Below are 232,147 nucleotides of genomic sequence, written 5' to 3'. Positions count from 1 at the left end.
GAAAATAACCAAGAAAATTCTATGCTTGAATACTGAAAGTTCTGGAAGTGTGTTGGTTTATTATGTGGTTTTTAAAGTTGCTTAATACTCTTCTCCCAATTATACTTTACACATGCAGTTGCTATTCCCCTGTTTCCTTGAACTATGCGAAGCAGAGGGTTATATTTCGTTGAAGTTGGAAGACAGTCGTGCGTGACGAACGATAAATTTGTCATCTGTTTAGCTCGGTTGCAGCTTTTGTTGAACGCTGCTACTTCAAGCGTTCCGGTGTCGTATATCCTTTATTCGCTAGATTTGCCTAATTCCTAAGAGTGCACAAGATACAAACTTCGAAGTTCGGCGAAAATAGCTGAAATGTTTCACTTAATGTGTGGCGAAACTTGCACGTTCTTGGCATAAAAATCAGCTTTGAAAATAATTACTGAACCCTTGTTTTTGTTTTCCTGTCTGCATGCGTCGTAAAGGGTTTCTGGTTGGCTTCCTCGAGGTCCTCGGTGAACAAAACAAGGTGCCTTGTTTATATTTGGCGAGATTAGGGGAAATGTTACGACTTAAGCGTAGGCAGAGTTCGAAACGTGTGTTAATGGCCGCTTCTGCAATAAATTGCGCATGCAAGTGCTCCCGAACCTTGAGTATCTTGCAAGTGGCGCAAAATTTAGCCCGCATCGTTGGTGTAACTACATGCGACCGAGATCACATTTAGCGATCACGAAATGAATGATAGGGTGAACTTGTGGGCAAAATTTAACGCACGTGTAAAAAATATTGCCGTTGTAAAGCATTCCTTGAAAAACTGCTCGAAAGCGTTATAATGCCATTGTACACTGTTTCTGTGTTACGGAGGAACTATGCGTTACACAAGGTTTCTATTTCGCAAGAATAAGTGCAATGTTGAGTTTTGGGCAGGCGGAATCAAAAGTAATTGGTGTAATAATGACCTGTGAGATAGATTACGTATTTGGGCTTTCCTATAGGCGTATATGATTGAGCTTTATGAACGGTGCAAAATGTATACCATGCAGCATTGAAATAACAATTGTATTTAATAGGAAACTGAGGGACGTTTATGGCTAATTTATTTACAAATTTATATGCGAGTGGATCAAATAGCCTCCGCAAAGGAAAAAAAAATCTTCAGTGTGTGAAACTGTCATACTGCCGTTATCCGCAACATTTTCCACAATCCCAAAGCAGCTGTACATGCAAGACACAAATTTCAAATTGAGTATTAGTAAGAGGCAGTATAAGCTTAATTTCATCTTACTTTATTGGCGTTTAAGTTTAACCTCTGGCAAAATTTTCACGTTCCTGACGTAATTAGAATTTAAAATAAATCCTGAACCCTCGTTTCTCCTATTTTCACGCGTCATATGACGTTCGCAGTTGGTTTCTCTGGTGTCCTCGGTGAACTAAACAAGGCGCCTTGTTTATGTTCAGGTATACGTTTCCCAATGTGGCCGAGAGAACTCAGCGCTACACAACCTTTACACGCAGTAGAAATAGGGGGAACCTTAAATGAAATGTGTAGCGAAAGTTTAACCTTTCTGACTTAATTAGGAGCGTTAAAAATAGTTACTTAGCCCTCGTTATTTCGGTTTCTGTCACGCTTTGCACGGGGTGATCATTTTAAGATTTCCCGAATTTTTTAAAAGCCAACTGTAGCAGATAGCATAATTCGCTTGAGCTGGATTATTCGAAAAGGCGGTCATATTACTAGCACGAGAAATCGAAACGCATTGAACTAATTAAATGTCACTACGTAACTCCTTCATTACTTAACGGTACATATTGAAATTTACGTATTGCAACCAGTGAGCTTGCAAGATGTATCCACTTGGAATGAATTTCCAGGATAACACCAGTTTCGAGATATTTTCTAAATTGTTAGAATAAATATATGGGAGTTCCAGTTTCCAGCATTAAGTTAAAGAAGTGAAGCAACGGTGCATTTTTGCGTCGAGTTTGATGGCACGCATATCTCCGAATTGGCGTAATTCTGGAAGTTCACTCCGAGAGGATACGCCTTGCAAATTCACCGGCTACAATTCTTAAACTTCAATATGTGCTGTAAAGTAATTCAGCAGTTTATTTGCTAATTCTTAATTAGTTGATTGTTTTGATTTCTCGTGCAGATGTCTGCCTCACTGAATAATCTAACTCGAGGAGTAAAATTATGTTATCGGCAACAGACAATTTTTACAAATTCCGGAAAAAATAAAAATCACCCCGTATGACCTGCCGGCATCTTCGGTAAACTAAACGAGATATATTGTCTATTATGTAAAAGTAAGGAGCAGGTAATGGGTGATGTGTAAGCAAAGCTTTATTTATGTGGGTTAATTGTGCCCTTTGCAATAAGTTACGTATGCAAACGCTCCGGAGAGTTATCAGTGTGTCTCATACGAGCGGCGCAGAATACCCCGCTTCCATGGCAATACTACTATTGCCACCGAGATCAAGCTTATAGCGAAAATTCAGGGAGCGCTACGGCAAACCTCTGTATACTAAATGCGCGTGTATCATCTACAGCGTTTAACACGATTCCTAACCAAGTGTTCCAGAAGTGTCGCACAGTAATTTTCAGCTATATTTGCCAAGGTCCCACGATAACTTAAACCAGGTCTTTATCTTGTGGAAATGGGCCACGACAAGTGCTTTGTGTGGCGAAACTTTTGCGCTACTGGCCTGGTTAGAAGTGTTGCAAATAATTGCAACCCCGTCTTTCCTTTTTTTATGCGTTATACGAGGCTGGCAGTACGTTTCTCCAGTGTCCTCGATGAAGTAAGCAATGTGCCTTGTTTATAAGTGTTAAAATTGAGAACAGGTTGTAGGGTATATATAGGTGACGTTCAAAGTGTGTGGACTAGTACGGCCCTCGTCGTAAATTACATGTGTAAGCGTTCAGGAGCGTTGTGCGTGCACCTCGCAAATAAAGCAAAATATATCCCGTTGCCCTACGAGAACTGTGAATGTAACCGAGATAAAATGTTTCGAAAATAAGGGAGGTTTAACCCTACCTTGGGAAGCTAGCTTAGCAGGACTCTCTGAGGAACTATCAGGCATAGTTTGGGTTATCATTGGCCTTAAGGAGGTTAGAAGAACTGGTGAGGCTTATACAGTGCTGACTAACGGCAGCGTCCTCTGCTATAGAGGACTCCAAGATAAGAAGAAATACGGGGTAGGATTCCTAATCCACAATGACATAGCGGGCAACATTGACGAACTCTACAGCATTCTCTAAATTATCTCATTAGTGCTGTAGAATTCGAGGTATAGAATAAAAATAGTACAAGCCTATGCTCCAACCTCCAGTCATGGTGATGATAAAATAGATCAGTTTTATGGAGATGTTGAATTAGCGATGAGAAAAGTGCAAACTCTGCATACTGTAGTAATGGTGGCTTCAATGCAAAAGTGGCAAGAAAGCAGGCTGGTGAACAAGCAATTGGCAACTACGGCGTCGATTCCAGGAACGCGGAGGAGAGATGCTGGCAAAATTCGCGGAAGCAACAGCAACAGAAGCAACAGCAACAACAGAAGCAACAGCGTACCAACAGAAAGCGAACCTGGAAAAGGCCTAATGGCGAAACAAATGAAATAATTTCATACTTTCTGCCGATCCCAGCATAGTGCAGGATGTTGAAGTGTTAGGTAGGGTAACGTGCAGTGATTATAGGTTAGTGAGGTCTAGGATTCATTTCAATTTGAAGAGAGAAAGAGCAAAATTAGTCGGGAAGAAACTGGCCAACCTAGACGCAGTAAGGGTAAAAGCAGACTAATTCAGGCTGCTACTTGCAAACAAATAGGCAGCCTTAGAACAGAGAGATGAAGATGACATAGAGTGGGAGGGGGTAATGAATGAAACCGTAACTAGGCTGGCTTCAGCAGCAGCAATTGAAATGGGAGGTAAGGCACCAAGGCAACCAGTAGGTAAGCTCTCCCAAGTAACAAAGGACCTAATAAAGAAGCGGCAAAGAATGAAAATGTCAAACTCAAGAGATCAGATAGAATCCGTGGAACTCGCAAAACTAATCAACAGGGAGGAAATAAGGGATATTCGAAATTGTAACGTGAGAAAGACAGACGAAGCAGTAAAGAATGGTCGCAGCATGAAATCAGTGAGAAGGAAACTTGGCATCGATAAAGATAAGCAGGGTAAGGTCATCAGCAATCGCGAAGATATAGTAAAAGAAGCGGAAGAATTCTATACTGACCTGTACAATACCCACAGGAGCCAGGATACCTCCATTAGAAACTGTAATGAACAGGATACAGAAACTCCTCCTATAACTATCGATGAGGTCAGAAGGGCCTTGCAAGACATGAAATGAGGAAGAGCGGCAGGAGAAGATGGAATGACAGTCGATTTAATCAAAGATGGAGGAGACATAATGCTAGGAAAACTGACGGCTCTTTATACGGAGTGTCTATCGACTGCAAGGGTCCCAGAAAACTGGAAGAACGCAAACATTATGCTAATCCACAAAAAGGGAGACGTTAAAGAATTGAAAAATTATAGGCCTATTAGCTTACTTCCACGATTATATAAAGTATTCACCAAGATAACTCCCAATACAATAAGGGCAACACTGGACTTCAGTCCACCAAGGGAACAGGCTGCCTTCAGGAACGTATATTCTACAATGGATCACATCTATTCTATAATGGATCACATCTATCTATCTAGAGCCTGTGAAGGACTACGTTTACCTAGGTCAATTACTCACAGGGGACCCTGATTATGACAAGGAAATTTACAGAATAATAAAGATGGATTGGAGCGCATACGCCAGACATTTTCAGATCCTGACTGGAAGCTTACCATTATCATCGAAAGGTGTACAATAAGTGCATTTTACAGGTGCTAACATAAGGGCAGAAACTTGGAGACTGACAAAGAAGCTTGAGAACAAGTTAAGGACCGCGCAAAGAGCTATGGAACGAAGAATGTTAGGCGTAACGTTAAAAGACAGAAAGACTGACAAAGAAACTTGAAAACAAGTTAAGGACCGCGCAAAGAGCTATAGAACGAAGAATGTTAGGCGTAACGTTAAGAGACAGAAAGAGCGTTGTGTGGATCAGACAGCAAACGGAGATAGCCGATATTTTAACTGACATTAAGAGAAAAAAAATGGAGCTGGGCAGGTCATGTAATGTGTAGGTTAGATAACCGGCGGACCATTAGGGTTGCAGAATGAGTGCCAAGAGAAGGGAAGCGCAGTGGAGGACGGCAGAAGACTAGGTGGGGCGATGAAATCAGAATATTCGCAGGCGCTAGCCGGTGTCTCACATTGATTGACATGAATGTTGTGAAATGTTGCAACACACGCCAGCGAAAGCATACTGGAAGAAAGCCACAGTAGTCGCTGAGTTGCTGGAAAACTTCTACCCTTCTGCAACGCGCTTTCTTTTATGCGTACGCTTTATAAAAGACGAGTAGTGCCGTCGTCGCGCAGCCACGTTACCCGTAGATGATTGGCTCAGTAATATTGACCTCAACGGTGCTCAAATGAGAACATTATGAGAACAGAGAGAGAGATAAGTCATAAGGGAAAGGCAGAGAGGTTAACCAGGCTGAGTCCTGTAGGCTCCTTTCCCTTTCCCCTTGCCCTTCACAGGGGAAGAAGAAAGGGGATTGAAAGAGAAGGGCGAGAGAAGCTTTCACTTTTCATTGTTACACACTCAAAAGCATTCATCACTGAGTCACTGAGTTTGAGACGCTTGTCATAGCGCAGTAAATAGTCTACCTTCCGCGGTCGTCTAGTGGCTATGGCGTTGCGCTGCTGAGCTCGAGTTCGCGGGTGCGATCCCGGTAGCGGCGGCCGCATTTCGATGGGGACTAAAGGGAACGAACACTCGCGTACCTAAATTTACCTGCACGTTAAATAAACCCAACTAGTCAAAATTAATCCGGAGTTCCCGACTACGGCTTGCATCATAATCAGATCGTGGTTTTGGCACGTGACAACCCAGAATTTAGGCATATGGCCTCAGCTGCCGATGCGTCACTAAGGGAACACGCACACGCGCGTAAGATGGAACAGGTTGGTCCGGAGCAGCGCATCAGAAGAGATGTGAACGGAGCTAAAAATAGAACATGGCGGAGACGGTAAGGTTACTGTCTCCTCATGTGCCCCCTTCCGTCTCACCGCGATTTGACTAAAAACAGTAAATACACGCGTAAGGCTGTGTACATTATGACAGCAAACGGTTCGATACGGTTGAATGAGAGCATACTGAATGAGGGCCTTCACCACCAAGAACATAACGTCACGTCAAAACGCAAGGTGTAAAAATGCAAGCGCGACATGTGCACACTATAGCTGACATTTCATTTGTTAATGACACAGTGCTTTTTTGTTTCTGCATATGCACGATTGTGCAACACCAGAAAATATTTATCAATCCGCGCTTACGCTCAAGGATGAAACGGGAAAGAGTACAGAAATTGAAGCGATCGTACGGGAAACAATGCCATATACCGCTAAAAATAGCCGCAAAGCTTCAATTCTGACTTGCAACGCAGTACCCTGGTAAAAATGGGCGACTTCATCACCGCTCGGTTGCAGGTCGGCGAGAATCGACCCTTTCCTTCTGCCCGGCACGCACCGTAGCACAGAGTCATGAAAAATATGTGATCCGTATCCAGAGTTTCCGCTCCAGGCAGGCGGTTATAATCGTCGTCCCGCTGTAGAGCAGCGTGAGCTACTTCCATCGCGGCCATGTCGAAAAACTCGTCTCTGTAGAAAAAGCCGTCAGAACATCGTTTCAAAAGGCCTTTGGCCTTGTAAACGGGCGGTGGTTGTACGGCCGTATTTTCGTCTTCTGGAGTGAAGAGGCCTTCGTATTCATAGTCCAGTGCTTGTACAAGAGTCTTCGCGTACCAGAAGCCGATGCCCCCATAAAACATCGCCTTTGATCCCTCCGGATAGTAGTACGGAGGGGTCAACGCCGCGTGGTTTAAGATGACAGTCTTCGAGAAGGGCTCGTAGTGAACCAAAGTGCTAGGTGTTGTCCTCCGCTGTACATACGAAAGCCGGTATCTTTGCGCACTTTTCAGAGAGAGCGCATACTCGCGTATAGCCAGCCAGTACTTCAAGAATGGTCCATCAGCGACAGGAAAGTCGGCGAACACAGGAAGCGACTCGTTCCCTTCTTTTAAGTTGTCAACATCACTCCAGAGTTCTGTCTTCAAGCTCTTAAGATGCACTGTGATGTTTTCCTTGGCACTGTCTTCGAGGTAGACAAGGCGGCTAATCCCTTGTACAAGAGTATTCCTGATGTTTTCCAGCGCCTTCCGTATGCTGTCGAGCTCCTCTTCTTCGAAGTTCTCTTTGTCAGCCCTGTTGAGTGCGAGGCCGTATGTGGCTTCCACTTCAGTCGTGCACACGAGGGTTATTATCTCGTTGATGTCTCTGTCGCTGGCATGCTGTCTTGTGGAATTGGAGTCTGCAAGAAATCCTACGATGACCAACACCCACCAGCGCACGAATGCGATCAGGGCGTCGGCACCGTGCGAGTCCACAAGGGCTGTGAGAGTAACCAGGAGCCTACGGTGTGACACGAAAACCACGTCGTTCTCATCTATCTCGGGGCTAACCACGAAGGTTTGACGGAATGCCTGCACTAAGTTCTTTCCTGGTGGAAGGCCGAGGATCTTGCCTAGCTTGCCGATGGTAACGACCGCGGAAGCTTCAGGTTCAAATTCAGTGACTTTGTGCAAGGAGGATAACACGTCCTCCGCTATGTCCGCGCCGTTGTCTAAGTCGAAGTGCGTGGTCCGTCCTATGGTGGCACGGGATATGTACTTCCACGTGGAGTCGTACGTGCCGCGTTGGCGCTGCTCGGTGACGACCTTCAACCATACTGGGACCAGTTCGGAGGGAAACAGGACGATGATCCTTCCGGTTGGCGGGCCGTGGATAGCCAACAGGGCCACGTTGAAAAGCAGCGGTAGCATCCAGTTGACGGCGTAGTCAACGACTTCCGCCATCAGACTAGCCACAGCAGGGTAGGGCTGGTCGCTACCGGTGCGGCGATCGGACATCGCCCTTGTCTCCCGAGTGCGTCTGTCGAGGAAATCCAGCATTACCTGTGTGCTTTCGGTGGCGTTCTCTAGGGACCTGTCCAGGCAGGAGACGATGGCGTGCACGGCTTTCCTGGCTTCCGGTGGGTAATATACCTGCGAAATGGTGGTGGCAAAAACGACGATAGCGTGCGTAATCTATAATAATAATTATAAAATAAAGAAGAGAGCACAAAGAAAGCATAGGTTCTCAGCGCTAGCGTTCTGCAAGCTTCGTAGCCGGAGTTCAATACTTGAATATCTCACCAAGGACAGTGTTTAAGAATAAATCTAGATTGTTCGTTTAGAAGAAAAAAGGTGTCTGGGAAAAAACTAAAGCCGTTTGCGGCGGAGGATGGGCACAACGTTCAACACGCTCACGTTCCGCGTATTGCAACTTCCCTATCGGATGTATGCACGGAGCTACATTCTTGGCATGAACGCCCTTTGGTATCCAGAAACACTTATCTACGTTCGCGTGATATGAAAATAGCGCGTTGAATCTGGTAGGTTACCCTAATGTAGGGCGCTGTGCTTCTTCTATGTTTAGCCACTATTCTAATGTAATTTTAGCTATGGAAATGGGCATTACCGGATTCCAGTGCTTGGTGCTTGCCCGTAGGTGGTAGCGAACGTATGCTGACCTTCCCACAGTTACATGTGTTTTCATCAATGCGACGTGCGAGCCATTCAAAGCGATTGGTTGAAGGCGAGTTCTGCATTTCTGACTACGCCGTGCTCTGTGAGTTATGATGCTTCTATATACAGTTTACATGAATTCGATTAGATTGGAAGATGACCACTTAATATATTGTGGGAATAAGAAATTATTGCAGTCGTGTAACGCCTTCTTTGCAGTTAGCTTTCAACCATCGTAGTCAGCCAGCTGACGCCGTTCTCAGCCGACAGAAGATACTAGCTTTTGCAGAACCTTAAGCAACGCAGGTTTGCCGAGTACTGCGAAACATAAGACTCGGATGTCGTGACAGAACCAGTTTATCTGCACACACACACACAAATACACTCACGCACACACGCACACACTATATATATATATATATATATATATGTATATATAACGCAACCAGCTGGCCTTAAGCAAGCACATCTCTGTTAAGCATAACGTATTATTACACTGACACACGCAGGACCTTTCTTATAAGCTATACCTCTATGACCCTTCCGTTACCTTATATTCCTCAGAGGTGCACTTGCTTGAGGACAACTTGTAGCATTATAAGCTAGTATAGTAATAATATGTACGTCATGTGTTGAGGGCGCATAAATTGTGTCCTACAATCAGTCCTTCGATTAAGGCATTAAACCGGTTAGCAGTTGGTGTTCTTTTTGTGTGCGTGTGTCCTTTCACGTCTCTTCTTGTACCTAAAGTGAGACGATGGAATTCAATCCAAGCCATTTAAGCGGAGCTTGCGTTTTACGCGCGGCCACTTACCTGCTCGGGCATCAGGCTTGCCATGCGGCTCGACCAGTGCATGGCGGCGTCATCCAGCGCACTGTCGGCACCCGGGTGCTCGTTCTCCCACGCCGAGCACACGAAGCGCGACCAGTCGTCGCAAGGACTGGCGGCGCCCACCAGGCGACGGGTCAGTTCGGTCGCGTGCCGTTGGCAATCGGTCGTGCGGCAAACGTGCACACGACTGGCCGACCAGTGGCCGGTCACCAGGGCCGCGGTCACGACCAACGCGGAGAAGAGCAGAACGACCACAGTACACGTGAACAGCTGCTGCTCCCTGCTCGCCGTTGACACTTTTTTCGGCCGGCGGCCGTCATCGACAGACTCGGGCTCCGGCTTGGCGAGAAAGGGAAACAATCGAGGAGGGAGTTCAGAGATATCCCGTCAAAATCAGGTCGGCAGAGTCAGCCTGTCGCGTGCACGGAAACGCTAGGTGGTCGGGACGAGCAAGTTATCATGTTCATCTTGTAATGCGCTCAGCACGACTGAGTGAAACTGCAATCACCGCGATAGGACTAGGACACACCAAACAAAGGCGACAGGACGCTCTATCATCCTTACCTGGTGTGCCCTATTGCGGTTATTAGTTTTCCTCAGCTGCACTCAGCACAATGCGAGATGAACGAAAACGAAATTGCCCAGTGTCCCGATTTATAAATTCAATTATCATTTGCACGGGGCTGCGGGAACACGTCTGCACGGCGCAAGTTGGCCCGCGGTGTCGGTCCACTCGGAAGAGTACATTTACAGCTTAGATGTAATCCTAGCGATGAAGGAACGTATATTGTGGCCTAACTTGAACAAACGCGGCCTTTGAAGATAAGAAAATTCACCGACGATTACGATACTCCCTAACGCGAAATTTGAACGCAGCTCTATACGTGTTTCATTTCGCAATATATTGAAGCCGAGAAATTTAAAGGGACATGTAGCAGAGTCGGCAATCGTAGAAAATCTGATTTACGGGTAAAGCGCGTAGGCTTTTATACACGATTCGCCGAAGGTTCCAGTGTAATTGCTGGTGCCGTGATTCGCAAATCGTAAACAATCTTAAACCATGACAGTCGAAACAAGCGCGAACGAGACCAAACCAAGCAAACCAAACAAATGCGAGCGAGAGCTGACGCGAGCAGCCGCTCAGTCGAAACGAGCGGTCCTGCTGAGACCAGATACGAGTAGGCATGAGTGGTCGGACGGGTTCGCATGAAACGAGTTTCCCGTGCGCACGTCACTGAAGGGGCCGTTCTCATTGGTCTCCGCCGTTCTCGCGGCTCGCGCCTTTCATCTGCCGCTCCGCGTTCGCTCTTTCATCTTTCCCTGTGGTGCTCGTTCGCTCGGTTACGCTGCTGCCGCCGCCGCCACTCGCCGCTGGCACGGACCATTAAGAGCTGCGCTCTAAATATGACAGCAAACTTGTGCGACCTTGCAGAATCACAACCCAATTTCGAGCAAGGCAGTTTCTTTGGAGCAGTTGCTGTAATAATTTCGGTTGCCTGCATTTAAATTGCATTACATTAAAGCGCTGCCCGCATATGACCAGCTAGTTTGAAACCTTGCCAGCGTATAACGCTTTCGAGCGCTTTAAATGCATTTTTACAAAGGCAGTGATTCATACAGACACTTATTTCGTCAGAACATTGGCCATAATGTTCCCCGCGGCCCGTTTTCGCTAAGTGTGATCTCGGTTGCACTCATACTTCTCCCAGGGCAGCGGGATAAATTCTGCGTTGTTGTTAAAACGCTCCTGATCGCTTGCGTACGTAATTTAGTCCCGAGTCCGTAGTTATTCCACAGACTTTGAGGTCGCCATACATATTACCCATAACCTGCGCTTCATCTTTTACCGAGTGGACCGGGGAAACCCACTGCGAACCTCGTATAACGTACAACGAAGGAGAAAAACAAAACGAGGGTTCATTAATTCTCTTGCAACACTTCTAATTAGGCAACGAACGCTAAAGTTTCGTCACGCATTGCAGTTAACGAGACCACCATTTCCGCCAAATATCAAGTGATGTAATGGGGAGTTATCTCGGGACATTGGCAAGCAAAGCTGATAATGGTGGTATGACACTTGCGAATACTTGTCTGAGATTTTTTTTCTTTTCGAAGGCTCTTGGCTTGTCTACACGCATTTAACGTCCCACGCGGAATAGCCATAGCGTTCCCCACATTTTTTCTATATATAACCTTGGTGGTATTCGTAATTACGCCTGGGCAACGGGCGAAATTCTGCGCCACTCTTAAAACACACTCATGCACTCCGGTGCATTTGTACACATAATTTATTGCCGAGACTGCAATTAATCCACCTACTTTGGCGACACATTGCCTATTACCTGACCCTTTCACCAAAAATAAACAAAGCGCCTAGTTCAGTCCATCGAAGACACTGATGGCCACCTCGTATGACGCATAATAGTACCAAAAAACCGAGGGTTCAATAATTATTTGTGATGCTTCTAGTTATAAGCCAAAAACAATAAAGTGTTGCGACACTTTGCACTTACAATGCCTGAAATTTTTATTAATTTTAAGCTTTCTGCCGCCTAGAGTTTCCTCGTGACACCGGGCACATAGAGTAAAATGGCCATATAACGTTTTTGAGCGCATACTAAAGGAAGTTCTCACAAAGACTGTGTATTTGATCCACATGCATTTAATTTCGCACACAAATTTTACATAGCGTTGCTCTCATGCTCACTAAACTCGATATCGGTGGCATTTGCAGTTCTGCGAGTGCCGCGGCCTAAATATTGCGCCGCTTGTAAAACGCAGTCATAATGCCCAGGAGCACTTACACACGCAATTTATTGCAGAAGCCACAATCAGTCCACATGAGTTGAACTTTGCCTACACATTACCCACCCATAGCGTGCCTCTTAATTTCGATCGATATAAACAAAGTGCCTTGTTTATATTGATTTAATTGACCAAGTGCACCGGTGAAAGCAATTACGAAACTCGTACGGCTCACGGAAATATGTGGAAAACGAAGGTTCAGTAATAATTTCCGATGCTCTTCAATAAGCCAGCAGTGTGAAAGTTTCGCCGCACATTACAATTATTATTGCCCCTACTTTCGCCGAATTGGAACTTTGTGTCTTGTACAGTTGTTTTCAGGACCCTTGGAAACATTACGGATAACGGCAGTATGACACTCTGGAACGCTTATATCAGCAACTTTCTACAAAGGCTGTAATTAACCTACACGTATTAAACATGGTTCGTCAATCACAACATGCTGCTTACTCAACGATCGTATAGCACATAAAAATGGGGGGAAGACGAATCTTTAGTAAATATTTTCAAACGACCTAATTAACCTACACACTTCATACTTTATGTACAAGTCACGCATAGAGTGGCCTCCATTTCGTTTAAAATAAAATCTCCCCTTTTTTGTTCGTTCCAAAGAAGCGGGGAACTTTGTAAGCAATTCATATAACGCCTCTAAATGGGGCCGTAAGCGAGATTTTAGCAATTTTTATTTTACTCCTAATTGACGCACATACTCCAAAACTTGCCAGCATATATTCCCCCATATTTCCTCAAAACTAAACTTCAAGAATTATCCATATTTAAAAAAAAAAAAAATAAAACCTGAAAACTCGTATATGACGTTTGTGAGCTTTTCTTGTCGCATTAACAGCTTCGCTGTAGAATCGAATGGTTTGGGTGGAAAACGCGTTAAAAGTTAGCACATTCAAGACACCTCAAGCAGAAATATCCAGTACCCTGCGCCGGAGAAGCATAAAAGCGCTGAAGGCATGTCGGGTTAAGTATGACGGTGACTGGATACAGTCTGATAGGGCGGGCGGTTAGCGGACGGCAGCGAAACGCGGGCCGCTACGTTATTTTTAACTGCTCGAAAAGCAGACATCACACAGAGAACACGACACACGAAGCCGCTATCAATTTCTGGCGTTAGAAATTAGTTCGCATAAATTCTTGCGGGTTGAACCGCCCCATGCGAGTGTCACATGGGTATTTTCAGTCGGTATCTACTTTCTGTGCAAGAAGCTGTGGAAGAAAGGCAACCACAACCGAGAAATTAAATCCCGACCGGGCTCGATCGTGATCGGAAGACCCTGCCCCGTGTGACTGGGGTGTCAGACTGCCTTCCGATTCAACATAACCGGCTAGTGCTTATGAAAACGAACCAATTGACGTGAGTATAACATCGCTTTGCGAGGCATTCATTCTCAGTAGTTTAGTTTCGGTGATAATAACTTTCGCGAGATTTCGCGGGACTAGCACCGGGCACGCCGGCGGCTACCAGCGGCAGTATTCCTGACACAGCTACTCGCGTGAAATCTCGCGAAAGTAACTGCATTCCCGAGAGCGGGGGACCAAGAACATCGCCATTTGTCGTGGTTGGTTCCAATTACGGTACAGGGTCGTTTATTTGGCTTGTTTCATTTGTTCTTGATGTTGTTGTTGTATTTTCATTAAGTTGGCACGGGCCATCAGCATAAATTGAAACGCGGAAAGCAATGTCTGACTGGAACAGCTGTTCGGCGTAATTGCACCGGAGTGCAACGCGCAAGTACTGTGGCGCCGGTTTCTAAGTATACACTCTACGATTGTGGATACGCGTAGTGTGCATCCATGTTATTTCCACCTACTTGGCCTTCGATAAGATCGATACACATATCTGCAAAGAAATGCAAGTGCTGGAATGGCAGACGACAGTAACGCTTGCTCTTTTATACATAGGATTGAGGACAGCTAAGTGGGTTAGCCTGGCGAAATGATGGAACAGCGCCTAAAACGAACGCAAAGGGAAGAAATGACAGGATGGATCGACTGAGTTCTGCACTGTGGTCTATATGAAGGTCGTTGTAGCAGAGGGTTTCGAGTAATTGTGCTTAATAGAGTTACAACCGTGATGTAGCAGAAATGAGTAATTCTGAATGTTTTGCATGTCCAGTTTGTGCGTAGTGTTTAAAGCGATTGCTTCAATCGGAGCAAAATATGTTAAGAATTAATACTCACACTCGCTTTTATTGAAATGCTTAAGCCCAGCTGTGCCCAACGGCTGCCGTATACCCTGCTAAGCAAGCCATTTAAGCGGGCGAGAAATGACGAAGGCATATTACTTACAGTTTGTTCAACGTTGACGCTGACCTGCAGGTCCATGACGGCATCCCTTACTTGCTTGCTTGTTCCTTCACCTGTGGCGCTTACCCACTACGGGGGAATTGGCCAAGAAGCCGGCGGTTAATGGATAAAGGGAAGAAGGAGAGAGAAAAACTTGAACGAAAAATTATGTGAACGTATGGTGGAACTTTTATAATAACTTCGAAATACATTTGCGTGGCAGATACAGAAATAAAGATCCCTGTAATATTATATAAGCAGCAAATTTTGTTGTATTTTTGTTTGCTTGCTGCTTTAAAAAAAATGGCGCTTACCGACTGCGGGGAATTGACCCAGTAGCCGGAGGTAGACGCGTAGGGGCGGGGGGAGTACGGAGGCTTCAAAACGGCTTAATATTGAAGGTAAGAGGGGGAAATGGCAAACATTTTGTTGTTATTATTGTTGCCTATCGAACATGTAGCTCCAGCCCACTATAGGGAAGTGGCCAAGAAATGGGTGGATTATTCCAAGATCTACTGAAAAATAAAATCTCAGAATTTCTGTCAACTAAGTGCTGTAAAAGGTGTTATAATGAAAGGAATAATAGTAGCAGGAATCAATAGTAAATAATTAATATTCACGCAAAGAAAAAGAAAGGAAAAGAAAAAGTACAACTTTAATAGGGCATTTGGTTGGATACAATAAGAAATTTCCGGACAGCGGAAAATGATATAAGAAATTTCCTTTTTTTTTTTGCTGGTGCTCAATGAGGCGCTTACCATTCCATGCATATTGGCAGGAATGTGGACAGATATTGAAATGTTCTTGCATGGGGAAGTTTTTAGCGTCAAGAAAACTGCACCTGAGAGATTCGAAAGAAAAAATGACCAGCTGATTAGAATGAAACATGCCTTATAGATTAAGCTATGGCTCATAACGATGCTCCTTGCTTTGTAGCTGGCGGGTACACCCGTCGTTACGCCACAGCAGGGAAGTAAAGGCAGTGGTAACTAAGATAGAGTCACTTGTGCTCTGAACACACACACCAAGCTAACTTTCCACCAAATGTCGCCCGCTGATAAGGCCAAGAAAGTTGGTAATCGTGTTCGGAAATAGCACCATCTGGGCCAAAGCACAGGCTATTACACCCTGGTATTTCATGGCTTCTCCAGCTCTTGGGTGTTTTGAAGACATGGCGAAGCGTCGGGCCAATTTTAAGTAAGCTGGACGGGATTCACGAGGTCTTGGTTCACGCAGCCGTCATTTTCCTGCCACTGTCACCGTCGCGGCACTGGGGTATACTATGAACACTGTCAAATTCTACCATATTGCCGGATTCTGTAATGGCGGCATTTCGAACCAATCAGAGAGGCCGCAGCCTCCGGCCCTGCAGGCCAATTGGAGCTGATTAGATGGCGAATTCGACATTATGGCGGAAGTTGACAGTGTGCAGAGTATGTAGCAGCCCTGGCCTCTATCAGAAGGAAGCTTTTCCTCGCCCGTGTCTACTGAAAGACGGAGCATCGGCAACGTTAAAGAGCATCGGCCGAGTTGTTGGTGTCCAGGCTTATAGCGATAAATTGCAGAAATGCTCGAAACGCAAGCTGCCGTCGTGGCAGCTTGCGATAATAATAATCACAGTCGTTATCTTCTTATTCCTCCCAGCGGCCCCAGTGGCACTCATATTTAGACTGCGCTATATTCGTTAGAATATAGAAAGAGGTTAGAAAAAGATCTACTTCATACGGAAAAGTGGGAGTTAATCATCAAGGAAGACGTTGTCTTAAAACGGCCGCAAGATTTTTGTCAATTGGGTCTCTTCGTAGCCGACTTCAAAAGGAGAGCCCGTTGAGCACGAAGACAAACAAAATTGCAAATTACTGTTTAAGAGAAGTTGTGGATTAGAGCGAGGTATACGAAAGGCAACTGTACAACTCTTTTTAAAATTACGTTTCCAAGCAAATCGGGGGCTCCGATGCAGGCTGCGCTGCTGGCTCATTGATTGGCATTCGATGCCGAGCACGCCGCCAGCCTTCACTATCGCCGCCAGCAACAGTCTTGCAAGTTCACTGAAGAGTTTTGTTGTAAAATAAGTACAGCATGCGCCCATCATGTGCCGCTAATCCACCAGTAAGGATTGCGATCAGAAGCTCCTGCGCAGGAGAGGCAGGCAAGAAAGTTAAAGCGAGTATTTAACTGCCTACCTCGCCGGTTTCGTGATAGCTGCAGCGTGTTGCTTAATCTGTCGGTATACATCTGGTCTGCCAGTAGCTTACTGAACCCTCCTCCTCTCCCACTTCCTCTCGCGCTATTGCCGCTGTGGGAAAGGAAGAAGGCATCCGCAACTCACACCGCTGTATGTGGCCACCGGCCTACAGATGTGCGGGTAGCAGGCTTCGCGGAATTGCGTGGTCAAATAACAAAGAATACCTAAATATTCTCCCTGCAACAAGCATCATAGTCTTGGAAGAGCGAATAAAGGCGCCGTGCCGAGCAAAAAATGCCTCCGGGTATTCTGCGAAAGGTGCCCCGAACGTGAACGTCCACGTTCGGCTACACCTTTACTTACAGCAACCATATGTGATTATCCGTGCGCAAGTTTGGTTTACAAATGCTGTTACTTTGTAGCTAGTAATTTATTTCAACGATGTGTGGCCAATCGGGCCCTGTTTGAATGAAAAGCATTATAAAAAAAAATTTCCGCTCCTCCTAACGCTGCATGTTCCGCAACTTTTGTGAACGATTCTTCGCCACGCTCTCGCGTAACGATAACACTATGAACATTGCCTTGGTCGCCCAATCCAGGCAATGAAGGCAACACCTGTGTTCTAACTTAGGAGTGGAGAACAACGGAAACAGTGATGACCGCTCGCAGATGCAAGAGCAGCGATTTTAATTCAGCGATTCCTTAGAATGTGTACTGCGCGCTATGCAAACTAAAGAAAGAAAAAGAAAAAAAGAAACGATCATGCAGCCTGGTTGCAATTATAAAAAGTTTTCGTTGCAATGAAATATGTACATTACGTCCTATCTTGCAAAATAGCAACCGCGTATTGTGTAGCAGACTTTAAAAAAAAAAAAACAGCCTTCAATGTCACTTGTCCTCGCAGGAATCGGTAAGCGGCGATCGTTGGAAGTCGATAGTCATGAAAAAAGGAAAGCGAAGAATCACAGAGCAAATGGCACGGGATAAACATGCTCGAGTGCCCCGAGCATCGCAGCCGTCAACAGGAGGTCTGATTCGAGTGCCAGGCCCGGGCACTGGCGGCCAGAGGCATTCGTGCACTGAGAGGGCATGGTGTCACAGTGGGGGGAGAGTGGAGAGAGGCGTAGAGACGTTGCGCACTTCTGGGCGCTCGACTCGAGTCCACAGGTAGCAGGGCTTTGTGCCTGTGCAGGAACGCGTGCCGGCCGTGCGCAGCAGGTAGTCGACGAGGAGAAGCAGCGAGCCCGCGATGGACGCCACCACCACTCCCATGACTGCGGCGGCAGCACCAACCGGGAATGGAAAAAAAAGAGAGCAGACAGACCGGTAAGCTGTTACCCAGTCCCACCTTTCGGGTCTAACGACAGTAAACGGAATGTTATGATGGAACGCATGTAAAAGAATAAATTACAATTCTGGGGTTCTTACGTGCCAAAACCACGATCTGATTATGAGGCACGCCGTAGTGGGGGACTCCGGATTTAATGTTGATTGCCTGAAGTTCTTTAACGTGCCCCTACTGCACGGGACACGGGCGTGTTTGTGTAAGGCGAGTTATTGCCCGACTCGATGTTGTGTATGACGACAGCAGCAAAGCGACAAGAGGCACGCTGACTCATATTGCACTCTGCCAAAGAAATGTAAAGATGCAACAACAACAATTTCGTTACGCCTTGGGGCGACACCGAAGGAGGTATAGTACGAAGAAAATTGGCACGATTTCGTTTTAATATAGGCAACTTATTGCATTGCGGCGCGACGCACGCCAAGGTCACTCGTGCAGGGTTGAAGATTATTTGCACGATCCATTCCTGCGTCCTAGACGCGCATGTCCGCGCGTACCATCGCTTTTATTGAGGTAAATCGCTGCTATTCGGCGCGGAGTACGCTCCGATCGTCCGAAAGCGCTAGTTAGCGTTCCAAATTTTCCAGCTCCCGTGGATGGCTGGCAGCCTATGCAGAAACGAAGCTACGAGGGAAACACCTTGAGCTACCTGAGTCAAGCGCGGAGCAGCTCGAGCAGTTGTACCATACCACACTACACATGTGTGTGCATGTTGGAAGAACAAAGAATTAACCAGGAAACGAAAGCGCGTAAAACGTCGGGTTTGTGCCGAAGAACCCTGGTTCGATCCCGCCATTGGACACTTATATATATAACTATATTTTTTGAAGACAGGAGCGTATACCTATAAGCGACCTATCGAGAAGTGCCTGGTGTGAAGCAAAGAATGCTTCGCGCCATTTCTTTTAGTCGGCAAATAATTTGGCTCACGAGAGGCTAGTAAAGAGCACGCTTTTTGCACTCACAAGCATGCAGACCAGATGTGGTAGATTTCGTACGTACAGGCTATTTGCGACGCTGTGAGGTTCTGATCGTCGCCGGCTTCAGGATGCATCATCTCCTTCCTGGTTTTCTTCTTCCTCTTTGATACCTGCGGGGCGCACAAGCACGAACCCGCGCGGCGTGCTTGAACGAAGTGAAAAAAAAAAAAAAAACGCGTGCTGGCGCAACGCCGTTCACTGTGGCAGGCACGTGCGGTCACTCTTTCCCTTTTCTATAAAGTGTTCCTGTTGGATTAGTAGATACTGTGGGCACTAATGTTATGCGTTGCTGCAGATTCAACGCTATAGGGATAGAGGGAGGCCGTGGACGCCACCATGATTTCCAAGACGACGCTGACTTAATTGTCACGCTTTTAGTCTTGCCTTAGATGGCTGGTGGCTTCTGGATCGTCGTGACGTGGCCCACTGCGCTATACTTTCCTTAGCCGATCATGAGCTGTAATTTACACTTTCTTCCACGACCCCTCTGACAAAGCCGCAGCCGAGACATTAGGGTGTAAGAGATCACTAGTAATTGTGCTGATCGTGATCAATAATGCGTGATCGAAATAATTGGCTCGCACATCTGTAAAACAAAGGAAAGATGAATGACCAAAGGATAGGGCTAACACGACTGATCAAGTGTCTTTGCACACTTGCACGCCTAGCACGCTCGACCAAGTGTGCGATCCATAAGTCGTGTACAAAGCACGTTCGCCTATAATGCGGGCACGACGTACAGGTATAGCGGATTCCATCCAAGGCGTATTTCGACACACTGCGGAGCTAAATCCTGCATTATTGATTCGGTTACTTTTGCTGCGCAGAAGATGGCGGATTGTCACCGGGTTGTCGCCTTGCTTGATTGATGAACCCATCGTAGGACGCAATTGGTGAGAGAGCCGTCGAACAGGTGGAACATCGGGATGGCGCACGGCCCGCGTGCAATGGCTGCAACGGCTACAAGAGAATCGCGTAGCTGGCGGGAGGTTTGATCACGTCGCACTACGCGGGGGGTGGGGAGGGGTTGGGGGTGATATAAGGGCTGCGCTCGTAGTTGATGACGAGTAGATAGCCTCTCATGAATAAGCGGTACAGCGCGACGACAAGTCGTTTGATGTCGACTTGCCGTTGCAGACAGAAAGCGCCCCGTTTGAACACAATAAGCGCAGATGTGCCGTCGCGACCGCGAGAAGGGGTGGTGCCCAAGAATGCTATACACACCAACGTAGAACCAGCTGGAGAAAATGGAATGGTAGTGAGGCAGGTGGATGCGCAGGTGGGCAATTTAAGAAAAAAATGCGATACCGAGGCATGCTGTTAATTAATTTACTCTTGGCGGTGGCTTAGCGGCTATGGCGTGGCGCTGCTAAGCACAAGGTCGCGGGATCAAATCCCGGCCGCGGCGGCCGCATTTCGATGGGGGTGAAATGCGAACACGCCCGTGTTCCGTGCACTGGGGGCACGTTAAAGATCCGCTGGTGGTCAAAATCAATCCGGAGTCCTCAGCTACGGCGTGCCTCATAATCAAATCGTGGTTTTGGCATGACGCCAGAATTCAATTCAGGCTGTTAATTAAAACACAAAAAACTGCTGCGCGCAGTTGGTGCTATTCGCGGTGGAAGCGAGTCAGAAAAGTGTGGATTCCCTTTTTTCAACGAAACCTCAACTCGACTCAAAGCTAAGCCAATTCATCGTGTTTTTACATTCAAGTGGGCCGAACCTAATAGCGACAGTTCCTTTAATTCATGCCGGTTATACCGAAAAACCATACTTGCGGCAGATGATCCTATGGAGGTGCTCTGTTACTTGCGGCTGCGTAGTTGTGTTTATGAGAACTGATGTAGGGCAAGGCGTAACCAGTAAGTACCAAGCTGAAGGGAACAAACGAACGTGGTTCAGTATTTCCCTTGTCAGTCACTATAGCTTCTCTTGACTGTAAGGCAGTTAACTGATTTCAGTTGGTTTGGTCGTTTGAAAGCGCCGAATGGGCCCCTTACTTTCACTTCCCTCTCCACATTTCATGTTTTCCCCGCAGAATACAAGAAAAAAAAAGGCTGTTATTCAATATTCTGGTACAGTTTTGAAAGGAGCGTAGCCGTACGAGAAAAGAAGAAAGACGACATCGGTAACCACGCAGTTCCGCGCTTCGCATTCGAGCAGCTGTATTACGACGTCTGTTTCGGCATGTGATCGCGTTTATTATTCGCAAAATCTCGGTAACGGTAAGAAGCCATCGCTTCCTCTATCGTCTTATCCGTCGATGCTTGTGCATTGCGGCCTCTTCTGTGTGTCTGTAAAGTATCATTTTTATTCGTTTTATCAGCCCATGCAATTCAATGCATTCATCTCGCCTTGCCTCTGCACGCACGAGGCCATTTTAATCATGTTGACGATAAAGGTGAGGACTACGGCGCGAGTTCTGCGGCACGTGTTCTTCATGTGCTAAGAAGACGCAGAAGAAGAAAATGTACGAGGGGACGAGAAGCGCGTACGACAGTCCGTTGACTATTCGGGAGCGAATTTGTAAGTACAGCTCTTTTGTGTCACGCTCGCCACTCGCGTAGAAAGGCGAAGAGATACCCTTCGTTTTCTTGTACATTTGGGTCACTAAATTTTTACTTATCCGCATGCTGTTCTAGAGCCCTCCAGACTATGCTCGATTTTGCAGTGAAAACGATACCGTGCATCAACTTTTCTTTCCCGTTTCCTCTCGAAGGATGATCTCCGCTTTAAGCAAAGTGACATTGGAAACGCCGTTTCGGTGATTTGCCCATCATTTAAAAAGGTGAATAAATAAAATTTGGGGTTTTACCAGCCAGAACCACAGTCTGATTATAAGGCACGCCGGACTAAGGGGCTCTTGATTAATTTTGACCACTTTGAGTCCTTGAACGTCCGCCCAATGTACGGCACACGGGCGTTTTCGCCTTCTGTCCCCGTCGTAATGCGGCCGCCGCGGTGGGGACCGAACCCGCTACCTGCGACCTTCATTTAACTATTTCTGTACTCAGCGGTCGCATGTAACTCTCAGTGGGTGTCTGCATGCTATAAGACGCGAAAACGGGCAGATTCGCTCAGCTGTTTAGAATTTGGCTTCTACTTCCAGTCGATCAAGTGCCTAAATTCGCCATTTGTTCTAATTTTAAATTTTACTCGATCAATCCACATTAAGTTTTTTCATTTTTTAATACCACCCAGGAAATGCTGAAACTGTCGTGGTATTTTTTTTAACGTTCGTTTTGCTTTCTACCCTCGACGCACTCGTCTCGTAGCACTTCATCTGCGTCACAGGTATCGGCGTCACACTGACGGCCATCTTGGGCACGCTGCTACTGCTCATCGACTACCTGGTGCGCACCGGCGCCGTGCGAGCCCGAGGCGGCCAGCAGGCTATGCACGACTGGGGCAGCCACGCGATGGGCTCGCTCGCGAACGCCACTCCAACTGCTCTGTGACAACTCGACCGCGCCGCGAGTCGACCCCGGTGCAGTGCGTGGAACGACGCATTTCATCGACGTGATGGAACAGGCTCGGCTTCGCCAACCAAATAATAACGCACGTCTTATTTCCCGATGGACTTCCTAGTGGTCTCACTCTTTTGGGTATATGCGCAATGAATGAAACGTTCGAGAGATTACCCGGAAAACGTAGCGAATCGTGTGTTCATCTCGAAGGTACACCCGCGTGTAAAAGTAAAATACTAAACTCGCTGTTTTTTTAACTTAAGGTTTGGAGTGACTGGCCATTACTCCAATATTACTCTCTTTGTACGTACCGACGGTTAGTTGTGGACTCATTTTTCATTTATGCATCGTATGCCATCTGTCAAGAATTCTCTTTTATTCACTTGTTGAAGGAGAACTTTATGAAAAGTAGCCTTCTGTATTGTTTCTAGACAATCGGTGATAACATCTAGGAAATTTTGAATCTGCGTACGCGCACCTTTGTGTCGAGCGATAACTTTGCAACAGCGGTTAGCCGGTGGAAAACGGCCACCGGGGAGAGCTAGGCCAGTGTAATTAGGTGATTCCTTCCACTCAGTTCAATGCCACTTATCACCCGCGATTCACGGCCGGCTGATCGCATTGATAACGCTGGCGGAGCTCCGCTCTGCCCACTAAGTACAAGAAATGGCATTGAAATAGAAGCGAAGTAGAATTGAATTCGGATTAACGTAGAATCGGCCATGAATAATGTATACGCGTGTCAATATGTCTGCATCTAAAGCTAATGCAAATATTTTTTTCCTTAGTTCGGAACGGTGCCGCGGCGGGTGTTGCTACGTTGGCCTTAGCCTGGTACAGGGTTAGCAGATCACTTTACGAGCAGAGAGGGTGCAAATACCTTGAAAGCTCATGGTTATATTGCGCTCTGTTTTACAACCACGATATTAAGGAAGGACAGGACGTGGACGGACACGAAATCGCGCTGCGTCCGTCCACGTCCTGTCCTTCCTTAATATCGTGTTTGTAAAACTGAGCGCAATATAATCATGAACGTTCACCAACTAGCCTAGCCCCCTTCATTGCTTTACCTTGAAAGCACCGTGCCACTGCTGTTAGCTTTGCAGATTCCCTCTCAGTGAGTTGAATTGGTGTCGTCGTCGTCGTCGTCATCGTCACCATCATCATCATCATCATCATCATCATCATCATCATCATTACTGCAGGACGAAGGCCTGTCACCGGGTCACTATGTGAAAAAGAAGAACGATTACAAGCAGCTGGCTGTGAAATCGAGACATACGTGCGAGCCAGAGGGCTGCACGGCGCGTCAGAGAAATCGGAGATTATATGAGTCTGGAGAGGCAAAGGGAATCGTAACGTCCTGACGGACCCTGCCCTTAAACTGGAAATCAGACTTGCAAATGATGCAATACCTGAGAAGGCCACAATCCGGGTACTAGGCATGTGGCTACAACCAAATCAACACTGCCAATATGGGCTTAACCTCATCAAGACGGCAACACAACCAGTCGCAAGAATGATAAAGCGGATAGCCACGAAAAGGACGGGGATGATGGAATCAGACACTCTTCGCCTAATCGGAAGTCTGGTGGTTGGCCGCTTCATTTACAGCTTGCCGTATTACCAGCTAACGAAAACAGAGAGGGATGCGATCAATTCGTGCTTAAGGAAAGCATACAAGATCGCCCTACAAATGCCACAATGCGCCTCAACCGAAAAACTCATGTCTCTCGGGATTCATAATACGTTCGAGGAACTGGCAGAAGCTCAACTGATAACTCAAAGAAACAGACTCGCACAAACGACTACAGGTAGGAAACTCCTTGGCAGACTCGGGTATTACGAGCTCCTAGAAAAACACAACCAAGCTAAACCCATCCCCACAAGAATGAGAAACAGCATCAAAGTGGCGCCCATACCTAGAAATATTCACCCAACTCTACATGCAGGCAGAAGAGAAGCCAGAGCTCCATACATTGAGGAAACGCACGGAGACAAACCAAACTCCCTCTTCGTGCACGCGGCAAGATACCCAGGCAGGCGGAAAAGAACGGTACCGTTCTCAAGTGGCATGCAGAAGCTACCTCAGGGGACGAGTATGCACCGCAGCTTATAGGATTATACGAGATATAAAACCCCGAGCAAGATTTCACCATTTATGGTTACCCAGTCGTGAGGGAATCAGGGGAAACGAAGAGGCTGACAGAGTAGCTGGTGCGCATGCTACACACAACGGGTGCTCACAGGACGCCTCTGACGCCTTGATCCCGATTGACCAGAACTACTCTGCAATTTTAAACTATCACAGAGGAAATAGAATGAAACTACCACCCCCAGATAAGAATCGCAGTAAGGAAGAACAGGTTATATGGAGAAAGCTGCGACCCTATACGCATAACAGCCTGCACATTCTCCATAAAATTCATCCCGAAAGATATACGGACACATGTCCATGGTGCGGGGCCACGCCAACCTTAGACCACATCACAATGGCATGCACGACATATACACAAAAGACAAACATAGAAATTACGGAGCATACACAATGGGAGGGGGCGTTGCCCAGTTCACAAGAAGGTGCCTAAAGGGCCACCAACCGACAGGCAAGACGGCGCGCAGAAGCCAGTTGTTGTTCTTCCCGTGATCGGCAACTTCCTCTGTCTTGTGCCAACTGCCCAACCTTAGGCATGCAGTTTTCCTAACTGCACCCCACCACCTAGTTCACTATCGTCTTCGACGTCACCTCATTCTTTAACTCAAATAGACCACAGGATTTCCTTACTATGCATAACATGGCCTGCCTATCTCCATTTTGTCCTCTTAATGTGAAGAATATCTTAACATGGAATAAATCTTAAGTAACACAGCACCAAGAGAGACACGAACTGGAATGAAAGAAGCAACGGGGCAGACGTTGGACTCTCGACTCGGATGTTTTTAGAAGCAAAACAACTTTTATATACACAGTGAAGTCACATGAGCACTGGGAATACGGATTCCCCCAAAAGAAGAAACAGAAAACGAGAAAGTTGTACTGCACGCACGCGCACGCACGCATGCACGTACGCATAGTTTTCGCTTTATGCATGTAGATATCGATAATTGCAGCAAACCAGCTTATTTTGCATCGATACGCGTGTCTGAAGCTCGATGTCACGTCGGACGCGATCTCGCACATACTAAATTCCGTGTGCCTTACTCTGCATTATGGCATAGCGGGTCAGCGGTTGCATACACGCCGGTTAAAAATCTGTTTTCTAATAAATAGCGTTTTTTCTCTCTCGGCACTATGATAAAGTGAGGAACAAGAAGACAGCAAAAGAGGGTATCAACACTTTGACGCCGAAATTTCTTTCATTCTGAAAAAAAAAATCATCAGGTAGTTTTTGTCGATTACACACGTTGTCGAATACCTTCCTTAAACTCTTATAAACACAGAGCTGGTCTGGCTCCTCACTGTGCCCATTCTAGGGAAACGAGGGGATATAAATTTATTTCTTACTCTATCACCGTTTCGATATGAAGAAAGAACATTTTAGAAATAGCATTTAGACAAATTGTGGCGAATTTTTGAATGCCAGAGATTCTTTCTCTGAGCGCCTCCTCCCTTGAACACAACCACTTAGCGACGGTTGCTCAGCCTTCGAAGAACTTCCGGTTGATTCAAAGCAATTTTTCTTGCAACATTTCTAGTACGGTATGCTATCTTTAATTGTTTGGAATTCTCTGCGCGTATCTCAGTTGTTTTCCAGCTAATAACAAGCGCTTTCCTATAATTCCAGCCGCATCTCGGCCAGTCCGCCATAGTGGGTATGATTCATCAGCAAAGGGAAAACAAAACAAAATGCGTCGCCGGGGCAAAGTACCGAGAGGCGGTCCCTTCACGCTCCTGCAGAAGGCATGTACGTAATTGCATCCTAGAATCACTGAAGGTCGAGCAAGTTGGTCGGTGTTCATTGTGCGCAAAGGCAGGCGTGCAAACACGGACACAAGGAACGAAAAGGACAATGGAAATGGCCAGCGTTGGTGTTGACCTTTTCTTCCGGCCTGTGTTCGGTTTTACAGACCTGCGCTTCCGCACCATAAATCATAGTTTTTTTTTTAAATTACGCGCCAACCATTGTGTTCATTTCGGTAAAGCACTGTCATCCAGCAGCACAAGTTGACAGAAATGTACGCGCACGAGCAATAGTTTGAGACCGCGCCTCCAACGAAAAAATTATTTCTTTAAGCACAGCCACGCAACGGGGAATTGCCTCAATGCAGCACATTGGTTGAAAAGGTGCACGTGGGCTGCAACACTTGATTTCAACCAGCGTCGGTAGGCTGCAACAAAAAACAAAGAAAAACAATATGCGGCATATTTGGTAACCAAACTTTTGCTCTCGAGTGTGCACTCTTCGTCACAAGGTAGACGGGCCACGTTGCCTGCTACCGCTATGCTGTGTTCAGGCTGAAAGCGGGAAAGCGGGAAAGCGGGAAAGCGGGTGACTTTCCCTTCCTGAAAGCGGGAAAGTCACCAGATACTCCCAGCAGCTATAGACCTATAGCACTAACAAGTTGCCTGGCAAAATCATATGAAAGCATAATAAATATAAGATTAATATGCGTTTTCGAAACAGATAACTTACTAAATACTCACCAGTGCGGTTAAAAGAAAGGCTACTCAACAATGGACCATCTTGTTCGTCTTGAACATGCCATACGTGAGACATTCCTTTACAAACTTGGAGAAAGCATGCGACACCACATGGAAGTATGGTATTTTACGAGATTTAGCAACACTAGAAATACGTGGCAGAATACTCAACTACATGGATGGTTTTCTATCAAACCGGACATTTCAAGTTCCTCTGGGTTCAACTTTGTCCCGAGTTTTTGTCCAAGAAAGTGGCATACCACAGGGTTGCGTATTAAGCTTAACGCTGTTCGTGGTGAAGATGAACTGCATAAATTCAGTTATACTGTACAACATTATGCACTCTTTATACGTCGATGACCTTGAAATTGCATGCCGCGCCTCGAGTAGGTCTACATGCGAAAAGTAAATCCAGATAACAATAAACAAGTTGACACAATGGCCGATAAAAATGGATACCTTTTTCTACACAAAAAAATGGAGGCAGTCGTGTTTTCATAAAAAAGGGGGTTAGCTCAGGCCTCGGAATCCAGACATGGGCAGTCCAGCAAGCCCGTGAGGCGGCGTTGAGGCAGGGCCTTGACGTTCCCCCGTGGGAGACCTGAGCCCAGGTCGCGTTAAACCTTGCCGGACGTACAATAAAGTTCTATCCATCCATCCATACACCTGGACCCAGCTCTCAATCAAAATCAGAGTTCACTACCAGTTAAGCGCGAACAAAAGTTTTTATGAGTAATTTTTTATTATAAACTAAATTTCATCGCCCACATTAACAGCGTAAAAACTAAGGCAAACAAAACACTTAACATCCTGAAGGTCCTATCACGTAAGCATTGGGGTGCCGACCAAACATGACTGTTGCGTATTTACTGCTTTGTCATGCGCAGCATTCTTGGCTACTACTGCATAGTTTACAGGTCAGCTAGCCGGTCGTGCATCAAACGTCTTGATCCCACACACAATCACGGTCTACGCTTAGCAACTGGCGCGTACCGGACCTCACCAGCAGAAAGCCTATATGGCGGCAGTAACGAACCCTGTTTTGAGCACCGAAGAGCCTTGCTCACAATTTCATACGTACTCAGAATCACTGCTGTACCTAATCACGTATACCACACTCTTGTCGCTTGCACTACGAACAGAATAGACTATATCAACAAGTCACATAGCGTGAAACCACTTATCCTTCGTTTCGAAGGAATGTGCCGAAACTACAATGTTCCGAGCGAGGCTCTCAGGGTCGCCGAAAAACCGAACAGACTGCCCCCGTAGTATGATATTGCACATTCTTGTGATTTCGCTCTTACGTTTCATGGACGTTATCCTATGTTGCGTTCGTATTGGACACATACATCTCACATATACGTTTTTATTGAAAAATGAAGAACAAGTGGTTTGTAATAAATGCCAACAATCTCTAACTATGAATCCCTTTTTATTAACATGTCCGGTGTTGGAGGAAGAAAGACAAATATTTTATTAACTTTACAAAACACTTACACCACTTCCTCCCTCCCTGATACTATCTGAAAGCGCACTTGTATCTCTAGACAATATTTTTGAGTTTCTAGATGCAACAGGTTTCTTAAACAAAACTCTAAAGTAATCATTTTTGTTGCTTGAAGCACTTTCATCAAATTATATATTTTCATTTTTTGCATGGCGCATCATAGCCGCAGTTGCTTCTTCGCCATAAAACACTACATAACTAAATAGCCCTACGAAATGGTTTCCGACAGTCGAATTGGGTCTATGTGCTGCAAGTAGCCAATTCGCATCTCTATGAGGGTTACACTTCGAGAACAGTTGACGAAGTTTTATTGCACAAGTATGGCGAATCGGGCAAGTTGGCACTTATCCACAGTAGCAGCGCAAGGAAAAATGAAGACAACGAAAGAAACCGATGGGACAAGCGCTCTCTTGTCTGTTTATTTCCATGACTTCGTTTACCGTGCACAGCTATCATGGAATTTTTATGACTTCTTGTGAAAACATTAAAGAACAATACAAGAAGGCGAAAAAAAGAATAAGTAAACAACCCCCGAAATCAGTTCCTTGTTGCAAACACCTCCTAAAGTTACTAGTTAAGTCTTGTACCTATATTATGACAAGGAGAGAAACGGAGTGCCTCTGTGTTATTAGATCATGCTAAGGTACATTGGTGTACGACAAGGATCATTTGTGTATTTCAACCAAGTGTATATAACAACGCGCAGCGTCTTCACTGCGAGTTGACGTTACGGTTGCCGGTCATTGCTTCGGACTGAGGACTCTCAGCGTACTTTGTTTTTCGTTCGTATAACGTTGTGTTCTCGCGTTATCCGCGTCGTTCATAACGGCTTTGTTTCTCTTGCCAGGCATCATGGTCACCGTGGCGATAATTGTGGTGTCCCTGGTACTTGTGTTTGGTCTGCTTTTGCGCACGGGCATGGTTTCCAAGCTCAGTGGCGCGCAGGCGCTGCGAGCTACCCCGCTCTCTGGACGTCCGCCGAACAACGACACGTTTGCCATGAACTGCACTCATGACTGCGTTCCATAGATGCCAAAAAAAAAAAAAAAAAAAAGGGAACCCGTTACTAGAAGCACACGGATGCGGGAAAATCTTCCTGGTGCGACCGTATTTTGCCTTGCTATAATAAAGTGCAGAAAGAGCATGGACTGCGTGACGAGTTGCATGCAGTGGATATGGTAGCGGGAGGCCATCAGGTAAACTAGTGTCTGTATTCTATAACAAGTGAGGGCCTTCTGTCCACAAGCCTACTAAGCCTTGTAATTACGTTTGCTTTTTGTTAATTTTTTTCAACAGCCGAAGTGATGATCGGCGATCTGCTTATGAACAAAACTACATTACGTTAGAAGAACGCATCAGAGCAAGTGTTGGAAGTTGTACAGCTGGAAAAACACAGCGGAGTGTACGGTGGTAGAGTGTAATTGCGTACATGGTTAATTCAAAGTGGTTCTATCGTGCTGCTTTTTCTTTTCGTCTGCTGCATGCTCATTGCGGCTTAGCTTCGAAGACACACCATGCTGAAGGTGTCACTGTACCTGCGACAGAATTTTTTTTTATTTCAGTAAGCTCACGCGTGCCTTGCACAAGTGATCGAAAGGCCGCCGCGGCTGCTTCGAAGTTCGATTCACATTGGCATTATAACTTTCCTAAGCAAAATTGAACGTGAAGGCGTAGACACTGTGCTCTCTGTTAGAACGCACTGAAATCGTGGTCACATCGAACTGCCTTGCTTCAAACAGAGCTTATCTACGAGTTTCGTCCTGCCACTTCCCTGTTCATTGCTATTCGTCATAATGAAATAAGGCTAACCTGTATCAACTTTCTCGTTCGGATATGTCGGAACTAGTGAACGAAGCCTCTCCACTTTGTGTAAAATGCCAATAATCATGGGCTGCTCATTGTATGTATGTATGTGTGATCGCGTACTACTCCGCCACAGCCTCTCAGTGCACACTTCATGACCTTCTCCGCTTTCTTTATTAGACCTGATGCACTCACTACAACGCCGAATTGCGCTTTATAACGCGTGCAAATCTGCGTGTTTTTCTTTTAATTATGAAAAACTCCTGGGCTGCACGAAAAAATGAAAAAGAAGGAAAACGAGAAAAGCACTGCTTGTACGTTTAAATAAATACTTCGTCATTTCTTACGTTAAAAATGTCAAGTTGTCCATGAGCCTTACGACCACTCGTGTTGGTGCTTCAGCTTGTGAGGAGCTGTGGGCAAGAAATCACATGAAATACCCGAACATGCAATTCACGTGCACTCTAGTAACATTATTACACTTTGACAACAAAACTATACACGCTCGGTGTGCGACGCGCTTTGCACAGGTCATTTGGGAAATCTGTGAGATTTTAAGCCGCAGCTTCCAAACTGTTGACGCATCACTGTTCTCGCTTCCCGAGAATCCACTGAACGAGCTCACGCCTGACAAGTTTTCCGAGATTGTTGCGTGGAATCTTGTCGACAAATGTGACACCGCCTTCCAAGTGGCAACCCTTCGGTGCATTGGCTGGAAGCAGAGAAGAAAAATACAAAATAAAGGAGAGAAAGAGCATTCACGTTGTCTAAGATAATCCTAGGAATCTCTCAGTAACATGCTGTTTGCTGCTATAATTTCAACGCCAGTTTTAGTCGAAGGAAATAAGTCTGCACAGCGTGGGATTTGCTGCTTTCCAGCAAATATCGATGTGCTAGAAATAGATGTGCACTATACTTACAACTGAACGTAAAGTGTGCGCCCGCCAGTATTAAAAAAAAAGGCAGTCTTGCCCGAAGACGAAACATTGAAAGCATGTGTTTGGTGCTCCCCTGAAGATGACTCGGAAAGCTTGCTTGATGGAGAACGCCGCCAGCGGCGTTGAGGGTCTGATACATCGACGGCCCACGAGATAAGACCAAACGATAACCATCGGTGTTTGCCAGCCCTCGAAGGTCGGATGAGATAGATGTAATTAGCTTGACATTTCACTGTCCGTTCTGCTCGGATCAATGTGTGCACCATGTTGTTATATACACAGACTGCTGTTCAGAAGAGACGCTATAGTGTGAGTGCATAATGCTTGTGTCAGCAAGACAGCCGGAACGCTGACCTTTCTCCAGAAGAGCCGATTGAGTGGACCTTGCTAACTTGCTATGGGAAGCTATGTGGTTCTAAGGAGTTTACAGAGTTTACCACAGAGTTTACAGGCACAGAGTTCACCAGCTGCCGAAAAAGATTGGGCAATGAGCTGGCGTTCAGGTGGTGTTTTGTGCCCATTTCCAGTTAGTTAGCATTGCAAAGCTAACCAGGACCCTAAACAAACACTCTGACATTGGCAATGGTAAGCACAGGAACAGCTTTATGGAGTGGGCGCGTGGGGTGGTTTGTTAAGTACCTCTGTCATCTGGTGCATTTCACGTGGGTCAGAGCGAAAGACGCCTGAACGCCCGCCAACGAGAACACGTGAACAATTTCCTCAATGACAAAAATGGCTTTCTTGCACAACACTGCAGTTTCTGAAGACGCGTGATTATTGCATAAACACTGGGGCGACCGCGCTCGCATCATCGTGAAAGCTGCTCAGATGACACGCGAGCACAGCTTATCTGTGAACAAGCCGTCTCCTTTTTCTGGCAATGCAATAAGCTGTCTGGGAGGTGCCCACGTGCGCACCTCGGGATAGTACGGCTTTTGCTGTGTTTTTTTTTTGGCTTCATCCCTTGTTGATCACCTCTTTTTAGTTCGTCTACTTACTTTCGTGCTTTGGCACAATAAATCTCAGTTGGAAGTTATCGCTTGTTGTCGTCTGCCGCATTGTGTACTCGTCCTTTGCTTAGGGCTATAGTGCTCGCTAATTATGACATACCAAGTAGCCCAGACTGCTACCCTTTTAAGCTGATTAAGCAGTTGGGTTGGTGCGTGAAGTTAAGCTGACGCTGCCAAAAAACACACAGAGAACTTTCTATATGATGAGGAGGTCGCACGTAGTAAACTTAAAAGAGGAACAAGAAAAAAGAAATGTTATGAGCCATTTCACTCTGTTAAGCTGGATGAGCAGCGAAGCTGTTTAGCACACGACACAGAGGTGTCACAGAATTCTGAACAGAGGTACGAGCACATTAATTATCCTGATCGGTGGTCATCGTGGTGATAGATACTGTCGAGTGCAGAAGCTTAGAGACCACGACCTATGCAGAAAAAAAGCAATTTCTTCCAGCGTAGCTGTGCAACGCGAAATTGTACGAAGGCATGGCGCTGGTCAAGCAGGCGCCCGTGGACAGTATACTTGATTTCAGCCTTTGCACCTAGGCTGAGAATAAAAAAGGAATTTAGAGGCAACTCTGATCTATAAGCTTTTGCACTCGACTGCATATGCACACATTCTCGTACCAGCTCTCTTATTGAATGCATAAGCTATTCTGTCAGTTTATAAATGAGCCGCAAGTGAGAATTCTTATTAAAAGTCTTCGCGAAGTCTACAAATATTGCATCAATCTGATGCAAACAATGAATGGCGTGATGCAAGTCATTAATCCAAGCAGTTTCGTTTCGCAACCTCGATCATGGAAAAATCCGTGCTGATTGATGGATCGGCCCGGCGTTGCGCTATCTTCGAGATTTTTTTCTACATGCGGACACAATAGTGGGGCAAGTAGCCCTTGACAACTTCGCTGTAAAAAGAAATGCTGACCTTCCACAAATTGTTTGACGTGATCGGCGCTCAGTGTTCTTGCTTCCGGCTCGGGCACAATCAGAGCGTGCGCCACTTCTCCAGCTTCGGGATGTGGTATTCCTACGACGGCGCAGTCATGAACCCCTGGACATTTGAACAGCACGGCCTCTACTTCGGCCGGCCAATACTTGCTCCCACGGCAGCAGTAGTAGTCGCTCAGCCGCGCAACTAGGTACAGCCAGCCGTCATTGTCGTAGTAGCAATGGTCACCTGCGTGCCCGCCGAAATAAAGCGCGTTAACTGACTGCTCTCTAGCTTGGTGCTGTTGTGCAATCGGAAGCCTTCCGAAGTTGCTATCCTGTAGGTTTGTCATGGATTAGGCCATTTGGCAATTTTACGTGCTACTAAGGTTACAGCGTGAAAGCAAATCACAGGACAAGGTTGGAACCGGCGAGGACAGCGATGCCTTTAATTTTATACTGTGTGCCATAAAAAGTTGCCGTAAAAAAGTTGTCCGGGTCTCGTGGCCGGGACAACCATCTGCTCGCTAAGAGATTAGCCACTACGTCGAGTATTTCATGAATTGTGGTTCACATGAACGACTGTAATCAAAGCTAGCCTTGATCATCTGCTCGAACGCATCTACTATCACGGTCATCATGGAATTTCTCTTTCCTGCCCCTTTATTCCTCTTCTCTAAGGCTGCACAGCACGACATCTTTCAGGCAACCTCACAGGTCTTCCCTCATGACAATCCTTTATTTTATCGCTTTAAACGCAGAAACGTGATCGTCCACGCCTAGTTATTTGCTCTACCAGCTTAATTTGGTAAGCCTAAACACAGGCGCCTTGCACGGGCATGGACTAGTACAGATGCTGCATGACAAGAGCGAAGGTTGTGCAAAATGTGATCACGCTATAACACAAAAAGAGTGCTAGTGAAGGCATTCAGTGTGTTTATTCGCACTAAATGTATTGCGGAAAAAAAGGTTTAGAAAAAATTTCGAGATGCTTGCATCGTTTTGTGGGAAGTCTCACATTGTTCCTGAACAAGGTTGCCAACTATAAATTGAAAATAAATAAAGAAACGCTGAGATAACGATACAATGGTCCATCCTGTTTTACGTGTGAAGAAGTACCATTTAATTCGTAAGCGTAACTGCTTGTTTAACTGGGCGTGCATCTGGAAATTGCTATTCTATAATCGGTTTATGAAAGCACGTTGTATATACGTGCACGTTCCACGTACACTCCTACCTGTGCTGTACCAGCCTTCTTCATCGGTGATGGGCTCGTGCAGTCTCCCCCAGTACCCACGCATCAGGCTTGGACTTCGCAACACGAGCTCTCCGCGTTGCCATGGTCCCAGAGGCTTTTTCGTTTTTGTGTCTCTCACCTGTGTGAAAGCCACAACGGATAATTAGGAGCTGTAAAACAGCGCTAACCAACAGGACGAGGAGAGGGACACAGACACCAGCGCCGACTAACAACCACGTGGATTGGTTGTTAGTCAGCGCTGGTGCATCCTGTTGTTTAGCGCTGTTTTACTGCTCGTACTCATGAACCAACCAGCCCAAATGCGTAGTCTTCTGCAGGATATATTAGTTTTTTTTTCTACCAAGCTGTAATATATCTCAACGTAGGTAATCAAGAAAACATTTTATTCCTTAGACAAGTGGAAGGGTGGGACGGACGAGCGTGTTTCTGGCTCTCTGCCACATGCTAGAGAAACACAAGAGGAGGCAGCAAAAACAAAAGAGGAAGGGTGGGATGGACGAGCGTGTTTCTGGCTCTCTGCCACACGCTAGAAAACGTAGATAAGAGGAGGCAGCAAAAAGAAAAGGAGATAAGAGGTGGTAACGAGATGCTACTATGAGCGTCGGCATTTAGACCAGCATGCTATATAATATGCATAGATTTTATTTCTCTTCAGAAGATCTGGACATAACTAGAAGCATGTGGCGAATAGAAATGTTACACTGAAAGGTTGTTCCGCCTACACTTAGGAAGGATTTTCACTGCGATAGGAGAGAGGCACGTGGGCCTTCCCACTGTATAGCTGAGCCCAATCTCAACGTAAATGAACAAACTCAAAAACAAAACGGAGGACGTTCTTTAGCCAGGCAAAACAAACCGCCCGCTATAATAAACTTCGCAAATCCTTACTTCTTTGAAGGAACAAACACTAATTATTTTCACTTCGTCTCGTGACTTAGTCAGCAACAATAAGAAACCATCACTTTGAGCAAAAACAAAAGTGGATTTGGTTAAAACAGTGATTGAGTATAGTCTTGTTAAGTCCTACTCGACATCTTCATATTGAGTGCCCATGTATCAGTCGTGATGTGACTGTTACGCAAAGCTTTTGCACGCCACTGTATACGCAAAATTTTTTAAATATGCGGTTTATTGTATGGTGAGAGAACGAAACTATACAGACGGCATGAATTAGGCACCTCCTGTTCCTGCTGGATGAATCAGTCACGTGCAGCTTGTGTTGCTTTGAGCAGACAGAAATAATGGCATTCTTACCATTGCTTCGACGTGAACTGCCAAACAACCGATAGACTTGTATTTGCTTGGTCCGTTGTAAAGACCCGCTGAGATGAAAGGTATCTCCGACTGACCGTACACTGCCCAAATAAAAAAGCAAGAGCGGAAACAAAGTGAGCTGTCAACCATCAGGAAAATCGGCACTTTCTCGAATCCCTCGTAACACCAGTCTACTACGTTCGTGTAAGCAACAGTGACAATTAGTGAACTAAGGTGCAGGAGATAATCTGTCATAGAAAGCGACAACGTAGACAAGGATTTAGATTAAGCAATTTCTTGTGGATACACCCGTTAATCTAACGTGGTAACAAATGCTTTACAGTTACTGGCTTTAAGAAGAAAAGAATTGAGCCTTGACTTTCTTCGGCATTTATTAGTAATAAATGAATTAGAGAGCCGTCAATTTATAACAAACCATTAACAACTAGACACCATAGGAACTACCAACGCATCTAACCCCATAGTTCTCACGTGCTGAAGTGTTCAAGTATTCGCTTTTCCCATGAACTATATATGACTGGAACTCGGTGCCATCCCCAATTGTACCTACTACTGCATGCCATGTGCTACTTTTTTCTTGCGTCTATTCAAATGTTTTTGTACACATACCGCTTGGACCTGCACAAGTTCCGCAGTATTGTAGAAATAACTATAAAAATAATAACTGATTACAAAAGGAAAATGAAAGCTTTTTTTGAACTTGATGTCAGCTAAATAAATAAACGTGATCATAATTGCAACACAAAACACTTACACTGTATAAAAGATTTGAGATTAAATTCTTTGACCAGTGTCTTCACAACGTCTTCTCGAATGCTCGTGGTCGCTGTTGTGACGTATTGGAGGCTATGAAGGTCATAACCGTTGCGCCGGTCGTTGTCCAACAGGCACCTCACAGTGTAAGGCGTTGTACTTATGGCTGTGACCTGTTGCGAACATAAAGATTAAGCCTGCAGCCATCGCCAACGTACCAAAAACAGCACTGCAGAAGATGTCACATAATGGCAACGGGCACGTCTCAGAAATTGAGAGCATTGGTAATTTCATTAGCTTTTGAAACTTTGTTTACCCACTCTCCTGGTACCTGTTATCTCGCGCCTCGTGGTATGACCCCACTTGTCATTTGCCGAGCGACACCACCCGACGCAGTGGCAATGGGAAGGAAAAATCTATAACTCTACATTAAAAAAGTTACTGCTCGCTTTCGTATAGAGCACCCTTGTGGGATGAATGTGGCATACTATCGCGATAGCGTTAAGGGTCCTGTAGCGCGGAAAAACCGGCGTTGCCATCCCGCATCCAGCGTCGAGCGTCGTTTCCGCAAAAATCATTCCAAACAACGCATGCGCAACCACGCAGGCCCTCCGTGTAGCGCAAAGAAGGTACTGAACTAATTTAATTTCTCAAACTAAAATACGTCAGAAAAATCGTAAAGTACGACTTACACACAACCCACAAACATGAGAGCTTCGGATTGTAATCTGAATATACGAGAAAACATGATTCCGTTACGCGGAAACTCGAGCCCAAAGCCCCATTCCAGCGTTTCTACCATGCATAGACCGGCCACGCAGTCCGAGAAATGGGCGCACGAAAACCTCGGAGGCCACGGAGTGGCGTGCCCAGTTCATTGGAACACCTCCAGATGACGCTCGCCTCCGCCTCATCGCGGCCCACACAAGAAGCCGCATTTCTACAACAAAGCTCGCCTTAGTGCATAGCGTTCGCCGCCAGTGTTTCCCGGTAAACATTGCGGTCACATAAGCTGCAGTTGCCGGAAAGCGTGAGAAGCGCTCAGAGATTTGAGTAGCAACGAATAAAGAGTGGAGAACAAGACAGTAAATGCCAGACACACACGAACAGTACAAGCGCTAACTTCTAACAAATTTTATTTTTCATATACATCTTATGCGACAAAAGTACGTATCAGTTAGACAACCGGTATCAGCGTCTCAGAAACGCTAGTTCTTTATCGCAGAGGAAAGTAGAAGTAGAAAGTAGAAGGAAGCAAAGGAAAGTAGAAGGTGCGCTCACACGTGTGCGTCCTGATCTGCTTTTCTCTTTAGCTTCAATGATCTCTCGAGTTACCCTGTCTTTGTTCTTCCTACGACAACAAATCTATCAAGGAACGGCTTGCACGTTCTTGACTCCCAGGAAAGGATGGGATCAGCAAATGTTCCCCTCTCCCATATGTGATATCGCGAGCATGTTTTATAAGGCGCTCGATTAAGCATCTGCCGGTCAGTCTGGTTTCCACGTGACAAGGGAATCTCGTACACAACACCTTCATCGTAAGTGACGTATAGATTCTATTGTCTGACCATGTTAACGCTTGTACTGTTCGTGCGTGCCTGGTTTTTACTATCTCGTCCTATGCGTACTACTGGTTGCTATTCATATCATGCACCAACAAGCCCAAAAAGCTATGCTACTCAGGGAGCTTTGAATGCTATCGCGTTCAACTCTTAAAACTGAAGCTTAAGATTCCTCCGAATTTTTTTTCAACTTTTCCGATTAGGTACGGCGACTTCCAGTGCCATAAAAATGCAGCGACCCACCGCTGTTGCTCAGTGGCTATAGCGTTGCGCTGTTGAGCTTGAGGGGGTGGGTGTAATCCCAGCTAGAGAGGCCGCATTCATATGGGGGTGGAATGCAAAACCGGTCATGTATCGCGCATTTGGTACACGTTAAAGAACCCAGCTGGTCAAAATTAATGCGGCATCTTCCACGACTGCGTTCCTCACAATCAGGTCGTGGTCGACGTCGTCGTCGTCGTCGTAATCATCATCATCATCATCACGATCATCATCCTGTCTACGCGCAGTGCAGGGCAAAGGCCTCTCCCATACTTGTCCAACTACCCCGGTTATGTGCTAATTGTGGCCATGTTGTCCCTGCAAACTTCTTAATCTCATCCGCCCACCTAACTTTCTGCCACCTCCTGCTGCGCTTCCCTTCTCTTGGAATCCAGTCCGTAACCCTTAATAACCATCGGTTATCTTCCCTCCTCATTACATGTCCTGCCCATGCCCATTTCTTTTTCTTGATTTCAACTAAGATGTCATTAACTCGTGTTTGTTCCCTCACCCAATCTGCTCTTTTCTTATCCCTTAACGTTACACCTATCATTCTTCTTTCCATAGCTCGTTGCGTCGTCCTCAATTTCAGCAGAACCCTTTTCGTAAGCCTCCAGGTTCCTGCCCCGTAGGTGAGTACTGGTAAGACACAGCTGTTATACACTTTCCTCTTGAGGGATAGTGGCAACCTGCTGTTCATGATTTGAGAATGCCTGCCAAACGCACCCCAGCCCATTCTTATTCTTCTGGATATTTCAGTCTCATGATCCGGATCCGTGGTCACTACCTGCCCTAAGTAGATGTATTCCCTTACCACTTCCAGTGCCTCGCTACCTATCGTAAACTGCTGTTCTCTTCCGAGACTGTCAAACATTACTTTAGTTTTCTGCAGATTAATTTTTAGATCCACCCTTCTGCTTTGCCTCTCCAGGTCAGTGAACATACATTGCAGTTGGTCCCCTGAGTTACTAAGCAAGGCAATATAATCAGCGAATCACAAGTTACTAAGGTATTCTTCATTAACTCTTATCCCCAATTCTTCCCAATACAGGTCTCTGAATACCTCCTGTAATCACGCTGTGAATAGCATTGGAGGTATCGTATCTCCCTGCCTGACGCCCTTCTTTATTGAGATTTTGTTTCTTTTTTTATGGAGGACTACGGTGGCTGTGGAGCCGCTATCGATATATTTCAGTATTTTTACATTCGGCTCGTCTACACCCTGATTCTGTAATGCCTCCATGACTGCTAAGGTTTTGACTGAATCAAACGCTTTCTCGTAATTAATGAAAGCTACATACGAATACGAGTTGGTTATACTCCATACTGCTGCCAAAATGCAGCAGTGTAGCATTGCAAGTGAAGCATGCCACAAATATCGGATGAAGTATAAACAACCTTAAGGTGCCAGTAAAGTAACGTAGCTACAAAAATAACGCCAATTTCTTGATGTGATATCAGTATGAGATGAAAAGCGTTCTTGAAAGTTGTTCTTTCGCACGATGAACATATATTATGTGCTTCAGACGCACCTGGGCACCTGTATTTCCTAAGGCAAGAGACAACTGCTTTCCTAAAATCCAAATAATGTAATGTCTAAGCCGACTATAAGAGATACATTAATTATTCCCAATTGCCCTTTGTTGAGAAAGTAATTATACTTAGATTTTACCCATTAGCTTCAATGGTGGGGGAAATGTCTTCAGCCCAACTTACAGCAAGTAATGTACTAGGGTTGCTATGAGGGCATTGGCATGACTAACCTGGTCTCAGGATTGACGAGACGAGAACGCTGAACGCGACCTCTTCCGCAATCTATCCATCGTGCGCAGAACCTCTTCGTAGAGAAGCATTTGTAGCTATGCCATCAATGTGTAAAGTGTGCTACTCAATGAGACATTACAGCTCTGCCAATATGGCTAAGGTTAGAACAAGCAACGTGTCAATCGAAAAAGCCTGGTATTGGATTCAATGGTCTCTCAAGGATCGGTTATAGTTTTGCGTGACTGATCTATTGAGCTCATTTCATTCATTGGGGGTATATTGATAACCACTGATAACACGTGAAACATTGGATGTAGAAGGTGGCATAGTATTTCCTCATACGGATGCTGGTAATTCTTTAAATCTACGAGAATATACTTGGGGACAGCGCGGAATGAGGGGCAAGGTCAGACAACTCGAATGCAGTCCCGTATCGCTCTTGCACTAAAGTGATTTATCAACACTCTAAACTGCGGAAAAACCTGAAATGATGGACTTCTGTTGGTGCTTTTGAGCGTCGACACAAGTCACTGTACCTGTTGTCGGACATTCAGGTTGAGCAGCATGGCCTGTGGCGGAATAGTCTTTCCGGTTATTTGGTGGTGGTGTGTTGTCTCAGTTTTCTTTATTATTCTTTTTATGACTTCCCTATATTTCTCTCTCACTAAAATAGCAAACCGACTATCTTTTCCATTCGCGTTGTCATCCTTGCCGTCATCGTTTTATTTCGTGCCTGTCCTTCTCTCTCAGCGTTTTCACCTAATTATCACGCTTACCCTGTGCTTGTGGATCGCCTCAAGTATAGCGCTGTCATCGGCGGTCTCCATGAAGGCGGCCGACGCTCCCTGGGCGATAGCCTTGCAGACCCCGTCGAAAAGCGCGTACACGTGGCCTAATGACGTTGTGGAGAGGGACACGTCTTCTGGACCTAGACCCATGTGTCCAGGGTGGCTGGAAATCGGCAAAGATTAAGAGAAAATATGCGGTTTTTTTTTCGGTTCGGTGGGAATATCTCCGCTGCACAGCAAAGGGTTTGGCTATGGTCAAGTAACGAGAACCATTTAGAAGCGTTTGGGTGTGAGCTAGTTGGTACCGGTCATACATTTTAAACAGCGGCAAAAAACATACAGACAAGGAAGAGCACAGGACCAGCGCTGACTGCCTGAATACTACTGACGGAATAGTACTGCGCGGGATTTAATGAAAATGTGGCTGGCAGTCAGCGCTGGTCCTGAAATGAAGAAAAATCTAACCTATTAGATTGGACGATGGACAGGAGGGAGTCGTGACAATGCACAACCAGCTTCGGTTTCCCAGTCGTGCCGCTTGTAGATGTCATGTAACAGATCTGGTTTTCTCGATACTCGGGAGGTGGTGGCAATGGGCCTCCTTCTTCGCGGCCCTTCTTCAGCAGCTCGTTCCATGTGATTACGCTGTTCGTTGCGCCGTTCGTTTTATGCACCGGTTCGTCCAGTGCTATGATGTGCTGCAATTCAATCAACAGACGGATGTTGGGAATGTGTGTCACAAAATATGGGTGGAAGGATTTTTTGCTCCGTGTAATGCAAGAAATTTGTCAAAACTTACGGGGATTACCTTTCAGTTAAGAAAACGGAAGGGGGTACGTAGGCAAAAGAAACTTGGAAAGGTCTGAGATTACAACTTCGTAACCACGCATTGAAACAGCTTGATTATGCCATTCTGCATACTTCATTTATTAGATACTTTAAACGTCCATTTTTAATATGCTGGTTTATACAAGTAACAATTAAGTAGCACTACAGTTTTTACGCGTTTACAAAAATAATTCTGACGCTTAAAAATTTTATAACGAATAAGCTGGCTGTAAAGTATTGATGTATTTTAATACCATCTATGATATTTATTTTGACTACTTAATTTGTTCATTGATTCATGGGGCTTAACGTTCCAAAGTGGCATAAATTCTACCCGCTTTAGATGACCTAAAGGGCTGACCCACTTCTGTGGCCTCTCACGACGACATTGTATACGTTTGCTCAAAGTTTCATTAGAAATCTAGTGAAAATTCGCAGTTTGTTACATCCGGATGAAACTTTGTATACACGTCCTTGGTGGTCCGGCCATAAAAAAAAAGAAAAGAAAGAAGGCTTCCATTAGGTGAAGATAGAATACCAGTGAAGCTGTACTGCTAAATAGCTTTGTTAAGTTCTATATGGTGGTTATCGTATATTGGTTGAATGAAGGCACAAACACGTAACTTCGTTCTTTGTTTCGTCATTTTTTATTCTTTATGCTTATTTTTACATTTTAAGAATTTTTATTTGCTTTTATTTTTTCGTTTCCTTATTTTTATGTTTTTATTTTCTGACTTCCTAATATTCTTTGTTTACTTTACACATATACACTGACGTTTCGGCACGCATCGTCATAGATCAGCGAGGCCACACGGGTATGTGCCGTTAACCTTGGACCCTATGTTCACTATTACCAGGATCGGCGCACATGACGATTTGTTTTAGCCAACATTTCTTGGGGGGGGGGGGGCACACATATTTTTCTCCAGATCTTAGTCATAGACAGCTTCACTGTAAAACTTTACTAACGTTATCTTTAGCGCCAATACTACCTTTCGCGCTATAGGGAGCCAACGCTGGCCAGGAGGCGCTGCGGTAGTTTGAGTGCTCTAGTAAAATACACTGACGCCGTCCGATAAGGACACCACGAAAACGGTACGTTAACGCGAGCTCTTTACAAACATAGGCTCTGGACGACTTCCGGTTTTGCTCACCGACGTAGGCCGCTAAATCTAGCGTGCAAGGAAAGCATTCGCCTCTATATCGAGTAGGAGCAGTGCGTTAAAATCTAAACCCGCAGATTTTCAACACTTTTCCTCTGTACATAACGACAATTTTTCAAGTCAACATTATCGCAAGTCATCCGAGAAAATTTATGCATTAAAATTAAGGCGTAATGCGCACTTCTTTTCATCTCTAAACTTAAAAATCGACTTTCCGCAAAGTGGAAGAACTTAAAACCACGCTTTCTGTTCCGGCGCAGCAGACTGATGAGGCCCGTGACCGGAAGTTCCTTGGGGCCGCTCTCTCGCTGCCGTTATCGCGCGAGTGAAACCGTCTGTAGCGCCGGGCGCGTCCGGTCATGATCTTTCTGTGGCAATATGCGCATTCCGAGCAGTGCATGAGCTCCTGCGTTCAAGCACGCCGACGCCCAGACAGGTTAGACGCTGGACACGTGTGCCTCAAGGTGAGCGGCGAACTTGCGTACGCGAAATCGAAACGTGTCCCACTAAAAACACTTTTCTCAGCCAGCTATAGGCTATGCGCTGCTGCGGTTGGCGCGCGAAGTTTCAGCGTTGCTTGCCTGTGGACGCAGTGCTAGACGCTCTGCCGTGCGAACCAAAGAAGCAGATTTTATCGTGGAAGCATGCCGCACATCGTATGAGGCGAGCCAGAGAGTTTCTTAGGTAGGCTATGCTCGCAAACAAAAAAAAGCATAACTAAAAAAATCTTGAGGCAAGATGCAGCGAAAGCAACAGGAAGTGTGCTGGAAGAAGTAGGGCTTGCAACACGCCTCGACGTAAGGCGTTAAGGTCCCGTAACCGTTGCCTCTTACGAGTCGTCTAACTTGCAGAACATGTCAACTGGCTGCTCCTCGCATGAAGAAGTGTAAACAGGTGAAACCGATTTGTCTTGCGCTGGTAGCAGCTTCGTTCCAGTACTAACGCTATCTTTGTGAGTTACAAAGTGTTGCATATCGAAGTCGTGAGATTGTTTTATATTTACGATCGTTTACACCCTTTACATTTTTGCTTAGTCTTGGAACTTCTAAGGAACTCACCAGAACTATGGTTTGTCGCATGCTGGGCAAGCGCATCTTGGAAAAGGGGAGAGGTCGGCGAAGGCCGAATATTGGTACCACTGCGTTATCGGGCTTCGCTTATCGAAGTGATTAAGCAACCATATTACGATGGCGAAATGAAATAAAAATTAAAACACTGTTGACGTCTTTTTCACAGGAGTTGGCCATAACACCATTGTGCAACGTCTATTCAGTGGCAGTTTTGTCGCACATTCGCTAATACAAGTCCATAAATGTGCACTGTCTGTTATTAATTACAGTAACGCTCGAAGGCCGAACCAATGACAGCGATAGCTACCACGCGAGGCCTGTGCTGCTACACAGCGTAAGCGGCACCCATGGAAGCCACCAGGCGTCATTGGCATATTGGACGCGACGGTGAGCGCTGGTGCGGCGAAACTGCGTCTCTAGAGTTCTGGAGGCATCGCGTGCGCGCGCCCATGCACTTCTTCAAAGGTGAGCAGACACGCATTCGGTGGGCCCGATTATCGAGTGATGTCTCTGGCTGAAGGCGAGCATGCGGTGAAAGCCGAGCGACCTTGGCGGGGCGAGCTGGCCGTTTCCCTCGGCCGGCCACTTGCCAAGAAGCGCCCCTCCCGACCTTTTGCGAGTGGCCCGTGCCTCCCCGCTCCATGTATTCCTACTAACAGTTACTGCATAGGCTCCTTTTAGTGAGCCCTTGAGATTCTACCACGTAACACAACTTCAAAGTAGCATCGTATCTTTCCGATGCCAGAAAACTTGCGTAATGCTTGAGTGACGCACGTACTTGGCACACATTTTCGCTGGAGATCGGCAAAGAGCTGGTAGCGCAGTAGTACATGCGTTGCTGGGTCATTCGGTTCTGCTTTATGTGGCCATAGGTATTATGGCCTGAAATTGTACTGCAAGAACCCTTTCGTGTTAAATAAGGTCAGCAAAAATTTCGTTATATTTGTGAAAATACGGTGCGTAATATTGAATGCGCAAGCAAGTTGTTAGTACAATGGATAATATGTCAGAGGTAATTTACATGACCAGTCGTGTTCGATTGTGTGTTTCTACAACTCTGGCACTGCGGTTGGACCCTATCTTACATTAATTTTAATGTATGACTAGTTCGTTTTGAACAGTAGCAATAGCACGAGGGTCCTTTAGTAGTTTTTTTCTAAGCTAACCGTATTCTACAAGTACATCTCTAAATTTAGGAACCATAAGAGAAAATTTGTAAAACACAAGAACTGCTCTGAACCATATTTTGAAGAATTGAAAACGGATTAGCAGTCTTGTTGACGGCTATTCTTACCCCGATATACATAGGCTTTTTTCTAATGCCAGGAAATTAGCGTGATGATGATAGCGTGATGTAGGCACATGGGCCAGATCTTCGCTGAAGCTCGACAGAGCAAAGTTTCATGTTAAGAGATTCGTGTCAGTTCAAAGCTCTAAGCACACACGATAACGATAATACCCTGTTAAATTGAACAAATAACATACGAATAATAATTTGTTACAGATTTCTTGTTAAATTGGCTCTGAGCATTTCAAAAATGTAATTTGCATTCATTTTGCGTACGACACGATTTTATGTTTATTGAAAAGGATACGTACAAAAGCAGAAAGAAGACTGATTGTCAAAAGTCGTAGCGCCATAGTTGACAGAATGACTGTTTAGAATTCGATCTCTTCGGAAATAATTGAAGTTCTTTTTTGTTTGCCGAGGGAATGCAAATAGGGTTTATAAATAACAATTAATAAGTTTCAACTGACTTCGCGTTTCCCTTTATCGTCTCTTTAATAAATTTTGACGTTGCTTCCAAAGGTGCGTACCCCCTCCCACTTTTTGCCCTTCATTTTATTTCTTATTGTGGTAATGACACTAATGAATTTACATCTGTACTCCTATCTGGAGCTTTACCTTCTGCCCAAAAATTGTTTGATTTAAGATCGAAGCAGGAATTAAAAACAGAGGTGGAAAATATAGTTAAACGTGACCAGTGCTTTCGGCGCGTACCTTTATAGAAACCAGTCTTCGCTGCAGTTCGAGGGCATCTTGGACACGGTCTGGCTCACAGCAGACGGAGGCCAGGGACAGGGTTTGCATTGCATCAGCCAGGACATCTGCATTGGCGCATAATTCGCTGTCGATGAGCAGATTAGTTTTCGGCGTAGGCTGTTGGCGAACACCAGAAAACCGGCACAATATGCGAATGCATTTAGGATCTTTAGAAAAGAAAAAAACCCACTGGAAACAATATGTTGTTCGGAAATAAATCTTATCTGTCGTGGCAAGAACACCATTCTTTTGAGCGATGATTCATATGTGTTCAAGTGCGATCTGCCAGGCAAGATATTTCTGCAGAAAGGTTGTGCATTGGCTTTGCCAGAGTTAATCCTTGCCCGCAGTTTTTCAAGCGAAAAGCTTTTCAACAGGCAAAAGCAGTGCTGTGCTAACGTCATTGAGGCTGATAAAACTTTGGAGGGCAAAAGAACGTATGAGCGAATAATTTCGTCCTTAGTTTCCTTTCACTTGTACTGTTTGAAACACCAGACCAATTTTGAAAACATTTGAAAGAATAAAAAGAACATGCAGGACGACAACAATTTAAATACCCTTGCAGTTAAAGGAGAATAAGGTTGGAGAATGAGATGCTCAGTACTTTCGGTAATCAGTGCAGACATATGGAGAATTCACATGTTAATGTCTACATTGACGAGCTTTGCGTTAGCACAGAGGCGATACTACACGCCTTGGGCAACACTGCTTGCTGTGGCGAGCCACTGTGGATATATCTTGGATGCCTTCTGTGATGGCGGCTACCTCCGACATTTCGGCGTACACCTTTGCGCCCTTTAGCGCTGTTTCCTTTTTATTGCGATAGAAATTGTGCGGACATTGAAGGGCCATTTTTTGCCATCGTCGTCGTCCCAGTGATGTTCCTCATAAAGTGCAAGGGTGGTAACACCGTCACCGCGCGCCATATGCTGTATGTGCAAGTGAAAGCGTGCGAAGGTGAGCCGATGATCGCAACTCAATCTCGCGCGCTCAAGAAAGGAGCGTAGGTTTGGGCATGTTGGTATTCCATAACTTTTAGGCTTTTGGCGCACAAAAAGGGATGAGAGACAGAGGTACGACGCGGACACAGCGCTAACTTCCAACAATTGTTTTATTCTACGAAGCGGTACACATATACATAGGTAACAGATAATAGCGTACGCATGCGCATATGTGCTGGTTTCTAATCAAATGAGACAGCAACGAGACATGTGTAATGGAAAGTTAAGATGATATCGAAGATGAAAAAGCGATCATGAATAGGCAAAACATTTTTCTTTTGTAATTGCAAGATTAAATGCCATCTCCTTCAAGCCACCCTCTGTGACACGTTAAAAAATCGAATTCTTTTTTTGAAAGATCGATTGAAGGCGCGTTAACACAAGCGTTCCCCAAACTAGCGGTCTTCGCCGCTTCAATAATCTCACGTGTTGTTTGCGTTGGACTTCTTCCTATCACAGTGCACTGATTATAAATGGGACTGCACCCATGCTTTCTGCAGTGAAAAGCCAGGTGCCCCACTCCTCCAGTTCGCACATTATTTGCGTGTTCACGCAACCTATCATTTACGCACCTTCCCGTTTGGCCGACGTATCTTTTGCCGCACGACAGGGGCAGTTCATACACGATATTGTTCTTGCAATGAAAATAGCCTTCCTTGTGATTTTTCCGGCAACTGGGCTTCTCAAAACCACAGTAGCTGGCCTTGCACAAGTTGGACAGCTTGATTGGCGCTGAAAAGATGACGCTTACGTTTGCGCTATTGCCAACCTTCTTCAGTCTGTGCGAGATGTCGTGGATGTACGGCATTATTGCGCGTTTCTGCTTCACTCACGCAGTTTCCGGTGAAGTGAACTGCTCATCCTGTCGCCCGCGCTTTGCGGTGGGAAGGAAACCTTCGGCAGCACCACTAGAGCAATCAAGCACGCCTGGAAAGAACAACTAACGCAGAATTTCCTGAACGATACCGTTTCATTCCACTACGATGTCTCTCAGAGCTGATAATTAGCTTTGGGATCGTAAACTCAAAAAATTTTCAGCCCACTAACTGCAGTGCATCTTCAGTAAATCTAGCTTGCTGAATTGACTTACTGTGGGAAGCAACGCGGTTACACTGGTTGGACGCACGGACCACATTATCGATCCCTCTTGGACTTCATTAGATCTGCAAATCTTTTTTCATTAATTTAATCAGCCTTATTCGCGCGCATCCCATGCCCCTGCAGGCCCTGAGGCATGTACCCTCGCATTAAAAGAAGAGAATAGATGTCAAGGAATGTCAGGTACTAACAACGGTTAATGACGATTTCTCAAGCCAAGAAAGGTTCCAAGTCATAGATTGCAATTTAACAGCCTTTTTGAAAAGCAAACGAACGAAATGTTTTTTTATTTTTGTTAATAATCTGTGCGAATAATTCAGCGGCTGCGTCAGTAGAATAATAATTCGAAATGACAATCCAAATGGCATTAGAACGTTTTGGTAGGACGCTAATAGCAGCAGATGGGCATCAATATACACGTAACAGGGCTAACACACCCTAAAAAAATTAAAAAGGAAAACCAACGAACTCACAAGGAATGCTCACTGTGAGGCCAAATTTCTTACATGCTGTTTGGCATACTGCCCGCAGCTTGCCTTTAAGGTTATCTTTCGTCGTTGTTAGAAATGACACGGTCGTAAGCTACTAGCGTAACATAAAAAAAAAGGGGGCCAGAGAAAGAGGACACAAGATAGATAACAATGCACGAGTCGACAATTTACAATCACCTTGTATCCTCCATGTTAGTTTATTGTTTTATTGCGTTGTAAACATGTGACTGAATACAACCGCACTTTCGTCGTTCTGTCATGGCGGCAAATAATTAAACATGCCATTTTCTGACAAACGTTGGTACGGCTGACGATCATGGTGTCCCTTCAACCCCGCGTGTAAATTATTGCACCTTAGCATCCCTTTCCTGGTAACAAAGGTGTGTGATCACTTCTCCATCGATTCAGTGTCTTGCAGAAAAAGAAAGTAATTAGCAGAGTGCGCTAATCCTGTTTCAACACTTCAGATGTTTAGTTGTAGGGTGCAGAGTTATACCAGTTTATGCAAAGTGTGCTTTTTGCATCCATGTGTAACCGTCGGTGGAGGCCAAGAGGACGGCTGTCTAATCTATCGAAGGCCAACATAAGGGCCTATTTCTCTTCAGTCCTTGATAAGCTGAACAATTTAGCTTAGCTGGATAAAGTGCATTGCTTTAACGCGACAGCGTTGAGGGTCCCGTGTCGGCGAAAGTCCGGCGTCAGCGTCGGCGTCCAGCGTCGGACGTCGCTTTCGCGAAAAATTTTCGAGCCACCCATACTCAGACCCTCCATGTGACTCAAGGAAGTTACTGAACTAATTGAATTTCCCAAGCTAAAAGACATAGTAAGATCGTAAAGTACAACTTATACACAACCTACAGACAAAATAGCGTCGGATTGTAATTTGAATATACGAGAAAGCATAATTCTGTTACGCGAGAACTCAAATAAACCCCTTTTACAACTTTTCTCCCATACATAGACGGCGCGCAAATATCTTGGAAACCACAGAGTGGCACGTCCGCTGCCTTGCGACGCCTCCAGATGGCGCTCGCCTCCACCGCATCGCGGCCCACGCAAGAGGCCGCGTTTCTGCCAGAAAGCCCGCCTCCGTGAATAGCGTTCGCCGCCAGTGTTTCCCGTTAAACATTACGGTTACATACGCAGCACTTGCCGGGACGCGTGAAAAGCAGTCAGGGATCTTTGAATGCTATCGCGTTGCAAACTTGGACGCGAAGTTTAGGCATCCTCCATTTTTTTTTTAAAAGCTATATAGCTGCAGCAAAGCTGGCCCGCTATCTGAATAGAATTCTGGGAGGTTCGCTTTGGCGAATGCTTGTACATCAGCCTTTTAGAAGCCCTGCTCCGATGTTTTGTGAAAAACGATCTATGAGACCGACTCTGACCGCGTGCAGCTGTGACCCCCGAACAAGTCACTAGAGCAAGAGCGATTTCTCCGACCTCTACAAGTCAACACATTACCCCACTCAACCAGAAATCGCCTCGTAGCCCATACACAATTCTCTCCGCAATGCTGCTTCTGCGCAGAACCCGGGTCCCTTAGGCACATTGTACGAGGTTGCGGACAGGCACCGTTAGATCCTCCGAACCTTTCAAACCAACGAGCTATGTGAGAGAGCCTTGGCCAGCTCTGACCTCGAGGATCAGCAACGGCTGATTGCGAGGGCCCAGGATGTGGCCCGAGCTCAAGGCATTCTGGAATGAGGACGCCTCTGCAAAGCTTCTTTTATGCAATAAACATTTTTATTATCTATCTCCCTTCTTCTCTGACCCTTTCATTATCATAACCAGTTTTCTACGCGTGTAGGGTGAAGCAAATGAGATTAGTTACCTTTTACCCTCTTTATCTTTCATTTCGCTTTCATCGGTCAATTTCCCTGCCATTCCTTCTCTTTTCCTTTCTCTCGACGTTCTGCATTTATTCATTGCATGACAGAATCAGGCTACTAGGTTTCTATTTCATTGCTTTCGCTAACTTGTTGTTTCACTAATTGGCCATGCTTTGTTGTGGTGTTGGATTTTCCATCACTCTTCGGCCGTCAATACTCGGATGGTGAAGAGTGTGCTCCGCATACGCACCGACACTGAAGCCCGGGCTTTCACTGATGGACGCCACGTTGGCGGACGCTGCACCCAGAAACATCGGCAGCAATTGCGTCCGGTTTGAGCTGAGGAGCAGGATCTTGTCTCCCGCTTCATGGCCCAGTCGCCAGAGCGCAGTCCGCACGGCATCCACCTGCTCTGCTACTTCGCCATAGGTGAATGCTTCGTGGCTTGTACCGTCGATCTGATTAGCGAAGAATATGAGCAGACAGAAAACTCATTCAGACATTGGCGAGTGACGGAACTTGTTTTGTTCTTAAAAACAGAGTGTTTGGTAAAGTAATGTTTCCTGAAAAGGCTTTTCAGGGGAAATAGAGCTAGGTTATATTGAATGAAAGGGCACTATGCCTTTTCTCTGGTCAAATTTCCTGCCATTCCTTCTCTCTTTCTTTCTCTCAACGTTTTGTATTTATTCATTGCACGACACAATAAGGCAACTAGGTTGCTTTTTCATTGCTTTCGCTTGAGTCGTTGTTTCGCTAATTGGTCATGCTTTGTTGTGGTGTTCGATCTTCTGTTGCTATTCTACCGTCAACGCTCGGATGGTGACGGAATGTGATGATTCGAGTGCGTTAACTTCAGTGGATTTATCACTGGATGGTGACGCGGAGCTAAGCTTGAATGAACTACAGCTTAAAGTGATAAGGTCTGAATGCACTCCCCTTATTCTTTTGTTATTTTAATTTGGCGGACTTACTGCGTCATACGCAGTAAAAACTAAAGGGTACTAAGATATTTTCCTCTGATGACTTTTCTGCGTCTACTTTGGAAAAGCGAAGTTAATTATGGGAAAGTTCAAAACAGGAAAAAGATAGGGGATCACAGATTCAGCTAGTACACAATAACATTGTCATTGACAAAGAAACAAATGTCTGGGTTGACGTCGGAGCATGGAGGTCAAAACTAGAAAGGAAGGAAGCAAGTGACCAGCGTTCTGTATGACAATGCACGGATGATGCTCGAGAATTTAGCGTGGTAAATATTAACGTACACAGCCTAGTGAATAAGGCACTTGAAGTTGAACATCCTTGCGATTTCAATCCACACATTGTGATAGTAACGGAAACATGGTTACATCCGGAGATCATGGATGGCGAGGTAATACCCCCTAGATACAAGATCATTCGCAAAGATCGAAGCGCACTAGGCGGTGGCGTCGCCATCATTTGTAAGGAAGACATCGAACTGGTGTTTTTAGAGGGCAGCCCCGATAACGAGAGTATATGGTGCAAAACTACGTTGTGTAGTGCACCCTGCACAACCGGAGCAGTTTACAGACCACCAAACTCACCCATAGAGTTCCTACAATCTATCCAAGATTTTCGTTGCAATAAATAATGTCCCTGTTGAGACGCGCCTGATCATAGCGGGTGATTTTGACCTACTGGGTATACTATGAAACAAACTTGATATAATCAGCGTGTTAAACAAACATTGGGAAGTTTTAATGGATACTGCGTTTAGTAACAATCTTATCCAAATAGTAAGTGAAACAACAAGAATTGGAACATCCTCAACATGTTTGTTGAACCTGGTTTTCATTAATAAGTTCACTGATTACAACATTTCCGTTCACGATGGGCTGAGTGACCACAAAGTCATTTTGCTAAGTGTGAAGGAGGCACTGCTTCCGAAGAACATGGAGAGACACTCTCCTTATAAATGACTTCTCTAGAGCTGACGATGGGAGAATTTTAGATTATTTAGAAATGTTGTACAGTTCTTATGGGGCAACTGACGTAAACACGCTGTGGAACCAGTTTAAAACTATTGTACACTACTGTGTGAAACATATTGTTCCCAAACGATTGTCCCTTGACAAATGGATGAATTATTCAGTTAAAGCGACAACTAAAACTCAAGAGAAGGAAAAATAAAGGAAACCAAGTAGAAATCTCCCATTTTTCACAGATGTTGAGGGAGAAAATCGAGGTCGCAATAGAAAAGTATCCTTCACAGACACTTCCTGGGTTCACGAAAGACTCCCCGCAGCGATTTTGGCATCATCTTGCTCCATCAAACGAATACACCAACTACGTTGTTGACTCTGGAAGTGTTATTATAAAACCTTTAGAGGCTGCCGATAAGTACAACTGCTTTTTTCACTCTGTGTTTGCTCCACCAGAGCTAATGGCTGAAGAATTGAGCACGCCAGACGATTGTGCACTTTCTGCCATGAGAGATATTTGTTTTTCAGAGGAAAGAATCTTTTCTTTACTGCTATACATAAATCCGATAAAATCAGTTGGCCCAGATGGCATCCCTAATGAACTTTTAAGACGCTTATAGATAAGGTCTCATAATAGCTCCTAATTCTATTTCAAGCATCTCTGGATGAGCATAGTCTGCCGTTTGATTGGTTGAATGAAAGAGTTGGGTCAATTCATAAATCCGATGACAAACATCATGTTCAAAACTATAGACCAATATTGATCACCTGCACATGTAAAATTTTGGAACACATTTCATCTAAAAGCTTGTTCGGCCATTATGAAAGCTCTAGTATCTTGAACCCGAATCAGCATGGTTTTAGAAGGCGTTTATCTACTGTTACACAGCTATACGCTGGCCATCTGCTTCCTCACCAGTTTTGAGCTAGCGTGGCGCCTGAGATGTTGAACCATGTACTCCCCAAAGTTCCTGCGGGTGTCGAACGGGTGTTCAGTCGGATTGACGCAGCTCTTGAGTGGGGAGGCCATCTTTGGAAGTATGTTGAGCTTAGAATGCGCTGTGACCAGCAGTTGACAAGAGCACGAGCGGAACGCATCTGCGCGTTTGCGTCGATGGACAAGAAAACAAACCATACCCCACTTATCTCTGTCGTATGATAAGAGATGCAACGCTGGGATTAGTGTCCTGGACTTTGCTACGCAGTTCTTGCACTCCTTGGAGTTTTTTTCTTTTTGTCAGTGTCAAGACAGATTGTGGCTCGTAAACACGCGCGCACGCGCGCACGCACACACACACGCACGCACGCACGCACGCACGCGCACGCACGCACACGCACGCACACGCACGCACGCACACGCACGCACGCACACGCACGCACGCACGCGCACGCACGCGCACGCACGCACGCACGCACGCGCACGCACGCGCACGCACGCGCACGCACGCGCACGCACGCACGCGCACGCACGCGCACGCACGCACGCACGCGCACGCACGCGCACGCACGCGCACGCACGCGCACGCACGCACACGCACACGCGCGCACACGCGCGCACACGCGCGCACACGCGCGCACACGCACACACGCGCGCACACGCACACACGCGCGCACACGCACACACACACGCACACACACACGCGCACACGCACACACACGCGCACACACACGCGCACAAACACGCGCACACACACACACACACACGCGCGCACACGCGCACACACACGCGCGCACACGCGCACAAACACGCGCACACACACACACACACACACGCGCGCACACGCACACACACGCGCACACGCGCACGCACGCACACGCACACGCACGCACACGCACACACGCGCACGCACGTGCACACATACAGGCACACGTTGTCGAATATTTTCCTCAATTTATTGTAAGCACAGATCTAGTCTGGTTCTCCACTGTGTCCATTATGTAGAAGTGATGAGGCGATTGATATTTCTTCTTTATTCTCTCACCGTTTCGCTATGAAGGACAAGTATTTTATAAATAACATTTCGACAAATTGTAGTGCATTCTTCAATTTCGGAAATTCTTTCTCTGAAAGCCTCCTTCCTTGGACACTGTCACGCAGGGATAGTTGCTCAGCCCTTGAAGAACTTCTAACTGCTTCAAGGCGATTTTCTTGATACATTTTAGTACTTCATGTTATTTTTCATTCTTTGGAATCTTCCCGGAATATTTTAGTTGTTTTCCAGCCACTAATAAGCGCTATCCTGAATCTCGGCCAATCCGCCATAATGAGTATGAGCCAACAGCAGTGGCAAAACAAAACAAAACAATGCGTCGTCCATGCGAACGCACGCACGTAATTGCAGCCTAGAATGACTGAAGTTTGAGCAAGTTGGTTGGTGTTCATGGTACGAAAAAGACAGGCGTGCAAACTCGGACACAAGAATAACTCAGACGCCGGCGTTATTGTCGTCCTAGCTTCCGACCTGCGCCCGGTTTTACAGGCTTGAGTTTTTTTTTTCAGAGTTGCTCACCAGGCAGTGTTTTTCTATGTAATAAGGAAATCGGGCCGGGAACGCATAAGGCTATGCATAGGGCCGGCAACGAGCTCGTCTACACCGTGTGCTGCAGCCCGGGCACAATAACAGGCTCCTGCAGCCGAGCGCAAGCCGCAACTGCGTACCGAGGATCCGGCAGCCTGCCAAGCCGTCGTGTAATGAACCGTCGGGATTAACCCGGTGACAAAAACTGGGGCCGCACGTTTCAGCTTCGCTGGGTAACCATCTGTACGCAGTGCTTGGGTGGTGATTTCTGACTAAGTGTGCGCGCAATGCTTGTAGATATACCTATATGGACTGTGGAATGGTACGCGTATGCCGAACGCGTTCAAGAGCAAGAGCCTCTGTTAGGCCACATGGCCTTTAGCATTTGCTTCTCCGTCTTGTATAAGAAAGAAATGAACTGAATTGAACTGGATTACATTTTTAAATTCATTTAGCAACACCGTGCAACGTGAAAATGTCTCAATGCATCACATTGGTTGAAGGAAAGATGCGTGCAGGCTGCAACAGTTGATTTTAGCCAGCGTGTCTAGGCTGAAGAGAAAAAAAAAATATATCGTGGTATGTGGCGTAACCAAACTTTTGCACGTGAGTGTGCACGCTTTGTCATAAGGTAAACAATCTAAATTGTCTGCGATCGCCATGGTGACCTCAGGCTTGTTAAATGCGTTCATGTGGTCTGGGAAGTGAAGAAAACTCTCGTACTTGCAATCCAGAGGTCTGGAATGTTGGAGCGCTACAGGAATCGGGCCTCACAGCCGAACAACATATCTGGTGAATGCGTGCAATAGCATGTATTCTTTTTTTTTCGACAAGGGTTGTAGACGCTCTGCGGAATAATTCCTGGCCGTCGAGGTGTTTCTACGTGCTTTAAGCAGCCAATGTGCTTGCTCGTCAATGAGGGGCGCATTACGAGAACAGTTCAGAAAGTTTTATTGCACAAGGATAGTGAATCGAGCGAGTTGGAGCTTATGAGGTCACGATAAAATGAAGACACCGAAAGAGATGGAAGGCTTCGTCCTTTCCTTTTTTATAGCGATGCTGTTGATGCGGACCCTGTGCCGACAACGTCTGCACAGGAACGTGAAGGATCAGAGGCTATGCTATTTGTTGTAACGCATTAAAATCCTGATTATATCGCACTGCCTTGCTTCAAACAGCGCTTATCTCCCGGTTCTTCGTTATGCCGCCTCTCTCTCCATTGACTGTGCACTGTTCGTAATAACGAAATAAAGCTCGTCTGTTTCAACCTCCTTGTGCTAATATGCAGAACGATTCGTGGAACGAGACTCTCGGCAGTTATATGTAAAGGCCAGTATTCATGGGCTGCTCATTGTATATTCAGCAAAAATTCTAAACTGCGCGAAGAAGACAAGACGTGAACGTAAACGCAGACGCGCACACAAAGCGCATACTTCCAACTGGCTTTATTTCGTGAAGGCAGGGAATTTATAAGGTTCTCCAAAATACAAAAACAAGGAACAATCTCAAAGAAATTGTGCGCTCGTTTGTTTTGTTTTGCTATTTTCAAGAACCTTATAATTTCTCTGCCTTCACGAAATAAGGCCAGTTGGGAGTATGCACTTTGCCTGCGCGTCTGTGTTTATGTTCCCGTCTTGTCTTCTTCGCGCGATTAAAAAAAATCCTGAATCTATGAACGGACTAGCCCAACAACATGCCTTATGGCTCATTGTGTGCATGTGCGTGTGCATGTGTGAAAACACGCATTAAAACACCACATTCAGCTTTATTTTGCGTGAAATTGTGCACGTATAGTTCTAATAATTATGAAAACCTCCTGAGCTACATGACCACAGGGAAAAGTAGAACTTAGGTAAAAAAAAAGAACAGTACTCGTTCTTTCACAATATACAGGGTATTTAAGCGAACACTTTCAAAGTTTTTTAGAGGTTGCCTGTGGCAAACAGCAGAATTCTAGTTGATGATTGTTGCGGCGCTAGATTATGTCTTGAACCCGGCTCTATACAGTAGCGTGGCGGATGCTTTGGGTTGAAGAAAGCAGAAACAGGAAGTTGGAAAAACGAAAACCAACAGGTTTACCGGCACTTGAACAAAACTTATTTTATCATCATTATCATCAGCCTGTTTTATGTCCCCTGCAGGACGAAGGTCTCACCCTGCGATCTCTAATTACCTCTGTCCTGCGCCAACTGATTCGAACTTGTGCCTGCGATTTTCTTCATTTCATCACCCCACCTGGTCTTCTGTCATTCTCGTCTGCGCTTCCCTCCTTTTGGCACCCATTCTGTAAACCTAATGGTCCACAGGTCATCTAACTTTCGCATTACATGGCCTGCCCAGCTCCATTTTTTTCTGTTAATGTCAACTAGAATGTCGGCTATCCCCGTTTGATCTCTGATGCAAACCGCTCTCTTTCTGTTCTCTTAACTTGTTATCTTAACTATTTCTCAGGTTTCTTTGCCACTCTCCATGTTTCTGCACTTATGTTAGCACCGGTGAAATGCACTGATTGCACACCTTTCAATGATAATGGTAAGCTTCCAGCCAGGATCTGACAATATGTGCCGTTTGCGCTCCAAACCATCTTTATTCTTCTGTAAATTTCCTTCTCATGATCAGGGTCCCCTGTGAGTAATTGACCTAGGTAACGTTACTCCTTCACAGGCTCTAGAGTCTGACTGGTGATCTTGGACTCTTGTTCCCTTGCCAGGGTTTTGATCATTGATCTTCTGAATATTAATCAACCCCACTTTTACACTCTCTTTGTTAAGGTCCTCAATCATTTGTTGTAACTCCTCTGCATTGTTGCTGAATAGAACAATGTCATCGGCAAACCGAAGGTTGCTGAGATATTCGCCGTTGATCCCCATTCCTAAGCCTTCCCAGTTTAATAGCTGGAATACTTCTTACAAACACGCAGTGAGTAGCACTAGAGAGATTGTGTCTCCTTGCCTGACCCCTTCCTTTATAGGTATATTCTTACTTTTCTTGTTAAGAAGTAATGTAGCTGTGGAATGTCTGTAGAAAATTTCCAAGATATTTACATAAGCGTCCTGTATTCCTTGATTGCGTAATGCCTCTACGACTGCTGGTATCTCTACTGAATCAAATGCTTTTCGTAAACTATGAAAGCCATATAGAGAGGCTACTTGTTCTCGGCGGATTTCTAGATTGACTGATTGATGACAAGGATGTGATTCATTGTAAAGTATCCCTTCCTGAAACCAGCCTGTTCTCTTGATTGTCTAAAGTCCAGGATTGCCTTTATTCTACTGGAAGTTATCTTGATGAATATCTTATACAATACTGGAAATAAGCTAATGGGCCTATAATTTTTCAATTCTTTAACATCTCTTTTTTTTGTGGATTAGTATAATGTTGGCATTCTTCCCAGTTTTCCGGCACGCTTGAAGTCGTGATACATATCGTATCAAGAGTCGCAAGCTTTTCAAGCATGATGTCTCCTTCAACTTTGATTAAATCCGCTATATTTACGAAAGCAAATATAATACCCGCGTTTAACCTTTATAATTACAAGTTAAGTCAAGCTTTCAAACGGGAGGTAAACGAGAATTTAAAGTTTCTTCATGAGTTATCTAATCTCATCAGGAACACACATTCTTACATGAAAAGGTGTACGGAACAGTCGATGGTGGTCATTCCGCGAGCCAAGTATTCTACACAAAAGATATCATACACGCTACCAACACTTTTAAAGTTGTTTCTTAAATCAAGTCTTGATATTTATATAACTGATGTACGAGCTTTACGTCAACGTTTTGTCACTCATTCTTTCTTAAATAATTGAGGAGCGTCTTTCAGGAAATCTGTGTTTTTGCGTGTATTTTTTATACATATGTCACATGTAGTCAATTGCTATGTATATATATCTCCTTTTCAATCGCTGTTTGCCTTGTAAAGGAGGCTGCCGGCTCTAGTGAAGTCGCTAGTCTCTTAAGCCACTTTTATCCGCAGTCTCCTCCATCACTGTTGGAAATAAAGAAGTAATTATTATTATTATTATTATTATTATTATTATTATTTGATCTTCTCCTGTCATTTCTCCCCGTTTCATGTATTGCAAGGCTCTTCTAACTTCAACGCTAGTTATAGAAGGAGCCTCTGTAACCTGTTTTTTACTACTACGAATGGAGGTATCGTGGTTGCTCTGGGTAATCTACAGGTCAGTATAGAATTCTTCCACTGCTTTTACTATATCTTCGAAATTGCTGATGATGTCACCCTGCTTAACTTTCAGTGCATACATCTTGGCTTGTCCTATGCCAAGTTTTTTTTTTCTCACTGATTTCATGCTGCGTCCATTTTTGACTGCTTCTTCAGACTTTCTTACGTTGCAATTAGGAATTTCCCTCACTTTTTCCTTGTGGATCCATTTTGAGAGTTCTGCGAATTCTATTTGATCTCTTACGTTAGAGACTTCCAATATTTGTCATTTTTTACTAGGTTTTTTGTTACTTGGGAGAGCTTACCTAGAGGTTGCCCTTGGTGCCTTACCCCCTACTTGAGCCGCTGCTTCGGAAGGCACTCTTATTGCGGTTTCGTTTATTACCTCTATGCCATCTTCATCCTTCTGTTCTAAGGCTGAATATTTGTTTGCAAGGACCCGCTTAAATTATTCTGCTTTTACTCTTACAGCGACTAGGTTGGCCTGTTTCTTCTTGACCAATTTTACTGTTTCTCTCTTCATATACAGGTTGATCCTAGACCTCACTAACGTATGATCCCTGTTCTTTGCCCTACTTTCTTCTACATCCTGGACTATGCTGGGATCGGCAGAAAGCATGAAATCTATTACATATCTTGTTTCCCCATAAGGGCTTTTACAGGTCCACTTTTTGTTGCTACGCTTCCTAAAGGAGGTGTTCATCATTCTCAGCTTATTCCTTTCCGTGAATTCTACCAACATCTCTCCTCTAGTGTTCCTAGAATCGATGCCGTAGTTACCAATCACTGCTTCATCAGCCTGCTTTCACGAAAGCTTATTGAGCACTAATTGGAATGGCTGATGGTCCTGCATGTGATGTTCGCGGATGCGAGGCGAACATTGGCCACTTATTGTGCCACTGTCCTCAATTTCGAGCACAAAAACATTCTTTGTGCAAGTAATTGAGGGAGCTGGATGATCGTCTTTTGAGTGAAAGACAGTAGTAGAGCGCCGTCCCCGCCGATCATCGGCTCAGAAGGCAGTGAAGGCACTTTTGTGCTTTCTGAAAGCGTCTGGTTTGTACGAGTGGCTTTGATTCAAGTACTGTCCGTGTAGGTCTCTACACCCTCTCTCTCTCTCCCTTCTGTTTTCCCCTTCTTCCTTCCCCTAGCGTACTGTAGCCAACCAGACTCTTGGCTGGTTAACATCCCTGCCTTCGTTATATCCCTCTCTCTTTCTATCTTGCATTGAAGTCGCCCATGACTACAGTATGTTGAGTTTGCACTTTTGTCATAGCTTATTCAACATTTTCATAAAACTGTTTTATTTCACCATCATCATGACTGGAGGTTGGAGCGTAGGCTTCTACTACTTTTACTCCAAATCGCATTTAGTTTTATTACGACCACTTCTACCCTCTCATTATTGCAGTAGAATTCGTCAATGCTGCCGGCTATGTCCTTATCGATTAGGAATCCTACCCCGTATTGTTTCTTATTTGAGAGTCCTCTATAGTAGAGGACGTGGCCATTAGTCAGCACTGTATAACCCTCAGCAGTTATTCTAACCTCACTAAGGCCAATGGTATCCCAATCAATGCCTCATATTTCCTGAAAGAGTCCTGCTAAGCTAGATTCACTCGACAACGTTTGTGCATTGTAAGTTGTTAGGATCAGTTCCCAGTGATGGCCTTTCCGGGTCCAAAGATGCTTAGCACCCTCTGCTACGTTACAGGCCCGACCGCCGCCTTGGCCAGCTGCGCCGCAGATGCTGGGGACTGAGGGCCATTGGTTGATTGAAGCAGTCATAAGGGATGTAGTGGCCGCATACTGCACCAGGGAGGCCAGTTCCTGTCCTGGTAAGGGAGTGTCTTTTGGTGAAGCTTAGTGGGCCTTATTAATTTGGTTGGTCCTGGGTTAGTATAGTCCCACTGACTCTCGGCATGTTGTGACGCTGTCAGGCGCCCTTACATCGTTGAATAGAAAAACAGAAAAAGATCAAGTGTTTAACAACGATCGTCTGGATGAGCTTCGTTTCTATGGCCCAGAGCACCGTGTTTTTTCTCCGCACCGTCATTATAACACCTCTATTCCAAGCCTCCCTCTTGGCGATAGCCAGTTACAACCCACCAGGACGACAGCCAGTCAAGAAGCACAAGCAACACTGTCGCAAACGGAATATCGGACATGCAGCCCCACCCAGTTTTAGTGGGCGCAAAGGTGGAGAGGCCGTGGGAATGGCAGAGGAGATCTCTTACTCCCAACTGATCTTCTCCGCTACTTCTCGGCATAGGGCAGGCACCAGTTCGGGGCGCCTTCTTCCGGGAAATGTCCATGAGCCCTTCGGGTCGTCTCGGCCTCCCCCGGAGTGGCAACTTTTTGTTCCCTTTGTGGCCTTCTTCTCTGACGAGGGGAGCTCGTTACGTGAAAATTAGTAGCGGCCAGCATCGCCTGGGGACTGTCCTCCGACTATATTCCCAGCGTGGCTCTCGGATGCTTCTCTTGCGCATGACAAACAGCATGTTATCTACTCCAGCCATAACATGGTCTACTCGAAGATGTGGACATTACTTGCAGAAGGAATTGAATTGCGTATTCGACTAATTAGCCAAAATCCACGAATTAACTTGAACTAATTATAGCGAATACTGCAATTGAGCAATTCTAGCCGGGGAGTTCGCAAGGCGTATCCACGGCTAGTTCCTTAACAAAACGCCGTTTTATGCATTGAAGCACCAAGGTAAGTGGAACGCCGATGTCTTTCTCCGTAAAGTTAGGGAATGCTTACCTGAAAACTGGTGTCATCCTGAGAAATTGTTCCAAGTGGATCAACCTTGTTAACACTACGGCTAGAATGTTTAACTTGCAATGTGGGCCATCAGGTATTTCGTTAAAAACGTAATTTGTGAATTTTTATTAATTAGTTGATTATGCACTTTGATATTTTGTGCAAGTAATGTCCGCATCTTCTAGTAGACCAACTCATGAACTGGAATTGTGCCTTCTGTCACAGGCAACCTTTAAAAATTTTTGAAGTTGTTCGCTGAAACACCCGGTACAGAACAGAGTGCCTCCTACATCGAAATGTTTGCAAGGGGAACGTGCCTTGCATAATGAACACAAAAGGCAAAACACCATTTCTCAGGCTTATGTTTCGACAGTGTCCACGAGCCTTGTGACCATTCGTGTTAAGCTTCAGCTCGTTAGGAGCCATGACACAGCAATTACATGGAATACCTGAGCGTGCTATTCAGCGTGCACTTTATTAATAAGTGACAGTGGCTTATGTATCCTTGCGTGATTTGAATGCGAAAGCATGACGAGTTGTCGAAGTGATCACCTTAAATAAAAGCGTCACATTCATGCACATTGTCTTTATTCTACCTTAATTCACTTTAATGCACCTTAATCAAATTTTAATAAGGGTCGAGGCCCGACGCCGTAGCTGTTCGCCGTGGAATTTTTCAGTCCGAGCCGCAGCAGGTCCAGAGTCGAGAACGTTACGTCATCACTTGGTCACATGGGTTTTGGTACCATCGGAAGATAAAACTGACGCCGTATTTTCCATTTCATGGGGCATATAATGCTTTCGCATTGATAATATTGCAATTTTACTATACGAATGCACACCCACGGTGCGCGCTGTGCTTTATACCGTGCAGGATAGCGTGGCCCGGGAAATCTGTTAGACATTACGCCTCAGCTTCCCGACTGTTGATGCCTCCCTGTTCTCGCTTCCCGAGAATCCACTGGACGAGCTGACGCCTGACAAGCTTTCCTCTATTGCTGCGTGGAATCTCGTCGACAAATGTGACGCCGCCTTCCAACTGGCAACCCTTCGGTGCGTTAACTGGACAGGAAAAAAAAAATAATGAAATGATAAATCAGAGGAAAAACATTCACGTTGCCTAAGGTAATGCTAGGAGTCTCGTGGTTAAACGCTGTCTACTGGAATACCTTTAACACCGGTTTTAGTCGAACGAAATAAGTGTACAGCACAATTTGCTGCTTTCCAGCAAACAATAACGCACTAAATATATCTATACATTATAGTTACGATAGAACATAAAGTACGAGCATGCCAGCAATAAAAATAAAATGGCAGTCTTGCCCGAAGGCGAAGCATTGAAAGCTATAGCAAGGTTTAGTGCTCCACTGAAGATATCTCGGAAACCTTGCTTGATGGGGAATGCCGTCGGCGGTGTTGCGGGTGTCATACATCGACGGTCCACGAGTTGAGACTGAAGGAAAACCATCGGCGTTTCTCTGCCCTCGGATGCCGGATGAGGTAGATGGAATCAGCTCGATCTTTGCCGTCCGTTCTGCTCAGATCAGTGCGTACACTATGTTGTGATATAGACACACTGCTGTTGAGAAGGGACGCTAACCTGTGAGCGCATAATGCTTGTGTCAGCAAGACAGCCGGAACGCTGACCTTGTCCCAGCAGAGCCGAATAAGTGGACCTTGCTGACTTGGTGTGGGAAACTATGTGCTTCTAAGGAATGACGGCAGAGAGTTTACAAGCACAGAGTTCACCACCTGCTGAAAACGATTGGGCAATGAGTTGACGTTCGCGTGGCGTTTTCTGCCCCTTTCAAGTTAGCTAGCATTGCAAAGCTAACCAGGACTCTAAACAAACAGTCTGACATTTGCAATGTTAAGCGCAGGAACAGCGTTGTGGAGTGTGCGCGGGGGGTGGTTTGTTAAACACCTGTGTCGTGCGGTGCATTTCACGTGGGTCAGAGCGGAAGACGTCTGAACGCCCGCCAACGAGAACACGCGAATAATTTCCGCAATGGCAAAGATGACTTTGTTGCACAACATTGCATTTTCAAATACACGCAAAGTTTGTATAAACACTGGGATGACCGTGCACTCGCATCATCGTGGAAGCTGATCAGATGACAAGCGATCACGGCATATCTGTGAGCAAGCCATCCGTGTCTCTTTTTTGGCGAAAAAATAAGTTTGTGGGAGGTGGCGATGGTATGGCTTCTGCTGTTTCTGTTCTTAGCTTCATCCCTTGTTGGTCACCTGTTTTTCATTCGTCTACTTACTTTCGCGCTCTGGCCAAACTAATCTCAGTTGGAAGATAGCGCCTGTCGTCGTCTGCAACGTTGTGTACTCGTCATTTGCCTAGCATAACTCTCGCTAATTATGACATACCAACAAGCTCCAACCGCTAACGTTTAAAGCTGCTGAAGCAGTTAGGTGGGTGTGTGAAGTTGAGCTAATGCTGCCGAAAACCAACCAGAAAACTTTCTATATGGTGAGGACGTCGCGCGCAGTGAACTTAGATAAGAACGAAAAAAAGAAAGAAAAGAGATGCTAACCTTCCACGAATTGCGTGACGTGATAGGCGCTCAGTGTTCTTGCTTCTGGTTCGGGCACAATCAGAGCGTGCGCCACTTCTCCGGCTTCGGGATGTGGTATTCCTACGACGGCGCAGTCATGAACCCCTGGACACTTGAGCAGCACGGCCTCGACTTGGACCGGCCAATACTTGCTCCCACGGACGCAGAAGTAATCGCTCTGTCGCGCAACTAGGTACAGCCAGCCGTCTTTGTCGTAGTAGCACAGGTCGCCTGCGTGCCCCCCGAATTAAAGCGCGTTAACCGGTTGCTCTCAAGGTTGCTGCAATTGTGCAGTCAGAAGCGTTCAGAAGTAGCACTCATAGGTTTGTCGACAATTTTCGGTCCTGCTCAGGTTACAGCGCGAAAGCAGAACACGCGGAAATATTGGAACCGGAGATGAAAATGCTTGTCCTCGAGCCTTCAATTACGTCCTGTATCCTAATTTGCACTGTGAGTCTCTTGCCATAAAAAGTTACCCGGGACTCGTGGCCGGGAGAACCATTTGCTCGCTAAGAAATTAGCCGCTATGTGGACCTCGCCATGACTTGTGGTTTATATGAACTGCTGTAATGAAAGCTTGGATTGACCTTAATATCATTGCCCTCATCATTGAATTCCTGAATCCTGTCCCTTTATTCCTCTTCTCCAAGGCCAATGGCGGCACAGCGCTGGATGTGTCGCGACCTCACAGGTATTCGCTCTTGACAATACTTCATCCTATCGCTTTAAGCTCACAGTCGTGATCATTTACACCTTGTTGTGTGTTCTACCAGCTAAATTTGGTAAGCCTAAGAAAAAGCAGGCATGGACAGGCATGGACTAGCATACAGACGCTGCATCACCTCAGCGAAGGCTGTGCAAAAGCTGTCCACGGTAACACAAAAGGAGTTCTTGTGAATGCATTCAGTGGATTCATTCGCACCAAATGTATTTCGGAAAATAAACGTTTACAAAATATTTCGAGATGCGGGCGTTGTTTTGCGGGAAGGCTCGTATTGTGCCTCAACAAAGTGGTTAAATATATGTTGGTGAATAAAGAAACGTAGAGATAACGATACATTTGTCTTCCACGTTGTATACGTGTGAAGAAGTACTATTTAATTCGTATGTATAACTACTTGTTTCACTGTGCGCGCATCTGAGAAGTGCTATTCGCTCTACGGTTTATCAAAGCACGTTGTACGTGCACGTTTCTCATACACTCCTACCTGTGCTGTACCAGCCTTCTTCGTCGGTGATGGACTCGTGCAGTCTCCCCCAGTATCCACGCATCAGGTTTGGACTTCGAACCACGAGCTCTCCACGTTGCCATGGTCCCAGAGGCTTTTTCGTTTCTGTGTCCCTGACCTGTGTGAAAGCCACGACGGAAGCTATGCAAAACGCAACGTAGGGAGTCAAGAATATAATTTATTCGTAAGGCGGGTGGAAGGGTTGGACGGACGAGCGGGTTTCTGGTTCTCTACGAGGCGCTAGAAAAGGTCGACAAGAAGAGGCAGCAAAAACAAAAGAAGATTAGAGGTGGTAATGCGATACTACTGTGAGCGTCGGCATTTCAAGCAGTATCCTATATAATATACATAGATTTCGTGTACCTTCAGAAAACCTGGACACATGCAGAAGCACGTGGCGGACAGAAACGTTACACTGGAAAGTTTGTAGCCTACACATTGGAGCGTTTTTCACTGCGATGGGTGTATCGCACGTGGGCCTTCCCACTATATAGCTGAGCCCAATCTCAACGTAAATAAGTAAAGAAAAGAAAAAAACAAAAACAAAATGGAGAACGTTGTTTAGCCAGGCCAGACAAAGCGCCTAATATAATAAACTTCGCATTTGTTTACTTTTTTTTAACTATAATTATTACAGCGAAGCTGTTAGCCTCTAGTTGGTTGGGATTTCTCGTGCTCTACTCAGTAAAAAAAAGCAGCTGGAAAAGGGGTTTGTGTTTGATTTTCCGCGTAGCAGAATTGTGTTTTCTTGTATATTCAGATTACGATTTCATGCTATCATGTCTGCAGCTTGCGTGTAAGTCGTACTTTACAAATTTTCTCACCATATTTACTTTTAAACATTAGTTTAGTTTTATAAGGCACTTTCACTTCGCGTGGGGCTAGAAAAATGAGCATGTATGGTGCACTTGAGCATACATGCGTTCGCGCTTGACGCATGCCACTTGTGGTGGTAATGCTTGTGTAACGCCGTGTAACGTCCGCACCATCTTCGCTGTACATCCACTTTCACAGGGTGGAATGGAGGCGATTTTTTTTCACACGATCTCATTATTTAGTAAACAACAACCGCAACAAACCCTCAATTTGAGCAAGGGCAAATATGGTCTTGGTTATGACACTGATTGAATATAGTGCTAGCTGGTAAGTCCTACTCAATAACTTAATATCGGGTGTCCTCGTAGTAGTCCCGATGTGACTTTTGCGCAATGCATTAGTACGCCGCTGTACACGCATAATTTTAAAGTGTAGTTTGTTGTGGCGTGAGAGAACCAAACATATACACACGGCACGAATGAGGCACCGACTATTCCTGCTGGATGACTCTGTCACGTGCGACTTCCGTTGTTTTAAGCAAACAGGAAAATTGCGATTCTTACCAGTGCCTCTACGCCAACTGCCAAACAACCGATGGACTTGTAATTGGTGGGCGCGTTGTAGAGGCCCACTGAGATGAAAGGGATCTCCGTCTGACCGTACTCTGCTCAAACAAAAATACAAGAGCCAAAAGAAAGTTTTGTTGCCTTCCCACTGTCAACCTTCAGAAAAAGTCGGTACTTTCGCGAATCACTTGTAATGCCAGTCTATTACGCCCGTGTAAACCGCGGTGACGATTAGGGAACTCAGTGCTGGAGATAATCCGTATCATAGACATCGAAAACGCAGAGGCCGTTTTAGATCAGGTTAAGCACTCTCTTGGTAACGTGGCCGTCAATATAACGTTAACTGTTTACGAAAGGAAAATGAATGCTCTTTCTTCTTCAACGAGAGGTAGGTTAAATGTGTTCAGAATTTGAACACTTGACACTTACTCTGTGTAAAAGACTTGAGATTAAATTCTTTGACCAGCGTTTTCGCAACGTCTTCTCCAATGTTCGTGGTCGACGTAGTGACGTATTGGAGGCTATGGAGGTCATAACCATTGCGCCGTTTGTTGTCCAACAGGCACGTCACAGTGTAAGGCGTTGTGCTTAAGTATGTAACCTGTTGAGAACACAAACATTGAGCCTGCAGTCGTCGCTAACGGACCAAGAATAGCACAGCAGAATATATCATATGCAGGGTGTCCAAACTGTGATACACCAAGATAAGAAAAAAAAAGAGCAACTGCGTTACTTGAAAGAAACCTAGTGAATATTTTCTCCAATACAGTGGAGCAGCAGCCGGTAAATTTTCTGTTACTGAGATTTAATTAAGTAATTGTAATTAGTTACCTAACTCGGTAAGTACTGTCCTACTTATTGAAGTGTCAGTTCGGTATTTCTAGCCACAGCCAAGGGATATCAAACTGTAGTATTTTCAGTAGCGTACTTATTGCGTACTAATTTTTTTCGACTGATGATTAGTAAAATGAAATATGTAATATGAAAAATACCACGTGACAGCGCTCCCACCCGCATCATAATGTAGCAGCTTCAAATAAACGATTGAAAGCGACCGCTTTGCCTGTCGAAAAGCCGAAGAGACAGCGCATAACCTTGATATAATGGTATGGAAGGAGCACCAATAGGAGGTTTTGCCGCGTCGCAGCGATTCCTTCTCATTTCTACGTGACACCTGTTATCCGTCTCTCAAGGCCGACAAATCACATTTATGAGAAAAGCACCTTGATAACGCGGCCGAAGCGCCGCTCTTACCTCGGACGAAACGCGATAAGCAATGGAAAAGACATGGATGGATGGATGGAATAACTTTAATGAAAGGTCCTGCGAGCTACGGGGCGCAAGGTTCCATAGAGCGGGCTACTCCCACGTTAGGACAGGGAGCTGTAACTCCCTGGCCGCATCGTGGGCTCGCTGGACGGCCCAGAGCTGCTCCGCCAGGTTCGTGCTGCGTAATGCTTCTTGTAGCCTGGCGGAGTCTTGATCCTTGTTTGCGTGGGTCCGACCACACGGCCAGAGCAAGTGATGTACGTCTAGTGTGCTATGGCAATTTTCGCAATATGATGTTTTGTATAGGTCAGGCATGTAGTGATGTAGTCTGTTCTGCGTGGGATGCGTGTTTGTTTGGAGCATTCTGAACGTGAGGGCTTGAGGCCTGGTGAGCTTATTGTGAGGTGTGTTGTATATTCTGCGGTCTAGATAAAAATGCTTTATGATCTCGTTATATGTGGACGGAGGGTCCCGATTCTCGCTGGGATGGTCACGACCAGGATAGGTGGCGTCGCGGAGGGTTAGGTCTCGCGCGCTCCTGTGAGCCATCTCATTGAGATTGCGAGGGGCGTCCTCGATCTCTCCGAGGTGTGCCGGGAACCAGCAGATGGTGTGATGCTGCAGCGGTGCGGATCTATTGATTATTTGTAGTGCTTGGCTTGCAACTGCTCCTTTCTGAAAGGCTTTGACAGGCGAGCGTGAATCGCTGTAGACGTGGGTGGTGGTCGGGTCTGCGAGCGCGAGTGCGATGGCGACCCGTTCTGTTATCTCGGACTTGTGGGTCTTGAATGTGAGAGCGTTTGTGGCTTGACCTTGCTTATTGATCGTGGTGGCAACGAAGGTCTTCCTGGTCGGCTACTGTGCCACATCTACGAAACAGGCTAGGATCTTATCACGTATTTCTCGCAGGATGAACGATCCGCGTGCCAGCCTTCTGGGTTGATGGTGCGCGGGGTTCATGTTCAGCGGCAGCGGGCGAACCGTGTAGGAGTTGCGTGTGTCCGTCGGAACGCTTTGATATAGATTCTCCATTACTGTGGTGGCATGACCTAGTTTGGCTAGGATTTCTCTACCCGGTCTGGTTCCAGAGAGTCTTGTCCATTGAGCCCGTTCTTGAGCTTCGGCGATTTCTTCAAGTGTGTTGTGTACCCCCAGTTGCAGCAGGAGCTCTGTCTCGGTGTTCTTGGGGATTCCCAGTGCTAGTTTGACTAGCTTCCTCAGTTGTACATTGAGTTTGTCCTTCTCCGCTACCTTCCATCTGTGCATGGCCGCCTCGTAGGTGAAGTGGCATACCGCAAAGGCGTGTGTTAGCTTGGGGAGATTTTCTTCCTTAAGGCCGTGTTGTCTGTTTGCTACGCATCGTATGAGATTCAAGGCATTATTCGACTTTGTCACGATCTTCTTCACTGTCGCGGCGTTAGAGCCGTTGCTCTCAATGAGCATCCCAAGGACTCTGATTTTGCTGACGTGTGGAGTGGTTCCTCCATCTTTTGTTCTGAGAGTAATGGCGTGTGTGTCTCTGATTTCGTTCATTGGTTTGGGACCACTCCTCGATGGTTTGTAGACGAGGAGCTCCGACTTCGCAGGCGAACTTCGCAGGCCGGTGGGAGCGAGGTATTCCTCGATCGCGTCGATCGCTTGCTGCAGAGCGCTTTCAATTGATCCCAGGCTACCTCCGGGGACCCAAAGCGTTACGTCATCTGTGTATATCGTGTATTTTACGTTCTCGATTTGATCCAGTTTCGTGCCTAGGCCGGCTAACGCAAGGTTAAAAAGCGTCGGAGAGATGACAGAACCTTGTGGGGTGCCCCTGCCTCCGAGTTTGTATTTCTGGGACTTGATTTCCCCTAGACTGAGGGTGGCCGTTCTGTCGCTCAGGAACAATTTTGTATAAGTGTAGAGTCTCATGCCGAGGTAGAGGTTGGAGATCGTGTCGAGTATGTAGTCATGTGATAAATTATCGAATGCTTTTTCGAGGTCTAGCCCTAGGATCACTCTCGTGTCTCGTGTCTGCGTGAATGATCTCATGCTTGAGGAGCTTCATGGCGTCTTGGGTGGATAGCCCGGGTCTAAAGCCGATCATTGCTGTGGGGTAGATATCTTTATCTTCGAGATGTTTCGAGAGCCTGTTTAGGACCGCGTGCTCGGCTACCTTGCTGACGCAAGACGTCAGCGAGATAGGTCTCAGGTTATTGATGTTGGGCGCCTTGCCAGGCTTTGGGATGAGCACGATGAGGGCCGTTTTCCAGTCTTCGGGTAGTGCTCCATTCCTCCAGATTTTGTTGATTTTCTCTGTGAGGGTTTCGATTGAGGTTTCGTCGAGGTTTCTAAGTACCTTGTTAGTTACGCCGTCCGGTCCCGGCGCTGACTTGCTGTTTAGGTTCTGAAGCGCCGTGCGTATCCCTTCGGTTGAGAAGTCCCGATCTAGCTCTGGGTTGGCTTTGACGCGACATGCTTCGGCGGTCGTGCCTCTAGCATTTTTGGCCAGCGGGGGGTACTTGTCGGTGAGACGGTCAATGAGCTCATTTCCGTGGTAATTGAGTTCCTCGTGCATGATCCTGTTCAGCGTACGACCCTGGTCCGCTTTGGTTCTGGTTCTGTTTAAAGTTGTTTGAGGAGGTGCTACGTCGTCCCGCTGTTGATGCTTTAGACAGTAATTGTGGTTTGATGACGGTGATTCTTTTTTTGGTACTGGAATTATCTTACCTATTTTCCAGTCTTGCGGCACCACTCCAGATGATAATGATTGCTGAAATATATGGCAAAAAAAAAAATACACTAGAGATGTGCGCAGTGTGCTTAAGCATTTTGGTATGGATTCTCTCGATGCCGGCAGAGGATGGAAATTTGAGGGACTATATTAGTTTGGTGATAACGTATGCCTTAAGAGTTCAGTCTGGCATGGTTGGGTGGTTGAGGTAAGGACAGTCCAGGAGGTCAGTGTTAAGTTCAGAAGTGAACACGGAAGAGTTTAGTGCTTCAGGTGCGCTATGGTCAGGAACACGTGTTATTGTCGCCATCATATAATAACAATGGTTTATCGTTATTTGGGTTAATGCATTTCCAGGATTGTTTGCGATTGTTTTGCATCATGCTAGGGAATGTTGTTGACTAAAAGGTTCGTATATCTGTTGCGGCCAAAGAATCAAACGCCTTTTCTCTGGCGTGGTATTTTTCCCAGGCAGGAGTGGTATTGGAATGTTTGGCTTTGCGAAATAATATTTTCTTTTTATTGTTTAGTCGTTTTAGTGACTTGTTGAACCATAAAAAGGAAGGTCGCGTGGTTAAGGTGATAGTTGGTATGCAAGTCTCAGCGAGTTCAATCATTTTATTTTTAAAAAGCGTCCATTTGGTGTCTCTTGTGCGTTTCGGGATATCTCTGATGTGTACCACTTGTAAAACGCGGTTAGTGCATTGTTAATACTGAAGTAATCACCTTTATTGCAAAGTGTTATTTTCTTTTTTTTTGTTTTTTCCCCTCCTAGTTTGTTGCCAGGATAATTCTGCATGTAGTACTGAGTGGTCACTTATTTCTGGTAGATGTGTTACAGAAGAAACTATGTCGGGAAGGGATATTAAGATAAGGTAGACTGTGTTAGAGCACTGTTCGTTTTTTTTGCGTTGGGGTAGATACTAGCTGCGTCAAACCAAAGGTGAGGCATGTGTTAAGAAAATAACTTTCGATGTTATTGTTTGGCAGCATTAAGGCTAGTTCGGGCCATGTTATACCAGGAAGTTTAGTCACCGAAGGGGAGTAGTTTCGCATGACTGAATGATGTCGTAACAGATTGCAGTGCCTCGAGAAAGTGAGTAGTAAAGGAAACATGTGCGTCGGGAGGTCGATAGTATATAACGATAATTGGTAGGTATGAAGAACTGTACAAAAACGAATAAACTTTCTAGAGGCGAAGTGATATCGACAATAGGGCAACAAAGTCTGCGATGGGCAGCTATCAGAACACCTCCTCCGCATTTGCCTGCACAATCCAGCCTAAAGGTGTCAAAATCAGGGAGGAATGAATTAAGCTGTGTTAGCAACGGTTGAATTCAGCCACGTTTCTCTTAGTACGAGAAGCTTACAATATGGAGAATTATTGAGGCTACAGAGTGCTTCGTGTTTGGGCAGCAAGCTTCTTATGTTAGTATAAACAAATGATACAGGGATGCTATGTGGTTTTGTGGTAGTGTGTGATGGTAGCTATGAAGATAATATAAGTTTCTTGTGGCGTTGTCATACTTAAGTTCTGTTTTCTGTGATTAGTTTATCGTACCCAAGTTTAAAAGGTTTCTGTTGGAACTTGCCGAACTCGATTAGTTGGTTAGATGAGTAGTCTTCTGACATGATGTGGTTGGCCCTCCTTAGTTGATCAGCATTTGAAAGAATACGTTGTTTTACTTTGAAATGTGCTAATTTGACAATTATAGGTCTGGTTTTATTAATGCTGTATTTGCCAATTCAATGAGCGCGCTCGATACCTAAAAGGTCTAACTTAATGTTAAGCTTACAAGTGCAAAGTTCCGCAATCTTGTTCTACGATTCTTGTCGCGTTTCCCGCTCAATGTCAGCTACGCCAAAAAAAAAAAAAAAAACAGCAGGAGTTGAGGATGACGAGCCCTATCTTCCGAATAATTTAGTCGTGATGATGTGTGGGAAATGGCTTTTGTGTTTTTATCGACAACTGCCCTGATGCAACTAGTTTCGGTCTTCAGTGCAGTTATGGAGGAAACATTGTCTTCAATTTTTGTCAATAGCCTCTTACTGTCGTCACAAATTTTATCGTTCTGCGATAGTTTGGTTCCAATTGATTCCATTTCGCTTAGAAGAGACGCCTGACCTGAGCTAGCTCATTTCTTGCAATGGTGCAATTATGTCACAGGATGTCTGCGTAGAACTGGAATGAGTGTTGGGGCCGGGATTTGATTCCACGTCTCAGAGAGTGCGAGAAGTTGTAGGATGACAGACGTGCATCCACCACGACAAACGCGGTGGATTTCCGCTCAAGGGTGGTGCGGCGCAGTAGTCAACGGCACTTGTTTCGATTTCGAGGCATTGGAGGGTAGATGAGGTTGGCCCGTCCGTAGTACTAGGCGCGTTGAGGGTAAGACGAGCCGGTATAGACGAGCCGGTATCGAGGGACGGTATACAGCAGGCTGCAGACGTGAGGCTGTACTTAGCGTTGGCCAGGATTGGTATTTCCTGGCACGCGATTGAGGAGGCTCCGCCAGGCAGGTGCATCACGCAAGGCAACACACCGTAAGCCGGGCGAGCCCGCAGATTTTGTGATACAGACTCCAAGAGAACAGCAGGTGCCAACGGGAAAGCAGAAAACTGTGAGCACCTTTAAGGCCGAAAGGCATCGACGTCGGTGAACCAAATTGTCGGAGTGCTGCCAAGCCCACTGATAACAGCGAGGGGGTGACGTGTTTTATGCGTGAAGGTTGATATCTGTGCCGATGCGTCGGCTGGGCCAGGGTAGCATGGAAACGATAAATTAGTGCTTCAGTGAAAATACCGCAGTTAGATGTCCTTTGGCGGCGCCTACAAATGTTTCACTGACACCTTGATATTTAGGGGGCGGTACTCCTCGAGTTAGATAATTAATTACAATTACCTAATTAGATATCCGTAGCGAGAAATTTAATGGCGACTACTCCACTGCGCTGGAAACAATGTGCACTAGGTTTTCTTCAAGTAACTCAATTGCTCTTCTTTTTAAAAAAGAGCAATTGAGTGTGTTGGTTGGAGAAAGTTGGTTGTTCCAGCTCTTGCATGACAGTTGGGGCAACCTGTATAATGGCAACGGGCACGTCTCAGAAATTGGTAGTGTTCGTAATTTGATTGGCTTCTGAAACTCAATCTTTTCAATCTCCTGGTACCAGTTAAATGGCTCCTCGTGGCATAATTCCACGGTCGTTTGCCAAGCGACACCACGTAAATCAGTGGCAATGGGAACCATAAATGAATATCTGCGCAGCAATTACAACAATTCAGTCACTGTCTCGCTTTCGTGTTGCGCAGCCTTATCCGACGATTGTGGCGTATTTTTGCAGATTTTCAGATTAGGTTGCCATTGTTAGGTTGCCAGTGCCATTCTAGTGTGGAGACCCGCCGCGGTAGCTCAGTGGCTATGACGTTGCGCTGTTGAGCGTCGTGAGGCGGTGGGTTCGACACTGGTTGCAGCGACCGCATTCCAATGGGGGTGGAATGCAAGAACGCTCATGCACCGTGCATAAGGTGCACGTTAAACAACCCAGGGGGTCAAAATTAACCCGGAATTCTCTGGTACAGCGTGTCTCATAAAGAGATCGTGGTTCTGACACATGCAAGCCCAGTATTTAATCACAATGTCGCTCAATGGCGCCGATGAGCGGCCACTCAAATGCACCCTATGTCGTGTTCAATTAACCTTTGGCGGTTCTCTGGTGCTGCTATAAGATAACGCTTCAGGTGTAAGATCACTGAAGGTCATGTCTTGAAGGCTTCGCATAGTTTTTGTTCACCTTTCTGGCAAAGAAGTGCTTAAGTCTTTTCAACAGTTGTTTTTGGGGGCCTCTGAATCTGCGTAAGCAAGTAAGGGCCACCACCAAAGTCTTCTTGTCTGCACAAATCAGGAACAGAAAGGAATAAGTGGGAAATAACATGGAGATTAATGTGGCATGTGGTGGCTTTTACGCTAATTAGAGCGACAACTAATTTCCTAGATAAGGCATCCCGTGTGTGATCCAAGAGGCCGTATTATGATCCGAAATTGAAGCCTCGATTGGCTTGAAGCTTTTGTGCTTTTCCGAGAGTTACTGCGTCAGTTTGTCTTTGAATTATATTTGCTTCCTCAATTATTTGTATATTGGCCACAAGCGCATAGAGAACGCAACTGAATTCAAATTTCATGTTACTTAAACAACGATAACTTCTTGAGTATCTCTGCACCAGAAATACGTTCCGAGCATGAGATGTGCGTGATGCAAAACGCAGCAGTGAAAGGGCAACATTGTCATCCACCCGTCGGTGTAGCACAAAGTTATGAAGGCACCCCATACAAGTTTCACTAAAAGAAAGAAAGAAAATATTCATAGGTTTACACTGTGACTTCGTGCTACTGTTGAGTAGACGTCAATATTTTCATTTCGGGAAACTTCCTCCACCTTTCGGATTTCCGCAGTACAGATTTGCCGAAATGCGGCATTGCAGCTATTCAGGGGAAGCATGCCAAACTAAACTATTGGATAACGTATAAACAGCATGAAAGTGGCACTAAAATAACATAGCTACAAAAATAACGCAAATCTTCTTGATTTGATTTCAGTAAGTGACATAAAAAGCGTTCTTGAAAGTTGTTCTTTCACACAATGAACATATTTCAGGTGCTTGGGAAGCACCTGAGCACCTGTAATCGAGGGCAAGAGACAACTGGCTTCCTACCATCCAAATAATAAAATATCGAAGCCGACTATCAGAAATATATTAATTATTTGCCTCGCCCTTTGTTCAACACGTAATTATACTTAGATTCTGACTAATAGGTTCAATGACTGGGGAAAGATCTTCAGCCCAACATACAGCCAGCAATGTACTAAGGTTGCTTTGAAGGTGTTGGCATGACTAGCCTGATTTCAGGATTTACGAGACGAGAGCGATGAATGCCACCTCTTGCATAGTCTATACGTGTACAGAGTTGATTCTTAGGGAAGCATTAGGAACTCTGCCAAAAATTAGCAACATGTGCTACACTATGAGACATTACATCTCTGCCAACATGACGAAGGTTAGAACAAGCTTTTTGTCAGTGAAAAAGCATGGGATTGTATTCAATTCTATCTGAAGAATGGATTATTTCTTTATGTGACTGATCTATCGGACTCATGTCATTCATTGGGATACATTGATAACCAGTGATAACACGTGAAAACATTAATGTAGATGTTGGCGTAGGAGTTATTCATGCGGAAGTTCATAATTTTTTAAATCTACGAGAATATCTTTGGTGAGAGCGAGGCACGACAGGGCAAGGTTAGATAACGTGGAGTCCCGTATAGCCCTATCACTAAAATTATTCATCAACGCTCTAAACTGTGAAAAAAAAAGAACTGAAATGACTGACTTGTGTTGGCTCTTTTTGAGCATCGATACAAGCAAATTTACCTGTTGGTATAAATTCAGGTTGGGGGGTATGGCCTGTGGGGAATACTCTTTCCTGTTATATTGATACTGATGTGTTATCTCTTTTCTCTATTTGTATTATTCTGTCTTCCCTGCATTTCTCTCTTACAAAAGTAGCAAACCGAAGATTTTTCAATTCAAGTTGCCCGCCTTGCCTTTATGCTTTTATTTCTTGCCTGTCCTCCTCTCCCAGGGTTTTGACCTAATTATTGACGCTTACCCTGTGCTTGTGTATTGCCTCGAGTATAGCACTGTCATCGGCGGTCTCCATAAAGGCGGTCGACGCTCCCTGGGCGATAGCCTTGCAGACACCCCAAAGAAGTGCGTACGTGTGGACCAACGACGATGTGGAGAGGGACAAGTCTTCTGGACCTAGACGCATGTGCCCAGGGTGGCTGTAAAACGGCAAAAACGAAAAGAAAAGATTAATTTTTTTTTTGGTTCGGTGTACAGAACTTCACGACGCAACGAAAGCTATATGGCTAGTGTCAAGTAAGGAGAACGAGCTACGGGTTTCAAAGATGAGTGAACGGTTCGCCCATTGTGTGCCACTGATCCGTGCATGACGCTTACACTCAGTCGGTATCACAAAGGGGGCGGTCAGCGGCGGACAATAGAGGAGCCCTTGCTCTGGTTCTCCGTACGGACCGTTTAGTTTGGTCGAAGCGACTACGTGACTCATGGCTTTCATTGCAGTGCATAGATTTGGTTGAAATAGAGAGTAGGGACGGATACTGCTTGTTTTTTAAATAAAAGCACGTGGTGGCCTTTATTATAAGGTTTGTGTTCATATAATGGGCATATAATGTATACTCGTATTGTTAATACATTGTCTGTATGATGTTGGGGCCTTTAAGTGGTACCGGATGCTTATTTTCACATAGGAATACATTCAATGGACTGCCATACTTGCGGACAAGGCGGTACTTCCAGCTAAATGTTTTTTTTTTTGAAGAGACAGGCCTTTATATAGCCACAACCTAGAATAGCACTACCGTGAGAACACGACCTCTTTATCTCATTAGAAAAGCTATCTTTTTTTCGGTAAGCGTCACTGACGGGCAGCTAATGCACGTACCCTCGGCGTTTGCAATGTAGAATGCTTCTAATGTCTCCCGTTCTAGTCCATCTCTAGAACGTGCCAGAAACCTGGTGTCATGAAGATACGGACGGCAATTGTGATGTTTAGAGTGTTCAGCCAGATGGCCCCCCTTATTGTCATTTACGGCTCAATTGTGTTCACGCGCCCTTTAATTGAAACACCGTCCGGTTTGACCGATATCAACCTGTTGGAAACTTAGGGGTATCGCATACACGACATTACTTTTGCAAGCCGTGTACTGCGCTGCATGTGTCTTAGAGCATGGTTCGGGTTTTTCCTTTCTCAGCATAGGGCATATCTTGGTCAACTTACACGGTGCACTGAAGAGAAGATTACCACTGTGCCTTTGCGCAACCTTCTTGAGGTTGTGGGACACCCTATGCCAATAAGGAATCACATGTAATCTCTTCCTATCAACTGGCTTTTCTGTGTTATTGCCCTCTCTTGCCTGTTTGATCTTTTGAAGAAGCTTATCGCTGACGCTAGGAACCAAATGTGAAGGAAAACCAGCTAGGCGTAGCCTTGAAACCTGGTTATTAAAGCTGCTTTCTACTTTGTGGATGCAAGATTTATTTAGAGCTTCCTTTAGACAAGTCATTGCTACTCCTCTTTTTACTAGCTTGGAGTGGACACTGTCGTATGAAATTAGTTACTTGTTCAACCTCGGCTGGTATTCGAAACAGACATGCGTGTTCATTAGAGTGAGACTGAAGTCCAGAAAACGAATTTTGTTATCACAAGGCCTTTCGTATGTGAAGAATGAAATTCCAATTGAAAAGAAAAATACGTACCTTCTATAAATAATGGAACAAACTCAAGCTTAAAGTTCAGTCACATAGTTACCATGTGGGCCGCTCGAAAGAGGTTTAACATAAAAAAGAAACAGTAAAACCTAAGGTCGGGTCTCATAAATGCGATAAATACAGGGCATATGGCTAAATATTGGGTAAGAAAACGGAAAGGCTTATGAAGTCAGGCAGAGGATTCAACAAAGGTAAAGGTTTCTATTAGTCAACTTGTTCTTTCTTATATGAATTTAACAAGGTGAGCACGGCCTAATTAGGAATAAACAAAACAAAAAGAGATGGTAGAGAATGAGAAACACAACGTCTGTTTGAAAAGCAACGTTGAGAGCTAAATATAATCCAACTTTGCACTGTCGTGCAGTAGTGTGTGTTCCCGGGTTCAAAGCACATGGCGAGTTGTCGCAGCCAAATACACCATTTAGCTTATTTTTCAGTGATTTGTTTTGCGAACAAAGCTTCAGCAGGCCTGAGCGCATCTTTACAGGAAGATTTCTCAACGCTCGTCCTTGAAAGCAGCCTCGAGAGCATTACCTTGTAGGAGGAAAATATGTAAGCGCAAATTAAAAGACAGGGTCAAAGGCAGGAGCGGGTAAATCAAGGAACGCTCGCTCCAAAATGGTTTGTTTTGAAGCCTTGGTGTTTTCTTCCCCATATCCGTCGACCGTGAACAAAACAGCAACGTTTTGATGAGGTAATTCACACCTACTAAATCTATGTCGGACCAATCAGCCCTAGGAAATGAGCTTCATCAACAACCAAATACAGTAACTGTGTGAACGAACGAGTAACATTGTCTCGTAGTGGCGCATTTTTCTATTCGGACGTCGTGTCCCGTTTTCTTTAACCTCAACCTATTTCACTATCTTTTCCTTTCGCGTCTTGCTTTAAAACATTAAAATACAGTTTTTATAAGCCACTGCGCACATCTACCGTAGGTTTTCGGTATTATTGCAAACAAGTCATGTTGCAAGCGCTATGGCCGAGGTTGGATTCTTACCGCCATTAAACCACGCCGACAATGGAATGGAGGTCCGTGGGCTGTTTGCTTTTCTGCAGGAAGCCGACCTTTTTCTTAGGAGTCGGTGCTCCTTTTACCCCTCCCACAGAAACACTATTTTTTGGGTATACTTGTATATATACTATAATAGGCCCGAGATTGTTAGCCAGTGCCCGTAATGGTCTTAGGAGACATGCACGTGCTTCAAGGTATTCAAGTTCAACCAACAAAGAGAGAGAGAGAGAATAACTTTACTGATAATCCAGGATGGTGTCAGGGGAGGGGAAGGTTGGGGAGTCCCTTCTTGGTTGGAATGTTGGGAATGATTGTCGAGCGTGCTGGTGCCTAGTTACCCAAAGGCATGTAAGGGCATTTGCTTTATTCGTGTCAAATAGGGTTCTAGTCGTCGGATGGAATTTGAGCGCCCTTTCGTGTGGTACACCTGAGAGCCATATACGTAACAGTTGGAAGGTAAAAGAAAGATAAGCTGCATACAGATAAGCAACTTGCTCTCTTAGCAGGTTTCGCAAAAGTGGACAGTTGTTACCCTTTTGAAAAAACGAATACGGAAGAGCCCATCTCGCGATGACTGGCATGAGTAATGTGCTTAGCATTGAATCAGTATAGTGAGACAACGTATTGCTACCGTCGAAACGAGTTATGTATGAAGCGTGTACTGCAGTGGGACTCCTTTTTCGTGCTTCCCTAAGAACACTCGGCGCCATCTAGCGTCGCCGCCGCGAAGTCTGCGCGTGGCCTCCAAAATGCATGGCGCGCCCGTGTGCGTGAATGCTGAGAAACGCGTCTTGCGGCAACCGAGATCCTTTGTCACGCTTTATTCGGAACACCCTGCGCCATGTTGCCTCTTACTCTGCACAATCACTCTCTCTTTCTCCCTGCGCCGTATAGCGGCGCACCCAAAAGTCCGCGCATGGTCACCGAGACAAGAATTGTGGGGCGCCGGTGCCTGCGAGCGCTGAAAATCGTTACCTCACTTGCACATCCAGTGATACCTACTCAATGACCCAAGTTGGCGAGAGTTTCATTGAACAGCGGCACGTACCCAGTGCATTCATGGCGCCGTTCGCCAAAGCGTTGGCGTGAAAGACGTTCTTGAAAAGCGGCATATCAGTGCATTTGTGGCGCAGCCTACTAAAGCGTCGGGTTACTGTCTCTGAGGAACATTTGTGACTGGGACGTTTGTTCTATTCCACTCAGCATCAAAGAAATTTAATTAGTCGCTGGCGCCTTCCCTCTGGCACACACCCAGTTACCCAAGTTTTTGTCAAAGATGTTCACTGAAGAGCGGCACGCGCCTACTGGCTGGCACCTGCTCAGTGACTCATGCCGGCATCAAAGAGGTTCACTGAAGACCAGCACAGACCGAATGGCACATGCCTAGTGCTGCACGTCGGCGTTAAAGTGTTTCTTCGAAAAGCGGTACATACGCAGTCCCGCATCTACAGTGACCAGTGTTAGTTGAAGAGTGACAGATATGTGCATAATGCCACAAACTCAGTGACCCAAGGTGGCCAGATGGTTGGTTTCGAACTCTGTTCCCTCAGTACAGCAGCGTGACGCGTATACCCATTCGACCATGTACTACCCAGTGGCTCAGGTAGGTGTGAAAACGGTTACATACATACATACATACATACATACATACATACATACATACATACATACATGCACACATACATACATGCATACATGCATACATACATACATACACACATACACACATACATACATACATACATACATGCATACGTACATGCATACGTGCATACGTGCATACGTACATGCATACGTGCATACGTACATGCATACGTACATGCATACGTGCATATGTGCATACATAGCCCGAGGAAAGTGCGAGGAGTGCCGTATAGAGTACAAACGCATTAAAAAATTCTAACCTGCTTGACTGAACGATAGCCAGGAGGGACTCGTGACAATGCACAACCAGTTTCGGTTTGCCAGTCGTGCCGCTTGTAGATGTGATGTAAGAGATCTGGTTTTCTTGATACTCGGGAGGCGGTGGCATTGGGCCTCCTTCTTCGCGCCCTTTCTTCAGCAGCTCATTCCATGTGATTACGCTGTTCGTTGCGCCGTTCGTTTTATGCACCGGTTCGTGCAGTGCTATAATGTGCTGCAATGCAATCAACAGATGGATTTTCAGAATGCGCTGGTCAGGAAGCTGGGGGAAGATAGATTTATGCGTCATGTAGCGCAAGAATCGTACTGAAAATTACAAGCATGTACCTTTCAGCTATAAGGTGGGAAGAAGGGGGGAGGCAAAGAAAGCTTAGCAAGGTCTGAGATTAAAACTTCGTAACCACGCATTAAAGCAGCTTGATACCGCAATTTTGTAACCGGACCTACTAAAGCCTTTAAACGTCCACTTTTAATACACTGGCTCACAAGCAATGTAAGTTAATACAATTTTGTTTGAGCGTTTTCAAAGACTTTGCTTAAATCGGAGAGTTGTATAATAAACAGGTTGGCTGCAAAAAATTTACATCCTCGTACTTCAAAAATATGTGTAACATCTATTTTGATTGATTGATTGATTGATTGATTGATTGATTGATGAGGCTTAATGTTCAACAGCAGCATCAATTTTGTCCGCTCGCTCTAGGCACCCTAAAGTGCTGACTCCGATAATACACTGGCCCTGTGGCCTCTGACGACGAAATGGTACGTTTGCTCAGAGCCTCGCTGGAAACCCTTGAAGACTTGGTTTAGTACACCTGGATGGAACTGAATATATACATGCTTGGCAGTCTGGCTGTAAAAAAACTGTACTTACGCTAGCATTAGCGTCAGTATTATCTTTTAACGTAGAGGGAACCCACGCTGGCCAGGAGGCACTGCGGTATTTTTTTTTTATTGATTTATATATACTGCCATCTCGTACCAGATCAAAGCAGGGTGGATATACATAAGTATACATACAAGCATGTAAACACATACAAGTTCATAAGTGGTTTTGGCACGTAAAACCCCATAATTAAAATTATTATTATTAAGTTCATAAGTGCTTTACTCAAATATGCTGACCCCATTCAATGAAGACGCGACGAAAATGGCACGATGTCGTCAACTCTGAAAGAGGAGCGCTTATATCTATGCTTGATAGCGCCCGGCGCCAAAGGTCAAGCTCTTTCAGTGGCAACACGCGTTTCGAGTAACGCATGATCTCCTGCGTTCAAGCACGCCGGCGCTTGAACCCTGTAAAATTACAGATCTTTACTTATGGATAAGCTGCCGCTGCTGCTTCCCGGCAACTGCAGCTTATACAACCGTGATCGTTACTGGGAAACGCTTGCGGGTGCGGATGCGTGGAGGCGAGCGCCATCTGATAGTGCTGCAAGGAACCCAGCGGCGCACGGGGCGTGTGCGTTCCGCTGTGATTGGTTGAGTTTCCGGTCGACGGAGTCGAAGAAATCCCGGGAACCTAGTCATATACAGTTTGGCTGTGAAAATCGTAAGGCAAGACACAGATAAACGAATAGGAAGGGTGCCGGTTGAAACAGGGCTTGGAACCCGCCTCGGTGTAATACGTGAAGTTCCTGCAACCATTGCCTTTTACGAGCCGTCTAATCTGAAGGATGTGCCAACTGCGGCTCCTTGCGCAAAAGGTGTAAACAGCGGCGGCAAAAGCAACTTGTTTTGCGGTTGCAGCAACTTCATTCCAACACTAACACTATATTCGCGAGCTACAGAGTGGTTAATGTCGTAGTCACAAGATTGTTTTACACTTAAGACGGTTTACACCCTTTGACCTATTGCATAAACTAGCAACTTTTAAGGATCTCACCAGAGACTACGGTTTGTTGCATGCTGGGCAAGCGCTTCTAGGCGAAGCGGAGAAGGCAGCCGAGGACTGCGCAACACTGCGTATTGGACGTCCCTCATCGAAGTACTTAAACAGCGATACTACGCCGTTGAAATGAACTAGAAATCGGAGAAAAAATACTGGTCTCTTTCACAAGCATTGTTCATAACACGAAGCTGAAACGTGTATTCTAAGAAGCACGTTCACAGATGCAAGTCCCTAAATGTGCACTGTCTTTTATTACTGCGCGGAAGCCTTAGACGGCTCGTGGGTCGAAAAATCCGACGACCGTCCGGTGTTATGGCACCAGAATTCAAGCGACCAGTGAGTATGCACAAAACATTTCGGCACCATTGTCAGACTGCACTGAGATATAGTGCCGAATGACACGGGCTCCTGTGTTTACGCTCAAGACCAAGATAGTACAAACTATCCGCTCAATTAAAAAAAAAAATGGAAGTGACGCCTTAAACACATTAAATGGCATGATAAATGATTAGAGGTGATACTCTTAAATGTGAATTAAGTTTTGTAAGTGTTAACTGTGAATCTGAGGTAAATTACGGGAATTATTAGGTGATTTAAGTGAAGTAATGCAGTTAATGACATTATTAGTGATTGGAGGTGATACGTTTAAATGTGTATTAAGGGGTGTTAAATGTGAATATAAGGTAAATTATCTGAATCAAATGGTGAATTAAGTGAAGTAAAGGGAATTAAGGTGAAGCAAATGTAAGTTTATGCGAATCTAAGGCGAAAAAAGGGAATAAAATGTCAATTCTGTGTCTACCATGTCTACCGCGAGCTGTCGTATGGTCTCTACGTGTACATTCGGTTAGGCGCGTCATGAAATAACTTCAGAGCCATTCCACTGCGTGAAGGAGGATGACCAGCGGAGCTGTATATATATATATATATAATGTTGATAATAAATATGTTGCTTGAAAATAAAAACACGTAGCACAATGACTTCCGTTTTCTCACGTTTCTTCTGTTTCATTAGATTGCAAACTCAATGCTGTTCTTTATTTTTAACCTTCTTTTGTTTGCTTTCTTGGAATTATTATTTGGCCACCAAGGTAAGCATCGCTTTATGATCGCTATGATATGCGGCCAGTGACTCTGTGGCGACACTGGAAAGGTTCTAGGCCAATGTGAGGTCTATACAGGAAAGATCACACATCGTGGGCACACCGATGTTTATGTAACATTGAATGCCGAACTTTTCCAAGAGAAACGTCATGAACTGCCACTATCCGTCTGGCCGAGACTCGACTGTGCTGAAATCACCTACAATTACGAGGGGTGTGGAGTCGGTAGGGGTTATCCAACCAAAGGTTCATCCGCTTGCCGTTTGCGGCACGGTCTTCGTCCGTATTACGTGCCACCCGCCGTCGCCGCGCACATTCCCGCTTCTGTTCAGGACAGTGTTCTTCGTAGGCGCACTGTTCTTCCACAGCCCTCACCGCACGCGGCCTATAGGCCGCGTGCGGTGAAGAATTTCCATCCACCCATTGCACGGGTGGAAGGGAATCGGGTGAGAAAAGATTACGTGGTTTGTCTAGAGAGCCCGTGATGTCAAACCACAATCTATACTAAACAGTGTCTACTCCGGTTTTACTTTTCTTATTACGATATTTTTTTTTCATTACAACATGTTTTGATGCTTCTAGCGATTAGACGCAGCTGGGACATACCGAGGTTTACGCTTTTGCTTTATGCTTTAGCTCCTTAAGCTCTGGGGTGGCCGCCATCTTTTTTGCCTACGCACAAAAAACCCGCACAATGACATGGCGCCTCGTATGAAACGCGGCACGGCAGACGTGGTCCAGTCTGTCTCGTCCTACTGAACGCGCTGTGTCGCGTGATGGAAAGCACGTTCTCGTAGGACCAACTACTTAAACCTACCGCGAAAAAAAAAGACAATGGGAAAACAAGTAATAGGAAGTAACATCGCAACCGAATGAGGATGTCAAAGTAACGTAATGAATGTCTCGTGAGCGCGCAGGCTTTCACCTTTATGCTCGATCTTTAGCCTGTGCTAAAACGTCAGTTAACTTTTAATTACAGTTTCAAGCAATGGCCGCGATAGTAAGCGCGCGAGGCGTGTGCTGCTGCGCCGCGTAAACAACACCCTGGAGGCTACCAGGCGTTTTAGGTATATCCGACGCGACGGTAAGTGCCTATGCGGCGAAACTGTGTCTTTAGAGCTCTGGCGGCATCGCGCACGCGTGCGCCAATACGCATCTTCAAAAAATAAGAATACACGCATTCGGCGAGTTCGATTATCGAGTAGCATCTCTGGGCTAAGTTCGAGCGCGTAAATAAATATAAATAAATGCGCTGAAAAGGAAGCGTCCTTGGCGTAAAGGGCCCCCTCCGCCCTGCCCTATACCAACCACTCCTCCTCATCCTTCCGCGAGCAGTCCCTCCCTCCACTGTTCATGTCATCCTACCGTTCTTTGACCATACCCGCTTTCAGCTCCCACCACCTCACAAAGTTGCGCCATGTCTCGGCAATGCCAGGAAAGTGGCGTGATGATGATTCCGCGACGTAATTATAGAGACGGATTGTAACTGTAGATGTGAATCGGTAGTGCATGTTGCTGGGCCAATTGGCTCTAGTGAACGATTTCAGGCCATGAATCCTATGGCAACTAAGCTTTTACGTGGCCACATACGTGGCTATATGTTTTATGGTCGACCCGCCGCGGTGGCTTAGCGGCTATACAGTTGCGCTGGTAAGCACGAGGTCGTGGGATCAAATCAGGCCCCGGTGGCCGCATTTCGTTAGGGGCGAAATGCAAAAGCGACCGTTTCCCGTGCAGTGGGGGCACGATAATGTTTAACTGGGGGTCAGAACCAAGCCGCAGTCCTTCACTATAGCGTGCCGAATTATCAAATCGCGGTTTTCGATTGTAAAACCTCAGAATCAGTTTTACGGTTTTACAATATACTGTGGGTCACGCTTCTTGCAAATATTTGCCTGTGGCATATGTTAGGATATCATTGTTCTTTCAAAATGTACATTTCGGGTTTACAGTGCACCTCATTAGCCATTTTCATAATTTTATTACAGACTGGTTTCACTGTTTCTTTAGGCCCCTTTACAGCCAAGTCACACCTAGCTCTCGTAATTCATCGCCCCACTGCAAACTGATAATCACTGGCCTTGTGCTCTTCGGCTGTATTTAGCTCTTGTGTTACAAATCACCACATTCATCATCATCGTTACAGAATACTGCAATTAGAGGCTATGTTACATGTATTTCATTGTACGACTCGTTTGTTTTGAGCAACAATAGCACGAGGTTCCCTCATAATTGTTTTAAAGCCAAGTATCTTATCTGCAAATCCACCTCAAATCTTGAAAGCTTTAAGAGAACATTTGTAAAAGAAAGCACTGAACTATATTTCAAAGAAATGAAAACGGATTAGCAGAGTCTTGTCGACGCCTAATTATCACCCCGATAAACATACGCTTTATTTTTCGAACGCAAGGAAATGAGGGTAATTATGATTGCGTGGCGTAGGTACATGGGACAGATTTTTCGCTAGAGCTCGACACAGCACACTTTCAGACTATAAGATTCCTTTCAGTTCCAAGCTCCTGGCGCTCCTAGTGACAATACACTATTAAATTAACTTGAACAAATAACATACGAATAACACTTCAATAGGCATTCCTGGTTAGCATCTGGGAGATGTAATTTACCTTTCTTGCCATTTAGCGACATCTACAGGCTCTGAAATAGCCGCTCTTCGCGCTGCTGTCGAATACATTGAAAAAGAACCGCCCAACAAATGAGCAATGTTTTGTGACTCGAAAGCAGCCCTCCAGAGCTTGCGAAGCTTACGACGTGGCAATTATGAACAGCTGGTGTCACAAATCAACGAAACCTGCCATTGCGCTTCTGAAAGAGGACATGATATCATATTTCAGTGGCTGCCGGGACATTGTGGCATCGTTGGTAATCACCTCGCCGATGACGCTGCCCGACGCGCCCAGGCTGGCTCACCGACACTCCTTATACCTTTATCCAGAGTCGATGCTGCAAGAGAGCTTCGCAATCTCGCTCGCACAATCACGTTAGGTTGCTGGCATACACCACAGAACTCTAAGTGTCGTTTACACAGCCTCGACCCATCACTGAAACTTACATTACCAGCGAACCTTCCACGACGTGACGCAACACTGCTGTGTCGGCTGTGGGTAGGAGTAGCATTCACCAACTCCTACAGCTATCGTATTGGAATGGCGGATTCACCAATGTGCGCTAAGTGCAAGTGTGAAGAGACCATCAGTCACCTTCTGTGCCACTGTTCTCGCTTCGATAATCAACGCGAGACTCTCCAGTGTGCCTTAAATAGACTGGATGACAGGCCATTTACGGAAGCGAAGATCTTGGGAGCCTGGCCTCACAGTTTATTGGCCCAGAAAGCAGTTCGAGCGCTTTTTCGCTACCTGAGGGCAACAGACTTGAGTGCCCGACTATAGACATCCTACACCTAAGTTCTCTCTCTCCCTCTTTCACTCCCCATTCCCCTCCCCACGTGTAGGGTAGCAAACTGGATTCAGTCTGGTTAACCTCCCTGCCTTTCCGTCTTCCCTTCTCTCTCTCTCTCTTGCCATTTAGCACGATTTTGCTTACAACATGGATTTGCGTTGCTTAGAAAAAGGTACGTTCTAAAGCAAAAAAATTTATGGTCGAAGGTCGTAACGCCATATTTGTTCCTATGACTGTTAAGAAATCGTGCTCTACGCAAAATAAATCTTTTTTGTTCGCTGAGGAAATGCACACAGACTTTCTAAATAATAATCAATCAGTCGAAACGGACTTTGTGTTTCCCTTAGCGCCTCTTTCTTAAATTTTGACGTTGTTTTAAAAGTGCGACCAACCCCCACCCCCACCCCTCGTCCTTAATGTTCTTTGTTGTTGTGGTGATGACACGAGTTTACCTGTGCACTTTGATATGGAGCTTTACCTTCTGTACAAAAATTGTTTGATGGAAGATCCAAGCAACAATTCAAAGTAGGTGTGGAATATATAGTTCAACGTGACCAGTATTTTCGGCGCGTACCTTTATAGAAACCAGTCTTCGCTGCAGTTCGAGGGCCTCTTGGACCCGGTCTGGCTCACAGCAGACGGAGGCCAGGGACAGGGTTTGCATTGCGTCAGCCAGGACATCTGCATCGGCGCATAATTCGCTGTTGATGAGCACATTCGTTGTGGGCGCAGGTTGTTGACGAACACAAGAATACCGGCATAATATGCGCATGCGTTTAGAATTTTTAGAAAAGAAATACCCACTGGAAACAATCTGTTGTTCATCAATAAATCTTATCAGTCGTGGCTGGAAATCACTCTGCTGAGCGATGATTCATACCTGTTCAAGCGGGATATGCCCTGCAAGAAATTTAAGCAGAAACGTTGTTCAGTGGCTTTACAGAGTTAAGCCTTGCCTCCTGTTTTTTTAAGTGAAAGCATTGCAACAGGCAAGATTAGGGCTGTACTAACGCTACTGAAGCTGATAAAACCTCGGACGGCAAGCGGAGAGCACACGAGCGAATAATTTCGCCGTTAGTTTCCTTTCCCTTGTGCTGTTTGAAACACCAAACCAATTTCTAAATCCTTTGCAAGAAAAACGAAGAATATGCCGGAAGACAGCAAGTTTATTAACTACCCAGGTGAAGGAGAATAAGGCTGGAGAATAACGTGCTGAGTACTTTCGGTAATGAGTGCAGATATATGAAAAAGAATTCGTATGTTAAGGTCTACGTTGACGAGCGTTGCGCTAGCATAGCGCCGATACTACACGCCTCGGAGAACACTGCTGCGGCGAGCCACTGTGGAGCCATCTTGGATTCACTCGGTGACGGCAGCAACCTGTGACATCTCGGTGTACATCTATGCGTCCTTTTTCACATTTTGTTTTTAATCCTCTTCTTTTTATTCTTATGCGAATAAAACGCAATGTATGACTCAGACAATGTGACACGATAAACTGTAAGCAACAAGTATAACTTGTTATCGCTAATAAAATTATGGGCGTTTACACTTTTTTGGGCACATATGATGAACAAGAGGCTTTAGACGATAGGCTTCACGAACTAGTGCAAAACCTTGGGCAGTGGTTTCAACGAGAAACCAAGTGCAGTGGAAGGCACAGAGAGTTACACAAGAGCTTCGGGGAGGAACGTCGGCGCAGGTGAGGTGTCATCGCGAACACTCTTCTGGCGCTCTCGATCATTTGAAGTAAAGGCCCGCGCGAGCTCGCGACGCTCTTAAGCATGTGTGGCTGTGACAGAAATAGGCGCACACTCAAATGTATCGGGCTTCTACGGAAGGATTGTGTCTATTGTGTGCGACGAGTGCTGGTTGTACAGTAAGAAAAAGGGTGAACAGCCAGTGATGCTCCGAGTAGCGGTATTGTAGGCGTAGGTTGCGAAGGGTAGAATGGCATCCCGAATTTGTGTGGTCCTAGGCTACGTATATTGCAAGCATGTCGCGAGCGTACGGTTAAAGCGTTCTGTAAGGCCATTGGTCTTCGGGTGGTAAGCATTATTTGTGCGGTGCGCAACGTGGCACTCCTTGAAGATGGCTTCGACGGCTTCTGACAAGATGAGACGTCCGCGATTGCTGAGCAACTCCTGTGGGCGACCATGACGCAGTATGAATCGGCGAAGCAGGAAGGAGGCAACATCGTGCGCTGCCGCTGGCAGGGTGGCACTTTCGGCGTATCGCGTGAGGTGGTGAACAGACACGATGACCTAGCGGGTACCAGCATATGTCAAGTGAAGTAGCCCGTACAAATCGATGCCGACATGCCCGAGTGACCGGGTAGGGCAAGGTAAACGTTGCAGACCGGCTGGCGAGAGGCGCGGCGAAGATTTCCGGCGCCGACAATCGGGGCACGAGCGAACGAACTTCCGAACGTAGCTGTACATCCCGCGCCAATAGTAGCACTGTCGAAAGCGCTGGTGAGTTTTGAATACTCCCTAGTGTGCACTCTGTGGTTCAGAGTGGAAAGACGCGCATATTTCAGAACACAGACGGCGGGGTACTACCAGCAACCACTGGCGGCCATCGGCAGTGTAATTGTGTCGGTGGAGTAGGTCGTCGCGAATGGCGAAATGGTGAGCTTGACGGCGTAACGCGCGACTGGATGGGTGTTCCGATGGATAAGGGCACATTCACACCGGCGACTTGAGGAGGTCGCGTGACCATTTGCGACTCGCAATCAAAAAGCGACCGAAGGCGACTGATGCTCACACCGGCAAGCCCGGCTGAGCGCGACCCGCAAGTCGCAATCCCGGAGATTATCGTTCTCAGCGAGAACTCTCGGATCTACGCGGAATTTGAACGCGACGCCGGAGGAGGCCGGATGTAGACACACGAAAGATCACTTCCGGTGCGCCGCTGATTGGTTTATCAGTTTTGCGACCACGGTCGCGCGACTGAAAAATCGCGCAGAGAGCGACTGGCCCAAAATGGTCGCTTTTCAAGAAAGGCGACCGTTTGCGACTATTTGCGACTGGTCGCTTTGCGACCAACTTGGTCGCGCGACCACTGTCAGTCGCCGGTGTGAATCAGCCCTAAGCGAACAAGTCTCAGCGAGGCGATCCACTGGTCCTTGCGCTATTCGGAAGCGATTGTGCGAAGGTCCACGGAAGAAACGGCAAGCTGGGACCCGGAGCAGCGAGCATTGTCGTTGGGCAAGGGAGAGCGCGAGACGGCGTCGGCGTGAGAGTGCTGGGGACCGCTACGGTATAGAACACGCGAATATCGCAGTCCTGCCAGCGAAGTGCCCAACGGGCAAGGCGGCCTGCGGGGTCCTTCAGTGACGACAACCAGCAAAGTGCGTGGTGGTCAGCGACGACGTCAAATGGGCGGCCATGCAAATATGCCCGGAACTTAGTAAGGGCCAAGATGATTACCAAACATCCTTTTTCCGTCACGGTGCAGTTACCCTCAGTTTTCATCAGTGTGTGACTTGCATAAGCCGCAACGCATTCGGAAAACCCGTGTTTGCGCTGCGCAAGGACTGGCGGGGGCCAACAGTACTGGCATCAGTGTGCAGCTCTGTAGGTGCCGTTGGATCGTATAGCGACGCCAAAATGCAGGTGACGTCAGCAAACGGCGCATGATTGCGAACTCCTCGTTGCACTCTGATGACGGCGAAGTGAGGGGCCCACTGCTTCCAAGGACCAGCTTATGGGGCTTGAGCCCCCCCCCCCCCTTAAAGAGAGAGAGAAAGAAGGGAAGAAGGAAAGGCAGGGAGATTAACCAGACTGAGTCCAGTTTGCTACCCTACACGTGGGGAGGGGAATGAAAGAGAGAGAGAGAAAAGTTAGGTCTAGGATGTCTATAGTCGGGCATTCAAGTCTGTTGCCTTCAGATAGTGAAAAAGCGCTTGAATTGCTTTCTGGGCTAATGAGCTGTGAGGCCAGGCTCCCAAGAACTTCGTTTCCTTAAATGGCCTGTTATCCAGTCTATTCAAGGCACACTGGAGATTCTGACATTGATTATCGAAGCGAGAACAGTGGCACAGAAAATGACTGATGGTTTCTTCATACTTGCACTTAGCGCACATTGATGAATCCACCATTCTAATACGATAGCTTTAGGAGTTGGTGAATGCTACACCTACCCACAGCCGACACAGCAGTGTTTCGTCACGTCGTGAAAGGTTCGCTGGTAATTTAAGTTTCAGTGACGGGTCGAGGCTGTATAAACTACACTAAGAATTCTGTGGTGTATGCCAGTAACTTAACGTGATGGTTCGAGCGAGACTGCGAAGCTCTCTTGCAGCGTCTACTCTCGATAAAGGTATAATGAGTATCGGTGCGCCAGCCTGGGCACGTCGGGCAGCTGCCGGGACATTGTGGCGTCGTCTCTACCCGCGGGCAGACAGGAACCAACCAGAGCGCATGCGTTTTTCTCGTGTTGCCCCGACCACCACGCGGTGCACTTCCGTGCGCGTTCGGTTTTCTCTGGGCGAGTGAATTTTCGCCTGGCAGAGTTTTGCACGCTTTCTGGCTAGCAGACGAGAAAAAGAAACAATGGTCGCTCGCTGCCATCACAGTGGGGACTCGACAGATCGGAACGCGTTCGCTTGAGCGCAACTTCACCGGAAAGTCTTGTCTCGCCGGTGTGGGATACTTAGCAGTATGCGTTCGGTTCCCTGTGGACCAAGCGTCTCACGTTTTTTTTTCGATATTCCTTAAGTAGCCACATTAGGTTCCCAAAGTAGGCATTCGATTGTGGCCAACATGCTTTCCTTTGCGTCTTTTTTCCATTTCAGTGCCCCGTCCCCACAAAAGAAAAAAAAAAGACGTTGTGGCGGTGTAACGAATTGTCGCATGGTTAAAGTTCGATTTTGTTACTTTCGCAGAAAGTAATGGGCCGAGGGGCGCTACAGTTGCCGGATATTCTTATTATATTATTTCAGTAGCAATTGTACGGACACTCCAGGCACATTCCTGCCGTCGCCGTCTCCCTCATGTTCCGTATAAATACCAAGAGCGGTAACATCGTGGCCGCGCGCAGCATGCTGTATGTGCGAGTGAAAGTGTAGAGGGGGGGACATGGGTGAGCCATCGATGGTGGCTCAGTCTTGTGTTCGGAAGGGAGAAAAACGGGGAGGAAGTGCGCCGCCTTCCGTCGAACGTGCACATTGGGGAGAAGTGGAGGGAGCGGCGGCGGGCATTAAGATTCTGTGATCTGTGAATCTGTGTTTGCGCAACAAGTTTATTTGCCTTGTTTGCCGCATTATATATACTGTCTTTGTCTTAGATATGTAGATTCATTGGAGGCATACGTGTATTTAAATATATTGCTGCGAGGTTCTGTGTGTACATGCAGTCAACTTTGTCTCCAGTGGCACTTTCTTGCGCTTTATAAAGGTGTACCTTCGCATTTGTATTTTCGTATCTTCGCATTTCTGATGTACGAGGGCGAGTCAAATGAAAGTGAGCCAACCCACCCCGCGCAATAACGGTTCGGTTCATTATCTGTGAGACATGCGCGTGGCACACAGACATCTCTCATTTACAAAAGTGACACGCGGGTTTGAGGATAAATGTTGTTTAATGCTCTCACACACTGGGTTGAACATGGCTGCGTGACATAATGGAGGCTCCAAAAGTTGAACAGCGTGTTATCGTGAGGTTTTCGACAGCTGAAGGTGTTTCCCAAAAAGAAGTTAGACGCCGTGTGGCTGCCGCGTAAGTTGAATATTGCATTTCATTGGCCACTGTGAAGCGTTGGAGCAAACGGTTCAAAGAAGGGCGTGAAAGTTGCAAAGACGATTCAAGATAAGGCCAAAGCCACCGTGTAATCACCACCAACGCAATTGCATAGGTTGATGAACTGATTACACAAGAACGGTTGATAAGCATCGATTAATTGGCAGACCGTGTGAACATCAGTCACGGTTCGGTTCACACCATGATTCGTGGACATATCGATTCGGTTCTTGTGTTCGCAATGGATGCCAAAGGTGTTGAACCAAGGCCAGAAGACGGTGAGGTTTGGCGCTGCCTTGACTTATCTGATAGGGTATCACAATGAGGGTGACGACTTCTTGTCTGAAACTGTGACCGAGGACTAATCACGGCGCCACCACTACGAGCCTGAAACACGACGGCAAAGCTTACTGTGTGAACATTCGAATTCACCACCCCCAAAGAAAGTAAAGCCCGTCATTACCGCCGGAAAGGTGTTGACTTTTTTTGATCGTCAGTTGCCAGTACTGATCGAATTTGCCGAACCTGGAGAGTCTATCAACCGTTTGCGATATTGTGAAACGTCGGATCGGCTGTGCGTCGCAATCAAGAACAAACGACGTCGAAAATTGACGGACGGGGTTACCTTGCTCCACAACAATGCCCGTCCCCACGTCGTTGATATGGTTAACGAAAAAGCGGCAAAGTTCAAGTGGGAAACGCTCCAACGTCCACCGTACACCCTAGACCTGTCGCCTTGCGACTTCCACATTTTGGGGCGTTTGAAAAACTAGTTCAAGGGAACCAGATTAGTAGGGGACGATGACGTGAAATACTTAGTTCCAGACTTTTTGAAGCAGCAACCCAAGGAGCTTTATGAGACAGGAATCACGGGATTCGTTATTCAGTGACACAAATGTCTAAATGCGCATGGAGAGTACTTTGCATAAAGTGCCCCGTTTGTCATATATTTGCATTGGCTCACTTTCATTTGACTCGCCCTCGTATATTTTGCAGAGCTCCTGCTTTTTATATGTGCTCTCTCTTGCGACTATAATTTCGGTGCAATTACTCACAATACACGACCGGGGAAAGCTGCTCCTGCGCTATACGTTGGAAGAAAGGACAGCGTCATTGAGATATTTCCTTGGCCGTTGGATATGTACAAAAATGTAAACAAGGTTCTTGAATGACAGTTTCATTTAAACATTTGTCCTCAACTTGTTCATTTCGTGACCTTTCCATTTATCATGTAATCGGCATGCACTGATTTGCTAGTTTCGAAGTGATGGAGTTCTAAAGTTTGCGTGATAGTTACTTTTCTTATTAAATCGACAAAAAACATGGAAGCATTGATACCAGCTATTTCGGGCACAATTTTTCGGACATGCGAGTATATTCTTGTATGATAAAATACATATTTTCCTTGTCTTGACAGTGCGCAGCGTTCAAGAATTCGCTTGCAGAATCTGTGGCAATGGCAATGCAGTTATTATTCGTGTATTTGATCTTTCGACAAATTCCATAAAGAGGACGCCGAGCTGCAACATGAGCTCCCCCCCCCTCGAACAAGATTTCTGACTACGCCACTGCCTTTCATATGCGTGTAAGGCATAAATCATATTAGATTAGCTCCCTTATTGTCTTCTGTATCTTTCATTCGGCTCTTCTCTGGTCAACCTCCCTGCCATTCCCTCTCTCGTTCTATCTCTCTAAGGTCCGTATGTACTTCTTGCGCGACACAATTACACAACTTGGCTTCTATTACTTTGCCTTCGTTGAAACGTTTTTGCGTCCATTGGCCGCGCTTTTTTGTAATGTTGGATCTTGCGACCGTCTATGCTCGGATGGTGAATAATGTTGTTTGCATACTCACCGACGCTGAAGCCCGGGCTTTCACAGACGGACGCCACGTTAGCGCACGCTGCACCCAGAAACATCGGCAGCAGTTGCGTCCGATTTGCGCTGAGGAGCAGGATCTTGTCTCCAGCTTCATGGCCCAGTCGCCACAGCGCTGTCCGCACGGCATCCACCTGCTCCGCTACTTCAGCATAGGTGTAGGCTTCGTCGGTTGTACCGTTGATCTGTTTAGCGAAGAATATGAGGGGGCAGAAAAAATATTCAGACATTGGCGAATGATGCTTTGTTTTCTTCTAAAGACCGAAGTTTTTGATAAAGAAATCCTTCCTGAAAAGGCATTTCAAGGGAACCAGCGCTAGGTTGCATTGAATAAAAATTCACTAAGTGTAAACAAGGAAATGGGATGATTCGAGTGCGTTAAATTCAGCGGATTCAGCACTGCGTGATGACTGCATAGCGGAGCTAAGCTTGAATGACTCGCAGCGTAAAGTGTTAAGGCGTGACGATGCATTCCCCTTAATCCATTGATATCTTTATTTGGTGGACTTACCGCATCATATGCAGTAAAGAAACAAACAACGAACTTCAAATAAGAGCGTTTGATGCTGCGTTGTACAGGTGCTGGAACAACCACATTGCGAATTAGTTGTTCATGAACCAACCAGCGTGCATGTTCTCTGAAACAAGGTGCACTCCTAGAATTATTATTATTATTATTATTATTATTATTATTATTATTATTATTATTTCAATTTCTCACTGGCTCACTGGCTACGGTTTTGTGCTCCATTCTCGCGCGATCGTTGCATCATATCTAAGATAACTTTTCAGTGTAGCTGACTGGTTGGAACAATCCAGCCCGAGGTCGGTAGTGATAACTAGGCTCCAAATGGAGAAGTCGGAAGCAGCACGCTTCTGGCTACGCCATGTAACGTTTCGAGAAAATATGAATTTGCTTGACTAAGAAATGACCAACATATATCTGCTGAGTGGATCTTAGCGCTTATAGCTATTTTGATACAGTGCACAGTTCTTACCCCAGTCGTGGATAGCTAAGTAAACCAGTTACGTGCAATCACTTACGGTACAACTAATTATGTTATAACTAAAATAACTTTTAATCATTTTTTTACCAACGCTCCCGCGACGTCTGATATAATAGTGACCAAATTATATGTTCTTTTTAATGTGGAACTGGTGTTTGAGCATTACAGGTTTAAAGATCCTGCTCAGCGACAGTGGTTTCGCCAGCTTTAGCGTCAATGGATTTATGTTTTTCATTGACCCGAATAAGCGCGTATATACGTGGAACGAATTTCCTTCAAATGGCTGGAACATTTCCGTAATGAGAGCAATGTGTTTCGTGCATTTGTATTTGACTAGTTGAAACGCAGTTGGTTCCGAGCTCATGCTACCTTTTAAGCGAAGTTACTCTTTGGCGAAAGCAAACACAAGCGCGTTGAAATAACGTATCAAAGTCATACAGACGTACAATTTATTCTTCGCATTGGTTGTCACTGGACATAAAACGCGATTCAATTTTTTTTACAATATCATCGAGAGGCCTCTTTTCCGCAGTTACTGCAAGAGCGACTGATGAAGAGTTCCATTAGGCATGACTAATAGTGTTCAGGTTGGCCTGTAAGTAACGTAATAGTAGCTGTGTATTTCTTGAGGGACAGTGCATGTGGCACGGATTGTTCAATAGGCTCTTGATAGCAAGTTATAGGCGGTAGTAACGCTTGCATACGCATGTGTGAACTAATCTGGAGAATTGAAACGCGAACCCAATGATAAAAAGTATAGACCACCTCTGACAATATAAAGCACGAGAGAATGACTTCGCACGACTACTTGTCCAGAAGAGACAGATGATGCAAGATATACACTAAGCCTATACGACAATATCGTGCCGGAAAGGCCCGAACTGGCGATAGTTGAGACAAAATGGCGCGTTCTAGTTAGATCTAACTTCTTAGAATTTCATTAGCTTACAAAAGTACAATTACGTATGTCAATTTGGGAGCGTTCTGAACTGTTCTAAGGAATTTGTCTTCTAGGTGAATATTGTAGTAACGAGGTAAAATCGGCAAAGGGCTTTTACACATGTAAACGTTGACCATTTGTTTTCTCACCAGTTTTGAGCCTGCGTGGCGCCTGAGATGCTGAACCATGTACTCGCCGAAGTTCCTTCGGGTGTCGAGTGGGTGTTCGGCCGGATCGATGCAGCTCTTGAGTGGGGAGGCCATCTTTGCAAGTATGTCGAGTTTAGCATGCGCTGGTGACCAGTAGTTGACAAGTGTACGTGCGCAACGCATCTGCGCGTTTGCGTCGATTGACAAGATACACACACAGACAAACACCTCCCTTACTGTCACTTCCCTGCGTTTTGATCTCGAGGACGGTGCATGTACAAAACGAATCTTACCTTAGTTGCCATTCAGCACAACAAGGACAACAGCTGTTGGCATGGTTGGCGGCAGTAGTGGCGTAGTGAAACTCGTCGTGAAATTGGTTTATGGAAGTTCAATAGGAGCGAATTTTCAGGGGTTCATGTTATACTGGGTAGTTTACGTAACTGAAACAATCTTTGAAGAATACGCACTCGATAGATGTGGCCGAGGGTATATTATTTGCAATAGTTCTCTGCAATTCAATGTATATTTCCAGTGCCAATATTTATCTAATTATTGGTTAGTTTTATTGCGCGGATACGTAGGTGCTTGTTTTAAGGCATAAACGGTTTTATTTTCCAACTGTTTATTGATCAACCGCGGTGGATTAGCGGCTCTAGTGTTGCGCTGCTTAAGCACTAGGTCGCCGTATCTAATCCCGGCCGCGGCAGCCGTATTTTGGTGGGGGTCGAAATGCAAAAACACCCGTGTCCCTTGCTTTGGAGGCACGTTAAACGTACGCTGGTGGTCAAAATTACACTGGAGTCTCCCACTACGGCGCACCTCATCATCAAATCGCCATTTCAAATCATCATCATCATCAAATCGCCAGAATTCAAAATGGCAGTTGAAAAGTTGCGGGCGTGTACCCGAACACCTAACGAACTTGTTTTATTTTTTTGCACTTTCAATGAAATTGCTTCCGTGTTAACATTTATGCTGCGCTTACTTCTATAGGCTCCGAAGAACATGAGCCAGATATGAAAAGAGTGACACTACGGCGCGGTGGCGCACCTTGATTGCACCGCTTTCAATTTCAAGACTGAGATGGGCTGGGGTGCGTTTGGCAGGCATTCTCAGGTCATGAACAGCAGGTTGCCATTATCCCTCACGAGAAAATTGTATAACAGCTGTGTCTTACTAGTACTCACGTACGGGGCAGAAACCTGGAGCCTCACGAAAAGGGTTCTACTTAAATTGAGGACGACGCAACGAGCTATGGAAAGAATGATGGGTGTAACATTAAGGGATAAGAGAAGAGCAGATTGGGTTAGGGAACAGACACGAGTTAATGACATCTTAGTTGAAATCAAGAAAAAGAAATGGGCATGGGCAGGACATGTAATGAGGAGGGAAGATAATCCATGGTCATTAAGGGTTACGGACGGGCTTTCAAGGGAAGGGAAGCGTAGCAGGGGGCGGCAGAAAGTTAGGTGGGCGGATGAGATTAAGAAGTTTGCAGGGACGACATGGCCACAATTAGTACATCACCGGGGTAGTTGGAGAAGTATGGGAGAGGCCTTTGCCCTGCAGTGGGCGTAACCAGATGGATGATGAAGAAGAAGAAGAAGAAGAAGAAGATCGATTCTTCTTTATTCAGTGTCCGGTGGGGTGGGGAATAGGTTCGCTTAAGTCCTCTATAGTGGTTTAAAATGGCCGAGTAGTCGCACGCGACGGGAACGGGCTACTCTGGGGCAGAGTTGGAGGGTTCTCGGCTCGTATACCCTCGAGCTACCCTATACGCTGCCAGGTTTCCCTCCTGCGCCATGTGTCCCGGGGTCCATATGATCCGATGCTGAATTTAATCAGGGGTGTGTGTGTATTAGGACGCTCGCCAGTATCTGTAGCGCTCAGGATGATACTGTGGGCAGGTTGGCTGATGGGCCCTTGAAAGTAGTTGCGGCAAGCCGCCTGGAAGTACGTCAGAACTGTGAGCGATCGTCTATGCCTGTAGCCTTGGGCAAGAGCAAGCGCAATGGCTGTTTCTTCGACCCCAGTAATGTTGTGGTAGCGTATGGAGGCGCTCTTAAGTTCTTGGAGTGTGTTGTCCAGAATTGTGGTTACTGCCTTGGAATTCCTGAGGTCGTAGTTGGCGGCGTCAACATGATATGCGGTGTCCTTCTGCCCGTACTTTCGTTCGAGGGCTTCCACTCTGGCTTCTCGCCGGCCATTATGTAGTCGAGGGTCCATAATGCGGGTATGGGGGTGACCTTATAGGTGGCGCGACGGAGGTCTGGAATCGTCTCGCGGCGAGCTGCTTCATGGAGCTCACCGGTATAGCCAAGGTGTCGAAGCAGGGCGCGGCCCGTTGGTGTTTGCGCAAGTCGCTGAAGTTGCGTGGCGAGTTGCAGCTTCGCAAAGTTCTGCATAGGTGTTGTGCAGACCCGATGCGAGAAGCTTGCTCGTATGGGTGCCGGGGCCAGCTTGAGTGCCGCCTTATAGGCCTTCCGGAGCATGGCATCTGCTTGGTCCTGTTCACCTTTGGTAAGTCGTTGATAGGGCAAAGTGTACGTCACCCTACTAACCACGAGGCTGGGTATAAGTTTCAGGCTGTCCTCCTCGCGCATACCGTGGCGACGCGTGGCGACGCGTGACGACCCTGGATATCATTCGGGCCACCTGCAGCGTGGTAGCGCGGAGGAGGGTAAGGGTGTGGTTTACACGCCGATTTGACTGGATCCACATTACCAATATACGGTTGATGGTTTTCTCGGTGATTTGTTGGCCGGCGATAACGGCACCGAGGTGGTAGCCTGGGTCCTTCTGCACCGATCGGGGGGGGGGGGGGGGAGGGGGGAGCTTGTGTTGCCAGATTCGTAGGAGCTCAGACTTCTCGGTTGTGCAGGCGAGGCACGTGCCTGTACATATTGTTCGACGCAGGTGGCTGCTTGCTGCAGATTACGTTCTTTTTCTCCCAAGGGGCCCTCCGGTGGCCCAGATGGTGATATCATCCGCGTACATTGCTTGAAGGATGCCATCGGTGCGCTGGAGTTCATTCCCAAGCTCAGCCATGGCTACGTTGAACAGTAGCGGGGAGATCACGGAGTCCTGTGGGGAGCCCTTGTTTGGAACCTTGATGTTGTGTGATCAGAATGGGCCGAGAGAGATTGTGGCGGTGCTATCCGACAGGAATGCTTGAACATGACCGTAGGTGCATTGTCCGCAGTGAAGGGCAGCGAGGCCCTCGAGCATGCCCTGATGGCCCACATTGTCAAAGGTGGCCTTGATGTCCAACGCCAGAATTATGTTTTCTCCTTGATTTGGGGCAGTGTCAACGACTTCTTCTTTTAGCTGAAGCAGCACATCCTGGGTTGAAAGATGTGTCCGGAATCCGTACATAGAATGCGGGAGAAGGTCATTGTCCTCGAGATAGTTTTGCAGGCGGTTAGTGATAATACGTTCGGAGAGTTTACCGAGGCAGGGAGTAAGTGATATCGGTCGGAGGTTCTCGATTTGGAGTTTCTTGCCCGGCTTTGGTATCATCTTCACCTCTGCGTGCTACCACTCTCTCAGCTCCTCCTTCTCTTCGTCGCGTGGTTGTACGGCTCTCAGCCGTCTCTCTCGCTTCCCCGTTAGCGAGGCGCGTTGTCTCAGAGGGATTTGTCGCCTCTGGCAGTGCTTGCGCCTGGCTGCCCTTCTCCCGTCTCGACTCTTGCCCTATGCCTACCCTTACCTTGCGCAGTGGTGCCATTGCGGTGACTCGAAAAACAGTTATACCGTTTCGTCCCCTTACTTCTACTTCCCACTCCAACCTTGTGCGGCCACATTGATGCCTGTCTGGGAGTGAATGAGTGTGTGACCTCTACTCAATACCCCTGTTCTCCACCCATTTCCTCATCCCACCTCAGAAGAAACATTAAACAATAATTGCTAAGTATTCTCCCCCCCACCCCCTCTCCGTGGGGGTGACCCACTATAATATGGCTCGATGGCGCTTCGCCGGAGCGCTGGCTCGATAACGGCGGACCGCGGTGCGTGCTGCCCAATCCGAAACGGAGAACCGCCTCCGTTCGGCACTGCGTGTTCTGTATGTCGCTGCCTGTTCTTGAAATAAGGCAGCAGCTGGGCTCAAAAATCGCATCACCAAGAAGCGTAATCGTCGGCCAATATTTTTTCTTGTGAATATTGCTAGTAATATATGTTGATTGTACGTCGTTGCGTATAATTTCGACAATGCTATCACGTGAGCTAGCGGTACATTTGCGATAGAGACTTAAACATCCCTACAATTCCTTGCTTAATTATTAAAATTGTTTGTAGCAAATGCGCATTTCTTATGTGCACTGTACTGCTGCTACTTGGCGGGATCACAACCTCTGTGAGGCACTCATTGCCTTTTGTCCATGTATCATCTTGAGATTTTACATAGTTTCAAGAAATAGATGCAAATTCAAATAATTTTTTGGGCCCCCATGGTTCACCACGTGTGGTTGATAAATCGGTGTACGTTCATTAAAAATACATATAACTGACCGATGCATTTTCAGTTCCAGGCTCTTTCACTTATAGTAATAGTAATTCGCAATATATATATATGGAGAGAGAGAGAGAGGTGGGGGAGGGAGGGGAGGGAAGGAGAGAGGGGCCAGATCATTTGCGGTTTGCCCCCACCCCCCATTCGAGAAATAGTTGGTTCGTCAGTGCTTAGCGGCCAATTTCGGTATGATTTTTGCCAAAATACTTACACTGGATTGAGAGCTACAGAGCATTCGTAAGAAACCGGACACGAAAACGCACACGGCTTCTTTCGCGGACGCTGAAGGGGACAGCCTGACTGACTGACAAACCTTATTGGTCGAAGTATTTACTGGGAGCGCGTGGATCAGTCCGTAAGGTGCCGTTTCCTATGAAAACTAGGTGGGCTCCTCATCACAGGAGCCCATTGGCTGTAGCCGTGGCTCGGGCACGGCCGACCAGGGTCTTCTGGCTCGCCAGGTCGGAGCAGCCGAGCAGGGCCGCCTCCTTGTGCACCCGGGTAGGGTTGAGCATAAGGGGAAGGTGCGGGGTTGATTTACATGGCCACACCATGTGGAAAATGTCCGAAGGTTTTCCCTCACAGTGCGGGCACTTCCCTGTGCACGTAGGGCCGAAATGTTTTAAGACTGCCGGGCACAACAGTGCTTTAGTATAGAGGCAAAGGAGTAAACTCTCCTCCGCCTTCGTGAGGCCCTTCCAGGGCTTAGGAAAGATTGCATTTCCGTATTGGTAATGTTGAGTGATTTCCTTAAAACTAAATGCCGGATTGGGGTCGGAGTCCGCAGCGAGGGGAGGCGAGGGCGATGCCTGGAAAGTGAGCGCGCGGGCAGCGGCGTCGGCTGCTTCGTTGCCCTCGAGACCTTCGTGCGCGGGAGTCCATACTATCGTGCGGGACATAGGGGACCCCGAGATAATTGCTGCCTTGAAGTAAGCGGTACGCAAAATAGGGAATGAGCCGAAGGTGAAGTGTTGATTTTTGTGTCGACACACGGACACCTGGGGAAGTAGCCATTAACAGCTTCGCTGTAAAAATACTTGGAGTTGCCCGAAAGTGAACAATACTTAGTTGGTTGCCTTCCCGTGGTGCACACCTGATTAATTTAGTTATTCCAACCTAGTTAGCCAATACACCCGGCGTTCGAACTTATATGAGCTGTGTATATAAATTATGAACTTCTTGCGATATACCTTATGTACACATACGCTTTCTCAGTTATTCCTTCCTCGGATTTCACTAGAGTGAAACCAGCTTCCCGAGAAAATTATTTCTGCAAGTAACTGCTGCTTCTGTGACGTCTTAGCCAACGATCCCTAGAAGAGGGTAATTTTATTTACTGATACATCACATAGTGTTCTGTCTAATAGTTATTCTTGAGGTACTCTATGAGAGAAGGAAAGAAAGAAAGACAAACAGGGAGGCTTCGTAGAAGTCGTACAACTTGCTACTCTACAAGTGCAGAGGGTTAGTGAAATGAACAAAGAAGACGGGAGTTCAGGCCAATCACGTACACACAATTGGTACCTAAGTACCCAGTATATATATCAGCTTTTATTCCTGATTAGTTTGTTGCTTTTCTACTTGTAAAACTTGCTCTCTATCTCTAGCACCTTGAAAAATGCCAAGAATAAATAAATAAATAAATAAATAAATAAACATTTCAATCAATTATTTAGGCTTATGTTGCACTGTAGACCGGACGAACAGGCATTTTCCGTGCAGTGCAGCGGCGAACGCCACCATGATGGTTAAATGCATTCGCGAAATATACTCCTTTGCTAGACCAGGTCGTCGAATTTGCAGATTGCATTGCTTCGTAAATTTTTACGGCATCACTAATTTGCAAAGAGAAATGTAATAATAGACGGAAGACCTGATTATGAGATTTGGAAACATCAAATAAAAACAAAGAGGCGAATACAGCAGTGAATATCAACGACGAGGCACAAAATGATAGTTAACGTTTTAATATATGTACCGCTGCATTACTCTCATGTAATAGGGGAGTGGGGGTAAGTATGTTGCGTCGGTCCTTACTGTTACAGTTAGGTCGACAGGAATAAAATAATTTCAGATTTACTTCACGTAATTTGCAGCCCCACGAACGCGATCATGATGCAGCGATGGGTACAGTTGCTGAAAATTGTTGACAATGGCTTCTATAATAATAATAAAAAAGAGGGCAAAATGAAGGTGAGCGTTACCTCCGAGCCTCCCCCCTCCCAAAGTATAAATAAATAAATAAATAAATAAATAAATAAATAAATAAATAAAAGTTAGACTCACACTTAGGCCTATCAATAAAACAGTAAAAAAAGGAGAGAAACAATGCTAACAGGGCACTCGGTGTTATTACGTCCAAAGCTTTTGTTTTTCCAATCACCTTTGAGAAGGCTGAAGAATACTCACGAGGGCAAGTTCTTTTTCTACGCTTGTGGAACAATATTCGCACAGCAGTAGAAACTGCAACTGGCACAGAGCAAATGATGCAGGGCTCGTCATGCAGCAACTGCTATATAGCTCAGCACGCCGTCGTGCTTCGTACAGATCGCACCTGTGCTCGTAAAAACAACTTTCCGACAAGCGATGCACATAGATATAACAGCTGGTTTCTGACTGAAATTCGGAAAGAGGAAGAGCGCGGTATCCCCATCATAAGCTTGCGATCCTGCTCAGATCAGCGCTGACCCAAAGATGAGGCTGTCTGACTATAGTTCGCAGAATCGCGATATCATGTGTGAAAGCGGAGCGGGGTCCCTTCCGTCGGTCGCCTTGCAGGTGGTGCAGAGCGTGGTATGTAGCAACTGCCATGTAGCTCGGCGCGCCGTTATGCCCTATAGAGAGCACACCTGTGTTCATAGGAAATTCTTGCGACAAACGATGCATCTAGATGTAAAAGCTGCTTTCTGAGTCTATTTCACAACGAATCCATTTCACAATTTCTGAATCCATAAGCACTAAGAAATAAAAAAAAGATGGTCCGCATTATCGCCAATATTCCGTACTTCGCTTCTAAGCAAGATGCTTTAAAAATAATCAAAGTGAAGCGCTTGTACAGGTTTCTAGTTTTAAGTTGATTCGTTTCTGCATCAAATTCACTGAAAAACATTTTGATATCTCTCTCATCTCTAACACCTAAGGATGCTGATACGCGCACACGCAGCAGAGAACAATGGTTGGTGCCGCGATTCCAAACTAACTATAAATTTCAAGCTGTACACTTTAATATTCGGGCCATTCTAAATGAAGATACACACACACACGTGTATTTTCACGAACACAGTTGCGGCAATACATTGTGAACCTGTAATTTGCTACATATTCATTTTTAGGTGCTGGTATTTGAATTTATTTTGGTGTTGCCTTTGTCTCATGTCTGCTTTCGTCTTTATCATGGTTTATTGTTATGCGTATACGTACAAATTGTTAATTTTTGCATCTATAGTCCTTGTATAACGTTCTGAATTCTGCTTATCTTTTTTATAAGTTACGTTGCAACGGCTCTTCCTTGTTATTTTATAAGAGTGATGTAATTATTATATTCTTGAACTCTGCCACGTGAAGGTTTCCGGGCCCATGTCAAGCTGCCTAGAGCAGCTTTTAGCCTGGAAGACCTTCCAGTTTATCTGGAGAAAATAAACATTATTATTTTTATTAAAAAAAAATTAAGCTCCAATCCACGCTGCGAAGGTGGTTGGCAAGCGAAGCTGCGGCATCACTTGATCCGACAGACCAACATGACGTTGCTTGGTACAATTGAGCAATGCACTGCATAAAATGATTAACAGCACGACTATTGAATGCACTGTACCTAACTAAAAGGTACTGTGTAAAAGGCGTAGTAACCGTACGTGGCTTGCTTTGGGCAGGAACCACTGCGTTCCGCTTAGCCTGAGTACGATTCCGTTGTACATATTGACGTTGCTGTTCCCTTCGCCGTTCATCATGTTCACGCTGCTCTTCGGGAGTCCTACTATGCGTGGTCTTCCCATAGCGTTGTCACAACACAAACGAAATCATTTGCTAGGCGGGTTCTTCTTTTCCATATGGATGTGTAGTGACGCCGCTCCCTGCTTCGTATGCCACAGTTACCGCTTCCCGGCAACTGCAGCTTATGCAAGCGTAATATTCACCGGGAAAGGCATGTGGCAAGCGCTACGTGCTTGGCATTGTTCGAACGCGCCTTATCTTATATTATGTGGTATTGACACCTGTTTTGTGCTTTTCTTTATTGAAACGAATACTGGGGTCTGTCTTGCATACGTAATTCCAATGGAGATAGGAACTGTTCGCTTCAATTTCTGGAATGGGTTTCTGTCGACTGTTCTGTCGACGGAGACGAAGAAATCCCGGGATCCGAGCCGTGTGCAGCCTCCCTGTAAAAAAGCACGGCATCCACATCAAGTATAGAGCTATAGGGATCCTACCCAGATCAGCGCTGGCGAGAAGGAAAATTCGTTTCACTACAGTTCGCAGAATCGCGATATTGCGCCTGCAAGCGTTGCGACGTAATTTCCTGCATGCTCCTTGCAAACGCTTCAGAAGGCTGTCAAAAAGTAGCTTTTGATACCATGCCTTAAATTATTTTATATTTGCGGCACATCAACCCCCGACGTTCGGAAGCACCCTCTGATGGCAGGGATGTCTGAAATGTTATGCGCTCTATTGCAGAAGACTATGCCGAAACCAAGGCAGCTGTTCTCGCTAACCTAAAATGCCCGCTAATACTGACCACGGCGGTGTATAGCTTTAGCAATGAGATTGTGTTAAAGCAATATCATGCGAGATTCCCGAAATAAGTGTCATTTTGAGTTACCTGTAGTATGAGCGCCCGCAATCGATAAAAACTTTACGCGAAATCGCATCGCTGTGCCTCCGTGAAATGAGTGTTTATAGAATTGTTAAAAATTAGTTTATTATAAAGTAGCACCAAGCGCTGATATAATGGTTCAACATTATTGGCTCAGCTCAAGCAAAGCACGGAAACGGGTACCTTATTTATCGAATATAATTTAGGAGCGAGACAAAAGTGATCGACTACACGCGCCGATTTTAGATCAATGTTATTGTACACAATGTTGTTGGACTCTCGCATATTACTTTATTAAATTATTATTGGACCTTAATGCCTGTTGATTTCTTCTGTCGGTAAACTTTTTCCGAATCTCATTGCAGACAGTTGCGGTAGAGATTTTGGAATGAGCGTTCTCTGCCGCATGCAGTCGCGGACATAGCTTCGCTGTAAAAAATACTTGTCTTCCGTCTCTTCCAGTGGCACAATTTCTGATGCAGTGTGCAACAAGCCTATATACATAAAAAAGACACGATATCCAAAAAGTCGGCGCATTGTGTCGTTTTTCTATGTTAATCAGTATTTGTTTAGTACAGTTTTCATGGTTCATAGCGCCTTAGCTTCTATAGCTTAAGTGAAAAAACAGACGCACAAGGCGCGTTCTTCCAACCTCTCCCAACTGATCGCTCAGCTAAATCTACCCCGTGTTATGATTTCGGTACGTAGCTAGCCTGAGAGAGCGATTTTTCGTGCGTGCCCTTAATCTACAGCTAATCTAGAGGACCAAGGTGACTGGCTCGTCCAGTGGTGTGTCACGTGTCTTCCTTATCTTGCGCTCATGTCTGTGGTTCTCAACGAAAGTTATTTTTGCACTTTGCATCGGCCTTAATGGCTACAGTTCGGAAGTTGAAAGTTGGAACGAGGCTGCTAAATGTTTCACTCAGTGCTTCAAGTCTGACATCGATAGCTTGTGCAAATCAGGAGACTGGCGCTGTTAATCTTCCTCTTTGTTTTAACTTCTTTACATTCTGTTGTTCAGCAATGTTTATTATAGCGGTTACACCAGTAGACTACAGCTGTGCTTCAATACTCGCCGGAGATAGCTAACAGACTGCTAAGCGGGCAGCGGTCACGTTAAGTCTCGTTCAAGTTCTGACAAAGTGGCATACTGAAGACACAGCTTCGCGAAGCGAGTATGTGAGCTAAAAAGCCATGCAGGCTACTTTGCTGTTCGGACAAGATGGCACCAGGGCAGGACGCTTGAAAACTCGACGTGAAGGTCGTCTGCTCAAAGGAAAATGTAGCCACGCTTCCCTGCGAGCTTAATGTAAGCTACGTTGTGCCCATCTTAAGTTCGCCTACGGAAAGCGGTAATGCACAGTGATATTATAAGCTCTTCGCATTTTGTTGTCATCGCGAGCTGGCGTCATGTCGCGGAGACGTCCTCAGATTGTTCCAGATGCGTTACGTTATTTGTGCTCAAAACTGTCCTCTTGGCTGTTAACGTAGGATGGCTAGAACTGGAACACAGCCTATATATTGTGCAGCGTATAACGTTATAAAGATACAACCCACTGACTTGCAGTGAATACATGTTGTACGACGTGGACTGTTAACACTGGCGCTCTTTTTCTCTTTTTCTTTATTTTACTCGTTTATAGTCTTTTACTCTCTTTGCTCTTTTTTCTACCATTATGTAAGAAGTTTATCTTTCTTTCACAAATACCTCTTTGTATCCGAACCCGTATCGACATGACGTTTAACTATGCGTCAACATGCAGGCTTCGTGAGAAAGTTAGGCAGATTTTCATTAGCGTGAACTTTAAACTTCATTCGCGTCAACTATCACTTTACTAAATGCGGGAGGACCAGTAAAAAGAGCCGCCCCGAATGAGAGCGTCACGAAGCCGCGGGCCCCGATGTACTGGCAGAGAAGTTGAGGGCAAAGAAAGGAAGAAAAAAGAAACAGAGGAAGTCAGGATACAAGTTGGTCATTCTACATGGTGTCATTGTACATTATCTCAGGATGAATACCGTAAAGAACGAGTCGCGAAACGAAATTGGGCTCACGCCAAAAACGGATAGCATGAATTAACGTAGAAATGTAGGTAACACAAATCAATACCACACACCAAAGAGCATATAAATGTAATGTAGGAATGTGATATACGAAAGGTAAGAAATATAACGAGGGGCCCAAGTAATACAAATAACCATCACACAGAAAATGGTATACGATGGGAAAAGAAGCTGTACAAACAACACAAACATAAGAAAACGAAAAAAGGAATACCACAATATTTATCGATGGTACCGATGGCAGACCATTCATGGTAATTGACAATATGTTACGCAGTTCTTGAAAAATCAGCGTCAGTGTATATTTATATATATGAACGCGGTTTAACTCATCGATCAGGGACCTCAAGGAGGTGAGACGTAATGCTAAAGCACTTCTCTCGCATTGACCGCAATATAGCCACTGAGCTTTTTAATGGGATAAGGTATTATGCAAATGTGTCGATTTAAAAACTAAAACACGCAGTTGCTCATATTAAGATGAAAGCTGTATTGGAGCGGTAAACAGGACACTTAAATCACCTAATTGTGTTTCTTTATATCCTTCATGCCCACACATTTTTAAATCTTCTCATTAATTCAAGAATTTTTAACTCAGTTTTTACGTCAAGCACCTGCCAGTGACAGGCGAAGCGCCGATAAGCTAAACGAAAAACTCTCTCGGCCGTTTGTTTGTGAACCGGATCCACCACGAATGAAGCTCATCGGAAGCGAGCAGCGGCAAACGTATATTCCTTTCTCTGTAGAATTTAGCCCGCCTCTAAGTCAACCAGTAACGACAGTTCGCACCTCTGAGTGGGGCTCCACGCCGTCTAACTGACTCTTGCTATACCCAGAAAAACAAACTAACCCACCTAACCCACCAACCTAACCCACCCGACAATTACCGACGCTGCACTCGCTGGGCTTCATTTCGGACCTGGCGTGTCGGTTACTCCATTCATCGCAGATAATTTTAACCTCGAACTGGCGCACTCTATGTGGAGATAATTTCCCCACCATGACGCATAGATGACGCCTGCGAACGCAGAGTTTTCATAATTCTCGCGAGCAGAAATCAGAGGACTGGCCTGGATCCAGCTACCACGAACGTAGGTCGCATAAACAAGGTAACGATAACAACGAAAGAGATGGCCGGTGCATATACATAAAAAAGCCTGTCGAGATACACAAAAGTACAAAATACATGCATAAAAGCGTTTGTCGAGAGAAAACAAGCATTCCTGGGACTTCCTGCCACCTGCTTTGTAGCGTTCTGTAATTGAGACTCTATGCAGCATGCTGCAGCGTATGGTTCAGAGCATATGGTTACGATTTCCGCTCGCGAGTCCAACAAGACGAGAGCGCAGCAGTAGATCACCATTTTTACGCTGTAAAATAAGTGACAGGTGTAGGCTGTATTTGCGGTCACCTTTCCATTATTACAACAGACAGTTGAAGCGAAAGTGACAAAAAAATGTAAATAACTCACTGCCGGTGCAAGCCCAGCCTACAACCTGCGCAAACGCATGTGTTGCTCTACTAGTTAAGCTAAAGCAGTGACGGTCCTTCCGTCCCCTATCTAGGGTATTTAGATATAAGTACTTCTTCGGTAACGTAGCCTTGGATGTGTTAGCCAGCGCCACTCTCGACCGTGGTGGAGGATATGGAAGATCCGTTAAACCGCATGCATCATTTAGTACATTAAATTATAGGAACAGCAAACTTGCCAATGAAGACTCGTATGATACCTCAAAGAGCAAGGCTTCCAGAGTCGATACACTCGCTGTAGGATGAACCAGACCAATTCGGTGAACAGTGAACCTCAACTTTCAGTAGCAACCATGTAAGACCAACGTACGACGGGTAGTATAGTTTATTCGCTGTTTTGTTTGCTTGGCGTCACGGTCTGCTGGCTTGATGTGATTGTTACATGGCGAAAAAACGAGCACTGTCGGTTTTATTTCATTGCTCCTAATACCCGTTGCTCTGTATAGGTCTACGAGCAGGCCACCCTTTCTTCTAATAGAAGCTCTCTGTTCATATTTAAATTATATTAACATTCAATGAAGTGGCCAATATTGCATTATTAGGAGACAGAATTGACCACCGTATCATATCGCGACTTCAGAGTAGGGGAAATTTTTTGTCTAAAGCAGAGTTCTTGGGCTTTTTCCAGCATGGGCATTCTTCCAGTGCGTAATGGGAAACTGCTTTTTCCAACAGCGGTTGTAAATCTCCTTCGATAAGCGCTTCGAGCAAACACCACTCGGGTCCAGCCTATTCAAGGACTCATGAAATACGCTTTACTCAGCCAGGAAGGTCGCAATATCGAGTTCAGCGAAAGTTGTGTAGATGGAAGAAAAAAAAACATTCAGTTCCCTGTTGTGCGTAGAAGATAAAGTTATTATTCATAAGGACTAGTTATTATTCATAGTCAATAACTATGTCATTATTTTGATTAATAAACACACCAGTAACTTGAATATCGCAGCAGACAAGTGGCCAGTAAATCCCTTTGCATTCGAGGCATCAAACTTCCCAGGTCAAGACCTCCTAAAGAAAACTTCTTTTCAGAACTTGTCCATATAAAAAGACCCCAGGTTTATCTTGTTCTCGGGCATTGCATAACAATGGTCTAGGCTATGTCATCATCGATACCTCGAGGTTAGCACACGCGAGTTTATTGGCCAGTTTCCTGATTCTAAGATAAAGTACTACGTGATGCCTATGGCTTAATGGATGTCCCTAAATGTCTCTGTTTTGTACCCGCGTTTCGGTACTACTTTGAAGAGACGAACGCATTCGGTGGTTAAATTAATAAGTTTGTTGCGGAAAAGAAATCATGCTCATCTGCAGTTATATGTCAAGCTGATTGTGGGATCGCCCACGTCGTCGTCATCGTCGTCATCGTCGTCGTTGTTGTTGTTCTTGTTTTTCTTGTTGTTGCTGTTGTTGTCGTCTGTTGTCGCCTGTTGTTGTGACGAGGAGGGAGTGACCAAGGCTCGCAACTTCGAGCGCCAGCTAGCGCCAGCTAGCGACTGCTTCTTCTTCGTTGGAAATTGCAACATGTTCCACATTCGGCTCCATGGCTGTGAGGGGCACTGTCGAACACTCCCAGGCAGGGAGCCCACATGTGCTTGCACGTAGGCTCCTTGCTACCAGGCTACGCTGTGTTTACGTGGATGTAAATGACACGGAAAGTGTACGCAGGGGCAGCTGCAATTTTAGCTGATTTGGGAAGGCAGTGATCTAAGCGTCAGGAGGACGTTGTGGGTTCGGTAACCACCGGCAGTAGGAGTCATTTCTTTCGCTTCAATTCATATTTTCATATTCATATTAGCAATATGTTGTGTACCGCGAATTTATATCCGTATATGTTATATATCCGTAATTTATATCCGTAATGATAAGCTCAATAACAACAGCAACAACCACAACAAGAACTAATATATTTTTGTTTCCTTGACTTCACTATCGGCTCCTTTCCCATGGTTGTCACTAGAGGTCGAGTCGATTGGTTTCCTTTCTTCTTCTCACTAAACTTTATTTAGTTGCTCTATGCGTTTGCGCATTTTAGTAGCTTGTTGTAGTTCCCGATTTCTGCTTTTTACTAATTTGGCAATTCTACACCATTTAGTTTTACACAAATTTTTTACATGCTGTTTCACATACTGCCGGCAACTTGACTATAGGGTTACCTATCGTGGTTGTTAGCTATGACATGGTCATAAGCTCCTAACGCAATAAAAAGGTGTACAGAGAAAGAGCACACAATATAGATAACAATGCACGAGTCGACAATTCAGCCTCACCATGTGTCTTCCAGGTTATTTCATTAATTTATTGCGTTGTAAATATATATTTGCATTCAACCGAACTTTCCTCGTTCTCTGTCGGGGCGGCAAATACTTCAGCACGCCATTTTCTGACAAACGTTGGTGGGGCTGATGTTCATGGTGTCCCTTCAAGACCTTGCGTGTTAATTATTGCATCTTAGCACGCCTTTCCTGGTTACAAAGGTGTGTGATAACTTCGTCGATTTTGTGTCTCGCAGAAGAACGGACAGCTAGCCGAGTGCGCTAAGCCTATTTCGACACTTGTCCTCATATGTTTAGTTGTATTAGGGTGCATAGTTGTACCAGTTTATGCAAAGCGGGTTTTTTGCACCAACGTATATGCGTCCGTGGAGGTCAAGAAGCGGACGGTTGTCTAATCTATCGAAGGCCAAAATCAGTGCCTATTTCTCTTCAGTCCTCGATAAGCTGAGTAATTCTGCTTAGCTCGTTGAAGGAGATTGCTTTTTGGATAGCTAAATGGCTGCGGAAAGCTGGTCCGCTTTCTGAACAGAAATCTTGGAGGGTGGCTTTGGCGAATACTTGTACATCAGACTTTTAAAGGCCGTGCTCCGACATTTAGTGAAGAACGGCGTATGTGACCGATTCTGACCGCGTGCAGCTGTAACCCCCCACACAAGTCACTACTTCGAGAGCAGCAGCGATGTCTCCGACATCTACAAATCAATACATTCTCCCACTCAACAAGAAATCGCCTCGTAGCCCCTACACAATTCTCTCGGCAATGCCGCTTGCGCGCAGAACCCGGGTCCCTCAGGCACATAGCAGCGAGTTTCAAACAGGCACCAATAAGTCCTCCGAACCTTTATCAAATCAACGAGATTTGTGAGATGGCCTCGGCCAGCTTCCACCTCGAGGATCAACGATGGCTGATTGCGAGGTCCCAGAACGTGACCCGAGCTCTAGTCATTCTGGAATGAGGACGTCTTTCCAAAGCTTACTTTGTGTAATAAACGTATTTATTCTCTATCTTCCTTTTTCTCTGACCCTTTTATTCTCATAACCAGTTTCCTGTGCGTTTACAGCAAAGCAAATGAGCTTAGCTCCCTTTTACTCTCTATATCTTTCATTTTGATCTTCTCTGGTCAATTTCCCTGCCATTACTTCTCCCTTTCGTTCTCTCTACGTTGTGCATTTACGCAGTGCGTGACATAATAAGGCAACTAGTTTAGTATTTCGTTGCTTTCATTAAGCCGTTTTTTCGCTGATTGGCCATGGTTTGTTGTGATGTTCGAGCTTCTGTCGCTCTTCGAATGTGAACTCTCGGATTGTTAAGATTGTCGTTCGCATGCGCACCGACACTGAAGCCCGGGCTTTCACTGACGGACGCCGCCGTTGGCAGCTGCTGCACCCAGAAACATCGGCAGCAATTGCGTCTAATTAGCGCTGAGGAGCAGGATCCTGTCTCCCGCTTCATGACTCAGTCGTCAGAGCGCTGTCCGCATGGCAATCACCTGCTCTGCTACTTCATCATAGGTGAAGGCTTTGTCACTTGTGCTGTTGACCTGATTAGGGGCGAACATGAGCTGAGAGAAAACTTATTCAGACATTGGGGAATGATGCAACCTGTTTTGTTCTAAAAACTGTAATGCTTCCTGAAGAGATTTTTCAGAGGAACTAGCGCTAGTTTGCATTGAGTGAAAAGGCACTATGTGTAAGCAACGGAAGATTGCGATGATTCGGGTGCATTACCTTCAGGGAATTTATCAATGCATGGTAACTCGGAGCTAAGCTCGAATAAATTGCAGCTTAACGTGATAAGGTCTGAGGACGCACTCCCCTTACTCCTTTGTCATTTTAATTTGGCAGATTTACCGAGTCGCGCGCAGTAAAACAACAAACAACGAACTTCAAAAAAAACAAAAAAAAACAGTAGAACGCGTAAAGTCCTGCGTTGTACAGGTGCTGCAGCAATCACATCGCGAATTTGTTTTCCATGAACCAACCGTCGCGTATGTTCCCATCAAGAAGGTGTAGTCCTAGAAGTATCAGGTGTATTGAGATGATTTGATTTCTTTGAAAGGCAGCTAATTTCAAATTTCACCCATCGTGGCAGCTTTCTTTTATTGAAATGAAAATAAAAGAAAGAGACGTAGTCACCTTATAATGGTGACGGCTGCTCCTTTTCTCATAGCGGAAACAACAATATAAATATATGTAGGAAAATGAAAAGAAATCACTTCATACGGTCAGAAATCCACAGCACAGTCCTAGACGCCCATGAACATAAAAGTATAAAAGTCAAATGCAAGTTGCACCACAATGAGTTCGTAAACAAGGTCACAAGCAAACACAAACAGCCGTGATGTAGACTTCGATGAGCTTATAAACAGATGAAGAATTACACAGTGTTAAAATATTTCTCGGAAAAAAAGATGTATGACACGTAATATACAGGCACTAATAATTACAAATAATAGAAGAACGTTATAGTAAAATCGTGTGATTATTCAGTGCAACACCTAGTATTTGTTAAGGATGCCTGTTTCTTCATAAACATGTTCAAGTGCGTTCAGTGCTTTTCGCTGTGCTATTTTCGATGGCCATGGGCCCAGCAATTTTGTGAGTGAGAAATGCCGGTGAGGATCCACGGACTGTACCTCCTGTTCTAGCTGCCGTCTTGGCATCTCGTATATGGGGCATTCTAGGTGTAGATGGCGAACATCCTCGTCGTCGTGGCCACAGGGGCAAGCCGGGGAAGGAGCTCGTTTGATGCGATAAAGGAAATGTTTGGTGTATGCTGTCCCAAGGCGCAGTCGATGAATTAGTGTGTCGGTACTTTTAGAAAGTTATAGATCCAGCTGGTACTTGAGTTGAGGGTCCACTTCGTAAAGGATTATATCCTTGGTGTTTTCATTAAACCATGTTTCTTTAGTACTTTCAATATCCGCTTTGTGTCCATTGGTGATAAAGGGATGAGTTGAATTTCTGCATCTTTATGGGCCGATTTCGCCATTGATCGCGCTAGTTCGTTGCCTGCTATACTAGCATAGCCAGAGACCCACTGTAATATCACTTCATGTTTCCTTTCATTAGCCTGAGTTAAACTGTTCAGTACTGCGTATGTTATTCGTGTGTGTGGTTGGCTGTCATCAATACTTTCAAGACAAGCTAAAGCCGATAAGAAGTCCGTGCAAATTACCCACTTTGTTGGTGTCTCATATTTTTTGTGAAAATGAGTGGCTTGGAGAATTGCCACTAATTCCGCTATTGTTGGTGACGACGTGTGTCCTAGTCGACAAGCGTATACTCTACCTCTAAGGATGGTATAACATAAGCTGCAGTCACACTTTCTTTGATTACAGAACCGTCCGCGTAGAGGTGAATAGATTCCTGGTGCTTGTCAAGTAGCTGATGTAACGCTAATTGTTTTGCTGCTAATGTGGAAACGTCGCTTTTATTTTTAAGCCCTTCGATTGACGTTTCTATTTTTCGGCGCTTGCAGAAGCCATGGTGGGTAGCAGAGGTCTGAGTGCCAGAAAAGTAATCGTAGGAGTCGTGATTTATGCTCTCGAAACAAGGCGTGTATCTGTGCACCCGGACGGTTATCTATCAGAGAGAGAAGAGGGTGGGCAGAATTCTGAGTAAAAATTCTGAATAGATGTCGGCATGTTTCCAAGCTGCGAATCACCGTGAAATGCGGTTCCCACGCTTCTGCAATAGCGAGGTGACTGGACGTAGCTTGCGGGACTCCTAGGCGCACTCGTAAACTCTGAGCCTGCAATAGTTGTGGCCAATGGAGGGACGTCGCAGATAATTTGTGCAATATAGGGGCGGAGTAAGCGATTCCCTGACGCACTATTGCTGAGTGGACGTGAAGCAGGGATGCAGTTGTTCCGCCCCACTTCGTGCCTGCGATTCTGCGGAGAACATTTATAACAAAACTAATTTGGTCCTCCAGGGTGGTCAAATGATGAATCCATCGAAGCTGGTGGCCTAAAATCACGCCGAGAAAACGATGTTTCCGAACCAGCTCCATCTCATGGCCGTCTGTTGAAAGACCAAAATTTCTAACCTTTTTTTCTTGTGAAAGGCAGAACCGCTGATTTGGCATAAAATATATTCATGCCCCGTTCTCCTAGATAATCACCTATTGCGTTCAAAGGTTCCTGCAGCCAATGCTTGACAACTTCTAGAGACTTTTTCGATGTCCATATGCTAACGTCATCAGCATACATAGATATGTTTATGTCTGCTGGAAGTACTGCTGGTAAACTGAAAAGATTTTGCGCCAAAAAACAACACACACAAGAACGACGACGACACCACGGGCGCTTCTTCGTCTTCGTCGTCACCTTTCTTGTGTGTGTTGTTTTTGGCGCAAAATCTTTTCAGTATGAAAGATCACGAACTAGCCCAGCAGTTAACTCTTCTACTGCCGGTAAACCTGCTATTGCTGCATTGAACAGAAATGGACTTAATACACTTCCTTGTGGAACTCCTTTGTTTATGATGTATACGTCGCTTTGTCCGCCATTTGTATTTATATATACCTTTCTGTCTTTCAAGAAGTCAGCGATCCATTTGAGAACCCGGCCGGGCACTCCGAAACTTGAGAGTCCAAGTAGAACGGCAAGGTGACCGACCGAGTCAAAGGCCTTCTTAATATCAATAAACACAGTAACAGCAATGTTCCCACCGCTAATCTCGGGGTCATCAAACGTTACCAAGTCAAAGATGCAGTCCATTGCACATCTACGTTTTCTCATGCCAGCCAATTGATCTTGTAGACAACTGCTGGATTCTATGCACTGTTGCAGCCTAACATTGATCATCTTAGCTCAGTGGCAGCGGTGTTGTGCGGCTAAGCACGCACTCACGTGGTGGATGCATGCCGACGGGGCGGAATACGAAGACGCCTGCGTACTGCCCATTGATGACTGAGCACTTGGAGCCACACCTCTTAAGCGTTACGGTGTGCCCGTTTAAGCGTCAACTCTCAAGTGGCAAGTGTGAAAAAATAAACAGATAGTGAAGTATACGACCCTACAATGTCCCCGTCGTGAGCAGTTATCAGGTTTACACTTCCGGACAAGGTTTCGGAAAGGGAGCAGTCAGCATGACTGCGAATCTCTTATCCGGTGAAGTAGAGCGCACAATAAAATCAGCCTTAAAAGTACTTCCACGAGGTCTTTCACTGACGCAAATTGTTTCCTCGCCTTTATTTTAGTCATATAGAGCATGTGTTAGGATACGGTGTCGCAGTGTCTACCTTACCACTAATACGCGATTCATTGAAGCCTTCTTCACAGTCTTTCTAACCCAGAATATCTTTTTTTCACGCGTTCCTAAGTGCAGCGAACACCATGCACGGCTAAGTATGCTCATCTAGCTAGCTCTCAAGGATGCCGCCTGTTAGAGCGTGTACTTGGAGACTCTTCGAACACCATGGTGTAATCGAATACCGTGATATCGACACAATGAATGTTTACCGTTTTGTGCTTTCGTCTGTGCAATTCGAGATCGTATTAAGAAACCAGCTAGCGCAGTTTTATACTATTGATCTATCATGTGCTGTGATCTCTAATTTTCAATAAAATGTTTACTTTCGTTATTTTTTCGCGAGTTTACCTCAGTTTCCTGAATAACGCTGTAACCGCATAACATGTTCGCGCAAACTTTACTGATCCCGTTAGTTTTGATTTCTAAAGTGTCCGCAAATTGTTCAAGCCCACAGATCAGATGTTCATGCGCCCTCAATACGACTTTCAATAATTTAGCGTATTGTTTTTTTTTTTACTACGGACTCCATGAGTGTACGCTACCATTAAACTTTAAAATATATTCCAACTTCAGCTTTCTATGTTTAGGGACATAGTTATGTGCTAGAGTGAGGGAAAACAAGGCAGAGCATTTGGATAGTCCATATTTCGCTCCTTCTTGCTTATAGTCGGAGCATCGCGTGCATAGCATCTCTTCTCGACAGCTAGGAGGCACCGGTGAAAATCGACAGGAACGATTGGCGATTGGGGCTTCAGGTGCAACTGAACACGCGTCATCATTTGCGAGAAGAAGGTGTCCATATAATTGCGAAATTGTTGCCGAAGTGTTAGAAGATTGCATGATATCCTTATGCTGGGATTAAGGTTTTCGCATGAGTTGCATTATCGCGCCTGCATTACGCCATATCTTAGACAACTTCTCAGTGTACCTGGCTGGTTGTAACAATGCAGTCAGGGGTGGCTAGTCTTAACAAAGCTCCAACTGAAGAAGTTGGAAGCAGCATGCTCACGGCTACGCCATTTAGCTTTTAGAGGAAATATGAATTTGCGTGAGACTAAACAAATGGAGCAGCGTAGAATATCTGCTAAGCTGCTTTGATACATCAAAATTCTGATTTAGGCACGGGGAATTTAACGCATATCGTATAGCTTTTTAATACGGCACACAGAGTTCTCGCTACAGTTGTGGGTAGGTAAGCAAACCAATTACATATGATTAATCCCTGTGCTAATTATTAGGTTATAATTAAAATAACCTTTAATTGTTTTGTACCAACGGTCTCTCCACCGCTGATATATTAGCGCACAAATTCTCTTTTGTTTTTCACGTGGAACAGGTGTTAGAGCCTTACAGGGTTAAAGAACATGTTCGACAACAGTGATTTAGTTAGCTGGAGTATCAACGAATTAATGCTTTTCATGTACCTGGATAAACGTGTATATACGTGGAATGAATTCCGTTAAAATCACTGAAACATTTGCCTTATGAGAATGCTGTGTTTTGTGCTTTTGTATTTGACTAGATGAAACATAGCTGTTTCCGAGCTAATGCTTTCTTTTAAGTGAAGTTACTCTTTAGTGCGAGCAAACAGAGGCGCTTTGAAGCAACGCATCAAATTCATAGACACGTGCAATTTATTCATCGCATGGGCTGAGACGCAGCATAAAATGCGATTGAAATTTTTTTACAAAAGCATGGATGACCCTTTTCCGACCCTTTTCCGCTCAAATTTTGCATTTGAGTGTGCACTCTTTGTCGTAAGATAAACGGCCTAAGTTACCTTTGACCGCCATGCTGACTTCAGGCTGTTTAAAGGATTGCATGTGATTTTTGAGAACTTCCAACAACCAGGGAACTGAAAGAACTCTCGTACATGCAATCCAGTGGTCTGGAGTGTCCGAGCGCCACGGGAACCGAGCCTCACAGCCGGACAACTTATTTGGTGAAGGCGTGAAATAATTCGCTTTATTTTTTGTTGGAAAAGGCTGCACATGCCCTGCGAAATAATTCCTGGCCGTCCAATTGGTTCTACGTGCTTGAAGCAACCAATGTGCGCGTCCATGAGGGGCTCATTAGGAGAACAGTTCAGAAAGTTTTGTTTCACAAGGATGGTGAATCGGATGAGTTGGATCTTATCAGCGCATGGGAAAATGAAAGCACAGAAAGAGATAGACGGTGTCGTTTTCTTGTTTTTATGACTTCGTTTACCATACTCTTCCATGATTGAAGGGGCTAATTGATTCTTGTGAGAACATTAGGTAACAATATGAGAAGGCAAAAAAAAAGCCTCTGAAGTTATTACCGGTAATAAAAACAACTCTTAAAATTACTCTTGCTGTAGGGAGAGAAAGTGAGTACTTCTATGGTGTTGGACCCCGGAAAGTTGTATTTCTGCGCGAAAATGATAATTTATGTGTTCCATCCAAATGCATATAATAATGTTCAATATCTTCATTGCGAGTTGACATGACGGTTAGAGGTCAGGGCAGATGTTTGTCATTTCTTCATATTATGGCCCTAAGAGAACTGAATTTTTCGTTCTGTGAGTGCGCTGTTCTTGCGGTACCCATGTCATCTATATGGGGACTTTGTTTCTCTTGTCAGACATCACGATCACCGTATCTGACCGTTGTGTTCGGTGGGCTTTTGCGCGCGGGCACAGTTTACAAACAGGGTAGTCGGCAGGCACTGCAAACTACCTCATTCTCCGGACATCCGCCGAGCAACAACACATCCACGCTAAATTGTACTGACTGCCATCCAAAGACACAAAAAAAGAGGAGGAGTTGCTACCAGACCCACAGGAATGTTAGAGGATACTCAGGGTGCGACCATCTGTTACATTGCTATAATAGAGTGCAGAAAGAACACGGATTGCATAACGAGTTGCACGCAGTGGATATATATGGTAGCGGGAGGCCAGCGGGTAACATGGTAGGTGTGCTGTATTACAAGCGAGTGCCTTCTGCCTCCAAGATCAGTGTGCCTTATAATGGCTCTCTTGCTTCTTCGTACTTTCTTCTCAAAAACGGAATTACCAACGAGCCCTCCTAACTAAGGAACAAAGCCACGTTGTGGCTGAAGACGTTGCAGCCACTTTGACTAGCTTTAAGACAGTGCATAATCGGTAGCATCTGTAAGTGTCCATCTCAAATACACCTGCGTACGTGCGCGTACTGGAGTTTTATGTTCTTGGTGTTCATGTTTCTTGGTTGCGCTTCATGTTATTCGCGTTTCATGTTCGCGCTACGCACAGCCACGGCCGATGGATAGTGGCACAGCTGTCGATCCATCGCAACCCTCCCGTTCGAAATTTGAACTTTGTGACACTCTACCTTTCTTTTCTGGCATGAATGACTTCTCGCTGCCGGACTACTCGAGAACAGGTGTTTGATGGAACGCGTACATTATTTTATTATGTTGCTGTGTTAGTTTGTTAATATATGCGAATAATATTAAACGCCAAAGCGCCTGTGCCTTGTCCGTCTCCATGTCCTGTCTAAAGTTTGCGCTTGTTATTGCACGCAGGAATGCATACAGCAGGATTTATCACCACGTGTATTTCCTCTCTACTTTTGCCATTATTAAACTAAAGACGGCGCCTCACCAGCGTACTTCGAGGGCGAGTGAGCGGCAACGCAAACTCGGGACGCATCGCGCGCGCAGGGAGTTATAGGATCGAGAAATACGAGATGAATTGAAGCTTCAAGCTATACGTTAGAATACAGCTGCAGAGCAAGTGTTGGAAGATGTACGTGGTGGATCGTATGATGGAAGGGCATAACTACGTGCGTGGTTAATTCAGAATTCTTTTATCTTGCTGCTTTTTTTTCTTTTGTCTGTTGTATGCTCATTGTGGGTGAGCTTAGAAGGTATGTCCTGCTGAAGGTGTAACTTTCATTCCACCAGCCCCTGGATTATTTTATTTCAAAGTACCCACGCGTGCAGAGCTCCCTTGCACAAATCATTGAAACACCACCTTTAGTACTTCGAGCTTTGAGCCACATAGCTATTTTATATTTCCAAAAGCAAACTTGAACACCAAGGTCCAGACGCTGTGCTCTTTGTTAGAACGCGCTATATCTTGGTTACATCGCGCTGTCTTGCTCCAAACTGCGCTTGTGTCCGGGTTCTTTGTTATGCCTCATCTGTGTTCAGTGACTACTGCTCACAGTAATGAAAGAAAGCTCGTCTATTAGAACTTTATGTTCGGAGATGTGGAACGACTCGCGAAACAAGACTCTCTCTAGTTATATGCAAAATGCCAGTATTCACAGGCTGCTCATTGTATTCAGCGAAAATTTTAAACTTCGTGAAGGCAGGAAATTTATAAGGTTCTTTGAATTAGCGAAACAAAGCAAACGCACGATTTCTTTGGGATTGTTCCTTGTTTTGCTATTTTGGAGACCTTTATAGATTCCATGCCTTCACGCAATATAGCCATTTGGAAGTATGCGCTTTGTGTGTGCGTCTATGTTTGTGTTCACGTCTTGCATTCGCGCAGTTTAAAATTTTTGTACTGCTCATTGTGTGTGCGTGTGTGCGTGTGTAAAACACACATTAAAACGCCACATTCACATTTATTTTGGGAGGAATTGTGTACATGGTTCTAATAATTAAGAAAAACTCCCGAGCTGCACAACCAAATGGAAAAGTAGAACTTAGGTAAAAATGCAGTACACTTACGTTTCCAATATACAGCACAGAACGCCTGCTACATCGAAAGTTTTTCAAGGTGAACGTGCCTTGCATAATGAACCCGAAAAGCAAAACCTCCTTTCTCAGGTTTACGTTGTCACGGTGTCCACGAGCCTTATGAGCATTTGTATTCGGCTTCAGCTCGTTAGGAGCTGTGACCAATGAATGACATGAAATACCGGAACATGCCGTTCAACGTACACTTTATTAAGAAGTGACACTCACTTAAGTTTCTTTAGGTGATTTGAATGCGAAAGCATGATGACTTGTCTAAGTTATCACCTTAAATTATAGCTCCACATTCATCCAGCCTAATCCACCTTGCTGTAATTTGTACCAATTTTAATATTCTTTCACCCACTTTAATCGACTTTAATCCATCTTAATCCAATTTTGGAAGGGGTCCAGGTTCGACGCCATGACTGTTCACCGTAGAATTTTGCAGTGCGAGCCGCAACAGTCCCAGCGCTAGGAACGTTACGTCGTCACTTGGTCACGTGGGTTTTGGTACCATCGGAAGATAAAACGGACGCCGGATTTTCCACTTCATGGGGCATATAATGCTTTCGAATTAATAATACTACAAATTTGCACCATGAATGCGCACCCCTAGTGCGAGATGTGCTTTGCGCAGTTCGGGGAAGCGTCGTTTGGGCAATCTGTTAGATCTTACGCCTCATCTTGCCGACTGTTGATGCCTCCCTGTTCTCGCTTCCCGATAATCCACTGGACGAGCTGACGCCTGACGAACTTTCCTCTATTGCTGCGTGGAATCATGTCGACAAATGTGACGCCTCCTTCCAACCGGCATCCCTTCGATGCGTTAGCTGGACACAGAGGAAAAGAAATGATGAAATAAATGAGGGGAAAACATGCACGTTGCTTAAGATAATGCTAGGAATCTCTGGGTAAACACTGTCTGCTGGCATACATTTAACACTGGTTTTAGTCGAACGAAATAAGTGTAGAGCACAATTTACTGAGTGTCCTCCATCGCCGTCTCTTTCACTTCGCAGTCGAATCTCGCCACGACCGCCGCCGCCGCCGCTTCATGACGTCAGCGACGAAACACCTGTATTTCTCTCTGCGCGCGTCGCACGTTGCATCTCCACACGCCGCTCGCTAGGAGGAGGTCACGTGGGTTTGTGCACCATCTTTTTTTGGTCCTGCCGTGTTTCGCTCAAGGTCACCGCGGAACGAGTCACTCACTGCTTTCTTATTTAACAGGGATAGGCGGGCTAGTTGGTGGTCGATATTGGAATGCATCATATAACCGCGCAAACAACAAAGGACAAAGAAGGAAACACACAGAACAGGCGCGGATCACTGCTTTCGCCTTAAAATACTTGTGTCATGCAGAGCATTTTACGCGGGTCAGACCGGCAGATGTCGCAAAGCCCGCCTACGAGAATACGTGAATAATTTCCGCAATGGAAAATATTACTTTCTTGCAAAACGCTGCAGTTTTCGAAAAAACGCAAATATTGTATCAACACTGGTACGACCGTGCAATCGCATTATTGTTGAAGCTGCTCAGATGACACGCCAGCGCGACTTATCTGCGAGCTAGCAGTTTGTGTCTCTTTGTGGCAAAGAAATCAGCTTTCTGGGCGATGCTGACGCATGCACCTTGCGATAGTACGGCGACTGCTGCTTCTTATTAGCGTCATTCCTTGTTCATACCGTGTTTTTCGCTCGTCTTCTACTTATTTCCGTGCTCTGGCACCATGCATCCCAGTTGGAAGTTACGGCTTGTCGTCGTCTGCCACGTTGTGTACTCGTCATTTGCTGTATTTCCTCTCTACTCTCACCAATTATACATACCAACAAGCTCAAACCGCTAACGTTCAAAGCTGATGAGGCAGTTACGCTGGCCTGTGAAGTTAAGGTAAGGCTGCCAGAAACCAACCAGAGAACTTTCTATATAATGAGGACGTCGCACGCAGTAAGCTTAAAAGAAGAACAAGAAGCAAAATAGGAAATGCTAACCTTCCACAAATTGCGTGACGTGTTCTGCGCTCAGTGTTCTTGCTTGTGGCGCGGGCACAACTATAGCGTGCGCCACTTCTCCAGCTTCAGGATGGGGTATTCCAACGACGGCGCAGTCATGAACCCCTGGACACTTGAGCAGCATAGCCTCGACTTCGGCTGGCCAATACTTGCACCCACGGACGCAGAAGTAGTCGCTCAGCCGCGCAACTAGGTACAGACAGCCATCTTTGTCGTAGTAGCACAGGTCGCCTGCGTACCCCCCGAAGTAAACCACATTATAACCGGCTGCTCCGAAGCTTGGTGCGGTTGTGCAGTCGGAAGCTTTCCGCAGTCGCAATCGCAGGCTTGTGATGGGTTAGGCTAGTTGGCAATTTGCTGTGCTGCTAAGGTTACAGCGCGAATGCAGAACACAGGGCAATCATGTTGTTGTTGTGAACTAGCCGGGTGCGCGACGACTTCGCGTCCTCGCCAGACCTGCAATAAAGTTTCTTCACTCACTCACTCACTCACTCACTCACTCACTCACTCACTCACTCACTCACTCACTCACTCACTCACTCACTCACTCACTCACTCACTCACTCACTCACTCACTCACTCACTCACTCACTCACTCACTCACTCACTCACGCACAGATCACTCACTCACTCACTCACTCACTCACGCACAGATCACTCACTCACTCACTCACTCACTCACGCACAGATCACTCAGTGATCTGTGCTAAAAATAAAAAGAACAGGGCGGGATAGTGATGCATTTGCCAGTTAATCGGCAGTTTCATTAAAAAACAAACCTTTATGACCAGGCACTTAAATCGAATGAATGCATTGCACATGGGCAGGAACTAGTAAGTGGAAGAGTTTTCGGATGGGTGACCCATTAGTAGCGGTAAGGCAAGAGCATACAGAAAGGGAGTCAGTAAGAATAGCAGCCGTTGCAATCATTTGGTCTAATTTACGTAAAGCTAGGATTACTGCTTAGAACTCGGCCAGAAAAATAGGCACAAAATCAGGTAATCTTAAAGAAAAAGACCAGTTGAGTGCAGGACAAAACATTCCAATGCCAGCTTTTCCCTCGCACTGTGAGGCATCTGTTGCAATGATAATGTTTGTTTCTAGGGTGCTTGGGTGGCCTTGCAACATGGCGTTTAAGATGCCGTAAGGGAGTAGTTTCGCGTGGTTTGGGAAAATGCCATCGAACCTGATCGCTGGGCAATTTGAATGCGTATTATTAGGAAGCACATCGCAAATTTGCACATTTAGTGGTTCAAGTAATGTTTGCACAAATATAATTTGTGGTCCATGAAACCTGGGCCAATTAACAGGAAGAAATGAACCGATGAGGACAACGCTCTTCTTCTACGTCTTTAATTACGTACCGTATCCTAATTTGCGCTGTGACTCTAGTGCCATAAATATTTATTCGGGGCTCGTGGCCGGGACAACCATGTGCTCGCGACGAAATCAGCCGCTATGTGGAGATTTCCATGAATTGTGGTTTAGATGAACAACTTTAATGAAACCTTGCATTGACCACATGCTCGAGCGCGTCTACTATCACGGTCATCATGAAATTTCTCCTTGCTTTCCCTTTATTCCTCTTCTCGAAGGCCATACAGCACGCGTTGTTTCAAACAGCCTCACAAGTCCTCCGTCATGACAATCCTTTATCTTATCACTTCAAACGCGCAGACGTGATTTTCCGCACCTGGTTGGGTGCTCAACCAGCTTAATTTGGTAAGCCTAAACACAGGCGCCTCGCACGGGCATGAACTAGTACAGGCGTTGCATGACCAGAGAGAAGGCTATACAGAAGCTGTTCATGCTAATACAAGAGCAATACTAGTGAAGGCATTCAGTGTGCTCATTCACACTAATTGTATTTCGGAAAAAAAAAATGTTTACAAAAAATTTGCAGACACTCGCGTTGTTTTGTACGAAGTCTTAGATTGTTCCCGAACGAACTGGCTAAATATATGTTGATGAATGAATGAAGAAACGTACAGATAATGATACATTTGTCTTCCGTGTTTTACGTGTGAAGAAGTACCACTTAATTCGTAAGCATTACTGCTTATTTCACTGGGCATACATCTGGCAAGTGCTATCGCTCAACTGTTTCTCAAAACACGTGGTACGTGCACATTCCACATGCACTCCTACCTGTGCTGTACCAGCCTTCTTCGTCGGTGATGGGCTCGTGCAGTCTGCCCCAGTATCCACGCATCAGGCTTGGACTTCGCACCACGAGGTCTCCACGTTGCCTTGGTCCCAGAGGCTTTTTCGTTTCTGTGTCCCTCACCTGTGTGAAAGCCATGACGGAAGCTATGCTAAAGCTTAACGTAAAGAGCCAAGAAGGGATTTCATTCGTAAGACTAATGCAAGGGTTACATGGAGGATCGTGTTTCCGGTTATCTACCACACGCTACAAAAGGTGGACAAGCAGACGCAAGAAAAACAAAAGATTAGAGGTGGTGACGAAATACAACTATGAGTGTGGTCATTTGGACAAGTATACTATATAATATACATAGATTTGATGTACCTTGAGAACACCTGGACACATGCAGAAGCACGTGGCGAACAGAAACGTTACACTGAAAAGTTGGGCAAGCTACCCATTGGACGGCTTTCCACTGCAAAGGGAGAGGCGCATGTGGCCCTTTCCACTACAGCTGAGCCACGCTTCAATGTAAATAAAACAAAAGACAAAACTGAGGACTTTCTTTACGCAGGAAAAACAAACCATCTACTATACTAAACTTCGCATATCCTTGCTTTGAACAAATAAACAATCATGATTACAGCGAAGCTGTCTCCCTCTAGTTGGTCGGGATTTCTTGTGGCGTGCTCACCGAAAAAACGGCAACTGGAAAAAGGGTTTGTGTTTCAGTTTCCACGTAACAGAAATATGTTCTCTTCTATAGTCGAATTACAATTCTATGTTATCATGTCTGCAGGCTGTGTGTAAGTCGTACTTTACGAATTTCCTGACGCATTTTACTTTGAGAAATTCCATTACCGTATAATGCTTTTGTGCTAGGCCTCCAAGAATGAGTATGTATGCTGTGCTGACGGTACCACCACCTAGAGGCCGAGGGCACTCAGACAGACCTTAAACAGAGCTGGAAAAGGGCTTTGCCTAGCAGGTTTATGTTTTCCCGTATATTTGAATAAAAATCCGAAGCGATCATGTTTGCAGCTAGTGTGTAAGTCGTACTTTACGTATTTTATGACACAATTTGCTTTTAAACAGTAACTTAGTTCCATAAGGCACTGGCGCATGGCGGAAGCGCGCAAGCACCTGCACGCATGTGCTTGCGCGCTTGACGTACGTCACTTGTGGTGGTTGTGTGACGTGCACACCAGCTCCGCTGGACATCAACTTTGGCGGGGTGTAATGAGGCGGATTGTTTATTTTCACATGGTCTCATTATTTAGTAAACAACTACAACAAACCATCAATTTGAGCAAGGGCAAGAACGGACTTGGTTACGACACTGATTGAATATACTCTCGTTAAGTGCAGCTCAATAGCTTCATAATGGGCGTCTTCGCAGTAGTCCCGACGTCACTGTTGCGCAATGATTTTGCCCGCCGCTCGGCACACATAATGTTAATGTTTGTTGTGGCGCGAGAGCGCCGAACATATACAGACGGCCCCAATTCAGCCCCGACTATTCCTGCTGGATGACTCTGACACGTGTAATTTGCGTTGTTGAAAGCAGACAAAAATATTGGTGTTCTTACCAGTGCTTCTACGCCAACTGCCAAACATCCGATAGACTTGTAATTGGGGGGCGCGTTGTTGAGACCCACTGAGATGAAAAGTGTCTCCGTCTGACCATACGCTGCTCAAATGAAAATACAAGAGCCGAAACAAAGTTTTGTTATCTTGCCACTGTCAACCTCCAGAAAAAGTCGGTACTTTCGCGAATCACTCGTAACACCAGTCTATTACGCCCGTGTACACCACGGTGACGATTAGGGTACTAAGGTGCTGGAGATAATCCGTATCATAGACAGCAAAACCGCAGGGGCGGATTTATATTAGTTTAAGCAATCTCTTAGTAACGTTCCCGTAAATCTAACGTTAACTGATTACCAAAGGAAGATTAAGGCTTCTTTTTAACGAGATGTCGGCTAATTCAGAATCTCGACCCATGACACTTACTCTGTGCAAAAAATTTGAGGTTAAATTCTTTGACGAGTGCCTTCGCAACGTCTTCCCCAATGGGCGTGCTCGCCGTAGTGACGTATTGGAGGCTATGGAGGTCATAACCGTTGCGCAGTTCGTTGTCCAACAGGCACCTCACAGTGTAAGGCGTTGTGATTAGCGCTGTGACCTGTTGAGAACACAAAACATTAAGCCATCGGTCTTTGCTAACGCACCAAGAATAGCACAGCAGAAGATATTATATACAGGGTGACCGATCTATCATGCACCAAGATGAGAAAAAATGAGCATTTGCGTTACTCGAAGAAAACTTAGTGCATATCGTTTACAGTACAGTGGAAACCTTTGTTACTGAGATTTAATGAGCTAATTAGTTAATGAGGTAAAGTCTCAACTTAGTAATTAGGTAAAGTGTCAATTAGACATACGTAGGAACAGCCAAGGGACGTTTGTCTGCGGTATTTTTAGCGACATACTAATTGCGCGCTTATTTTTTCCGACTGATAAGTAAACCCCGCGAAATATGAGGAACACCACGTGACTGCGCTCCCACCCGCATCATAAAGCAGCGCCCTCAAATAAGCTGATTGAAAGCAACTGCTTTGCCTCTCACAAAGTCGAAGAGACAGCGCATCACCTTGATGTAATGGTACGGAAAGAACACCAAGAGCAGGTTTCGCGTCTTGACAGTCATTCCTTCCTCTCATTTCCCCGTCAAACTTAAGATAGTTCTAGCTCAGATGGCGCAGCGGGCCAACGTAGACGCCCTTGCGCATGTGCGCTAATGCTGGGTCGGCCAGCACTTTTACTACTTTTACGGAGCGCGTCGCGCGCTCGCTGATTTCCTCACTTCAGCGGAGGGCGCGCAGCGGACCACCATTTCTGCAACGCGAATGGCGACCATGAGCACGAACAGCAGCGGCATCTTGTTGGCGTCGTCTTGAAACGCTGTGCTGGGTCGCCAGCAGGCGAAAAAGCCTCGGAGGGTCGGCACGAGAACACTGAATGCGAGCTCTTGCATAACCTTTACGACGTGCACAGAGTCTGTTCTTAGAGAAGCATTTGGAGCTTTGCCAAAAAATTTGCGACATTTTCTACGCCATGAAACTTTGAGCACCATTGCTGGATGAAAAAGAAGGTGCGGCGTGCTGCGGGCCGCGCTGCGCGTTCTTCTGCTTTGGGGCCTTAGGTCGAGTATTGGGTGGTATTTTCTTTCTTCTGCTTGTTATTTTACGTTACTCATTTTTTTCTTTTTATTTTCTTATGTGTTTTTGTGTTAGCCGTACTTGATGTCGGTATCATCAACTGGCTACGGGGCTGCCCCGTGGCCAGCCTCGGTAGCTCCTCAGGAGCTGCCGCTGGAGTTCTTTCTTCGCATTGGAGCCGGCAATGTTCCTGTGGCCATGGTGCCTATCGACGGTGGTATGATCAATATGAAAAACCGAAAGGCGATTCAGGTAGAATTGCAGAATGCTTCAGCTCACTTCCGGCTGATCACGGAGGTCCGCCAGTTTGGCAGAGGGGGTACACTATGCTGCTCGCCAGAACAGACCTGTGTCTAGGAACGGCTAAATTGTTCCACATTCGCTTCCCATCCGGTGAGCTTTTTCGTATCGCCACATATCGCATGCTCCAGAGGCATTGTACGAGGGGTGGACGTCACTTTAACCCCTGAAGAGATTTTAGACATGTTCTCGGTAGCTGGAGTCATCTCCGTTTACCGGTGCAGTGGAGTGATTGACAATAAGAAGATCTCAACAGAGTCAGGCAAATGTTACACGTGCTGGGACGATGCGGCCAACAGAAATTAAGGTATTGCTCCTAATTAACAAGGTAGAAGTTCTGGCTCCACGCATTCTACAATGTAACAAATGTCGGCGATTTGGTCACAGCGTCAGCGGCTACAGATTTGCGCCCCGCTGCCGTGCTTGCGGAGACAGCCACAATTTTAGGGACTGTTCTTCCAAAGAAGAGAAATGTTGTCTCTGTAGTGTTGGTCACCCCGCCAAATACTCGAATTGTCCTGAAAGATCACAGGAAATTCAAATTATAGATGTAGTTGAAAGGAGACGTTGCTCACGCCGTGATGCTGTTGTTGAGGGCCAGGGGAGATCTAAGGGATATGCCGGAATGAGAGCCCGTCAGCAAATGGTTGCAGATTCAGCCCTTTCCGATTCTGTTCCGACAGCGGTCGGAAAGGGGTTGTCAAAATCTATGGAACGACTAACATCAAGCCTGTCAGAGGCTCTAACTCAAGTGCTGACATCACAAATGATTTAGCTGTTCAGTCTTTTAGCGAGTTCTAATGCTAGCTCGCAGATTCTTATTCATACTCTAACATCGGATGCTGAACAGCTAATGGATCCTTTATCAGTCATTGTAGAAGACGCAGAAAATGCGAGGCCATCAACTTCAACTCAGCAGACCGACAACGGATGCTTCTCTGGATCAGTGTCGGAAAACAACCAGGATATAAAAATGGACCTCCGGACGCTAAAACGCACAAGATCACCTAGCGATAATTCTTCGATCTCTCTCACGCACTCAAAAACCAAAAAGTTTGTGAAAGATAGTTTTTCCAAGTCAGATTCTAATCCTAATCCTTCCAGCTCTGTTCCTCAATCAAAACTCACAAAGTACGGTACAGACAGTCTTTCGAAGAAATATTTTTTAAACGGCAGTATTTTAGAGCAAATGGTTTCGAAAGTAGGCATTAATTCATCATAAGTTATTTAAAGGTATTACAGCTGGTGGAACTTCCGTTCCATTGTTTCTGCAGCTACCGATTTAATATATTCTTGTTCACAACTTTCTCCCGACATTATTATTTTGCAGAAGACTTGGCTCTCCAATGGCTAAGATTTTCACATAAGAAGTTATCGCTTATTTCGATTGGACCGTCCATCGAGGGGCGGAGGACTTGCTTTCTTGATAACTAAAATATGCCACAAAGTAAAAATTTCTTAGCAGTATATGTCTATGGAGTGTGAGATACTAGCAATAGATGTAACTATTCCTGGTTGTTCCCCATTTTCATTAGTTAATATATATTTTCCCACAGGTGCTCATGATATTTGTTTCCTTGATATCGTTGTCAAATCTTGTAGAAAAAAAATTGTGATAGCCGCAGACTTTAATTCGCATCAGAGGCAGGCGCCTAGCCCGGGCCACCACTTTCCTCAAACGAATAAACAAGAAAGCGGACGACGTCGCTTTCCTGGTCGCCGCCGCCTACCAATGCAACCGAGCTTTCGCCGCGGTAGCGGTCTCGTCCTCGCAACGGACTTTAAATGCCGCCACGATGCGCACACGTGTCTCCTAGGTGTCTAAGCAAGCGGCCATAGCCTTGGCAATGCTCGACAATATGCGAACGACAATATTCAGCGACTCGAGACCGGCCATCAAAGCGTTCGAGAGAGGAGTCGTCTCCGACCAGGCGTTACGCGTCCTCCGTGGCGCTGATCCGAGCACCCTCAAACACCACACCATCATCTGGTACCCCGCCCACTTGGGTCGGATCCCGGGAGCCCCGCCCAACCTCAACGAGACAGCCCACGACGCTGCGCGCGCGCTTACCGACCACGCCGTCACCCCCGGGCAACCACGTCTCGATGGGTTGGAGGCGAACAGGGACGCTGCAGTAACCTACAATGAAATCACAAAACTTTTACTTGGGACGACGTCTCTTTCCGCCGCCACGCCCCAAACTAAACAAGCCGCAGGCGCTAACGCTACGCTTATTACAGACAGATGCCTATCGAAACCCCGCCACCTTACACATCATCTACCCGGACGTCTACCCAGACAATGCGTGCCCCTCGTGCGGGGTCACGGCGACACTCGCACATGTTCTCTGGGAGTGCAGAAACGCTCCGCCCGATTCTACCTCCGACAAGTGGGAGAAGACGATACGAAGCCCGCTCCTACAAGACCAGCAGTGGGCCGTCCAGCAAGCTCGCGCAGCGGCCGCCAGGTACTCCGTGTCGGTCCCTGCGTGGCAGACGCCCACTGCGCGCTGACGTGCGTCCTGCAGGAGTTTTATTCAAATTTTTCCAATCCAATCCAACTTTGTAAAGAATGCAAGAGAAGGTATACATCACGTGGAGGGCCTGCGCGGTTGTGGTTGAGAATGATCATTCGCCAAGCGACGCCCGCGGCAACCTACACCGGATTTTCTGCGAAACGGGACCCTTAACGCTATCACGTTAGTACATGACAGGAGATTGTGGCACACAGGAAAAACTACCTGAGAAGCTCCTGTCAACATCTACGCCGCGTCGCATGTGTACAATGCCCACTGGATGCCGTAACTAGGCGTGACCCTCCACAAATACAGTGAAGGAGCTGCCGCGCTTGTCTCCGTGTTCACCCGCAACAGCAACGACAGCAGAGGGAGGGGAAGGGACGAATGTTCGGAGGGAATAGAGAGCGAGCGAGAGAGAGAGAGAGAGAGAGTTTTGTGAGCTACAACGCTACAACCCAGCCTGGAGCCGAAGCGTGCACTCAGTGCCGAGGAGACGAAAGCTCGCATGAAGCGTCGAGCGGAGCAACGACAACAAACACAAACGGAACAGGCAAGGTAACATTTCATATCACGTCACAACTTCAATTTTTCGGCCTTACCTGCATTTCCCTCTTTCAAAAGTAGCAAACCGAATATTTTTTTGCATTAACATTGTCCGCCTTGCCTTCATTCATTTATTTCGTGCCTGTCCTCCTCTCTCAGAGTTTTGACCTATTTACGCTTACCCTGTGTTTGTGAATTGCTTCGAGTATAGCATTGTCATCGGCAGTCTCCGTAAAGGCGGTCGACGCTCCCTGGGCGATAGCCTTGCAGACACCCCAAGAAAGCGCGTACGGGTAGACCAACAACGATGTGGAGAGAGACAAGTCTTCAGGACCTAGACGCATGTGCCCAGGGTGGCTGGAAAACGGCAAGGACGAAGAGAAAAAAAAATCTTTTTTTTTGGTTCGGTGGGCATTTCTTCGCAGCGCAGCAAAGGCTACTGCTAGTGTTAATGACGAGAGCGAGATAGGGGTTTCAACTAAGAGCGAACGGCTCGCCCATTGTGTGGCACTGATCCGTTCATGAAGCTTCCACTCAGTCGGCATCGCGAAGAGGGGGGCCAGCGGCGGAAAATAGAGGAGCCCTTGCTCTGGTTCTCCGTTCGGACCGTTTTGTTTGGCTAAAGTGACTACGTTACTCATACCTTTCATTGCGCCGCATTGAATTGGTTGAGATAGTCAGTAGGGGCGCACACGGTTTGTCTTTTGAATGAGGGCACGTGGGTGCCTCCATTATACGATTTATGTTCACATTATATGCATAGAATGTATAATCTTATTGTTAATATATTGTGTGTGATGTTAGCGCCTTCAAGTAGTACCGGATGCTCAGTTTCACATGAAAGTTCATTCAATGAAAGGCCAGTTGAATGGAAGAGGCATACAGTCAATTCATATAAATAAAATAAAACACACCCAATCTTAAAGTTGAGTCTCATAAATGCACCGTAGACAGCTCGAAAGAGGTGTAACGTTAAAAATATAAACACAAATGCCTAAGGTCGTCTCATAAATGCGCTGAATACAGGACACAGGGCTAAATAAGCCTGATGCGCTACCCATTTCACCAGACTGCACAGCGACCCAGGTAGGCGGGAAAACGATTACATACATACATACAAAAATACATGCATACATACATACATACGTACATACGTACATAATTACATACATGCATACATGCATACATCCGTACGTACATACATACATACATACATACATACATACATACATGCATGCATGCATACATGCATGCATGCATACATGCATACATGCATGCATACATGCATGCATACATGCATGCATTCATACATGCATACATACATGCATACATGCATACATGCATACATACGTATGTACGTACGTACGTACATACATACATATATACAAAGCCCCGAAAAATGCGTGGAGTACCTTACAGAATGCTAACGCATCATAAAAAAAATCTAACCTGCTTGACTGAACGGCAGCCAGGAGGGACTCGTGACAATGCACAACCAGTTTCGGTTTGCCAGTCGTGCCACTTGTAGATGTCATGTAACAGATCTGATTTTCTCGATACTCGGGAGGCGGTGGCATTGGGCCTCCTTCTTCACGGCCCTTCTTCAGCAGCTCACTCCATGTGATTACGGTGTTCGTTGCTCCAACCATATTATGCGCGGTTTCGTCCAGAGCTATGATGTACTGCAATTCAGTGAACAGATGGATGTTCAGCATGCGCTTGTCAGGAAACGTGGCTGAATGAATTTATGCGTCTTGTAGTGCAGCACACTTGTCGAAAAATACGGGGATGCCCCTTTCAGCTATAGGAGGTGGGTAAAAAAAACTTAGCAAGGTTTGCGATTACAACTTCGTAACCACGCATTTAAACAGCTCGATAGCGCACTTTTTTTGTAAACGGCATCTCTTAAAACGTCCACATTTAATATACTGGCTTACAAGTAACTTGAGTTACTATATTGGTTGAGAGTTTACAAAGACTTTGCTGAAATTTCAGACTTATATAACAAACAGGCTAGCTTGAAATTATTGATGTGCGAGGGCAAATCAGAAAGTATTTGCCCCTATTTGCTATTAGCCACAATAGGGTACATATAGGTAATTACAAATGTACATACTATTTATTCCACGTACATTACATTATTTTTTCTACTTAGTCCCCACACCGGTTCAGACATTTGTCTCATCGCAGCACTAAATTTGAGATTCACCTGTGGTAGAACTCGTTCGGCTGACTGTGGAACGACGCTCATTGTCATGCAAGGCCTCACGGCCTTCTGCGAACTCACAACAGCACCACCTCACACTTTTCAAAGCGAGACACCTTTCCCCATACGTGGGCTGCATTTCCCTGTGAATTTCGATTGGCGTCCCTTGCTCCATAAAATACGAATCACACTTCGTTTCTCGTCGTGCGCCGTGGACGTGTGAAGGATAACCGCCATCTTCAACAACGGACAGCAGCGCCGTGTCATGCTGCTACCGGCAGATAATGCCGGACCGGTCCAAAAAAGGCCCACCACTGGGAATGGATATGTTGACTTCGCATTCACAGCCTTGATTTGGCTAAACAAAAGAAAGGGGGTGGGTCGAAGACTTTCTGATTCGTTCTCGTACTTCAAAACTATGTGTGACATCTCTTTGATTTATTTATTGATTGATTCATGGGGCTTAATGTTCTAAAGCGGCATAAATTATTGCTTTAGGCGGCCTAAAGAGCTGACTCTGGCAACTATACTGGCTCTGTGGCCTCTCATGACGAAGTGGTACGTTTGCTCAGAGCCTCGTAGGAAATCTATGTGAAGAGTTACAGTTTAGTGCATCTGGATGGAAATGAATATATGCGCGCTTGGAGGCCCGACTGTAAAAATACTGTACTTGTACTACCTTTAGCGTCAACAATATCTTTTAACGTAGATAGATCCAACGCTGGCGAGGAGGCACTGTGGTAGTTCTAGTGCTTTACTAAGATATGCTCACGGCATTCAATGAAGACGCGACGAAAATGGTGCGATGTCTTCAATGTTGAAAGACGCGCGCTTGTATCTATCCTTGATAGCGCCCAGCGCCCCAGCTCAAGCATTTCTGTGGCAAAGCGCGTTCTGATGAGTGCTCGAGTTCCTGCGTTCAAGCAAGCCGGCGCTTGAACCTTGTAAAATTACAGTTCGTTTACATATAGATATGCTGCAGCTGCTGCTTCCCAGCAACTGCAGCTTATACAGCCGTGATCGCTACCAAAAAACGCTTGAGGATGCGGATGCATTGAGGCGAGTGCCATCTGATGGTGCGGCAAAGAACCCAGTGGCGCACGCGGCGTGTGCCTTCCGCTATGATTGGTTGAGTTTCCGGTCGACGGAGACGAAGAAATCCCGGGATCCTAGTCATATACAGTTTGGCTGTGAAAAATAATAAGGCAAGACACAGATAAAAGAACAGGAAGGGTGTTGGGAGAATCAGGGCTTGGAACACGCCTCGGTGTAGCGCGTGAAGCTCTCGCAACCATTGCCTTTTACGAGCCGCCTAATCTGAAGGACGTGTCAACTGCGGCTCCTTGCGCAAATGGTTTAAACAGGCTGCAGCAAAAGCAACTTGTTCTGCGGTTACAGTAACGTCGTTCCAGCACTATGACTATCTTCGCAAGGTGCAAAGTGGTTAATATCGTAGTCACAAGATTATTTTACACTTAGGACGGTTTACACCCTCTGCGTTTTTGCTTAAACTAGGAACTGCTAAGGATCTCATCAGAAACACCGGTTTGTCGTATGCTGGGGACTGCGCGCTTGAGTATTGGTACCACTGCGCATCGGACGTCCCTTATCGACGTAGTTAAGCAGCGATATTACGTAGGCGAAATCAAATGGAAATTAAAAAAAAAAAACTCAGTGCCCTTGCACTCTGTGAAGAAAGATGACCAGCGAAGCTGTGTATCTGTGCCCCTTAATGGCGAAATGCACCTCTGCCGGGAGTTGGCCCGGCATTGCACTTTTTTTTAGCGGCTAGCTCGTACGGTCGTGGTCTTCTTGAGCGTAAACATGGGAGCCCGTGGCAATCCGCACTATCAGTGCAGTCTGACGGTGGCGTCGAAATGTTTTCCGCATGCTTGATGGAAGCTTGAATTTTGCTGCCCGAACGTCGGACGGTCGTTGGATTTTTCGACCCATGAGCCATTTAAGGATTTCGCCGTAATAAAAGACCGTGCGCATTAACGGACTAGCATTTGTGAATGTACAACAACGCTGCCACAAACGATCGCATTTTGGCGTCGACTTCGCTTAGTGTAATTTGGTTGAGGTAACTGCGTGGTTTTCAAGAAAAAAGTACAAATTTGCCTGCGCTTATGGAGTTCCGAGCTGCTGCTGCGACGGCGCAAGCATATACTTCTGTCACCGCCTGTCATCACCTGCAGAAAGCAGCATTTCAGGGCGGGAAGTCGCCTGTAACAGGAGCAAGCAACATGCGACAGCCCTCCCTTAAACGCTGCTTTCTGCAACTCACGGCTGGTGGCGACACAAGTTTATGCTTGCGCCGTCGCGGTAGCAGTTCGCAAACCCATAAGCGCGGTAAAATTTGTGATTAATTCTTGAAAACCAGGCAATTAACTGTACCTAAAATTTTATTCTAAATGAAGTCAATGCCAAAATGCGATCATTCTGCGAAATTTGAACAAGAACAGTACAGCAGTGAATCCAAAAATGCTTTTTTTTTCGAACACGCGCAGTGAAATATTCAGGACCCTGTACTAGGCCCTTGTGCCACAAAAAACCATTCATCATCATCATTACAGAATACTGCGGTTAGGGCTATCTTACGTGAATGTCGATGTGCGAGTCGTTCGTTTTAGCCAGCAACAGTAGCACGAGGTTCCTTCATAATTTTTTAAGCCAACTATCTTATTTGCAAATTCATCTCGAATTTTAAAAGCTTTGAGAGAACATTTGTAAGAAAGCACTGAACTATATTTCAAAGAATTGGAAATAGATTAGCAGAGTCTTGTCGACGCCTAATTCTCACCCCGATATACATAAGCGTGTTCGAATGCCAAGAATTTAGCGTAATGATGACTGTGTGACGTAGGTAATCGAACAGATTTTCGCTGGAGTTCGACAGAGCACACTTGCATGTTAAAAGATTCCTTTCAGTTCAAAGCTGTAAGCACTCGGTAAAGGCAATACCCTATTAAATTACATTGAAAAAGTAACGCATGAACAACAATTTACTACATATTTCTTGTTACATTGGTTCTAAGCATTTGAGAGATGTATTTTTCATTCATTCTCGTGACTTTAGGGCGATTTGGCTTACAATATTATTTTATGTTGTTAAAAAGGATACGTACTCTTAAAAAAAAAAAAAAAGAAAACTGATTCTTAAAAGTCATAGTGCTCTAGTTGGCAGTACGATTGCTTAGAATTAATTTTCTTCCGAAATAATTGAAGTTCTTTTTGTTCGCCAAGGAAATGCAAATAGAGTTTATGTATACTAATTACTAAGTCTCAACTGACTTCGCTTCTTCTGAAGCTTCTCTATCTTCTGACGTTGGTTCCAAACGTCCGAACCCCCGTCACACTCCTTGCTCCTAATTTTCTTTGTTTTTGTGGTGATGGCACTAATCAGTTTACATCTGTACTTCGATCTGGAGCTTTACCTTTTGTCAAAAATTGTTTGATGGAATGTGCAAGAATAAATTAAAAGCAGAGGTGAATTATATAGTTCAACGCGACCTCTATTTTCGGCGCGTACCTTTATAGAAACCAGTCTTCGCTGCAGTTCGAGGGCCTCTTGAACCCGGTCTGGCTCACAGCAGACGGAGGCCAGGGACAGGGTTTCCATTGCGTCAGCCAGGGCATCTGCATCGGCGCATAATTCACTGTCGATGAGCACATTCGTTGAGGGTGTAGGCTGTTGGCGAACACCAGAAAACCGGCACAAGATGAGAATGCATTTAGGATGTTTAGAAAAGGAAAATCCATTGGAAACAATCTGTTGTGCGGAAACAAATCTTATCAGTCATGGCAAGAACGTCATTATTCTGAGCGATAATTCATACCTGTTAAAGCGTGATATTTTAAGCAAGAAATTTATGCAGAAACGTTGTTGATTGGCTTTATCAGATTTAATCCTTGCACCCTGTTGGTTACGCAACAGCTTTGCAACAGGCAAGAGCAGGGCTGTCCTAACGTTATTGAAGCTGATAAAACTTCGGAGGGTAAACGAATAACATATGAGCGAATAATTTCGTCATTAGTTTCCTCTCACTTTTGTAGTTTGAAAGGAACACCAAACCGATTTAGAAAACCTTTGCAAGAAAAACAAGAAGTATTCAGGAGAGCAACAATTTAAGAATTTTTCAGCAGAATGAGAATAAGGTTGGAGAATGTTGTGCTCAGTACTTTTGGTAATGATTGCACATATGTGCAAAAGAATTCGCATGTTAAGGTTTACATTGACGAGGTTTGCGCTAGCATGGCGCCGGTACTACACGTCTTGGTGAAGACCATTTGCTGCAGCGAGCCACTGTGGAACCATCTTGGATTCACTCGGTGACGACTGCTACCTCCGACATTTCGGTGCCCACTTCTGCGTTATTTTTCACTTTTTCTTTCTTATCCTTGTCTTTGTATCTTTATTCGAATAAGACGCAATGTAGGACTTGGACCAAGTGACATGATGACCTGGAAGCAACACGTACAACTTGTTATCGTTAGTAATATTATGGGCGGTTACACTTTTCGGACGCACATATATGACACACAAGAGGCTTCAGAGAAGAGGCTTCGCCAACCCGTGCAAAAACTATGTAAGCATTACTTCTACAATAAAACACGCATCGAAGGTAAAATATAGTGCAGGATCTCCTGAAGGACAACGGAGAAATCCGCTACCATGTCTCTCGCACCCCATAAGTAGCTTTGGTATGGCAAGCTGAACTAGAGTGTGGCTCATTCACTATAGGGAATCTTCACTAAATCTGGCTGCTTGAACTGAATTATATGTGAAAAGCAAGAATAACTCTCGAGAAGTGTTGTGTGTTAGCAACTGTTAATGGCAATTGCTCAAGCCAACAAAAGATCCCAACTGGCAGGCCGTAATTCGACAGCTGTTTTAAAAGCAAACAAACGACATCCTTATTTTCATTCGCGCTTTTTCCATATTAATATGTCTGAATTATTTAGTGGATGTGCGCGTAGAATCACAATTAGAAATGACAATAAAAATAGCATATCAGCGTTTTGGTAGCGATCCTAAAATAAATAGGTGGGAAACAATATGTACGTAGCAGGGTTGATGTACTAGAAGCAAAGAACGACAGCAACAACAACAAAGTTCAATTAGAATCCTTAGTATGAGGCCACTTATTCTTATGCATGCTTCTTGACATGCTGCGTGCAACTTGACTACAGGGTTATCCTTCGTTCTTGTTAGCTATGACACAGTATAGTTTCAAGCGCAATAAAAAAAAAGTGTGCACAGAGAAAGCGGACCCATGATAGGTAACAATACACAAGTCGAGAATTCACGCTCACCTTGTGCCCTCCATGTTAATTTATAATTTTCTTGTGTTATAAAGGTTTGACTGTATGCAACTGCACTTCCGTTGTTCTAAGTCGCGGCGGCAAATATTTCTACATTCAATTTTTTGGCAAACGTCGGTGGGGCTGATGATCATGGTGTCATTTGAGGCAGGGTTACTGGCGACGTAGGATGGCAATAGCGCCCTTTAAAATTTATTTCCTGAATATGAAGAAGTGATATCACTTCTCACTCAATTCAGTGCCTCGCAAAAAAAAAAAAAAGAATCTAGCAGAGTGTGTTAAGAATATTTCGACATTTATCATCGGATGTTTATTTGAATTAGGACACATAGTTGTACCAGTTTATGCAACGTGTGCGTCCTGAACCGATGTGTAAGCATCCGTTGAGATCGAGAAGGGGACTGTTGTCCGATATGTCGAGAGCTAAGGTCAGTGCCTATTTCTCTTCAGTCAGCAATAAGCTGGAAAATGCAGCATAGCTGGATAGAGTGAACTGTATTTTGCATGGATAAATAACTGCAAAAAGCTGGTCCGCTTTCTTAACATAATTTCAGGCACTTCGTTTTTGCGAATGCTTGCACATCAGATTTTTAAGGGCCCTTCTCCGGTGTTTAGCGAAACTTGCCGTGGTTTCTTAGTGGCTTTGGCGTTGGGCTGCTCATTACGAGGAAGCGGGATCAAATTCAGGCCACCGCGGCCACATTTAAATGGGGGCGAAATACGAAAACACCTGTGTACTTAGATTTATGTGCACGTTATGTGCACACAAATCTAAGTGCACATGTTTGTGTGCCCAGGTGGTTCAAGTTATTCCGGAGTCCCCCACTGCAGCACGCCTCATAATGAGATCCTGGCTTTGGCACGTAAAACCCCTTACTTATTTGTATTATTACATTGTACTACTTATTACTTACTTATTGTATTATTTGTATTATTATGTTTACGGAAGAATGACTTATGTGACCGAATGTGGCCGCGTACCGCTGTGACTCCCTTCTTCTCTCAGCCTTTCATTCTCATAACTCCTTTCCTACATATATAGGGTAAATCAAGTTAAATTGGATCTCTCATTAAGATCTGCATCTTTCATTTCACTCTTCTCTGGTCAACCTCCCTGCCATTGCTTCTCTGTTACTCTATGTTTTGTATTTACTTATTGCTCGACACAATCAAACAACTCGGTTGCTGTTACATTGCTTTGGTTGAGTAGTTTTTACGCCTATTGACTGTGCTTTGTTGTGATGTTGGATCTTCCATCGCTTTTCGATCGTTGAATCGTGGATGTTGAAGAATGTCGTTTGCCTACTCACCGACACTAAAGTCCGGGCTTTCACAGACGGACGCCATGTTGGCGCACGCTGCACCCAGAAACATCGGCAGCAGTTGCGTACGATTTGTGCTGAGGAGCAGGATCTTGTCTCCAGCTTCATGGCCCAGTCGCCATAGCGCTGTCCTCACGGCATCCACCTGTTCTGCTACTTCGCAATAGGTGTAGGCTTCGTCGGTTGTACCGTTGATCTGATTAGCGAAGAATATGGGGGGACAGAAAACTTATTCAGACATTGGCGAATGATGCTTTGTTTGCTTCTAAAGACCGAAGTTCTTGGTAAAGTAATCCTTCTTGAAGATACATTTCAAGGGAACCAGCGCTAGGTTGCATTGAACAAAAATGCACTATGCATAAACAAGAAAATGTGATGGTTCGAGTGCGTTGCATTCAGTGGATTCCACACTGCGTGATGACCGCATACGGAGCTAAGCTCGAATGAATCACAGCATAAAGTGTTAAGGTCTGACGATGCGTTCCCCTTACTCCATTGCTATTTCAATTCGGCGGATTTACTACGTCAAGTGCACTAAAACAACAAACAACATACTTCAAATAAAAGCGCCCCGGCCTATGTTGTACAGGTGCTGCAACAATCACATTGCGAATTTGTTGTCCATGAACCAAGTTGTGCGTATGTTCCCTGGAACAAGGTGCAGTCCTAGAATTATCGGGTGTATTGATATCACTCGATATGTTTTTGAAGATGATCTGGTATTGAAATTCACCCGTAGCGGCGGTCCAGTGGCTACGGTGTTCTGCTTCATTCTCGCGCGTGCGTTGTAGCACATCTGCGATAACTTCTCAGTGCAGCTAACTGGTTGTAACAATCCAGTCTGAGGTCGGTAGTGTTAACAAGCCTCAAACTGAAGAAGTCGGAAGCATCATGCTCTCGGCTACGCCATTCAGCTTTTAGAGAAAATATGAATTGGCTTGACCCTAAATTGACCAACGTATATCTGCTAAGCTGTTTTGATACTTCTATAGCTTTCTTGATGTGATGGACAGAATTCTTACCTTAGTCGTGGATAGCTAAGCAAACCAACTACATATAATTAATTACTTGACTCCTAATTATGGTAACTAAAATGACTTTTCATTTTTTGTATTAGCGCTCTCTCCAGGGCGGTTATAATAGTGAACAAATTCTGTTTTCTTTTTCATTTGAAACTGCTGTTAGAGCATTACATGGTGAAAGAACCTGTTCGACGACAGTGCTTTAGCTAACCGTAGAGTAAATGGACTTATGCTTTTCGTTGACCTGAATAAACGTGTATATACGTGGAACGAATTTCCTTCAAAGCACTGGAACCTTTGCGCAATGAGAATGATGTGTTTCCTGCATTTTTATTTAAATAGGTGAAACGGAGTTGAGTCCGAGCTAATGCTTGATGTTAGCGAAGTTATTCATTGGCACGAGCAAACACAGGCGTGTATAAATAACGTCTCAAATTCACGCAGATGTGCAATTTATTCTTAGCATGGGTTGCCACGGGGTATAAAGTGTGATTTAAGTCTTTACATAAGCACGGAGGCCCATTTTGTCCAGTTACTGCAAGATCGACTGATTAATTATGTTTTAGATCAGACATCGGTAATAGTATCCAGGCTGGTCTGTACGCAACCCAATAATAGCTATGTACTTCTTGAGGGACAGTGAATGTGCCACAGAATATCCAAAAGGCTTTTGATAGCAAGTTATAGACGGCAGTAACGCTTGCATACGCAGCCGTGAACTATTGTAGAGAACTGAAACGCGGAACGCAATGATAAAAAGTATAGACCACCTCTGACAAAATAAAGCACGACAGTATGACTTCGCAAGGCGATTTGTCCAGAAGAGAAAGATGTGCAAGATATATACTAAGCCTATATGACAAAATCGGTCCGGAAAGGCCCGAACTGGCGATAGTTGAGACAAAATAACGCGTTCTTGTTCAATATAACTTGTTAGAATTTAATTACCTTACAAAAGTACAATTGCGTATGTCAACTTGGAGGCGTTCAGACTTATAAGAATCTCTCGTCCAAGGTAAAATTGTGAAAGGTACTACTGAAGTATATTTCAGCAATGCGCAGTTCCACATGTAAACGTTGGTCATTAGTTTTCTCACCAGTTTTGAGCTTGCGTGGCGCCTGAGATGCTGGACCATGTACTCGCCAAAGTTCATTCGGGTGTCGAGCGGGTGTTCGGCCGGATCGACGCAGCTCTTGAGTGGGGAGGCCATCTTTGCAAGTATGTTGAGCTTAGCATGCGCGGTGACCAGTAGTTGACAAGTGAACGCACGCAACGTATCTGCGCTTTTGTGTCGATTGACAAAACACACACAGAGACAAAACCCTCCCTTACTGTCACCTCCCTGCGTTTTGATCCCGAGGACTAGTCATATTATTCACGGTGCAAGTACAAAATGAGCCTTACCTTAGTTGCCATTCAGCCCGCCAAGGAATATTGCTAATGGCATGTTTGGCGGCAGTAGTGGGTTAGTGAAACTCTTCGTGAAATCCGTTTATGGAAGTACAGCAGGATTAACAGGAATATTTCATTGGTTCATGTTATACTGGGTAGTTCACGTAACTTAGCCAATGTTTAAAGAATACGCAATAGGTGGATGTGACCGATGGTATATTGCTATGGAACAGTATTTCCAATGACGAAGAGGCGAGCAGTGAGAAGACGACGACGACGATTGGAGGCTAGTGCGGGCTGTTGCCTCTTGGCCAAGTGCGGCTTATTTCCCTGTAAATATACTTGTATATAGCTTTTCGTCTGCGTCTTCCTACGCAACAATATTATTCGCAATAGTTGTCACTAATTCGATGTATATTTCCACTGCCAATATTTGTCTAACTATAGGATATTTTTGTTCGTCAAATATGTAAATGCTTGTTCCATGGCATATTAAGTTTTATTTTCTAGCTCTTTACTAATCCGCCACAGTGGATTAGCGGCTTTGGTGTTGCGCTGCAAAGCATAAGGTCGCGGGATCAAGCTCCGGCCATAGCGGCCGCATTTCTATGTGGGCGAAATGCAAAAACGCCCGTGTCCAGTGCTTTGGAGGCACGATAAAGGTCCCCTGGTGGTCACAATAATTCTGGAGTCCCTCACTACAGCTTGCCTCGACATCAAATCGTTGTTTTGGCACGTAAAACCCCAGATTTCAAAACGCAGTTGAAAAGCTTCGAGCGGGTTCCCGAACACCTAACGAAGTTTTTTGCGCAATGATTGAAGCTGTTTTCAGTGAAATTGCTTCCGTGTTAACTTTTATGCCGCACTTACTTTTATAGGCTCCGGAGAACGTGAGCCAGATATAAAAAGTACTGACACTACGGCGCTGTTGCGCACGTAGATTGCAGCGCTGGTAATTGCCTTTCCAATGGGCGAAGCTCACATGCTAGTGGAAGACTTCGGCCGACCCCGGCATCAAGTGTGTGTCAGGTATAGTCACGTCAGCGTGTTCATTCGAAAGACGGAAGGCCACCTTGGTCAAGAATTAAAAGCGAAAGTTAGGCGCTAAAGCCACTGGATACATTTGTGGTCGGTTTTAAGATGCGATAGCATTTATTTGGGTACCTCGTGGGCAAAATGTCGTCGTCTCGCACAACGCTACTCTGGTCTCGTATTATTAAACGAAGGAGTGCAAGGAGTAGCAAAACAAAATATGGGATTTTACATGCCAGAATGACAGTGTGATTATGAGGCATGCCACAATGGGGTACAAATTATTAATTTTGACCACCTGGGGTTCTTTACCGAGCACCTAAATCTGAGTCGCGGGATCGAATCCCGGCCACGGCGGCCGCACTTCGATGGGGGCGAAATGCGAAAACACCCGTAAACTTAGATTTACGTGCACGTTAAAGAACCCCAGGTGGTCCAAATTTTCGGAGTCCCCCAATACCGCGTACCTCATAATCAGATCGTGGATTTGGCTCGTAAGAAGCTCGTAATATATATGTCGCATGTACATATATAGTGGCACCTGCGTGTAGTTATAACGCCGTCCGAGGAGTTCAAGCGTAGCGCTGTCTGTGCCTTGCTATCGCTTTCAATGCTTCGACCCTTTGGACGCAACTGTCTAGAAATATTTTCTTGCTGCTGGACACGGACGTTGTTTGTTGCAAGCGCACTTTAGGGCTCTGTGTTCCAGATGCACGAATGAGTAGGTACACAATGCTCATATCTGGCGTGCTTTCGTCAGGCGACTGGAAAGAAGTGCCTCCTCAGACATAATCCCGTGGACGTAACATGTCTGAACGACATATACGGGCTGGTTCAGCTAACTTGCGCTAAGACTTGGAAAGGTCATCTGTGTACTGCACAAATACAACTAACGCATTTATGTGCACTGCCCTATTGAGCTGCTCAAGGCATTCTTACCCCGACCGTACGCCATTAAGTAACATAAGCTTATATATTATAGCGCAGCTCTTAGGCGCTCGTTCTTGCGGCGAGCATCGGCGTAACCCAGCGAACGGGCACAGGAAGGATGAAAAAGCGAACGCGGAGAGCAGGTGGAGATGAAAGACGGCGATAAAGAAGAGAGCATGAGAAGGAAAGCGGAGGTGGAGGGCGCAGTGGAACCCTGATCCGGAATGCTTATGAGCAAGGCATGGTGAAAGCAGGGAAAGAAAAGCGTAGTGCGGTGGCAAGACGAGTTCTTCAGCGACGATGCCTACGAGATAGCGACGGAGTGGCGTGCGTGGTCTGTATGGAAAGAAAGCACTGCATGAGCGGAGGTCTGCTTGCGGCGTCTGCTGTGCGTTTGGCCCACGCGTCACCCACGCACTGCCTCTCGCTATCTCCCTATTAGCGAGGCAGTCACATTTGAAACAGAACAGCGTGGTTTTCACGGGGACAAGCAGGGAGAAACGACACGGACGAGCGCTGACTTGCAACTGAAGTTTATTGCTTGGAACGAATAATAATAACAGCTCCAACCAACACAAGGAAGAAAAAAAACCATGCATATATTCAGAATCAATCATACACGTTGCACTGAACAGGGGAAATAACTGTAATCATCATATCCCCCCCGCTAAAGATGCTAGTTCTTTGGACCTAATGGATAAGGAGTGGCTACTGACGCATACGTCTTTTGACCAGGCGATGTGCGCTGTTTCGATGATTTCACGGGTTAGTTTGTTGCTATGTTTACTTAAAATTTGTGTTCTAGCGAAGTCAGCGTGGTAGGCGCTGGTGTCACAGTTCTACAGTGGATTCCCAGATGCCCTTTTACTGTATTATGCACAATGTTGTTGTGCTCCTTCAGGCGTTCATTAAGGCATCTCCCAGTTTGACCGACATAAAGCCTGCCACAAAAATCTGTAGCCGTTTTTCTTAAGATTTTAAATTCGCTCACGTTAGACCATCCGTACCAGGTGAAGAATTCGCTGGATGTAATCCAGTTTTAGAAACTAACAAGAACAATGGACTGAGGGCCTGTTCTTTTGACGTCAAGGACTTTTATTATTCACTACCGCATAATGAGCTTTTCTCGACCATAGAGGAATGTATTGACCAACAAGGATCAATTGAATTCTAAAACAAGGCCGCCGTATCCGCCGGCGGCTTTCTAGAACTACTTCAAGTGTACCTAAGTTCTACATTCATTTCCTGGGAAGGCGAGTTTTACCTGCAAAAACGGGGAGTCTGCATATGCTCATGCATAGCCCCCGTGCTTAGTGACTTGTTATTAGCGGAAAAGGGTAGAATACTCCAAGATAAATTGAAAGGGTCAAAGGTTTTACAGTGTTTTCGCTATGTAGACGACTTTCTTGTTCTTAGAGACACAAGTGTGGAAAAATTTGACGCATTCTTTACGCAGATCAAAGACACCTTTGTTCAGTGCCTTCATCCGCTCATATTAACTACTGAAGTGCCAGAAAACGAAGTTATCAGATTTTTGAATATCAAACTCAGATTAATGCAACATCACACGTGTTGGTCTTATACGAACCACGAAGCAATAAGCCATTGCTACCTTTTACGTCTTCTCATTCTAAGCTGGTTAAACGAGCAGTGGCTAAATCATGCCATCATAACGCGCTTAACAAATCATGCACGCGCTCCATGCAAGATAGCTTCAATCATCAAACAGATCGTCTGGTAAAGGCTGGTTATACCAAGCAGTTGCTAGTGTCAGTGTCAGAAACTATCCTCAGTAGTTTGAGCAAAAACAGAAAAGAACAAAGGATAGATTCGACGACAGGAAAGGAAAAAGTAATAACCACTCTAGTGCCTTATATTCATCATGTCTCCCATAGAATAAAAAAGATAGCTAACAGAGGATGTGTCAAAGTAGTTTTCTCGGCGCCGGATAAGCTTGGGAAGATGTGCAAAATGGTTAATAATGACTTCGTTCCAAGAGAGTGCAACATCAAACAAGAAAATCCATTCGTCTCTTGTGAAGAGGGAGTTGTCTACGCCACTCCGTTGTCATGTGGCAGTCTTTCTGTATGTCGGTCAAACGGGGAGATGCCTTAATGAACGCCTCAAGGAGCACAACAACAATGTGCATAACACAGTAAAAGGGCGTCAGGGCATCCACTGTAGAGACTGCGACACCAGGGCCTGCCACACTGACTTCGCTATAACACAAATTTTAAGTAAACATAGCAACCAACTAACCCGTGAAATCATCGAAGCAGCGTACATCACCTGGTCAAAAGACGCATGCGTCAGTAGCGCCTCCTTATCCATTACGTCCAAAGAACTAGCATCTTTAGCGGGGGGGGGGGGGGGGGGGATATGATGATTACAGTTATCTCCCCTGTTCAGTGCAGCGTGTATGATTGATTGTGAATATATGTATGTTTTTTTTGTTTCTTCTGTTGGTAGGAGCTGTTATATATTCTTAGTTCGAAGCAATAAACTTCAGTTGCAAGTCAGCGCTCGTCCGTCTTGTTTCTCCCTGCTTGTCCCTGTGAAACCCGCGCTGCTCTGTTTCAAATATGTCTTACCAACTCGCCCAAACGTCTGTTTTAACGAGGCAGTCACGCCACACTTCGCTCCGTTTGCAGCGTGCCACGCGAGACAGATTGTCCGCGCCAGCCAATAAATTGCGAAATGAAAAGACGTATACCCTCAAATTTCGCATTAAGGAGTATTGTAATCGTTAGTGAATTTTTCTCCACCAGTATACTCTAAACGTATCTTGCCTATATATCTAGACTGCTGACCGGCTGATGCTTCTATCAACTTTAAATCCAAGCGCTTTTGGAACGTGCACGTTACGTACGGCTCTCACCGAATGAACCCCTTCGCTTTCTATTAGGATGTGCTCAGTGGTTTTCAGATTTTTCCAGAAAACACCCTGGAAAGGAGTCTGGGCTAAAAACTGAGCAAGCAGCTTTGGCTAGGCCTATAAACCTCTACAAGGCGGCTGCGTACAATCAGCCATGTACGTACACGTTGGAGATAAATGTGCGCGTTGCCTCTCTTTTCCCATGTAAGGGGCTACGAATGTGCTTCGGCTGTCTGCATTCTTTGACAGTCGTCGATGATTAATTCTGCTTAAGTCCTTTTTAGTCTTCAGTTCAATTGTACTTTCGATATCGGCGGCGTTGGTGTTGCTAGCTATTACGTTGTGGGAATCATTCCTTTTTAACGCAAATATTCAACGGGGAAGCCTTTGAGCTCATCAAGATATAACCAATTTATTTCTTTCCACGGGAAAAAGCTACTTTGTTTTCAGGTGCTTCGTGTGCCAAATAAAGAAATAATAGAACGAAAGACAGTGCGCGAGATCTAAAAGCGTGTCACGTGACTAGACGCTTGCGTGACGCGTCAATTATGCCATCTTCCAGGCGTCAGGTGCAATGCTTGTGCTGGGGCACTGAGACCGAACGCATGAATAGGCCGCAAACAGCAAATATGATAGAGAGTAGATAGCCGTGACCGTCCTTTCAGATGCGCTTCCCCGTGCCGCAAAATATCATCCCCATTTATTCAGTCTGCCGAAAGCAACAATACCGACAGTACTTGAATAATTGTACAGCGTTATTTTTCCATATATCACATGGACTGCCTTTCTGCCATCACTTTTTTGGCAAAAGAGGAAGGCAACTTGAGCGTCTTGGAGCGATCTCCGTGGCTTACAGTCTATTCATGCACCATGTCTGCATGAAGCATCGAGCTCTCGTTCGAAGCATGTTTGGAGGCAATAATGTCCCGGCTCCCAAGTGCATTGCCACTTGATACTTTTTCGCATGTTGGACACTTTCTACTGGAGCTGAGAAATATTTACAGTGCAGTCATCTTCACGGAAGACGCCCGTATCCCGTGCATTGGGGGCACGTTAAAGATCCCAGGTGGTCGATATTTCTGGAGTCCCCTACTACGGCGTGCCTCATAATAATATCGTAGTTCTGGCACATAAAATCCGAGAATTTAATTATTTTAATTTAATATCTATGGAAGAAGATAATTTAGAGATTTCTCAACAAGATTTTCTACTTCTACATTGAAGGTATTACTTTTTGATCAATAATTTAGTTTGTTAACTGATCTCTGTAAACAATGATGTAAGCTGAAAGTTAAACAAAATACCCAGAGTTGCCCAAAAGTGAACAATACATAGTTGGTTGCCTTCCCGTGGCACTCGCCTGATTTATTTAGTTATTCTAACCTAGTTGGCCAGTACACGCGGTGTACGAACATACATGAAGCGCTTATATAAATTATGAACTTTCTTGCGATTTAGTTATGCGCACTTGAGTTCCCTCCGTCATTCCTTGCTCGTATGTCACTAGAGCGAAGCCACCTTCCCGCGAAAATTGTTTCTATAAGTGATTGCTATTTCTGTGACATCTCAGCCAACATTACTTTGACAAGAGTAATATTATTTACTGATACGTCACATAGTATTCTGTTTAATAGCTCTTGTTGAGATACTAAATGAGAGAGAGAAATGCAGGGAGGCTTAATAGGTAGGCAGGGAGGCCTGATAGACATTGTGCACTTTACTACCCTACATGTGCAGAGGTGCAGTGAAATAGACAACGAAGACAGAAGTTCAGGTCAATCACGTGCACCAAATTCGTACCAAAGTACCCAGTATATGTATCTCAGCTTTTGTTCCTGATTGGTTTGTTGCTTTCCTTCTCGCAATCCTTGCTCTCTAGCGCCTTGAGAAAGGCCCTGAAGTTACAAAGGAGTAGTAAATAGATAAATGAATAAATATTTCAATCAAATATTTAGGCTTATGTTGCACTGTAGACCAGAAGAACAGGCATTTTTCGTACAGCGCAGTGGTGAACGCCACCATGATTGTTAAATGCCTTCGCGAAATATATACCTTTGCTAGAACATATAATTGAATTTGCCATTGCATTGCTTTGTTACTTTTTCTGCATCACTAATTTTCAAAGAGAAATGTAAGAATAGATGGAAGAACTGATTATGAAATTTGGAAACATTAAATAAAGACAGACAGCCAATTACAGCAGTGAATATCAACGACGAGGCACAAAATGGTACTTAACGTTTTAATATATGTGCTGCGCATTAATCTCATGTAATAGGGGGGGGAGCGGTTTTTGCTTGTCCAATCACCTTTGAGAAGGCTGAAAAATACTCACTTGTTTAAGTTGTTTTCTACGCTTGTGGAACAATACTCGCACAGCAGTAGAAACTGCAACTGGCACAGAGCAAACGCTTCAGGACTTGTTACGCAGCAACTGCTATATAGGTCATCACGGCGTCACACCCGTACTCATAAAAACAACCTTGCGACAAACCCCGCACCCAGATATAGCAGCTAGTTTTTGACTGGGGCTGAGCACTTCGCTTTACTAACGTGTCATTGTCCCAGTTTTGTCAACCACACCATTTGAGGTTTCTTTTCACGTGTTTCGACCTTTTCACTTAAGATGTTATTGTTTCTAATATGGATCTCAGCTTTCGTTCCTGTTGCTTTCCTTCTCGCAATCCTTGCTCTCTAGCGCCTTGAAAAAGGTCCTGAAGTTACAAAGGAGTAAATAAATAAATAGATAAATAAATATTTCAAGCAAATATTAAGGCTTATGTAGCACTGTAGACCATAGGAACAGGGATTTTTCGTACAGCGTAGCGGCGAACGCCACCACGATGGTTAAATGCCTTCGCGAAATATATACCTTTGCTAGAACAGGCCGTCGAATTTGTAGATCACCCGCCGCGGTTGCTCAGTGGCTATGGTGTTGGGCTGCTGAGCACGAGGTCGCGGGATCGAATCCCGGCCACGGCGGCCACATTTCGATGGGGGCGAAATGCGAAAACACCCGTGTACTTAGATTTAGGTGCACGTTAAAGAACCCCAGGTGGTCGAAATTTCCGGAGTCCTCCACTACGGCGTGCCTCATAATCAGAAAGTGGTTTTGGCACGTAAAACCCCATATATTATTATTATTATTATTATTATTATTATTCGAATTTGCAGATCGCATTGCTTCGTTACTTATTCTGAATCACTAATTTTCAAAGAGAAATGTAATAACAGACGGAAGAACTGATTATGAGATTTGGAAACATGAAATAAGAACTAACAGGTAAATACAGCAATGAATATCAACGACGAGGCACAAAATGATAGTTAACGTTTTACTATATGTGCTGCGCATTACTCTCATGCAACAAGGGGCGGGGGGGGGGGGAGCGGGTGTTGCGTCGTTTTTTAGTGTTACAGTTAGTCCGACAGGAATAATTTCAGATTTACATCAAGTAATTTGCAGCCCCATGAACGCGATCATGATGCAACGATGGGCGCAGTTGCTGGAAAGTGTTGACAACGGCTTCTATAATAATGATAAGAAAAATAAGGCAAAATCAGGGCAAGTGTTATTTCCAAACCCCATAAAAAATAAGTCAATAACTCACACTTAGGCCTGTCAATTAAGCATCAAAAAAGAGAGAAACAATGCTAACAGGGCACTCGGTATTATTACACGCAAAGTTTTTTGCTTGTCCAATCACCTTTGAGAAGGCTGAAAAATACTCACTTGTGTAAGTTTTTTTCTACGCTTGTGGAACAATACTCGCACAGCAGTAGAAACTGCAACTGGCACAGAGCAAACGCTTCAGGACTTGTTACGCAGCAACTGCTATATAGGTCATTACGGCGTCACGCCACGTGTAGATCACACCCGTACTCATAAAAAACAACCTTGCGACAAACCCCGCACCCAGATATAACAGCTAGTTTTTGACTGCAATTAAAAAAAAGAAGCATGGTATCCCCATCATGTTTCAAGCTTGGGGCTAGAGGCGCCGACTACGGGGGGGGGGGGGGGGTGGAGGGCTGAGCACTTCTCTTAACTAACGTGTCATTGCCCCAGTTTTGTCAACCACACCATTTGAGGTTTCTTTTCACGTGCTTCGACACTTTTCACTTAAAATTTTATTGTGGCTAATATCTCACTGCATCATTGTCGGCGCGGATGGGCATGGACTTTAATTCATACTTTGCTTTATTTCTGCAAATCCTGACAATAGGAGAACAAGCGTTGTTCAACGTTGTTTAAATTTCCACTGTAAACACCCTACACATGCACACCATATTTAACTATATACACGGGACAAAGTTTATTATATATATAAAGAGAAGGAGGTGGCCAATTACCAATTATTTCTAAAGGTATGGGTACCTTATGCCTAGAGAAATAATATGTTGCTCTATGTTCTTGTACTTCTTTGTATGTTCCTGTACTTTTTTGACCTTGAAAAACAAAACAAAAAGCTATTGACTTTAGTGTCCCTTTCGGCAGTCTTTTATGAACGGCGCGTGAAATGTATGTGAATGATATGTGTCCCAGTATCGCTTCTCTTTACACTAAGCAAAGCTAACGACTCAATAAAAATATTTCTAATAATTTACAACATTTATTAGTGATGAGACATCGTCACTTGCATGCAGATGCCATAAATATATACAGGGTGTCCCAATTAACTATCACGCACCTAGATAAAAAAACAATGTGTTACTCAAAGAAAACCTAGTGCATATTGTTTCCAGTACCCTTGGGTAGCTGCCAGTAACACCTTTGTTGATGAGATTTAATTATGTAACTGTAAATAATCATCTAACTCGAGACGTATTCTATCATAATTATCAGTGTCAATGAGCATTTGTAAGCACAGCCAAGGGACATCTAACGGTGGCATTTTCAGCGACGTACTAGTTGCGTACTAAGTTTTTCCGACCGATAAATAAACCCTGCGAAATATGGCGAATACCACGTGACTGCGCTCCCACCCGCATCATAAAGCAGCGCCCTCAAACAGGCTCCTTCTGAGTTAGCCAATACGAAATGAAGGAAATAAAGAAAATAATCACCATCCAAGCACCCCGTACCGATAGTTAACCAACGAAGCTAAAACGTGAGGCCCCGGTGTTTATCACTGGGTTAATCCTGACGGCTCATTAAACGACGGCTTGGTAGACTGCCGGATCCTCGGCACGCATTTGCTGCTTGCGCTCGGCTGAACGAGCCTGTTCTTGTGCCCGTGCTGCAGCATCGGGACGGCGTAGACGAGCTCGTTCCCGGTTCTGCTCGCGGTGTTGCTGATCGAAAGCTGCCTGCTACTCGGGAGTACGTATGATGCGTGGCCTACCCATTTTGGAGCCGGTGAGAAACTGCTGCGCGCCCATTCGGCCTTGAAGGAGAGCAACGACGTAACTACATTGGTTGCATTGGCTACATCATTGGTTACATTTATCGCTCCCCATCTTCATCTATTCCTGATTTCTTGCACAACCTTTCCACAATTCTTCATAGAGTTTCAGATGAAAATAAACACAATTTAATAGTTGGTGACATTAACACCAATTTACTGGATACTGATAATAGTTCAGTAATATCATATAACGATTGTTTTGTAGGATTCGGGCTTGACTCTTTAATTACTTCTCCTACTAGATTTTCCGCTTCTGGAACTAATACTCTTCTTGATCACGCCTTAAGCAATATCACACCATCTCCAAGTGCGGGTGTCATTGACATGTCTATCACAGATCATCTTCCCATTTTCGTTACCTTTGTTACAGAAAAACCTTACTGCGACACTAGTTACTTCACATCCAGGTTCGACCGGGATAACTTTGTTAATACAATAAATAGTACCAACTGGTCATCAATTAGTACTCTATGTGATCCTGAAGTGGCACTCGAAAAGTTCTGCTCATTATTTTTGAAAGCTGCGTTCGCTAGCACTACAACTGTCAAATGCAAAAAAAAAAGTTTATATTTCCACGTAATCCCTGCACAACAAAAGGTTTGTTAACCAGCATGCGTAAAAAAGATGATCTTTACAGGAAGGCTAAGAAATAGCCGTTCAATGTGAATCTAGCACATCGCTATAAAAAATACAGTACCATGTTGAACAACCTACTCAAAAAATCAAAACGGCTTTATTATGAGAAAGAATTCTGCAAAGCTAAAAATAATCCTAAGAAACAATGGCAACTTTTCAACGACTTTTTTAATGCACCCCAGGCTAGTAGAACCATTGATAAAATAACTTATAAACATGACACTTGCACTGCATCGTCTTGCATAGCTAACTCATTCAGTGATTACTTCCATGAAGTGCACAGCAATAGCCCGATAGCCTCTTCCTATCCATGTAACCGTTGCAATTATACATTTTCTTTTTCCCGTCACAGCCGATGAGGTCTGTTCTGCTATATTAAATCGAAAAAACACTTGCCCAGGTCTAGATAATGTCTCTGCCTATCAATTAAAACTTGTTGCCCTTTGCATTGCGGAAACAATAAGCAGCATAATTAATCTAATTTTTAAATGCGGTACCTTTCCTAGTTCGCTTAAAAAGGTAAAAGTAATTCCTGTCTTTAAAAAAGGTGATAAATCACTGGTGTCTAATTACCGCCCAATCTCTATTTTGTCCTCCACTAGTAAACTCATCGAGAAATTATTTCCGAAACGCATAAACAGTTACCTAACAAAGTTTAGGTTGTTGAAATCTGGCCAATTTGGTTTCCGTCCTGGCAGTTCGACGAGCTTAGCTCTTATTGCATTAACCGAATACATAAGGTGTTCTATTGACAGTGGTAAATTTGTTGGCTTAGTATTTTTAGATTTTACTAAAGCTTTTGACACTGTGAATTACGCCATTTTATTTGCCAAACTAGAATCTTTAGGTATAACAGGTACAGCTTTAACTTTTCTTAAAGATTACTTACATGACCGGGAGCTGACAGTCTGTGTAGGGGGCGCTTATTCCGAGTCGAAAGTTGTTAATCAAGGGGTACCGCAGGGCTCAATACTGGGACCTTTGTTGTTTTGCATTTACATTATCGACTTACCCGATGTTCTTGACCTTTCTAATGCCATATTATATGCTGATGATACCACTATTTCCATGTCTGGTAACTCTTTAGCAACCTTACTCCTTAAACTGAACGATGAACTAGCGAAAGTTGTGGAATGGTGTCAGTTAAATAATTTAATTTTAAACCCTCTCAAAACTCAGTTCATGTTATTTAATACAAAGCTGAAGATCGTGCCGTTTTTCCTCCGAGTAACTCTCGACAGTCACTTTATTGTTGCAGCGGACTCTGTTTTGTTCCTTGGCATAAAATTAGATTCTCACTTGAAATTTACTAATCATATTGCGTTTGTTAAACAGAAAACAGCTTTCGGCATAAGAGCTTTCATAAAATCACGTGCATTCTTTTCAGAACACGCATTATTATCTTTATATTTTGCGTTCATTCATAGTCAAATCACCTATGGTATTGCTTCCTGGGGAAATAGGTATAACTGCCACATCTCGTCTATTCAACACATACAGAACCAGGCTATTCGCATAATCACCAACAGTTCCTTTTTCTCAAATGCTCTCCCACTACTCCAGGCAAGCTTTATACTACCTGTATCTGGCTTGTTTAAGTATTATCCAAGTATTTTCTTTCTTAAATTATTTAACAAACAGCTCCCTTACGAATTTATGGACTACAAATTACTCACTAATACCAACCGCACTATGTTTGCCCATAACTACAACCTTTTATTACATAAATGTAACACAAACTATGGGAAAATGGCATCCTCGTTTTCAGCATTAAAAATATGGAATGACCTACCCCATTCACTTAAACTAACGTCATCTTTGAATGTATTCAAACATGAGTTGAGATGCTTTATTTCTTTTTGTAAATAGTTTAATGTACTATAACATGTTCTCTGTGTAATTATGCTTTTTGATATGCGTACTTTTTGCTTGTTTTCTCTTACCAATGTATTTCATTAAGCGCATTCATTTGTTTTCCTTGTACTTTTTTCTATTTTCTGCGTTAATCCAAGTTTTGTACACATCTTTCGTTTTTCTTTTTAGAACCGAGGGTCCCGTTGCAGTCATTGACTTTGGGACCCTCGTCTGCATACTATGTGTTGTTTACTCTTTGTTTTTTGAATGCCGAACAAACTGAACCTGAAACTGAACTACTGGGGCAGGCAATCGCGCGCCTCTTTTTCGCTTTTTTGTGCATTGACATGGAGGGGGGGAGGGTGCGCCGAAGGAGCTTTCGGCGTACAGGCGACAGACGGACGGCAGGACGAGTTGGCTAGCCATCACAGCTTCACTGTAAAACATTGTGTTCGAACTAGTGCCTTCTCTGCCGCGCCTCGGCCGATGTAACACGTCGCGTTTGGTGTTAGTAGGAAACAAGCTGTGATAGCTGTTGTCTTAGCGTATATAAAGTGCACGGATGGTTCTCTTTTTTGCCACAAAGCCTATCACCAAAAAGCGAATCGACAACGTAAGTGCAAAGGTGTAAAGGTGCGTTTAGTTTTGCCTCAGTGGCCATGCCTTTCTCTAATGAGCAGAAGGTAAAAACGATCCTTGCTTTGGGAGCTACAAAGGACAACAAGCGAAAGGCCACGGATATATATCAGTCATGGAAGTGTAGCGGTCGACCAAACGCGTCGACTATAATCATCATCATCAGCAACCTGGTTACGCCCACTGCAGGGCAAAGGCCTCTCCCATACTTCTCCAACTACCCCGGTCATGTACTAATTGTGGCCATGTCGTCCCTGCAAACTTCTTAATCTCATCCGCCCTCCTAACCTTCTACCGCCCCCTGCTACGCTTGCCGTCCTTTCCAGTCCGTAACCCTTAATGACCATCGGTTATCTTCCGTCCTCATTACATGTCCTGCCCATGCCGGTTTCTTTTTCTTGATTTCAACTAAGATGTCATTAACTCGCGTTTGTTCCCTCACCCAGTCTGCTCTTTTCTTATCCCTTAACGTCGCACCCATTATTCGTCTTTCCATAGCTCGTTGCGTCGTCCTTAATTTAAGTAGAACCCTTAATTTAATCAGAAATGCCGAAGCCCTGAGGCAGACCGGCAGCTTCAAGAAACGTCGGCGTAGGACTGAATCTTTGATTCCCAGCCTAAGTACGGATGTTCTAGCATTTATGTCCTCAAACCCTCATGCTATCGTGCGGGACGTGGCCACCCAGGTATCAATTTCCAAATCATCAGTGTGGAGGATTCTAAACGATGGCCTTTCACCACTTCCAATCCAAGCCAACCAATCCAATTCAAATCAATCTTCCAAGCACCAATGCTTGGAAGATAGGGACCTGTAGGATCGTCTAGATTTCTCGGATTGGGTCTTCACAAAAGCTGATTCATTCATTCACAAAACTTTATTAGTGTCCTGAAGCCCGGTCTTTTCAGACCGAGGCGGGCCGCGTCCCGGTCGGCACCGCCAGGCCGAGCCTTATGGTGTCATCGTGGACCCTCTGGACAGCCCGTAGTTGATTTTGATAAGAAGAGCTAGATATCATCTTGTGCCAGTAAAGCCATTTTTCTTCGTGGTCGGCGAAAGTCGCGGGACAGCCCGCCAGCATGTGTCTGATGTCAATGATGCCATCGCAGACGTTACACTCTTTCCTAATTTCTCTTTCGGGGTGAATTTTATTTATGAAATACGGAGTGGGGTACGTCACGGTTTGCAGTAAACGTAGCGTGACTGCCTGAGCCCTGTTCAATCTTACGTGTGGCAGTGGGAATTGCCTACGCCCCAAGTAGTAATATTTAGTGATGTCATTGTAAGTTAGTAAGTGATCTTTATGCTCCCCGGAATGGTAGTGGGCGTCGGTTCGGTTCTGACCGGCACGGCAAGCAAGTCCTCGTGCCAGGTCGTTCGTAACCTCGTTGAGGTTGGGCCGAGTCTCGTCCACTTGTCCCATATGTGCAGCCGATGAGTCACCGTACTTTTTGAGCAACATCATGTGCACAGATGAAGCCAGTATTCACAGAAACGCCCAGGTATATAGACAATGCACACCATTGGAGTGACTATAATGCACACTGGGTAAAGCGAAATCGGCACCAGTACCAGTGGTCATTCGATGTGGGGTGCGGAATTTACGCCGGTGTTAAAATCAGTCCCATCTTCTTCGATCGCACACTGACTGGACAGCATTACGTGGACGAAACCCTTGGAGTGGTGGAAGAGCTTCTCAGCGAAGTCCCACTGTCACGTCTTCCACTCCTGTGGTATCAGCAAGATGGGGCACCAGCACACAGTAGCAGCCGAGCACGATACTGGCTCGATGCAGCTTTCCATGCGCAATAGATTGGAAGGCACGGGCCTGCAAATTGGCAGGCTTGATCAACTTACCTCTCGCCATTCGATTTCTTTCTTTGGGGTTATGGGAAAGATCGTCCTTACATGACGGAGACGGACGTCGGATTAGCTCAAGACACGGTTAACTATTGTCTTCCGTAGAATTCGAGCGTCGGCCATCAAGAAAGCCACTGAAGATGTGATAAAGCGGATTCAGTACTGCGTAGCTGCAGAAGGAGACCTATTCGAACACGTCCTGTAGGCAGCAGCTGGTGTTCAACGGCGCTTACGAATTCGTAGATAATAAGGGCATACTGAAATCTGATGCATTTTTTTTTTTTTGCTGTTTGCGCAAGCGGGAGGCCTGCGCAAAATTAACGCCAGATTGCCGATTCGGCTCATTTAGAATTTGTTATTTACTTTCTTGAACGCATTGGTTTTGCCTTTTCTCAACACGTTGGTCGCTTTCCGGTCTGTTTATTTCGCTTTTATTTGATGCCGTGAACCTGTTTTTGCAATACGCATACACTTTCATGAAAACTAAAACCACCACTTTAATTTGCATTTATTTCAAAGCACATTTCTGGCGCGAAATGTAGCTGTGCACACTCTGTCGATGCGGCGTTAGCAAAGCCGGGATTTTGATACATGCTATGCCTATTACATCGCTTTTCGCGTTTCGTGCGTGGTGAGAACGGCGCTTCGGCCGTCTTTTCAAGGGGATTTGCTATCAGTGTGATCAGTCAGCCTTGAGAGACGGATACTAAGTGTGACATAGAGAGAAAGGAATAGCTGCAAAGCCGCGAAACCTGCTGTTGGTGTTCCTTCCATACCATTATCAAGGGGATGCGCTGTCTCTTCGGGCTTGCGACAGGCAATGCAATTGTTTTCACTCATCTTATTTGAGAGCGCTGCCTTCGGATGCGGGTGGCAGCGCAGTCACGTGGTGCTTTTCACATTTCGTGAGGTTCGTTTGCCAGTCGGAAAGGGAAGGGTAAGGAAGTCGACAAAACAGATCCGTTACTTTGGGAAAAGCATTTGCTCTGAGGGATGAGCCGGTCGGGCTGGGGTCCAGAGGCAGGAACGGCACTGCACCGGGACTGCGCGAGGCTCGCCGTCGCAGAAAGTGGTGTAACATAACCCGGACCAGCGTCGGGACTTTCCTGTGGAGAGCCACAGCTGTGCATTTTCCGTGGGCTTCGCACCTGGGGTTCTTGCTTCGGGTGGCAGAAAACAGCCAACTCTGAACTGGCACGGACCGGGGGAATCCAAATGTCGAATTAAAACCAATGAGCACAATAAACACAATTAGCACGTCGCTGAAAACACAGCAGTTAGAGGTCATTTCGGGGTGCCTGGGGGTGCCTAAAAAATTACCTAATTGACACTTTGATAATTAAGAGAAGCCGAATAGCAGTCTGTGATCCGGTGGCCGCTTCCGTCGTGACCGCCGTGCAGCCGTGAGGAAACCCGAGCCGTGCACGTAGTAGTGTGCCCGAAGCAGGCGCCATGCGGGGATGAATGCTGCCTCCACGGTCGACACACCATAGCACTGGCCTTCCGTCAGGCAAATCCCAGGGCACAAACATACCACATATACGCTTCGAAAACTCGTTAGTCATCTTCTAGACCGTTGGTATCTCGTTGCGGCGAAAGAAATCGTGCACACGACCTCGGCGCGCACAACGTGTCATACTTCGTGCTGCGTCTTGTTTTCTCCGCATTTCGTGGGCGCTTTCGCGAGGGCGTCGACAGTTTGCCACCCGAAATATGCGAAGCTTTGACCTCCCTCCTCACCTTGAACACTGTGCTTTCACTGACACCGAGCATCTTGAGTTTGTAATGGTTGCGATAAATGCATTGTTTTATATTAGTACTTGTTCAATAGCATCTGATTCATTTGAAGCTCGGAACAGGAGTAGTAAATGTGCCGTGTACATGTAAGCAAGCGCAAAAGCCATGCAGAGTTGCTCTTTCTACTTTTGTCACTTGCAATGAAGCTAAAGAGCAGGCGACGGGAAGCGTTGCGGAAGGCACGAGGTTATTTTTCTGTTGCGATCCGGCATGTGCTGTAGCACATGAGAGCTCTACTAAACCAGTAATCAAAATACAAAAGTCTTTATTTATACCGAGAATTGCGCGTTTCAGAAGCGCTATCTTTTGAGCGGGATTATTTTAGTCACGGAGGCAATCGGACGTCACGCTTCGGTCATCTGGGTGGGGCCTCCCCTTTTTTCTAAAATTGTATCCGACTATAGACTGCTAAATGTTTCACCCAGTAGGTTAAGTCTGAGATCTCTAGCTTGCGCTAATCAGAAGACTGGTGCTGTAAGCTTTCTCTGTACATTCTGTTCCTCAGCAATTTTTAGTATAGCAGTTCCACAAGTGAAGACTACAACTGTGCTTCAATACTTGCGGGAGATAGCTAACAGACTGCTAAGCGGACAGCGGTCACCTCGTTCAATTTCTGACAGACTGGCATAATTAAGGCACAGCTTCTTGTGTCTTCTTTGCTGTTCAAGAAAGATGGCATCAGGGCGAGAGGTTTGAAAACTTGACGTGAAGGTCGTCTGCTCAGAAGAAAATGTAGTCACGCTGCCTTACTTGATATTGATACTCCCTTACTTAATATTGCGATTATGGTAAGCTACGTTGTGTTTATCTTAGGTTCGCCTACGCAAAGCGGTAATACACAGCGACATTATGAGCTCTTAGCTTTTTCTTGTCAACGCGAGCTGGCATCACGTCACGGAGACGTCCTCAGATGGTTCCAGATGCGTTACGTTACTTGTGCTCGAAAGAGAGTTTCGAGCACAAGTAACGTAACGCATCTGGAACCAGCTGTTAACGTAGGCTGTCTTTGACGATGGCTGGAACTGGAACACAGTCTATATATTGTGCAGCATATAGCATTATAAAGCTATAACCCAATGACTTGCAGTTAATGCATGTTGTACGACGCTGACTGTTCAACCTGCCGCAATAATAGTCGTTGGGTGTCACACTCTTTTTTTCCACCATTATGTAACAAGTTTATCTTTCTTTCACAAATATCTCTTCGTATCCGAGCACGTAGCGACAGGACATTTAACTATGCATAATCATACGGGCTTTTGTGAGGAATTTATGCAAAGTTTCATTAGCGTGAAGATTAAACTTCATTCGCATCGAGGATCACCTTACTAGATGCGGGAGGACCACTAAAAATAGCCGTCGCGAATGAGAGCGTCACGAAGCCGCGGACCCCAATGTACCGGCAGAGAGGTTAAGTGCAAAGAAAGGAGGAAAAAAGAAAAAAAGGAAGCGAGGATGCAGGTTGGTCATTCTGCATGGTGTCATTGTACATAATCTCAGGATGAATATCTTAAACAACGAGTTTCGAATTCAAATTGGGCGCACGCCAAAAACAGATAGCATAACTTAACATAGAAATGTAGGTAACACACATATCAATACCGCACACCAAAGAACATATATATGTAATGTAGCAATGTGATATACGAAAGGTAAGAAACGTAATGTAGGGACCCAAGTAATACATATAAGCATCACACAGCAAATGGTATACGAGGGAAAAAAAGCATACAAACAGCACAAACAAACAAGAAAACGAAAAAATATTGCGAAATATTTATCGATGGTACCAAAGACCATTCATGGTAATCGACAAAATGTTACACAGTTGTTAAGAAATCAGAGTTTGAATGTATATTTCTCTATATGAACGCGGTTTAACTTATCGATCAGGGACCTCAAAGAGGTGCGGCGAAATGCACTTCTATAGCATTAACCGCAATATGGCCACTGAATTCTTGAATGAGTAAGAGTTTTATGCAAATGTTTCGATTAAAAAATTAAAACACGCAGTTGCTCATACTAAAAGCATAGCTCTATTGGAGCGGTAAACAGGACACTTAAATCACCTAAGGGTGTTTCTTAAGATCCCCCATGCCCACACATTTTCAATGTTCTCATTATTTGAAGAATTTCGAACTCAATTTTTGCGTCGCTCATCTGCCAGTGTAAGACTAAGGGCAGATGAGATAAACGCAATACCCTCTTAGCCGTTTGTTGTGAATCGAATCCACCACGAAAGAAGCGACCAGCGGCAAACGTATTCTTTTCTGTGGAGCATACAGTCTGCCTATAAGTCAACCAATAACGACAGTTCGCACCTCAGAGTGAGGCTCCACGCTGTCTAACTGGCTCTTGCTAACTGACTCTTGCTGACTCCAGAAAAACACACTCTCGTGCATAACGCAACCGGCAATTACAACGTTGCACTCGTTGAGCTTCATTTTTGACCTTGCGAGTCGGTTACTCCATTCATCGCAGATAATTTTAGCCTCCAAATGGCGCACTCTAGGCGGTGAAAATTTCCCCACCATGACGCATAGACGGCTCCCGTGAACGCAAGGTTTTCATAATTCTCGCGGGGAGAAATCAGACTGGCGTGGGTCCAGCGACCGCGAACGTAGGTCGCATAAGCAAGTTAATGATAACAAAGACGATAACAACTCTAAAGGAGAAGAAAGAGATGATCGTTATAAAAAAAAAAAACCTGTTGAGATAGACAAAAGTACAAAAGACATGCAGGAGGACGCGTAGGAAACGCAAGTTTTGTAGAAAGAAAAAGTGGTGTACTCAAGCTAACTTTGTGAGTCAGAGAGTCTAAAAATTCCTGGAACTTCCTGTCGCCTGCTTTGGAGCGTTCTCTAATGGAGGCTCTATGCAGCTGGCGGCAGCGTATGGCTCAGACTATGAACTATGAATATGGTTGCGATTTGAATACGGTTACGATTTAGACTGTGAATTGGTTACACTAAGAATACGGTTATACTGTGAATATGGCTAGACTATAAATATGTTTACGATATTTCCTCTCGGGAGTTAAAGAAAATGAAAACGCCACGGTAGATCACTATTTTTTTAAGCTGTAAGATCAGTCACAGGTGAGGGATGAATTTGCGATCACCTTTCCATTATTACAACGGACAGTGGAAGCGAAAGTGAAAGAAGAAAATAACTAACTCACTGCCAGTGCGAGCCAACCCTACAACTTATACGCAGATACATGCGTTGCTCTACTAGTTAAGCTAAAGCAGTGATGGTCCTTCCGTCCACTTTCTGGGGTATTTAGATATCAGTACTTATTCGGTAACGTAGCCTTGGATGTGTTAGCCAGCGCCATTCTCGGCCCTGGTGGTGGATATGGAAGATCCATTAAACCGCATGCATCGTTTAGTACATGAACCTATAGGAACGGGAAACTTGCCAATAAACACTCGTATGATACCTCAAAGCAGTAAGGCGGCCAGAGTCGTTACAATCGTTGTAGAATGAACCAGAGGAATTCGGTGAACAGTGGACCGCAACTTTCAGCAGCAACCACATAAAACCAACGTACGGCGTGTAGTAGTTTATTCGCAGTTTTCTTTGCTTGGTGTCAGCGTCTACTGGCTTTGTGTGATTGTTACGTGGCGAAAAGACGAGCACTCTCGCTTTTATTTCATTGCTCCCAATACCCGTTCCCATGTATAGGCCTACGAGCAGGCCACCCTTTTTTCTAATAGAAGCTCTTTGTTGATGTTTAAAATATGTTAAGAATCATTGAATTGGCCAATATTTAATCATTAGGAGACAGAATCGACTACCGCATCATATCGCAGCTTCAGAGTAGGGGAAATTTTTCGTCTAAAGCAGAGTTCTTGTGCTTTTTCCAATATGGGCATTCTTCCAGTGGGCAATGGGAAACTACTCTTTCCAATATCAGTTGCAAATCTCCTTCGATAAGCGCTTCGAGCAAACACCACTCGGGTCCAGCTTATTCAAGGACATATAAAATGCGCTTTACTCAGCCAGGAAGGTCGCAATATATAGTTCCGCGAAAATTTTCGCAGATGTACGAAGAAAGCCTTCAGTCCCCTGTTATGTGTAGAAAATGAAGGTATTGTTCAATAAGACTAGCCATTACTCATAGGAAATAACAACCAGATCGTTCTTATGAATAATAAACATATTAGTTACTTGAATATCGCAGCAGTCAAGTGGCCAGTAAACCCCCGTACGCTAATTCGAGGCATCAAGGTTGCCAGAGCAAGACCCTCTAAAGAAACTTCTATTCAGTACTTATGAAAAAAAAAAGGCCCCAGGCTCGCCTTGTTCTCGGGCATTGCATAACAATGGTCTAGGCTCTGTTATTCTCGATGCCTCGAGGTTAGCACTCGCAAGTTTACTGGCCAGTTTCCTGATTCTAAGATAAATTACTACGGGATGCCTATGGTTTAATGGATGTCCCTAAAGGTCCCTGGTTTGTACCTGGGTTTCGGTACTACTTTGAAGGGACGGACGCATTCGGTGGTAGAATTAAGAAGTTTGTTGAGGAAAAGAAGTCGTGCTGATCTTCAGTTATAGGTCAAGCCGATCGGGGGATAGCATACGTTGTTGTTGTTGTCGTCGCCTTAAACACAATGCACGTACCCATGAGGGGGGGGGGGGGTATTGGCCAAAGTTCGCAACTTCGAGCGCCAGCGAGCGACAACTTCTTCTTTGTCGGATATTGCAACATGTTCCACATTCGCCACCAAGGCTACGAGGGGTGCTGTCGAACACTCCCAGGCAGGGAGCCTACATTTTCTTCCACGTAGGCTGCTTGCTGCCAGGCTATGCTGTGTATACGTGGATATAAATGACACGGAAAGCGTACGCAGGGACAGCTGCAACCTTAGCTTATTGGGGAAGGCAGTTATCTAGCGCGTCACGAGGAGGGTGTGGGTTCGGTAACCACAGGCAGTAGAAGTCATTTCTTTCGCTTCAATTCATATTTTCATTTATTAGGAATGTGTACTCTACCGCGAATTTATATGCGTGTATAGATAATCATAAGTTTAACGCCAACAGCAACAGCAAGAACAACAACCGCAACAAAAACTAATGTTTTTATGCTTCCCTTGACTTCGCTATCGGTTGCTTTCCCATGGCTGTCACTAGAGGTCGAGCCCATTGGTTTCCTTTCTTCTTCCTACTAAGCTTTCTTTAGTTCCTCTATGCGTTTCAGAATTTCAGTAGCTTGTTGTAGTTCCCTATTTCTGCTCTTTATAATTTGGTAGTTGTACACCATTTAGGTTGCTTGCAGCGGAGCCGGTACCAAAATGCCTGCCGTTAGATGAGTGCTGAAACAAACAATAACCAAATTGAGATCGGTAAATGAACCTTTTGAAGCGCTTCAGCATATCTTCTGCAACAAGAACGTCCAGTACCGCGGGAAAATGCAACTGACGAACAAGCATGCTTATTTTTCGCACACTTCATCAGGAAACTACAACTTCAACGATGTCATTGCCACGACGCAATCCAGTTTTCCTAGCCATCGGACTGTCAAGGAAACATATACATGCCGTCACCCGTTTACAAAACGAGGCGGCCATTTTCCCCATTCTAGCTGCTTCAAAAGGCCTAACGAAGAATGTGAAAAAAAACAGGGGAGCAAAAGAAAAATTCATCAAACTGTTCCACCATGTTGTTTCGCACTTTCGGACTCCTGCGATTCTTGCTATTCAGGGAAAAATATTATACTGCGCAAAACAGAACAAGGACGTGGAGGTACAGGCACTGACTATAACGGGAACCAGAATTCAACTGTCTGCGCAGCAAAGTATCCCGCATACCACAGCGGGCTCGGAGTTCCGGGTATCAACGAGGAGAACGAGAGTGTTGCGGCACGTTCCCATCGGACTTGGTAATACAGACGTTGCTGCGACTAATAACTGGCGCCATGCAGCAGCTGGTGCCTCGCTCGAATACACCTGTGGCGAGGACAGCCGCGCACAGTGCGCAAGCCACAGATGTTTTTTTCTGGCGGCGCCCCAGTAGCCTATACCCCACTCTGCCACGGTGGATGTGCTGTGAAGCATACACGTTCGGGTTGCACACGAACATTGTGTACCAGCACGTGTTCCATACCTGGAACGTGTGTGCATCTGCTATCATCATCATCATCATCATCATCATCGTCGTCGTCGTCGTCGTCGTCGTCATCATCATCGTCATCATAATTATCATCATCATCATCATCATAATCATCATAATCATCATAATCATCATCATCATCGCCATACCACCTTCGTTTTCCTACCATATCTTCGTCGTTCCTCCACACCCATTCCCCAGCGTCTAGCAGCAGGCCGAACTAACATGTCTCAGGCTGACCACTCCACCTTTCTGTCATTAAAGTTTCTGTCTGTTCCAGAGAACACTAGAAACACTAGAACGCTGCACTAGAAACACTCAACACTAGAAAATGGGGTTCACTAAATGGCCTACTGAAATTTTCCAAGGAGTCAGCGCTTGCGTAAATTTCACGGTAGGCGGCAGTCTTCGTTCGCTTTTTGCGTATCCATTTTCCCTACTGCGGCTCTGGAAAATGACGAATTCAATATTGTCTGTTTTGCAAGATTAATCTACATGTTTGCGGGCTGATGCACTGTTTGTTGCGGAAGGAGGCGATGGCGATATGCCGGCGAGATTATGAGGAAATATGATAACGAAAAAAGAACGTATCTGTGGCCACGTTACGCAGCAGCAGAACATTCATGCAAAATCAAAACATTATCGACAATACAAATAGGCGTGCGCAATGATGATAATTTGGTAGACCTCTTATACGAAAAACTGTCTTTTTATAACCATGTTTTTGTGTGTAATCAGTCATAAGTAAAGCCGGAGTTCCATGGTCTTCAGCCACAGAAAATCCCATGGTTTGCCAACACGCTTTTTGGATGCTCATGTCATTGCAGTATTCAAAGCCTGAAATGCACATCATTTCGGAAACACCCAACTGCTCAGGACAGCATACGCATATGGTACTCCTGCATCAGTTACCAGAGGTTGTTTCATTGCCTTTGTATTCACTTGAAGGGATTTATACTCACAATAAGACTCTACCGATGGACAAAGAATATATTTTTTCTTGCCTTCTGACTTGAAATATTTAAAACCCTTGGTACCTTTGGCAACGGTAGACTACGGAATCAACGACCGAACATTCGCTTCTCTGGACATCACCATACGGCATAAATACAAAGGTCAATTTGCAATGCATGCATACAAAACGTGCACTGCGTGTACTGAACAATGTCATTATGGCGAATTCGTTCATAGCCTACGCGGACCAGCTGTAGAACTAGGATGCAGATTTTGAAACCGAAGACTTGGACCTTCGGTTTCAAAATTCGCTTTATTTTTGAACGCCGTTAACTCTGAAAGATGTCTGATGAAGGCTGCTTGAAGCACCATGCCGCAAGGTCTAAAATGAGTATGTCGTAGGCGAAAGAAACGCGGTACAGTGGTGGGCGTTCTCTTGAGGAAGTCAACTCTACGCTTTTGATGCGCCCCAACAGCATAGTAATTAAGATAGTGTAGGCATTTTAGATGCTGACTTAAACGCTGCAGTGTAATATATATATATATATATATATATATATATATATATATATATATATATATATATATATATATATATATATATATATATTTATATATATATATATTGTGCGTGTGTGCGTGCGTGCGTGTGTGTGTGTGTGTGTGTGTGTGTGTGTGCGCGCGTGCGTGTGCGTGTGTGTGGGGGGGGGGGCACTACATTACATTTGCAGAGAGAGCTTCAGAGTCGCAGGCTTCAGAGATGCAGATGATAAAAGCTTCAATAAGCTTTCCTTTAGAATTTACGGGTTTTTATCAATCCTTATAGCTATTATAACTATGCTGTTGATGCAGGGTGCGTGGTCAACGCTAGATATCATTGCTCGTCACTGCTTAGCATCCAGATTGAAGTTTATTGACTTCAATCCTGAAAGTGTTTCACCGTAGATGGTTGGCACACGCATTTTATATAAACGCTGAATTTGCTTAACGTATATAGATAAAAGAACTATGCAAGTCATAGCGTGTTGCAAACACGTCCATTGGATACTCTTGTTTTCTCTCCGTTAGCCTGCATATAAGACTTATGAACTGCAAATAACAATGAAAGTGCCCGTAATCGATCGTATTGGAAAAGCTGGTTAGGTGCAATACAAAAAATATAAGCCTTTCTCGAGGCCATTTCCAAAAACGCGCAGTCGGTCGCATAACATATTATGACACACCACCGTAGCACATTTCTTTGAGAGTTAAACCAGAGTTTTGTGAGTAAATTTAGTAGCATATGGCGCCATGTTGTTTTCAGTCATGCTGCAAGCGCTAAAAAGTAACAGAATCTGGCACCCACTCCAAGGTGAATGTGCAGCCGAAAGAGTGAAACAAAGAAATTCGTGCGGGGGGTACAAATGACTCGAAGGGATTGTGTCACCACGCGTTGCTCGTCAACATCACTAATAAAGGAAATCAACGAATTGTAAATGATGTTCACGCACACGTTCACATGGACAGGCTTAACGGGTCTACTGAACAGGCAGCAGGAGTGATTTCTGCTTCGGGAAAGGTATTGCCGAACTGGGAACAGCTGCGACGAAATCAAGTTTGGCGTGTCCTCCATCACTCTTGCGCCCTTCTAATTGTCGTCGATGAGAAAGTTTGGTAGAGCGTGCTCTTTGGCTGCGATTTTTGCCTCCTTCAACCTGTTACGCAATTGCAGCTCATGATACGTCACGTGTTCGAGGGAAACTTAACGAGTTTCACGTGCTGCGACTTCATTGATATGCTGTACTTGTCGTATCTACTCGTCTCACACTTTCTTTCCGTGTTCCTTTCTTTTATTAGAGTCGCGCGCTGCATGAGCACTGATGTGGCGCAATCGCCACAAGGGGTGCCTGTCTAGCGCATCGCGCTCCTTCTTTCACTGCGCCTAATGTCGTCACGCATCGAAGCTATCAGCCACGAAGCAGCAAAGCCGGTTCGCGGAAGTCGCGCCGTCTCCAATTTAATAGCCCTCGCGCTTCGCTCGACGCACACGGACGCGACAGAAAGCAATAACAAAACAGACGAAACGGAGCCTGGGAGACACCGCGCTCTCAAGCACCGCCGCGTCTTTCTTTTTTTCATTAATTGTTGTAACGTCCTTTTGCGTAGCAGCACCAGGAAAGCTCATCCGGGTGCAGCTGCAGCTGTCGATCGATAGAGCGGACACTGGTGCTGCTCGCATATCAATAAAGTCACGCTCAGGGTCAGGGTCCGTGGCGTTCAAGGTGGGCCAGTGCAGCACTTCTCATGGGCGAGAAGGTGACAACTTGTAAGACTGCACTGCAGCTTCACTTGTTCCCGTTTATCGCCGACTAACTCAGGCGAGCATTCCGACGCTGCATGCGTGGATTCTCCTCCTGCTACTTAAAGGGGACCAATCGGTCCTGCTTGAGAGAACAGGCGCCAGACTCAGAGCAGCCCAGCTCGTTTACCAGGATTGCTGACTTGAGAGAAGAAAGCTAACCACAGCGTGGAAAGATGCGGGCGTTCCTTATATCTACTGTCGCCCTGGCCATACTCGTCTTCGCCTTTGTTTGTGGCAAGGCGCGGGCAGTACCGAACCCTGAAAGAGGAGAGACAGCTACTGCTGAATCACCGCTCGGCGTACGGCGTGCACTGGACCTGGGCACCGACATTCTGGACAAGCTCAACGTGAAGCTCCTCAAGGGGGCCGGTGGCACGAAGCTCGGCGTTGACGGGCCGTCCAACTTTCAACTTCAGCTGAACAAAGCGACGCCAGTCGGGCTGCTGAGTAGGCTGTTCGGCAATCCCAGCAGCCAGCCTGAACGTGTTTGATGGCTCTTGTCACGTTGGAAGTGGAAGGCGTCCTCGAGGATGCACAATGATTGGACCGATGGCGCAGTTCGTATGAAGCGCCAATTCTTACTAGATTAATTATCATTTCTTTTGCTACTGATTTGACCTTTTATTGAACGTTGGCAGAAAGCCACAGAAAGTGGATGAAAGAGACGGCGGAATGTGAGCGAATGTTTTTGTACATAGGGTGTACCTTGTCGCCGAGATAAAAAAAATATATCAAGCTTATCTGTGCTGAGAGCTGTAACAAGGGTGTTCGTTTTGGATATTTATATTTGTCTTTCCATTTGCTGTAGCTGTACATAAGATATGGGAGTTTGAAACCCGACTTTAACTAGGCTTTTTTAGACAAGCTTTATGTATAGACAACTTTGGGGAAGCGTCACCGAGGAAGATGCTTTAGTTCGGGGACAACTAAGATTTATCTGTTCAAAAGCTAGCTAAATATTTTAATATTAAGAATTCGTGCACACAGACGCTTAGTTTCGGGCCCGAATGTTTTCTACACGTACTTTCGAACGTCCGTAAGTTAAAGACAAATTGAAGCACGAAGCTACCACTTTGTAACTCTGCCTCAAAAACAGGTAACACAATTCTGTAAGCCGTGTATATTAGATTGCATGTGATCGTAGACACATATGATAAATTAGTTTACAGATTTCGGGAAATTGTCACGTTGTTTACCTAAGATTTGCAACCCACATGCTCACAAATTATTGGTGCAATTCAGCGTGCGGAAAATAAATCACCTTTGTCCACTTTAGGGGTTCAAATATGTGTTGTTTACAGAACTCTGATGTCGCTCTTAATGCAGAATTTCGCCGTTGAAAACTTAACCATTTCGCTAAAACTTTTTGTGAGTCTCGGCAATTTGTTAAAAACATCATTGGACTAAATAGGAAAGTGCGCTTCCAGTGGTAAGCACATTAAATTTTTATTAATAAAGTAAACCTACTAAAAAGTAGTTAAGCCGAAGAAAGTGTTTTGCTGATTTTCGTGAATTTCAATAAATATAAAGAAAATACCGAGAGACAGAGAGAAAAAGAGAAATGGAATAAGCATCTTGACAACTAGTTGGGTGCCTCTGCCTGAAGTTCCTCGTAATGTAGCTGAGTCACAATTTATATGGGATGCGGGTGATATAAAAGCATTGGAACGGTCGTAGAGATGCGCTGGGTGTTTTGTAAATTCTCTAGCTCGACGACTTCTCGCAAACGAAATATCGCTTTCTTCCGTATAGGAAATAGGTGTAAGCATTAAATGGTTCTATAGTTGAATATCATCAGCTCAGTGTATGCGCTTTAATCTACTTCTGTAGTGATACGTGATGATATCAACGCCTGCACGCGCGAGGGCAGTTGCAGCACTCGATTTGGAGGGTTGCCTTGGATTGTTAATGACTTTCTGTTGGATTGACACTTGACTTTATATTAATATTATTTTTTTGTAAAAAGGGCTCTGTTAAGGGCTTCCGCAGGATTGTGGATTCCCGCTCTCAAATCGGCCCCAATTAAAGGAGGAAACATGTAACGCTTATATTTGAACCTGTTTGCGCTACAACCGATTGGGAGAGCGCAGCTGAAACCCAAATGCTTCAGTGTGGGAGTTTTCAACGCATGGAATTCAGTGAAAGCAAAGGCAGATGCTGTCAAAACTTGCAGGTGGTACACGCAGAAGGTGCAGCCCACCGACGATCACCTGAAATGGTGTTGCGACACAGATACGTACAAAAGAAAGAAAGAAAGTGAGTTAAAGACAGGCCAACTCCAGTAGCTGCCCGGGGTTCATCGCACTGGCAAACGCCGCCATCGGTTTTCATATCTGTGGCGAGGAAGGCTTGCACATTGCACTCACTACGCGGTTGCTAGGGGTCCCGCGCTGGTGCGTTTCTTCTTCCTTCGGCCGTGATGATTCACGCCCAAGCACACCTTCAACGGCGAGCGCGGTGATTCCCCGTATTTCGATGTATCGTTCTTGGACTCCTTCTTTCTATTTCTCCGTATATCGGTGATCAGCCTGGGGTGCTACTCTGCGTGACGTCAATTGCGCTCCACACTCTCTGCTTCCCTCGAGCGCCTCCAGCTCCTTCGTTGCAATAATCGTTTTCCCCAAGGTCGAGTGCCGCGTCGTCATTTGCCTTTCGCGCTGCGCACTTATTTAAGGCCGGGCTGTTCGGTGCGCGTGCGTACTGACCACTCTATTGCCGGCAGAACGTAGCGTCTCTTCGGAGCTCTGTGGCTTGAGAACATTTTTCGTGCTCCAAGTGTTTGCTGACCGCGTCCGGAAAGATGCACTCGCTCGGAATGCGAGGCGTTCTCGTGACCGTCTTGCTCGTCACCTTTGCTTTCGCCGCCGTTTTGTCGGCCCCGGCACCTCAGGACGACGTCGTACCTGCCGACGGACCTGTGCGCGGACTTAAGGATCCGTTCGACCTGGGCATCAACATTCCGGATATCTTCAACTTGAAGCTGCTTACCGGACGTAGCCGTGGCACTGACCTCGGCATCGATATCCCGTCCATCCTCAACCTTAACCTGGACCGCAGCCGCGGCAGACCAGGCGGCCTGTTACTCAACTTGTTCGGAGCCTCTGGCAGGTCTGGAGGAGGCCGATCTCTCTTCAGGCCGTCTGAAGCTGAGAGCACATCTCCTAACGAGACCTCCTAGGACTTGTGGCCGAACCAAACACGCAGTTCGAAAGAGGGACCAAGCTTTCCTGTTGCTCCAATGTGTGGACTGAAGCGTACCTGTGATGATTGCTGTGACTCAGGTGGTTAGTTTTGCTCTTTGTATTTTGTTATCATGCAATGCCTTGGTAGCAGAAAGCCGATCTCCCAATTACCTGAAGGAGCATGCCATAACATAGTTGTTGAATTAAACGTCTTTCTTTCTATCATGAATACGAGCTGATTGTCTTTCTTATAGTGGTGTCCTGCGTTCGGCAACTGCAAAATAAGTTTGGTTGGCTAAAGCATGAGAACATTTTGACACGCTGAAGGCGGTGTTGTCTGTGTGACGTTACCTCTGCTAGCATGGTTTTGTTATATGTAGCGTTCGTAGACCCGTTATTTTTCGTAGATTGCCCCCCGTTCCTTTATTACAGGGTTATGTTATTCAGAATTTCACGGGAGTATCACTGCGAAATCGGTAGCGCTAAATAGTCATGGAAAACGATGAAGTTCTATGGTTTTACAATAGCATCTCGTACAAAAATATGTCTATATCAGCCACGTAAATCTGTATTTTAGTTAACATGAACGTTATACTTCATCCCGATTAATTTTACGTTGAAATTTTTCTCTCTCTCCTTCCTTTTAACTTTTAACCGCCGGCTTCTTGGCCAATCCCCCGTAGTGGGTAAGCGCTACAATTGAGGAACAAGCAAGCAAGCAAGCACGCAAGCATCTCATTCTATTATTATTGGAGGTGGAGAGGGGTTGGCTTCTTTAAAGCAAGAGTGTTGTTTACTTGCGTAGGTACGGGCACTTCCCGCTATAATGAGCGATATTTAAGCGTCTTTTTCGTGCCTTGGGGCATATCCTTAAATTTATAATCACCGATTCGCTGTTTTCAAACACATGGCTCTAAATATTTTTAAAAGATGCCTTTCAGAGACGGGAAATCGTTCAGTGATTTAACAGTACAAGCGCTTGGTTGGTCAAAGCCAGGAAAAAGAAGCCGGTTACACGACATATGTAATGGCAACTTGAACGCCGAAACAGCAACTGGTGCACATCATAGCCAAACGCCGCACATATATCTCATAACGGCAAACGGAAATGACCTTAAACTAAGTCTGTGCCCTGTTAGTTTCGCTCCTGCCATAAGAAAAAATGAAAAATGAGAATGGCAGTTCAACGTCTGTTAATTATGCTGATGTTTTCCGATGGACTACTTGTAGTGGGCAGCGCAGTTTAAAAAAAAACCCTTCCTTGCACCGCGCAGACTACACTGCAGAAATATATCAAAGAGGATACAAAACATCGAGCGTGAAATGCGGCGCCTTTTCATGACTGCAAATTGCGCACGAGAAGATATATCAAGAACGCATAACAAACTTCACTGATTATGCACGCCAATTCGGCACCATGGTTTCGAGAAGGCACAAGTCGAGAGAGAGAAAAGAAAAAAAAAAAGCTGGCAGGTCCGCCAGATTCAATGTTCTGACCTGCTGCTCAGGATTGTAAAAAAGGAGTTCCAAACATGTACATGCCAAAATAAAGGGAGTGCTGACGTTTTTTACGCCCCACAACACTCTTCTGGAGGGTACCACATTTAAAAACTCCTGAAATTATTATTCTTTTTATAACCCTGTGGTCCTGCGATATTGAGCGGCGGTAGAAGCAGGTGTGATAAAAGATAAAGTTGAATGTGAGGCATAAGAGTGCAGATACGCCATGCATTTCTCGAAGTGATATTTATGCTATAAAAAACACAAACTTCCACACTTGAAAGCTAGGCGTGAAAGCGAGTTCCGGGCTAACTGCTTGTGATATATTCATACATGCCAAGCAGAAAACAAGTTTACATGTAGCTCCATGCTCACGTTTCCAGAATCTGCGTCTGGGAAACGGTAAAATCTCTTGTCACTGAACACCATCACTCCACATGCATTAAATGGCATGTGAACTGGTTAAGCTCTATGCTCACAAGTAAACGAATCACAAATAAATTTCTTCCTCCGATAAAAAAGTGACAAACATGCAGCTGCAGTGTGGCAGAGGTTCTAGTCACATTCGCGCCTTTTCGTTTTCCTAAAGGCGCTGTTACACTCGAACAGATCGCACTGCTGGCTCGATGCCATGGCGCTTCCTTTTTCGCAGTGGAACGCTGCCGCGAAGCGGTTGAATCCCCTGAGGACCTCGTTACACATGGTAGCCGCGTCATCCGTGTCGCACTGAATGAGACACCAGAAGAAAAAGAACATCTGAACGTCCGTCATTTCGACGTGGCTGCTGAGGGGCAAAGGGGCACTTTTCTGAATGCCCAGGTGCATGAACGCCTCGTAAAGGAACCGCACGGACGTTGCTCTTCGTAGAAACAGCAGTTTGCCGGAGTCTATCTGGTGGCCACTACCGTTGCCAGGCTGATATTTTTCGGCTACGCACGGAATATCCGCCGCTCGCCAAGGAAAGTTGGCGTCGAGCTCGGCGATTCGCGCGAAGATAAGCGACGACAGTTCGTCCGCGATTTGGCCACCGAGCGCTCCGTACTTCACTCCTTGAAAGGACGGCCCGTGGATGAAGAATGGCATCTCGAACATCAGAGGAAGGAGCACCACGTGACCAGCAGGGTCGACGTAGAGGAAGCGCACGTTGTTATGGGTCATAAAAAGGGGCATTCTCGTGTCGACCGGCGCGCGGCGACGGCCCTGCGTGGCCAGCACGACGTTTGTCCATAGCGAGTTGGTCATGTCGGGAAACAACCGGTATGCGTCATCTAGCTTAGCGGGATCACTCTTCTCAAAGATCCAACGCGATACGTCGATACTCTCCGCCTTACTTACAGTCTTCAGGACACTCATAGCATAGGGCCACTTAGAGAGAGCGAGTCTTGCCTGTGCTTTTTCCTGGATGTTCGCAAGCATGTAGGACAACTCGTCGGTCATACCTTGCGTGACTTGGTCCCTAATGTAGCCAGCGTAGAAGGCAAGACCCATATATCCGTGCGTCGTTGATGCGCAGTTCAGCGCGCTTCCTCGTCTGTAGTCAGCGTCACGAATAAAAAACAGCTTGGCCAGATCGACGTCTACAATCACAGACAGGGCCTGGATCACAGCCCAGCCATGGTAGTAGGCCATCCTCGCCTCGCCAAGTTCTTTTACGAGCTGAAAGAAGGCGGTGAAAAACTCGACGTTTTCAAACAACACCACTCGAAGTGTGTCCACCGTAGTGTTCAAGCGCCTTTGAAGAACGCTGTCCCAGGTGAGGCGGTCAATGGCATTCTTGGCTGCATCGATAACGGTTCTCATGCTCTGGTTGCGAATGTTCGTCGGCATCGGGAGCGCGAGCGAATTTTTCAGGCTCGTGATGGCCACGCTTTCAAGCACGAGAAGGTCGCGGTATGCGAGCGGCTTTTTGCCTGTGTTAAATGTGCGCACCATTCTGTGAAAATATTCCTCGTACGCGGTCTTCCCTCCAGTCCGTTCTTCGAGCATGATGCGCCTCCTGCGCAGCGTTTCGGCGTAGAAGTTCGCGGGTCGTATAGTGAGAAGGCCAGGCTGGTCCATGCTGAATTGAAATATGGCACCCCAGTTACAAGTAGCCGTCATCGAGAAGATAGTGTCGAGCAGGTTGGAGGCGTTCGTAAGCGCTGGCCAACGAATGCCGAACTGAGACAGCATGGATTTTACCGTGTCTATTTCGCTGACCTGTCCGGAGCTGACCGCGTTGCACGACTGGAAGAACTGGGCCCCTTTCTGTACGGCGCTCTGTCCGCTGCTGGGCACTGTCGTCTTGAGAGCACTCGAAGCCACTTTCATTATAAACCTGGAACGCAATGAGAAATAACGAAGTTCTAAGCGCCTCATTCTTCGCACTAATGTCAGAGACAGCGTATGTGTGTGCTCGATACTAACGCTTCCTACATTGTATCGCGAAAATGATTTCACCACTGGTCATCTTAAGGAGTGTTACGGCACCTAAAGCATCGCTGGTTCGTCCGCCACGTCCGGCCTAGAGTAAAAGCAGCGAATACGTCAAAGTGAAAAAACAATTAATAGACTTGGCTGTTCGTTTACAGGTAAACGTTGATGTAGTCACGCCAACACGTACTTATGGAATCGTTAACAAATGCGCATTAGTTGATTGACAGATGTTAATTAGAAAAGATGGTCATCATAGACTGCTGAGCACATGCCTGTTAACACGGGAGCGAACACTCCTGTGTTTTAATGTGCATGCCCTAAAATCCGTGTAAGGTGCGAAAACTTACATAAAATATTCTGTTTTGTATGTTCCGCATACTTTTATCTGCTGGACTTGAACTGACACCAATGGTGCTGTGTCATTTCACAGCATCCCGCTATTATACGCGATTCTTCTGTGTGACAATGATCAGTTTGTTTCAAGTTATGAACATTCCATTTTTGGAAGAAACGAAACAACTTCTTTAGAAGTTAATGAAAAGTCACTGGCATTACGCTTCACACACGGGTGACTATAATGCTCTAGTATTGTGAAATACTTCCATTTGAAGATTATTTATCGACATTTGCATGCGGCTTTTAGGGGATGTTCGTCCCCACAGTGGTCATCCCTATGCGATTACGTGATTTACATCTATTTTTGCCTGCTGTTGTGTACAACTCAACGTCACCTGTGATCAACCAAAGCACAAAAGTGCGGCAGAGTTTTGTTTGTTTCATTTATCTCTATAGTATAAACCACAGTTATCGTTACGTAACATAGACCATGCAAGTAGCCTTCACCATAGAACTATGGCTACATAACCGAACACATTATGCGGAGCGCAGTTATCACTTTGTGAACAACATCAACACAGAACATTGCGGCAGAAAGCATTCCGCATCCCAGAGCGGCCGCCGCGCACACTCACGTACAAGCACAACCAGCTCCTTCTGTTACGTGCTTCTGCACGTCATATGACTCCGCTACTCCTATGTCGCTCTTATCCCCCCGGTTGCTCTGGGGAGGTCATACTGCCATTCATTGTCGAAGGTCAGCTTTTTATCTGTACACATTGACCAGATCAAAACGTGTACACGATACGCATCAGTACAAATAAGGTATACTGATACATATCGTATTCACGTTTTGATCTCATGGCTGAATTCAGAGTGCGAACTGCTGGGATACAAGCTAAGGAACAGGAGAAGACAGGACACGGCGTTTTGATATCGTCATTGTGTAGATACATATGTCGCGTACCAACACTTACTACACAGCTTCTGGGATCGGCCCGCCTTAAAACCAGCTTTTACAGCGCCCATCACTAAATCTTCATCGGTATTAAAACGTTTAGATTTGCGAAAGCGATAACTAAATATTTCTGAAGTTCATCGATGCCTGTTTCTCACAATCATCCAAACGAAGAACTTCAAACATTGGGAAATATGTCAACTAGTCATTTAAAGAAATGCGATACCCCCTAAGACATCGTTGGTTCGTCCGCAAGTTCGGCGTAGAGTAACGCATCGAATACGTCAAAGTGAGAGGATACGTCCGGGCGCGCTGACGATGTCGATGTTAGCAATGTCGATGCGTCTAACGATGTTAGTTTCCTTTTCTCTTGCGTAGCGAAGCCCGATATTTATGCCAACACCAAAATATGTATGGGTAATGTTAAAAGTGCGGTGCAAACGAAGACGAACGAGTGTTGTGGTTCAGCCTCGTTGGTTAGACACACTTATATATGTTTGAGCGCAATGTCAGACGCTTTTCAAGCAAGAGGACACGCACAAGTGCTTGTGCGTGTACGGGGCTTGCTTGTCACCGTCTGTCACTGCGTCTGAACATTCCCAAGTACGAAAGCGAGTGACAGAACTCAGACCGCTGACCACAAACTAGAAATTGGTAGTACTGCTAACCGTGCTGCTATCTGTATTATATTAGCCACGAACAAGTTCCAACGTGCCAGATTTCATTTTTTATGCTCTACGCTAAAGCTTTCACTAAACACGATGTCACGAGAGCGGCCGGGCAACTTCGAAATTTCGATCCCACGTCGGCAGGCGCTCCCTCACTTACTCCTCGTACACGGCTTGCTTGACCGAGCGCCGGTCGCGAGACACCCAGCGAGAACAGACGTGCATGTAAAAGTCGTGGCAAGGGTCGACCGACGTGTTCGCGATGTCGTCGAGGTACTGGCTGTAGTAACGGCACTCGAGCGTGTCGCAGTGCGAGCTGGTTCGGTCGCTGTAGGCGCTGCTCAGCCAGAGCACCAGAGTGAGAAGCAGCATGATGGCGCAGGCAGCGCCGAACATGGACACGAGCGGTCGCGCCGCGTACAGGCCCTGCGCCCAACTACGGGCGCTGCTGACACTGCTGGCGGCTCCAGCACCCTTGACTCGAGAAGAGGGCGAGCTGGTGGCCGGCGTGTGCAGGGTACTCAGGAGGTTCTGGAGACCCCTGTCGTCGAGCCGCTGCCGGGGCTTTTGAGAGTGCTGGCGAGGGAAATAGGGCGCGAGATAATCACTAGGATTTAACTGTCCTCTGAGACACTGATAGGTGGCGTCCAAAAGCCGATATCTATGACGGGCTTGCAGCTGCACCAATCGCTTCCGCCGCATGCAATCAGTAAAAGCATAGCCTTCGAGATTCACATTTTGAACTCGGAGAGCACCACTACTGCGGGTTGGTTTTGAAGAACATACGTTACAGTTGCACTTAGGGTACTAAATAAATAAAGACTGAGGCTGATGTTCTGTAATATTAAAATATTCATCAGTAATTTTATCCCTTTCTATATGCTCCCCGGTAAAAAATGTACTCGTGCTGCCTTTTGCACCAAGCTTAGATAGCGTGAATATCAAGCCATATTTTGACACCTACTTACAAATCGCGTCCAATGTCTTAACTATATCTTGTTTTATGTCAAAGCAATGGCAATGTCCCTGCTTATCGTGAGCTACATAAAGGACCCCAAGAGTGCCACATTTGGACTGTAAAATGGTTAAGTGGATTGTTGAAATGCTTCGTAGGCCGGTAAAAAAAAAACCGACATTGCTTTAAGATGAAACAGCACATGCAGTCAGTCGTAGAAATGCATCGGAGGCGATTTTTAAGTAGGTGCCAAACCATGGCTTGACTCTTGCTATTCAGGCGTGGTAGAAACGATGCGACGCGTGTATTTCACTTACCGGGAAGCATACAGGAAGGGATACCCAAATAATAAGTTTCAGAGATTAAGATTTGAAAGCACCAGTCTCGCTCTTTATTGAACAAGCTATATACAAGCTAGCTATCGGCGCAACGCATATCATTCGTGTATATATAATATATACAAATGGCTGCAGTAGAAGCCATTCAAAACCCGGGATGGGAAACAATAAAAAAAAAAGCTTCTCTTCAATAACGCTTTTGCATTCATACCCAATTGAAGAGGGGCCTCACGGTCGCGAATTGAACCTGCGACCACGTACTTCGCTGCAGAACGAAATTGTAACAGAGCCACCGTAGCGGGCGAGCTGAAACTTTGCCGTTTCATAATATCTAACAGAGATCGCATTTTGCCTCCTTTTTGTAAAATTCTCATCCTGAAATATTGATGAGCTTGCTGGTCGAACCGAAGAGGCATTGTTGTGCGCCACAGGGACGAAACGTTAGGAAGAGTCCAGCTCTTCAACGTTAAGGAATGGAGCTGTTATCTGCCAGCGATAGTACCATGCCGCTGCGAAATTTTTACTTCCTTCACTAAACTCATCTTGATCTGTTGCGTCACCAGTCCACTCGTTAATATAGCTACTTTCCTCGTTACAGCATGCAATAACTATTAGTTCCAACAACATCAAAACCAAAGTGACAAAGATAGTAGATTTTTTAGTCCGATCGAACGCAGTAACAAGCAGAAAATGGTACCTGAGTTTCTTGTACTATGTTTAATGGAGCAGTTCACTCTATTTGCTCCACAGTTCTCGAATTTTTCTGTAATGATTTGACGACTTTGACGACAGCTTTCTTTTCAACTAAAATTACAAGAAATCAAGATTGACGTGAAGTCGTGGTTTTTAAGCTGACTAACTGACTGACTGACTGAACGAATGAATGACTTGTCCCCCGCAAAGCGATAGCCATTGCCAAGCCAAACGAAACCGGTCGGTGGGTCAGCTAGCTTAAATACCACTGCTCCACGCTCTTCTTAATCAACCGCAGCAAAACTTATAAAGGTTATTATTACCGAGCCGGAAACTGGGAATCTTCGTTCCTGAGCTTCAGTAGCTGTCACAGTCAGCCTGACCGGTGCCGGCGACGGGGTCAACCTGGCGACAAAGTCCGCGAACATCTGCAATGCGTTGGGGCAACAAAAACGCACGATAAAGCTGACATTATCGAGGAGCCTGACTCACATGCTCGCTTTTGTTCTCACTGTTTTCCTATTGCAAATGTTTAAGACTCCCTTCACTACAAGCTCGCATGGAGCACGAAAATGTGTGTGCTTTCGATGTTCATCTTCAGAGGACTGACTAACACGGCCAGATATTCTTTATATGAGGACACTGGATGAAACAGCATTAAAATAAAAAAGCACATACGCGCACGCACACACGCAGGGGTGCACACACACATACACACACGCGTGCGCGCGCACACACACGCACACACCTGGTTTATTCCGTCACATGGTTTTATTTCATATTTCGCGCGCTTTCTTTAAGCGCAGAAAAAGAAAAACCACCATGCAGCATGTACGTTGCCACAAAAAATTGCATCGGTCGTTCTGGAATGCCCTCCACAATTTAACAAAACGCACTTGACCCTAAAGTGAATGTGAAATTTTTGCATGCATGATCTTAGTTAACTAATTAAGTGCAATATAAAAAAAATATCATAAGAAGGGCCACATGACGGCAAATCCATAAGTCGTTGGTTTCATTCATTTGCGGTTGATCACATTTTTAACATCCTTGGTTCATGTTACATGAAGCACCCTGTATACATACAGCATTTATTGCTTTCCGCACAACTGAAAGTACTGTTTTGCACACTTGTGTTTGGTTCTAGGTAGTCTGCAATCTCTGCCTGTTGCCACTGCACAAATTAGTGTATTTTAAATGTTGTCGTTTAAGCTAAAAATTGCTTTAAAAACTTGCGGTGCCTTCATGTTGCTGTAACGACATTGCGCTGGGCTGGACTATTGAGGGCATCGTGGGATGCGTCAAATTAAAACATCACGTTTTCTCGTAATTCGTGGACAGTGTCATGAACCCATATGGCCGAAGCCACATTATCATGCTATAAAGAAGCCTTTAGAGGAGACGTTGACTTAGTGTGCTCCTCCAACGAGCAATAAAAAGACGTTTCTTACTTTCACTTTTAATTCGTACTTATGTTACAGTTATCAGGATCTTCGCGCGCCTTTTTTGTAGTTACTTTCCCGCGCACTACTGGCCTCCTCGTTTTTTTAGGCGGAGATTACGTCCGCCCATCCCGCTCTGCTCTCAAAGACAGCGTAAAACGGTTTCGCTCCAAGTCCGACAGGGCGGAGGTCCACAACCTCCGAGATTTGGGTACCGCGAATTGCGGTTGCCGTTCTAACGTCACAGGTGTTTGGCGTGTCTGCGAAGCGCCATTCCTCTCGCAAGCGTAACCATTAGAATAGCACTGCCCCGAGTCCTAGGTCTTCGCTGTCACTTCAGAACTTTGGCTTTATCAAACGGCATATAAGTAGCGGTTCCCATAAAGTGGTTATTGCTTTTACTGCAAACGCAAGTATATGTACACTGCAGGCGAATTTTCGCCTTTAACGTCATGTTCCGTATACACTTAGGTAAAACTATGGCCTATATATTTACCGATGCCGTGTATACAAGATAGATGATAGACTGTTAAACCGCCAAACTTACTCAAACGAGGTCTATGTTCTTTACTGATTACGTCCTCTCTCTCTCTCTCTCTCTCTCTCTTTTTTTTTTTTTTTAGGATTGCAGCGCGCAAGCGAAAGTTTTGAAACATTTCATCCACCACGCATGCATTTTATCTCGAGAAAATCTCGACAACTAAAAGCAAAAATGAAAGCAATAACAAAAAAATGGCTGTGGCTTAGCTAAGGTTAAGCCCAGGATGCGAAGCATACTAGCCTTTATTTTAGTTGTTGAACCACTGTTTAGCCTGGTGAACTGCTGTTGCTTGGCTATATTTGGTTCGGCTAGACGAAGAAACAACTCATGCGTTACTCTGCTTCGCCTTCAAGAGTGGAACGCGACAGCGTTCCCGTCGACCCGCCAAGGGGTGTAAGACAATGGGCTACGGCGAAGCGACTACGCGCCCCGCATTGGACGCGGTGAGCGTCGAGCAACGCAGCGTTCGGCGCGGCAACGAAATGTGCGCCTGAGCAAACGACGCACGCCTGAGCCGGAGAAACAGCTCGTTTCTAAGGCAACACCGCATTCACTAGAGGCGCTTTTGTACCGCTTTGAAGCATCGTACTCGTGGCTCAGTGGTAGCGTCTCCGTCTCACACTCCGGAGGCCCTGGTTCGATTCCCACCCAGCCCATCTTGCAAGAGTTGAGCCAAAGCCACCTAGAAAATCAGTCTCTGTAGCACGCCGCAACCTTCGCTTCTCATTCCAACGAGCAGCTCTGTCCCCAGGAGGCATCTCACCTCGTGAGTGTCTAGCAGAGGCAAGCGCAGCTGCTTATATACCGCCGCGACGCCGCGAGCGACGGCGCGAGTTGGAGCCCCGTTTCTCCTCTGTCGTGACGTCACGGTGTCACGTGGTATTGAAGGCGACACCGCCGCGCCTGAGGAACTGGGTTGAGCTCTCGTAATATGCTTCGCATAAAAAAAAAAACTTCGATGTCGCGGTTCTAGCCATTACTACGGGCACCGTGGTGACGCGTGTGCCAGGCCATTACAGACTCTATACACAGTGTGTTGAAGATTTTAAGGGCGCCAAAAATTTTGGCGGACCCGCGTGTGTCGCATCCGCTTAGTCGCAGCAGTGCATTGCTAGAACACCGCCTGAAGGGTTCAAGAGAAGCGCTAAGCTACGCTATCGCTGTCGGTTCTTCGCGCTTTGGGTGAAATTGCCATTTTTTTTTTCTTTACAGCTAGCTCGATGGGAAACCAACCAAACAATCTGGGATTGTTCGCCTATGCTCGGATTCAACTCACTGAAATTTTCTTGGTGGTTCTCAATACCGAAGAATAAAGGTCTAGCTTGAAGTAACGTACGAGCACCTCACTATTATAATGGGTCCTATTTGTGCCGCTTCAGGCAGCACAAATGTGCCTTACAAGCTTTTATTCACTCGCTGCATTCGGTACTTTGAAATGTTTGAAACGCTGATTGGCACATAGAAACACGCGGAAGAGGCAGAGTGCTTAACTGGAATAGACGCAGTGGCACGAAACAAACGAGGACGCAAGACAGTCTATGTGTCTGCGTTCCGTTATTTCGCCCCATCGCACATGTTATAGATATGCACCAATAATAGGCCAAGCTACAGTACTAATTGCAAAATTTTAGTCCCGGAGTTTCGAAACGCGTGAATGGCTATGACCGTTACAGCTCTTTTTCACTCGTGGTATAGCTCGCGCACAAACGCGATTAAAATTTCTCTTTAATTACAGTTATTAAAAAAATCGAAGCGTTCTTGGACGCTCACAAATGCACGAACGCGTCAGAATGCTTCTACAGACCTTTTCGACTCGTAATCAACCATTTGGCAATCGATCGGCCCTGTTCACGCAAGTTCCAGTTTCAGTTCTCGATGTCTGATTTTGTAAGCTAGAAGGCGGAACCCGGTTCGGTGATGTCTCACGACAATCCGGGATGAATCTCTCGTGCGAAAACATTGCGTAAATGGCAAAAAAGCATGACCTATGGTGACCTTTATATATATATATATATATATATATATATATATATATATAATATATATATATATATATGCATATATGTCCCACCGGACTGAGTTCGGCGGAATGGTGAGAAAAAGCGTCAGACCTTCGAAACCAGTAAGTAATGCCCCGCCCAATTGGGCCCATCCGCCGAACGCACGATACACACATGCAGACTCTTTAGCGATTTGTTCTATTCGTTGCTGGAGCGGCAGCGCAATCTGAGCTTCTGCACGGTGTCTTGATAGTTTAGCTCGAAAATCCAATAAACCTAAAATTCCCGAAAGTAGTTGGCCACAGCAGGAAACAGTGTCTGTGTGCGATCAATTATAGGTCGCACATATATGCATCGCGTACATTAGGTATAGCTAACAAACAACGCTTACCGATGGCTTCCTTATCACTTTCCCGGCTCGGTGCCTGTGCCTGTAAGCTGAGTGTCGGCCGAGGGGCGTCGTGGCGCCAGAGTTGTCCGCCGTCGGGGCATCCACTTCCTGGTGAAATCAAGCGAATCACAGACAGAGGATTAAAACCAGTGGCTGATACCATTAAGTATATACACAACTCAAGCTTCCTGTATGTAAACAAGAAACCTGTGACGTCATTATCACGCAGGTGCATGGACAGTATTGAGAAATTTTTTTGCGTGTGTGTTATGTCTAGTCGAGCTCCTTCAATTCGTAGGCGCAATGATGTGCGCCTTCCTGCACGTACGACGATTAAAGTCGCGGGACCAAAATAATCATGTGTGCCTACCAGAAGCGGCAGGGTTGAAATAGAGTCGAGGTGCGCAATAGTACGCCGCCGTATTTATGACGTCATGGTCTGGAGCTGGTCTATGTCTGTGCGTGGAAGCTCGACAGACTTTGCATCCACGTGGCTTTTTAGATTATCGGTGATTGTTTAATTACGTGTATTCGACATTTTCTTTTCTTTTTTTCTTTGTCGGATCAGTTCGACATGTTTTCACTGTTAACTTTGCTGAGTTGTAGCTTTCTTTTTGTCCTAATATTTACATAAGTGTAATATTTCTGTGGACCAAACCGTTGCGCAACGGTTTTCAATGCCGCGGAGTGATTTACGGCCAGTATCTATAATGACTCACCTAAGCGAAAATGCCAGAGCTGATAAATAAAATGTTGCCATAATACCTGGTAAAGGTAACTTAGTCGCCGGCAGTTAATTTACAGCCAATATATGCCTGGCCTTATTATGCGCATTCAACAACAGGCCACTGACAGCCTGACCAGACATAAAAATTTACTCGCACATCAAGCATTTTCGGTTAACATAAGTTTTTTTTTCTGTTATAAAGTAAACGTAGCCCGCTCCACCTGACTATAATAGCGTATTCGTGTAATACGACCATGTTCTATTCGTACAATAACGCAGAAAACATATTAGAAATATCGTAATGCAATATTGATTATTTTGGTCGTTCCAGGTTTACAATAACTGAACTTTAAACGTGAAACAAAAACGGTAGTGGGCCATATAGAAATTTGTTTTATAAGCTTTCTTAACACGATAACACTGCGAATAAAAACATATATTATTTCGGTAAAGAGACTATTGCTCTCAATTCCAAATCCATAAAGTTACATGTGAACATTTAGAAGCGTTCGCTGAGAAGCACTTCAGTTTATGACGATCTGCAGAGCTGCAGTGAGCATTCGCTTTCGCGCAACAACATATGATGAGTCACGAATGCTATTTGAGCGCCAAGTGCGTTTGTGCTCCAAGCTTCTCTGCCATCGAGCACAGGAACACGTATCGAGTGAGGTGAGCACTCCACCGAATCACAACCATCAACATATCATATTGACCGCAAATAAAGACGGGGACAGCGGAAGAGAACACAAAAACGACACGGGCGTGTTCTCTTCCGCTGTCGCCGTCTTTATTTGCGGTCAATGATATGCAGTAAACACCAACTAGGCCAAACTGAAGTTGTTCTGAACCATCAAGTTGGGGCAAAGCGCTTCTCCGCCATAGTGGCAGGCTGTTTTCGAGCTCACCTCTTCCACGCCCGGTGTCCTCACGCTACTGGGGGCGCTTGGAGACCTCGACGTCATCGGTGGAGCTTTAGGTCGACTGTGGGACTGCTGTGCCATATTCAGTATTCCAGGAAAATCGCGATTTGAGGAAGCGTTGCGAGAAACGCTCGTCAACGGACGAGCTTCTTCTTCTTCGCTACACCACGTGGCGCGCGCACGTAAGAGCGTAAGATAGCGATAGGCGTTGTTGTTGGGTGCAAGGCGGAGGAGGAGCGAACCGATCGAGCAAGATAAAGAAAATCTCGAGAGAGAGAGAGAGAGAGAGAGGTTACAATATATTTAACTTATGGACGAGGGCTATTTGGCGAAGTGTGCGAGGTGAAAAGAGGCAACTGTGTTTCACTATGGAAGCTTCCCGCAGACAAGATTGTCTGACTATGTACGACGTGGTTTCGGTTCTGCACGGGACAAATTCTAAACAATTTTTTTTTCGTCATTGAAGCGCGCCACGTACCCAGCGGCACATACGGAATCCCCCAAGTTGGCATCAAAGAGGGCATCGTTGGCGAGCTGTATACATGCATAGTGGCACGTATACCCGGTCACATAGTGTTTCTCACTATGTAGTGAGAAACTCTATGCCCGGCCACCCAAGGTGGCGTCGAAGAGGTTAATTGAAGAGTTGCACATACCCAGTGACCCAAGTTGGTCCGACAGATAATTTCCAATCCTGTTTCCTCAGAACAGCATCGCGATGCGCTACGCATTCGACGATAGACAACCCATGGACCTGCTGGTCCCTACGTTGGACCAGCCGGGTGCGCGACGAGTTCGCGTCTTCGCTGGAGGATCGATCGATCGATCGATCGATCGATCATTAGATAGATAGATAGATAGATAGATAGATAGATGGATAGATGGATAGATGGATAGATGGATAGATGGATAGATGGATAGATAGATAGATAGTGTGTGAAAGATCCTAAGTATGCTAATTGCATTAAAACGTTATAGGGAACATGTCCCTGTAAATAAAAGGAGCTACACACTCGGATTTATCAACGAACTCGTCTGTGCCAAATCGTGGAAAATGTATGTATTACCGTCGTTTCCACGGTGGCTGGAGGACAGCAGAGCACAATTTTGTTTTGGTAACATTCAAACGAAGCTACTCCATAAAAAAAAAGGGAAAAACTTTGTAATCTTTTCCCTCACTCAATCTACCGAGCAGTGCATGCGAACTCTTGTGTATCGTGGATCCGCCGCTTCAAGACGCCCCACCCCATCCGCAGTGGACATTTAGTCCCGCTTATAAAGACTCTTCTGTGTGCATGAGCTGACGGATAACATCGGTGATGTTAGACCCCTTTGTTGAGTGACCTGCACGCAAGAGAGAGTTGCGCAGTGCACAGGTATCCACTGGGTGCCCTACGACTGGCTTGATTTCTCAGAAAGCCCAGTAGGAAGGCTTAACGGCGGCCCCTGTCATACCATTGTAAATAATACGAAGCAGACCCACTATAAGCGAACTCTGACTCAAGTGGGCGCGCATACGCTTGTAGGTATCGAAGATGACGAATGGTGGCGATGATGCGAGTGGCACTGCACATCATGATGATAGTGGCCAAATTTGCGGCAGCTGAGAAACAATTGCTTATGGTCATGATGCCAGGTTACAATATCACTCCGTCGTTGGGCAGAGCTTCGATTTTCCTGTCAGGTTCGTTTCCAATGGATGTTCTTGGTTTTCTTACCAACCATAGTCCTTTACCTTGACCATATGGTGCCAGCCGCTATATTTAAACACACAAACTGTCACCATTGAAGAAAAGGCAGAAGAAGCATCAAACAGCTGCCGCTCCAATCACCAAATCGATTGTTTGTGCTGCAGAACAGGTAGCCAGTTCAGTTCTAGCGCCGAGTACCATATCGGACCCAACATTTGTAGGATCCGATCCTTGTTCTTCGCGTCAGTCAGACTCGCAGGTCGACATGGAAACGGGTCATGATATCAGGCCGCAAAAGCGAACTGGGTCTCCAGTAACTACTTCTTGTCCTTATACCAAAAACAAAAAGGGTAATTCTTTTTCTCATTCTGGCATCCAAGAAAGTTCATCGCGACGATAGTCGCTGAATATCAATTAGATCATCACCATAGCTTTTTTAAAAGTGCTACAGTGGAACTGTCGTTCCTTCTTCTCTGCTTCAACAGACTTAAATTACTTAACAACTGAACTTAATCCTGACGTCATAATCTTACAAGAAACCTGGCTTACTCCTGAGAAAAATTTTCATTTTAAAGATTTTCGATCTTTTCGATTAGATCGCCTTTCACTAGGAGGTGGTTTAATGATTTTTGTATCGTCTAAATTCTGTCATAAGGCGAAAATAGCTTTCAGGTTAATGTCTCCAGAATGTGAAATTTTGGCAGTGCACCTTAGCATCCCAGGCTACCGTACATTTTCAATTATAAATGCTTATTTCCCTACGGGCGTACACAGTACATACCAATTGGATAGTGCGCTTGCCAGCTGCAAAAATGAAGTCGTCCTTACTGGTGACTTCAACTCGCATCACGTGTCATGGGGTTACAAAACAGATGCATGTGGGACACGTCTATGGGACTGGACCATAGATAAAAATCTTTCATGCCTTAATGTCAGAGGACCTACTTTTATCCGTGGGCAATCTCGCTCAGTGTTAGATTTGACGTTTTCTAGCACAAGCGTCGCCGTGACATCTTGGACTACGATTGATTTCGGTACAAACAGTGATCATCTTCCAGTATACTTTGAAATTGCATGCCCTTTAACATCAGTTGATCGACACGACAGAATATTTGTGAATTGCAAAAAATTTAAAGACTGCTTGCGCTCCACCATTGCATCATTAACTAATAGTGATAACGAAGAAACTGGCTTGAATATTTGTTCAGCGCTACAGATGTCCCGACAAAAGTCTGAATTTGTAATTCAGACCTCTAAGCGTTCCCCATCTAGTCCTTGGTGGAACAGTGAGTGCACACGAGTTTATCGAAGAAGGAAAGCTGCTTGGAAAAAACTTCTACATAATCAGAGCCCACAAAATTGGAATGATTATCAATTTATTTCGGCAACCTTCAAACGTGCTATTAAAAACGCAAAAGATGAGTACGATAAAAACCATTTCGATTATCTATCTAAATCCAAAAACAAACGTGCTTTATTTAATTACCTTCGGTTTAGAAACAGACTCCCAATGAGCGTTAATGTAGACTCAATCGTCTATACCTCACAGGAAATGCAGGAGTCCTTAGAGCTATTGGCTAAAGGATTGGAGAACCGGTTCGCAACGCGCCTTCAAGCTTCTGTTTTTACTCCTGCCTTATCAGACTACAAAGAGATATCCTATTCGGAAGTAGCACAAGTTATGTTACGGTTGCCAACTACAGCGCCTGGCCCGGACGGAATAACAAATGCAATGTTGAAGATTTTCTTTCAAGAAGCTCTACGTGAGCTTCTGAACTTGGTAAACTACTCTGTTAGCAATGCATGGATTCCACAAGAATGGAAGATCGCCAAAATTGTTCCGTTACTTAAAAAGCAAGGGGCAGGGTACACTATCGACAACATCAGACCAATTGCGTTGACATCAAACATAGTGAAACTTATTGAAAGAGTGCTTCTCGGCCACATAATAGAGTTTATTGACGAAAATCAATTGTTGAGTCCTTGCCAAATTGGATTTCGATCTGGCTATTCAATATGGCACGCGCATGTAGACCTCGAAAGTCGAATTAACATCGCCAGACAGAAAAAACAATACGCGGCTTTAGTTACTTTAGATATATGTAAAGCCTATGACAGCATTGAACACACAATTTTAACAAATCGGTTACAGAGCCATTGTTTTCCAGGCTATATTGTAGCATGGGTGCATGAATTTTTAAAAGACAGGGAATTCTATTGTTTTCGAAGCGGCTATTCTTCTAGAAAACATAAGCAAACAAGAGGTGTGCCTCAGGGTTTCGGTACTCTCTCCAGTATTATTTAATATTTTACTGAGCAGAATCCCCGTTCACCCAGGAGTCAGTACCTACGTTTATGCTGATGACATTGCCTTTTTTGGTATGGCTAGTGACATATACTCTCTTTACGAAATTTTGCAGTAGTATCTAAGGGAACTGGAACACTGGCTGGATAGCTTACACTTAAACCTGAATGCTAATAAGTGTGCTATACTTGTTTTTCCAGTTAAAGACCCAGTATACATATCGCTGAACTACCATCTCGAAGATATCCCACAAGTAGAGTCACTAAAGTACCTTGGAGTTATTTACAACGGAAATCTTAACTGGCGGCCACATATTGAATATATTGCGACAAAAGGAGCTCGTACAATGGGCATTTTGCGCAAGTTAAGCAATCGAAGAACAGGTATGCGCAGAAAATCCCTCTTGATGGTATATAATATGTACGTTCGTCCGGTGTTAGAATTTGGATGTGTTTTATTCTCAGGTGTTCCATCATACAAGCTTCGGCCGCTAGTTTTGTTAGAACGAGAGGCACTACGTCTGTGCTTAGGCCTTCCAAAATACGTTGCAAATGCCGTATTATACATGGAAGCAAGAATCCCACCCATATTATGCCGATTTCACCTTCTGACCGTTCAGACCTTCTTAAGGCTATATGAATCACCATTAAACCGTCCTCAAATTATTTTCATCTCCGATCCAGAATCATTTTTTCCTGTTCATTGGCCCAGGTTTCATAGACCACAGATTATATTTGTGCAAACATTACTTGAACCACTAAACGTGCAAATTCGTGATGTGATTCCTAATAATACGCATTCAAGTTACCCAGAGATCAGGTTCGACGACATTTTCCCGAACCACGCGAAACTACTCCCTTACGGCATCTTAAACGCCATGTTGCAAGACCACCTAAGCACCCTAGAAACAAACATTATCATTGCAACAGATGCCTCACAGTGTGTGGAAAAAGCTGGCATTGGAATATTTTGTCCTGTGCTCGACTGGTCTTTTTCTTTAAGATTGCCTGATTTTGTGCCTATTTTTCTGGCCGAGTTGTTAGCAGTAATCCTAGCGTTACGTAAATTAGACCAAATGATTACAACGGCTGCTATTCTTACGGACTCCCTTTCTGTATGTTCTTGCCTTACCGCTACTAATGAGTCACCCATGCTAAAACTCTTCCACTTACTAGTTCCGGCCCATGTGCAAAGTATTCATTTGATTTGGGTGCCTGGTCATAAAGGTTTGTTTTTTAATGAAACTGCCGATTCACTGGCACATGCATCACTATCCGGCCCTGTTCTTCCTATTCTACCAGTGACAGCACAGATCACGGCGGCAAGATTTCGGATGAGATCAATTAGATTAGCCTTATCAAACCCACATTTGACAGCTTCTCCAGAGTATAAACACCTGGCATTTCCCTGGCATAGCGAATCTTGTTACACAAAGATGCTTGAGGTCTGCCTCACCAAGTTACGCTGCCGCATTCCCTCCCTAGATTTCTATTTACACAGGTCGGGTTTGGTTCCCTCTCCCCTCTGTTCTTTTTGTGAAGAGGAGGAGACGATACAGCACTTTCTTCTATCTTGTCGCCGCTTTGCTGCGTTAAGAAAAAGATTGTTGGAGATACCTTTTCGGAGAATTGGCCTGGACTTGACAGAACCTGCAATTCTTTCGTTCGGGGCGTCCACTTTGGGATTCAGCCACAGGGATGCATGCTTCGCTGTCCAAACTTTCCTTACAGAATCTAAACGAATGCCCTGCTAAATTCAATTTTTTTTATTACCTTTAAATTAATTATTACTCATTCAACAGCACCTTCCTAATTTTATTTTAGCCGGTAATTCAACCCTATTCAATGCTATTCCCATAGATATTAGGAAATTTATGCTCTATATAATTTTGGAATAATCCACCCATTTCTTGGCCAATCCCCCATCGTGGGTAGGAGCCACACGTGCCACAGGCTACAACAACAACAACAACAACAACGAAATGGAGGATGACACGATGTCTGTCACTAGAACGAAGCCGAAGTCGAAGAAGAAGCTCTTCGACTTGAACCTCGGCGCAGCGCCGGCCACCTGCTGTTGTCCCTGGTTCCTGCTAGCCTCGACAGAGCGACCGTTTCGTTGACCTGCAGTGGTGTTTTGGCTGAGTACTGGGTGGTTTAAGGTGTCTGAATAACCGTATTTTAGTTCCTGGTTGATTGGCATTCCTTGCGTCAGCCGTCTTGAGCTGATGTCGACCAGTTCTCCTGGTTAGGCGCGATCCGCCTGGTCAGCATCCCTGCCACCTAATGAATTGCCCATAGATTTATTTTTTCGCAGTGGCGTCAGCACCATTCCTGTAGCGCTTGTGCCTACCAATGGAGGTTCCATCAGGATCACGAATGCACAGGCTGTCCAGAAGGCACTTAAGGCCACGTCCAACCACTTCCAGACCATCACCGATGTGCGAGCGTTCGGACGGGGAGGTATAGTGCGTCGTTCACCCGACCAGACATGTGTAGAAGACCTCTTGAAATGCATTTCATTCGCTTCCACCCCGGTGAGTGCTTTTATTCCGCCTCACCTTGCGTGCACCGGTGAGCGTGCGTGCCGACCACTCTATTGCCGGCAGAACGTAGCGTTTCTTCGGAGCTCTGTGACTTGAGAAAATTTTCCTGCTCCAAGTGTTTGCTGACCGCGTCCGGAAAGATGCACTCGCTCGGAATGCGCCGCGTCGTTGTGACCGTCTTGCTCGTCACCTTTGCTTTCGCCGCCGTTTTGTCGGCCCCGGCACCTCAGGACGACGTCGTACCTGCCGACGGACCTGTGCGTATACTTAAGGATCCGTTCGACCTGGGCATCAACATTCCGGATATCTTCAACTTCAAGCTGCTCACCGGACGTAGCCGTGGCACTGACCTCGGCATCGATATCCCGTCCGTCCTCAACCTTAACCTGGACCGCAGCCGCGGTAGACAAGGCGGCCTGTTACTCAACTTGTTCGGAGCATCTGGCAGGTCTGGAAGAGGCCGATCTCTCTTCAGGCCGTCTGAAGCTGAGAGCACACTTCCAAACGAGACCTCCTAGGATTTGTGGCCGAACCAAACACGCAGTTCGAAAGAGGGACCAAGCTTTCCTGACTCTCGAATGTGTGGACTGAAGCATACCTGTGATGATTGCTGTGACTCAGGTGGTTAGTTTTGTTTTTTGTATTTTGTCATCAAGCAATGCGTTAGTAGCAGAAAGCCGATCTCCCAATTACCTGAAGGAGCATGCCATAACGAACAAATCACAGTTGTTGGATTAAACGTCTTTCTTTTTCTCATGAAGACGAGCTGATTTTCTTTGCTATAGTGGTGTCCTGCGTTCGCCAACTGCAAAATAACAGTTTGGTTGGCTAAAGCCTGAGAACATTTTCACACGCTGAAGGCGGTGTTGTCTGTGTGACGTTACCTCTGCTAGCATGCTTTTGTTATATGTAGCGTTCGTAGACCCGTTATTTTTGGTAGATTGGACCCCATTCCTTTATTTCAGGGTTATGTTATTCAGAATTTCACGGGGGTATCATTGCGACATCGGTAGCGCTAAATAGTCATGGAAAAAGGTGAAGTTCTAATGTTTTACAATAGCTTCTCGTACAAAAAAAAATATTTCTATATCTGCCACGCAAATCTATTTTTTTTTAGTTAACATGAACGTTATACTTCATCCCGATTTAATTTTACGTTGAAGTTTTTCTCTCTCCCCTTCCCTTTAGCTTTTAACCGCCGGCTTCTTGGCGAGCGAGCGAGCGAGCGAGCAAGCAAGCAAAGCAAGCAAAGCAAGCAAAGCAAGCAAGCAAAGCAAGCAAGCAAAGCAAGCAAGCAAAACAAGCAAGCAAAACAAGCAAGCAAAACAAGCAAGCAAGCAAGCAAAGCAAGCAAGCAAGCAAGCAAGCAAGCAAAGCAAGCAAGCAAGCAAAGCAAGCAAGCAAAGCAAGCAAGCAAAGCAAGCAAGCAAAGCAAGCAAGCAAGCAAAGCAAGCAAGCAAGCAAAGCAAGCAAGCAAGCAAAGCAAGCAAGCAAATCAAAGCAAGCAAGCCAAGCAAGCAAGCAAGCCAAGCAAGCAAGCCAAGCAAGCAAGCAAAGCAAGCAAGCAAAGCAAGCAAGTAAAGCAAGCAAGCAAAGCAAGCAAGCAAAGCAAGCAAGCAAAGCAAGCAAGCAAGCAAGCAAGCAAGCAAGCATCTCATTCTATTATTATTGGAGGTGGAGAGGGGTTTGCTTCTTTAAAGCAAGAGTGTTGTTTACCTGCGTAGCTACGGGCACTCCCCGCTATAATGGGCGATATTTAAGCATTTTTTTCGTGCCTTGGGGCATATCCTTCGAATTATAATCACCGATTCGCGTTTTTCAAACACAGGGCTCTAAATATTTTTAAAAGATGCCTTTCAGAGACGAGAAATCGTTCAGTAATTTAACAGTACAAGCGCTTGGTTGGTCAAAGCCAGGGAAAAGAAGCCGGTTACACGACATATGTAATGGCAACTTGAACGCCGAAATAGCAACTGGTGCATATCAAAGCCAAGCGCCGCACATATATCCCATTACGGCAAACAGAAATGACCTTAAACTAAGTGCGTGCCCTGTTAGTTTTGCTCCTGCCATAAGAACAAATGAAAAATGAGAATGGCAGTTCAACGTCTGTTAATTATGCTGATGTTTTCCGATAGACTACTTGTAGTGGGCAGCGCAGTTTAAAATAAGAGCCTTCCTTGCACCGCGCAGACTACACTGCAGAAATATATCAAAGAGGATACAAAACATCGAGCGTGAAATGCGGCGCCTTTTCATGACTGCAAATTGCGCACGAGAAGATATATCAAGAACGCATAACAAACTTCACTGATTATGCACGCCAATTCGGCACCATGGTTTCGAGAAGGCACAAATCGAGAGAGAGAAAAGAAAAAAAAAAGCTGGCAGGTCCACCTGTTTCAATGTTCTGACCTGCTGCTCAGGATTGTAAAAAAGGAGTTCCAAACATGTACATGCCAAAATAAAGGGAGTGCTGACGTTTTTTACGCCCCACAACACTCTTCTGGAGGGTACCACATTTAAAAACTCCTGAAATTATTATTCTTTATATAACCCTGTGGTCCTGCGATATTGAGCGGCGGTAGAAGCAGGTGTGATAAAAGATAAAGTTGAATGTGAGGCATAAGAGTGCAGATACGCCATGCATTTCTCGAAGCGATATTTATACTATAAAAAACAAACTTCCACACTTAAAAGCTAGGCGTGAAAGCGAGTTCCGGGCTAACTGCTTATAATATATTCATACATGCCAAGCTAAAAACATGTTTACATGTAGCTCCATGCTCACGTGTCCAGAATCTCCGTCTAGGAAACGGTAAAATCTCTTGTCACTGAACACCTTCACTCCACATGCATTAAATGACATGTCAACTGGTTCAGTTCTATACTCACAAGCAAACAGATCACAAATAAATTTCTTCCTGCGATAAGAAAGCGACAAACATGCAGCTGTAGTATGGCAAAGGTTCTAGTCACACTCGCGCCTTTTCGTTTTCCTAAAGGCGCTGTTACACTCGAACAGATCGCACTGCTGGCTCGATGCCATGGCGCTTCCTTTTTCGCAGTGGAACGCTGCCGCGAAGCGGTCGAATCCCCTGAGGACCTCGTTACACATGGTAGCCGCGTCATCCGTGTCGCACTGAATGAGACACCAGAAGAAAAAGAACATCTGAACGTCCGTCATTTCGACGTGGCTGCTGAGTTGCAAAGGGGCAGTTTTCTGAATGCCCAGGTGCATGAACGCCTCGTAAAGGAACCGCACGGACGTTGCTCTTCGTAGAAACAGCAGTTTGCCGGAGTCTATCTGGTGGCCACTACCGTTGCCAGGCTGATATTTTTCGGCTACGCACGGAATATCCGCCGCTCGCCAAGGAAAGTTGGCGTCGATCTCGGCGATTCGCGCGAAGATGAGCGACGACAATTCGTCCGCGATTTCGCCACCGAGCGCTCCGTACTTCACTCCTTGAAAGGACGGCCCGTGGACGAAGAATGGCATCTCGAACATCAGAGGAAGGAGCACCACGTGACCAGCAGGGTCGACGTAGAGGAAGCGCACGTTGTTATGGGTCATAAAAAGGGGCATTCTCGTGTCGACCGGCGCGCGGCGCCGGCCCTGCGTGGCCAGCACGACGTTTGTCCATAGCGAGTTGGTCATGTCGGGAAACAACCCGTATGCGTCATCTAGCTTATCGGGATCACTCTTCTCAAAGATCCAGCGCGATGCGTCGATACTGTCCGCCTTATTTACAGTCTTCAAGACACTCATAGCATCGGGCCACTTAGAGAGAGCGAGTCTTGCCTGTGCTTTTTCCTGGATGTTCGCAAGCATGTAGGACAACTCGTCGGTCATACCTTGCGTGACTTGGTCCCTTATGTAGCCAGCGTAGAAGGCAAGACCCATATATCCGTGCGTCGTTGATGCGCAGCTCAGCGTGCTGCCTCGTCTGTAGTCAGCGTCACGAATAAAAAACAGCTTGGCCAGATCGACGTCTACAATCACAGACACGGCCTGGATCACAGCCCAGCCATGGTAGTAGGCCATCCTCGCCTCGCCAAGTTCTTTTACGAGCTGGAAGAAGGCGGAGAATAGCTCGACGTTTTCAAACAACACCACTCGCACTGTGTCCACCGTAGTGTTCAAGCGCCTTTGAAGAACGCTGTCCCAGGAGACGCGGTCAATGGCATTCTTGGCTACATCGATAACGGTTCTCATGCTCTGGTTGCGAATGTTCGTCGGCATCGGGAGCGCGAGCGAATTTTTCAGGCTCGTGATGGCCACGCTTTCAAGCACGAGAAGGTCGCGGTATGCGAGCGGCACTTTGCCTGTGTTGAATGTGCGAACCATTCTGTGAAAATAGTCCTCGTACGTGGTCTTCGCTCCACTCCGTTCTTCGAGCATGATGCGCCTCCTGCGCAGCGTTTCGGCGTAGAAGTTCGCGGGTCGTATAGTGAGAAGGCCAGGCTGGTCCATGTTGAATTGAATTATGGCACCCCAGTTACAAGTAGCCGTCATCGAGAACATAGTGTCGAGCAGGTTGGAGGCGTTCGTAAGCGCTGGCCAACGAATGCCGAACTGAGACAGCATGGATTTTACCGTGTCTATTTCGCTGACCTGTCCGGAGCTGACCGCATTGCACGACTGGAAGAACTGGGCCCCTTTCTGTACGGCGCTCTGTCCGCTGCTGGGCACTGTCGTCTTGAGAGCACTCGAAGCCACTTTCATTATAAACCTGGAACGCGATGAGAAATAACGAAGTTCTAAGCGCCTCATTCTTCGCACTAATGTCAGAGACAGCGTATGTGTGCGTTCAATACTACCGCTTCCTACATTGTACCGCAAACATGATTTCACCACTGGTCATCCAAAGGAGTGTTACGGCACCTAAAGCATCGCTGGTTCGTCCGCCACGTCCGGCCTAGAGTAAACGCAGCGAATACGTCAAAGTGAAAAAAAAAATATATTAGACTTGGCTGCTCGTTTACAGGTGAACGTTGATGTAGTCACGCCAACACGTACTTATCAAATCGTTAACAAATGCTCATTTGTTGAATAACGCATGTTAATTAGAACATATGGTTATCATAGGCCACTGAGCACATGCCTGTTAACACGTGAGCGAACACTCGTGCGTTTTAATGTGCATGCCCTAAAATCCGTGTAAGGTGCGAAAACTGATATAAAATATTCTGTTTTGTATGTTCCGCATTCTTTTATGTGCTGGACTAGAACTGACACCAATGGTGCTATTACACGCAATTCTTCTGTGTGACAATGATCAGTTTGTTTCAAGTTATGAACGTTCCATTTTTGGAAGAAGCGAAACAACTTCTTTAGAAGTTAATGAAAAGTCACTGGCATTACGCTTCACACACGGGTGACTATAATGCGCTAGTATTGTGAAATACTTCCATTTGAAGATTATTTATCGACATTTGCATGGGGCTTTTAGGGGATGTTCGTCGCCATGGTGGTCGTCCCTATGCGATTACGTGATTTACATCTATTTTTGCCTGCTGTTGTGTACAACTCAACGTCACCTGTGATCAACCAAAGCACAAAAGTGCGGCAGAGTTTTGTTTGTTTCATTTATCTCTATAGTATAAACCACAGCTATCGTTACGTAACATAGACCATGCAAGTAGCCTTCACCATAGAACTATGGCTACATAACCGAACACATTATGCGGAGCACAGTTATCACTTTGTGAACAACATCAACACAGAACATTGCGGCAGAAAGCATTCCGCATCCCAGAGCGGCCGCCGCGCACACTCACGTACAAGCACAACCAGCTCCTTCTGTTACGTGCTTCTGCACGTCATATGACTCCGCTACTCCTATGTCGCTCTTATCCCCCCGGTTGCTCTGGGGAGGTCATACTGCCATTCATGGTCGAAGGTCAGCTTTTTATCTGTACACATTGACCAGATCAAAACGTGTACACGATACGCATCAGTACAAATAAGGTATACTGATACATATCGTATTCACGTTTTGATCTCATGGCTGAATTCAGAGTGCGAACTGCTGGGATACAAGCTAAGGAACAGGAGAAGACAGGACACGGCGTTTTGATATCGTCATTGTGTAGATACATATGTCGCGTACCAACACTTACTACACAGCTTCTGGGATCGGCCCGCCTTAAAACCAGCTTTTACAGCGCCCATCACTAAATCTTCATCGGTATTAAAACGTTTAGATTTGCGAAAGCGATAACTAAATATTTCTGAAGTTCATCGATGCCTGTTTCTCACAATCATCCAAACGAAGAACTTCAAATATTGGGAAATATGTCAACTAGTCATTTAAAGAAATGCGATACCCCCTAAGACATCGTTGGTTCGTCCGCAAGTTCGGCGTAGAGTAACGCATCGAATACGTCAAAGTGAGAGGATACGTCCGGGCCCGCTGACGATGTCGATGTTAGCAATGTCGATGCGTCTAACGATGTTAGTTTTCTTTTCTCTTGCGTAGCGAAGCTCGATATTTATGCCAACACCAAAATATGTATGGCTAATGTTAAAAGTGCGGTGCAGACGAAGACGAACAAGTGTTGTGGTTCAGCCTCGTTGGTAAGACACACTTATATATGTTTCAGCGCAATGTCAGAAGGTTTTCAAGCAAGTGGACACGCACAAGTGCTTGTGCGTGTACGGGGCTTGCTTGCCACCGTCTGTCACTGCGTCTGAACATTCCCAAGTACGAAAGCGAGTGACAGAACTCAGACCGCTGACCATAAACTAGAAATTGGTAGTACTGCTAACCGTGCTGCTATCTGTATTATATTAGCCACGAACAAGTTCCAGCGTGCCAGATTTCATTTTTTATGCTCTACGCGAAAGCTTTCACTAAACACGATATCACGAGAGCGGCCGGGCAACTTCGAAATTTCGATCCCACATCGGCAGGCGCTCCCTCACTTACTCCTCGTACACGGCTTGCTTGACCGAGCGCCGGTCGCGAGACACCCAGCGAGAACAGACGTGCATGTAAAAGTCGTGGCAAGGGTCGACCGACGTGTTCGCGATGTCGTCGAGGTACTGGCTGTAGTAACGGCACTCGAGCGTGTCGCAGTGCGGGCTGGTTCGGTCGCTGTAGGCGCTGCTCAGCCAGAGCACCAGAGTGAGAAGCAGCATGATGGCGCATGCAGCGCCGAACATGGACACGAGCGGTCGCGCCGCGCACAGGCCCTGCGCCCAACTACGGGCGCTGCTGACACTGCTGGCGGCTCCAGCCGCCTTGACTCGGGAAGAGGGCGAGCTGGTGGCCGTCGTGTGCATGGTACTCAGGAGGTTCTGGAGTCCCCTGTCGTCGAGCCGCTGCCGGGGCTCTTGAGAGTGCTGGCAAGGGAAATAGTGCGCGAGATAATCACTAGGATTTAACTGTCGTCCGAGACACCGATAGGTGGTGTCCAAAAGCCGATATCTATGTCGGGCTTGCAGCTGCACCAATCGCTTCCGCCGCATGCAATCAGTAAAAGCATAGCCTTCGAGATTCACATTTTGAACTCGGGGACCACCACCACTGCGGCTTGGTTTTGGACAACATACGTTACAGCGAAATTCAGGAAACACTTCTTGAAAAAGCGACATAACCCATTATATTGCGGTCGGTCTGTGTATGGAAAACAGTAGCAACAGGCCTCAGAGTGTAACGGCACTGGATGGGTTGCTTGTTCTACTCTTTTCTTGCAGCTGGCACCGCCTAAGCGCTCTTGCTTCGGGTTGGAATAGGATGGACGGACGGACGGTCAGAAAATCTGGACACTTCACATCATCTACCTTGTGTATGGTCATTCTCTGACTGTGCTGTGCAGGCTTCCGGCACGCATTTCCGTCAGTGCTGTGCACCATTCCTGCATGCATTCCAGCCTCGTAATTGTAGCGGTACTATCTTGTGTAATGAACCCCATGAAAATATAAGCGAAAGAACTTGTTCACGAGGCTTAACCACCATAAAAAAACAGCTGGGATATGAGGGACGACATTGCGGTTGAATTTTCACCATATAGTATTTCTCATCGTGCGCCTAAAACGTAAAAATGAAGGATGAAAAACGCAAGTTCAACGCACACGATGGAATCTATGCGAAGCGAAGCGTATTCAAGTGGAACCTGTTCAATCCAATTAACAGCGATACGCGCAATTGTGTTCAGTTTTATTCTATGTCACGTGAAACCGCCTGAAATGTTTGTCCTCCCACCACAGAAGTCACAACCTTTATCTCATGCAATTTTCGCGCTTATGCAATACGCCACTGACAAGCTCTGCTGAAATAAAGGCGCCAATCAGGCGGACGCGCAGTGAGACGTCAACAAGACGCCATGTACGATGTTTCCCGTGGAAATAATGGTAATAAAAGGAGTATAACAGGGAAGTGCGACACGCAACTAGCTATATATGAGGATTCTGTAATTATTACGCTACAGAGGCACATACCAAGTCTGCAGCATTGGCCTTTATGGGGCACACACCCAGGGGCATATGCCGAATGGCTAAACCATTCAGAACCAAATCAATGAATCGGTACAACATATCGCTCTATTCCACGAGGACATCCGTGTGCTTTAAGGATACCTACAGGTGACACTAATGTGTTCAGGTTAATATGCAATAATTTAACTGTCTTTTTTTTATTACACGCAACAGCGGTGACTGTACAAGTCAGCATTCTGAGGTCTTATAAGCTAGTTCGCTTGCACGTAGGGCACTAAATAAATAAAGACTGAGGCTGATGTTCGGAAATATTACAATTATTCATCAGTAATTTTAGCCCTTTCTATATACTCCCCGGTAAGAAATGTACTCGTCCTGCCTTTTCCACCAAGCTCAGATAGCGTGTCTATCAAGCCATATTTTGACACCTACTTAAAAATCTCGTCCAATGTCTTAACTATATCTTGTTTTATGTTAAAGGAATGTCCCTGCTTATCGTGAGGTACATTAAGGGCCCCAAGAGTGCCACATTTGGACTGTAAAATGGTTAAGTGGATTGTTGAAATGCCTGGAAGGCGGGTAAAAAAAACCGACATTGCTTTAAGATGAAACAGGACATGCAATCAGTCGTAGAAATGCATCGGAGGCGATTTTTAAGTACGTGCCAAACGATGGCTTGACTCTTGCTATGCAGGCGTGGTAGAAACGATGCGACGCGTGTATTTCACTTACCGGGGAGCATACAGGAAGGGATGCCCAAATAATAATTTTCAGAGATTAAGATCTGAAAGCACCAGTTTCGCTCTTTATTGAACAAGCTATATATAAGCTAGCTATGGGCGCAACGCATATCATTCGTGTATATATAATATATACAAATGGCTGCAGTAAAAGCCGTTCAAAACCCGGGATGGTAAACAATAAAAAAAAGCTTCTCTTCAATAACGCTTTTGCATTTATACCCAATTGAAGCGGGGCCTCACGGTCGCGAATTGAACCTGCGACCACGTACTTCGCTGCAGAGCGCCATTGTCACAAAGCCTCCGTAACGGGCGAGCTGCAACTTTGCCGTTTCGTAATATCTAACAGAGTTCGCATTTTGCCTCCTTTTTGTAAAATTATCATCCTGAATTATTGATGAGCTTGCTGGTTGAGCCGAAGAGGCATTGTTGTGCGCCACTGGGACCAAACGTTAGGAAGAGTCCAGCTCTTCAACGTTAAGGAATGGTGCTGCTATCTGCCACCGATAGTACCATGCCACTGCGATATTTCTTACTTGCTTCACTAAACTCATGTTGGTCTGTTGCGTCACCAGTCCACTCGTTAATACAGCTACTTTCCTCGTTACAGCATGCACTAACTATTAGTTCCAACGACACCAAAACCAAAGTGACAAAGATAGTAGATTTTTCAGTCTGATCGAACGCAGTAACAAGCAGAAAATGGAACCTGAGTTTCTTGCACTATGTTTAATTGAGCAGTTCACTCTATTTGCTCCACAGTTCTCGAATTTTTCTGTAATGATTTGGCGAATTTGACGACAGGTTTCTTTTCAACTAAAGGTACAAGAAATCAAGATTGACGTGAAGTCGTGTTCTTTAAGCTGACTAACTGACTGACTGACTGAACGAATGAATGACTTGTCCCCCGCAAAGCGATAGCCATTGCCAAGCCAAGCCAAACGAAACCGGTGGGTGGGTCAGCTAGCTTAAATACCACAGCTCCACGCTCTTCTTAATCAACCGCAGCAAAACTTATAAAGGTTATTATTACCGAGCCGGAAAGTGGGAATCTTCGTTCCTGAGCTTCAGTAGCTGTCACAGTCAGCCTGACCGGTGCCGGCGACGGGGTCAACCTGGCGACAAAGTCCGCGAACATCTGCAATGCGTTGGGGCAACAAAAACGCACGATAAAGCTGATATTATCGAGGAACCTGACTCACAGCTTCAGGTTTGGCCGCTAAGGACGCGCCCAGCTTAGTAGCTGTTAATAAGCTGCTTGTTATGGGCCAAATGCTGACCGCGGATTCATTTTTCGCAATGTTTAGTTTTTCTCCATATTTGCACATGCTCGCTTTTGTTCGCACTGTTTTCCTATTGCTGATGTTTAAGACTCCCTTCACTACAAACTCATGGACCACGAAAATGTGTGTGCTTTGTCGATGTTCACCTTCAGAGGACTGTCTAACGCGGCCAGATATACTTTACATGAGGACACTGGATGAAACAGCAGTAAAATAAAAAAGCACATACGCGCGCGCGCGCGCGCACACACACACACACACGCGCACGCGCACGCACACACATACACACACACACACACACACACACACACACACACACACACACACACACGCACGCACGCATACACACACACACACGCACGCATACACACACACACACACACACACACGCACGCACACGCACACGCACGCACACACACACACACACACACACACACGCGCACGCGCACGCGCACGCACACGCACACGCACACGCACACGCACACGCGCACGCGCACACACACACACACACACACGCACACGCACGCACACGCACGCACACGCACGCACACGCGCGCACACACGCGCACACGCGCACACGCGCACACGCGCACACGCACACACGCACACGCACACGCACACGCACACGCACACGCACACGCACACACACACACACACCCCTCTGGTTTATTCAGTCACGTGATTTTATTTCATATTTCGCGCGCTTTCTTTAAACGCAGAAAAAGAAAAATCGCCATGCAGCATGTACGTTGCCACAAAAAATTGCATCGGTCGTTCTGGAATGCCCTCCACAACGTAACAAAACGCACTTGACCCTAAAGTGAATGTGAAATTTTTTGCATGCATGATCTTAGTTAACTAATTAAGCGCATTATAAAAAATATATCATAAGAAGGGCCACATGACGGCAAAACCATAAGTCGTTGGTTTCATTCATTTGTGGTTGACCACTTTTTTAAAATCCGTGGTTCATGTTACGTGAAGCACCCTGCATACATACAGCATTTATTGCTTTCCGCACAACTGAAAGTACTGTTTTGCACACTTGTGTTTGGTTCTAGCTACTCTGCAATCTCTCCCTGTTGCCACTGCACAAATTAGTGTATTTTGAATGTTGTCATTTAAGCTAAAAATTGCTTTAAAAACTTGCGGTGCCTTCATGTTGCTGTAACGACATTGCGCTGGGCTGCACTATTGGGGGCATCGTGGGATGCGTCAAATTAAAACATCACGTTTTCTCGTAATTCGTGGACAGTGTCATGAACCCATATGGCCGAAGCCACATTATCATGCTATAAAGAAGCCTTTAGAGGAGACGTTGACTTAGTGTGCTCCTCCAACGAGCAATAAAAAGACGTTTCTTACTTTCACTTTTAATTCGTACTTATGTTACAGTTATCAGGACCTTCGCGTGCCTTTTTTGTAGTTACTTTCCCGCGCACTACTGGCCTCCTCGTTTTGTAGGCGGAGATTACGTCCGCCCATCCCGCTCTGCTCTCAAAGACAGCGTAAAACGGTTTCGCTCCAAGTCCGACAGGGCGGAGGTCCACAACCTCCGAGATTTGGGTACCGCAAATCGCTGAGGCCGTTCTAACGTCACAGCTGTTTGGCGTGTCTGCGAAGCGCCATTCCTCTCGCAAGCGTAACCATTAGAATAGCACTGCCCCGAGTCCTAGGTCTTCGCAGTCATTTGAGAACTTTGACTTTAACGAACGGCATATAAGTAACGGTTCCCATTAAGTGGTTATTACTTTTACTGCGAACGCAAGTATATGTACACTGCAGGCGAATTCTCGCCGTTAACGTCATGTTCCGTATACACTTAGGTAAAACTATGGCCTATATATCTACCAATGCCGTGTATACAAGATAGATGATATACTGCTAAACTGCCAAACTTGCTCAAACGAGGTCTATGTTCTTTACTGAATACTTCCTCTCTCGCTCTCTCTCTATTATTTTTTTTAGGATTGCAGCGTGCAAGCAAAACTCTTGAAACATTTCATCCACAGCGCATGCATTTTATCCTAAATATCTAGACCATTAAAAAGCAAAAAGAAAGCAACAAAAAAAACTTCAATATCGCGGTTCTAGCTATTACTGCGGGCACCGTGGTGACGCCTGTGCCAGGCCATTACAGACTCTATACACAGCGTGTTGAAGCTTTTAAGGGCGCCATAAATTTTGGCGCACCCGCGTATGTCGCATCCGCTTAGCCGCAGCAGTGCATTGCTAGAACACCGCCCGAAGGGTTCAACAGCATCGCTAAACTACGCTATCGCTGTCAGTTCTTCGCGCTTTGGGTGAAATTGCCATTTTTGTTCTTTACAGCTAGCTCGATGGGAAACCAACCAAACAATCGGGGATTGTTAGCCTATGCTCGGATTTAACTCAATGAAATGCGCTTTAAAGGAAAATTAGTTTATTTACCTTTGTGACTACAGCTGCAAAGTCTACAGTCACAGTAATTCCACTGTTTCCGTGCATGTATATATAATACATATAGGGAATCAGTGACGTTATTCAAAACGTAATACTTTTCGACAACCATATAATTTTTGTACCGCAGAAGTCGGTTTAGGCATCCCGCAGACTTTAGAACAGAAACCCACTTTCCGATATGGCGGCGCCCAGCCCGCATGCTTCAGCTTGCATTGTGATTCAGTTGCGATTTGTGATCCATTGCGTGGAGCCCCTTCGCGTGGAGAGAAGATTCTCCAATCCCTTCCTTTCATATGACCGTGGTAACAATGTGCGGGCATTTTTTTATTCCTTATTGGGCGATTTTCTTGGTGGTTCTCAATACCGAAGAATAAAGGTCTAGCTTGAAGTAACGTACGAGCACCTCACTATTATAATGGGTCGTATTTGTGCCGCTTCAGGCAGCACAAATACGCCTTACAAGCTTTCATTCGCTCGCTGCATTCGGTACTTTGAAATGTTTGAAACGCTGATTGGCACATATAAACACGCGGAAGAGGCAGAGCGCTTAACTGGAATAGACGCAGTGGCACGAAACAAACGAGGACGCAAGACAGTGTATGTGTCTGCGTTCCGTTATTTCGCCCCATCGCACATGTTATAAATATGCACCAATAATAGGCCAAGCTACAGTACTAATTGCAAAATTTTAGTCCCGGAGTTTCGAAACGCGTGAATGGTTATGACCGTTACGGCTCTTTTTCACTCGTGGTATAGCTCGCGCCCAAACGCGATTAAAATTTCTCTTTAATTACAGTTATTAAAAAAATCGAAGCGTTCTTGGACGCTCAAAAATGCACGAACGCGTCAGAATGCTTCTACAGACCTTTTCGACTCGTAATCAACCATTTGGCAATCAATCGGCCCTGTTCACGCAAGTGCCAGTTTCAGTTCGCTCACTGCAATCCGGGACGAATCTCTCGTGCGAAAACGTTGCGTAAATGGCAAACAAGCATGACCTATGGTGCCCCTATATATATATATATATATATATAATATATATATAAATATATATACATATACATGCATACATATGCATACATATACATATACATGCATACATATGCATACATATACATATACATGCATACATATGCATACATACACATATACATGCATATATATATATACATGCATACATTCATACATATATGTCTGGTGAGAAAAAGCGTCAGACCTTCGAAACCAGTAAGTAATGCCCCGCCTAATTGGGCCCATCCGCCGAACGCACGATACACACAGACTCTCTAGCGATTTGTTCTATTCGTTGCTGGAGCGGCAGCCAATCTGAGCTTCTGCACGGTGTCTTGATAGTTTAGCTCGAAAATCCAATAAGCCGAAAATTCCCGAAAGTAGTTGGCCACAGCAGGAAACAGTGTCTGTGTGCGATAAATTATAGGCCGCACATATATGCATCGCGTACATTAGGTATAGCTAACAAACAACGCTTACCGATGGCTTCCTCATCACTCTTCCGGCTCGGTGCCTGTGCCTGTAAGCTGAGTGTCGGCCGAGGGGCGTCGTGGCGCCAGAGTTGTCCGCCGTCGGGGCATCCACTTCCTGGTGAAATCAAGCGAATCACAGACAGAGGATTAAAACCAGTGGCTGATACCATTAAGTATATACACAACTCAAGCTTCCTGTATGTAAACAAGAAACCTGTGACGTCATTATCACGCAGGTGCATGGAGAGTATTGAGAAATTTTTTTGTGTGTGTGTTATTTCTAGTCGAGCTCCTTCAATTCGTAGGCGCAATGATATGCGCCTTCCTGCACGTACGACGATTAAAGTCTCGGGACCAAAATAATCATGTGTGCCTACCAGAAGCGGCAGGGTCGAAATAGAGTCGAGGTGCGCAATAGTACGCCGCCGTATTTATGACGTCATGGTCTGGAGCTGGTCTATGTCTGTGCGTGGAAGCTCGACAGACTTTGCATCCACGTGGCTTTTTAGATTATCGGTGATTGTTTAATTACGTGTATTCCACATTTCCTTTTCTTTTTTTCTTTGTCGGATCAGTTCGGCATGTTTTGCCTGCTAACTTTGCTTAGTTGCAGCTTTTTTTTTTCCTATAATTTATGTAAGTGTAATATTTCTGGGGACCAAACCGTTGCGCAACGGTTTTGAATGCCGCGGAGTGATTTACGGCCAACATCTATAATGGCTCAGCTAAGCGAAAATGCCAGAGCTGATAAATAAAATGTTGCCATAATACCTGGTAAAGGTAACTTAGTCGCCGGCAGTTAATTTACAGCCAATATATGCCTGGTCTTATTATGCGCATTCAACAACAGGCCACTGACAGCCTGACCTGACATAAAAATTTACTCGCACATCAAGCATTTTCGGTTAACATAAGTTTTTTTTTTCTGTTATAAAGTAAACGTAGCCCGCTCCACCTGACTATAACAGCGTATTCGTGTAATACGACCATGTTCTATTCGTACAATAACACATAAAACATATTGGAAATATTGTAACGCAATATTGACTATTCTTGTCGTTCCAGGTTTTCAATAACTGACCTTTAAACGTGGAAGAAAAACGTTAGTGGGCCATGTAGAAATTTGTTTCATAAGCTTTCTTAACGCAATAACAGTGCGAAGAAAAAAAAACATTATTTCGGTAAAGAAAATATTGCTCTCAATCTCTCATCCATAAAGTTATACGTGAACATTTACAAGCGTTCGCGGAGAAGCACTTCAGTTTATGACGATATGCAGAGCTGCAGTGAGCATTCGCTTTCGCGGAACAAAATCTGAAGGGTCACGAATGCTATTTCAGCACCAAGTGCGTTTGTGCTCCAAGCTTCTCTGCCATCGAGCACAGGAACAAGTATCGAGTGAGGTGAGCAGTCCACCGAATCTCTGAACCATCAACATATCATATTGACCGCAAATAAAGACGGGGACAGCGGAAGAGAACGCAAAAACGACACGGGCTTGTTCTCTTCCGCTGTCCCCGTCTTTATTTGCGGTCAATGATATGCAGTAAACACCAACTAGGCCAAACTGAAGTTGTTCTGAACCATCACGTTGGGGCAAAGCGCTTCTCCGCCATAGTGGCACGCTGTTTTCGAGCTCACCTGTTCCACGCCCTGCGCCCTCACGCTACTGGCGGCGCTTGGAGACGACAACGTCATCGGCGGAGCTTTAGGTGGGCTGTGGGACTGCTGTGCCATATTGAGTATTCCAGGAAAATCGCGATTTCAGGAAGCGTTGCGAGAAACGCTCATCAACGGACGAGCTTCTTCTTCTTCGCTACACCACGTGGCACGCGCACGTAAGAGCGTGAGATAGCGATGGGCGTTTTTGTTGGGTGCAAGGCGGCAGCGGAGCAAACAGATCGAGCAAGATAAAGAAAATCTAAAGAGAGAGAGAGAGAGAGAGAGAGGGTTACAATATATTTAACTTATGGACGAGGGCTATTTGTGGAAGCGTGCGAGGTGAAAAGAGGCAACTGTGGTTCACTATGGAAGCTTCCCGCAGACAGGATTGTCTATGTACGACGTGGTTTCGGTTGTGCACGCGACAAATTTTAAACAAAATTTTTTTTTTCGTCATTGAAGCGCGCCGCATACCCAGCGGCACATACGGCATTCCCCAAGTTGGCATCAAAGAGGGCATTGTTGGCGAGCTGTATACATGCATAGTGGCGCGTATACCCGGCCACATAGAGTTTCTCTCAATGTAGGGAGAAACTCTATGCGCGGCCACCCAAGGTGGCGTCAAAGAGGTTAATTGAAGAGTTGCACATACCCAGTGACCCAAGTTGGTCCGAGAGATGGTTTCCAATCCTGTTCCCTCAGAACAGCAGCGTGATGCGCTACGCATTCGACCATGGACAACCCATGGACCTGCTGGTCCCTACGGGGGACCAGCCGGGTGCGCGACGAGTTCACGTCTTCGCTGGACAATCGATCGATTGATAGATAGATAGATAGATAGATAGATAGATAGATAGATAGATAGATAGATAGATAGATAGATAGATAGATAGATAGATAGATAGATAGATAGATAGATAGATAGATAGATAGATAGATAGATAGATAGATAGATAGATAGATAGATAGATAGATAGATAGATAGATAGATAGATAGATAGATAGATAGATAGATAGATAGATAGATAGATAGATAGATAGATAGATAGTGTGTGAAAAATCCTAAGTATGCTGATTGCATTAAAACGTTATAGCGAACATCTCCCTGTAAACAAAAGCAGCTACACACTCGGATTTATCAACGAACTCGTCTGTGCCAAATCGTAGAAAATGTATGTATTACCGTCGTTTCCATGGTGGCTGGAGGACAGCAGAGCGAAATTTTGTTTTGTTAACATTAAAATTAAGCCCTACTCCACAAAAAAAAAAGAAAAAACTTCGTTAACTTTGCCCTCACTCAATCTACCGAGCAGTGCATGCGAACTCTTGTGCATCGTGGATCCGCCGCTTCAAGACGCCCCACCCCATCCGCGGTGGACATTAATCACGCTTATAAAGACTCTTCTGTGTGCATGAGCTGACGGATAACATCGGCGATGTTAGATCCCGTTGTTGAGCGACCTGCACGCAAGAGCGAGTTGCGCATTGCACAGGTATGCACTGGGTGTCCTAAGACCGGCTTCATTTCTCAGAGTTCGTGGTCAATGCAGAAAGCCCAGTAGGAAGGCATAACGGCGGCCCCTGTCATACATTGTAAATAATACGAAGCAGACCCACTATAAGCGAATTCTGACTCAAATGGGCGTGCATACGCTTGTAGGTATCGAAGATGACGAATGGTGGCGGCGATGCGAGTGGCACTGCACGTCATGATGATAGTGGCCAAATTTACGGCAGCTGAGAAACAATTGCTTATGATCATGATGCCGGGTTACAATATCACTCCATCGTTGAGCAGAGCTTCGATTTTCCTGTCAGGTTCGTTTGCAATTGATGTTCTTGGTTTTCTTGCCGACAACAGTCCTTTACCTTGACCATATGGTGCCAGCCGCGATATTTAAACACACAAACTGTCACCGTTGAAGAAAAGGCAGAAGAAGCATCAAGAATCGGCGAAATGGAGGATGACACGATGTCTGTCACTAGAACGAAGTCAACGAGACACCATGGCACCCACAGTGGTAAACGGAACGCTTCGCTCAAGTCGAAACCATCCCGTGGTGTAAGTCTTTCGGACGTCTTTTTATCTGGTGCCCGAGTTACGCGAGCAACCTGAAGATGGTTGAGGTAGTGCACTTATGGACTAACCTCGCCTAGGCGCAATTACGCGGGAGAGTAAGGACCATTTTGTTTGGAAGCTGTGCCTGTCTAAAACAGTGGAAAGGATGACGAACCTGCGTTCGCGACCATATAGGAAAAGCGGCCTAAAAAAAAGAAATACACGAAGAATCTTCTCTGGGAGTTATCTAAATGATGTCTAAGCATTTGCTACTAATCAGCTGCTCTTTCGTTGTCATATGCTGCTGTGTTTGGTATATGCTTGAGAAACACCGCGAAATAATCGTGAAACGGAGAAGCGCGGTTGCAACACCGACATGTTAACTGATGCTGGCATGAGACAACGATGGAGAGACGACTAGTAGTAGTGTTCACTCATGTTATATGATGGTGCGTTTGGATGATGCCGCTGCCTCGTAGAAGAGGAGCACTGAGCGATGCGTGCTGTAATACGGGACGTAACTGAACAGTGTCACATTCGGTAAACCTCGTACGTAGACGTGGTCGATGACGCTGCCTCGTCCGCAATGCGAACCATTATTAACGTGATCAACCGTACTCCGGCGGTGGCTGCGTATGGCGCGGCTGCATGGGTTAATACTGAAAGCGGTCTGCGGCGGGAAGAGAGTGCGCTTTGTTCTCGCCGCTTAGTTCGCACTGAAGCGAGAGGCAGCACGAAGGTCAATGCGCACGCTGCTGCGGATCCTATATTGAAAGTGATCTTTTCTTACATGAGGGACGGACGGGTTTCCTCGTTGGGTAGCTATAGAAATTCTTACGCATTTAAAGAGACTCTCCAAAAGCTTGTCAATACGCCGTGCAGGCTTAGCCTAACTCATATGTGAATTCATCAAACTATTTTTTTTTTTTCAATTTTCGTGAGTATCCCGCACTTTCTGTCCTCTTATATTTCGCAAATTTTAGTTCTTGCGCATTATGGGAACAACTTAAAGGGACAATAAAGCGAAACCATAAGTCAGTTGAGCCTAATGAAGTATTGTTTCAGAACGCTGCAGGCAGTCATTTGAAAATAGTAGTTTGATTATTAGATGAGAAAATGAAGGTCGAAGTATCACTACTTGAGTATCGCGCCGAAATCGTCAGTTGGACGTCAGGGATTCCACAGTATCTTTTCGCATTTGGGCCCCGTTGGCTGAGTAAAGGTTCCCGAAACTTGCCATGTTTAATGTTTCGTTCCTTTAGAACACGATGTAGTCAATCTGTACAGCTACATAATTAAGTAGGCCCTAGAAGATGCCATCAAAATCCATAACGTCACAGCGACCAGGTGCGGGAACTTCAAGCAGGCGTCGCCACCCATCTTTCTTTCCTGCGCCTTTTCTGCTTTTCCAAGCGTCTTATCGTGATAAGAGTAGTGTTTTATGTCATAGAAAAATAAATTATTGATACAGAAGAAATCATTTTTCTCTGTAGTGTCCGTTTAAGAATTCTCCGAGAACCTGGAATAGCTACTCGTTTGAAAAAGCTATTTGTCTGCGCTGCGTAAACTGCATCCGCACGAATTAAATCACCTTGTTAAAAACAAATTCAAGTGCGTCTTCTCTTACTTATAGCTGTAAGTTTTATTCAGGTTCCTAAGGAGAGCACCATCTCAAGGGTTTCCAAGGGTCTAAAGTCGTCGCTATCTGTCGAGAAAACGCCCCCCAATAAACGTTCAAGCCAGAAGCCAAATTCAAGGTCACATCCTTCATTACGCTCTGCAAGTGAAATAAAGCAGGTACGTTCTATTTTCGTCCCCTATAAGGCAAACATACATACCGCAGTCGTATAACAACCGGTGCGACACTTTCAAGCAGCTACTCGAAGAAAAATTAGAATGTCCATCGCATTATACAGCATAATAAAAAGAAAGCATTAACGCATGCACTGCCTAAACGGCATTGGAACGAATAAATGACCTTATTAATGACATATTAAATTGCGTCCTCCTTTCACTTACGGTTGTACGTTTTATTCAGGTTCCCAAGGAGGGCACCATCTCAAAGGCGTCTGTGGGTCTAAAGTCGCCGCTATCTGTCGATAGAACGCCCCCCAATAAACATCCAAGCCAGAAGCCAAACTCAAGGTCACGTCGTTCATTGTACTCTGGAAGTAAAATAAATCAGGTACGTTCTATTTTCGTCCAAATAAATCCAAACATACCGCACTCGTATTAAAACCGCTGCGACACATTCGAGCAGCTCCTCCCAGAAAAATAAGATTATTATCCCTAACGTACATAACCATTTATTGCGATAGCAATAAATTATACACTACAGGCCATGATGTTCCGTCGCCGTGATGTTCCGTATGAAGTCTAAGTGCGATAGGATGGCCGTGGCGCGGTATGCTGTGCGTTTGAGTTAAAGCATACAAAGGAGACCAGAGAAAGATGGTGCCTCGAACTCGCGCGCGACAGGGAGGAAGGCAAGGAGGACGCGCGCCGTCTTCCATCGTGTGCAAGGCAGCAGGGGAGGAGGAGGGGGGGCTCTACCCCGGCGGTGGCTGCGTGTGGCGCGGCCACGCGGGCCCTATTTTGAAAACGAACTTCGACGGGTATACAGAGGTTATAGCGAACTGCTGGCTTCCTGCGCGCTGTGTTCTCGCCGCTTAGTTCGCGTTGAAGCAAGAGACAGCACGAAGGGCAATTCGCTTGTTGCTGCTGGCGCTCTTCTTCATGCCAGCGTTTTGACAGCGAGTGTCCGCGGTCATCGAGTGAGAAGTCTTCATGCTTGTCTGTGCGCACGTCACACCTTATTTTGCTAATTTAGTTAGTAAGCGAATATTCACAATTTTATATGGCCGATAAAAAATACATTTACTTTGTATAGCTGTCTAATCATTGGCTTTGCCTGGCTTTCTGGCGAAAGTGGGACATTTTTAGTTTTATTCGCAAATAGGTCCACTCAACATTTTCAGCCGCTTACGCCATAGCATGTGGGAAGGCTAGGGGGATGTGCATATATGCGCGCGCGAGAAACAGAAAAGCGGGGAACAAGCGCCACTGGCAATTCAATTTTATTCTTATCTACTTGCCTATATCAAATTTGGTGCTGTCCAGAATAAAATTCAGTGGTGAGAAGCGTTTGTTCGATTGTTGGTCGTTTGTGTGCATGTGTAGTGTTAACTTTGATCTACTACATGACATCAAAGGACACTCGCCGGGCAAAAAGAACTGCTGTTCATTATTTGAGTTTGTATAGGTGCCAACCTGTGCATATCATATTGACCTCAAATAAAGACGGAGACAGCGGAAGAGAACAGAAAAACGATAAGAGCGTTTTTCTCTCTTTTTTTTTACTTTCAACTAGTTTATTCACGACAACCCGCGGCAACATATAGACATATAGAACATGCGCAGAACGCAGCAACAAGAACACTCATCAGCCTAGCGAGGCAACCAATTATCAGAAAAATCTATCTCCGACTCAAACAACCTAATGGAAGTATCACAAACACAGTGCTGGCCTTTCTTTTTTATGTGATATGACTCCATCAGTTCGCGTACAGTCTAGTCCGGGCTTCTCCCCAGAATCTTTATCTCCTTGAAAATTGATTCACAGGTGCAGGCATTGCAGTGCGTAGGCAAGTGCGCCAATTCATCTTTCGTTAACTTTTTTCATGTTCCCAGGCTCGATGATTCAGCCACCGTCCCTTCTGGCCAATGTAAGACTTCCGGCACGCCAGTGGGATTTCGTACATAACTCCTACATTGCATTTTGTGTACGCCTTGGTTCTTGTCACAGGCTTTCCTTCCTTTAGGACCACCGGAGTTGTGAGGTCAGAGCCGCGCCAGCTTAAAAGGGCTGAAAAGAGAAAGGAGATTGCAAAGCTGCCTGCCACCTTCCTTAGGTTGTGAGTGACCCTGTGAACGTATGGTACCACTTTAGGTCTTACGGCCATAGTAGTCGTCCGGACTCCTAGAGTCTTGTACCTTCTGCAGGATGGTTTCCACCACTCGTGTTACCATGGAGTCAGGAAACCCTGCCGTCTTAACATGGCAGGGTTCTCTGATTCTATGGTAACGTAAACATTGACGTAAACATTGACGTAAACATTGACGTAAACATTGACGTAAACATTGACGCAAACACTGACGTAAACATTGATCCATGCGTGCCGTTATCGCAAGAAATGTTATATTGTTAGAAACAATATTCTCCGGAGCGATGAAACTGTATTCCGTGCGAAGCGGCTTAAGGTGGCTGCAGTTTACTAGCGTCGTAGTCTCGGAGAAAGTGTTTTATACAAAGATCTAGGGGCAAATCTGGCACTGCAATCGTTCAGCGACCGTCAGAATTATGGGTAGGTATGTGGATTTGTCGACAATTAGCATCAATACTTTGAGACAGCAACTTTGCAGACGCCTTTATTGTTATGCTTACTTTACAACGTCTCGCTAGAGCATTTTTGCCTTTACAATAGTTCGTTTCATTAAGTTAATATCAGCGCGTAAGTAACTAGCTTCGATTCCGAACATGCAAGTCATTATATTCATCATCATGCGTATCGTCATCATGCGTACTGGCTCTATTATGATATAAAGAATTGCTGATGTTTGCGATCGTCTTGAAATTAATCGAACCATAAGAATGAGAAACTAAATGGCAAGAATGATTGGCATAAAACAATGTTGCTATGATAAATAACCATCAGGAAAATACACACGCACGCACACACACACACACACACACACACACACACACACACACACACACACACACACACACGCACACGCACGCACACGCGCACGCACACACACACACACACACACACACACACACACACACACACACACACACACACACACACACACACACACACACATATATATATATATATATATATATATATATATATTCACGCAAATATATGTGCTCCCCGTCATTCACATGGAGCTTGAAGCTCCGCTGAAGAAACTTGGTACGTACGGTGGCTAGCACCAGATATTGGTCTAGGGCATTTATTTAGAAACTCTACCTATGACTTCGGGCAAAAGATGTTCGAAAACTATAGTTTTTCTTTTCTTTATCAAAAGGTTTCAAAGAGGCACGGAACCGTTTAAAGAAGCTATCATTTGTAAAATATTTTATGTGTCGCTGCACCCATAAGTTTGAAACTTCCTCATTAGCGTTGTAGTCTTGCCAGAACATCGCGTCCTACGGTGAAGCTCGTCAGAGCCGCATTTGACGACGATGCTCCACGGCTTCCTGCCGTGCAAGTGAAAAACGGCTGTCATTTAAGGACTTTGCACTCAAGAAAGCAAGTTCAATCAGCCGAGTGGAATGGCCTCTACATCCGGCTGCGGGGTCTCCTTGACTCTCATTTTTGTGTTGTTTGTCACGCAGATAACGAAACGAGTAAAGCAAGAGAAGCTGATGGAAATTTTGTGGAGAGCTACGTGTTGAATCGATAAGGGAACCTGAAAATCTATCTTCTTGACTTGACTTTTTTTTTTTTTTCGCTTGCGATAAAGCTTAACACGGAGAAGGCGCCTCGAGGCACTTTTGTTTAATAGTATGTTTAGGTCCAGTGCACTGTAAAATAAACTGCACCTCTTAACTGAATAAAGGTGTAAATCGGTGTATAACTCACATCCTTAGGCACATAAAGGGTGTCCGGGTGAGAGTTATACAGCCATTTTCACCCTTTTTCACTTTTAAAGCTGTAAATTATTTTGCAGTGCATTAACTCAGCTTCATTTAGTTCATAATAGACAAAAAAATCAGAAATGTCACTTCTACACGATTACACTTCCAACAATATAGATCGTTTTAATATTGTGCTATGGCACCCGTGTTGACAAAAAGGACACTCGTACATCGCATCACTTATAACCCCAATAGCATCGAGCACTATGAAATAGCTGAACAGGCCATCCTTCAAGTACCATGCAGCTGACGACAACAATGTCAGTCTTAGATATTTAATAGGTTGAGAGCAAACTTTTCTTCTTACGGCGTTAATCCTGTCCTACGTTACGTAATTTTTCTCGAAAGATCTTCTCTCGGCAAAAGGGAAGCGTTCAACCTTTAGGAGCAGTATTGTCACTTTAACTTGTTAATGTTTAATATTAAGGTTCGGTTTCATGCGTGTGTCACTAACTCCGGGTGGTACATTGGCAACAAGAATTATGATTGGTAATTTGTTGTAAGCTTTCTGCATTTTAAGCCTTAAAGACTTGTTCGCATTTGAATTCGCAATTGTCGGACACTCTATGAGAGCGACAAATGCACAAATTCCTGAACCCAGACGGTGGACTTAGGCGCCGAAGCTAGTGCTCATCCTTCCCAAAAAATTGCAGGCCAGAACGTTGGCAAACACAGCGCACACCACTTGCATAATGGCGGGCCACCGGCACTTCTCGTAGGCTTCTCAAAACTGACCTCTGTAGGCTTTTGTAGACCTTTAAAGCAAATATTTAAAGGGCTCAGAAATTAGCACCCTCACGTAACATTGTTTGGTCCTGCTACGAGCACATCGGCCTGGAATATTTCGCAAAGCACAGACTTCCTATCATTTTAACGCCTGTTCGCTTCCATATTGTCGTCCTTGGTAGACGCTGTTGCCAGGAATATTTCTAGCAGTCTTACATTGACGTATACGAATCGAATGAAATCGCCATTTGTTTCTTAATTTCTCGTTAATGCGGCGTGTTTTGTCTCTCTAAGGAATTCGAAAAGAGTGACGACTGCGAGAAGGCAAAGACAGATTGTCGCACCGAAATCACTCCTTCGGACAGCACGTCGCCACGGGCGCAGCCAGGGCCTTGGTCTTCGACCACGAGCGGAACTATTGGCAGCACCTTCAGGCGGCACGCGCAGGCATTCGTGCTCACGGCCGTGGCAATGGTGATGCTCACGCTGATTGTTGGCGCGCTCTTGGTTCGCCGGCGCCCGGTCGCCGTTGCGTGCACTTCTCCGGCCTGCCACTACTACTCCTTGCTGCTGCAGGACACGCTGAACGAGTCCACGCCGCCTTGTGCGGACCTGTACGAGCACGTGTGTTCCCGCTGGGACGCCCGTCACCCTTACTCGGTCAAGACGTTCGTGTACAACGAGTGAGTGCGAGCATTACTATCGGGCGTCGTAACACGCGATTGTTTTTCCGACAGTTGCAAACAGCTCAACAGGAGCGCGCTGCTCCTGCTTTCCCAGTGCGGGTCACATCGTGAAAGCAACCCGTGTCCTTCATGTCAGGTGGAGCTCATGTTGGCTGAGTAGACCACAAATATAATCGTTTTGGCCAAGCAAGGAAAGACGGAAGGGAACGAAGGGAGCGCCGTCTTTCCTTGATTGGCCAAAGCGATCATATTTGCGGTCTACTTAGCAATATGAACCCGACTAGCCCAGCAACGTGTACTTCTGTAGCTCATGTTTGCGCGATTAGAAGACAGCAGTGCGTCTGTACTTGCATTCCAGTGTAAAAAGGCGTATACGTGTTTTCTCGGTGATTAAAGATTCGGTTAGGAGTCAGCGCTGTCGGTGTCGTTCACGTGAAGCCTTGCGCCGTTATCATAGTTAAGGGCCACCTAACAAGAATGATGTCACGCACGCACTGACAAACAAGAAGATTATCACTCGATGACCACGTGCAGTGGCTGTCGCAACGCCTGTGTGATGATGGAATGCCGGCAGCAAACGGCACGCGTGCTTGACCCAAAGTGAACGCTTCGCGATGCCAGTCGCGTAAATATTTCAGTTGTGCCGCGTCTGCCAAACTCGCATTACGCGACCTCCGGCATTAGGCGCGCCGGATTAAGACGGCGCGCATCAAATCGCCATCCTTCTCGGCTCACTTTCGCATGCTTGCCCTCACACCCGCAGCACAGGATCCCCACTCCCCAGTGTAGCGCCTTTGAGGTGTCCTCCACTGAGAGACATTTCCTGCGCTGCTCATCACCCAACCTTTCTCACTCCGCGCGGGCCGCTTATTCTCTTCGAATTCGGACTTTATTCGGCATGTCACAATGGCGACGGTTGAGCGAAAATTTTCCTGGAGTGTCCGTATAGTTACTATCGTAATACACCTTTCGCTTCTTCCTCTTGTTTTAGATATAGTGTCGCAGCTAGCGTTAGCCAGAGTTTAAAAGTATGCGAATGCCACGTTGCTGGACGGCACGAAATTAAGGTTGTTTGCCGTCGCTTGGAGATACTCAAAAAGTCTTTTTCTTCATTCCGCCTAATTAGTTAACTAGATTTAATTAGTTAATCAGCTTCTCAAATATTATAATTAGATTAAAAGTGTCAATGAGAAAATTGTAGAGCGCCATGAAAAACTCCCAATACGGCTTTCTGGTGCTCAATACATGCTACATAAAATTGTTTTTCCGAACCTGAAGGAAGCTCGCGAATACACGCAAAGTGCCTCGAGCGGTCAGTCGCGCGGCAATTTCGCGTGCGTCTGCGGGCTTCTTTCACGCTCGGAAAAACATTTATGTAACACGTATTGAGCAACAGCTAGCAGTATCGGGACTTTTTCGTGTGCTTCTACAATTTTCTCATTGATACTTTTAATTTAGTTATAATATAACGTAGGTTGATTAATTAATGAAGACTAATTATCTAACTAGGCGGAATGAAAAAGAATACAATTTGGGTATGTCCAAGCGATGGCAAACATTACCTTGGTTTTCTCCAGCTACGCAGCATTCGCATAGTTTTAAACTCTGGCTAAAATTAGCTGCGACACCCTGTATATTTGTGGTTGAACATGTCTTCCCTTGCTTTTATGGTGAACTCGATAAATTCTGATGTAATTATGTCCTTGTGTTGATTTGCTTATTTTGCAGATTGCGAGAATTGCGCCGGTCAGTTTGCGATAATATTTTTCACGTTAACGGGTTTTCTTACGCAGTAACTAGCCGCAACAATACAAATTGTGCCTTGGTGTTCTACTTTTTCATTCCTCTTTTTGATTCTACACTTATAAATTTTTCTTACACGCTCGAAGGTGTCTTTGTCTCCCAAAAAAAGAACGCATACAGAAATGCAGTCATATACACGCCTGACCATTCGTTAATAAAGCAGCATGCTTTTGCCATTTCATATTCTTTGTTTTGGTTATTGTGGGGATAACTTGCGCTGAATGCGCATCTGGTACTGCGCTAACTATATATTATTGCGATAGCAACTATACGTACACTCCATGTGCATTTCTGCCGTCGCCGTTGGCGTCACTGTGATGTTCCTTATAAAGTCCAAGTGCGATAACATCGTTGCCGCGCCGCGTGCTGTCGCGTGAAAGCGTGCGAGGGTGAGCCGACGTTGGCGGATCAATCTCGAGCGCGCAACAGAGGAACACAGTTAGGAAGCGCGCCGTCTTGCATCGCGCGCAAGGCGCCGTGGAGAGGGGGGGATGGGCGTTCTGCTCCGGCGTCTGCTGCGTATGGCGCGGCCGCGCGGGCCACATCTCGAAAGCGAGCTGCGAAGGGGACAGTGCTCCGACTACTGATGGCTTGGTGCGCGCTGTGTTTTCGCTGCTTAGTTCGCGTTGAAGCGAGAGGCAGCACGAAGGCCGAGTCGCTTGCTGCTGCTGCTGCCGCGCTTCCACACTCCAGCGTTTTGACAGCGAGCTCCCGCGATGATTGAGTGAAATGTCTTCCTGTTTGCTTGTGCGCGCATGACACCATGCTTGTTAATTTGGTTAGTGAATGTTTACAAGCTTAAGCGGCCGATGAAGCTACTATTCTTGCTTCGTATAGCTGTCTACTAATGTACTATCGCACTCACTGCTTCGCGTTTCGGGCGAAACTGCGGCTTTTTCAGCCCATCGTTATCCCTGCAATGCCGACGCTGTAAGATGCATAGTGCTTCAAAGCAGTCAAACTGAATATATGAGCACTTTACTGTATTGAATCATGTACTTAGGTAGTTCGTCACGCCGTAGTACTGCATGAGCACAGCCTGACCATTGAATTTTCCCTTTTATCTTAAGCTGGTCCGTCAGCGCTGACAATAGCTCTGACGTAATTGACTGCGCATTAGGTTACCTCGCTCATTTCCAGTCTGCTCTGATTAAAACACACAACTGATCAAACTGATCAGAGTTAACTGAAGTTGATACGAAACGAAGCAAACTTATCATGCTCATTAGCACATGCATATCGCGGTGCACTATTGCACGGAACTTATGACTTCTAACTTTTCCCTCAGGAAAGTGAACAATCGCCCTGGTTTGCAGCATATGACTTGTGGTTGGTGGCAAGGGCACCTTTCACACCCCTGTTCAGTGCGCTGCTGTAAGTTCAGCCGGTACGGGCAGCTAGATTTTCAGCAGGGTGAGAACCACACATCGGAGTGAAGCTTCCTTTAACAGGGGAACACAGTGTACGCGAGGGACATTGCGAGAGCGCGCTGCAGACGTTGGTTGCTACGCACATGCAGCAACCTCCAATGTGGTTGAGGACGTGCGGAAGACGTGAGCCTCCCAGGTGTCTGACGCAACCATAAAGAGATGTGCAGCAAAAATTTGTAGCGATGCGATAGCGACCATGCAGGAAAGAGATAAACTTCCTCTGTGATAGCAACGCTGGGATCTTACTTATGTCTAAATTAAAGAAAGTAGTTTAAATCTATGTATGAGACTTGTTTCTTCCCGCATCTTCTTATTCCTTTTTGTCTATTCCCTTCTTTCTTCGCGTCTTGCTTCGTTGTTTTCTTTCCTCTCGTTCTCAGTGTTTCCTCCAAATTTACTCGTTCACTCACTTCTACGTCTACTCTATATATACTCTAAATCTACTCTAAATCATTTCTAAATCCGCTTTCAATTTTATCCCAATTTTATCCCTTGCCGGCCAACATGTCATTTTTCTTCTTTTTTACTTACGCTGGTCATACTTTCACAATAGTCGTCAGGACACCCTATCGACAGCACTTTTACTTCGCTGTAACCAAAATATCCTTTTCTTTCCCGAATTTTAACTAGGTTCCTGGCGTCTGTGGCATCGATTATGGAGGACATGATCATACCACAATCTGGAAGGACTGCAATACAGAACGCAGCTATGTTTTACCGTTCTTGCACAAGAGTCTACGCAGACGGCAAGGAGAACGTCGGGGAAGTCAAAGCGATGCTACAAACATTCGGCATACTGTGGCCAGAATGGAGCAGAGAATCCAACATACTACGCATTCTTTCCACGGTGTCAGCCGCGTGGAACTGGGGAAGCATCCTGCTTTTTGACATCCCAGTTCAAGCAAGGCTCACCATCGCACCTGCCCCGTACTTTCAATTCCTCGTCGAGCGACACATTCAAATCGAGCAGCACCTGGACGCAAACGTGGAACAACCGTACAGGAGCTTCTTCGAAGCCGCAGTTCAAATGTTCGCTCGGCCTGGAGCCGAGCGAGCGTTGTCTTATTACGAGCACTGGAACATCGAGAGCACTGTGTTGTCAACGCTCAAGGCTGCATATAACAAGTACGATTGGATGAACATCGAGAATGCCACCCTCAACGAAACTGTCGATTTGGCGGAGCGAGCAAAGCCGCGTGATGCATGGGTGCAAGAGATCAGCGCCGCGTTCAATGTCTCCGTCGACGATAGCTTTTCAGTTTCCATCGAGAACGTGCACTATTTTCAGTCGCTTTTCAGTCTCGTCAGGGACCAAGGTGAAAGCGACTTGGCCTATTATGTTGGCTGGGGCGTTGTGCAGGCGCTGTCGCTTATGTCGAGCTCGATTCTTATCCGCCGGTACTTCGCCACCGATGACGAAGCCAGGCAAGGTCAAAGCACGTTCTGCACTAAACTGACCAACATGTATATGAGCCCGGCCCTTCACGCGATCTACGTGAGGGATGAGATCGGTGTCCATGTCCTAGTGGATGCCGAGGACACAGGACGAAATATAGAGAGTGTCTTCCGAGACGGAGTTAACGTGATTGCCGCTTGGCGAGATGCTCTGCCAAGCGGTGCATTTTCAGTAGCCGGACTCGTCGAACACCTCTCCACCATGAGAAAAGCCGACGCAGGTTCAAGCGACCAGGAGTACGAGCACTTCCCTGAGATGGGCGACGACATCTTGAATAACATGGAACTTGCTGCACGCAAGCATCGGAGTATCAAGACAGGCAATAACTCGGCGGTGGACATGGTCGTCAACGGCACCGTGCAATTTTTTCATTTCCTGGACGGCCATGTCGCACTGCATCCTATCATCTTTCAGGAGCCGTTATACAGCAGCGACGCTCTGCCGGCGATCACCTACGGCACACTGGGCACCGAGGTCTCCTATGCCTTGGCCACGCGGTTGCTCGACGTAGTCCTAGAATCCAAGAACGAGCTTCACGTGCCCTTGAGGCCCATCCTGACGTGCGTGTTCGGTCAAGAGATGCTCGCGAGCGAACTCGATAGCCGTCAGCTAGAGTTCCTTCGGCGTCTTGTATCGGTACGTGCAGTTTTCCAGGCGTTCGCCCGCGGACCTCGTGCAGCATCGGGCTCACCTTTCGGGTTGCACAACTATGAGCATTTGTCAAGCAATCAGCTGCTGTTTATATTCTGGTGCTTCGTTCAGTGCGGGTCCAGGGACGGTAAAGTAATATGCAACAAGGCTGCAAGCTTGACGCGGGGATTTTCCGGTGCTTTCCGCTGCAGGAAGGGCAGCCCTATGTACGCTGAAAATGACTGTCCTCTGTTTGAGAAGGAGAAGTGATTGTCTTCAGAACAACGCCGAGATACAAGCGTTCTTCCAATATGCACGACATTTTTTTGTGGTCTGTAGGCCAGAGTCTTCTCGTGACAATGATGAGCTGTAATTTTGATACTTTAATAGAAACAACAGAACATGCTGCTCCTACAACAGTGCTTTCGAAATATTTCTGTGGAACGCTTTCATTACTACATTAAGCCGCGGAACAGGCTGAGCTTGCGCGTTACTTCGAAAGAAGACTCGTAGTTCTTTGAACCCTCTTTCACGCTCATTAAATGTTTTGTGATTCAGGCAGTTGCAGCAGGCACATGTGGTATCACGTCTTAGAAATGTGGTTGCAATAATTAATTAAGGCCTTCGCTTGTTCTATTATAAAAAAATCTTGAACAGAACCCGACACACGTTGCTATTTCTTTCGTACGTTATATGCTACGAACTTAGGCGAACAACTTCAGAAGTACATGACCTTCACCCAGATGGAAGGTCTGTTCGACGTTTATCCAGCACACTTAAAATATCAAAAGACGCACGCATCGCTTTCCTCACAGTCACGTGGTTTTTAGTCACACACTTAGAAGCCCGGTCATAGTATTTCGGAAACATCTATGGTCAGCATGCTTGTGTGCCCTGTCCTGACCTGCTTTTCTACATTTGTGGCCAATCACGATGCCTATTTCCAGATGGCTTGCGAAAAGAGCATTGTGATGTGTCTAGCCGAGCTTTCTTTTTGAGCTGCCGTCCATTTAGAGTCTGAGTGATTCATAGGAAGCTGAAATCGATGTCTGTATACCTTATTCAGTAGCGTTTATTATTATTATTATTATTATTATTATTATTAATATTATTATTATTATTAATATTATTATTATTATTATTATTATTATTATTATTATTAGTAGTAGTAGTAGTAGTAGTAGTAGTAGTAGTAGTAGTAGTAGTAGTAGTAGTAGTAGTAGTAGTATTATTTGCTGCTTCAGTTATGGTGGGACTGTTTGTGCTGGTGGCGCAGCACAGCTTATTTTCGAAGGTCAACTTTTTGGCCTGTCAACTTTCTTCTTTCAAGAGTTGAAGTAATCTTTCCATTACTCGAATGTTCCATGCCTTTCCGTTCTGTCATGTACACGTTGCCAAATGCTTTCTAAGCGACAAATTAATAAAACATTCTTTTGTCGAAGAACAGTTTCTTTGGCCGTAACAACGACGTTTCTTTTACTTTAAACTTAGGAAACCATTCTGGCTAGTAGACCTTATCGGAACAAACAATTTACCAAATTTGTTATGCTGAAGTCGTGTTATAATGAGGAAGTTGTCTGGCAGCACAATTACGCTTAATGCACTCAATATAGCTATAGAAAAGGGAGTTCGTCATGCTGCTTCAGATTTATTTGGCAATGTTCTCGATAATATACGTTAATTGTTGCTAACGAATTACCTCAAAGTTGTATTGTCTCAAAGTTATATTGCGTAATAAGGGCGGAGATCGAATAGAGAGATGCCACATTTGTTAAATGTTTATTGCTTGCTAGCTTGAAGCCTAGAGCGTTTCTAGAAGATTTCAAATTTACAACGTTACGAGGTGACAACCGCAGAACTCCTGCGGTTGAAGCTTTGCATCCACGTATCGCTTGCGGCGGCTGTGTTGTTCGCATCGCAACAACACTTTTGTATTGATCAGCATTTGAGACGATCCCCTACAAGCTTGCCTAAGACCACCACCTTGCACCATTTGACTTAGGCAGCCAATACCAAAACGCACTCCACGCAAGTGTCACAACTCGCGCCTTCCTGTGCATTGGCCAACCATGGCCTCTGAGGATCGTAGCAGCGCACCTTGCGAAAGGTACGATCTTGTAGAGACCACATACGTATAAGTGTGAGGATTTTCGTTTTTACAGTCGCATTATTGTCACAACCTAAGAAACTGAAGGATAAGAAATTAAGCGTTTAAGTTGAGTGCCGGCATCGTGGAGGTATACGTCGCTTCCCGTCGCAATTAGAAGCATCCGGCGCTTGATTCTCCAGCAGAACCATCATCAACCTCAAGGATGTACGATGGCTTCGGAGCACCTTGAATGCTTTCACCATAGGGCGAACTCCGGCAACCGTCGAAAGCGTGCGTTGAAACACATCCTGGCTTATTTTTTTTTTTCCTTTCGGAAAGGTGACTACGCAAACCCAGTCAAGGATAACCCCTGCAGCCCTGCGCGAAAGTTCTCTTCTACAAACGTTGCCACCGAGCTAAGCGCCGGGAAAACTTCTAAGGTTCCTTCTTAAAAATGACGCGCAATCTAGTTGCAGTCATGGAAGCAGGAACCCTATTAGAAGTAATGAATAAAGAATAGAATTTTATTTTGTATTAATGCAATTGCACCAAAAAGGCGAAACTATACTTGATAACACGTGTCTCGCTGGTTCAGTGGTTATGACGTTATGCTGAGCATCAGGTCGCTGGTACAATTACCGACCGCAGCGGGAGCATTCCCATGGGGGCAGAACGAAAAAATATCGCTCGTGTACAGTGCTTTCCGTGCAGGTTAAGTCACCCCTCAACTGTGTTGTACCTCATAGTCAACTGGGAGGCTTCGAGACGTTAAGCCTAGCAATATTGCTGGACCTGTGACACTCGAAAACGATTGCTGTGCATCCATTGAGCAGTTATCAAATGTAATCCCACCACTTGAGTTGGCCGGGTATGTTGGTCGAGTCAAGTTGGTCAGAGCAACCTCATGGGGCTCGGCTAAATTCGAGATGTTAGAACACTGTTCGAGCGGCGCGAGTAAATATAAATTGGACACACCTCTCTTGCTATTTAATAGGCGGCAACGTTCAAGCAGTTTTGAATATAGTAAGAGCGTCTTCCGCGATAGCGCTGATTTGATATATTACAGCAACCATTCTGGGAACGGAGATTCGGTGAACGGGATCGCAGACAAAAAAATGAAACAATTCATGTGTGTAAAGATGTTTCTGATGTATATAGAGTCTTTTCAATTTGGTCGCAGTTTCCGAACAAGTTTTCCATAGTGCGTTCTCGAACACGTGTGCGATGCTGCAAGTGCTCGCCTCCTGCAAGGGCAACGCAGCTCCTACATGCGCACCTCATGGCCCTTGCAAATGGTGCAGGAAAGTGCAGCAACGAACCAGCTCTGCCGTGCGCTACGGGTGTTTAAGCCTTTTCGACAAATTCGCAGATAGTAAAAGATAGGGTATTCCATTTTTGTTATTGCACTAATCGTTGCCATGGTAATGTGACGTGGTGGCGACAAAAAAAAAATAGTGGCCTTGGATGCTATATTATTTTTCGTCACGACGAGCCCCAACAGAAAGCCGTTTGAACGAAAGCAAGTCGCCGCTTTACAATCCTTAACCAACCTATCCTGACATTTATACAGGCATCAAACTTGTACATCAGCTCCCTAAGCCATCTAGTGGGACTGTTGTGGCAAAAGTGGGATATGCTGTATTTATATCCGCGCACGACGAGTCAACTAATGCTGATCCACGTCGTCTGCTACACGTTAGGAACTTACACGTCGCCTGACCTTCCAAAGTAGCGAGTGCAGGAGAACCGTGATCTATAGGGCTGAACTGGCCTATAAGTTCAAAGCGAAGCGCGCAGTGCAGGTGGCACGTGCTGAACTGTCAAATGAAGGACACGATTACTGCGCTTCCTTAACTTGTGCAGGCAATGCAGTCAAATTGTAGAGATATGTTGTTCCACTTACGCTCTGCACGTGATGCGTCTGACGTCACGGCGAAACGAAGCGAAGCTGGGTTGATAATCTTGCCAGCGGTATTACGCGCACCAAGAGCACCAGTCGTATTTTCAGCTGTTCACTGGTCCTCATTGTGGTTAACATTGGCCTCCGTAGCCTTTATTCCTTGTTTTCAATAGAGAGCTTTAAGTAAAGGAAGCCAGATACTTTGAGGGACGCAAACCGCCGGTCATGGAAAAGAACAACAACGACAACAAAAAAAGCAAGGAGAGCGCGAAACATAGCGAAGAGCATCCATTAGAGTTCGCGTGCCCCAACGTTTGGATACACTAATCTGAAATTCCCTAACGTCTCTCCTGGTCGACGAGTGTGCCACAATGTAAGCTTCTTGCTCCCGGAATTGTCTTCTGAACTGGCCTGCAGCTTTGTTGAGCCAAACGTAACAATATGCGCTTATGTGTCCCTAACTATCGTCCACAGTATGATGGCATAATTAATGCGGGCTGAACGTGCATGTTCATGGACCAGTTCACCCGTGAAGACTGCGACAGCCGATAGTATTAAGAAGCAGCCATTGATTACTGTTTCGACTGTGATTGGATTACCAACGCGTAACGTGAGTACATTATGGCAAAAAGTAGAAATTTCAGTTGATAACGTCCTAGTGAATAAGAATGGTTGAACAAGTAATGTCGCTGGAGCCAACGTTTCGACAACAGGAGTTGTCAGCTTGGTCAACAACTGCTTTCTTTTATGGCATTTACATACGCGTAGCGCAATTCATTTTACACACCTACATAAACGCTGCTAAGAAAAACAGTTGCTGGCCTGACGATGACAAGTCATGTTGTCTTAGCGTTGGCTCGGGCGACCTTCCTCGTTGAACTACTTTATTGACTTCAAGCCTCCGTCTTCTTGTGAGCTTGTCTAATTCGGACTGATATACGTTTCATTTTATGGCGTTCTCGAGAAAATGTCGCGTAAACCTCTTGGAACCAAAACTAGGCTTCTTGAATTAAGAAATAGCAGGTACAGCAGGGAGCAAGTTTAAAAGCAGTCACGGGAATGCTGTAAACGGTGCAATGCACTCACGTCAAAAGAGAATTAAAAAAAAAATCTGAGCCAACAGCAATCTACATTGAAGAAAGACAAGGTCGCTTTGGGTGCTTTAATGCACTATTCGGTTTTTTGTTTAGACTCCACTACTTCGGGGCCGGCCCATATTTTTTGTTGAGTAAAGCCTCACTTCAGATTCCGGTTTGAGACGCCCGCAGAGTTTGAACAAGCGCATCGGTGTTGCAATTCGTCTTTCTTTTTTCGCTAATTACGCATTACTACTGCTCTGTACATAGGTCTACGCTAACTTGGTGCGTCTTTCTTTTTGCAAGCTTCACTTTGGCACCTTTTTTTTGTGGTATTACGTGCACTAGAAGGCCTCAAACCGTATCAGTTAATTGACGAGACGAAAATAGCGATATACCCAGATGCCATGAACCCCATCTGAAGTTTCAAAAGACCTTGTCTGTAAAAACTTCTACCAGTAGTCTGTAAGAAATTATTATTACCAGGCGACTCTGACATGAACGGGAGCCTATTTTTTCAAAAGATCGCATGCGACCGAACGCGCATTCGCAAGCAAGCTGTTCGGTGTGTTTTATCTGTGAAAAGCTCCATCGGCCTGGCGTACAAAAGTATAATTGGAGCAGCGGGCTCTTCATATCTATATAAAATATGTCAAAAACCTTTTAATTCTTGAAAATTATAGCAGCGCAAACACATGCAATCACAAAGGAACAAGGACGAGACACAAGCACTGCGTCTCATCCTTGTTCCTTTGTGGTTGCACGTCATTGTGCTGTTATAATTTTCAAATGAAGTATGCACCAACTCGCCCAGAAAGAAATTTTAATGAAGTATCTTTTTAATTTTTGGGATACTGAACTCGAAATCACTGGTTCGATCCCGGCCGCGGCAGCAGCCTTTCGATGGAGGCGAAATGCAAAAGCGCTGGTGCACTTGGATATAGGAGCACGCTAGGTAACCCGAGGTCGTCTAAAGTTATCCGGAGTCACCTCCTATCCGACGTGTGTCTCAATCAGATCACTTGGCGCGGAGGACCCCAGGATTACATTTAAGTTTATAGCATTTTACTTCTCGCTTCACTCTAATCGAGGTTTGATCTTCGTCCTCTGCGTTCAACCTTTGCTAATCATAGCCTCAGGACATCAGCACTTCGCAGCGAAAGCTACAGCACGACAGGGCGAAAGTTCATCGACATTGTGACAGGCAGTCACCGACACGTTCAGCAGCTGCGAAACGCCGTTCGTGAAGTAAACAGTTACGATCGCCCTATGCGCATGCGGACGAGTGTATCGGAGCTTGGTTTGTGTCCTTACTCTGCGCCTGCGAGTGGCTCAAGGACAGGTACACGATCGCACCTACCATAACATGCAAACGCAGGCACTCACGCAAGTGTGAAGATTGACGGTGACCGAACGGCGCACTACGCTGCAGGTCGCCGCGCTCTGCAGGCTCGAAAACATTGCGATTAATGCAAATTTATTCCCAAGGTTGCGCGAGTTGTTTTCGGGCCGAAAACCGCGGAGCGTTGAAGAAGAAAGTTACGCAAGCCATCGTAAGCACGGTTCAAGCGTGTGGCTCCACTTTATCCAACACTCCTAACCAATCGTCTCGGCTGGCTCCAGAATCCCTTTGTCATATTTTTTTTTCTTCCGCCACTCCTTGAATAATAAAGATTCTTCCTCCCGTCGTCCGCGCGACGCCCCAAGCAGTGTTTT

At 45.5% G+C, this 232,147-nt stretch overlaps 5 protein-coding genes and 5 long non-coding RNA genes across 13 annotated transcripts; 3 read left to right on the top strand and 7 right to left on the bottom strand.

Moving 5' to 3' along the window:
• Positions 1 to 17,475: 17,475 nt before the first annotated feature.
• LOC140218541 (uncharacterized) lies at positions 17,476 to 23,769 on the bottom strand. Of its 2 annotated transcripts, XR_011894800.1 has the most exons (3): positions 23,690 to 23,769; positions 19,175 to 19,262; positions 17,476 to 18,101 (listed from the first exon to the last, which is right to left on the bottom strand). It is a non-coding gene; the product is annotated as an uncharacterized lncRNA (long non-coding RNA). The 2 variants fall into 2 exon arrangements; XR_011894799.1 differs by lacking the exon at positions 23,690 to 23,769 and having other exon boundaries at positions 19,175 to 19,874.
• On the top strand, positions 21,226 to 22,728 carry LOC129385073 (uncharacterized). Of its 2 annotated transcripts, none has more exons than XR_008612621.1 (2): positions 21,226 to 21,678; positions 22,447 to 22,728. It is a non-coding gene; the product is annotated as an uncharacterized lncRNA (long non-coding RNA). The 2 variants fall into 2 exon arrangements; XR_008612620.1 differs by having other exon boundaries at positions 22,428 to 22,728.
• A 4,845-nt stretch (positions 23,770 to 28,614) lies between the features above and the next one.
• On the bottom strand, positions 28,615 to 53,699 carry LOC126531197 (uncharacterized). The gene is made up of 10 exons (XM_050178626.3): positions 53,494 to 53,699; positions 50,885 to 51,092; positions 46,174 to 46,280; positions 41,576 to 41,808; positions 41,099 to 41,273; positions 36,737 to 36,908; positions 35,962 to 36,062; positions 34,687 to 34,825; positions 33,448 to 33,699; positions 28,615 to 31,286 (listed from the first exon to the last, which is right to left on the bottom strand). Exons 1-10 carry the CDS (start codon positions 53,605 to 53,607, stop codon positions 31,159 to 31,161), a joined length of 1,629 nt encoding a protein of 542 aa, XP_050034583.1. The 5' UTR covers positions 53,608 to 53,699; the 3' UTR covers positions 28,615 to 31,158.
• On the top strand, positions 43,349 to 219,767 carry LOC126532091 (uncharacterized). 2 transcript variants are annotated; one of them, XR_011894798.1, is made up of 5 exons: positions 43,349 to 43,565; positions 44,441 to 44,558; positions 214,576 to 214,722; positions 214,964 to 215,110; positions 219,656 to 219,767. It is a non-coding gene; the product is annotated as an uncharacterized lncRNA (long non-coding RNA). The 2 variants fall into 2 exon arrangements; XR_011894797.1 differs by having other exon boundaries at positions 44,441 to 44,636.
• LOC129385072 (uncharacterized) lies at positions 62,597 to 64,843 on the bottom strand. The gene is made up of 2 exons (XR_008612619.2): positions 64,595 to 64,843; positions 62,597 to 63,110 (listed from the first exon to the last, which is right to left on the bottom strand). It is a non-coding gene; the product is annotated as an uncharacterized lncRNA (long non-coding RNA).
• LOC126531196 (uncharacterized) lies at positions 67,675 to 81,706 on the bottom strand. Its single transcript, XR_011894796.1, has 3 exons — positions 81,478 to 81,706; positions 76,874 to 77,048; positions 67,675 to 67,827 (listed from the first exon to the last, which is right to left on the bottom strand). It is a non-coding gene; the product is annotated as an uncharacterized lncRNA (long non-coding RNA).
• On the bottom strand, positions 122,958 to 129,629 carry LOC126532095 (luciferin 4-monooxygenase-like). Its single transcript, XM_072288121.1, has 4 exons — positions 129,549 to 129,629; positions 126,922 to 127,060; positions 124,753 to 125,004; positions 122,958 to 123,590 (listed from the first exon to the last, which is right to left on the bottom strand). The coding sequence occupies exons 1-4, from the start codon at positions 129,627 to 129,629 to the stop codon at positions 123,433 to 123,435; spliced, it is 630 nt and encodes a 209-aa protein (XP_072144222.1). The 3' UTR covers positions 122,958 to 123,432.
• On the bottom strand, positions 180,318 to 188,415 carry LOC126532094 (uncharacterized). Its single transcript, XM_050179783.2, has 4 exons — positions 188,257 to 188,415; positions 186,625 to 186,732; positions 182,574 to 182,678; positions 180,318 to 180,840 (listed from the first exon to the last, which is right to left on the bottom strand). The coding sequence occupies exons 1-4, from the start codon at positions 188,350 to 188,352 to the stop codon at positions 180,421 to 180,423; spliced, it is 729 nt and encodes a 242-aa protein (XP_050035740.2). The 5' UTR covers positions 188,353 to 188,415; the 3' UTR covers positions 180,318 to 180,420.
• On the bottom strand, positions 201,729 to 205,243 carry LOC126532092 (uncharacterized). Its single transcript, XM_050179782.2, has 2 exons — positions 205,029 to 205,243; positions 201,729 to 202,160 (listed from the first exon to the last, which is right to left on the bottom strand). Exons 1-2 carry the CDS (start codon positions 205,131 to 205,133, stop codon positions 201,741 to 201,743), a joined length of 525 nt encoding a protein of 174 aa, XP_050035739.2. The 5' UTR covers positions 205,134 to 205,243; the 3' UTR covers positions 201,729 to 201,740.
• A 65-nt stretch (positions 219,768 to 219,832) lies between the features above and the next one.
• Positions 219,833 to 225,636, top strand: LOC140212825 (neprilysin-1-like). Its single transcript, XM_072288361.1, has 2 exons — positions 219,833 to 220,044; positions 223,911 to 225,636. Exons 1-2 carry the CDS (start codon positions 219,833 to 219,835, stop codon positions 225,634 to 225,636), a joined length of 1,938 nt encoding a protein of 645 aa, XP_072144462.1.
• Positions 225,637 to 232,147: the final 6,511 nt, after the last annotated feature.

The sequence above is a fragment of the Dermacentor andersoni genome, chromosome 5 (assembly GCF_023375885.2).
Source record: "Dermacentor andersoni chromosome 5, qqDerAnde1_hic_scaffold, whole genome shotgun sequence".
Lineage (NCBI taxonomy): Eukaryota > Metazoa > Arthropoda > Arachnida > Ixodida > Ixodidae > Dermacentor > Dermacentor andersoni.
This window is presented reverse-complemented; position numbering and strand designations above follow the sequence as displayed.

Bases quoted from the DNA above. Each gene is read 5' to 3' on its own strand.
- LOC126532095 (XM_072288121.1), bottom strand. From the start codon at position 129,629: ATGACTGTCAAGACGCGAAACCTGCTCTTGGTGTTCTTTCCGTACCAT. The intron at 127,061-129,548 runs GTGAGAGGCAAA...GCTTTCACACAG, and splicing joins TGCGCTGTCTCTTCGACTTT to GTGAGGGACACAGAAACGAA. The intron at 125,005-126,921 runs GTAGGAGTGCAT...GGGGGTACGCAG, and splicing joins AGAAGGCTGGTACAGCACAG to GCGACCTGTGCTACTACGAC.
- LOC126532094 (XM_050179783.2), bottom strand. From the start codon at position 188,352: ATGGCACAGCAGTCCCACAGTCGACCTAAAGCTCCACCGATGACGTCG. The intron at 186,733-188,256 runs GTGAGCTCGAAA...TGATTTCACCAG, and splicing joins GGACACCGGGCGTGGAAGAG to GAAGTGGATGCCCCGACGGC. The intron at 180,841-182,573 runs GTAATAATAACC...TTCCCTCGCCAG, and splicing joins GATTCCCAGTTTCCGGCTCG to CACTCTCAAAAGCCCCGGCA.
- LOC126531197 (XM_050178626.3), bottom strand. From the start codon at position 53,607: ATGGCCTCCCCACTCAAGAGCTGCGTCAATCCGACTGAACACCCGTTC. The intron at 33,700-34,686 runs GTAGGAGTGTAC...GCGGGCACGCAG, and splicing joins AGAAGGCTGGTACAGCACAG to GTGACCATTGCTACTACGAC. The intron at 31,287-33,447 runs GTCAGCATTTCT...CTCTGCTTCCAG, and splicing joins CGTCAAACAATTTGTGGAAG to CCAATGCACCGAAGGGTTGC.
- LOC140212825 (XM_072288361.1), top strand. From the start codon at position 219,833: ATGGTGATGCTCACGCTGATTGTTGGCGCGCTCTTGGTTCGCCGGCGC. The intron at 220,045-223,910 runs GTGAGTGCGAGC...AATTTTAACTAG, and splicing joins AAGACGTTCGTGTACAACGA to GTTCCTGGCGTCTGTGGCAT.
- LOC126532092 (XM_050179782.2), bottom strand. From the start codon at position 205,133: ATGTTCGCGGACTTTGTCGCCAGGTTGACCCCGTCGCCGGCACCGGTC. The intron at 202,161-205,028 runs GTAATAATAACC...TTCCCTTGCCAG, and splicing joins GATTCCCACTTTCCGGCTCG to CACTCTCAAGAGCCCCGGCA.